The sequence below is a fragment of the Urocitellus parryii genome, chromosome 12 (assembly GCF_045843805.1).
Source record: "Urocitellus parryii isolate mUroPar1 chromosome 12, mUroPar1.hap1, whole genome shotgun sequence".
Lineage (NCBI taxonomy): Eukaryota > Metazoa > Chordata > Mammalia > Rodentia > Sciuridae > Urocitellus > Urocitellus parryii.
In genome coordinates, this window is record NC_135542.1 from 76,000,529 (window position 1) to 76,242,436 (window position 241,908).

Consider the following 241,908-nt stretch of genomic DNA (forward strand, 5'->3'; position numbering starts at 1 on the left):
CAAAAGAAAAAAATACTTCAAGTAGTACATGTTGGTGTCATATTTTACCCATCCAGCTCAATTCAGGGAGGATTGGTTTGTTGGTGCCACTCTTAACTATTACATTCAGTGGTAATGCTACCAACTCCCTTTTTTTGCATGTTACATTCCCACTTGAGAATTTCTCATTGGAGATATCCTTGAATGGTTTATTATTTCTGTTCCAATCTGATGTGCTCTAATACACATGGTGTAGAATAACAAGTACTTTTTGACTATTTAATGGTAAAGCTTTAACTTCTGTAAAACAAAACCAGTTGATGTAAAATAAAGCAAAGGCATTTCATCATTGACATTTTTAATATAGTTTTAAAATCCTGGGTCCCAAGAACTCTTTGCTGAAACTTCCTTTTCTTCGTAACAAACAATTTCATCTCCCACTTGGAATTCCACTTTTTCTTCATCTAAACTGAGACCACAATCCATTCCAGTTTTGATGACTGAGATGTCATCTTTATGGTGTTTCAATGAGGTCAATGAGCCTTAAAAAGGAAATTTAAGGTGAGTATATTTAACAAAGTACTAAGGCAGGCATGAGGTGCACACCCATAATCCCAGCAGTTTGTAAGGCCAAGGAGAATGATTTTAATTTTGAGACAAGCCTCAAGTGCTAAATGCTGTGTAGTTTGGTGTTAAATACAGTCCTGTCATTAAATGGGATTTTATGCCAGGAAAGCCCAGAAATCTCCCACTTAAAGACCGCAAAGGATGGGATTATACTCAGGACTGATAAACACTGTAGACAGTAGGTCAAGTTCGGAAAGATGGGAATAGAGGAGTGGAATGTGTAAGTGTAGGATAAAAGTGAAGCCAGTTTTTAAAAGCTTGGGAAATTGCTGCATGCAAAACTATATGCCTATAATCCCAGCTACTTGGGTGGCTGAGGTGACAGTTTCTCAAGTTCAAGGCCAGCCTGAAAAATAGGCTCAGACTCAAGTCTCCAAAAACAAAAGTAGTTAAAATCAAGTCTGAGGAACTAACAATCTAGAGGAATTGTAAAAATTAATAGGAAGGGAACTCATTGCTATGGAGAAGTTAAGAATGCATTATGGTGGGAAAAGATCAATGGATTTTAGATGGTTATGCAATCAGTAGGTTTGGGGGGGGGCCTGGATAAACCGTAGAAAACATTTTGATGTTGCTTACCTTTCCAAATAACCTGTCCCTTGCGGATTAATTTAAATTTTTTTTGTTTTTCTAACTGTCCTTTTTGAACTCTGCAGCCAGCCACAGGAATTTTCTTCTTTCCTTCTGTTACAGAGAAGGTAGCTAGTATAGAAGCCTCACCTTTAGGAAGAAAATGATGTTAATGATCTGAAAAATAATACCTCCTATTCTACAGTATTAAAAAAAGATTGTGTTCTATATGTGTAATAAGAATTGTAATGTATTCCATGATAATATAAATTTTTAAAAATTAAAGAATTCTCAAATTTTAACTATATTACCATGAGTCAGATTTACTAAAATGCAGAATCTTATTCATTAGTTCTGGGATGGAACTGGGTTTTCTGAATATGTAGCAAGCTCTCTAGTAATTCCAATATCAGTGGTGTAAGAGAAAGTTTTGAAATGCAACAAGGTAGACCACCAAAAGGAAATATTTACTAGTGAATTTTAATGTATGTTATTAAAAAAGGAAATAGCAACAACAACCACCAAAAAAAAAGGGACCTAGGGATAAAACCACAGACCCTGTGTTTAACAGAAGGAAAAGTAGGCCCTAATCATGTGGGATTAGGCCCCAATTTCCTGAATAAGACTCCTTTGGTGCAAGAATTAAAATCAAGAATCAATAAATGGGATGTACTCAAAGTTTCTTAGCAAAAGAAACAATCTGTGAGGTGAAGAAAGAGCCTACATCTTGGGAGCAAATCTTTACCCCTCACACATCAGGTAGAGCACTAAACTCTCAAAAAGTTAAGCACAAACAAAAAAAGCAAATAACCCAATCAATAAATGGGCCAAGGACCTGAACAGACACTTCTTAGAAGATGATGTATAATCAATCAACAGATACATGAAAAAATGTCCATCATCATTACCAATTGGAGAAATGTGAATCAAAACTACTTTAAGATTTCATTCACTTCACTCCACTCCACTCAGAATGGCAGCTATTATGCATACAAACAACAATAACTGTTGGTGAGGATGTGGGGGAAAAGGTACACTCATACATTGCTGGTGGGGAGAGAGACTCTGCAAATTGGTGCAGCCAATATGGAAAGCACCATGGAGATTTCTTGGAAAATTGGGAATGGAAGCACCATTTGACCAAACTATCCCTCTCCTTGGTCTATATGCAAAGGATTTAACAGCACACTACAGGGACACAGCCACATCAATGTTTATAGCAGCACAATTCACAATAGATAAACTGTGGAACCAACCTAGATGCCCTTCAATAGATGAATGGATTAAAAATGTGGCATATATACACAATGGAATATTACTCAGCAATAAAAGAAAATAAAATAATGGCATTTGCAGGTAAATGGATGGAGTTAGAGAAGATAATGCAAAGTGAAGTTAGCCAATCCCAAAAAAACAAATGCCAAATGTTTTCTCTGATATAAGGAGGCTGATTCATAGTGGGGTAGGGAGGGGGAGCGTGGGAGGAATAGACAAACTCTAGATAGGGCGGGGTGGGAGGGGAAAGGAGGGGGCATGGGGTTAGAAATGATGGTGGAATGTGATGGACATTATTATCCAAAGTACATGTATAGAGACATGAATTGGTGTGAATATACTTTATATACAACCAGAGATATGAAAAACTGCTCTATATGTGTAATAAGAATGGTAATGCATTCCATTGTCATGTATAAATAAAAAATTAATTTAAAAAATGAACTTGTGCATAGAAAGAAATCCTGGTTTATTTCCACCAACTTTACTTCCCTGTCCAATAATTAGAAATAACAGATGAACTTGGGGCACTGAGGTAGGAGGTAGGGTATCCAAGTTCAAGACTAGACTGGGCAATTTAGTGAAACTCATCTCAAAGAGGGCTAGTATCCAAAGTACATGTATGAAGACATGATTTGGTGTGAATATACTATGTATAAAACCAGAGATATGAAAAATTATGCTCTATATATGTAATAAGAACTATAAAGCATTCTGTTGTCATATATAAATTTTAAAAAATTACATTTAAAAAAAAAGGGCTGGGGATGTAGCTTGGTGGAAAGCACTGGCCTAGCATGAGAGACTCTGTACTGCAAAAAACAAACATGAAAATCCTTGAGTATTGCCACTACTCTATGAAAACCTATTTTCTAGAGTAGATCACCTATCATTACCTGATCTATTTTTAAGTCACTTCAATGTTTTCAGATCCACTTATAAATACTAATTCTGTAAATATTTCTCCTCTCAATGAAAATTAAGTTCCAATAATAAAATAACTTACTATAATTACCAGTTTTTTAGGGTGTTACTTGACTAGTGGGATTTGACTAGTAAAAACCCTCATAATATGACTATTTTTCCAAATTGCTACTAGTACAAGAACATACAAATATCTGCATGATCATATTTAGCAGGTCAGAAAGGCATAAACTAACTTTGTATGAACCAAAATGTAAAATCCAATCTCATCACGAGGAATCATTAGACATTAAAAATTAAGGTATGTTCTACAGTTGCTTACATACACTTTAAAAAGGTCAAGGTCAAGAAAGATTGTAGAATTATTTCAGATTAAATGAGCCTAAAAAGAAATAGGGAGGGGCTGGGGTTGTGGCTCAGTAGTAGAGCGCACACCTTGCACGTATGAGGCACTGGGTTCCATCCTCAGCATCACATAAAAATAAAATAAAGGTATTGTGTCCATCTACAACTTAAAAATATTAAGAAAAAAAGAAAGAAGAGAAATAGGACAATGAAAATAACAACCCAAGATCCTGGACTAGAGGGAAAGCACATGCATTACAAAGTACACTGAGAGGGGCCTGGGGATATAGACCAGTTGGTAGAGTGCTTGCCTTGCGTGCACAAGGCCCTGGGTTCAATCCCCAACACCAAAAAAAAAAAAAAAAAGTACACTGTGAGGACAATAGACAAAATTTGAATTTGGGCTGAATTAGAGAATATTGTTTGATCATTGTTAGTTTTATAAGAATATCCTTGTACTTATTTAGCAAATGTACATATTTAGAGGCAAGTGGGAACAATACAAATTCAGCCTTTAAATCTGGCTAAAGGATATGCTAGACAATACTTAACAATATTTAACATTTAAATATAAAGTAAGTTTTCTTATGGTATAATTTCTTTGCGAGTCCCAGTGGCACCTTCCAAAACATTGTTAATTTTATATATGTGTGTGTATGTGAGTATGTGTGTGTGTGTATGTGTGTATGTATATATGTGTGTGTATGTATATATGGTACCATATGTATATATGTATGTATATATGTATATATGTATATATGTATGTATGTGTGTGTATATATATGTATATATTTATGTGTGTGTGTGTGTGTGTGTATAAAACCAGGGATTGAATCCAGGAGTGTTTAACCACTGAGCTACATTCCCAGACTTTTTAAAAATTTTGAGACAGTCTTGCTAAATTGCTGAGGCTAGTCTTGAACTTGTGATCCTCTTGACTCAGCCCCCAAACCCATGGGGTGACAGGCATGTGCCACTGTACCCAGTGACAGTGTTAATATTTATGTTGCTGATCCTAGTCAAATTTGTACTATCATTAATTGTTCATGTCTACATTTGAGGGCAAGTTCTTAATGCCTTATTTGCCTTTGTATTTTCGGGGCTTAAATGAAGCACAATGTGTCTTACAGGACACATAATGCATATGAGGTTACCAGGAATTTTCATCTTATGGTCATCAGTTTTTCTAAAACAATAGATATTTATTGGAAAAGTGAATATATTTCTCTTCAATTTTGCTTTCAGGGGCTGTTTACAACACCTAAGATATGAATGCTTAAAAATAACATTCAGGGGGCTGGCATTGTGGCTCAGTGGTAGAGCGCTTGCTTAGCATGTGTAAAGCACTGGGTTCAATTCCTAGCACCACGTATAAACAAATAAAATAAAGATCCACTGACAACTAAAAAATAAAAAAATAGCATTCAGGCCAGGCATGGTGGCGTATACCTGTACTCCCAGTGACCAGGGAAGCTGAGTCAGGAGGCTCACTAGTTCAAGGCTAGCCTTAATAATTTAGAGAAGCCCTAAGCAACTTAGGAGACACCGTCTCAAAATAAAAAATAAAAAGGGCCAGGGATATAACTCAGTGGCAAAGTGCCTCTGGATTCAAACCCCAGTTCCACAATAAAATAAAAGAAACATTCAGTGAACAGTCACCTATTAGGTGTTCCTCTATAGTAAAGGGCATTCTGCTGCTCAGTTCCTCCTGCAAATCTTCAATAAGACGGTAAATGATTTTGTGAAGTTTAATTTTTACTCCCTTTTTTGCAGCTGACTGCTGGATAACATTGCTTACATTCACATTAAAACCAAATATAACACCTGGAAAAGAGAAATAATAAAGTAACACAAGTATTATCATTTGTCTTTCAAGCAGAACTCAAATTTTATTTATTTAAAATATAGCAATTGGGGAAATGAAAAATTGTGGGGTTTTTATCCCACAAAAACTAGTAAATTTTCAAATCACTGAATTTTATAAATTGTTTAGTCAGGAAAATTTCTTCATGATATTAAATTATTAATTTAAGAAATATATTTTCTTAAGTGTCTATAATGTGCAAGGCAGTATGCTAAACAAAGCTTTGGTTTTATACCAGAGAAATAAAACAAAAAATGATCAAGGCTAAATTATTGTTTTATTTTAACGATAATTCCACTATTAAATTGTAATGCTGGGTTGGGGTTGTAGCTCAGTGGTGGAGCACTTGCCTTACATGTATAGGCAGTGGGTTCAATTCTCAGTACCACATAAAAATAAATAAATAAAATAAAGGTGTCCATACAATTGTAATACTATTGTCTAAAAGTTTTGTGGTTTATAATTAGGTATCCATTTGGCCAAAAGTTGTTCAAAAATAGTTACTTAATTGGAAAAATTCAAGAATTGACCATTTTACCAAAGAATAATAATATTTAACTGCAAATACTTTGGAAGAAAAAGAAACAAAGGTGGCACACACCTATAATCCAAGCAACTCAGGAGGGTATGGCAGGGGGACTGCAACTTTGAGGCCAGCCTCAGCAACTTAGCAAAACCCTAAGCAACTTAGCAAGATCCGACCCTGCCTCAAAAAATAAAAAAGAGCCAGGGATGTGGCTCAGTGGTTTGGCACGCCTAGTTTAATCCCTGATACGAAAAGAAAAGAAGCAAGGAAAAACACCTTGAATAGGATGAATGAGAAAAAAAAAAAAGCTTAAAAGAAAAAACCCAATCACCCTGAAAGTTTTAACATTAAGAAATCTGTGGGCTGGGATTGTAGCTCAGTGGTAAAGTGCATGCCTGGCATGTGTGAGGCACTGGGTTCAATCCTCAGCACCACATAAAAATAAATAAAGGCTAAAAAAAAAAATTCTTGGGCTGGGGATGTGGCTCAAGAGGTAGCGCACTCGCCTGGCATGCAGGCGGCCCGGGTTCGATCCTCAGCACCACATACAAACAAATGTCGTGTCCGCCGAAAACTAAAAAAAAAAACTAAATAAATATTAAAATTCTCTCTCTCTCTCTCTCTCTCTCTCTCTTTAAAAAAAAAAGAATTAAAAAAAAATTCTTACACTGTATACCTTACACAGAAAAAATAGTGCTCAGCTAGTCAGTGCCTAACAAATACTTTGGTTAGCATAACTGAAAAAGACCTTTTCATTAATAGAAGTGATATCTGATCCTATAGTGGAAAGGGTGATGATAATGAGAATATTAGGTATGTCAAGCCAAACAAGACAGAATTAAATAATCACAATGTGATTGAGGGAACACAGACAAATAGAAAGTAGAAACCTTACCATCAAATGTTTCAGCCAAGTTAACATCATTTTCACTAATATCACCTACTCCATAATGTACTAAATCTAGTTGACATTCATGTGAAGCATCATAGGTATCCATAATGTTTAAAATGGCCTCAACAGAACCATCAACATCACCTAAATACAGCAAAAGTTTAAAATTGTTAATGTCACGAATTAGGCATTAACAAAAAGAAAATTTAAAAACGGAAAAAAATTTTAAAGAATTTATATAAAGTATAATGAGCCAAATGTTCACTTACAACTAAATTAGCAAAAAACATGTTGACTTAGAAAAATGTCTCTCAAAATACTGCATTAATTTTCACTCAAATTTTTGAGTCCAAACTCCTTTATGAGTTTAGGAGTTTGGACTACTAAATTTGAGAAGAACAAAGAATAAAAATATACATGTATTCAAAAGGTGAGTTGTAAAGTAAAATCTTCAAAAAGATACCTTTAATAATTAGAGGTAGTATGTTTGAATCTCTTTCTATTTTCTCTTTTGGCTTTAAGGGTCTTTGTTCTTTTCTTTCTAGGTACTTCATAAATGATCTCTTCTTCCAGTGCAAAGTGCCATACTTCTCACGGGTTTTCCGATGTTCTTCTTGGTGTTCCTTTCGTTTTTCTTCCAGTATTTTCAGATCGTCTTTATTTTTCTCCTGTTCTTGTTCAAACTTCCTCCAGTTAATAACTTCACGTGCCCTTGCCTTTATAGGAGAAATACTGGCATTATTTAATAAAATAGACACTGATATATACTAGGTGAAAGGCTTTTATTTTCCCCCACTATGCAATTAATTAGTCTGAAACCACTTTTATAAGGGGAGCTTCTTATATAATTAAAAATTTTAAATTATAAAATTATAATTTAATTAAATTACAATTTAATTTTAAAATTTTATCTCAAAATTTAAAAATAATGCTAAAGGGGTTGTGGCTCAGTGACAGAGCGCTTGCCTAGAGCATGTGAGGCCCTGGGTTCAATCCTTAGCACCACATAAACATAAATAAATAAAACAATGTATTAAAAAAATAATAATTTCCATTTAAAAAAAATACTAAAGTCAAATTCTAAAAATGACACAACTAACTCCCTCAAGGCCATGTACAAACGAGAATTATTTGTTAACATCAATCACTTGATATAACAGTACAAACTTGATATTTAAAATAATTAATATCACTTATGTGTACTTATGAATACGTAACAAGTCCCACTGTTATGTATAATTATAATGTACCAATAAAAAGGAAAATTTTTTAAAAATAAAATCATTCTATCATTTCTAATATGTAGGAATTAAACTTGAAATACCTCAGATTCTACTTCAAGAATTTCATCTCCTGCAGAAGGAAGGTCCTTCCAGCCTATAATTCCCACTGGCATGCTGGGATAGGCTTCATTGATTATTTTTCCATTTTCATCAAACATTAAGCGTACTTTTGCCCAACTCTTTCCAGCAACCAGAATTGAGCCTTTTCTCAAAGTTCCTCTTTGAATGATAGCTGTAGTAACAGGACTAAAATGAATATATATACACATATTTATTTAATGCCATAATAAAGATACAATTATACTTTCTTAACTATAGCAAAAATGTCTATATGCAGTTTAAATATATATAAACCTATGCATTAATTCTCTTCTCAACTACCGATTTTTGATACTATAAGTACATTTTTTTGAAGCTGAGCATGATGGTTTATACCTGTAATCCCAGCTACTTGGGAGTCTGAAGCAGGGAGATAACAAGTTTGAGCCCAGCCTGGGAAATTTGGAGAGACCCTATCTCAAAACAAAAAGGGCTAAGGATATAGCCTAGTGGTAGAGCATATGCCTAGCATGCACAGGGACCTGGGTTCAATCCCCAATATCTCTCTCTCTCTCTATCTATCTATATATATATATTCCCAATAGCCAGAAAGTGAAAGCAACCCAAACATCCATCAACAGAAGAATGGATAAGCTGTCCAATGTGGTACATACACACAAAAGAATATCATGCATCCTTTTCAACATGGATGGACCTAAGGGACATTATGCTAAATAAAATAAAAGTAAGTGGGAGCTGAGGATACAGCTCAGTGGTAGAGCACATGTCTAGTATGCATGAGCCCCTGAGTTCAATCTCTATAACAGGGAAAAATAAAATCACAAATATGTGGATGTTAATTCACAATAAGGCAGGGGGCACTAGAGAGGAATAGCGTTACCTTAGATTAGGTAGAGGGAAGTGATCGGATGGGGAAGGAAGGGGATGTAGGGATAGGAAAGATAGTAGAATGAAACAAACATTACTACTGTATGTATATATGTGACTGCATGACCAATATAATTCTGCAACATGTACACTCAGAAAAATGAGAAATTATATTCCATCTACGTATGATATCAAAGTGCATAAATATATTCTACTGTCATATATAACTAATTAAAACAAATAATTTGGGCTGGGGATGTGGCTCAAGTGGTAGCGTGCTGGCCTGGCATGCGTGGGGCACTGGGTTCAATCCTCAGCATGACATAGAAATAAATAAAGATATTGTGTCCACCTGGGACAGAAAAATAAATATTAAATAATAGTAATAATAATATTTTTTAAAATCCTGTATGATTTCACTTATAAAATATATAAATTATAAAAATAGAATAGAGACATGGTTGCCAAGGACTGGAGAAAGGAGGGAAGAGAAATTAGTGTTTAGTGGGTATACAGTCTTAGTTTTGCAAGATGAGGAAGTTCTAGAAATCTACTACACAACAATGAAATATATTTAATACTATTGAAAGCTGGGAATGTAGCTCAACAATAAAGTACTCCTGGGTTCAAACTCTGCTACAAAAAAAAAAAAAGGATAATATGCTATAATGTTTTTTCCTTTTGGCAGGACAGTGGATTGCACCCCGCAGTGCTTTACTACTTAGCTACATTCCTAGTCCTTTTTGTACCAGGAATTGAAACGAGGGGTGCTCAGCTTGTGAGCCACAACCTCAGCCCTTTTTATATTTTATTTTGAGACAGGGTCTCACTATGTTGCTTAGGGCCTCGCTAACTTGCTAAGGCTGGTTTTGAATTCACAATCCTCCTGCCTCAGCCTCCTGAGCCACTAGGATTACAGGCATGCTCCATCATACCCAGTTTAATGCAGTAAATTTAATAATATATTTCTTACTAAAATGAATTTTTTTCCTTATAAAGTTATGGTAAGGGAGGAAGCAGAAAGCAGAGTGTTTTGACACCATCCTAATATACTTTTTATGCCACTGTCCATGTCAGCTAAGAGATTGCTCACAGTTGGTACAGCATACAAAACAATGAAAAAATCTTTCTTGCTAATAGGGAAATTCAAGAAGAGAACACCATTTTAAACACCTTTCTATATATTATTTTTTATTTTTTAACATTTATTTTTTAGGTGTAGATGGGCACAACACAATGCCTTTATTTTTATGTGGTGCTGAGGATTGAACCCGGGTCCCGCCGGTACTAGGCAAGCGCTCTACCACTAAGCCACAATCCCAGCCCTCTATATATTATATTAATGGGTAATGTCATCAAGAATTTAGAATTGCTATTTTATTTTAATTTAGGTCAAGCCTAGTCAGGAGAAAAAAAATTGAATTACTTAAGTCATCAAAATATGACTAGGTGTATACAGATAGTTGCTATGGTCTATTGACAATAACTGCATTTTTGTGTTCTGTGTGCTAGTACAATAAATACTTTTCAAAACAAATGCTTTGAAAATATTGTTCATGAACTAAAAATAATATGCAATAAAAATATGTAGTCATATAATCAAATCACAAAATCATGAAACAAAATTATCAAAGGAAAGCATCATAGCATAGTCCTACCCTCTTCCTTTGTCTGTGAAAGACTCAATTACTGTTCCTTCCACTGGACCAGTGGGATCTGCTTTCAATTCTAACATTTCTGCAAGAGCAGTTGTTGCTTCTGCCAAAGCCATCAGATTATCGCCCTTTAACAACAACAACAAAGGTTAATATACATTAAGAAATACTATCTGTAAATATAAATACTAGGGTCAGAAAACCAAATTATCCTTGATCTTTTTCTTTAAGTATTTAAAGTAAGAATTACCTATTTTTTAGAAGAAAGAAAGGAAGAATTAGAAAGAAATCCTGACCCAGGGACAGATCTTGCAAGGAACAATTGACTTTCTTGTTTAATAGGTTGGTCACTGGTGGTGCTTGCTAATAATCTTTCATAAATGCATGCTTATTCATTCTTTCTCCTCCATCTGCCTCTACAATTGCTTTCTTCCTCTCACTAACTTCTAATGATGCTACTTTACATTTCAAGTTTTATCTAATTGAATAAGCCTGAATGTATATTGTTTCATCTGATCCACTCAAGAATCCTGTAAAGTAAGTGAATCAAACATTACTCAGCATTATTAAATAAATGAAAAGAAAAAGCACTGAATACTCTTAGGCTTTAAGCCATACTCTGCAACCATCCAGCTATGCACTCTCATCCACACACATCTGTCTCTGAGGTACCCATATTTACCGTGAGCGCAGAGACATGCACTGCTTGAACATCGCCTCCATAATCTTCACACACCACATCATAAGCCAGCAACTCTTTTTTCACTTTTTCAGGATCAGCCTCAGCTTTGTCACATTTGTTTATTGCAAGGACAATAGGAACTAAAGGAGATTAAGAAGAATGCAAATGAGAGTATCTTTAATTCTGTATTCACAGTGAGACACCAACCTGTTCTGGCTTTTTTTTTACTCAGTGGATGTACTTATTTATTGAAAGGCTTAAAAGATCCACTTTAGACACACCACCACTCTGTACTCTCTACACATAAAGAATGAATCCAGGGCTGGGGATGTGACTCAAGCAGTAGCACGCTCGCCTGGCATGCGTGCGGCCCGGGTTCGATCCTCAGCACCACATACAAAGATGTTGGGTCCGCCGAAAACTAAAAAATAAATATTAAAGAAAAATTCTCTCTCTCTCTCTTAAAAAATAAAAGAATGAATCCAGATGTGAGATATTAAAACTGTAATTATAAGTAAATTCTGAATTAAGAGCAGACACCTGACATGAGAAAAAATTTTAAAAACAATATTTAGGAAGTGGAGACCTATCGTTAAATCTGAAAGTGAGATCAGTTAACTACACAGATGATAATTTTTAGGGGAAAAAAAATCACAAGTCTAGTTTAATACCATCAGATCACTTGCCTCTTCTTCTTCTTTTTAGTACCAGGGATTAAACTCAGGGGCACTCAACCACTTAGCCACATCCACAGTCCTATTTTGTATTTTATTTAGAGACAGGGTCTCACTGTGTTGCTTAGCACTTCATTTTTGCTGGCTTTGAACTTATGATCCTGCCTCAGCCTCTGGAGCCACTGGGATTAGAGGCAAGTGCCACCACACTCGGCTTATAATCTCAGCCACTTGGGAAGATGAGGCAGGAGGACTGCAAATTCAAAGCCAGCCTGGGCAACTCAGTAGTGACACCCTGGCTCAAAATAAAAGATACAAAGGGGTGGGGATGTAGCTCAGTGATGGAGACCCTGGGCTCAACCCCCAGTTCTACCAAGAAAAAAAAAAATTCTCTTGCAGTGCTAGTAATGTAACCCAGGGCCTCATCGTGCATGCCAGACAAGCATCACTGAGATACGATTCCAGTCCACGCTTTACTACTATTTCTTTTCAAGAGATATTTTTCTCCAGTTTTCCTGTAGGAGACAATGATTAAGTGCTGCACTTTGATTCTCTGCATCAAACTGCTTCAGCCTGTTGGTTCTCCAGCTGCTTCCAATCATTCATCTGCTGGGTGCAGTTCCCTGTTGAAAGCCTTTATTCATTGTTAAAACCTAATATCCCACCTTCAGCTGAATCTAAGTATCATTATTGCAAATTTTCTTTTAGGATTTAGAACAACTCTTTATTTATATACATACTCTAGTGACCAACACATAGTGGACTCTCAATTCAATAAGCATACATTTAAAGAATCTTATAATTTGTTCATCATTACTAAACATATCCTTTTATTAGAGATATCACACAAAAATCTAGGAGATAATTCTAGTCGAGTTTTACTATCTCCACCATTTTCTCAGGGTCAAAGGAACAGAAACAAAAAAAAAAAAACACAAAAAGTTTCTCAATCTATAACCTACTATTGTAAAAAAGTGCATATTCTATATAGGCGAACTTGAACTTAAGAAGGATCAAAAGAATAAATGCAAAAAGCATAACAAGATGAATTGATTCTATCTCAACCAACTGCTTTATTATGGGATCCCTGGCAAATTTATACCCCTTTTCTTTTTGCCATGTATTGCCTAGAATTGTTAAGATCAGCATACAAAGACAGTTATTATGGGCTGGGGTTATAGATCAGTGGTAGAGCGCTTGCCAAGCATGTGTGAGGCACTGGGTTCGATTCTCAGCACCACATATAAATAAATAAAAAATAAAGGTCCATTGACAACTAAAAAAATATGTAAAGACAGTTTTGAGGAATTTAAAAGAAAAGAGGGCCTGTAATCCCAGCTATTTGAGTGACTGAGATAGGAGGATTGTCAGTTCAAGGACAGCCTTAGAAACTTAGCAAGACACTGTTTCAAAATAAAAAATAAGTATCTGGAATAAAATAAAATAAATAAAAAGGACTAGAAACGTAGCTCAGTGGGAGAGCACTCCTGGGTTCACTCCTCAGTACTATAAAAAGAGAAGGAAAGAGAATAATACTGGAAGCTAGAAGAGTCAGATCCCAAATTCAAACAAGTTGCACATTAGCTACGTAATTGTATATAATTGGGAAGAGTTCTGGCTCCTTCCTGTCTGGGTTTCAGTTTTCGCATTATAAGATGAAAGACTCAACCTAGATCAGTAATTCTCAACCTTTTTTATTTCTTGCCAACAAACCTGGGGGGATACAACACTTCATGTTTTCTCATTGGGGGTAGGTACAATAAGAATGAATGCAGGGCTGGGGTTGTGGATCAGAGATAGAGTGCTTGCCTATCATGCGTGAGGCACTGTGTTCGATCCTCAGCACCACATAAAAAAATAAAGGTATTGTGTGAACCTATACCTAAAAAATAAATATTTTTTTTAAAAAAAAAAAGAAGAAGAAACCTATAGAGCTGGAATTGTGGCTCAGTGGTAGAGTTCTTGCCTAGCATATGTGAAGCATTGTGTTCAATTCCTGACACCTCGGCACCACATAAAAATAAATAAAATAAAGGAATTGCATCCATCTACAACTAAAAATATTTTTTTAAAATTTAAAAGGAATGGGGCTGGGGATGTGGCTCAAGCGGTAGCGCGCTCGCCTAGCATGCGTGTGGCCCGGGTTCGATCCTCAGCACCACATACAAAATTTAAAAGGAATGAATGTATAGAATACATGTGTGTGCATATGTGCAGTATTTATTATTATAATTTTTCCCCAATATTGGAGACAGAACCTAGGGACACTTTACCCCTCAGCTACATTTCCACCTCTTTTTATTTTGGGACAGGGTCTTGCTATGCTGCTGAGGCTGGCCTTAAATTTGCAATCCTTCTGCCTCAGCCTTCTGAGTCATTGGGATTACAGGCATGCTCCATTTATTATAATTTTTAAATGAGGAGGCTGGGGTTGTGGTTCAGCAGTAGAGCCTAGCACATGCAAGGTCCTGGGTTCGATCTTCAGCACCACATAAAAATAAATAAATAAAATAAAGACACTGTGGGCTGGGGTTGTGGCTCAGCGGTAGAACACTCGCCTAGCATGTTCAAGGCCCTGGGTTCAATCCTCAGCACCACATAAAAATAAATAAATAAAGATATTGTGTCCAGGGGCTGGGGATGTGGCTCAAGTGGTAGCATGCTCGCCTAGCATGCGTGAGGCACTGGGTTCGATTCTCAGCACCACATAAAAATAAAATAAAGATATTAAAAAAAAAGGATTGGCAATAAAACAAAACAAACCGGGAATACCGGTTTGTTAAAAAAAAAAAAAAAAAAAAAGATATTGTGTCCAGCTACAACTAAAAATAAATAAATAAATATTAAAAAAAGAAGAAAGAAGGGAGAAGATGCTGGGTGTGGTAGCAAATGCCTCTATTCCCAGTTAACTTGGGAGGCTGAGGCAGGAGGATCACAAGTTCAAGGCCAGCCTCAGCAACTCATCCAGGCTCTAAGCAACTTAGGGAGATCCTGACTCAAACTAAAAAATAAAAAGAGAGAAATAAGGGAGAAAATGACCAGATGATTTTTCCAAAGCCTACAATTTTATTCCTTTGATTAAATAAGAACTAATTATTAAAGCAGATGAAGATCCATGTATGTCTAATATGTCAAAATATACTCTACTGTCATGAACATCTAAAAAGAACAAATTAAAAAAAAATAAAGGAAATGAAGAGAAAGTTTCTCTTAAGAATTCTAGGTAAATGAACAAGGAATAATGAAATATCACCTCTTGGCAACTCCTAATAAATCTGAATAAAAGGTTAATAGGATTCATTATCCTATTCTTAATGTTGCATCTATATAAATTCTCTATAATAAAAAGGTTTTTTTATTTTTTTTTTAAGTGGAAGTAAGATTATCTTGTGATCACAAGTCCCAAGTCAACTCCTGCTGATACCTTTCCTTTTAGTTATATATCAGTGGGAAAATAATTTAACTATCTTTGAAGCTTATCTGTAAAACAAGTATATCAATCCTGGGGCTGCAGTGATGATTAAAGCTACATGTAAATGGCTCCAGAACTGCAACTTTATGGAGGAGATCATTTTTTAAAATAAATAAATAATAAGCAACTTCCTTCCTGATACATATAAGTCAGACACACAATACCTTGAGCATCTTTAGCATGCTGAATAGATTCTATAGTCTGTTTCATCACCCCATCATCTGCAGCTACGACCAACACAACAATATCAGTGACCTGAGCACCTCTGGCTCTCATTGCTGAGAAGGCAGCATGTCCAGGAGTATCAAGAAAGGTTATTTTTTCCCCAGAGGGCAGAGAGACTGTGGAAACAGAAATCCAAGAAAACCAAAGATTCAAATATGTACTTCCTTAACATACATACGGAATGTACATATGACATTATTGAATACAATCAACAGTTCTTTAAAATAATTGCATTCCTTCCACTAATCTTAATCAGAACAACACAGATTAAAATTTCACAATGAAAATATACAAAATACTAGTGAGACCTTTAGGGTTTTCTTTTCATATAACAATTTCAAATTCATATTTCTAAAATATAGTAACTTTCATAAATGTACCAACTGACATCCATTCTGAAGTTAGAACAGACCAATAGTTGTAACAAGTCAGTCATCCCCTACATTAGCAAACCACATCTGAACAATGGCCTTGAGCCAGAGAAAGGCACAGTTAGTAGCTCAGGATCCTTGAATTTAAATCTCATCTTTGCTGCTTACTAACTATGTACTTTGGGAAAGTTACTTAACCTGAAGATTATCAACCTCCTCAGCTATAAGTAGGAATATTAATACCTACCTAATGATGTTGTTGTGAAGATAAAAGAGATGAAGCATATAAAATGCACAGAGCTGGGCACATGTTAAGTGCTCACTAAGCAGTAGTTATTAATTATCCTGAGCAACATTATCACAACCTAGCATAGGAGATTATATAAGCATAATTGATTAATTGAGTAAAAATTTTAGGCTCATTAAGCCAAACTAAGAATGACCAAGAAAAAACAGTAACATAAATTTCTTATAGAAAATACAAAATAACTTTTAACCACTTGCTGTACATTTCATTAATCCAATGGCTTCCTTTTTATAATAACAATTTTTTTGATCATAACATTTGATTAAAAAAATAGTAAGTGGGGTTCCCAAGCACATTGTAAGGTAATCTGTGTTCATACCCAGAAAGGCACCAATGTGCTGAGTGATGCCTCCAGCTTCCATTGCTGCCACTTGAGTTTTTCGAAGTTTGTCAAGTAACGTTGTTTTCCCATGATCGACATGACCCATTATAGTAACAACAGGGGACCTTGGGGTTAATAAAGCTGGATCTGCTTGGGGCCTACAATTAACAGCAAAGGAGTTTCATTGCTTAAATATCTGAAACATTTTGTAACCTGTGAATTGGTTTGCTGTTATCTCTGCAAGCTATCATTAACTATAAAACCCAAGTTTAATTAGACACAACTCTTCTCTACATATAACTACTATAACAGAATATTTAATGACTTTCTGACTATACTTAGCATCTTCATAACAATGGGCAGATATGAATCAAAGTTTAAAATCCTGGTTAATATATATATTCAACATTCTATAAAAAATAACCTTTAGAGTTTTATAATAACCTGAATATACTTTCTGATGCTTTAATCACTTTGAAAAAAAGTTGACCCTGCACTCACATATCATTTTAATTACAAAAGAAGTTTTAAGGCAAATCTTCCCACTAAATGGTCTCCCTCCCCCAACATATAGGTAATATTTACCTTCTTACAGCATCTTTATTTTCTCTGACTTTGTCCTGTTTTAATTTGCTCCATTTCAACTTCATCCCTGCCTTCTTTATTACTTCTTTGATCCAGATTTCATCTAACTGTGAGTGTACTTCTAGTGAATCTATGTCAATTGCAGTATTCAATAAAGCTTCATATACATAATCTGGTCAGAATAAGACAAAACCTTTTAGGATCATGCATTAAATGCTTAAGAAAGTGACCTCTATTACTAAAGTCTACATAAACAGTACATCAATGGGGTGTAAAAATGGGATATACAAGTATATAAACTTTCTCTAATGTTAAAAAATCACAAAGTTGAAAAAAAATTAATTCCTTAAAATGATACACTCATATTAACTGACAATTCTATATATTCATAAATATTGTGTACCTTCTAAACCATCTGAAACATCAGTAAAATGTTAAGTTGTATGTTGTATATATTTAGCATTGTGTGGTTGATCAGCCTATTTCTTTGAAAACTTGTATGCTCATATGTCATGCATATGTGTATATACAGAGTCATTTCTTGTTATTTACAATAGTTATACTCTACAGAGCTTCCATGAATACTGAATTAACAAATATTGAACCACCCTGCTCTTAGAGGAAATGCAGGGTTAGGCTCCTTCAAGCCTCCAGTTGCAACATTTCATCAACAGATTAATACATAATCTTGTTTTATGTGTTTCTATCTAAAGATACTTTAAAAATACATATTGTCAATTAACATTGAACTCACAGCTAATAACATTATACCTGACACCTAAACAAGCTTGTGTTAGACATATATTTCCTACATAATACATATGACAATTTTCTTGTTTTAGGAACACTGGATAGCACCTCATCACAATAGTAAGGGGCCATTTTAAAGAGCAATATCATCCACAAAAAGCACAATAATTCAGAAACATGATATTAAATGGGCCAGTTTTTTAAAGTTTACAGTATGACAGGTGAAACAAGAAGGCAGAGAATCGCCTTGTTCAATCTCAACTGGGAACATATGCATGGAGCAACCCAAATTTTTCACAGCACTGAGCACGTCCAGGATAACTGCAAAACTATAAATAAATATTAGCAAGTAGGCAAATCTGTAAATACAGAATCTATGAAAAATGAGCATTGCCTGTATGTACATACAGATATACAGACACACACTCATCTCTGAACATATGTACCCATGATTTATTTACTTGTTTATGTATCTATTTAGGGTTTCCCAAAAGTCATGAAATAGTCGGACATGGTGGCACATGGCTATAATCTCAGTGACTTGGGAGGCTGAAACAGGAAAATTACAAGTTTGAAGCCACCCTCAGCAACTCAGCGAGACCCTTAGCAACTTAGTGAGACTCTATCTGAATAAATAAATAAATAAATAAATAAATAAATAAATAAATAAATAGACTAGGAATGTAGCTCAGAGGTAAAGTGCCCCTCAGTTTAATCTCCAATACAAAAAGTCTTGAAATAGAGGAAAAATATTTACTTATTCTCTTACTCATTTTATTTAATGTGCTTTGTTTTAAACTCAATCATATTTCCCTGTGGATAATAAGTCATGTATTTGTGATGATGATGAAAAAAATATTTTTATCTTTAAAGACTTTCAGTCACCCATTAACATGCTTAGGAGATACGATAGAAAAACATCTTCAAGTAAGAGCAGTACACTAAAAAACATCCAATTTCATGGTGTGCTAATAAATGTTTAATAATGAAGCTCTCAAAAATAAAAATCCCAGGCTGGGGATATAGCTGAGTTCATAGAATCCTTGCCTTGTATGCACAAGGCCCTGGGTTCAATCCCCAGAACCACAAAATAAAATAAAAATCCCTGTTTTGTAATATTTCCCAATTTCTGTAATGGAAATACTCCAGTCAAGTTTGATTTCAAGCTACCAACATGAAGTCAATGAATTCAGAGATAAGAACAAAACAGCACACTGTTATATAGTATTTCTATTATACAGATAAGAATAAAAAACCTCAAAGCAATTAAAATGGTAATAAAAAGCATTTAAGTAGTTAAGAAGTAAAGAGTTTTGTTGAATTTTGTTTTGTTTTGTTTGCAGTACTGGGGATTGAACTCAGGAATTCTTTGACACTAGCTACATACCCAGGCCCTTTTATTTTATTTTGAAACAGGGTCTTGCTAAATTGCTCCAGCTAGCCTTGAATTTATGATACTTCTGCCTCAGCCTCCTGAGTCACTAGGATTACAGGTATGCACCACTGTGCTTGGCTTTGATGAGCTTTTAATATTTTCTTTTTATGATTTTATTTTTAAAAATTATTATGTGTAAGAACTAGCTCAATAATTCTTTTTAATTTAGCTAGTCCCAATTTGGGCTCAAAAACTAGTTTTTGCAATACTAGGAGTTGAACTGAAAAGATGCTCTAGCCCTGAGCCACATCCCCAACCCTTTTTAGTTTTTATTTTGAGACAGAGCCTTGCTAAGTTTCTGAGGCTGGCTTTGAAATTGTGATCCTCCTACCACAGCCTCCTGGGACCTCCTACCCAGCCCTGCTGGGATTACAGGTATGTAGCACCACACCCAGCTTATTTCTTATTTTGAGACAGGATCTCACCATCCTGCCTTGGATTCCAGAGTTGCTGGGATTACAGGCATGAATGGGGGCAATACTATTTTTAATAATGCTAAAAATACCTAATAATCCAATTACTACAGTTTTCCAATAAGTTATCCTGCACTTTTGGAAGGTACCTGGTATTAAGCAATAATCCTTTCTCTCCTATATTAAATGATTATCAACATACTATTTTATCTTTATTCTAGCATGTTCAAGGCCTTGGGTTCAATTCCCAGCACAGCAGAACAAAAGTTGTAGTGATTACTATAAATACTTTTCTCTGGGCTTACAGATATTGTTAATATCTGAATGAAAAAAGGAAATCTGAAAATTATAGAAGGGACTGGGCACAAGGCCTTGGGTTTGATCCCCAATACAACACAACAACAACAATAACAAAAAAAAAAAAAAGAAAGAAAGAAAAAAAGAAAATTATTGTAACAAAGGGGAAAAATAAAAGTGTAAGTATAACCCTTAGTGCAAAAGCATTCTTTGGACTTATTCTAACAACCCACAAAGTTGCTAAAAAGGAAAAAATAATACAGATAAGAAAATATATCCCACTTTTATTAAAAGCAAAAGCATAGGGCTTTTGTAGCTCAGTGGTAGAACACTTGACTAGCACATATGAGTGAGCCACTGGGTTTGATTCTCAGCACCACATATAAAAATAAATAAAGGTATTGGGTCCATATACAACGAAAAACACTAAAACAACAACAAAAAAAAATGCATAGAGAACTACATTTAACAAAGAGTGAAAATACTACTAAAATTTGTAACCTAAAATGAAAAATATTGGAACGACTCATCTTCTTCAGTCTAGTTTTTATCCCTGACTGCCTTAATCTCATTTGTAAAATTCCACATTTTCCACATCCCCATATTTTTCCTTGTAAACTTATCTGCTCACCTATGTCTTTTTCCAGTGCTCTGGCTAGTTCCTCAACAGTCATTCCAATCCATACTTCTACCTCCTTTTTAGTTTTTGTTGAAGACAATTGAGATTTCCTTGGTCTCTTTTCCTATTTTTTTAAAAAATAGACAAATAAGAAGAAAAAAATTTAAGTGACAATTCAGATTTATTCTGGAATACCTACCATGATCACGACTACTATTTTTACCAATAAACACTTCCATAAGTAGTTAAACCTTAAGCTAAAATTTAAAAATCCTGCATCCTTTATTCATTGTTTTATAATGATCTCTAGGTCATCAAATTCACCAGCATTACCAAACAACAAACCAGAACTTCCCTTCCTCACCAAGATCTCTAGCCTAGAGTACAGCATTAAGTAACAAAGATTCTACAAATGACAAAATACTAAAAATGAATTTCTACTCCTCTTTGGAAGCATTTTAATATCAGGCTAAATAATATTATAAGAGATAAAAATCTGTAACTACCTCCTTTGTTACTAGAAGCCTGTATTTCGATAAAGCAGCCCCAATGAGCACATCTGTTTGCCATGGCCAGGCGCACATCTGAGCTGTCCACACTGGGTAAGCAGATGAAAATCCATGCCTCCACTGTACTAATGTTCTTCTTTGACCCAGGCTGTGCAGCTGCCTACAAATGGTGTGAGATTTATAGGTCTGAAGAAAATGTAGCAAGTTCTCCAACTTTAGTAGCTTCTGATTCATGTTTTTCCTAAAAAGAAAGACTTAAAAATAATGTTTGGATTAACATTTATATCAAGATAGCAAATATATTAATTGAAGATCTATAACATGTCAAGCACTGTACAAGGGTATTAGAGTACAACAGTGAGTAAAACTGGGTTCCTGCCCTGAAGGAGCTCAGTCAAGTCAAGAGAAGGGATTTTTCTAAACTGTATATCTGAAGTCAATTACTTCTGCTAAACACCCTCTGATGACTCCCCATTAGCTAGTACAATGTGCTAACATCCTATATAAGCTCTCACTTCATTGCTTACACTCAGAAAATCTCCCCACTCCTATCTACCAAGCTTTTATATTCTCATCCACCTATAATCTCTAATTGTGTCCATCTACAACTAAAAAGTAAAATAATAATAATAATAATAATAATGTGTATCTTTTCAGACCTTTTCTTTATGCTTATATCTACTTTACTTAGAAAAAAATGAAGTCATACTATGTGTATAATTTTTCCCTAAAGAATATATTGTAAATAGTGTTTTATATCATTAAACATTATTCTTCAACATCACAAAAAGAAAAAGAAAAAAAAAAAAAGGAAAAGAAAACCCAGGCGGAGTGGAACATGCTTGTAATACCAGCTTCTCAGGAGGCTGAGGCAAGAGGATTGCAAGTTTGAGGCCAACAAGTTCTGGCCAACTTAGGGAGATCCAGTCTCAAAATAAAATCTTAAAAAAGGGCCAGAGAGGGGCTGGGGCTGTTGTGGCTCAGCAGTAGCGCATGTGCCTGGCATGTGTGAGGCACTGAATTCAATTCTCAGCATGGCATACAAATAAATAAAAATAAAAGTCTATCAACAACTAAAAAAATTTTTTTAAAAAAGGGGCCAAGGATATGGCTCAGTGATAAGGTGCTTGCCTAGAAAGGCCCTGGGTTCAATTCCCAGTACTTAAAAAAAAAAAAAAAAAAAGGAACAATTCAATGTGTTTACCGTAACTATAAAATTTATAAAGCTATCTTGAACAAAATTCTCAACTTTTACATTGCCTTAAAATACTCTTAGCTAGGCGTAGTGCCACAGGCCTATAACACCAGCTACTCTGCAGGTGAGGCAAAAAGATCACAAGTTTGAGGCCAACCTCAGCAACATAGTGAAACCCTATCTCAAAAATCAAAAAATTATAAAAAATTTTAAACTGTTTCTCATACAACATGGTATTTCTACAATATGCTTATAGATTAATTACAGAATTACAATAAAATATAATTACAAAACATTTTCATAGAAATTAAATTCTTTTTTTTTTTTTTAAAGATAGAGGAGAGAGAGAGAGAGAGAGAAAGAGAGAGAATTTTTAATATTTATTTTTTAGTTCTCGGCGGACACAACATCTTTGTTGGTATGTGGTGCTGAGGATCGAACCCGGGCCGCACGCATGCCAGGCGAGCACGCTACCGCTTGAGCCACATCCCCAGGCCCGAAATTAAATTCTTTTAAAAAATATTTTTAGTTGTAGACACAATACCTTCATTTTATTTATTTATTTATTTATTTTTATGTGTTGCTGAGGATCAAACCCAGTGCCTCACACATGCTAGGCAAGCACTCTATTGCCAAGCCACAACCCCAGCCCCATTTATTCTTTACATATATTTTCTACTATATACTCTTTAAAATTCTTCAGAAATGATTAATAGTTACAAGATATGATCAAAGAAACTGGGGCCTGAGCAAGTGAGTTTTGTTACATAACTGGACAGTAAATTAAAAATTAAATGTTACAAATGTTACATTTTAACCAATCTTCCCCATATGTATTTTATGTTCCTGAAACAACAAATAGAGTTTTTGTTTGTTTGTTTTGTTTTGGTACTGAGAATTGAACCCAGGGGTACTTATCTACTGAGCCATATCCCACTCTATTTTTCATTTTGAGAGATGGTCTCACTAAGTTGTTTAGGGCCTTGCTAAAGCCAACCTTGAACTTGAAATCCTCTTGCCTCAGCTTCCTAAGCCACCAGGATTACAGGTGTGCCCTACAGTCCCAACCCTGAATATTTGTTTTCAAACGAAAGAAATGAAAAAGGTGCAGTATAGTGAACAAAGTACCTGACTAGACAACAAAAGAATCTTGGGTGGATACCTGCTCTGACATTTAGCAGACAGCGTTGTTATCTTGATTGAGTAAATCACTTCTTTCCTATGAGCCTCATTTTTTTCTAATCTCTGTAAAAAAAAAAAAAGAAAAAATTGTTTTAATGTCTGTCCTTCCTTCCACAAGGTTATAAAGAAAAAAAATGAGGTGATGTATATACTTTGTCACCAGCTACTTTAAACTACATTATATCATGGGTTTCTTTAGTGATAGTTTATATGCTTTAAGGATTAATTACTTCTAAGTTAAAAATATTCACAAGTCATTATCTTGTTTATATACAGATGATTCTGAGGTGTGTGTGTGTGTGTGTGTGTGCACGCATAGTTAGCAAGTTACCTTAAAAAATTCATTCAAGTAAAGATCAAATGAAATGCTGACTTAATTTCAAAGAAATAAACACATTAAGATTTAGAAATTCATTCATACATTAAACACTTCAAGAACTGCACGTTTAAAATCTTTTTTTAGGTATGTACCCCTAATCTAAGAAGTAAAAAGTGCGCAGGGAGCACAGGCTTCCTTGGGAAATTATTTTTAAGTTAATCTGAAAACAGATTTTACAAGGGCATTGATTCAAGGAGTAAGAATAAAGACCCTACAAGATATTAACCTAAGTCCAGGTATGTAATTGAGGCAGGAATTAGAAAGACACATTGGAGGCAATAAACCAAACGTCAAAACTGGAAGGAACCTTGGTTGTTATATACTACAAGACCCTCGTTTTACAGCAAAGGAAACAGGAATGCATGCAGAGGGGTCAAAAATACTTCTACAATGTCATACCGCTAGTTAGTGGCAGTCGGGACTAGAACCCAGGTTTTCTAACTCCCAGTTCGGTGCTATTTTGCCGCAAGGGTACTGGTGTGGGGAATAAAAAAATAAATAAATAAATAAAGGACGGTGGGCCTACGTAACTGCATTAGTGGGAACGTCTACTTAAGAGCTGGAAATTTAGGAGCTTAACTGAAAAGAAAAGGAAGTCGGTGTAGAAAAATTACGAATGTGGGGTGGTTTCGCCTCAAACTCGAATCCAGAAAGGCTTTTGCAAACAAGAAGAGTAAAGACCGGCACCTCCGAGAGGAAGCAAGCCGCTGGCGGTTTCTCCAAGAACGATGAAAAGGATTTGGTGAATGTCTAAGTGGAGGTCACGCAGGGACGAAATGCATCTTGGAAAGGCTTCCGAATGAGCAACGTTCATGAATTCGCATGATTTATGCCATTGACATTTTAGACCAAATAATAAACGCCACCCGGAAGACCCTGGCTAAGGAACCCCACTCACTCCACTCCTACAAGAGGCTCTGGGCACCACGATTCTGATTCCAGGCAGAGATCACCATCCGGACCCAGAAGAACTGTCCATTTGAAGGTCCTTACCATAAACGGTCCCCGTCGGGCTTCCGGTCGTGCCGGAAGTGGTTTTCCCCCGAATTCTAAATAGTCGCTGTCGCCCCGAACTCGGGCTGTCGGACGTGTTGTGATGGTGCAGTCAGCGGTCTCCTTCCAGGGTCCACCGCGTGTCGTTTGTCGCGTCTGCTGCACGTTTCCCTTTTTTAACAAATTACTGCTTCTCCGGGACTGTTTGTGGCTGCAGTGTCTACACCGGAGGGAAAACTAAACGGGGAAATGTGAGGAAATGCTGTCCTTCAAAGACACATGTAACTAACAAAAAGGAAGAAGTTCAAGGAAAGGTGGCGATGGTGGTACTGTACGAGGAGTTCTTTCGGAAGTATTTCGGACAGAATTTATAGAGGAGCCAGGGAGCTTGGGTTCTTAACCCGATAATAAATAATCCCATATGTACGGAAGTGTTTTGTCAACTTTCTTTGCCTCACTTTCCTCCTCTGTAATATGGTAACGACAGAAGCTATTTCACAGGATCATAGTAAGGTTTAGTGATTTGATAAAGTGTTGATAATAGCGCATAGTTCATGTAAGTGTTTTACTCTTGTGATTTTTAAGCCACCTCCCACCTATATGCCTCACTTTGAGGAGAGTGTCTTTGGGCCCGTTCCCTTGACCACAGCCATCACCGTCTCTTGACTGTTAAGTGTTTTGACATCTAACACTGCCATAGTTAATGGCTTCAATAAGTTAACTCTTATATAGAAGATTTTGCTTACTCAAAAGCCTGCTTTCCTTTATTTCTCCCATAATGTAACCTCCTAATTCGTGCCTCTACCCACCCATCTTTTTTCTTTTTCTTTTTTTTTTTCTTTTTTTTTTTTTTTTTTTTTTTGGCCTTCGGGTGCCTACCACAAAGGTTTGTAATAAGCCTTACTGGTTGGGGGTAGGGGTGTGGCTCGGGAGTGGAGCACACACATGCAGGAGGCCCTGGGATCAATCCCCAGCCCTGCCAAACAAACAAAAGGCAAAAAAAGTGTTGCTCAGTGATTGAATGTAAACCTTTACCCCCTAGCCTTCCCACCACCCCGCTCCTGGGGATCTTTTAATTTAAACCTAACACCCACATACTTGAAAACTGTTGAAATTCATTCCAGTTACTATCGTTGGACCTACCATTTACAAATATCTACTGAAGTTTACTTTCTCCAAGAAGTAGTTCTTCGTTCTCTGGCCTTGCAAAGTAGTTGAGAAGCAGAGAATAGGTTGGTAAAACACCAAAGTAGTATTTATATTTTCCTCTCCCCCAATATTAAAAGGAAAATAATCTAATTTTATGCTATAAAAATTCAAGCTATACAACAAAATATAGGGGAAAATGACAATTTTTAAAAAATGAGGACAGTAGAGGAACAGAAAGCCAACTTGGAAGAGTTCTGAATAGCTTTCATAGTGCTGAGGATTGAACCTAGGGCTTTGTGCATGCTAGGTGAGCACTCTATCACTAAGCTAGAAACAGTTGAGCAGCAAAATAACAGTATTGGATTTCAACCCACAATGTTGAAAACACACACACACACATACACATACATGCTAATATAAATTCTCAAAAAAATAAAAAATGGACAAATCTTTCTTACAGCATTTCAAACAATATATGTACATAAGCCCCATTAGGAGGTGAAGTTTAATTCTCCTGTTTCTGTGTGTGTTTCATGAATTAGATTTAGTGCCTTCCTTCCAAAGGACAGAATATGGAAGTCAGAAAATAATAATTTAACTGGGGAGAAATACCACCTTAACCAAACTTCTGAATAGGCTCATAAGAGATTCCTCCCCTTTTTTAAAAATATATTTTTTAGTTGCCAGTGGACCTTTATGTATTTATATATGGTTCTGAGAATTGAACCCAGTCCTCACACATGCTAGGCAAGAGATTCCCTCTTCAGAGAGAATATTTACAGAAATAGAATCATGGTAACATAATCTGTTTTGTTGTTGTTCTGTTTTGGAGCAAATTTTGCTCAAAATATTGGTGAGTGATGACACCAGCAGAAGTTCTTAATTCCCATGTTAAGCTATCAGGAAATAGTTCCTTTTAAAAATTTTAATTGGGCTGGGGATGTGGCTCAAGCGGTAGCGTGCTCGCCTGGCATGCATGCAGCCCAGGTTCAATCCTCAGCACCACATACAAACAAAAGATGTTGTGTCCGATGATAACTAAATAAATATTGGGCTGGGGATGTGGCTCAAGCGGTAGTGCGCTCGCCTGGCATGCCTGCGGCCCGGATTCGATCCTCAGCACCACATACAAACAAAGATGTTGTGTCTGCCTAAAAATAAATAAATAAATAAAAATTCTCTCTCTCTCTCTTAAAAAAAAATATTTAAAAAAAATTTAAAAAAAAAATTTTAATTGATGAACCAGCTGTGAAACAGGAAATCAGTCATTTTATTAGGATTTCTTTCCAGGAGATATTTTAAATTATGGCACATGAAACAGTTCTGTTCAGATCAAACTTCCTTTATTAAAAGGCTACGTGAGCCCCCAAATCTAACTGCTTCTTAGAGTTTGACTTCTTTTTTGTGAACTTTTATTCAGGTAAATGTTAATAAAAATGGTGTTTTTTCTTCTGATAATGTCTTTTGTTAGTTTAACTCAAACATCTCTGTGAATAAACCTAAGAGGGTAAGGAAAAGGTTTTCATCCCCAAAGCCTTTCTCTCCTGGAAAGTAATATAATTCTGAGGGGTACCTACTAGATAGGCTCCTGTCCTCAAGAACATTATAGTTCTTATGGTAGGATTAAATGTTTAAATGTTAAAGATGAGAAGATAATGTTAATTATGCGATTCATTGACTTGAGTAGGAAAGACCATTCTAATCATAATTTTAAAACTAGAAGCTACTGGGGAAAAAAATACTATTGGATAAGACTAGTGGTCTCTAAACTTAAGTATGAGAGTCACCCAACAGGTTTGTTCTCTTGCCATAGAACTTGCCCCCATACACAGCACAACTGCAAGTACATATCATTATAGGGGATGCTTCATTTGCTATGATCATCAACAGTGTGTAGTTCAGCTCACTGACTACTTTGTCCTGCATTATTATCAAATTAGACAGTGTCTGTTTCTGGCTCTGCAGCCACTGACATCCACACATGCAGCTGTCCACAGCTGGAACCATCATTGTAACAAGCACTGGATGGTATAAGTGCTTTACCTCTTGTTTCTGGTACACCTTCACAGGTAACAGGCTCTAGCACCTCCTAAGGTCTCTCGTCCCTTCTAGCTACTGGCATATCTGGGCTCTTTTGGTCCCTGTTAGCTCCTAGCACACTGGGTTCTCTCTTGGCCCCTGCTGGTTTCTAGCAATCTAAGTCACAAGGTTGTGCAGTATCAATAACATGTAGCATATGGATTGTCTTGCCCCTGTTGACTCCCAGCACCCCTAAATCTCACAGGCATGACCACAAAGCAGCCAGAGACTCTCCCAATCTCTGTCTAAATTGTTTTCCAAAGTCTACCATCCACTTGTTGTTCACAAGAGCCCTTGGCTGCTGCTGCTTGGTTTTCTGCATTACCACTGTTTGCCACTGGCCAGGCTTGCAGGTATTAATCTTCCTCCTCTTTGAACTCCATCAACAATATGGGGGAAACCAAGAGGTATTTTCAAGGTTCATAAATCCTCCTCTAACTGTACTTTGGCTTCAGAGGCCTCTTTCTTATCTTGCAACTTCCTCATCTTGGCAGTCTGCATCAGTTTTTTCTCTCAAAAAAAGTTATTTCTTCATCCCACATCCCCACTGGCCATGTATGTGGCTCCTCAGGTTTCTTTTTTGGTTAAGCTGACTAGCTATAAATTAGGTGTGGGCACATTGTGTAGATCTTCGAACTTTGTGACATGTAAATTATTATGTTTTTGTTCTAGTTGATCTGGTACAAGCATACACTGAAGAATTGTTCATCTAACCAGACAAGCATGTCTGGTTATGCTCATATATCTGGGCCTCCATCTAGTAAGGATCTCTTTTTCTTTCTCTCCAAGAGCCCACCTATCTTTTTTAAATGCTTGCTGCAATCCATGTCTGTTATGGTTTAGATATGATGTCCCCCAAAAGCTCATGTGTGAGACAATGAAAGAAGATTCAGAGGAGAAATGATTGTGTTCTAAGAGTCTTAACCCAATCAGTGAGTTAATTCAGTTCACTGTAGATAATTTTTAATGTAACCTATTTCCTATTATTGCTGTTTCCAATGTATTTGCTCTGAAGACAAAGGACTATACTTAGGATAGCATTTAATGTAGTGATCACATATATGGTTAACAAATAAATATTAGATTAAACCTGAGTTATGATAGTAGTTTTTTGTTTGTTGATCAGTGACATAGTTCTTTCACCATAGATTATTTACCTCTGTTTTTTAACAAAAGTCTTGGGTTGTAAAATCTTGGTTGTAGTATACTTGGTTGTTCAATCACAGGTACTTAAAATTAAAGAAGCCATTAAAGCTGAGGCATGGTGGTGCACACCTATAATCCTAGCAATTAAGGAAGTTTTGGCAGAAGGAGCACAAGTTTGAGGCCAGTCTGGACAATTTACCAAAACCCTGTCTCAAAATAAAAAATAATAAATGGGCTGGGAAGTAGCTTGGTGGTAAAGCACCCCTTGGTTTAATCCTCAGTACCTAAAACAAAACAAAAACAAATCATTAGTGTACACCAGGGTGTGTGTGTGTTAGTTACCAGGGATTGAACCCAGGGAGAGTTTACTACTGAGTCACATTCCCAGTCTCTTTTTAAACTTTTGAGAGAGGGCTGGCCCCAAACTTGAAATTCTCTGGTATCAGTCTCCCATGCAGCTAGGATTACAGGCATGCAGTGATCACACATATGTTTAATAAATAAAATGGCTGTCTGCCATTTCTTGGAATGGGTGATCTTTACTATTCAAATTTCATTTTTAGCAAAACCTACTGAAAAAGTGAGCACATCACACCTAATATGCTAAAGCAAATCTTAAATACAGTTTAATGAATTAAATATTCTTTTATATACATATGTGTGTATATATATATATATATATGTCAGCTAAATATATATATATTTAGTTGTAGATAGACACAACACCTTTATTTTATTTTTTATGTGGTGCTGAGGATCAAACCCAGTGCCTTGCACATGCTAGGCAAACGCTTTACCACTGAGCCCCAGCCCCAGCCCCATAATTAAATATTCTTTTTTTAAAAAAACTTTTTTAGATGTAAATGGACACTGTATCTTTATTTTTATGTGGTACTGAGGATTGAACCCAGTGCCTCATACGTGCAAGGCAGGCACTCTACCACTGAGCTATAGCCCCAGCCCCCTATAATTAAATATTCTTAAGAAAACAAAACAGAAAATAGTCTGAATATTCTATTGCTGGAGTTTAAACTCCTAAGTTTAGAAACTTAGGTCAAAAAAAGCTTAAAAAGAGTGACATTTGGTTACTTCTGTAGATGGAAACTGGAATAAAAGAAACACGATTTGGAGGATATATGACAAATGAAAGACAGATAACTTAATTATTTATCAGTATCAAACCCATTAATATTCATTCAGTGGATAAATGAGCCAAGATAGGAACAAAGCTAGTTCACAAATGGGAAAATAAAATAATAAACATGGAAACAGATGTGATCAGGTGCATTCAGGCTGTGTAGGACCACAGACTAAACATGGAAACATATCCAGGTCCTGGGTAATCAGAAAAAAAATGCTTATTTAAAAAAAGAAAAAGAAAATTAAATTACAGCCAGGCTTGGTGCACAGCCTGTAATCCCAGCAATTCATGAGGTAAGGCAGGAGGATTACAAATTCAAGGCCAGCCTCATCAATTTAGTGACATCTTGTCTCAAATCAAAGTAAAAATAGTGGGGAATGTAGTTCAGTGGTGGAACACCTTGGTCTCAATCCCAAGTACTGTTATAAATAAATAAATAAATAAATAAATAAGCAAGTAAATAAAATTAAATTAAATTTTAATTTGGAAATTATATATACATATATGTAATAATCAGAAAAATGCATATTAAAAAATAAATGGTCCCTTTTGTCTGTCAAATTTTAAAATTATATATCTGTCAAAATGTAGAAAAATGGGTTAATTCATACATTGTTAATATATTATAAATAAGAATAATTATTTTGGAAAGCGATTTAGAATATTAGAATTCGTTAACACAGGATGTCCACCAATGCAGAAATGATAAAGAAAATTATTATCCTGGTTTGGGGATGTAGCTTACGGGAAAAGGACTGGTGTAGCATTGATGATGCCTAGAGCTCCACCCCAGCACCTCAAAAATAACAAAAACCAATAAAAACTCTTAACAAAACTATGATTTAACTACATATCTATAAAAAAAGGAAAACAGTGTAGAAACAGGAAAATGCTTGTAACTGATAAAAGCAGGATACAAAACTGTGTATATGAAGGTTTCAATTATCTGAAAAACTTTCGTTTATACAAAACAACAAGAATAAAAGAAACAAGCACAAGACTGGAAAGACAGACCTAAGTAGCAATAGCATTATAGGAACACTGGAGTTTGAGTGATCTTTTCTCTTGTTTTCCAAATGCCCTGTAACGGTGTAATGCGGTAAATTGATTTTGTTGTTGATCTGAATTTACTGAGGCCATGGGAAATGACCTGCTGTTTCTATAATCAGAAACAACTGCGTGGGGGTGGGGGATGTAGCTCAGTGGTAGGCACAGCACACGAGGTCCTCCAAGGTTTAACCCCCAGCGCCTAGAAGGGGAAGGGGTAAGCAAATAAGCAAACATGGACCTTAAAAAAACAAACAAAAAAAACACAACTTAAAAGTCTAGGAGGCAGATAAAGCTGAGAAAATTGTGTTACCTAAAGTCAGTTCTGGGTGAAATTGTCAATTCAACCCTGATTTCTTTTTCTTTTGCAACTTCTTCCAAGGATCCTGGTAAAGTCTCATTTTGCAAGTGATAAGTTACCCGAACTCATCCACACAAACATTGAACGTTCCAGGTTCCGTATGAGATTTGAGCCTTAATCTAAATCTCTAAGTGAAACTCTAAAGTGGAATTTCATGCCTCACTCAAGTGGTGAATGCGTATTTGCCAGTATAGCTGAAAACATTGCACCAAGATGTGATCAAACAACCAAGCAAAAGGTGAGTCCCGGTTAGCGCTGCAATGGAAACCGATTCTATTTAAACGAAAAACGTGCGGACCCAGGAAACTTGCGGCCGGGTCACGCAGTCTGACTAGGCCCCCGCAGGCATTAGCGCGTGGAGACGCAGGCCCGCGTAGAGTGGCAAGGCGGCGCGGCTCCGCCTCCGGAAGGTGCGCACACTGGGCTTCCGGCTCCGCTGTCAACCCTCCGGCACTTCCGCCTCCGGCTGTCGGCGTGGCGGTGGAATGGCTGGCTCTGAGTTGCGTGCAGCGCTGGAGCAGCGACTCGATGCCCTTGCCATCCGCACGGAGGTTGTGGAACACCCCGAGGTGAGGCTTCCGCGTTAGGCGTGACTGCAGGGACAGCCCTGGCCAGAGGAGGTGCTCACTCACTGCAGGTCCATCCGCCAAGGCCGTGGAGATAGGTTTTCCAGGGATGATGTACAGCAGAGTGCTTTCGATTAGTGACTGTGAGGTTGTCCTGAAACTTGTTTTCTTCCTGGAGTGACTTGATCACATACTATGTTGAGAACTAGTTCAAAATATGGAAAACTTGTGCATCTAACCGGTCTGGTTGTGGTCAGTTTGTCCACTTTGTGTATATAAAGTGATACAAAGCACCAGACCGCCTATTTAGTGGCCCCTACATACAGCCGGAGGAGAGGGGTTGATATTTTGCTGTCATGGATCAGTTTATCACAAAGGTTACTCTTTACACTTTACCAGCATGGCAAAAATCACCATTCCCTCCAAAAAAAAAAAATGGTTGCGAATATGCACATTTTAACATTTTTAGGACATATTTTTAGATGTTGATGAACCTTTTACTCATTTATATGTGGTGCTGAGAATCGAACCCAGTGCCTCCCAGGTGGAAGACAAGAACTATACCACTGAACCACAACCCCCACCCCTTAACATGGTTTAATGTACTAATGTGAATATTTGTACGTTTCCTGAAACTAGTGTAACTTGAGTGGTGCGGGGCATAAAGCTTACCCAAAAGTGACAATCGATGATGGCTAAAATGGCGATCTCCAAAGACCAGAATACAAAATTAGTATTCCTTACCTTTACAAATCCAACATCAAGACTCTTTTTCTGACCTTCCTCTCTTCCATATGGTCTCTGACATCGCCGCCCCCGACCTTTTGGTACTGAGGGGTGCTTAACCACGGAGCCACATTCCAACCCCCACCCCCGCTTTTTGAGATAGGGCCTTGCTAAGTTGCTGAGGCTGGGTTTGAACTTGCAAACCTCCTGCCTCAGCCTTCTGAGCCACTGGGATTACAGGTGTCGCTAGGATTACCGGTTGTGCCACTGTGCTGGGCTTTACCTGTGCATATTGCCAGATTTTCTTGATGCTTTTTTAAAAAGTCTTATGCAGCTGTCTACTTTTAATACCTGAAGTTTAAAGTTTTTTTTTTTTTTTTGAATGTGAGAGCATGCTTGGCTGCACCTTGGAATGGAACACTGGTCTAAAGAGAAACTGCCTGAGATCCTAAGATGAGGAATTGAGAAAAGGGATTGTAAATATTTCATAATGTGTAAGTATGTATATATGCATATTAATTCCTAAACTTCTCATATATGTGATTATTTTGTAGGTGTTTACAGTTGAAGAAATGATGCGTCATATCCAGCATCTGAAAGGAGCACATAGTAAGAACCTATTTCTTAAAGACAAAAAGAAAAAAAACTATTGGTTGGTGACAGTTCTTCATGATAGACAAATTAATTTAAATGATCTTGCCAAACAGTTAGGTGTTGGGAGCGGAGGTCTGCGATTTGCTGATGAAACAGTCATGCTAGAAAAGCTGAAAGTTGGTCAAGGCTGTGCCACACCTCTGGCCCTCTTCTGTGATGATGGAGATGTAAAATTTGTTCTGGATTCTGCTTTTCTGGAAGGTGGACACGAAAAGGTATACTTTCATCCAATGACCAATGCTGCAACCATGGGATTGAGCCCTGAAGACTTTCTTACATTTGTGAAGATGACAGGACATGAACCCATAATACTAAATTTTGATAAAAATTAATGCTCCGGATAACTGTATTTCTGAAAAGTCTTGTAATTTTATTTTTTTTAAAATGAATTATATATAAGATTTATTGAATCTTAAGAATTCAGGCCTAGAAGAAAATAGGCCTTGGGGTGAAGTAAGGACATGGAGTTTTTATTTTATTTCTGGTACCCTATTTTATCCCCCACCCCCCACTTTTTTTTCCTGGTAATGAAAGTAGTACCAGGAGGCAGGAACAGGGGAGAGAAAGGGGAGGTATTGGAGGGAAAAAAAAATGACCATATTATATAGTTATATTGCGTGCCTGTACAAATATATAACAATTCACTATTTTAAATTATATGAAATAAAAATCAAAAAATTGAAAGTGATAAAATAGTATCTTTGGTTTTGGGATTGTGGCTCAGTGGTAGAGTACTCGCCTACCATGCATTGAGGCACTGGGTTCCATCCTCAGCACCACATAAATGTAAAATAAAGATATTGTGTCCACCTAAAACTAAAAAGTAAATATTAAAAAGAAATAAATAAAAAAGATGGAGTTGGGCGAGGTGGCACATAACTGTAATCCCAGTGACTCAGGAGGCTTAGGCAGGGGGATCACAAGTTTGAAACCAGCCTCAACAACTTAGTGAGACCCTGTGTCAAAATAAAAAAATGAAAAGGTATGGGATTATAACTTAGTGGTGAAATGCTCCTAGATTAAATCCCCAGTACTGAAAAATTAAAAATAAAAGACATACTGAGGTAGTTTTAGTCAACTCAGATCCTGTTTTCCATCTCCTATAACAGTAAGTTATTACAGGAATGCCTTAAACAATTAGGAACACTTAGCTTTAGCTAGCTTACGTCTTTAGAATGCTTATTGTACTTGAAAAAGCAAGCTGAAAAACAATATGTGTGAAATTTACACATGGTAATGTACATAATACAATAAAAATATATTAAATTATTATTTTGGGAAACGGGGATTAAGGAATAAGGATTCTCCAACAAGATAATTAAAACAAACATGGGAGAGAAGGATAAAAACTCCGTTGTTTGGTGTTCCATTGATTTTTATGCCATTAAAAATGATTATCTGGTTCAGAGGTTATAAATCTGAACATACTTCCACAAGTTTCTTCTGTCCTTTAGGGTATTTTACTACACTATTTCTAGGATTTTACTAATTTTCTTTCAGTTAGGACATCTGAAATAGTGTATAAAAATGTAGTCAGTTGTCATATAGAAACTAGTTAAAAAAAGCAGAAAATTTGACTTTTTTTCACTTCACTTAGAATCAAACAAAAGCCTTCATTAACTGAGGATCTGACATGGTTTAGATTACAAGAAATCCTGTTGTGGGTCATTAAAATTCACATACTTTCTTTAGTACATAATCAAATGGGATGTTACTGAAAGGTAAAATAAAGGTAATGATTACTTGACTGTAAAGTTCCATGTTAGTTTTTAACTAGTCTGTACTGTATTTCTAAGACAATAGTAATTTTAGGTTGCTTTGCACATAAAATGAAGGAATAAAATCTTAATTTGAGGACCTTGAGAAGCTTGTCTGATGGTGAAAACAGGTCTAGGAGGTCTGATTTGCCCAAGGATACAAGGCAAATTGCCCCCCAAAGTCTGTAAGTGGAAATTTTGTACAGTCTAGTACACTGGTCCCCACTTCTCTGCAGTTTTGCTTTCTGAGGTTTTAGTTACTCATGGTCAACCACAATCCAAAAATAAGTGAAAATTCCTGAAATAATTCACAAGTTTTAAACTGGGTGTTGTTCTGAGTAGCATGATGAATTCTTACATCTCATCCAGCTTGGGGTGTTTATCATTTCTTTGTCCAGTGTATCTATGCTGTACCAGCCCTTTAGTCACTTAGTAGCCCTCTTGGTTACCAGACTTACAGTGGATCAACCATGTTAGGATCAACTGTAGTGGTATCAACTGTGTTAGGATAACTGTAGTATTGCTGTTCAAGTAATTTTTATGTAGTAGTAGTCTAATGCTTTATTACAATTCCTACATCATTGACCTCACCCCCCCCTTACTTCATCACATTATTTTTATCATTTGACATCTCATGAGTGAATACAATAAGATATCGAAAGAGATTACACTCATGTAACTTTTATTATATGTTATAATTATTCTATTATTGGTTACTAGCATTAATGTCTTACTGTGTCTATAAACTTTTATCATAGTTATATATGTTATAGGAAAAAACAGTACATATAGAATTTGGTATTACTTAATACTTTTATCAGGGATCCACTGGGTTTTGGCCTATATGGGGGGCCCAATATATGTAAACTGTATTTATACCCATTTTGGGATTGAGAGAACTGACAGAGACTCTTCACTTTCTCCCCAAACCTCTAATATTCATCCCAGTATGATAAGAGCAAAGTAATCTGAAGTGAGGAATTACATCTGAAAGTAGTTCTCCAGGGTACAGAATGACACTTGGTTAAAATTATGACTTAAGAATGATTACTACTTCTTGTAAAAAATCACCTTTTATTTTTTATATATCAGTCTGAAAAGTGAATGTTAATCCAACTTTTTAAAGGAGAAACAAAGTTAAAAGCTAGGTTGAAAATGAATGTTTTTAAAAGACAAATCAAACAATGGTGCCTCTTTTCACGAGTTGGATTTCTATGGCTGATATTAAGTATTGCCAAGTAATAAACATTTTGCCATTCAACTCCAAATTCTCATCAGCATTAGTTTTAAAGGAAATGTTACAGTTATATATTGATTTGGTATTTAATAACAGTTGTAAGTACAATGGCAAACACTGGAGAAAGAACCCTCAGAAAAGAAAAAGGCCATTTAAAATCAGGTTTTGTTAATGGGGGTTGTAAGTGCAACATTATCCGTTAAGCATTCCTTTTAAGGCATTTCATTATCCAAATAACATGTACATCAAGTTTGTAAGTTATAAAATGGGCTCCTTTTGTATTACTCATTCAAGGCTTTAAGAAAAAAAAAAAACACATTTTGGGATTAGGTAGTTGAAAAGAAAACCACGAAATTCACTTTTCTTTTAAAAAGTAACTTAAAATACAAAAGTAATTTAGAATACATTATTATTCCCATTATAATTTCAGATTTGGTACAGTATCATTTTCATTTCCTGACATAATCTGTTAAGACAGTACAGGTTGTAGAACTTGATCTGTGAGGTGGCTGCAATTCTATTACACACACGGTGGTTTTTTAAAATAGGCCCTTACCATGCCTGGCATGAAAGGTGCTACATACGAACCTGTCTTATAAACTCTTTGGTAACCACCAATTCAAAAACTTGGACCAAAACATTTCCACATGGCTAGATTTGAAGCACATGATTACAGCTCTAGGCCAAAGTTATTACCCTGTATATTGAATTTTTCAGTTTCCTTAGGGGTTTTAGGTATTGATTCAGAGTAGAACCAGAAAATTAAAAGTATGTCTGGCTCATCAGGAATAGGCCCTGGTGAGTTTCCAGTTGGCTTTACTATTTTGTTTGACAGAAGTTTATGTAAGGTAAAAGAGTGGCTTCCTACATGTTTGCTTCTGGTGGTAGCTTTTGGAGAAAGTAAAATATTCATGTGGTTATTATCTAGTCCTTTCTTGAAATGGTATGAAAAAGGTGATGAATATAATTGAGAGTATTTGTATTTTTACAGTCTCGCTATGTCCCCTTCTTTGAGTCTTTTCAATTGTCCTTTTAGATCAGCCTTTTTAAATTTAGTATTTCAAAGGCTGTCATTCAGCATTTTCTGTAGAAACAGTAATGTGCTGGTTAATTCAGCAGATTCTCTATTTTAGAATATTAGTATCCTGGAGAGGTGAAAGTGTGATATTCATCTTCATTGGGCCACCTCACTCACACTCATTAAATTTCAACTTTTCAGTAACAGTTCTGGGATGTGTCCTAGCTGTGCAAATTAGATGCTAGTTAATATAAATCTAAGTTACCCACTTACTGTATTTAGCTAAAACATAATGTCTACATTTACTTTCAACTTACCCAACCAAAAATAAATTTACATTTTTTACATGCAAAGTGTCTCTAGACTGTCATGATACCCATTTACCAATTTGATACTTGAATCAAGGGAGTCGTGATAGAGAGATCTCAAAGTCTAGAGAATAGATTTTGAATATTTCTGTTGTGCAATATTTGTATTTCAGTAAGAATCTTTTGTATTTACATTTATATAGCACCTTTCATCCAAGAGTTTCAAAGAGATTTAACTTTATTTGGTGGCAAAACCTACGTTAATGATGACACTGAGTTAATAAATCCAAGTTCTCTAATTTTCATTTCTATTTCTGGTCAGCTAAACATGCTGTCTCTCTTTCTTTTTTATTGATGGTCTTTCCAAAGAGAACTATAAACACGACACTGCTAACCAAAAAGAGAGACAGATGGATGGAAGGGGAGAGAGGCTATTCTCATGGCTACTGGGTTAGTAATGATACACACACAGTTCATAGATCACATATTAAGGAATAAGGAATCATTTCTAAAAAGTCCTTTAGAGCTGGTAATGAGAGCCTAAGAAGTGTGCTATTAAAATAAAAATAGTCAATATCTTATTTCAGAAGACTATTTGATATTTATTGTTAAGTAATGAATTTGTATTAATGAGTATCAATGCAGTTTTTTGGACTTCATAAGAAAATAAAACTGTGATATAAAAATTGGAACTACTAAAAAATGATGTTTCTCTGGGTTAACTAAATCTACTTTTTTGTGCTTCTTCCAAATGTTTAAGGTAACAAATGCATACAAATATTTCAAAAGTACCTGTTAATCAGTTTTCAACTTTAATGTAATATTATAAAGAACAAAAACAGAAAAGTTCTTATTAATAAATGATAACCTTAATAATAAATGAGTTCCTGGCAAAATGCAGATCGTAATAAATTATTTACATTATTTTTGCCATAAGAAAACTTCTTAAGCAACAGTCAGCTCTCAAGTTAAAAAAAAAAAAAAAAAAAGAAAAGAAACATACGTAGCCCAACAGTAAAGAAGTGAAACAGTGAAACAGCTTTACCTTGGGAATGCTATTTAATGGAAAACCATCTTATTAAAAAAAGTTTCAGAAAAACACTTTTATCTTGGATCCATGTATGAATGCTTAGTGTAGCTTAGTTAGGAATAAGGAAGATTAATATTTTTATAATTCCTATCTCTTGTTATGAATTTTCAGATTTATCTTATAAACTGAATTTTTTGCAGTGCATCAAAGATAACTGACTTTAAAAAGAAAAAAAGTACCAACACATGCAGTCTAACGAAAAAATGGCTCTGACATGCCAAAACAATTTTCTCTGTATCTTCATATACAGTACATTCCACAAAATACTACAGCATTTAATTTAGATTTACACAACTAAATATAAATGGCTAGATTTGGACTAATACTTAGCAGAAGCATTAAGCAAACATAGATAAATTCATAAACAAATGATGAGAGAAGTAGATTGTTCCTGGAGTACTTCTTTTAACACTTGACCTTAAAACACTTGGTCCTTAGTGAGAGAACGTCCTTTATTCAGTAGAGCTTAACAATACAACGTATAGTTAAGTCCTAAAACCTTCTAAAACTTTTGGCAGTTGAATCCAGTAGTGCTCCTTGATTCAAGGAAGGAATGAAGGTTTGTATTTCTTGCCTGCTCTATTCACGAAGGATTGTTTAAAAGTCTCCTTAAAGATTTTTAAAAAATGGTTCCTATAGTTGCTAGGTGTCTTGTTACTTCAGAAATAAAGGCTTCATACTGAGAACCTGAAGGACACTTTTCTCTCTGTATTTAGTTGAAAGGCAGAAAGAAGAAAGAAAATATAAGAAAAGCTTGAAGATAAGAGGGATACTAACTACAGAACAGCCACTATGAACAGCATGCACCAGATACTTCAATGGGAATGAGAGAGTGACAGAAAATGAGACAATTTTTCTTTATAGAATAGGCATCTAGTTTATTCTCATTAGTTATCAACAAAATAGTGGGGGAAGCTCTATTTTTACCACAAAAAGATTATCATTACTCACCAGGAAAATTAAATTTAAAGTGAAGGGAAAAAAAGAATTTGTAAAGATTTGTTCCCTGCCCTGACAGGCAAAAACCTAGGGCAACCAACTAATCTTGTTTTACTAGTAAACAAGACAGAAAGTCAACCAATTAAGCAAGCAATATTTACATCTGTTAATGCAATATGCACTTGTTCTCAACTTAATTTGGTTAGTTTATATAAATGAGACTAATCTCATTTACATTATAAGCAGTAAACTCACCACTTGGCCCACATGTCATGTAGTGGGCAATAGAATTAGGAGCTTTGTTGCTCCCTAGACCTGCTTTTTGAATGTCTGCTTTCTTGTACTTTGTCCACATCTGCAGGAGAAAAGCAGTTCATGTTATTTATTCAAAGTTAAACAAAACAATTCATGAAGATTAGACACTAAAGAGTTCTCATTGAGTAGGATAAGGAGAAGGAAACTGTAACTGGGAAATTTATTAACCTGATAGACATCTCATTATTTAAAGATGATTTTCACACTTAGTTAATTTGTTTTTCAGTATCGGGGACTGAACTCAGGGACACATGACAAATGAATTACATCCCGAGCTCTTTTTATTGTTTGAGACAGGGTCTCACTAAGTTACTTAGGCCCTTGCTTAAGCTGCTGAGTTGGCCTCGAATTTACAATCTTCCTGTCTAAGCCTCCCATGTTGCTGGGATTACAGGCATGTGCCACTGCACCTGGCTTAATTTTTACAATTTATTTATATAATTATGAATTTATGTATTTATTTATTTAGTTCAGGGCTGAGGACTGAACCCAGGGCCTCACAAATGCCAGGCAAAGTGCTCTTGTACCGAGTCACATCTCTAGCCCTTGATTTTTAAATTTTAAAGCTACAAACATTATAAAAGTTATCACTATTTCTTAAAAACCTGTAACAATGACATTTTTCTGTGTGTCAGGGTCACATGATTTATTTAGTAAATATTTGTTTATTTACCAAATGGTTACATAACATACAGTTTTTTTTAAACTTTATTTTATTTATTTAGTATTTTATGTGGTGTTGAGGGTGCTGAGAACCAAACCCAGTGCCACACATATGTTTGGCAACTGCTCTACCACTGAGCCCCAACCTCAGACCTACATACAGTTTTTATTTATTTATTTATTTATTTATTTATTTATTTATTTATTTATTTATTTATTTATAAAAGAGAGTGAGAGAGGAGAGAGAGAGAGAATTTTTTAAAAATATTTATTTATTTTTTTTTAGTTCTCGGCAGACACAACATCTTTGTTGGTATGTGGTGCTGAGGATCGAACCCGGGCCGCACGCATGCCAGGCGAGCGCGCTACCGCTTGAGCCACATCCCCAGCCCCTACATACAGTTTTTAAAGTAAACTATAATTTTGCATATAACAGAAGCATCCAGAATGAAATATTTGTATTATTTACTAAGAAAACCGGGGTTGAGTTATATTTTTTAAATAATATGCCACTCATATTGATTACAGCTAAAATTGTTTTGCTCAAAGTGGATCTATAGCATGACATTATGTGTATAATATTGCACAAATCATATGGGTATAACTTCTAGAAACCTAACTCAGGAATATAAAAGCTATTTAATTTCATTGTTTATAAAATTGAATAATTTTGAATCTTCAAATGGTTTTCAAATAAACCTTTGTGAAGATGTAGATATTCAGGGAGGTGTCTTGGAGAAAATAAGCGCAGCTGCTTAATTGAGTCTTAATTGATTTATCTTAAATTTTCTTTTGCCATCTATGTAAATTTTCATTTACAGAAAGTATTATGCTAATTTAAACAAAATTTTTGGAGGCAATGGTTCTGTACAATTTATAAGTCTTTTTCCCCCACCACAAAAATTTTACTTCAATTGTTCTGAAGTAACGGAGGTAAGATACTAGTTTTGTTTTGGGGAAATTTCATAATTCCATAGCAGTTGATGGTTTCTGGAGGAAGTCTAATCTGCATTCAAAGACAATCTTCAGGACTCATGGAAATGTTATGTATTTGTTCTACATGCACAGTGTATATATTCATTTTGAAAATATGCTATATATCTATACACATACAATTAATTGGGAGGAAATACTTCTTTCCTATAAGTTTAATTTTGTAAAATAACCACATTAATATAACAGTACATGAGTTTTAAATGTATTTTGAATGAATAAAGTTAATATTGTATTTGTATCATATATGGCTCCCATCTAATCTCAGCTATATTTACCAGTAAACTGATACTAGGTTATAAAAAAAGACTATAATCCCAGTGATTTGGGAAGCTGAGAGAGGAGGATGGCAAGTTTGAGATCAGCCTTGGCCACTCAGTGAGACCCTATGGGTTGGAGGGGAGTAAAAGGGAATGGGAATGCAATTCAGTGGTACAGCATCCCTAGGTTCAATACCCAGTGAGAGAGAGAGAGAGAGAGAGAGAGAGAGAGAGAGAGAGAGAGAGAAGAAGAAGGAGGAGGAAGAGGAGGAGGAGGGGGAGGGGGAGGAGGAGGGGGAGGGGGAGGGGGAGGGAAGGGGACAGAGAGAAAACAGGGGAAAAAATATTAGTACCCAAAATTTTGGAATGTTAGGACTAACTGAGCAAAAACTGATAGTAAAATAGAATGAAGTATTCATGCAGAAAGTGTAGTTGGTGGTACTAAAAAAGGTGAAAATTTCTGATTTTGTACATCTGATTACCTGTACTAGACCAAATGGAAGGAACCTAATCTGTGAAATGATCTTATGTTAAGTATGAGACTTAATTTACCAAGGATACACATTTCATTAAGCAAAGATTCTCTGTGATTTTTCCTCTAGTCTAATAATAACAGCTTAATAATAATGAATATAAAATAATAATTAATTCATTCTTACTTAAAGTCACATTTCAAGGCATTCCTTCCAGATTCCAGGCTGAGTTATTTTCAGTAATAGTTAGGCTCAACCAAAATGGCAAAAATATTCCAAAGACAGATCTAAGATATATTCCTCCAGATGTAAGTGAATCAGGATTACAGTTTTTTTCCCTTAATATTCTGGGAATTAGAAATTCAAGTTTATCTGATTTGCTTTAAAAGTTATATTAACATAGGAAGATAATTTAGAAGTTTATGACAGGGCTGAGGTGTACCTCAGTGGTAGAGCACTTGCCTAGCATGTGCGAGGCACTGGGTTCAATTCTCAGCATCATATAAAAATAAATAAATAAATAAAATAAAGGTATTGTGTCCATCTACAACTTAAAAAAAAGTTTACGACAACGGAGTTAAGAGTTTGCAAATATTATATTTATCTTATATATCGTGTTTTTTGCTACAGCGTTTATATTTGTTCTTGTTCTATAATTTGTCTTATAAAAACACAGTTGTTTGTTTAAATGGTTAGAAGTCCTAATTGTACATTTTAGCAAAATGTATTAATTTTAAAAAATTGCTTTAAGGAAATACATACATATTTTAATCATTAATTACAGAAGTGATGATTTTCACTTTGTAAACTTGCTACCCTTTTGAAATAAAAGTAAAAGTACAAAAATTTCGAACATATTGAGTATGATTGTTTATTTCTCTTTGAGTCTATAAAAAAAGAACTAGAAAAACTACTGTGTTAACTGGTTCCAAGTAAATAAATCATCTTGAAGGAAAGATAGTACTTAAACTGTTGTATTTATCAGGAAAATGCAAAGAAGAGAATTAGTACAACTGCTTCTAGTCACTGTGTAAATGACATTTAAATTTGAAGGGGTTTTCAATGGGTAACACTAAATTTATGAATATTTACAATGTCTTAAATCTGAACAATATTTTATAAAAATGGGCATCATTAAAATTTGCTACACAAAATGTTAAATTGCATTATTAACTATTTCTTTGTATGCACAACAAACAGCATAGTTAAACTATATAAGAAAATGATTTTTTTACATATTTTTCTTACTAACACTGTACATGTGCAATATAAAGTGCACATTCTGGGGTAAAAAGGAGAGAGAGAAAAGTAGGAGCAGAAGATGAAGAAGGAGAGAGAGTGGACATTCGCTTTTTGGAAGCAACAAAGCAAATATGACTTTGAAATGTATTATTGGTAACAGAACATGCAACTATTTTAACATGCATAAGATATCAATGTAATAACCTCTTTATCAAGTGACAAAAAATGTGAAAGAGGAGCACATATAGTTGAGGTTTTTAAAGTCATGCATAAAATGTACAATGTAATTAATATTTCATGCAGGCTTTGGTGTGGTTACACATTTATGTATATATACATGCCATCACATACAGCTGAAGACAATGCCACAATTTTCAAATAAAAAAAAAAAAAACTAGCCAAATGATACTTTTCAATAGCAGCTCTTCAAATCAGATTAGAGAAGCACAGTGCATATTAAAGAACATCAAAGTATTGTGCAAATTTGATCATACACAACCATATTCATACCAAACAGTTTGATTATCCTCAGAAACCAACAATGCAGCTTCTGTGTCATCAGGATAGAGGCATGCAGGAATGATAAGGTTATTGCTATCTATAGAGGACTGTGAGTTACTGTTACTAGGGTTCTGACTATCAGAACACTGCTCATTATCTTTCTTTGCAGCTTTATCCGAAGGGGCAAAAACCTGGTCAGTATCTCTGGTGACTGATCTGAGAGGTAACCCACTTATGTTACTAACTAATTCTGTATTCAGGGATAAGAATGGCTGAGATGAATGAACCATAGTAAGTGATCCTATGTTATCTTTAGTTGCTATTCCAAATGTCTCATTAGATATATTAAAAGTAGCAAAAGTTTGGTTTGGAAAATGTGACTTTTCTGTTCTTGAGCTTCTAGTCAGGGCAGATAGAGACTCAAGCATATCTGTAGCTAAATCATTTTGGGCATGAGAATCTACAGCACGTGCTGAACTGTGAAATGCATGAGAGGACCACTGGTGTAAATGGTACTCACTAGATGCTGCAGTGATGTTGCTATCAGCAGCAGGTGGTGGTGAATCAACTGATACAGGTACTCTACTGTCCTTGGTCAAAAAATCATGGATGCTTGTCCTTCGTGTAGTTCCTTCGGCAGTAGAGATCACACTACTTGCACGAGGTAAAGTGGCATAAGGATTGCTATCTTTTGATTGTCGTGACAGAGAGGTTTCTTTTACTAATTTTATCTTTCCTTGAGTGCCTGGTGTAGTTTTTCCTGAAGAACTAATGAAGTATGCATCTTCAGTCTTTCGAGGACCAGATCTCACAAATTCAGGCTTAGTTGTCCGTCTCTCATAGAAGTCCCCTGGGGCTTTTCCACTTACTGACCTGGCAAGACCAGAGCTAACTGGTTTGTCTTTTCCCAAAAAGTCAGAAGAGACAGACAAACTTTTCATTACTTCATCTAAGAGATTCTCTTGGCTTGAGGACTTTAACTGTTTAAAAAAAAAATTAAAACAGATCAGTAAATACAGCCATGTTTTGATTTTCCTGATATACTGAGCTATATGATATACAGATGCTGGTAATTCTTAACACTCCAGAATTTTTTTAAAAAAGCTCTAAAGTTCAAACAGATATTTAACTTGTGATTTAACTTGTGGTATTCTTCTTCTTCTTCTTCTTCTTTTTTTTTTTTTTTTTGGCACCATGGATTTGAACCCAGAGGCACTAAACCACTGAACCACATCCCCAGCCCTTTTTTATTTTGAGACAGGATCTCAGTATGTTTCGTAGGGCCTCCCTAAATTGCTGAGGCTAGCTTTGAACTTGCAATCCTTCAGCCTCAGCCTCCTGAACCCTGGGATTACAACCTCTGCACCAGGTGATATTCATGTTAATTAAGGTCATCATACATAAAACTAACCTGTATTGAGGTAAGCTTGTTGCTTTCTTCCAAAAACTGTTGTAGAGTAACAATTTCACTTCCAGGGGAACCAGTTTTGATTTTGTGATGTGCTCGACTTTCTAGTGTTTCAGGCATTTTGTGCTGGAGCACTGGACTTGATCTGGTCTGTCTTTTCAAGTACTGGATTGGACTGCTACCACTGCTGGACCAAGTCTCATGATCATGAAGCAGGCTAAATTCTCCACTGCTGTGGCTTTGTGGCCTGCTTTGGTTATTAACTGCACCTGCTTTTGGAGTAAATAGTATGTTGAGACTTCAGTAATAGAGATGAGATTAATACTATGTAAGCAGTAATATTTGTTGATGGGACTCTTAATGTATGAATAGTCAATCTTAATTTCAGGTTTTATTTAGAATTGCTTAGTAAACCACATTAATCTTTCATCAGTTTAACAACTATCTGTCACAGCTTGCTTCCTTATTTTGTCAAATTGACAGATATTTTAAGTTCCACGAGGACAAAAATTTGCTTTTACCATAATTCTCAGAGCCTAAAGAGAACCACTTACAAAGAAAGCATTCAACATACTGATAACTAAATATATGAATAAACAGATGAGTGAATAATACATTTTTAAAAATTCAGGCTCAATTGTAAAATTTACTCAAGAACATGATTACATGAATTTTAAATTATTTCAAGATGTTAAAATCCAAAACTGTTCTGAATGCAAAAAAAAAAGAGGTAAAACAAGAAGAGATTTCTAGTTCTTTGTTTCTCTGTGAAGTTCCCTTAACTTATTTGAAGGTTCTGTTCATCCTAATTGAATACTTAAATTAAAATTTAAATAACAGACATTAAGTCAGTCAAATGGAGGCATGATACAGTTAGTTAGAAAACTCCAGTAAAATATGAAATCAAATATTTACTGTTTTATTCTTTTCTTAATGAATTATCTTATTGTTCCTACTGTCCACTGTTGGTATGTTGCCTACATAGTCTTATAAAACTCAGTTGAAGGTCAATTATATAGAATGGAAATTAGTTAGTTCTGGAATAAAGCTCCCTAAAATTGATACTATTCCTAAAGAGTACTGATTTATTTTGATCAATAAAAATCTGTATAATACATCAAAACAGAAAATGAAACTTTCCATGGTTTCCTAATTACAGAGAGTAAAGTGGGAGATGAAAGAATTTATCCCAACTTATGTAAAGTTTCACAGCAATAGCATTTTCTTAAATTTTCAAATAAAAAGAAATTCTTCACAGTTTATACTATGTTTTCCTACTGGACATAATATGCTTGTAAAATTTTTTTTTAAATCCCTCAAAATCAGATATTTTACATCATTGCAGTATGTCATAGCATTCATGATGAAATTACAACTGAGACGAAATAATTTTATAATCCTCAAAGCACCAGAATATATTCATTATATAATTTGATAATTCTGGACTATACAAGATAACTATAATAGATTGGTTAAATAATTCCAGCATCTTAAAAGGCAGTATATCTTAAAAGAAAAAGATTTTAATCAAAGTTTCCATACATTTAACATAAAAGCCTCACCTCTGAATGCACATTTAAGAAGTGACGAAGAAGTCTTGAAATAATTCTTTCTATGAGCAATATGCATCCATATAGTTCTTGTGCAACACACACACACACACACACACACACAACTGCTTTTCAAATTAAGAATAACAAAGCTTCATTTTATTTTGTGGATAAATTAAGCTAAAAGTATTTCTAAAATATGATTAATGTAAGTTTAAAGTACATGAATCATAAGAAAATTAAGGACAATCACTTAGATGTCCAACAAAATGTAAGTAAAATAAGGACCTATGAACAATTTTTATGTACAACACGAATATTTTATCTGTGAAGATGAAAAACTGAAACCAAAATAACTGCTCCTGTTTTTACATTAGTATTCATTGAAATACATATGTATTACAATGAAAAAAACACAGATGTTCAAAAGACTATGTTCCAAACACAGATTTGTATTTCACACTTTATCCTGGAAATGTCATCTCATCTCCAACTTTGTTCCCCACTGGTGCTGAGGACTGAAAACAGGGTCTTGTGCATGCTAAGCATGTGTTCTACCAATGAGCTACAGGCTCAGCCCCACCCAAACTTTTAATTAGTACTGGAAATGGATGGATTACATTAATAAATTTACCTACAGCATACCTTTGACTTCATGGAGTGAAGCATTATTATTGCTATTGCTAGTGGATGTTCTGCCACTATCAAGGCTGGCTGGTCTTGAAGCTAAATGAAAAAATCAGGAGACAGTGTGATAAAATTTCTAAGCTGATAACACTGAATTGTACATTCTGATCACAGAATGCTTTGAGAAAGCAATCATGCATACTTTCACAGACTAAGCATGCCCACAGACAGGTGAATCTTGTAGTTTAGAAAGCAAAGACATTTTCAGATTGTAGTCCTATCTACAATAGATAGAAACAACCGTACAGTTCACACTGCCCTATGCTACTACTTCTTAAAACCCTGCTTAAAATTCCATGAAATTCCTCTATTATGTTATCCATTTTTTATTATTAATAATGGTTTAGTTTTTTAACAAATGATTTCAGGTGGAAATTAAACAATCTGAAATATTCAATTGTAGAAACTTTGCTAAAGTTCATCCTTTGCCAAAATGAGTATTTACAAACCAATGGTAAAATTAAACTCTTATAACTAAGCTTATGTAAAAATAGAAATAAAATTATCTTTGGAGATTGTGCAGGCATATTTTATAAATGACCTTGATTAAAAGAAAAAGAATGTAAATCAAAGGCTGAATGTTCTCTCTGATAAGTGGATGATGATTCATAATGGGGGAGGATGGGAAAAATGGAGGAACTTTGATTGGGTAAAGAGGAGGAAGGAAAAATGGTGGAATGAGATGAACATCATTATCCTAGGTCCATGTATGATTGCACATATGGTGCAACACTACATTGTATACAACCAGAAAAATGAAAAGTTGTGCTGCAATTGTGTAATGAATCAAAATGCATTCTGATGTCATATATACCTAATTTAAATAAATTTAAAAAAACAGAAAACACAGAGAAACAATAATATTAATAAGGACAAAAGGGAGGATTAGGTTTGAAGAAATGGCAGAAGTAACTGTGAGATTCAGGACAGACAGAACATGCTTGCTGGCAATGCCACATTCACCTATTCAATGCAAGAGTGTCAGCATTCCCATTTAGTATTTAATGTGTACTCCCTAAATAAAGGACCATATCTTACCATGAACTCTTGATCCCGTACTAGAATCATCACTAATACCATGTGGACTTATGTCTTCAAAGGATGTAGCATCTACATAAAATAGCAAAATGGATATAAACATATTTTTGTAACAAAACAATACCACTACAAAATATTATTTACACAGAATATAGAAGTTCTTTTTCAATCACATATATCTTGACTTAACATATTTCATAGATTCAGCCAGAATCTGGAAATAGAAGTAAAAAATCAAGTAGTTCTGATGAGAGTTGACTTGCTTAGGGAAAATGTCAGAAGCAATGAAACAATCACTCCTGTGGCCCTGGAAAGTAAAACAAGAACCTAGATTGTTCTATGTAGTACTTTTACATTTTGTTTTGTTTTTTAAACTTAGATTTCTTTCTCCTTTTTTCACTCTTTATCTGGTATACTTCTCCTTTTCAATTGTTAGTTTATCAGCTGTTTATTATAAAAGTAGGCCTAGAGTAGATTTTAACTATTTGTGTAATGTTTTAAATTTTTGAAATGCTTTGGAAATTCCTCCAAATTAAATCCAGATTATGTTTTGATAATTATTTAAGGTTGTTTGAAAAAAAGAACACAGGGGAAAGTCAAATTAAAATTCCTGTTGTCAACAGTTACACCACAGTGCAAATAGCAGACGGCCTATACCTTTATTATTAACCAAATGCTTGGATCTGATGCCTGCAGAAGAGTTGACAGTTGAAAAGTTGATGGCTGTAGTAGAGAAGGCCATAGCTCCCAATTCTTTTCTCCTTTTACCCGTTGAAATATCATCAGGAGCCTCCAAATTCTCAGTACTACCTGTCCACTGTCCTCCTGCTAGGACCATGGACTGCACCAGGTCATTCATGGCTGGGATGCAAATGAAAGCAAATGAATCAGCATGGTTAATGTATTGCTCTTATTTTTATTTTGTATTAAAAATGATCTGATTTTTGTCTATGAACTAATGAAAATGGACATTAAAAAAAACTATAACCACAAGGTCATTTGAATTATGACATGCATTCAGTTGAATGAAATGAGGAGGCCAAAGGCTGATAAGTTTCAGTAAATATTTTTATCCCACCTCCACCCGTTTTAAAAGACAAAGAAAGGAATTTTACTAGGTACAATTGCCATGCTTTTGCGCAATGATGTGCAATATAATTAGAAGCCTTCATAATGTGGTTTTGTGGTGACAAAATGGAATGAATTAAGATGGAGAGCAATTCTTATATAGCATCACTATTGAAAATGAAGGAGTCCTTGGTCAGAGCAGGTTATTGAAGAAATTATTCATTTTATAAATAAGTACACCACTGAATAAAAACCTGAAAGAGATGATCTCCAAAGTGATAGAGACATTTAACGTGATTATGTAGTTACCCATTCCACTTAGAAAAAAAGAAACCCAGAATATTATTATATAAAGAATGACAAACATTTTCAAGGATTATAGGCCATTTTATTTATTTATTTAACCAGGTTTATTAAGTAAACAAATACCTAATGCTAAAGATTTTGTTATTTTTTCCTTAAGTAAATTTCTTGAGGGAAAAAAATCTCCATGGCATATAAAATGTTCTTTTTTTCTGCCAACTTTCAGAAAGCACTGGAAATTTTAAAGTATATTACATGTATTATTAAACATATGCATGTATATGTATCAGTAGACATACATATAATGCAAACTCAGTGCAAACTTTGAAAAAAAGATTCTTCCAGCTCCTTGTAGTAAAGGAAGACTGCACTTTGCAAAATAATAAGCTGGCACAGTCCAGAGAAAGGTTAGTGAAAAATTAGTAATGGAATCTAGTGTAGTCATTTGAAAGAAGCTGAACTGTCATAAAGTCTTACACATGGAACGACGGTAGCAGGCCTTCATTTTGTCTTTATCCTTCGGTCTGTTCCTCAAAAAGGGCAGTCTTTTCAGTGCAACCACTTTAATGTCAGAGCATGAGGGAAAAACAGAAACAGGGAAATGAAAGAAAAAAGGGAGAAGAACAGATGGGAGTTAAATGTTGAAATTAAGGACAGAAATGAATGTTTTGAGTTTCAGCTATGTATGCTATATTAAAGCTTATTCTCATGCTGCTGAATGATAATGAAATATGAAATATGTACTTTGATATTTTAAAATACTTGGAAAAGCACTGAAGACAATGATGAGGAACATACTTGGAAAGCTTAAATTGGCTAAAGTACTATAAAAACAGGAATTGGTTAGAATTACTTAGGAAAGGACCAATTTTTCTAGTTAAATCATAAAGGCAAACTTTAAAAATTAGGCTATTGGTGTTCCATAAAGTACATGATGAAACTGTACAAGGCTTTTTAAGCCCTTATTTTCTTTTACTTTTGAAGTTAAAAGCTTTATTTTAGAAAAAATAATTTAGGAAACTGTACATTCTATTGTAACACACCAACAAAAAATTAGGGGTCCCTAAAGATGTTCTGAATAATCTAAAGAAACTTTTGAAGTTACCTTTCATTTTCCCCCTAAACTTTAATGAAGAAAATATTGATCTAAACTGTCTTCTAGTGCATCATTTATCAGTACTACAGAAATACATATGGTTTCAACCAAAGTCTAAAGATGAAACAAGCAATTATGTGGAGTTCATTTTACAAAAAGTTGGCTGGGGAAAAGGAAAAAAAGAATATATTGACAGCAGTAATAAGTGAAAGCACTAAGCTCTGGTAAAGTGAAAAAGATAAAGACACCCCAAAGTAAGCAAAATGAGATAAAAATGCATATAATATTTTAAAACATTTCAAAGGGTGCTTTGGATGAGTTTATTTAAAAAGACATTGCGTAAAAAAATTTTATCAGTGAAGGGATTACCACTCAAGCATAGGAGTCATTAGAATAAAAATTAAAATGTTCACTTGAGTCACTTAATAATTCATAAGCTACATTTTAGTTAAGATTTATCTTAAGTATACGAAAAATTATGACCCCAGAAATGTAATATAGGAGTTGGGAAAACAACTTTTATAAGACTTAAAAACACATTACATACCCTTCTCAGGGTGTGCTATCATTTTGTAAATCTTTGAACCTCTTTTAATAAGTTGAAAAGCATCATTCATTAAAGAGAATGCAATGGACATACAGTTTTTTAACTTGTTTGACTGCTAAGGTCTTTAATCTGACCTATTTCTCTTCAAACTTGGTAGACACAGCTGTTTTCAATGATTAAAAAGAATGGACTGAAAGCAATGTAAAAATGGACACTTAGCTAAAACAAAGCTGGGTGGTTGCAGCATGCATGCACACACATGTTTTGTTTAGACACTTTTTTCTTTTTCTGTTTTCAACTGTTTTCCAAAGACTGCTCTGCTGACAGACAGACACTCTTCCAAAATGGATAAGATAAAAAATTTTAAATTTGCCAGGGATGAAATGTGATTCTTCTTATGGCAGTTAGTTTGGAAATATACAATATTCTTTTTCCAAAGCACACTTAAAATTAAAGGAATATTAGTACTGTTGGGTTTTGTGTCTGCTTTAAAAATTCTAAAAATGAACAACTGTAGGAAAGCGGAAGCAAGAATCCTTCTGCTTCTTCTGAATGTTCTGGCAGACAGCATGAAAGAAATACAGATTTATACTTCTAACAGATAGGATGATCTCAAAAGAGATTGCTGTGCCTTTTTTGTGTATGCTCTCATACCTGAATCAAAACATCTTTAACTAAAAAAAACAATTAAGTAGATGTGTTACCATTTTTTACTTAGTGTGAGGTATTTTATATCTAAAGGAGACAGTTAAAACATCTTTTAAAGGAAAACTTAAGGATTTCTCTAAAACAATAACTACAACTTTGTGGACAAGAGTAGATCTCAAAAGATCTAGGATGACAATAATTTTATTTGGAGAGATAGAATCAAAACTGCTTTCTAGAGATTAGTGTTTACATGTAAGAATGCATGTTTACTTTCTATTATTGTTGCTTGCCTATGGATTCTAGTTTTCAGGCTATTATATTTGTATTTTGAAATACATGTTATAAAATGTTTAATATCCTCACTCCAAAATAACTGTTCCCTTTCAAAGATAATTCACCTGAAGCTGAAACACTGTGCAGTTTTCTGAATACTCTGAGAATCACTCAGGTATAGATCCTATCTCTGGGGGAAGCAGCTGCTTTTGCTTATTATTTATTTCAAAAGAATGGGGGTGTATCTATGTGTGTGCTCATTTAAAATTTAAAATTTTAGTCATTTATATTGGTGATAATGTGAGAGGATTCAAAGTGCCTGGTTTACATATTTTTAGAACTCTAATAGTTAACTTATTGGAATTTTTTTTCTCTTGAAATATGATTTGTTAGGCTTTTATTTTGCTCTTGCTGTGTAAGCAAACTAGTGGCCAAATAAAAAGTTTACAAATTGTATAGAGCATGTTATGATGTGATACTTCTAAAATTTGTAATAAAAAGTTAGATCACAAGTTTAGTATGCCAATTCACATCTTTATTTCATTTTAATCAAAACTTTTCCCAAGCATCCCTCTCTAATTTGATAACCATCAAATTGCTCAAAGTATATGAGCAAACCCCAATTATAAATGCCTTATTTTGATTATTATAAATATTTATGAAAATGAAATCTTATACATATTTCTTACTTGTTTCTCATAACCACCCTATAAAGTATAAAGCAAAGTTAAAAACTGCTCATGTTTAAACAATCTGCAACCTGCAAGTGGCAGACCTATTCTGGCTCTTATGTTCTTTCTACAGTATTTTACCTCTCAGGCCAAATGATGATGCATAGTATATTTTAGAAAATTATGTGACTGGGTATTACTGCAGTATGTGATTAATTTGATATTGGATTAAAAAGAAATACCATACATCAGATTGTTTTCCCAAAAGATTGCTTAAGTGTTTTTTGTTTTGTTTTTTAAATCTTTAGAAAGGACTCCTAAATCAACACTAGGTTTGAAAGTTTGAGCACTCACTGCTGCTTTTCTTGGTCCCCAGGGTTTGGCCATCTTCTAAAGAGTTTGATCCTACTGAAGAACTATCTTGACTATCTTGATGGGGCAGCTGAAGAAATCCTTCACTGGAGTCTGAACGGGTAGGTGTTAACGTTAGAGATTTCTGACGTTCTCGATTAATATCTTTCTTGGATTTTATCAATTTTCTCATTTTTAGAGTAATCCAGTTGCCTCTCCTAATAGAATAATTTAAAAAATTCTTAGTCTAAAATTCAACACATAAATTCCTCATGAATTAGAAGTCTTCAAAACTAGAACAATTTATTTTCCAAAATAAAAATTCATAAAATTTGGTTAAAAGTACCTTCTAGGAGGAGATGGGTCATAAAATTTGTATTGGTCCATAATTTTTTCTTCTAATTTCTCCTTTTGCCGTCTTAATTCATTTAACTTATCACTATAAAAATAAAAATGTTTTAGGACATGCAGTCATGTTTTGTACAGCTATGAATGATATTAAATTATTCTGGGACTATGATATAACTTCTTCCCCAAATGTAAACAAATGGTCACTATGATTGACAACTCTTAAGTTTGTTTATTAGGAAGAACAATGGGTTTTTTCCATATTTCTCCTTTTCTTCAAATTTCCAATTTAACTGGGCATAATGGTGCATGCATGTAATCCGACCAGCTTGGGAGGCTGAGGCAGGGGGATCACAAGTTCAAAGACAGCTTCAGCAATTTAGTAAAATCTTAAGCAACTTAGTGAGACTCTGTCTCGAAATTTAAAAATAAATAAATAAATAAAAAAGGGCTAGGGATTTGGCTCAGTGGTAAAGTGCTCCTGGTATCAAAAAAGAAAGAAAGATCATTAGAAACTTCTCAATACTACCTGTGTTCACTGTCACTCCTGCCAGAATCATGTGATAGAGGCATTTGGCTAGAAATGTCCAACATAAAATAAGGATATTTTTAACTTATATTCAGTGAGTCAGAAATGGATAATAATATTTGGAAATCAACCATACAAAAACATCACTTAAACCCTGGAAATAAATTAGTCACCATGGGTCAGAATATTAAGACAAAACTTTGGATAATACCTCTGCTTAAGGAACAGGAAACTCAAATGCCAAGAACTTTATATATATATACTCAGTGCTTTTTAACTTACAATATGGCAGAGACTAAAGGAACATATATTCCTAAAAAGGCTGTAGTCCAAAGTGGCCAGCAACAAATGTGAAATTTCTTTAAGGTTTTGCATTTATCTTAAAAGTTCATGCTAACTCTGAGATGGGTATGATGGCAGATACCTGTAATCCCAGTTATTTGGGAGGTTGAGGCAGGAGGACCACAAATTCAAGGCCAGCTTAAGGCAGCACTATCTCAAAATAAAATTTAAAAACTGCTAGGCATGTAGCTCAGTGATGGAGTGCTTACCTAGCATGCACCCTTGAATTCAACTGCCAGTACCCCCTCAAAAAAAATTAAAAATAACAATTTAAAAAATTCATGCAAACTCTGCCTGTGTTCCATGTGCATTACTATAAAAAATGCTCCCTACCCTAAATTCTATAATAAAATAGATATTTGAAAAATATATATATTTTGGTTTCAGATGTGCCTTGGCTTACCATCATGAACAAGTCGAAAAAGCATTATTTCATTTACACTTTAGAATAGTCATGGAAGTAGCTGTTATCTTTATTTTAGAGAGGCAGCAGCTAATGATCAAAGAAATGAAGTGACTTGTTTGTAGTCTTCAGATAAAACTGAAAAATTAGGACATAAATTAGGAGCTGTTTGATTTCAACAGCTGGCAGTTTCTATGACACTATGGTGTTTCTTATTTTAGTGGGGAAAGGGAAAAGAAGAATTTAATACAGGCAAATCATGGTATAATACACTGACCTGCCCAGGTCCAAATCTCTGAGTCTTATCAAATTCCCCCATTCTTAATGTACTTAACTTCTGAATAATTTAGCTGGCTAATTCTGTCTCTCATATAATTTGATTTTTTAATTTTTTAATTTTTTGCTATGCTGGGGATTGAACCTAGGGCTCTGCACATCCTAAATAAGTGCTTTACCACTGAACTACCTCCCCAGGCCCATGTAATTTGATCTTAACTCCAATGTATGGTATAAAGAAACTTTTGTGAACTGGCTCCTAAGGTTTAGCCACTTCTCTAGTGTTCCTCCTCCTTCAGTTTGGCTATAGAAATAACAATTAATTTTTAGTTCTTACAACACACTCATCATACCTCCATGTTTTTGCATTGTTATCTATTTTGGTCTAGTATGTACCTTAAGCAAATTTTTTCTTGTAACTTCAAGTCTCAGCTCAAGTCTCATCTTTGGAAACTAGGGGCCCCTATACATACCTCCATTGTGTGTGTATGTGTGTTTGTATTATATTGACAGTATTCGAAACTGAATCAAGGGATTCACACATGCTAGGCAAGTACTCTGCCACTAAACCACATCTCCAGCCCTTTTTGTTTTGAGACAATTTCTTGCTAAATTGCCCAGAATGACTTCAAACTTGCAATCTTCCTGCCTCAGTCTCCCAAGTACCTGGGATTCTAGGAAAGCACCACCAAACCTAGCTTTAAAAATATTTACCTGTCTTTACTGCTTTATATTACTAATTCTTTCAGAGCAGGAACCATGTGTTTTCATGTTAGTGTTACTGGAATATAAGCACTCAAAACACATATTCAAATAATGTTGATAATCAAGAAAAATGAGTATGAAATTTTCTCTGTCACCAGGTATGGCAATGTTAATATCATGACTACTATTTCAGAGTGTGAAATTATTTGATACCTACATGTACTGTCTTTGTTCAACATGAAAAAGATCCTTGCTTTCCATATTCTGCTCCAAAAGTGTTCTGTTCTGTAGCATGAGAGTTTGAATTTGATCTAGTAAGTGTCGATTTTCTTCTTCCAAATTTCCTTTAAGTTGGCTAAGCAACTGTTTAAACACACACACACACAAAAAATTTTTTTTAAACATTTACATTTTACATAAATCACCTGATCTAAAACATTTAAAATATATTAAGTACTACACAAAGACTTAAGTCTTCCGCTGTTTTAACAATTAGATGGCTTCACTTTGGTCAGAGCATGAATGATTATTTTAGTGATAATGACAGGTACAGCACTGGATTACATGCTATACAAATGTATTTTCTTATTCCCTCAAACACTGGGTTTAATATATCATAAATGATCTATTCCAAAATACTTTTTTTTTTTTTTTTTTTGGTGTGGTGCTGGGGATTGAACCCAGGGCCTTGTGCATGCAAGGCAAGCACTCTACCTACCAACTCAGCTATATCCCCAGCCCCAAAATACTGCTTTTTACCTTAAAAATTGTTTTACTTATAGTTTAAAAGCTAGATCAAATCTCTGGTCTTTTGTTTAAGTGGCTACGAAAGTTTGGACAAGTTAGTTAATTCTCAAATCTATAAAATGAGAATAGCTCTTACCATGCTACAACTGTTGAAAATAAAGTATACCTATGTCACATAGTAGATAGTTAATGAAAAATTCTCAAAAGGTAAAGAAAATCAGGAAGAATGATACTTACTATGAATAACCATACAAAATCATCTTGATCCAAGAAATATCAATATTGTAGCATGACTGGTTTATTCATATATTGTTATATTGAAATATAATGTGGTAGATTCATTGAAAAAGTTATTTTCTTTCCTATCCACACCTTCTTACATTATGACTTGTCACTCTTCCCATCAAGCAGTGGAATCTATTTCCCCTCTTCTTGAATATGGAATGCCTTTGCCCAAGAATAAATGGGAGTGATGTGTGAAAGTTCAAACCTGGGCCTCAAGAGGCCTTGTATACTTCACCTCAGTCTATTGAAACCCTTCTAGAAGATAAGAAGCCACATAAAACAGTAAAGAGGTATCTCAGGCAGCTGCCCAGCGTATCTACCAGGTAACTATAAATGCAGAAGCAAATCACTGGTCTATACATTAGTGGGTGGATTGGTACATCTGCTTGGCTAATGCACAAACTCTTGAGCACAAAGAAATGTTTACTGTCCATCACCATTGAGGATTTATGGTTGATATTATGTTAAAAGACAATGGATGAGACATATATTGAACCCTGGGCACTTAACCACTGAGCCACATCCCCAGCCCTTTTTATTTATTTTGAGATAGGCTCGCAAAGTTGCTGAGAGGCTGGTTTCAAATTTGTGATCCTCCTGCTTTAGCTTCCCACATTGCTAGGATTATAGACATGTACCACCACATCCAGCGAGACATATATACAGAAAAGAGAACAAATTTTAAGTGTGTATATACAGTTCAATGAATTATCACAAAGTTAACGTGTTAAGACAACACCCAAATCAAGAAACAGAACATTAATTGTATTCCAGTAACACTGCTATGCTACTTTGCAGTCACCTTTCCTTCCCACCAAGGTTAATTACCATCCCCAACCTCTTTCTTACACTTTAGACTTCTATATTTTCCAAATCATTTTATTACATGACTTCACCCCTAGCCAAAGATTAACATTTGTCCCAACTTGTGACAGCCAGGCAGAAGCAGATAGCTAGGGCCTTCTCTGATCTCTCCTGACCAGCATACCAGATACCAGACCACTTGGTGAGACCTACCAAAACTCACTGTGGTAGTCTTATTTCTTGGATGTCTTAGTTAAATTTCTGACTAATTTGCTAGTCAATTATTTGCCTCAATGTACTTTAATCTCAGGCTATCTGGGTAAGGAGCTTTTCCCTGCTCTGCTCAAAATCAAGCCAGTCTTCTCTAAGAGCAGTGCTGCTGGTTTTTACAGCTTACTTTGTGCTGTTAGAACTTCAGAGGAAAGAGATACCACAAGATAAAAATGCCTCAGAAAACCAACCACAGTTATTCTCTAAGGTTGAGCAATTTTTCTCTAATAAGTGCCTCTCACTTTTCTGTATGCCATTACTTGAGTTCTGGAGTTCTAAAATATTTTTTGACAGTTCTATTCAATTTTATTATTTCTTGAGGAGTTGATTTACCAAGTACACCTACCTAACTATATGTTATTTAGATTTCTATAAATCATAGGTAGAATGAATGCTCTGCACCTTTTAACTTTGTTGGGTAATTAAATGTATGTGCTTTCAAACTAATTTTCCTTTCTACTGGTTTATGGTATCACACTAGGTGTACCATAAACATTTTTTCACTAAGGAAACACATACTTTACAATTCAAAGTATCTGGACATAAAAGTTTAAATGAATAATAAAAATGAATGAAATTAAAGATACAGGTTTTTCTAAATCACTTGTGATTTTCAATTATTTGTGATCAATTCTTTTGAAAACATACCACTAATTATATGCTGCTGATGTTGTTACAATATGATTATTTATTTTTTAGGCATGTTTTGATATCCAAAGGAAGTAAATAGTGATTCAATTTGTTAAAGCTCACCTCACACTGATTATTCAGTTTGGTGGACGTGATATCTAGCTGTTGGTACTGCTCCTTCAGTTTTGAAAATTCAGCTTCTAACCTTGTTTGTTCCAGTTTAGAAGTATTTAGAAGACTTTTCAAATTTTTATGGTCAGTTTGTAAAACTTCAGTCTCTTTTAAAAGCTGATTATATGTATGATTCAACCTAAAATTAGAAATCACAACAGAAATAGCATTAGATTCTCTTAATAGCTTTCATGTAATTTACATATTGTAAAAATACTGTATAAATAAAAGATATATTTAAAGAATATACAAGATACTTTGCCAGTTACTAAACTGATCAAGAATCAGTCTCTTTTGGGCTGGGGATGTGGCTCAAGTGGTAGCGTGCTCGCCTGGCATGCATGCGGCCTGGGTTCGATTCTCAGCACCACATACCAACAAAGATGTTGTGTCCGCCAATAACTAAAAAATAAATATTAAAATTCTCTCTCTCTCTTTCTCTCTTTAAAAAAAAAAAAAAAGAATCAGTCTCTTTTCTGGGAAAACTAGATTAACAAATTTCTGAGTACATTTCTGTAGAAAAGAATCTTTAGCCTTTAAATAGGTTAAATAAAGATGCAGGCTGGGGTTATGGCCCAGCAGTAGAGCGCTTGCCTCGCATGTGCAAGGCCCTGGGTTCAATCCTCAGCACCACATATAAATTAATAAATGAAAGTATTGTGTACAACTACAAAAAAAAAATTAAAAAAAGAAAGAAAGATGCTCACAATTTTGTCACAAAAAGTATTAATAAAAATATTTAGAATAAAAGATAAAAGAAGTGACCAATTCAGTTTTGATTTTTGAGAATTCAGATTTTAAAATTCAACATGAAACAAAGCTTTCTCTTTTTTTCCCCCGTTATTTATATTCAGAACAAGGTTCACTGATCTCTAAGGAAAGAAGTTATAGACACACTTTCTGTAAAGAACCAGAGAGTAAATACTTAAGTTGTGGGCCACATGCAGTGTCTGTAGCATGCCCCTTTCCTCCCATCCCACCAACCCTTTAAAATATAAAAATTTTTCTTAGTTTTGGGGCTGTACCAAAACAGAGAGCAGTCTGAATTTGGCATGTACTTTGGCATGCTAAGCTAGCAGTACTTTGCAAACCTCTATCTTATAACATTAAGAGTAGAAACCCAAGAAAAAGGGAGGCAGCCAAATGAAACAAACTTGCTCAGTGTGGTCCCTATTCAGAACATCTAATAGTTTACACTCAACTCATTCCTCAGAGAATTTAAACCAAATTACAAAAATCATAAATAAAAATAATATACTTATAAAATTAAGACTTGGTAAAAAGAGATCAAAATGGCAAAATCAGAAACATACAGCAAATGGGTTGAATCAATTAACAAATGCACACCATGAGTAAAATAGCTGGTCAAACTTGAGACAGCTATGTAGTACATCGACAACTATGACAATCAAAAAATTTCCTGGGCTAGGGTTGTGGCTCAGTGGTACAGTGCTCACCTAGTACATGTGAGGCACTGGAATTGACCCTTAGCACCATATGAAAGTAAATAAATAAAACAATGATATTGTGTCCATCTACAATTGAAAAAAAAATTCCTGCTCATGCTTCAATTGAGGGGGGTGGTACGGGTTATATAAAGAGATAATGTACAAGGTCCTAGTATCTCTATGGAAATGTTAAAATGAGCTGAATGTTTATTTTTATTTTTTTTTGTAGTTGTGGATGAATAGCAAGCCTTTATTTTATTTGCTTATTTTTTTTTATGTGGTGCTAAGTATTGAACCCAGTGCCTCACACATGCTAGGCAAGTGCTCTGCCACTGAGTAACAGCCCCAGCCCGAGCTCTTTGAATTTTTATATACTGCCCTTTAAAACATTAATAACAAAATGCAATTGAGTGAATATAATTCTAAAGAGGCCAAGACAACCTAGTCTAAGAGGGAAACTTTCTTGGTCGGGCATTACCTTAGATTAAACAGACTAAGGAATAGATGAATTATTATCCTTCAGATATCTTCATAAATATACTTATTAAAGAAAACATTTCTTTCATGTTTTACTTAAAGCCTTTTCTTTCCTTAAAACACAGACATGAATCCATAAAAGCTGGGCAAAGGCAAATCCAAGAAAGAGAAAATACTCAGAATCACTCTTTCCCTCTAACCTTAGAGAATTTTTGAGGTCAAGCTCCTTATACTCAATTTCTTCATTTTGGTTAAGTTCTTTCTCAGGAGGCCCCTATGTAATGTACACAATTAGATTACTGTAAGGCCCACCTAGGTCCACGAACTGTCCCAGTTATGTTAAAATCCCAGCAATGGAAAAAGATTAGCTAAAAGATGGGACTTTCAAAGTAAATATTCCCCAATATGGCATGTAATAAAAATGATGCTATCCTTACATTACACAATTTGTCACAGTCTTTTACTACATAAACTATACATATATATTCTCTTTACAAACTACAGTCTTTTTAAAAAAAACTAAATGTTTTAAAATTAGTTATGCATGACAGCAGAATGCACGTTGATACATCATATATAATGGAGTGTAATTTCTCATTCTTCTTGTTATATATGATGTATACAGTCTTTTATTTTGGCTTGATATTGAGCTTATTGAAGGTCAAATTTGCAGTAGAGAATTTCTAGTTTTAACCATAGAAAACTAAATTCAAAACTATTGACGTGTGGGCTGGGATTATGGCTCAGTGGTACTGCACTTGCTTAGCATATGTGAGGCACTGGGTTTGATTGTCAGCACCACATAAAAATAAATAAATAAAATAAAGGTATTTTAAAAAAGAAACTGGGCTAGGGCTATAGCTCAGTTAGTAGAGTGCTTTCCGCACGTGCACAAGGCCCTGGGTTCAATTCCCAGCACCACAAAACAAACAAACAAACAGAAAAACTGTTATTGATGTGTAAGCCTTGAGTTTAATCCGCAATACTACAAAACAAACAAAAATCCCTGTTGATTATGAAAATAAAGATGGCTCTACAAAATTAGGGATTTTTTAAAAAAGGAAAACAAATATCCAGAGTATACAAAGAACTCAAAAAATTAAACAATAAGAAAACAAATAACCCAATCAACAAATGGGCCAAGGACCTGAACAGACGCTTCTCAGAGGAGGACATACAATCAATCAACAAGTACATGAAAAAATGCTCACCATCTCTAGCAGTCAGAGAAATGCAAATCAAAATCACCCTAAGATACCATCTCACTCCAGTAAGATTGGCAGCCATTATGAAGTCAAACAACAACAAGTGCTGGCGAGGATATGGGGAAAAGGGTACACTTGTACATTGCTGGTGGGACTGCAAATTGGTGCGGCCAATTTGGAAAGCAGTATGGAGATTTCTTGGAAAGCTGGGAATGGAACCACCATTTGACCCAGCTATTCCCCTTCTCGGTCTATTCCCTAAAGACCTAAAAAGGGCATGCTACAGGGACACTGCTACATCGATGTTCATAGCAGCACAATTTACAATAGCAAAACTGTGGAACCAACCTAGATGCCCTTCAATAGATGAATGGATAAAAAAAAATGTGGCATTTATACACAATGGAGTATTACTCTGCATTAAAAAATGACAAAATCATAGAATTTGCAGGGAAATGGATGGCATTAGGGCAGATTATGCTAAGTGAAGCTAGCCAATCCCTAAAAAACAAATGCCAAATGTCTTCTTTGATATAAGGAGAGTAACTAAGAACAGAGTAGGGAGGAAGAGCATGAGAAGAAGATTAACATTAAAGAGGGACGAGAGGTGGGAGGGAAAGGGAGAGAGAAGGGAAATTGCATGGAAATGGAAGGAAACCCTCATGGTTATACAAAATTACATACAAGAGGAAGTGAGGGGAAAGGGAAAAAAAAACCAAGGGGGAGAAATGAATTACAGTAGATGGGGTAGAGAGAGAAGATGGGAGGGGAGGGGAGGAGAGGGGGGATAGTAGAGGATAGGAAAGGCAGCAGAATACAACAGACACTAGTATGGCAATATGTAAACCAGTGGATGTGTAACCGATGTGATTCTGCAATCTGTATATGGGGTAAAAATGGGAGTTCATAACCCACTTGAATCAAAGGGTGAAATATGATATGTCAAGAACTATGTAATGTTTTGAACAACCAACAATAAAAATTAAAACTGAAAAAAAAAAAAAAAAAGGAAAACAAAGTTTAGTTTTACAAAAGGATTGTATTAGGGGCTGGGGACGTAGCTCAGTTGGTAGAGTGCTTGCTTGAGTGCACAAGGCCCTAGGTTCAATCCCCAGCAGCACATGAAAAAAAAAAAAAAAAAGGAAAAAAAAAAAAAGAAATGGCTCTTTCAAACGTATTAAATTCATAACTGAACAATCCCTATTTGAATTTTGTATGCTATCTTTCAGTCCCTCAGCTATGGCAGTGTAATTGTAGTATAAATGTCACAGCTGTTCAAGCTTTTTAAGAAAAACCTTCACATAGCCAAGGAAATAGAGGTTGCTCATTTGTAGTAATTTCAATTTGTGTGTGTGTGTGTGTGTGTGTGTGTGTGTGTGAGAGAGAGAGAGAGAGAGAGAGAGAGAGAGAGAGAGAGAGACTGGGGATTAAACTGAAGAGGGAGGGCATAAACCACTGAGCTATATGCACAGTCCTTTTCATTTTTCAATTTTAAGACAGGGTCTTGCTAAATTTCTGAGGCTGGCCTTAAATTTATCATGCTCCTTCTTCAGCCTCCACTAGGCCCATCTTTATAGCAATTTCAAAAGACAAGAATCGGGATACCAGAATAGTGAAAAAAAGACATAAATGATCAGTTTTATACTGTAGCAAAAAAAAAAAATGTAGAAATTTTGTTAAATAATGTAACTTAAAAACTTATTAGTTGAATAAAACAAGAGAGACCAATACATGAAAATAAGAAAATTAGGTTTTTGAGTGATTCCATAGCTGCATGATTTTGCTATGGGGTTTTTAAGAAGAATTCCTTCCTTCCTACCCTCCCTCCTTCTTAACCTGTAAAAAGAATTGTACCAAAGAGTCTGTTTTTTAAAATTCTAAATCCTCATTATGGTTGGTATCACAGAGTGGTAATATAAATTTCAGATAAGAGGAAAACAAAATTAAAATATTTGTTAAACAAATATAAATTAAAATAAATATAAATTAAAAATTTGTTAAGTAAATATAAATATTTTTTACCTATCATTTTCACCACAAAGTTTCTTGTATTCTGCAGCTACTGTCTCATGGTTTTTGTTTTCAAGCAGTATCTTTTCCTGTTCTACTTTGAGCATTTTTTCCAAATCTTCCAGTTGTCCTTTCTGTTTTAGTAACTGATTGTAACTGGAAAAAAATTAGGTATTTGGTTTATAATATTTCCAAGAAAGAAAATATTTTAGAAATAAAAGTGAATATGTTAATAAGTATCAATAAAACACACGTAAATTTAAATATATTTCCTTCATAAATTACCTCTTAGATGTGTTTAATGCATAAGTTTATTATACTACTCAAAGATAATTTGATTTAAATTAACAACACAATGAAATATAATTAATTACCGGTCTTCAAGGTCTTTATGTTCCACCTCAAGATTTTTGTGGGCAGACTTAAGAGTTCCATGTTTAGAGATGAGAGATTCATACTCTGAAGCCTGCCGTTCATGAAGAAGTTCCAGCTTCTCATGATCTTTGACCAAAGAATCATAGAGAGATTTCAAGTCTTCTCGATCTTTGATTAAGGATTCATTTTCATTTTCTAAGGAAGACTGCTGGATTAGGAGTTGTGCATTCTGGTTCATAAGTGAGGTACTTTGGGAATTAAGGGTGGAATTTTCAACCTGTAAGAATGTGTATTATTAACAGACATAAGAAAACTAGTTAATGTTTTCTTTTTTTAAATAATTTTAATATTTATTTTTTTAGTTTTCAGCAGACACAACATCTTTGTTTGTATGTGGTGCTGAGGATCGAACCCAGGCTGCACGCATGCAAGGCGAGCGTGCTACCGCTTGAGCCACATCCCCAGCCCCTTAATGTTTTCTTTTTTAGAAACAAAAAATTACAATGCTAACTTAGGGAAGCTCTATATCATAGCAGATATATTCATTTTATACTAGAAAACTTTGGATTTAGCGTCCCAAAGAAAAAGGCTACCATTTAATTTTTATTTTGGAGTCATCATGATACATGTATGTACACACACACAATATACATATGTATAAATTAACATGTGTGTATCATGTATATTTTGAGTTGAATTTGAATTTTAATGCATAAATTTATTATATTTCTCAAAGATAATTTGATTTAAATTAACAACACAATGAAATATAATTAATTGTCCCATTATATTTTTTTGCAGTGCTGGGGTTCTGAAGTTGTTTTAAATGAAGGTGATTACCAGCTATTTGTATTGAACTTATGAAAAAGTAAATAGTTATCCTCAGGCCTTTTTATTTTAACACAGGTAAGTTGAATTTGTGATCCTCCTGCCTCAGCCTCCCAAGTTGCTGGGATTACAGGCGTGCACCACTAGGCCTAGTTTGCTCTTTAAGAAGTTTTGATAATAACTGCACTTTTCCCCAATGGATCGTTTTAATAGAAAAGACAGTGAGTGACAGGCTGGGGCTGTAGCTCAGGGGTAGAGCACTTGCCTAGCCGTGTGTGAGGTACTGGGTTCCATACTTAGTACCACCTAAAAATAAAGGCATTCTGTCCATCTACAACTACTACTACTACTACTACTACTACTACTACTACTAATAATAATAATAATAAATAAATAAAGACAGTGATAGCTGGATGCCTGTAATTTCAGCAACTGAGTATGAGACAGGAGGACAGCAATTTTGATGCCAAAAACAGACAGATAGATAGGAAGGACAGGGGATGCAGCTCAGTGGTAGACCAGCTGGGGGTTCCATCTCCAGTACTGCCCCCTACCCCAGCCAAAAAAACTGGCAATGTTAAGTAAAAGATGGATCCTTTCAACTAAAGACAAGTCTGATGACAAAATTCCAATGTTGTGTGCTTTCAACTAACTAAACTACTGATAAGAAAGTTGTAAAAATGAAATATGGAATGGGCTGGGGTTGTGGCTCAATGGCTGAACATTTGCTTCACATGTGTGAAGCACTGGATTCAATTGTCAGCACGGTACATAAATAAATGAACAAAATAAAGGTCCATCAACAACTAAAAAAATTTTAAATAAAAATGAAATATGGATACTCTAAAGCAAAGATTTTTACCTGATTAATTAGAATCAATTTATTTAAATGATGGAAAGGTAATAAAATTAATAAAAGAAAAATTACCTTTACTTATTTAATTTTTGGTGAGTTGGGGATGTGGCTCATTGATACAATGCTTGCCTGACATAACCAAAGCCCAGGGTACAATCCCCAGCAACGTAAGAAAAACAAACAACAACCAACCAACAAACAAACAAACAACAACAAAAAAAAAAAAACAAAGGAGAGCCACTTATATAATTTTTGGAATGAATTAATAAATACATAGAGGCTCTCCCATTTTAAAAAATGCTTCCCAAAAGTTTGGCATGGAACTAAATAAATATATTTTATCTTCAATTATTAAATGCACTCACTAAGAAACAATGTCTAGTTTCCCTTATTTTAACTATATAACTCAAGAGTTTGGTTGCATATTTCAAAGATATTACATCACAACCTGAAGCTTGGCATTCTGTGTTTGAAGAGTGGTATTCTGTTCCTGTAATGACACCGTCTGCCGCTGAAGAGCAAGAATCTGAGCCTGCAAATTATTGTTCTGTGTTTCAAGTTGCTTCAGTTGAGTTTTCAAAGCTTGCTTCTCTGCTTGCAGTGTAGCATTCTTAACAAAAAACAAAAAACAAAAAGAAAGAAAGAAAGAAAGAGCCATCACATATATTAAAAATAAAATCAACATCAAATGTATTTCTTTAATGGACCCTGGAATTTTATGCAATGAACATTCATTTAAGAAAAAAGGCAATAATAGTAAAAACTTAATATACTATTTTGCCTATGTCCTATTTGCTTTATAATGTCCTAAAAATAAAATATTCCATTCTTAATGTATTTAACCCAAGAAACTAGAATTAGATTTTCTGTTTAATGGGGTTTAGTTGTAGATGAACATACTACCTTTATTTTATTTATTTATATGTGGTACTGATCATTGAACCCAGGGCTTCACACATGCTAGGCAAGTGCTGTACTGCTGAGCCACAACCCCAGTCCAGTTTAATGGTTTTAATACTGCTCAAAAGTACTAAGGCTGTATCCAGCTAAGAGAGTGTGTCTTTTCTAATTTACTCAAAGCAAATATATACATAGGTGAGTGGTGGTCCTGGGGATAGCAGCAAAACTAAGTATTTTTTAAGTACAAATATATGGAAGAAAGCAGGTTTACCGAAACAATGTTATTCATCTATTTAAAAAATTTAGTCCATAACAGACTCAACAGATATTACATCTTTTCTTTATTTTTTTCACAGTATAAAACACTTAGTAAAACTCTTTTGCAATATAGAATTATGGAACATATTCATTTCAAATGGCCACATTTTAATTTTATAATAGGTTAATTATTACACAAATCACAGATCATTTTATTTAATGTGACAAACATTAAAATGCTTGTTATGGATAGTACATGTTCAAGATTATTTACAAATTTCATAAAAAATAAATTGCCATCAGAAAGTATTAACAGCCAGGTATGGTAGTACATTCCTATAATCCCAGTGGCTTGGGAGGCTGAGGTAGAAGGACTGCAAGGTCAAAGCTAGCCTCAGCAACATAGTAGGACCTTGTCTCAAAATAAAATATGAAAAAGGGCTAGGGATGTGGCTCAGTGGTGAAGTACCCCTGGGTTCAATCCCTGGTACCAAAACAATTAAAAAACCATAAATGAAGAATCCATCAGATATTAGAAATAAAACTTTAACATACAAAAAGGCCATAATTGCTCTGTTGTTACTACAATATGCATATAAAGTTGCAACCAAATCACAACATATCACTCTTACATATATTAGGAAACAAAGATAATATTTACTTTCATCTCATATATACTTCATGTCAGTGTATAAAAGGCAGATCATATATGGGTGCAGTGGTACACACCGGTAATCACAGCAGCTCAGGAGGCTGAGGCATGAGGATTGAGAGTTCAAAGCCAGCCTTAGCAACTTAGCCAGGCACTAAGCAACTCAGTGAGACCCTGTTTTTAATAAAATTTTAAAAAGGGCTGGGGATGTTGCTCAGTGGGTAAGTGCCCCTGGGTTCAATATCTGGTCTCTCTCTCTCTCTCTCTCTCTCTCTCTCTCTCTCTCTCTCTCTCTCTCTCTCTCACACACACACACACACACACACACACACACACAAAAGGCAGATCATTATTTGATTCACATATTATATCATAAAATCAAAGCTGAGGAAGAAAAATATTTCAAGATGCTTTTTGATATTGTATTCTTCTTTTGTTCATTTGTTCAAATAAAGGATGATATGAATTTACATTGGAAAAATATGAAATACTGATGTATTTACATACTATATTGGCACAAAAAGGTGAACAAAAAGACTTTAGAAACTAAATTGTATAAGCTCTAATGATTTATCTGAGTATCTCTAGAAATAAGAAAAATCCCTCTAGACTATAATGAAAAGAAGAGATAGCTGAGAGTAGAAAGGATATATCAGAAAATGAAAAAAATTTAGAATAAAAAAGTACAAAGTTAGCCAATGTAATACTGACAAATGCAGAAAAATTACCAGTTTATAACAGGGCTAACCATTTTTATAACCTTTTCAATAACTGTCAAATGGTAAAAACGAGACAACCAAGTAATTTTTTTCTAATGAAAACTTATTAAGTCAATAGAAAAAAATGTATCACCTTATAGAACTTTACATGTGAGCCAAATTTTCTGAAATCTAGTTATGAATCCAAGTGACAGAAGTATATGTGTATACATGTGTATATGTATATCCCTGAATAATTACATGTTTATAAATGGCTAATAAATACATGAAAAGATGCATACTTCATTCATAATTTAAAACATGTAAATTAAAATATTTCCTCTTATCACTTTAATACAACCTAAAATGCTGGTAATACCCAAAGTTCTTTAAAGATAGGTACTCTATCAGTGGGAATGAAAATTGGCATGATTTTTAAAGACTAATACAAAAAACATCAATTAAAACACACACACAGGGCTGGGGTTGTGGCTCAGTGGCAGAGCGCTCACCCAGAATGTGCAAGGCACTGGGCTCGATAAAGATAAAGATATTGTGTCCATCTACAACTAAAAAAAAATTAGAAAACACACATACACACACACACACACACACGTATTACCACTGGTTTAATAATTATACTGTAATTCAGCATCCCATATTTATACATGGATATTCCCTGCAGCAAAACCTAAAAATAACCTTTATGTCCATAAATGTAAAATTTATTTAAATAAACTATGGTAATATCCACACTAGGGGATAATGTATATAGTCATTAAACAAAATGAGATAAAATTATATTTGCTAAAATTGGGAAATCTCCAAGATAACGTATTTGAAAAATGCAAATAAGAATTTTATATAGTATGACCTTAGAGGCATAAATTTATAAAAGAAATAAACTTCCACACACAGATAAGTCACAAACAGTTTGGAAGATAACACCATTTACAGTGATTACTTTTGGATGACAAAGGAGGAATCAATGGTGTTAGGACTAATTTTTTATTTTAAAGCTATAAAATAAAAATGAGTGTTTTTTTTTTTTTTGCTTGTTCTGTTTTGGTGGGATTTTTGGTTACTGGGGATTGAACTCAGGGACACTTGACCACTGAGCCCCATATCCCCAGCCCTGTTTTGTATTTTATTTAGAGACAGGGTCTCACTGAGTAGCTTAGCATCTCAATTTTGCTGAGGCTGGCTTTGAACTCGTGATCCTCCTGCTTCAGCCTCTGGAGCTGCTGGGACTACAGGCATGCGCCACCGTGCCTGGCTTAACTTTAAGTTTTTAATTAAGTACATTACTTTATGTTAAATTAAAAGAATAATAATTTAAAAATTAAATTAAAAAATAATAATTATTTTACTTGCTAGCAGGTTAAGTTTCTTAAGCTCAGTCATTTTTGAAGGTAAAATATTTATTGATGAAACAGACAATTATCTGCTATGGTGCAGTTTTTTTCAATAAACAAACTGCAAATTAATAAATAAAAAATGTAACTTCACTAGTGAGGAATACTATGAAGAAACAAAGAAGTATGATAGTAAATTGTTTAGGTTGCAGATAGCTACTTCATTAGGAGAAGGGTCAGAGAAGACCTCTTGCAGAATATGTGATATAACATCTGAATGCTAAGGGAAGCCAGCCATGTGTTTGGGAAGGGTAAACAAAGAGAAAGGTCTGGAGGTAGACACAAATACAAAAGATCAATATAATTAGAATTAATATACTTATTATGTGCCAGGCATTGTTTAATACTATTATTCTCAGATTTTAAAGAGGGAGCTGGGTGCAGTGGTGCACCCCTTAATCCCAGTGACTCAGGCAGGAGGATCATAAGCTCAAGGTAAACCTCAGAAATTTAATGAGACACTCAGTTTAGTGAGACCTGTCTAAAAATAAAAATAAAAATATGGAACTCAGTGGTAAAGCGGTATTGAAGCTCTGATTCAATCCAAGTACAAGAGGGTGGAAGAGGTAGAATAGTAGTGTAGTATAGGCAGGGCAAGACACAGTAAAGAATATTAATTTGATTCTAATTGAAACTGGAAGCCATAAAGGTTTTTAAATAGTGAAGTGACATGGTTTGGATTATATTAAAAAAGATCACTCTGGAATATTACTCAGCAATAAAAGAGAATAAAATGATGGCATTTGCAAGTAAATGGATGGAGTTAGAAAAGATATTAAGTGAAGTTAGCCAATCCCCCAAAAAACAAATGCCAAATGTTTTCTCTGATGTAAGGAGGATGATTCATGGTGGGATAGAGAGCGGGAACATGGGCGGAATAGACGAACTCTAGATAGGGCAGAGAGGTTGGAGGGGAAGGGAGGGGGCATGGGGTTATTAATGATGGTGGAATGTGAAGATCAATATTTTCAAAGTACAGCTATGAAGACACAAATTGGTGTGAATATACTGGGTATACAACTAGAGATATGAAAAACTGTGCTCTATATGTGTAATAAAAATTGTAATGCATTCCGCTATCATATATAATAAAAAAGAAAGAAAATAAGTCATCTTAAAAAAAAAAAAGATCTCTTTGGCTACTGCACTGAGAATGAGTTTGAATTCGGTATGAGTGGGGAAAAAAAAGGAAGTGGAGATTGAAAAAAAAAGGAGAGATATTCTAATAGTTAAAACAATGAGATGATTATTATTAAATTATTAGATCTTCAGTCTTTTGCCTATTAGACAATAAATCAGTGAAAAAAAGTACAACATGACAAAAGTACAAAATGACAAAACTAAAACCCCAGTTTCTAAATTTCTAATTTATCTAAGATAAATATAGCCAATTATGCTTCCTCTCTTTCTTTTGGTACTGGGGATTAAACCCAGGGGCATTCTACCACTGAGCTACATCCCCAGCCCTTTTTATAGTGAATTTAAAGTTGCTGAGGGCCTTGCTAATTTCCAGAGGCTGGCTTTAAATCCTCCTTCTTCATCCTCCTGTTTAGTTTCCTGAGTTGCTGGGATTATAGGTTTATGCCAACGTACCCAGTTACTTTTGAGGTGGCTTTCTTAAAGTAGGTTGCAAAAACACTAGAAAATCCTGAATAAGATATATTCTTTGTTGCTAATTAAAATATTAACAATGTGTTCATCTTATATAGACAAAATTATCGGATTTAATATACCTCTCTATATTACTATAACACTTATCCTGATTCACTAATTTATCTTTGATGTTTTTACACTTTATTTCTAAAACACTTCATTCATATTTTAAAAATTTTAAATTACTTACATTTCTTTCTACTTCAATTAATCTGTCTTTAACTTTTAGAAGCTCTCTGGTTGTTTCTTGACTTTCTCGCTCCCATTTGTTATCTTCACCAGTTGTTGGAGGAGAGCTCTGAACCATCCTTTCCTCATCTTGTCTCTGTTTGAGAGCTTCATAATTTTTTTTTACCTAGAATTTTATTTTTATGGGTAGAAAAATCAAAGTTATAATTCTCATTATTAGCATAATCACAACTTGTGCTTTAAAAAATGCAAATCATTCCTCCTTGAAATATTAGAAATTTGCTTCTATACCATGCTGCTAAAATGTATTTTATAATTTCAAGGATTATAGTGTGTGATGAAAATGTCCCTTAAGAATAGATTAACTGGACACAGATATGCAGCTAAATACTAAGAACTCTTTGTAGAGATATTTATTATAACCAATTTAGAAATTTAACAGAGATTCCTATGTAAAGAAAAAAAATGAAACTTTGACACATTAATAATTAGTCTTAAAAAGATTTCTAATAAGATTAGGAAGTATCTATTAAATGTCTGTTTTTTAATAAAAAGATATATTACTAGAATGGATATAGATATTAGATATTTTTACACTTATCCTGATTCATTAATTTATCTTAAATGTTTATCATAAACTTTAAAATTAGTCCTAAAGTTTGTGCTAAGACAAGGATATAGTTAAAATAGCTCAATATTTATTGCAGAACTAAGAAACCTGTAACTCAACAAATTAATATTTCTATCAGTGAGTTAAAAAATAATAACAGATGAATAAGTGGTGGAATGAGATGGACATCATTACCCTACATACATATATGATTGCATGAATGGTGTGACCCTACTTTGGGTACAACCAGAGAAGTCAAAAATTGTGCTCCATTTGTGTACAATGCATCAAAGAGCATTCTGCTGTCATGTATAACTTATTAGAACAAATAAATAAATTAAAAATAATAATGACAGATGAAAGAAAAAAGATGACGAGAGAATGTAAAGATTGCAAATGATCTAACAATTGTTCTGGTATCCTGATTTTCTAAGTATTTTTCTTTTCACACCTTTTTAACAAAAGATGAGTAGAACATTTTCATTATCCTATTATACATTAATTTCCTACAGGGACTCTTCTAGGTTTAGAAAGGTTATAGATATACACCATTATTAAGGAGAGCTGATAATAAAATTCAAGGTTTTTCATTTTTAGTCCATGGTTAAAATAAAAATGTCTCCTTTAACTGGACATGGTGACATATGCTGTATCCTAATCATTGGGAGGCTGAGGCAGGAGGATCACAAATTTGAAGCCAGTCTCAGCAACTAAGTAAGGTCTAAGCAACTCAGCAAGACCCTGTCTCAACATAAAAAATTTAAAAGGTCTAGGAATGTGGCTCAATGGTTACGTGCACCTGGATTCAATCTTTAGTACAAAAAAAATAAAAGTTTTCTTTAGGCCAATCACAGTGGCACACACCTGTAATTACAGTGACACTAGGGAGACTGAGGCAGGAGGATCCCAAGGTCAAGGCCAGCCTTGCAATTTAGTAAGACCCTTAGTAACTTGGTGAGATGCTGTCTCAAAAAAAAAAAAAAAAAAAAAAAAAAGATTGAGAATGTAGCTCAGTGGTTAAGTGTTCCTGTGTTTAAAAATCTGTAGTACAAAAATAAAGGGCTAGGTTTGTGGCTCAGTTGTAAAGCATTTGTCTAGCATGTATGAGGCACTGGGTCTGATCCTTAGCACTACATAAAAATAAATAATACTGGCACGGTGGCGCAAGCCTGTAATCCCAGTGGCTTGGGAGGCTGAGACAGGAGGATCACAGTTCAAAACCACCCTCAGCAATGGCAATGCGCTAAGCAACTTGGTGAGACCCTGTCTCTAAACAAAATACAAAGAAGGGCTGGGTATGTGGCTCAGTGGCTGAGTGCCCCTGAGTTCAATTCCCGGAACCACAATAATATAAAGTAAATAAATAAATAAAATAAAGGTATTTTGTCCATCTACAACTAAAAAATATTTAAAAAAATAAAATAAAAATGTTTTCTTTACCTTACATACAATTAAACCAAAATGTTTAATTTATGTTCAAATAAGAAATTAATAAACTGAATCAAGATAAACTTTGTAACAAAAAATGGTTAATTTAAATCAAATTAATTTTTATTAAATTCATCTATCAAAGTTTAATTAAAATACAGTGTTGCAAATTAGGTTATCATGAATTCAAGTTTAATGGTTCTCAAAGATAATGTAATCTTTAAGAAAAAAGTATGATTTATATATATAGTTACTAATACACAGATTTTTAAGTGAAATTTGGTGATTTTTGAGAACAGCACATACCCATGACAGAACATTTCCATCACTCTAGAAAGATCACTGCTAACTAAGCAACCACTGTTTTGATTTCTTTCACTAAAATTTAGTATTGCCTATTCTAAAAAGCCATATAAATGAAATCACACACTATGTAATCTTTTGTGTTTTCCCCAGCTATTTCTAAGCTTTATCCATGTGTTGAATGCATAAGTAGTTTCTTTTCTACTGCTGTGTTGTCTTCCATTATATGAATATATCAAAATTGCTTATTCAATTACCAATTAATGGTCATTGAGTTATTTCCAGTTTTTAAAATAAAATGACAAATCAAGCTATTATAAAAATTCAGTTGTTTTTATTCTCTTTGAATAAACAGAAGTAGAACTGCCATTTCAAAGGTTAAGTATATGTCTGACTTTATGAGAAAGTGCTATAAAACTTCTAAATTAGTTATACCATCTTAAATTCCCAACAGTATATGTGATAGTTCCAGCTGCTTAAAAAACATGTGGTCAATACTTCGAGATAAATTTTGGAATCAAGATTATTTTTTAAAATATTTTTTAGTTGTAGATGGACACAATACCTTTTTATAAATTTTATTTATATTAATTTTTATGTGGCGCCTTACACATGCTAGGCAAGTGCTCTACCACTAAGCCATAACCCCAACCCTTGATTCTTAATCTATATATTAATCTTATTTGGATTTTCACTGGGATTATGCTGAATCAAGAGATTCATTTGGGGAGATCTGCCATTTTAACAATACTGAGTATTCCAATTCATGAATATGGTACTCTTTTCCATTTACTAAGATATTCTTTAGAATGCTTCTATTAAATTTCTTTTAACATTATCTAAAATTTAAATTTATAGTATGGACTTCTTACACATTAATTTTTTATAGTCTTCTCTAAGAAGCTGGGTTGCTTTATGGTGTTATTAATGGTGTTTTAAAAAATTTTTATTTTCTAACTTTTCATTGCTAATATATAGAAATACAATAGACTATTACATATTAACTTTTATTTGGTAACATTGAGAAGTTCACTTTAGCTACAGAGATTTTTCTGTAAATTTCTCAGGATTTCTGTGAATAGAATCACCACATCAGAGGCGAGTAAAAACTTTTTTTTTTCAAAATATTTATTCTTAAGTTTTAGGTGGACACAATATCTTTATGTTTACATTGATGTGGTACTGAGGATCAAACCCAGCGCCTTGTGCATGCTAGGCAAGTACTCTACCACTGAGCCACAACCCCAGCCCCCTGCCAGTAAAAACTTCTAAAAAATATTTTAGTTGTTGATGAACCTTTTTTTAAAAAAATATATTTATTTTTTAGTTGTAGGTGGACACAATACCTCCACTTCATTCATCTTTACGTGGTGGTGCAGAGGATCGAACCCAAGGCCTTGCACATGCTAGGCAAGCGCTCTACTGCTGAGCCCCCACTCCAGCCCGCCAATGGACCTTATGCTGAGAATCAAACCCAGTGCCTCACACATGCTAGGCCAAGCACTCTACCACTGAGCTACAATCCCATTCCCAAATAAACGTTTTTATTTCTTCCTTTCAAATTTGTTTATTTTGCCTTATCTTATACACTGATTAGGATAAACAGTACATTTAATAGAAACAGTGAGAGCGATTATTTTTGCTTTGTTTCTGATTGAAGGGGAAGAGTAATTAGTCCCTCACCATTAAGGATGATGTTTGCTGTAAGTTATTCATAAAAGCCTTTTATCTGATCGATGAAGTCATTTTTACTTGTTGAGATTGGTATTAGGTCCTCTAATGACAATTGTGGATTTGTCTTTCTCTATGTAGTTTTATCAGTACTTGTCTCGTGTATTTTAAAGTTTTTATTAGGTATGAAAACATGTATCTTATTATATCTTTGAGCAAAATTTCCCCTTTATTATTGGAAAATGAATCTCTTCGGCCCAGTTACTATTCACTGCCCTAAAATCAACTTAGTCTAATATTAATATAACCATAATAACATTCTTTCATTAGTATTAGAATGCTATATCATTTTTCCCCAAAGTTTCTTCAGGTGGCAAATAATTGAGTCTTGTTTTTTTTGTCTAACTTAATAATCACTGTTTTTAAACTGGGGTGCATTATTAATATAGCTGGTTTAAAACTATCCTTTTATTGTTTTTATGTTTGTTTTATACTTTGTCCTGTTTCTTTTTATTTATTTTTGACTTCCAGTTTATCTTTTGGGGGTCATATTAGCTATACATCTTTGGCAAATTACTTCAGTGGTTATTTTAGACCTTATGCTTTCACAATCTGCTTTCAAGTGATATGCGTTTTCATGCATAGCATTAGAATTAGTATTAGAAGCTTAGAACAATAGACTTTCAGTTCAACTGATGTGTGTGACAGGAAGCTAATCCATAGCAGTTATGTCAAAATGGCTGAAAAGTGGAAGACAATGAAAGACTAAGTTCTATCTTCTAGAATTGAAACACACATACACCAACCCATAGCCAAAGCCACTTATTTTCAGGCTGAGTAGCTTCATGAAAGTAAATTTTATTCGTAACGAACTGATACTATTTAATAGGATAAAAAAACTTAGGATGTGAATTAGATTTAAAAAATCTGGCACCAAATTTCACTTTATATTTTGGATAATCATTCACATTAACTAAGCAAAGTTGCTAAACTTCTGCCAACAATTCATGTTCCATGGCAAAATCTGTGACAAATATCATGATGGTGTAGCAAATGGTGAACAAAAACCATTTCCTTTTCTGGAAGAAATTTAAATTTGGTTAACTTTTTTTCTAGAAACCTGCTAAAATTGTATTATTTTACTTGGTAAAGTTAGCATGAAAGAACAACAGACTAAATATTAATAAAATGACATCTGCATTTTTATTTTATACTTTTCCATCCAAATGTTTATAAGATAAATGATAATTAAAATTCCTTCCAAGAAAATCACTTACTGTTTTAAGTTCTTGGCGCAATTGCTGATTATAATTTGTGGATTCTTCTAATCGAGCTTCTAAAGCAGCAATCTTTTCTTCTTTTATTTCAAGTGACTTCTTAAGAGTAGATTCTAATTTTGATTCCAAAAGTTTGTACCTACTATTCAAGTAAAAAAGTAACAAGGTCCATCATTGGAGAAAATTATTTTTAAAGATAACTTATGACCATAAATATTGCTGCCATAAATGAGTCTTATCAAATTCTTCCAGTGTTAAGAGGCAAATTCAATTATCTTCCTGTCCCACTCCCTCTTTAAAACTTTCCCTGGTCATAAATCAACAAATATCAGTGAGTGAACATTGTCCCAGATTACAACTTGGTTTGTCAGAAGCAATAATTCATGTTGAAAAAAGGAATCTGGAAAACTTAGTTCCCAAAATATTTCTTTTGCTTTTATAAGACTAAAATTGATAGAGAAAGGAAGTAAATAGATTCATTGTATCATTAAACATTTGCCTATGATATTAATATGTAAAATAGTCATACAAGGACTCATGAAAAATTAAGACAAAAATTGAAAAATATAATGATATACTTGTGATACAAGATGCCAAGAGGCAGATATAAGTGACTGTCAAATATTCTATTTGCCTTTCTGAATGATGTATCAATAATTAAATTATTATTAAATAATTTTTTTTGGTATTGAGGATTGAACTCAGGGGCAGTCAACCACTAAGCCCCACATCCCCAGCCCTATTTTGTATTTTATTTAGAGACAGGGTCTCACTGAGTTGCTTTAGCACCTCGCTTTTGCTGAGGCTGGCTTTGAACTTGTGATCCTCCTGTCTCAGCCTCCCGAGCCACTGGGATTATAGGCATGTGCCACCACGCCTGGCTAAATAAATTTTTTAACAAAAAGGATGGTACACGAACACAATTTGAGAATGTATCATAAGCCAAGGATTATGATTAATGTATTTCTTTTATTTAAGAATGCTGAAGTCAAAGATAAAACCAAATAAAAAGCTGAATATATATGAAATTTTATCACATTCTTTTACTATAATTAGTAGTTTGTATGTGTGTGTGTGTGTGTGTGTGTGTGTGTATATATATAGTTTCTGTTCAGATCTAAAGTTCATTTAATATACAGAATTAATATCACTCATTTTGGCATTGGCTTGAGTCAACAAAAATTCTTTTTTTTTTAAAGCAGATTTTTTTAATATTTGTTTTTCAGCGGACACAACATCTTTGTATGTGGTGCTGAGAATCAAATCCGGGCCGCACGCATGCCAGGCAAGCGCGCTACCGCTTGAGCCACATCCCCAGCCCCGACAAAAATTCTTAATGAAATTTACTGAGTCTGATTTTGGATATGCTGAATTTGTAATATTTGAGTTGCTTCTGGGTGATCTTGATAATGATGTACAGAAAGTAGAGAAAAAGATCTCAAGTGAGATGATGGATTGGAATATAAGTACACACAATGAATGGTAAGAGGCCTGAAAACATAACTCTAAGAAACAACTATATTGAAAGAGAAGAGCAGTTGAAAGAGAAAGTCAAGAATAATCACATCTGTTTACAACTCTAACTTTGCCACATTTCATCTATTTATACATTCAATTCACAACTAGTCTATATATTCCTTGATAGGACAAATAAGTGTCTTTAATAATACCTGTATCTTCAAAGAAGGTCAGAAGAAAAAAACATTAATTAGAGAGATCATCTGAGACTGATACATATAAATTCCAAGTTGGAGGAGATGAAAGGTTAAAGAAATTTATGTCTATAAGCTTTTCTTTTATTTGTGAAATAAAAGCTTACTTACTGAGAAAGAAAACTTAGGGACTTAAGACACTTCTTTCCCCGGTTTACTTAACCTAATCATAGCTATCAATTGCTTTCAATCTCATTTCTTGAAAGGTTTAGTTCAACATATACTCTTATCCATCTAAATTTACATGACTTTCTGATCAAATAAAAAAAAACATTTCCTCATAAAATACCTGTAATATTTATTCAACATGATAAATTTCTGTAGTATTGCCATATGGTAATACAATATGGTTGTCTGACTTAAACTGACAGAATAGATATCTGAAACAATTTCTCTTTTTTATTATAGAGCTAACCTTTTTTAAAAAAATATATTTTTAGTTGATGGACTTTTATTTTATTCTAATTTATTTATATGCAGTGCTGAGAATCAAACCCAGTGCTTCACATGTATGAGGCAAGTGCTCTACCACTGAGCCACAACCCCAGCCCCTAGAGCTAACCTTTTTAAGTGTCTATTTTCTTTTAAATATTCTCAAAATTACATTAGTAAATACTATATAATAAGCATAACTTTTTCATAATTGTATTTATGTTAATACAGAATATTAATACTTGAACAGAAATAACAGGTAGATCAAAAAATATAAATTACATTATTATAAAAGTTCCAATAAATTAAAATATAATCTATATAAAACAATATTCTTGGGGTTGTGGGTGTAGCTCAGTGTTAAATAGCTTGCCAAGCCTTTGAGGCCCTGAGTTGTATCCCCAGCATTTTAATAAAGGAAAAAAAAAAAAAGGGAAATAGTATTTTTAACAATATAAACTTCTGTCCTACCTGGAATCACACAGCCCAGGATGCTGGATATTAGATTACTTGAAAATGAAATTAACACTAGTTGATAGACTGTAATTACCAGGGAAAAACAGAAATTTTCTTTAAATATATATTGATTATTTTTTTAAGTTAAAGGGATATGAAGTAATTTCCTATCTTGTTTGTAAAACTTTCATTTTTTCATATCATTTTATATTTTAATCACTTCTCAGTATATTTTCCTTTGTTTCATACTTTTCCTGCATTTCCTTTTTTTTTTTTTTTGTGGTGCTAGGGATTGAACCCAGAGCCTTGTGCATGCAAGGCAAGCACTCTACCAACTGAGCTATCTATCTCCCCAGCCCTCCATTTCCTTTTTAGTCCACATTTTGGCAAACAAAATAAATGAAAGAACTCAAGCAGGGAAGATGGGGTTAAAAAACAAAACAAAACCGAGGTACTTAAGCACAAGATTCAGATGAAAAATAACTTGCTTATCTGTCTATCTGTTGTTTTTTTGTGCTTCACAGGTGATTACAGCCTCTGATCATCTTCTACCTGGGTGGCCTCCTGTTTTTTCTATTTTTTCATTGCATTTACATAATAACATTGTAACTTTTATTCTTATATTGATATTAGGTGTCTTTGATTGTTTTTTTCTTACAGAACTTTTTGTAAGGGAACAAAGGGCTCAGAAATGGTGAAATACATAAATATTTTCTGTATCTAATACAGGAAGGAATTCATGTTGGGCCAAAATAATAACAATAATTCCAACTTTTTGCAAAACAGACTTTGTACTCACTCACTCACCTGTCATCAGTACTTTGTTCATCATGCAACAGTCTCTCTTTATTTAACCCTATCTTCTCAAGTTCATGAGTTAATTTTTCAAGATCATTATTCATTTGTTGAGTCTTCAATTTTTCACTCACCAAATCCTTATTTCAAAAGGAATGCACAACTCACTTAAGTGTCAAGAACATTAATATCTAGAAAGTCAGCCAAGATTCTAATTACTATCATCCAGAAATACACATAATTTGACCAGGAAAGACAGAAATATTGTCATTAAATCTTTTATCATTAAACAAGTCAAATGGCAAAATTATAACTCAGTTGAAACTATTTTTCCTTCTTTTCTTGTGCTAATGCTTCTTAAACCCTAATGTTAAAACTAAAAAGGAGCAACTCTTTTTTGTGAATATACACCTCAGTCTGAAAATTATGAGGGAAAATAAATCACACATCCCATTTAGTCTTTAATGACAAAACTTTAGTGCCTACTTCTTCCTATGAATATATATTGGGTATGACATTCCTCCTCCACCACAAAACCTCTTCTCCTTGTAGAAGAGGCCTAGGATATAGACCTGAAGAACTAGGTAATGAAGTTCAGGCACAAGAAACCTGCTGTTCATGTCTGTAAGACTACAGAACAACAGGGAGGAAAAAATTGTAAAGGTCCTTCTCAAAGTCTCTTTAGGGAAACAGAGAGAGCACAATGTTACTTTTTGCCAGAATGCTAAGACATTTTAACTGCATTAAAAGGGTTATAACACACCATATTGCACAGGGATGGGAAAAAAGAGCCAAACATGTTATCCCCTGATTTGCACCAACCATGTTTCACAGGAAACATTACCACATACTTATGAATTTTAGAATTCTTAATACACAGATCCAGGAAACAACCAGTTATTTAGTGATGACCTTTAACTTGAATCTGACTTGTAATCTCTTGCTCTTCAAAATTCATGTGGCTCACGGGGCTTTGGAGCCTGAAAGATCTGGGTTTGAATCCAGAAATTCAACTCTGCCATTTATTAGCTGTGTGATCTTGAGTAAGTTACCGAATGGTTTTTAACTTGTTTTTTAATATGGAAAGTGTAGATAATACCTACAAGGTTTGGTTATAAAAGCTATATAAACACATGTTAAGTACAACTTAAATTCAAGTCATTAGGCCAGTCAGTACTTGGCACAAGGTACTCAATAAACAGAAGCTAGTATGCTTCTATTACACTTAGCATTTAGTGAGAGTCCTGATCAAATATTTTAATATTAGTTTAAAAAAAGTTATAATATATAATATAATGAATCAGATACCCCAAAGAAAATTTATTACTGCAAATCATTTTTTCCCTACCCATTTGATAAAGTTTTATTAGAAACTATAAATCTCAAGACTTAAAATATTAAGCAGCATAGAGATTTGGTTAGGAATTACTACAAATCTTTAAAAATACAATTAATATGTACTTTTTAATAAAAGTAGGAAACCTGGAAGCTGTTTCCAGTTCTAATTCCAAAATTCTACTAAACCATAAAAAAGATGATACAAATTACTGATGGTATCCAATAAAATTTAAATCTTGAGTTAAAAATATAAAAAATATAAGCTTTAAATTTAGGTAAGTGTATATTTACCTCACGTAATGTAACCAAAGTTTTTATATCAATAGTTGCTCTTTTCACAAGTTCTTTGTTTTCTTTCTCTAATTCTTTTAGACGAACACAAGATTCTTTATATACACCAATTTCTTTAAATAAAGTTTTATTTTCTTTTTCCAAATTTCCAATCTTCACATTGTTTTCTTCTAAAGTGGTATCTTTTATTTCTGCTTGTTGTCGGAGTCTCTTATTTTCCTTTTCCAATTGTTTTTTATCTTTTTCCAGTTGAGATGTCTCTTGCTCTAATGATTTATTTTCTTTTTCCAGTTGTTCTAGTCTTTTGCTAGATATTTTCAATTCCTCTAGGTTTTTTTGCAATGTTTGATTTTCCATCTCTAAGTCTTGTAGTTCACTTTCTAATTGTTGAATTTTTTTATTGCTATTTTCTAGAGCTTTCTGTAGCCGCTGATTTTCTGTATCTAATCCCTGGTAACTAACTTCCAAACGTTCTGTTTTCTTGAAAGATGCTTTCATAAGCTCCAAACTCTTCTGAAGTTGTTCTTTTTCACTTTCCAGTTCTTTGTTTTCTAATTGTAGCTGAGCCATTTTCATGCTGGCACACTTCAAAGATTCTACATTCCTTCGCAGTTCTAAGTTTTCCTCATCAAGTTGGGAATTCTCTTTTTCTAGGGATTCTAACTGAAAAGTAAGATTTTTAAAGCTATCCAATGTTTTTTTTAATTTTCTATTTTCTCTTTCTAGTTCTGAATTTTCATGTTCTAAGGCCTCAATTTTTTCACAAGTAATTTTTAAATTAGTTATCTTTTTCTGTAACAATTCATTTTCTTTTTCAAGATGATGCAACTCATTTTCAAGTTCTTCAGCTCGTTCTCCCTTTTCTTTATAATGTTCCAATTCTTTTCTAATTTGCCTTTTTTCAAATTCAATCTTGCTTAGCTTGCTACTTGTTTCTTTGATAGATTCATGGAGAATCTTATTTTCTTTTTCTATGTCTTTCACCCTTGCTTCAGCACTTATCTGAGAGCGCTGCCTTAAGGAAGACACTGTTTGATTCAGATGTTCGTTTTCCTGTTCCAATATTTTAACCTAATTTTTAAAAATACAAAAAGAAAAATTTAAACTATAGTGAGCAAAACTCAAATATTCTGAATTACATAATTTTTACCTTCTAAAAATGAACAGGGAAAAGACAAAGGAGTATAGAATGTATGTATGTCTTATTTTAAATTCTGACAAATATTTATTAAAGACTGTTGTATATATATACTGTCAGGTTTATTAAAGTTCATGTCTTTAGAGACAATATGAGACAATCGAAATGAGATTATTTATGCTTCAAATTCAGATATAAATGTAGGTGAAATAATGTGCGCATGCCTCCTTAAAGACAGGAAGTTTTATTTTCAGGTAATCATTTTTGCAATGCCTATGCATACTGGGTCCTCAGTAAATATGTACACATTATATTTGTTTATATATATGGGTACATGTATGTGTAGGTTCATTCCTAAAATAATAAAAAATTCTAGTTAGGAAACACCTAATAACAAAATTACCTAGTACATTTGATAACCAATTAATCCAATTTGTAGTATAGCCCAATACAATTGGTCTCAAAACTTCGTGTTAAATAATCCTTCGAAGTTTGTAAAAGTACTTGCAGGAATTTCTGTGCCCTAAAGAAATGTGAATTTTTACTGGTGGTCTTAGGACTACTGCCTGTATGATATAAAAGAAGCAAGTAAAAAATAAACAGACATTTCAAAAGCCAAGACAATCTATTCACTTTTCTCAGATATAAAATAAGAATGACCAGCAAATTTGAGAGTAGTTAAGATGTTTGCTGCCACCATCCTTCTTCCTCTTTAAATAGGGTCGCAATACACATGCATTTCTCTAATTCCACTCAGATTTCAAAATCTGCAGTTCTACTCCACAGACATTTGAAGGAATAGGTGCTGCAAAATTTTATGCTAGATTATTACTAAGCACACAGGCAATTAAAAAAATTTTAGGTTTTCTTTTCACCTTTCCTGAAACACAAGGGATAGAAAATGATGCAGAATTACACAGTAGTCCTTCCTTATCCATGGGGAATACATTATAAGACTCCCAATACCCACAGTACTGAACCCTATGTGTACTCATCTTCCCTATATCCACACACCTATGATAAAGTTTCATTTAAAAACTAGGCATAGTAAGAAATTAACAATAACTTCCTGTAGATCTTACCAATCTTGGTGTATTTTTTTTCTTTCCTTATTAATTCAAAAACTTTCACCTTTACATTTAAAGGAAGCATTTAACAACCTCTTTGACATATCTGAATTTGTAGCATCACTACTCTTGCTGAAAAGAAAGTGACCACAACACTCGGAGCGACCAAGAGATCTTTTTGCAGCAGTGTAACAGAGGAGAAGAGAGAGAGAGAGAGAGAGAGAGAGAGAGAGAGAGAGAAAAGAGCATGCGCGCAAGGGAGACAGAGAGATCAAGAGAGAGAGACAGAGCAAGAGAACAAGAGAGCAAGAGAGACAGGGGCCCAGCAGGAGGGAGTTTTTATAGCCCAAATCTAACAGGGCCTCTGGGTCTGTAAGCTGCCTTGTTGGCACAAAGGGGGGTTGAGTGTTCAGCTTTGACACAAACAGGTGATAAAGGACCAGACAGAAGGAGGTTTGAGTGCTTTGACACAAACAGGTGATAAAGGACCAGACAGAAGGAGGTTTGAGTACATGAGCCATCCTGCAGCTAACATTTGTTCAGCCTGCCCTGCAGATAACATAGTTCAGCCTGTTCTGCAACTAACACTTGCAATCTGGAATCACTATTAAGTAAAATAAGGATTACCTGAATTTATTAACCACTAAGATACTACAGCTAGAAAGTTGATCTGATAATGGAGGTGACTACTAAATAACTAACAGACAAGAGGTAGTACACAGGGTGAATATGATGGACAAAGGGAATGGCATAAGGTTTTATCTTGCTACTTGGGATGGCATGCAATTTAAAATTTATGGATGGTTGCAGATTATGGGTAACTAAAACTGCTGAAATAAAACTGTGGATAAGGGGATAATACTACAGTTAATTTGAAAATCTAAAAAAATTCTAAAATATTTCTCTTTAACATATAAACATTCTGTTTGCATATACTTTAAAGCCACTTGTTAATAAATTTAAAAATACATTGTTTGCTTAAGTAAGAAATTTATGAACCTGTCTCTCTGAATTTTCTCTAAGTGTTTCAATCGTTTTTTCAAGCTGAGCTTTCTCCTTCATTAGATCCTTGCTTAAATTCTGACAATTCTGAAGACTTTGCTTTTCTTGAATAATCTCATTTTCAAGAATTTCAACCTAGAGAAAATTAAATCACAAAACAACATTAACTATTTTCCAAAAGAGGAAACATGTCAAAACAAAATATAATGATTGATTTAAGCATAAAGTTTTAATACCTAAAGGGCGAAATTTAAGAATTTAGAATAGAAAGTAAACTGATTTTAATAGATGTATAAAATATGCAGACATGATTATCTTCCTATCCTCTGCATGTTTTAGGGCATATTTCTATTTCTAAACACAAAGACAAATCCAAATGAATAAATGATAATGACATACTACATAAGGATTATACAAATCTTACTGAAAGATTCTCTTAGTTTAAATTGATTAGTAATATAAAATTTTAATTATAGTCATGGAATTTCAGTGAGCAAGGAGGAAGAGAGGGCTGGGGATATGGCTCTGTTGGTAGAGTGCTTACCTTGCATGCACAAGACCCTGGGTACAATACTCAGCACCAAAAAAAAAAAAAAAGAAAAAAAGGAGGAGGAGAAGAATATAAAAAAGCATAAAGGAGCTGGGTGCAGTGGCACACGCCTGTAATCCCAGCAGCTCTGGAGGCTAAGACAGGAGGATTGGGCAAGGCATTCCCCCAGTACTCCCCAACCGCCCCCAAAAAAAAGGCTGAAGCAGACAGACTGCAAGTTTGAGACTAGCCTCAGAAGTTGAACAAGACCCTTTCTCAAAATAAAAACTAAAAAGGGTTGGGGGAATCTAGCTGAGTGGTAAAGTGCCCCAGCTTCAACCTCCAGAACTGAGAAAATAAAATAAATTAAAAAAAATAAAAAGTATGAAGGAAGAGATAAAAATGGTATAATTTTAATAAAGCAAGAAGGAACTGCTTTAAAATAAAAAAAGAGAAAAAAGAGAAATAGAGTCGAACAAAACTATAGCAAAGACTTTTATTTTAGGTTTAAATTTATTTACTTTTGGTACTGGGATTGAACCCAGGGCCATTCTACCCCTGAATACATCCCCAGCCTTTTTTATATTTTTATTTTGAGACAAAGTCTCACTAAGTTTTGAGGCTGGCTTTGAATTTCTTCTGCCTCAGCCTCCTGAATGGCTGGGATTACAGGTGTGCCACCATGCCCAGCTGACATAAATTTATTCCGACTGATACATTTTAAAGATAAAATAATATTGGTTAATAAGTATAGGATAGCAATCTCAAGCTAAAATATTCCAAACTATTGATAATCTTATTATTTATATAACATATTCAAACCAGGCATTTTTTTTAAATGAAAATGCACAGCAGTCTATATCTACACAGTTCTCCAAAGTCTCATGTGTTAACAGCCTGGCTGACAGCCGGTAGAGCAACTAGAAGGTGGTGGAACCTTTAGGAGGTAGGCCTATTAGAAAGAAGTTGGGTCATTTCAGATGTACCCTTGAAAGGGTAATTGGCACCTGAGTCCCTTCTTATTGTTTTGCTTCCTAGTTGCTACAAGGTGAGCAGCTTTGCTCCACAATGTGGTCCCCACCATGATGTTCTGTCTTGTCACAGACCTAAAAGCAATAGAGGCAGCCTGCCAGGAAGTGAAACCTCCAAAACCATGAACCCAAATAAACTTTTCTTCCTTATAAATTGTTTACCTCAGGCATTTTGTCACAGCAACAGAAAGCTTACTGACATAGAAGATTTTATGAAATATTCCACTTCAGGTTTAAATGTTAAATTCTTATTTCAATAATGAACTCTAGGGGCTGGGGTGTGGCTCAGTGGTAGAGCTCTTGCCTAGCACACATGAAGAACCAGGTTTGACCCTCAGCACCACATAAAATAAATAAATAAATAAAGGTATTGTGCCCATCTACAACTAAAAAAAATTAGGGATAGGGTTGTGGCTCAGCGGTAGAGCACTCGCCTAACATGTATGAGGCACTGGGTTCGATCCTCAGCACCACATAAAAATAAAATAAAGATATTGTGTCTATCTACAACTAAAATATAAATAGTTTAAAAAAATTTTTAAAAAAATTTTTTAGAACTCTAGAACAAGTTTAATGTTTCTGTTTTAACAATAGTGGTATACAACTACACACAGAATACAATTTTCAATTAGTATCTCAAAAGCCATCAAATCACATTTTTTTTTTTTTTTACTTAAACCCAGACCCTTGCACATTCTAGGCAAGTACTCTACCAGCAAGCTACATTTCCATTCCTTTTTAATTTTGAGAAAGGTCTTGCTATGTTGCCCAAGCTGGCCTCAATGTACAATCCTCTAGTCTCAACCTTCACAGTGGCTGGGATTACAGGCATGTGCCACTACATCTAGCTTCAAGTTACATATTTTATTGTGTAATTCAATTAAACATTAATTTGCATGTTCAGGAAGTATAATTATTACTAATTAATTAATCTGGTTCTCCCAATATAGATGGAAATTCATGAATAATAGTTTACTAAACTCACCTACTGGTTTACACAAATGGGATTCATAAAATATTAAATTTACAAAAAAATTCTTTCATATAATGAACTGACCAAAACTTGCTAGAATCACTAAGAATTTACTAGCTATCAAAACTAAGTTCAAAATGAAACTATACTTTACAGGTTTAATTACAATGATAACCAACATACAAATGTTCCAATTTTTAAATGACCTTTCTACTTTAATATTCTATCAATTGCCAGATACTCATCAAGATTACTTGGTTAACAGACTGGTAACAATCAATGCAAAAATATTTTAAAGCAGTAAAAATTTTGCAAGAAAATCATGGAATATATTTGCATAATCTAAGGCAGTGGTTTTCAAAACATGGTTTTAGGACATTATGATGAATATCACATAGGACCTTTTTAGGAAATGATTTTATTCATGCAAAATTATGTGAGGGGGCACAAAAATATATGCAAAAATTAATTACTTGGTTTAAATGTTACAAAATTAAATATTTCTGTTCAGCTAAAGCCTAATTAAAATTCAGGTTTCTTTTTTTTTTTTTTTTTATTGGTCGTTCATATAAAATTCAGGTTTCAAGATGATAAATTGTGAGCTCTAAATAACATTTCCCATTTAAAAAAAAAAGATTTAGAGAAGTAGGTATTTCCATGTCTGGGACAAAAATGTTAACAATGAACTTAGGCTTTCTCACGGAAGAAAGCAAGGAACACTTTTTTAGGAGTGCTAAGTTGTGTCAAAGATATATATATATATATATATATATATCTAATATCTATAGTAACATAATAAACTTATTTACCTTTTTACTTAACCTTTGATTTTCTTTTTCCATTTTCAGAATTTTGGAAGTGTTGCCTTCTACAGAATCCATAGTACTCCGGAGCTCTTCCACAGTTTTTGTCAAACTCTGGTTTTCCATTTCTAACTTTAATAACTTACTTGATGTTAGCTCATTCACCTCATGGCCCAAGGATTTCTGTGGTGCTATAATATTGAAAAAATATGCCATTAGTAAAACTATGTTTACATAAAAAATGTTGAATGTTAATGCATTAGGACACTTGGTTTTTAATGTTTTAAAATCAATAAAAGTTAATAGTTATATAAGCATGAAAAATTTAATGTACAAAGTTTAGCCTTAAGAGAGTAGAAAGAGCTGGGCATGGAGGCTCACACCTAAAACCCCAGTGGCTTGGAAGGCTGAGACAGGGGAATCATGAGTTCAAAGCCAGCCTCAGCAACTTAGGCCTAAGCAACTCAGGGAGACCCTGAGTTAAAATATATATATATATATATATATATATATATATATATATATAGAGAGAGAGAGAGAGAGAGAGAGAGAGAGAGAGAGAGAGAGATAGAAAGATAGATAAATATAGATACAAGCTGGCAAATGAGACTTGGTGGTTGAACACCCCTGGGTTCAATTCCTGGTACCAAAAAAGAGACCACCAGTTCTAGTTCCATGAGAAATGAACTACTTGACAATGGCCAATCCACTTTACTCTTAATGATTTTTAGATTTCTTTTGTAAATATAGGTACTGCTCTGTGATCTTAGTGGTCATTGTGTAACCCAAATAAGAAATATAAAGCATATTGATGCAATACCTTCAAAAATTAAAAGATGACAGAGATTGAAGAAGAATCTTATGATATGGACAAAGTTAAGACAGTATACATGGGTCATTTTCTTCTAAATTAAGAATTCATGACTATGTGTAGTAGCACATACCTGTAATCCCAGTGGCTCAGGAGGCTGAGGCAGGGTGATCACAGGTTCAAGACCAGCCTCAGCAATTTAGCAAGGCCCTAAGTACTTAGCAAGACTCTGTCTCCAAATAAAACATAAAAAATAAAAAAGGGGCTGAAGATGTAGCTCAGTGATAGAATGCTTGCTTAGCATATGTGAAGTACAGGGTTCAATTCTCAGCACTGCATATAAATAAAATAAAGGTCTGTCAACAACTAAAAAAACATTTAAAAAAATAAAAAAGGGCTGGGGGGATATAGCTCAGTGGTTAAGTACTCCTTTCAGTCCCCAGTGCCAAAAAAAAAGAGAATTTTTACCAGCATAGAGCAAATCTATTCTCTTTTGCCAAGAGAAAGCATCTTTAGCTTTACATATTTTAAAATAAGAAAACTTGGTGTCTACTTCTGAAAATACTCTTCAGTAAGCTAAAAATAATTATTTTAAAAATAACCCTACAGTAGTCTGGGCGTGGTGGCACACACCTATAATCAGAGCAACTCTGGAGGTGAGACAAGAGGATTGCAAGTTCAAGGCCAGCCTGGGCAATTTAGAGAAACTAAATCTCAAAATAAATAATAGAAAGAGCTGGGATATAGTTCAATGGTAGAGCATCCCTGGGTTCAATCCCCAGTACTGGGGGTGAGAGGAGGCTCTATAATACCATAACTTGCTAGTGCAAAAATATTAGGCTAGGCTGAGAATCACTTGAGCCCAATCTGTAGAACATAGTAAGACCCCATCTCAAAAAAAAAATAAAATAAAAATAAAATAAAAGGAATTACAAGTGAAATACCATACCTAGGATTTAAAAAAATCCCTCAAGAATTGAAATGGATAAGGTATTAGAGGGCATTTCTATTTTGTGTTTTAAAACTTTCTTGATAAAAAGCAAAGAAACACATAGCATTTACCCCTGCTTGCATACATTCTCTTAAATATTAGGTACAGTAAATAACTCCCTAGTTCAAAAAATGCAAACCTCAATTTTTATGTCTGGCTTTTGTTGTAGTCATCATGTTGTTAATCTTTTATTAAAATTTTGTTGGATAATTTTATAATTCCATTAGTTCCCCAAATCTCTTTTGTTTTGTTTTCATCTATAATCTATTTATTCCATCAAAGAACAGCAGAGACAGCAGAGTAAAGGAAGAGGAATAGGGGGAAGAAGGAGAAAAAGGAAAGAGAAAATACTGGGAAATGAGTTGGAACAAAACCTGTTAGCTTAGGTTAATTCCTGGTTTCTAGTCCCCTGGCTTCTCCTGTCAGCCAGGTCTATCCCTGTGTGACCTCATAAACTTATTCCTGTCTAACTGAAAATGCTGCATCTCTTACCCAACATCTCCCTTATCTTCCCATTCCGTAGCTTCTGGAAACCACTAGACTTTTTAAGATTCCATGTATAAGTTAGATATTGCAGTATTTGTCTTTCTGTGCCTGAATTATTTAACTCAACATACTGTCCTCTAGGTTTTTCCATATTGTCAAAAATGACATTTTCCTTCTTTTTTTTTTTTTTTTTTTTTTTTTTGTGGTGCTGGGGATTGAACCCAGGGCCTTGTGCATGCGAGGCAGGCACTCTACCAACTGAGCTACACCCCCAACCCACTTTCCTTGTGTTTTTTTTTTTAAGGCTGAATAATATTCCAGTCACATTTTCTTTATCCACTCACCCACTGATGGATACTTAGGTTGATTCCATGTCTTATCTATTGTGAATAATGCTGCAATTATTATGGGAGTGTAGAATCTTTAACAAGCTGATTTCAGATTTTTTGAGAATATACCCAGAATTAGGACTGCTAGATCCACCTGGTATATCTATTCTAATTTTTAGAGAAACCTCCATACTGTTTTCCAAAATGGTTGTACCAATTTACATTCCTACCAACAGAATACAGATGTTCCTTGTCATCCATATCCTTACCAACATCTGAATCCTTTGAAACAGCCATCCTAAGAGGTTTCAGGTGATATTTCATTGTGGTTTTAATTCCCATTTCCCTGATAGTGACACTGAGAGTTTTTTAATATACCTATTAGCCACTTGTATATTTTCTTTGGAGAAATGTCTATTCAGATCCTTTGCCCATTTTTAAGTCAAGCTGTTTTCTTAATATTGAGTAGAGTTCATTATCTTTTGAATATTGACCCTTTATTAGATGCCATATTTTACAAATATATTCTCTCCACTCTGTAAGCTGTTTTTTCACTCTACTGATTGCTTCCTTTGCTGTGCAGAAGCTTTTCAAGTTTGATGTAATCTTGTAAGTGTATTTTTGCTTTTGTTGCTCTGTTTTGGGGATCTTGTCCGAAAATCATTGCCCAGACCAATGTCATGGATCTTTTGCCTTATATTTATTTTCTTCAGTAGTTTTATACTTTCAGGTCTTATATCTAATTCTTTAATCCATTTAGACTTGTTCTTTAGAGTATGAAATAATTATTTTGCATGTGTCTGTTTAGTATTTCCAGCACCATTTATTGAAGAGATTGTCCTCTACCTATCATTTGTTCCTGGCATGTTTGTCAAAAATCAATTGACCACAAATGCGTAGGTTTACTATTGGGTGCTCCATTCTGTTCAATTCATTTATGTGCATGTTTTTATGACCATTTTATTTATTTGTTTGTTTATTTAGAGACAAGGTCTTGCTAAGTTGCTGAGGTTGGCATTGGAACTTGAAATCCTCCTGCCTCAGCCTCCTGAGTATCTAGGATTACAGGTATATGTCATCATGCCTGGCTAGTTTTGTGTTATTTTCTGAAATCGAGTAGTGTGACGCCTTTGGTTTTATTCTTTCTATCCAAGGTTTTGCATGGTTTCAATGAAGTTTAGGATTGTTCGTTTTTTTCTATTTCCGTGAAAAATATTGTTGAAATTGTAATAGGGATTGCACTAAATCTCTAGATCACTTTGGGTAGTATGAGCATTTTATTTCCCCATTAGCAGAGACTGAATCCAAGAATGCTTGAACACTTCCCAGGCCATTTATTTTTTATTTTGAGACAGCTAAATTTCTTAGTGTTGCTAAGTTGATGAGGTTGGCCTTGAGCTTGAATATTCTTCTGCCTCAGCCTCCTGGTCCTTAGGATTAAAGGCATGCCACTATACCTGGCTTAGTATGGGCATTTTGACATTCTTCTAATCCATGAACATGGGATATCTTTGTTAAATGTCTTTTTCGATTTCTTTCATCAGTTTCTTTTTTTTTAAATAATTTTCAGTGTAGCAATCTTTTACTTCCTGGGTTAAATTTATTCTTAAGAAATTCATTTGATTTTTTTGTAGTTATTCTAAATGGTATTGTTTTCTTGATTTCTTTTATGGGTAGTTTGTTTTTAGTGTACGGAAATGCTACTAGCATAACATGTTGATTTTGCATTCTACAATTTACTACATTCATTTCTTAAATCAAATAGTTTTATGGTAGAATCTTCAGCACTTTCTATATTAAAAAATTATATCATCTGCAAACACAAATTTAACTCCTTCCTTTCTGATATGGATTCCTTTTATTTCTTTCTCTTGTCTAACTGCTCTGGTTAGAACTTCTAGTACAATGTTGAATAGAAGTAGTAAGAATGGCCATCCTTCTCTTATTCCTGACCTTAGAATATCAGGATGCTAGCTAGCTAGTTATGGATAATAATGTTGGCTATGATGATGGCTTGTCACTTATGACCTTTACTATGTTGAGGTACATTCTTTCTATCTCTATCCTAGAGTTTTTATCAAAAAGAGGTTTAGCCAGGTATTGTGGTGCACACCTGAAATCCCAGTGACTCAGGAGGCTGAGGCAGGAGGATCAGAAGCTCAAATCCAGCCTTAGCAACTTAGTAAGGCCCTAAGCAACTCAGCAATACCCTGTTGTCTCTAAATACAAAAAGAGGGGTGGTGATGTGGCTCAGGAATTAAGTGCCCCTGGGTTCAATTCTCAGTACAAATAAAAAAAAGAGGTTTAATTCTTTTGTCAAATGCTTTTTCTATCCATTGAGATGATCATATTGTTTTTAGTTCTTTATTCTGTTAACGTAGTGTATCACATTTATTGATTTGTATATGTTGAACCATCCTTGCTTTCCAAAATTAAATCCCACTTGATCATGATGAATGATGCTACTGGATATGGTGAGAATTTTTCCATTTATGTTCACTGAGAATACTGAACTGCAATTTTCTTTTCTTATAGAGCCCTTGTCTGATTTTCAAGTAGTAGGGTAATGCTGGCCTTGCAAAATGAATTTGTAAGCTTTTTCTCTTCTTCAACTCTTTTGGAAGAGTTTGAGAAAGATGGTATTAGTTCATCTAAATGGTTCATTCAGCGGTGATGGAAGACTTTATTAATGATTCCATCTCCTTACTCATTATTGATCTGTTCAGATTATATTATTTCTTTATGCTTTAGTCAGACCAATTCTCAGTCACAATTTGTAGTCATGTGTTTCAATAAACAATATCATGCTATAACATGGTATATATTAATACTTCCAATGCTATGACTGTGCTACACTGAAGCTTCATGTCAGATCATGATGTATTAAAAATGAGGCTTACAATACATTTTTAGTAATATGGAAGAGTGTCTATGTAGTAATGTTAAGTAAAAAAAGGAATTTGAATTTTATACACATGGTGACCTTGTAATGTTTAATTACATATGTACTGAAATGTTCTGAAGCAAGTTTTCTGAAATGTGAAAGTAATATAAGCAACTATTATTGATCTTAATTTCCTCCTTTTCACTTTTGCACATACAATTAATTTTATAGAAAGAAAAGCCCTTGTATAATTTGAAGAGACAACTACTACACCACATTAAAACAAATATTCTGGTCTACAATTACAGTTAAAATCAGTTATAAAACAACTGTGTGACATAATGATTACAATGATAGTTACTATCTAAGGATTTTGAAGTATCAACAAAGTTAATCCTCACAATCCTCCCAACTACCTCATAAGGTAGTTAATATTTGCTCCCGTTAGATGAAGAAACTCTTAACTGTAAATTTTAACTACTTTAATAGAAAGCATTTAGTTTGAATCACTTTCTTTGCAACTCAATTCCCAAGGAGTAGGAAAAAAAAAAGTTAAATATTTTAAGTAACCCATCTCTGTAAGTTCATTGACTGAATGTCATCATTTATGTGGTCAGTACATAGGGGACCAGAATTTTGAATTAGGTTCTCAAATGTAAAATTAGGAAAAACCTTAAAGATAATATACAGGATAAGTCGTGTGTACAAGTAATTATTCTATAAGTATCTGATTATAAAATCTCTTAGAGATTATATTTCCTCAACACTATATCCTCAGTGCCAGGTATAGTGTTTTACATTTGGCAGATACTTAATAAATATTTGATGAAGGAATGCAAAAAATAATCCAATACGGGATAACAGAAATTATAAAAGTAGTCTCATTTGAATAAATATGACCTGGCTGTAATTTCAATAAAGTATGTCATCATTAGTACATCTAAATTCATAACCCAAGCAACTGTATTTTAATTAGGCCCAACTTTAAGAAAGACAAGTCAATGGGAAGCCTACAAAAAGAGAACAAATTATAAAAAATTTGTCTGATAGTCGTTTATTATCTCCAGGAATAGACTGGTTAGCAAGAGTAATCCTGTAACCATCAGTGGTTGGGCTGGACAGAATCCTATAATGGCAATCACACATATTATGAAAGTAGCCATGAAAATCTTTAACTTACCTTACCCTGACCACATATTAACCTACGAATCTGCCCATTATATTTTGACTTCCTATTTTGGTCTGTCTATAGTCAAAGAACATGCTGACTAGCTAATACAACTTTTCTGTTTTCTTTACTTACTACTTATTATTTACTAATAAATTATATATTCAATATATAAATATTAAATATTATTAAATGTTACTACATTTACTATTATGTTTCTTGAAAGAAATCAATAAATTGTTATTCCAGCAGCCTCTTATGACATTAACATGAAATAGTGCCTAAATCACCAATTAAATCTGCTATTGCAATCGTACATAAAATTGAATTCTAGACATGGAAAGCTAATAATCAGACCTAAACAGTGTAATCAACATATTATTATGCTAGACAATGGTTTGTTGGCCTTCTGAGGTATTTCCAGTTAGGAAAAATGAAGAACTGTAATAAAATATCCAAAAATATAAACAAATACAACTTTCATTTATCTTTGTAGGTAAAACAATATTGGGAATACCTTCAGAAAGTTCACTAGTTCTGGATATCTGTTCCAGCTCCCAGCCAAGATGTAATGATTCATCCATGCTTTGCTTCTGTGCCATTTCCAAAGTCATGTTTTCTTCCATTAATTCTTCAATCTTTTTTCTATCCATATCTCGTTCCTTTTTTATTGGCAAGAAGTAGAGAAAGAAAAGAAAACTAAGAAACAGTACTATTTTAAGCCACTGTTTTATTATTTATAACTTCTATTAGAAACAGAATAATATGAGGATAAGTTTTCATTTCCTTAAAATTTTTAGTTTGAAGGCAATAATCAGTTATAATTGTTACTGGTCATTATACTGACCAGGTATCTGACATTCTTTTAAAGTGATCTTTGGGAACAATGAAAATGCTTCTTCTCTATAAGTATAGCTTCAGTGACACCACAAAAGTATTCTGACCCAATGCTAAATTTTAGCCAACAGCTTTATTTTTGTGTTTTTAAAGACATATTTATACAATAGCTAATTTATTGTGGTTTTGAAAGGTAGATGACAAACTTAATAATACACATCTGTAACAAAAGCAGAAATTTCTACTACTCATGTGTTTATGCAAAGTTGGAAGCATCTAAATTATTTAGCTATCTCTTTTCTGCTAATGACTTAAGGATTCTAGTCATTCTTAGCATTAGAGAGAAATGAGTCATATTCTAGAACTTTTCCTTAGAGGCTATTAATTGATATACCTATAAAACTTACCATTTCCATATCATGCAGTTTAGCCTTTAATTGTAAATTCTCTTTTTCTAATTCATGTAATTTATCAGAACGAGCTCGAGTTCCTTCTAGTTGGTCTTCCAACATGGTTTTTGTTTCTAATAAAACTTGATTGTCTTCTTTTAATTCCTATAAACATTTCAAAGTCTTATTTATCACCAAAGTGCTAGTGTCTGTTAGTTTTTGAAAGTTAACAACATAAAAATTATATATTGTAAACTAAAACATAAAAGCCATCCCTATTGAAAGTTCTATGCAAGAGTAAAACTAATGAGTAACAAATATATCAATGTGTTTTGGCTTCATTCCCTTTCCTCTCCACAAATTTAAGCTATAATGCAATCAAAATGCTTAGTCCTTATATTAGAATGAGTAATACTACTATAATTTCACATAAAACTGTAGGGAGTATATTTAAATTTCTTAATCACAAGGTTAAAGAACAAAGTAGTCTTTCAGATATTTAAGAAACTAAGTTCCATAGAATCAGGGCTTATTCTATTAACTGAAATAAGACTCACATTTCTCTCTAGATATAACTTGAGAGTGAAGGTTTTTGTAATAAAATACTAAGACTCACATAAATGATAAACCAAATGCCTATCAATAAATGTTTTATAAAAAAATCCTTAAAAATCCCTATATATGATTTGAAGATTCTATCTAAGTTCTATGCCTGTGGTTTATACTTCCTAAAGAAAATATATAAAAACAGTGGCATCCATGAAATACCTTAATAGTGCCTTGCATATGTACATCTAAAAACTGGCAAAGAACTAATATGAATTTTGTCTTGAAGTCCTGTTGGGGCTATTTAGTGATAATTTTCAGGATAAAGTGTTCTATTTTCTCTTATGTTTTCATTTCTTCATTTTGCATACTCCTTTCTTCTGTATGAGGATACATACTGAAATTGACTAAAATCTCCTCAGATTTAGCTGACAGAAAATAAGAAAACTACTGAAAAAGGAAAAAATAATGCAAGGACTGTCAAATTCTTGCTGTTAGTCTCAAATTTCTACAACACTGAACTAACAAGGAGGAAAAGTTGCTTTTTAAAAATTTACTTATGTATACATAGCCTTCACTGATTCACATTTACCAACTCAGTTAAGCAGCAATCAGGAACATGTTATGCTTTCACTTATGGGGATAAGTTTAATTAGTAGAGAAATGCTTTTGATTATGAGGAAAGGACTTGAAAAAGTCTGCTTTACCTATGATGTTAAGTAAAGGAATGAAAGAAGAGACACAAAGAGTTGAAAATGTCTGAAAATCTCTTTTTAAAAGTCTAAGAAATAATGCTGATCTATCATAACGTGAACTAAAGATATTTACTGTTTAACATTTGTAAAGGTCCTTGGTTATCAAGCGCATTTTCCATGCATTTTGAAAATCATATCACTTTTAAAGAAAAAAACATTGTAAATGGTTAATATTATGTAACATACCTCAACTCTTGCTTTATAAAATTCAATATCATGTAGCCTCTCTTTATATCTGCTGACTTCACTTTCAAGCTTATCAACTCTAATTGCCTTCTCTCGAAGTGCATCTAATTCATCTCGGTACATTCGAGCAGAACGAGCATCCGAAAGTAAATTCATGTTCTAGATAAAAATAACGAGTAATACTTCTAAATATTACTTTCTATTTTAAACATTTTATGCCTCAAAATATTTACTAAAAAAAATCACTGAGTTACATATTTTAAAAAGGGGAATTTTATATAAATTGTATCTTAATTAGAAAGTTTTTTTAAAAATGGAAAAAAATGAAGCATTTTTTCTTAAATCAAGAAAAAGAAAAGGATTTTAAACATCATATACAAAATCTTATATAATACTCATGAATGTAAAAAATATGAAGATATTTTAAAATAAGTTAATCGCAACAAAATCATTTGCAAGTAATTTAAGATGAAAAAGTTAACTTTAAAACACAAGACAATAAAAATACAGAAGATGCCTGGTGTGGTTGTACACACCTGTAATGCCAGTGACTTGGGAAACTGAGGCAGTAGGATTGCAAAGTTCAAGGCCAGTCTGGGCTATTTAGCGAGACCATCTTTCAAAAAAAAAAAAAAAAAATTAAAAGGAGGGGCGTGGCTGGGATGTTCTGAAATCAACCTCTAGTACTTAAAAAAAAAAAATACAGAAGAGACAGACTGTACTGTATTACTTAAGCATATTAGTAGTTATTTTAGAGAAATGTTTCTATTATATTAAGTGTTTCAAATATATTGTGATATACCATTTGAGTCAAATTTTAAAAACCTTTTAAACTCCCATTTTAATCTTTTAGAACAGTAGTTCTCAAAGCATGGTCCAGGGGCTTCTTTGAAAAGATTTCAGGGAATTCATAATAAAGATTAAGGTATTTTATCTTTTTCACTCTCATTCTCTCATGACTGTGCTGTAGATTTTTCCGGAGGCTACATGACATGTGACATCTTAATAAACCGAATGCAGGAAGAGAAGAGAATCCAGCAGTCTTCTACTGTATCAGGCATTAAAGAGACTTTCAAAAATATAAAATAGTAGTACTTTTTCCCTTTAATTTTCTTTTTCAGTTAATGATGTTTTGGAGAATCACACTTTTTGGCAGGGTATACTGGGGATTGAACACAGGGACACTTAACCACTGAGCCACATTCCCAGTCCTTTTTTGGATTTTATTTAGATACAGGGTCTCACTGAATTCCTCAGGGCCTCACTAAGTTGCTGAGGCTGGCTTTGAACCTTCGATCCTCCTGCCTCAGCCTCCACAGCCACTGGGATTACAGGTGTGCACCACCACACCCAGCTTAAGAACCACACTTTTAGAGGGCACACAAACATATAAAAAACAAACTGAAAACAAAAATCCCTCTACCATAAAGAAGTAGAATAGTAGCCACAGTTTATCTAGAAATAGGACTTTCAGTCTCATTCATCTAGGAAGTCCCAGTTCATGACCCTACAAATGAAGTGTTCTCTACATTTAAGATGGTAGATTACGGGAAATTAGGGACCTTAGCCCAATCCTTATCATTTGTGAATTAAGAGCCTATACACTACCCTGAAATGAAAAAAAAAATTAGAGTGATTAAAAGACGTGAATTCTTACAAGATAAAAAAAATAACAAAACCCTCAAAACATAAGGCTTTAAAATAAAAATATAATTTAAAAAATAAAAAGTAACCTTATTTAATAGGAAAATAGTAAAAGCAAATGGAGAGGAATGAGGGTAGGGCAAGGGAAAGTCAAAATATGTTATGAACATATCTGAATGTGCCACAGTGAAACCTGCCATACTGTACAATTAGGTACCAATAAGAGGAAAAAACACAACTATGCAGAAGCAGGGGAAGAAGTTTCCCAGTTTTAAATTTCACTTAGTTTTTTATTTTTTAAATTTATTCTTATATCCTTAAGTTCATTTCCTCCTCCTCTTCTTTTTTTTAATCTTTATTTTATTTATTTTATGTGGTGCTAAGGATTGAACCCAGTGCCTCACTCACGCTAGGCGAACACTCTACCATTGAGCCACAACCCCAGCCCCAGTTTCACTTAGTTTTAAGTGATAGTGAAAGGAACACACCATCAGGGAACAAAGACCCAGGGAGATACACATAAATAGCATAATTCATAGCATCTAGAGGTACTCCATCTTCCAAGACCACAAAAGCTAAACATAAAAAAGAGATGGAACTGTCCTAGTCCCAATAGGCTCTTTTTTGGGCTCTGTTATTTTTGAAGACAGAGAATTTTAAAAAATCATCAAGTTCTTTAAGGCTTGGTTACTTTACTTAATAATTTAAAGAACTAAAGGCAAAGTTATAAATTACAAGAAGAAAAATCAATTTCTAATACTTGGTGGTCTTATGTAACAACAGTTCCAGGTACAAACCTCTTGTTGCAGCCTTTTAAGTTCTATTTCCATTTGTTCAAGCTCCTGCTTACAATCCAACAACTGTTCAGTCTTTTCTTCCCTTATAAACACAAAAAAATATATTTATTAAAGAATAAACAATACTTTTAAAAACTGTGATCATCATTTGCATTAATACAAATGAATTATTTCTAAATGACCAGTGGCAGGTAGTATTAGCCATAATCCCAACCCAGTGGGGAAAAAAAGCAAAGAAAAAGATATTAGGAATGCATATAACTAGATGTCACCAAAATCCCACCTCAATGTTCTTCAAAGGCTAATTTCAATGACTAATGTTCTCACAGTTTATAATGTAGTCTCTCTTTCGATCTTTCCTTCCCCTTTTGTTCCCAACTCTACTTTCTTTTTCTCCCTTGCTCCCACCTTGCATGGTCAATGGCAATGAAGCTGGAAGGTTTTTTATTGATGCAATACTATCTGAGGTAGACTCTCAAGGGTTCCCAAAATGGTCTAAAGGAAATTATACACTTACTACTTGCTATACAGATTTCTAAACTTCTCTAATTGTTTTCTACAATGTTATCTTAAAATGTCTTCAATTTCTTCTATTATTTTTTGAACTGTATTTCTATGTCCCTTCAGAGCAAATCTGCTCAGAGTAAGCCTCCACTCACTATCTCTACTTTCCTATATTTTCTTTTTTAATAATAATAAAAGGTCACTGTATATACAACCTGTTATTCACATCTCCTCATATAAAAACAGGAAGCATATCAAAACCAGAATTTTAAAAGGTGAAGAAATATTCTTTGTTAGAGCAACCATAATTTGTTAAGAAGGTTATATTTCTAGTTGTAATGAATGTTTAGGTATAAAACTCATTAAACTTGAAATCCTGTATATTTCAGGACAGATGTCTGAAAGTGTAGGTTTAAAGGTGTTTAACATATACTGTCAAACTGCTCTACAGAAAGGATAATACCAAATAGCAGAGGACAAAAGTAAAAACTGTTGTATTATTATTCTAATTTGTATTCCTTGGAATACTAGGAAAGACTAAATTTGTTTCCCCACATTTGTGATATTAAAATTTCTATTTTTGGTCTGGGATTGTGGCTCAGTGGTAGAGCGCTTGCCTAGCATGGGTGGGATCTGGGTTTGATCCTCAGCACCACATAAAAATAAAGGCATTATGTTGTGCCCATCTATACCTAAAAAATAAATATAAAAAAGTTTCTATTTTGTGAATTATTAGATCATGTCTTATTCTAACTTTCTACTGGATGGTCTGTCTTTTCCTTAACTAAATAGTTATTTCCAACAAGGCATAGTGGTACATGTCTATAATCCTATCAGCTTGGGAGGCTGAGGCAGGAGGATTGTGAGTTTAAAGCCAGCCTCAGTAACTTAATGAGGCCCGAAGCAACTTGGCCGAGACCTTGTCTCTAAGTAAAATACAACAAGGGCTGGGGATGTTGCTCAGTGGTTAAGGTCCCTGGGTTCAAGCCCTGGTACCAAAAAAGAAAGCTATTACCTTTCATGTTGTTAATAATATTTTTTGCAAAGTTTTGTTGTTGTTGAGTGCTTTTTTAAACTTATTTTCTTCATTGTGGTAACATATATAACATAAAATTTGACAATCTAATTTGTTGTTGTTTTACTGGAGATTGAACCCAGGGCCTTGTACATGCTAGGCAAGTGCTCTACCACAAGGCTATATCCCTAACCCTTGTAATTTTATTTTGAGATAGGGTTTTGCTAAATTGCCCAGGCTAGCCTTTAATTTGTAATTCTCCTGCCCCAGCTTCCTCAGTAGCTGGGATTAAAGGAATGCACCACTGCTCCCAGCTGCTCTAATCATTTTAAAGTGCAGCATTATTTATAATAGTCAAAAAGTGGAAAACAACTCAAACTCCAATCATCTAATGAATGAAAAATCAAAATGTGAGATAATAATCCAATGGAATACTATTCAACCATAAAAAACTGAAGTACTTGCTATAACAGGGATGGAACTGGAAAACATTATGCTAAGTAAAAGAAGCAAATCACAGAAAGCCATATATTATATGATCCTATTTATATGAAATATCCAGAATAGGCAAATCCATGGGGAAAAAAAATAGAGTACTGGCTGCCAGAAGCTGAGGGAAAAGAGGGATAGGTATAAAATATGTTTTTAAAAAACATCAAAAAATATCATAAAAATAAAAATTTCTTGGAGCTGGGGTTGTGGCTCAGTGGTAGAGCACTTGCCTAGCGCATGAGAGGCCCTGGGTTTGATCCTCAGTACCACATAAAAATAAATAAATAAAACACAGGTATTGTACTACAACTAAAAATAAATATATTTTTTTAAAGTCTTGCAATTATTGTGTGGTCACTGAGCATTTCTACTTTGTAAATTAAAAGCACTTAACTATACACTTTAAAAGGATGAATTTTCAGATACTGAATTATATCTCAATAGACTATTTTATTTTCTGGTACTGGGGATTGAACTCACGGGCATGTGACCACTAAGCCACATCCCCAGCTCTATTTTGTATTTTTTTTTTAGAGACAGGGTCTCACTGAGTTGTTTAGTGCCTCACCGTTGCTGAGGCTGGTTTTAGACTCAAGATCCTCCTGCTTTAGCCTCCGGAGCCACTGGGATTACAGGCATGTGGCACCACACCCAGTGTTCAATAATCTATATTTTAAAAGAATTATTTATATTACAGAAACTTTCAAAACATGAAATCAATGAAGCATTAAGAATTACTTAAGGGCTGAATGTGGTGGTGCACCCTTGTAATCCCAGCACTAGGGAGGCTAAGGCCAGAGGACGTAAGTTAAAAGTCAGCCTCAGCAACTAAGAAACCTAGCGAGACTCTGTCTCAAAATAAAAAATAAAAAGGGCTAGGGATTGTGGCTCGGTGGTTGAGAGCCCTGGGTTCAATCTCTAGTACAAAAACAAAGCAAAACAAAACAAAAACATATATATGATATATTATACACACACACACACACACACACACATATACATATATTACTAAAGGCAGTCTTTGAAAGTGTAACAAATATATTAAAGTGAAATTTATAAGGAATTTTTTTCTACTATCCAAATGATAAATCATACTTTTACTCTGAATGTTTACAAATCAAAGGCAATATTATGATGTATCACCCATAAATGATACCACTTAATTGCACATTCTAATTACCATTACTTATTGTATGAGTTTTGTTAGGTATAAAACTACCTAGACTATTTTTGTGCATAATGAATTCTGAAGATGGCTGCTTCACTTTAGTAAAAATCTGTTGCAATAAAAAGACTTTAAACAAATGTTAATATAAGAAATTCATGAAAAGACACATTTTCAAAGGATAACAAAGATATTAAATGGTAATGATGAAGTGCTAGTTACTGGAAATACTTGCTTATATATCTGGCATATTTATTTATCCATTAAAATGCTCATTTACATTTTTAGTAAGTATATATGAAACCAAATTTTGTCAATCCCTGTTTAATAGACTACAAGGCCAAGTGATTTTTATTTAAAAATTAAATTTTAGTATAGTGCAAAATGTTAAGCGAATTCAAGGCCATCATTGCCGTTCTAATTGCATGCTTTATCTAAAGACTGGCAAAGATTGTGCTAAATTATATGGAAAGAACTAGTGTTCACTGTTTAGGCTATCCATTAACTGCCAGTCAAACTAATAACAGCAATCTTTTCCCTAATTTTCCTGGTGCAGCTGTTTATAGAATATCCTGGGCGTGTTCACTTCAATAGACACATAGTAATGCAGACATCCACAAATGAAAGCTGTTATTTTTTTGTTGTTTTCAAGTTTTCCTATAGACTAATATTTTTCTACCTTGCATATTCAAATCATTTTCTTTAGCTGCTTTAAATAACCACTAAATAAATTTAATTGCTATATTGTGCTTTTAAATTTACTATCTACACTCTGAAGCTCAAATTTCAGGAACATACCAAAAAGAGGAAAAAGGCCCTAAAATAAAAATCCTTTGTTCTTTTTAAAGTACCAAATAAAAAATCAACAGCAGAGATTTGACTTGTGTTTTACTAAGAAATGTATATGTGGCATTTATATCAATTTTCCTGTAATATCTTAAAAAGCTGAAAAAATATAATGTTATCAACTCTAACCAAATCAGAATATTTGATTTACTAAACAGATGACTTAAGCATCTCAATTATGTAATGCAGATGATACACACAAAAATTGTGTTTATACTATTATATGCTAATAATTTAAAACATTAATTTTAAAATAACTGAACTTATTAATCTATATCAGTGATTCCCAGAATTCTAGATTTTAAGGAATAAAAAAATTTTAAAAATTAAGGCATCCCCCAATTTTCCAAAGAAGGACACTATTTTATAAAATAAATGATATTTTAACACTAGAAAGACAGAAAGAAAAAAAATCCAGAATAAAGGCAACCTTTAAATTGGTAAGAACCAATACTGGGAAAACCTTATGCCAGTCTCTATTTTTCTCATTTTGATAAATACTAGTGAAAAATTTGACAAATACTAGCAATGGTGAGACATTGATCTGTATTCCGTAAGCCTAAAAATATTGTTTAGGTCACCGTATAAATTCAATGAACTTTGAAAACCAGCAACTTACAGTTCCTGCCTAAGCCTTCTTATTTTGGCCTTAGCATCTGCCAGTTCCACTGACAGATGCTGTCGACTTTCTGTTCGCTTCATGCCTGGAGAACCACAGGGTGATTGTGCAGATGAAGAGGCATGGGGTAGAAAATGAAGACCATCTCTCTCTTCAGAGAGCTCTATGATAGTCTAAGAATTAGAGAAATAAACACAGAATCACTTTTATTATTCTACATATCAGCAAACTAAACATATTTACACTATTTAATGAGTCTAAGATTTATAATATAATATTTTTAAAAATTCGTTGGTCAAAAGACTATTATATTTAGCTGCATTTTTAAAGGTTTAATTCCATAAAATGTACAACCACAAGAATAGGGAGTTATTCTCCATGTATGTATGATATGTCAAAATACATTCTACTGTCATGTATAACTGAAAAGAACAAATAAAAAAGAAAAAGAAAAGGTTAAATTCAACAAACAGTTTATGTATGAGCTATTTAGTAGGTAACACTTGAAGATTTAGTACATTCTTGCTTCCCTAGTTTTAAAAAAAAAATAAATTACAATAATTCAGACAGCAAATGTTGGAAAGGCCTGAAAAAACTTGTTGACACAGGAAAGAAATTTACCTTAGAATAATTTGTCTAGAACTGTTCTGTCTAATATACTAGCCAGTAGCATAGTGGCTGTTTAATTAAATATTTAAAAAGTTAAAAATTTAGCTGTTTAATTACACTAGCCACATTCCAAGTACACAACAGCCACAGGTGGCTAGTGATTACTGTACTGGAAATACAATACAGCCATAATGACAGAATTGGACAATACTGCTCTAGAATTTTATTCTGGAGGGAATAAAAGACCTCACAGGTTTAATCTCTTTTTTCTGTAGTAAAAATAACCAAAGCATAAAGACTAATTTGGATATGGTTACACAACTAGGTAACATCTAGTCTCTTGACTCCATATCATATGCTCTCTCTCCTATAATACTATACTAATTCTAATCTGTCTCCCATCAATGCTTTCTTTACTCCTTTCTCCAGAGACCCTCCACAAGGCACAAACCAATTTTTCCTTTTCTAAACTTCAAGGGCTGTTTAACCTTTATATACTTCATGCAACCAATTACAGTTCTTCCATTCTCCTAATTTTCCTCTTCTTTATTGGTAACTTCTCTTATTCTAAACGAATTTCTTAGTTTTTGTTTGAAATTTCTCAGGCAAACAAATTATCTTCTACACAAATTCAAATGTGCTACTATTGTAGAGAAAGTGGGTGGAGTTACTGCATGAGACAATGAAACCACCATCCTTATTTTTCATCACCAGCTCTTATCCACCCCACTGAATCATTTTTTTTTTTGTTTTAACCAGAAGTCATTTATCACAGGGATACATTTCAGCACCTGATCAAGATCTGTCTTAACTTTCTGTCTGCAATTACTGCTTTCACAAATTCTACTATACATGACAAACCTCAGAAAGTAACTTACCAGTTCCTTTTCTCTCCACAACTCCACATCCACTCCATATTCAATACATGCAGGTTTCTCCAGTAAAGGCACCAATCATTCTTTTGTGGCATGCCTCCTTTACTCACTGTTCCTAAGTCACCATACCTGTTTGAACCTCTGATTACTAAACTCCTTCCCTCTTTTTTTTTGTGGGGGAGGGGTACTGGGGATTGAACTGAGGAACACTCAACCCCTTAACCACATCCCCAGCCCTGGTTTATATTTTATTTAGAGACAGGGTCTCATTGAATTGCTTAGGCCCTCACCTTTTCAGAGGCTGGCTTTGAACTCATGATCCTCCTGTCTCAGCCTCCCGAGCTGCTGGGATTACAGGCATTCGACAAGGAGCCCAGCTAATCTCCTCCCCTCTTGTCCAACAGATTATTCCTAGCTACTCTAGAGTTCCTATTCAATTTGGAACTACAATTAGGCACTTAAATTATCACTCTCAGTTTTCATTTTAGTACAACCATACCACTGTCTATCGATGGACCATTCCTTCATGTTTATAGAATTCCTAGCTAGGGCATTCTTGAACAAGATCTCATGCAATATTATAATCTGCAATAGAGGTATTGTCTATTTTAGACACAAGACTCCTATAAATCAAATAACTCAACCAAAGTCATACAACCAATGATACATATAGGAGAAATTAAAATTCAAGTTTGAATCTAACACAATTTTCTTTATCTACCATCAGTTTTCTAAGGTATAGAACTCTAAGAGAAAAAGAAAAAATTATACAACCCTACTATAAGTTTTGCCACCCACTTCCAATGAAACTCTTTCCATTATTCATCAATTCCTTCATTGAAATCTTGATATCCTGGTAAATTTCCCCCAAAAGACTATTATAAATATATTTCCTTTGTCTCTACTTAAGTCTCCAACTGTAAAATATTATCATCTACAACAAATAACCTCTTTTCCAATTTATCCATGAAACAAAACCACCTGGGATTAACACCTCCCTTTCTAAGTATTTTTTGCTCCCAATAATATATCCTTTACTTAAACATTTTCAATTTCTTTTTCACTTGTTTTTTTTTTTCTCCTTGTTCTTCAAAGATATACATACAGGTTTTTAATATTTTTTTTTAAAAAAAATTCTTTATTGCTGCTTTTTGAAAGGTAGTTTACATGTTCACTGACACTACTCTAACCCTGTCCGCCTACCCAGTATGCCCACCTCAACTTTCCCGTCTCTGTGGATAGTGTCATTAATCTCCATAGTGGCCCAGACTTGGAGTCAACTTTCAGTTCTATATTTTCTTACTAACCCAATCATCTTTGATCTTGCTAATATTTCCTAACTTGTAACAACAGTACCTGGCAGATAGTATTTAATAAGTATTTGATTCATACACAAATAAACTGGTACCTAATTATACACTAGATTCACACTTTTCATGTACAAACTTCATCTTTTCTAGAATAGTACTAAGCACAAAAAGAGATGAACAAGAATATTCAACTAAGTTATTCACAAAATATAAAACTCAAGGAAAGTAAAAAAGACAAATATATCATTTATAGGTGGTGAAATGGAGATATCAAGAGTTTTCAGATTATCAATGAACAGAACAGAAGAATCATGTGCTACAAGATATATTTTAAAAGAAAATAAAGAGAGAAAGAAACTTGGTGCTAAGAGTTTATTTCCATTAAAGATTATTTAGAGATTTTGACTTTTCTTTATTGGTGGTAGCTTTATAAGTTCAAGGCCTCTCATACATTTTCAAAACAATCTGATGGGAAATATCATTAAAGTATAACTCTTAATTTTTCATAAGTTTTGCCTGATCCTTCCAACTAGCAGCTGCAAATAAATATTCCTTCTTTAAATTCCTATAGTATTTAGATCTATATCACTTTTGCTACTTATCACTTCTAAATTTTTATTACCATTAATTATTTTATTAAAAGTCTTCTGTATTAGATTTAAGAACCTTTGATCCTTTTTCAAACAGCATAACACTCTGTTGTTCCCAATCTCAATGATTTGACTTGGGAGTCTGAATCAGAGGGATCACAAATTCAGGGACAATTGTATAATGTAGCAAGACCCTAAGCAATCTAATGAAATTCTGTGTCAAATTAAAATATGAAAAAGATGAGGATGAAGTTTTGCAGGAAAGTGCCACTTGGTTCAATCTTCAAGACTTTTGGAAAAAAAGTGTTTATTAATATATAAAAGAATGACCATAAAAAATACATCAATGCTGCTGCGGCTGTGGCTCACTGGTAGCGCTTGCCTGGCATGTGTGAGGCCCTGGGTTCAATCCTCAGCACCGCAAATAAATAAAATAGAGGTCTACTGACAACTAGAGGAAAATATTTTTAAAAAATACACCAATGCTAAGAAAAAAAATTTTAAGTAACCCAATATTTTTACTTACAGAACTCATCATTAAGAGAAAGAATTAGAGATATTCTTAGCACAATTGTGGATTTAAACAAAGGTATTCTAATGGTTAGGAAAACAAGCATTTAAGTTAGACAGACCTGGGAAGTTACTTAACTTCTCAGAGGATGAGTATCTTCATCTTTATAAAACATGGTTATTATGCAGATTTAATAAGACAGTATGTATTAAGACTTGCAGTACAAAGTCTGGCATAAAAGAAACAAAGACAGTAAAGAGATACTAAATTAATTCAAGTCTCCTACTGGGTACACAGTAGAAGAACTGTTCCTTAGCATTAAGAATAAAAAAGTAGGGGCTGAGGCTGTAGGTCAGTGACAGAGTGCTTGCCTAGCACCTGTGAGGCACTGGGTTTGATTTTTAGCACCACATAAAAATGAAAGAAATAAAATACCATCTACAACTACAAAAAAAAATTTTTTTTTAATTTCAAGAATAAAAAAGTTGGGCTGGGGATATAGCTCAGTTGGTAGAGTGCTTGTCTTGCATGCATAAGAACCTGGGTTCAATCCCCAGCACCATAAAACAAAAAACAAACAAGAATAAAAAAGTAAAATTTAAAATTTTAAGTATTACAAAGTAAAAAGCAAATTTAAAATAGGGTGATCAAATATACTTTTTAGACAATTATGACAAAAATGAATCAAAACATTAAACTTTAAGAGTAAAACATAGATAAGAACTTGTTTTGGGGATGGGCACAATGATGCATGCCTATAATCCCAGTTACTTAGGAAGATGAGGCAGGAGCATCACAAGTTTAGGGCCAGCCTGGGCAATTTATCAAGAATAACTCTCTCAAAAAAATAAGGATATAGTTTATTTATATTTAGATACAGAATTATTATATTTATATACTACCATATATTTTACATTTGTCTAATATTTTTCACAATTATTTTCAATGGCCTTTTCTAATTTGTCTATTGGTGGCTCCAAATGGGGGGGGGGGGAAATCTCCATAGAAATGTATTTAAACCAGCTAGCAACTGGTTCCCCAGTAGTACAGCTGCTTTTTTTTTTTTTTTTTTTAAAGAGAGAGTGGGAGAGAGAGAGAGAGAGAGAGAGAGTGAGTGTTTTTTTAATATTTATTTTTTAGTTCTCGGCGGACACAACATCTTTGTATGTAGTGCTGAGGATCGAACCCGGGCCGCACGCATGCCAGGCGAGCGCGCTACAGCTTGAGCCACATCCCCAGCCACAGTACAGCTGCTTTTTATTTTCCTTGTTAGAAAAAGTAATTCAACAAAAATGCTTAATCGGGCAGGATGGTATATTCTAAAAGGTTTTCCACACAATCACTTCATGTAGTGTTTCATCTTCCTTTTAGATTTGCCACAGAGTCACATAATAACAAGTACTTTTGTTCAACCTATATTAATCACTTAAGGTAAACGAGATAAAGCAATTTATACATGTCCATATCATATGAAACCACAGTATGAATTTTTAAAAGTTATTTAGGAGCACCATATTGAAACACCTTTAAAAACTTGAAATACAAATGGAGGAATGTTTTAGATAATGGATAAAGCAGTAAAAAGACATTAAAACCGAAAGAAGATAAAGCCTATGGTTAAAAAATCAGATAAAAAATGAAAGATCTAAGTATCTTAGGATAAACTTGACACTACGGAGGTTTTGTACTCTTTTAATGTTTAAAAAATTGAAAATTCTCATCAGAAATGAAAATACTTTTATAGGGGCATGAAAATTTTGTTTAGAAAAAAATTACTTAGGAATTTCCTCTATGTAGTCTTTCATTAGTCCCAAGAGTAATCACATAAATTCTCTATAAATAAGCTCAAAACTGTCTGTCACATGTATATGGAACAACTAAACACAGCTATACATTCTCCTGAATGGAAAAGTATTTTTGTCTGCTATAAGAAAATATTATTCACCACTGCATATGCACTAAAGTTTAGAGGGCTCCAAAATTTCAACTTGCTTTCAGAGAGTGCAGACAAAAAGTTCAGTGTAATATTACTCTTTTTAAAAAGCAAAGTTCTGCTTTAAAGGAGCTTACAATAATTATTTTTTTAAAAAATCATACTTCATAATATTGACTATAAAAATTTGAAATCTTTGTGGGACATTTTTATTCAGAACACCTGTTTTTCTCCTTTTATTAATACTTATTCTTCCAACTTCAAAATGTGGCAATAAAACTAAGAAATTAACCTTAAGCAAATTCTTATGCTTCAAGGCAATGATTTTTCCACTTACATCAACTATATTTTCAGTTTCACACTTCTGTACTGTTGCCAGAGCTGTGAGGATGATTTGAAAAACACACAGGAAAAAAATCAGAATAATACTAATTTAAAAGGAAAGGAGAAAAGAAAACTTAACTGCAATTCATTAACTAACAATTTGAGGTTCTTACATTTCCTTTCTGGTTTCTGTATTTCACATACACATACACACACTTGCGGTCTCTCTCACACACATTCTCTCTCTCTCTCTCTCTCTCTCACACACACACACACACACACACACACTACAGTTGGCCCATCATGTGGGTTCCACATCTGCAGATTCAACAAAATGTGGATGGAAAATATTCAGGAAAGAAAAATGTTTGTACTGAGTATGTGCAGACTCTTTCTTGTTATTATTCCCTAAACATCACAGTATAACAACTATTTACACTGTATTAATTACAAGTAATATAGAGATGATTTAAAGTATACAAGAGGATGTGTTGGGTTATGTGTAGGTTATATGCAAACATTGAATTATTTTATATAAGAGACTTGAACATTCACAGAACTTGAAATGCTCTGTGGTCCTGGAAACAATCCCAGCGGATGCCAATGGATGACCATATTTTATTACCCTCTCTTAAGAAATAAATTATCAATTCTAGAAAACTTCTGAAGATACTAGTTTCTGTTCTTAGAAAGAAAACTCTAATAATACATTGAAATTTACAAACCTCTGAATGTTCATCTCTTTCATCTATAAGTCTTTTTAGATGCAATGCCATATTTTTCAAGAGTGGTTCTATATCTTCCTGAGACATATCTGTTGCTTCCATCCATTGCAGATCAAACACATTTTCCTGATTATGTGTTACCTTTAGAAGGACAAGCAAAATAAATAACCAAAAACAAGCTTACATTTAAATATTTATTATATTTTGTACTAGCACAATATTAGCTCAAATATTATGCCATAAAATAAAAAGCCAATATGATGACTCTAAAGGTACACTTGAAAATGAATGAAAACACAACTGAAATTATTTTATACTAAATGTAGTCTTCAAATGAATTAATATTCATTTTCTAATCAATGAAAAAAATAAAATTTAATTCACAGCATTCCTATGGGAAGCTAAAATTGACACACTGGACACTGCTATAACAAAATCTATTGTACTTTTCTTCAGATAAGACATTAAATTTGGGGCTGGGGTTGTGGCTCAGAGGTAAAGCACTTGCCTAGCATGCGTGAGACACTGGGTTCAATCCTAAGCACCACATAAAAATAAAATAAAAAGATATTGTGTACACCTATAACTAAAAAGTAAAAATAAAAAAAGACTTTAAATTTATTACACTTGAATTCAAAAGCAATTTTTTTTTAAATTTATAGGGTATGTTACTGCATTCTTATACTTGAAAAGTCTTTGTAGATTCTCAAGATGGCATGGTCACAGAATCATAGAGAAAAGACTCTCAATATAAAGATATTTAAGGGCTGAGGTTGTGGCTCAGTGGTAGAGCGCTTGCCTAGCATGTGCGAGGCACTGGGTTCAATTCTCAGCACTGCATATAAATAAATAAAGTAAAGGTCCATTGGCAATTAAAAAATTATTTTCAAAAAAAAAAGATATTTAAAAGATGAAAAATAAAGGGCTGGGGCTCACGCGGTAGTGTGCTCGCTTGGCATGCATGTGGCCGGGGTTCAATCCTCAGCACCACATACAAACAAAGATGTTATGTCCGCCGAAAACTAAAAAATAAATATTAAAATTCTCTCTCTCTCTCTCTCTCTCTCAAAAAAAAAAAAAGAAAATATTTATTTTTTTGCTTTCCATTTCTTACCATGAATCTGGTATTTTGCTTTAACTTCCACAACAAATAGAAAAATAACACTTTCAAGGATGGTTGCAAATTCAGTAACTTTTAATACTTAACATTTATGTGAAATGAAAAAAAACCCACAAAGGTAGCACAACATATATATAAAGGGGAACTACAAATAACACTTCATTTTTTCAAGTACTAATAAACTTACTACTGAACATAATGTTACTGTAAAGAAATCTGGGCTCTATGGATGTTAACTAAGATAAAAGATTACATATGAAACAAAAAGTCATCGAAATAGAGAATATTTCAAACACTACCAATTCTCAGTCTTCAAAATTCTCTCCTTCCCCTTTTCCAATTAACATGCAAAATTAATATATTCTGATTTTAAAAGTTTTTGTAATATTAAAAGCCCATGAGTAGATAAGAGTCAGAAAAAGCATTTTTAAAATAATATTTATTAACAAACAATCATATTAACTTTATTTATTTGACACTGCACTTTATACTCTAGATTTAAATTTTTATATCAATGTTACAAAATATCATTGTATTAATATTTTGAATTACAATCAGGGTTCTACTTTTTGCTGCTTTCCTTTACTACTATACAATTCATTCTGTGCTAACAAAGTCATACACCTCATTCCTCAAATAACAGTTTATCCCTAAGTCCTCACAGACAAAGGCAACAATACATTTGTAGTTAGCACCATGCCATGTTATATAATGATGTCCTTGAGGACTATCTCTTCAAAAAAGAAATTATCTGTATAAAAGTAGAATTCATTTATATTTTATCTCAATCTTGTTCACCACCCTATAACTAAGTATTTCAGGAGATATATAAATAAACATATCAAAAGCTTCATAAAAAGTACATACAAATTTATATATAGGTCATTACCTCTTGAATATGTGCGGCAACTGCTGCTTTTGTATCAAAATCTAAACCTTGAATTCTTTCAATAAATTCTTCTTTTTTCTGACACTAAAATAAAGGAATAAAATAATCATTTATACAATGCAGGGTATCATCCTTAAAATGTTTTATATATCTGAAACCTCATCAGGCTTAGCTATGTTTTGAATAGTACAGTGGGGATTTATTTTACACTTAAAGTGTCTAATACACTTACCTAATACAGAGATAACAATTTGGAAATATTTATTTAAAAAAGCAATGCACTGAAAATTCATACTATGCTGGCAAGTTCTAAAGTGGGAAACCATTACACAACCTATTTGAGGTCAGCACAATATTATTATGCTAACTTTACAAACAGAGAAGTAAAGAATCAAGAACTTGTTTCAGGGAGGATAAGTTACTTGCCAAAAAACACAGTGAGTCAGTGGCAGAATTCGGAATACCGCCAAAATGCTCAGTCAGTCCCTGGCTATCACCAAACAACACAGTCTTTCTTCTTGGGGAAAAAAAATTTTAAGCAATTTTTACTTCAGGCTTACAATTCATTCTCACATCTTCATGCTATCAATCTTAATAAAAAGAAAATCACTTTTTGTGGCCCAATTCAACATTTAGAAGGTAATATAATAAATATTTGGTGTGTCTAACATAATATAGAGTTACCAAGGGCAAAATTTAACTATGTATATATAAATGCACATGTAATCAAATGGAATAAAGGCGACAATTCTTTATTGTGTAACTTTTTTTAAAGCTTTATAAAAAATAAAATATTAAAATACAAACTTAATTTTTCCTTCCAGTAATAGTTAAATAATATTTAACGTGCATCTTAATCTCTGCCTCTGTCTACATCTCTTATATTGTAATCCAAAACTGCTAGTATAATTGTATTCTTGCAGCTACCAAATGAGAAGTGCATACAAAATAGACAGTATTGCCTTGCCTAGCTTAGATGAATCTCCAGGGCCAATTACTGAACTACCAGTAAAGACAATACATTCACAAAAGGAGAAACTGGCTCTTTGATCATTAAGAAACTTACAAAGCCCAAATTTATACTCTATATGTCAATTTTTTTTCAAATTGTAATATTCAATTTCTGTTGTTTTACAATTCGAACATACTGCCATCCAGTGTACAAAGTTCAACATTTTATGAAAACAAAATTATAAGGATGACATAATATTTAAAACAATTACCAGAAATGTAAAACTACTAGATATGAATAGGATGTCAGAGTCTTGGAGAGAAAGAGAAGATAATTTGGAGTTTAAAAATACTAATTTTTTTGGTCTAGTAAACAACTAGCTTACTAGGCAGAGTAATCACAAATTTTTAATTTAATGCCTCTATCTATGCATAATTTCTGAACTAATCAGAAAATAAAACGGCAGTGTTATTATAAAAAGTTATGACTCAAGGCTGGGGTTATAGCTCACTGGTAGAGTACTTGCCTCCCACGCATGAGGCCCTGGGTTCGATCCTTAGCACCACATAAAAATAAATAAATAAAAATAAAGATATTGTGTCCATATACAACTAAAAATATTTTTAAAAAGTTATGACTTCTAATTTACCATAAAGTCCCCAATTCAACTGTCTTGTATTTTTCCACCTTTAAACAAAACAGATACACTTCCCTTTTCTAAGCCCCAGAGCCACTGTTTCTTCACTCATATTACTTTAAGAAACTCACCCTTTAGCACATTTTTAATATACACGATAAAAATTCTCTTTATCCTTAAAATACACGAAGTTCTACTAAATCTCAACATAATTTAAACATTAACAATTTTAAGAATTCTGAATGTTTCATAAATAGGCTAGGCTTTCTTTGTGAATTTCACAGGTCCTTAAAGGATAGAAAAGAATAAGAATGTCAAGATGGAAACGAGAATAAGATTTAAAATTTAAAGTTGGATAACTTCAAATCAAACATTCTGTATCAGCACTGTTGAACATGGTAGTCACTACCTACATGTTGCTAGTGAGTACTTGAAATGTAGCTAGTGCAATTGAAAATTTAGTGGCTACTATAGCTCCAGAGCATAAAAAAGTTTGGCATTAAAAAAGATACATAAATAATTTTTATTGCATAGTCTAAAAAGACTATGAAGACTAAACAATAATCAACATATCTTTTTTTTTCATTTAAAAATAAGTTCTCTTATCTTTACATATAGTTCTCAATCTGTCATGGGCATAAAATTACTTTTAATTGTGTTATAGTAACTAGATTTCTAAGCTAGCAGATTACCATAATATTCTTAGGATATGGAAACTGGGATATTGAGGGAAAGGAGAAAAAGTTATTTGCATGAGAAGGAAAACTGCATCGACCTTAAAGTTGTACATCTGCCACCAGAGGGCTTAAGTTCTTAATATGTTATTCCTTACATTCCTCATGGTTTTCACTTGGTACTTGGTGATTTCTCATCTTAAAAAGAGACAGGCTTATATGGAAAAATTAAAATAGAGGAAAAGGGCACACCCAACAAGTTACTGAACAAGAAAACAATAAAACAAAGAATAAAAAAATCTTATAAGAACACTAATAAAACCATAGTTCTAAACAAGTTAAAGTCCTGTCAAAGACCAAAATAAGCCACACATAATAAAAATAGAAAAATTAAAATTCCCTCCTTAAAGGATAATCATTATCAAATAAAAACAACAAATGCTGATGCTAATGTGAGAAAATTAGATTCCTGAGTACTGCTGGTGGGAATGTAAAATACCAACCACTATGGAAAACAGTATGACAATTCCTACAAAAAAACAGAATTATCATATGATCCAGCAATTCCAATTTTGGATAGATACACTAAAGAACAAAAGCAGGGACTCAAACAGATATTTATATACACATGTTCACGGCTATTATTTCCAACAGCCAAAAACTAAAAGCAATCCAAGTGTCCACTGACACAGAAGGGGGTATACACATATAGTGGCATACTATTCAGCCTTAAAAAGAAAGAAAATGAAAAACGCTATAACATGGATAAAAGGATAAAACTTGATAAAAGTTTTATCCATGGCTAAGGAAGAAAGCCAAACACAAAAGAACAAATACTATATGATTCCATTAAGTGAGGTATCCAGAGTAACCAAGTTAATACAAAATGAAACGGTGACTGACAAGGGGTGGGGGCAAATGAGTGTTAAGTTATTGTTTAACAGGGAGGTGCTCTTTCAGAAAATGAGAAATGGATGATAGTGATGACTATAAAACAATATGAAAGCCTAACAATTTAGATACTGGTAAAGTATATACTCAAAAGGAGTTACAATGGTAAATTTCATTTATATTCTATTATATGTATATTATATGTATATTCTGTCACAATTTAAAATTAACAAAAACTAAAATAAAAAAATCAGAGAAAATTGTTTTTATATTTGCTATTTTATACATTCTTAGAAAAAGAAATGCCTAGGACAGAAGTTATATGACCCCTAAAATAATATGATGATAAAGGTTCCAGGGGCTGGGGTTGGGTTGTGGCTCAGTGGTAGAGTGCTTGCTTGGCATGTGTGAGGCAATGGTTTCAATTTTCAACACCACATATAAATAAATAAACAAAATAAAAGTCCATCAACTATATATATATATATATTTTTAAAGTTCTAAAAGGCGAATTTTAAAAATATTTTAATTATAAATAATATTGGGATTCATTTTGACATAATCACACATGAGTGAACTATAATTTGCTCCATTTCAACCCCCAGTACTTCCTCTTTCCCTCCCACTATTCCCTTCTTCAACTCTACTGCAAGAGTGAGTAGGAATTATATTAAAAAGGAGGATGAAAGACTCGGAATTCCCAAAACAGTGTGTACCAGGGAGGAGCAAAAGTGCCCTATTCATTTTTTTTTTCAAATGGTGCTTTACAAATATAAAGGTAAAATTCACCGTGGTATAGTCATAAATGCACATAGCATAATTTGGTCAATTTCATTCCACAGTTCCTCTCTTTTCCTGTCCCTCTCCTCTCTTCCCCTCTATATTCCCTTCCTTATTCCCCTGAACTCCCTTCTATAAAACGTTAACTTTTAAGATGCTTTACAAATAACTAATGGGTGAATGGCAGATTGTAGCTCTCAAATTGAGCAAATTCAGGGCTAGGGATGAGGCTCAAGTGGTAATGCGCTTGTCTGGCATGTGGGGGGTGCTGGGTTTGATCCTTAGCACCACATAAAAATAAAATAAAGATGTTGTGTCCACTGAAAAACTGAAAAATAAATATTTAAAAAAATTCTCTCTCTTTCTTTAAAAAAATTGAGCAAGTTCAGAATCAAATACGAATGTATTTGCTTCTGAGAGTAATATATAAAGGTCAAAATTTTATTCCAACCACACTTTACAGTTACTTTCAGCACTACCTGGCCAAACACCAAAATAAGTAATATTTCTGGAAACTAAACAGCCAGCAATAATATAATATCTAAGTTCTGCTGAAAAAGGGTGAATTTTACATGGTCTTAAAGGTCTTAAAGAAATTTCCAAACAACAAACACTGCAAAATTTTGTCCTGCTGTATAAAATGATTTTGCCTAGGAATCTCCCAACTGTATCAGGGCTATGGTGAAGAACCATAAATCTGTAAAAATTCTACGTGATGTTCAGAAAAGGTTCAGGAGACGTGTGTTATCCACTGAAAAAAAAAAAAGTCTAGAGGAACTTGACTGGTCTAAAGCCATCCAATAGTGAAAAATTCCAAGGCTTACCCTTAGTATTATTCTTCACATTCAAAGTTATTCCTGGGGCTTTTATTTAGGTATAATCAATGATAAAAAATCTTATTTACAAATTTATTTATGAAGTAAGATCATTGAATAATGCTAACTTAATTTCTTAAAAACATAGTTTTAATTGTAGATGGACACAATACCTTTATTTTGTTTATTTAATTTTTTTTTAATGTGGTGCTAGGGATCAAACCGTGCCTCACACGTGCTAGACAAGTGCTCTACCACTGAGCCACAACCCCAACTCGTAACTTAACTTTTGAACGTTGCTTCCTCTCTTAAGAATTTCATAATTCTTTTCTTCAAAAGAAGCAAATTTTTCCCAAAGTTTGCTTTTGTTTTCTTTGTTATGAATATAACATCTTTTGAAATCTGCAGCTCACTGAATTCAGTGATTTATCTAGCTACTTCTACCTACGCATCACATGTATAACATAAAATTGATCTGGATGAGGAAAACACTTTTGCCACTTACTACTATACTATATATCATATTATAAACATTAGGATTTTAAACTGTTTGAATACTAAATGAATGAACACATTTTTCCTGTAATAGTACATACTAAAAAGTATTCCAACAATACTTTTTTGGCAGACTGTTTTCCTCAACAGTTTCTTATACTGAAGTACATTTTGCCTCTTCAATATCAACAAAGAATTCTTACTATTCATATAGTCATAGTTGAAGGAAAACAGGAGATTTTGATTATTATTACACTTTTGATGTTATTAGCCCTAGTGGCTCCAAAATGCCTATAGGATGAAATCTAAACTCAATGTGGCAAATCCAGTCCTTCATGACCAAATTCTTGTCAATTTTCCAGTCTAATCACTTGGCTTGCTTCTCTTTTGCTACATTCAAACCATACTTTATGTTCTCTGAACAAGCTATAGGCTCAACATCTTTTCCCTTATTTCAGATATTACCTCATCAAAGGCCTTCCCTGACACTACAAACAGACTTAAGAAAATACTTCCTCTATGCAACAATATATATTTTGCATTATGGTAATTATCACCTCTTACTGTTATTGTTTGGTCTGTCTGCCTCTAAAATTTAAACTCTACGAACTTTCTATGTTTTCTACAAGAGCTATGCCTTTCTTTTACTACAGCACCTGTTACATAGTTAGCATTAAAAATAAATAAATAAATCAGGTCACTGGCATTGCTAAAATACAGAATAAACCATTATTTTTCAAAATTGGATCTTTCTCCTTTCTTGGTAGATTTGCAATTCTAGCACTGCAATAGATGTAAGTCTCATGGGCTTTCAAAAAAAAATCTTTTTCTGTGACTACAAAGACAAAGTATATACTAAGAATGTTTTCCAAGTTTCTTGGTAAGGTCATATCACATCAAAGACCAATGTCTGACAACCTTCCCATCTCCTTATTTACATAAAAACCTTAAATGTTGACACAATTCAGAACAATGGTCTCCCTGAGTCTAAACTCTCTTTTTGTTTTGTCTGGTAAAATTATACAAGCAATGAATATATCTCATTCTAATTAGGACCTTATTCTTGTGGGTGGGCAGGATAGTGGGAATTAACCTGAGTATTTTCATATTTGTACACGAGAAAATTATGTTAGATTTATTCTATCATTTCTATAGTTGACAAAACTTATCATCTCTTGATGTAAAAAAATAAACTGGCCTACATTTATTCTTTCTTTATTCTGAAATAAATTTACTACTTTGGGTCCTGGACATCTTCCATATAGCACTATTGACTGCTATCCACTAACTCTAATCACACACTTCCCCTACAGTTGCCCTCTAACATTTTGTCTACCAGCTTTTCAAACTATTCTCAAGTTAAAATAAAGTTGATAAATTCCTCCCTTCAATCTTAAAACTTAGCCCTACAGTGCCCTATTCTTTCAAAACATCTCAACATCACTTTTTTATTTTCCTGCTTATTATATACCCACACATATTTGTATAACTATTCTTTTACATAATTTCCAATTCTGTTTTTTATCTAAATCCAGCCAAAGATTCTTCCTCTCTTTTCCACTGACCTTGAAATAACACCCACCTTTTATCTCCACATTATATGAATCTGGATCATATGAATCTATAAGCAGATAAATATAGCAGCTCATATATTTACAGAAAAATTAAGAGAATACTTAAGATCACTAGAATACCCTCTTATTTTAATTACATGACAACATTAAGCTATTTCAGAAGATAGGACAAGTCTATTTAAATATTATTTTGTGGAGCTGGGGATGTGGCTCAAGTGGTAGCGCACTCGCCTGGCATGCGTGCGGCCTGGGTTCGATCCTCAGCACCACATACAAACAAGATGCAGTATCTGCCGAAAACTAAAAAATAAATATTTTTTAAAAATTCTCTCTGTTTAAAAAAATATTTTAAAAAAATAAATAAATACTATTTTGCTTTATGTCTTATTTAGTTCTGTGCATCATTAAGAGGGAATATCTAGTACTGAGATAGTTGATTTGGGAGCAATGATTCATCAAGAAGTTATAAGAAGGGGCTGGGGTTGTGGCTCAGTGGTAGAATACTTGCCTAGCATGTTTGAAGCACTGTGTTCAATCCTCCACACCACATAAAAATAAATAAATAAAATAAAAGTATTCTACCCATCTACAACTAAATATACATATACATATGTGTGTGTATGTATATATATATATATATACACACACACACACACACACATATATGTACATATATAAAAGAAGTAGGAAAAACACATCTATTGCACAACTCTGCTATGTCATAAATATCAACAATCATTCAACTATAAAAATTCTTGAAATTTTTCTTCAGGAAATACCCAGTGGCAGAAATAGAAGAGCCTGACTTGGCTAATGTATAGGAGTAACTTCTAATGTTCCAGAACACAGCAGGATAACAACAGTAGACAACAATTAATTTGAGCTTTTCAAACGACTAGGAAAAAGGATTTTGAACGTCCCCCAACACACACACAAAAACATAAATGTTTGAGATGACAATATGTCAATTACCCTAATCTGAACATTACATTTATATATATACACATATATATATATGTCATATTGTACCACATAAATAAGTATGATCACTATATATCAAATTAAAAGAATACAGCTGCTAGGCAATCAGCTTCTAAAAGTCAGCTTTCTGGGGATGTATAATTTTAGCTATTCATTTGTTTACAAATAACCTGATTTCACAAAGAATCAAGATAGTTTAAAGTAACACTGTAATCATTCATGTAAGAAAAAAAGCTGATTAAATTAATTCACTGCAATATAATGGTTCAGAAATCAAACCAGAATTTCAGTTCTTTGGTCTGCTAGCAATATGACCTAAATCTAAAATAATTATCTCAGTTTACCTTAGACACATGCAGTTCCACCATAATTATTTTTTTAACTTTTTTTAGTTGAAGATGGACACAATATCTTTTGATTGATTGATTTATGTGGTGCTGAGGATTGAACCCAGTGCCTCACACATGAGAAGCAAGTGCTCAACCACTGAGCTACAACCCCAGTCCCTCCACTGTAATTATTAACAACTCCTTCCTTGACTTTGAGAATTGACCTAATTTTGATAACTTCTAACTGAAATATCATGCTACCTAATCTTTTTATTTAAGAAAAGACATGAGAAAACCTATGTAAAGTATAACATAAAGTAGGAATTCAATGAATCATAGCTATTACTATTAGAATAATCTCTACCCCTTTGTATTGTCTAAGAGTTGCCCTGTGACATAGTATATGGTCTATTTTTGAGAAGGTTCCATGTGCTGCTGAGAAAAAAGTGTAGCTACTTGATGTTGGGTGGTATAGTCTATATATGTCAATTAAGTCTAGGTTGTTAATTGTGTTATTGAGTTCTATAGTTTCCTTATTTAACTTTTGTTTGGAAGATCTGTCCAGTGGTGAGAGAGGTGTGTTGAAGTCTCCCATGATTATTGTATGTTGGTCTATTAGACTCTTGAACTTGAGAAGAGTTTGCTTGATGAATACAGCTGCACCATTATTTGGGGCATATATATTTATGATTGTTATGTCTTGTTGGTGTATGGTTCCCTTGAGCAGTATGAAGTGTCCTTCTATATCCCTTTTGATTAGCTTTGGCTTGAAATCTATTTTATTAGATATGAGTATGGACACTCCTGCTTGTTTCCGCGGTCCATATGAGTGATATGATTTTTCCCAACCTTTCACCTTCAGTCTATGTATATCTTTTCCTATCAAATGCGTCTCCTGTAGACAGCATAGAATAATCACTGATCAAAGGGCAATATAATAATAACCCAGACTCCTAAAATGTTTTTCATAAATTCTGCCTCCTTTTTATTATTATTATTTTTGGGGAGGGGAGTTCTAGGGATTGAACTCAGGGGCACTTGACCATTGAGCCACATCCCCAGCGCTATTTTGTATTTTATTTAGACAAAGGGTCTCATTGAGTTGCTTTAGCACCTTGCTTTTGCTGAGGCTGGCTTTGAACTCGTGATCCTCCTGCCTCAGCCTCCCAAGTCATCCTTTTTATTATTTTTTTAAATGAATCTCATGTTAATCGTAGACCGAGACAATATCTACTTTATTATTTATTTATTTGTTTTTTAAAGTGGTGATGAGGATCAAACCCAGTGCTGCACACATGTTAGAAAGCACTTTACTGCTGAGCCACAATTCCATCCCCCTCCTTTTTATTATTACTCCTCCTTCCCTTTTCCTAAAACACACACAAATGCAAACATAAATCATAAAAATTTGGGGAATAAGTTTTTAAAGATATCTTTCTGGAAAAAATCTTTAGAAGAAGACCACTAAAAGCCTCAGAATGAGCATAATAATAACTGAAGGTTTTTAATAATACAGCTATAATAATATATAACTACATTTTAAAATAATGTATTTTTCTTTAACATAATCTCCTTATACAGATATTTAAAATTTTCTAACACACACTTTGAAAACCAAAGGTCCATCCTTAAATCTTTGAGAAAGCGGAGCCTGAAAAAACATAAAGAGGTTTTAAAATGAATATAAGAAATATTTAAACGTACCTGAACTGCACACCCCAGTAAGAGTAAAAGCAGCTTTTTAACTTCTTCTGTGCCTTGCTCTGAAATAAAAACAATAACTAAGTACAACATTCAGCTCTATTCCTACTCTCTTTCTTATAATGGGAGAATCACTTCTATAATAAATTGACCAAAAGACTTATTCTATAAATATAGCAAACAATTCAAAAAAAGCAACTCTATGTGCAGTGTAGTACTAGAAGAAGAAATGGGCAAGGATCTCTATAGTGGAGGATTATTAATACAGATAAGTATGCTTCAAAGCTTTGTACAGTAAATATACTATAAAATACTACTTTTCCATAATTAATTATATCAGTCTACCAAATGAAGAACCTACCAAATTATGTAGATATAGGGACATGCCACAAAGTCAGCCAATATGGCTCCTCTTAGTGTTCTTATAAAAAAAATACATTATGACTTATCTACCTATAACATTTACATGGATTTCCACTATGTAGGCTCATAAGGGTCAGAACCTTAAATATCTTTTATAGTTCTCTATTACAGTGAGGGTAAAATAAATAAGACAAGCAAGATAAGAGTTAATGGTCTGTAATAGAACTGGCAAGAATACCCCTATTCAGTGAAGATTTTGTTAAAATATATCTATATCTCTGGGCTAAATTTTCACTATTAGGTTAAACTGTCTGTGATAATAGCCTTCATTTCAGACATTTTCTCCTATTTTCTATGAAACAACGTAATTTCTAGCCACACTGAACCATGTTAATCACTGTTTCTCTCAAACATACATGCATACCCACTCTTTTGTCTTAACTTTGGCTAATTCTTCTGCCTTTTTTCCTTTACTTCCTCATCCCTGTGTGAACAACTAATTATCTTCCTAGGGAAAGCTCCAATACATTTCTGTGTAGTCTTTCCTGATCCAATCATGAATGACCCCCAACTTTCATTAATTAAGAATGATTAATGGATCTAATATTTATATGCCTTTTTTCTATTTCATACTAATTATTATACAATTTCTCAGTAAGCTCTCTCTCACTGAACCACAAGATCCTCCAGAACATGGATCATTTCTTTATATTCCTTGTCCCTAAAACTTGGTAGGGACTGGCTAAATAAATATGGAATGAAAATAATATCATTCTTGCCATGTATGACTAATAAAAATAAATTGTATGGTTAAAAAAAGGAAAATAATACCATTCTACATGTAAAATTTTTCCCTTTTTAAAATGTGTATAATTAAATATCCTGGAGTATCTCTAAAGACTATCCATACTCCTAATCCACCTAATTTAAGTACTAATTAAATTTACTCCTAATCCATTAATTGATTGCTTTCTCTATAACAACAGTTACTTGATTTTGTTTTTATTTTGGTTTATTTTGATGACCGTGGGGATGGGATTGAAAAAAATATACTCATTTGGATACCACAGAGCCTGCAAGAATCAAACTTTTTGTGGAAACAAGTAGATACTGATTTCCCCAAATATTAAAAAACTAATCCTGAGGGTTAAGGGTATAACTCTGTGATACAGTGTGTGCTTAATAAATGTGAGGCTCCAATTTCAATCCCCAGCACCAAGAAAAAAACAAAACCAAAAATTCTCAACATGTAACATTTAAAATCTGGCAAAGGGTAAAGAATTTCAAAGAAGAAATTTAAATAACCTAAGAAACTACTTCTCAACTTTCAATTCAGAAGTAGTTTTATGTACATTAAAACATATCATCAGTAAAACCTTAGCTTCAAACTATTTGGCCAGGATAGACAATAGATAAATAAATGGAAACTGGAAATTATTTCAAAGTAAGGTTATATACCTTTAAGCTTATAACTAGATCATCCTCTATATTTGTTTACAATGACACACTAAAAGCCATAATCATCATCAAAAAGCATCAGTTTGGTATATTCGAAAAAAAATGGGAGTTAGTGTTAAATGTGTGTCTGGTCTCACCTGCGACTTACAAATATTCTAAGCTTTCTTTCTTTTTTTTTCTTTTGGTACCAGGGATTGAACCCAGAGGCACTTAACCACTGAGCCACATCCCCACCCTTTTTATATTTTATCTAGAGACAGGGTCTAGCTAAGTTGGTTCAGGCTGGCTTTGAACTTTTCGATTCTCTTGCCCCAGCCTCCCAAGCTGCTAGGATTACAGGTGTGTGCTACCAGGCCTAGCCCTACGCTTGCTTTCTGTCTACAAACCAGAAATTCTACAGGGTTGTAAAAAAACCTAGGGAGTCAATGTAAATAATCAAATACCTGGTAAGCATTATAGAATTACACAAAATAAGACATTATCATCACATTATATTAATTTCAATACCTACCAGAAAAGGGATTTTTACCAATGATTAAGACATTTGGCAATGACATCACAATCAATTGCTGCAAAGTCTCCTGTAAAATAATACCCAACAGTTATTGTATGGCTAATGCTGATGAGATAATAATTATTAATCAAGTTATAATTATGTGTACACTTTTCTGTTCGTGTGCTATACAAACGTGAGAAAAGATATGCAAGGTTTTAAAACTTTTGCAACTTTAAATTAATGGATTAAACAGCCAAAATTATAATACCAGATAGACTTAATGCTCATAAAAGAAAATTATCTAAGTTGAACTGTTCTAATATTTATTATTTTAAAATCTGAAGGTTGAGGTGCTAGAAAATTAAATAGCATTCCTCAATAAAAGATCAAGAATGTGTACTTTTTGTCCTTTTGTTATTTCTCTCTGGGGGAACTAAAAATGCCAACTGACTTGAAAATTAAGAAAGCTAATTATCTTACTAAAAATACTGTCTTATGATCATTTCACACAAGCAATCTTCTCCTTAGTGAATCATTATTTCTCTGACTACTATCAAACTTTTATTACCAAGAATATATGCACATCCTGAAGGCACAGAATGATTCAAAAAGAAGTGACTGTTTTAAAATTACTTATCTTAGATACACATCTAGTATGTACCTTCTGTTTATACCATCTTTTCCTTGAGAGGAAATGAAGAACACTGCCATTACAACCACTGACACTGATGATATGCTACAAATGGTCTGGGATGAATGTACCAGACTACAGGATGGATGGGTACCAGATGAAATCACTGAATCTTTGCAGAGTGTAGAAATAATCACGATAGTTTCTTCACAAATTGGCTTTGACTACATTACTACTAATACATTTTAGATAAGTAGTTACTGAGAAATGTATTTTTGAAAGCATTCAACTTTTAAAATCATCCTTTTAAAAATAACAATGTGAGAAAGCAAATAACCATGAAAAATAACTATGAAAAGTTAACTTGTATTGCTTTTTAAAGATATTCAATTCTAGATCCTTTAAAGTATTTTTCATGGTTGATGGGTGCCATCACAATAGATGTTAATTAGAATTAATCTTTTATCTATAATTCTTCATATATATGAAAGTTTCAAAAATTTTTCTTCAGCATATTTACTAGCTATTTTAAAAGCCTACTACTAAGAATATGTATTCACTTAAAGAAAAGTAAATATTCAATGTGTATCATGTTAGAAAAATACAATTAAGAATATTAAGAATGAAACCCAACTACTATGGATAAGCATAAAACTGTTATAAAAAATATTAAGAATGTGTCAAAAATTGCTAAAATCACTTATGCCAAGGAATGATACTGATTTGGGTATTTAATAAATAATTTTTCCAGTTAAAAGCAAGTTATATCAAGAAAGACAATGTTATAACTATGCATGTAACAGCTCAAAGAAATTAAAATACATTTCTGATTTTAGTTTCTTGTCTTGAAGCAAAACTTTAAAGGTTATCATCATAGATATTTAAAAGAAATTATGAATAAGAGATGTTATTTGCATAAAACAACAATAATGTTTTGTCTATATCCTAACTTTGTGAAGATTACCTATGTCAGAATAAAGAACCTTTAAATACATCCTCACAAAGAAGAATTTTAAATTGTATTAGGGGGCTGGGGATGTGGCTCAAGCGGTAGCGCGCTTGCCTGGCATGCGTGCGGCCCGGGTTCGATCCTCAGCACCACATACCAACAAAGATGTTGTGTCCGCCGAGAACGAGAAAATAAATAAATAAATATTAAAAATTCTCTCTCTCTCTCCCCTCTCTCACTCTCTCTTTAAAATATATATATATATATATATATATATATATATATATATATATAAATTGTATTAGATTCTGAATTTTTTTAAAAAAAGCTTTATCTCAATTTAAGGACATCACTGATAAAACTCATTTACATTTACTTTTGAGTAACATGAGTCAAAATTAATGAATCTACATATTTCCAAGGCAATTAATTCTACTGATTTACCATGTAACACTCCATATCAGTAAACTCTCATAAGCAGAACTGTCCAAGTAGATGGTAATCTTTAATCTACTACTTTCCTGCTTCTTTTTCCTTAGTAGTTTGCCACTTCTTGTCTATTTTCCCATGCTCCCATGTTAGGCTAGTCTTTCTATAGTGATGAAAGCAATCTCATACACTCTTACACCACATGATATCATCAAAGACCTCATGTTAACAAAATCTGAAGTCTGATCAAACTGCTAAATTCAAACTTACCAACATGTTATCAAAAAATGTATTCTAGTATAGAATGCAAATGCCTAGTATAATATACTTTGGAAGAATGGAGCCAGAATGTCCTGGCTTAAAATTTAGCTTTGTGATTTACTATATACGTATTTTTGTGGTTGTGGTTGTTGTTAGGGTAAAGAGTGAAATGAAAGCAGAAAATTTTAAATTATTAAAGGTTATTAAACATTATAACAGTTAATGAGAAGGGCTGGGGTTGTGGCTCACCTAGCACGTGTGAGGCACTGGGTTTAATCCTCAGCACCACATAAATAAAAATAAATATAATAAAGATATTGTGTCCATCTACAACTAAAAAAATTAAAAATTAAAAAAAGAGTTAATGAGAAAAAACTTGCCTTTTACTTTATTTTCAAGCATTAATTTTACATTATATCTAAACTACTAATATTGGGCAATCAGGCAGTTAAAATTACACAAATTTTTAAAAAGCAAATTACTTTAAAATCATTACTTGGCTGCCCTATGTGTTCTTCAGAAGATTCTGGCTGTTTTTGTAAAAATTGCATTTTATTTCCTTACTCCAATATTACAAGCAATATTGAAAAATGTACTAAACATAAAAGAAAGCAGAAGATAAAAAACTGACTTCTCTTGTTAAAGCTTTATTATGTAATCTCAAAACTTCCAGACATCACTTAGCCCTAAAGATATTAATCATAAGGTATTAAAGAAGTGGCAAAAGGATATATAAATGAGTCCAAGATACATATGACTTTACTTAAAGAGGAATAAATTAATTGACAGGTCAAGGGAAAAAAATATATATATAAATAAACTACTGAAGATAAATCTGTTGCTCAAATTTTATAGAAGCCTATAAAAATGGAATAAGAGGGGAGAAATTTTTTAGGAAATCATGGAAGTTATTCATTCAACAAATATTTGAATATCTGTTATCTGCCATGTATTAATCTAGACACTGCAAAAATAGCAGTGAACAAAAATCCTTGCTCTCAAAGAATTTTCATGATGGACCCAACATGGCGGCTGGCAGGGAGGCAGCACTTTCAGTACCTCTGCATTAACGGGATCAGAGAGACGCATTAATACGCCCAGATTCTTCCTGCTGAGAAACTTCTAGCAAAATTCCGCTGAAAGGAGACCTGCCGGGAATTAGTAAGTGTATGGGAGGTGAAAGTTTGCCCCAGACGAGTGAATCTCGGCCACGTGGCGCAGAGGTCCAGTCCTGCCGGCCGCTGCCGAACGGCCCCCACCGGCCTGGCGCAGCAAACGGCCCCCGCCCTCCCGGCTCATTGAACGGCCGCCGCCCGCCCTGCTCAGCAGGCAACGTGAAGGGACTCAAACCAAGCCTTTATGAAATAGCGAACCGGGAACTAAAACCAGAGATTGAGTCAGACCAGAGACAAGCCAGTCCCACCCTTCCCTTCAGACACTCCGGCAAGGAGCCTGGGGCCCGCCATAGCAGAGAGGTGACATCACCAGAGTTCGGCCAATGAGATTCCTTCCCAGCGGAATCCACTTTAGCAGGTGTGTGACTCCCACGCCCACCAGATACAAACAACGGGGAAACTTCAAAAATCTCTCCATGGGCGTGACAGTAAGGGCCAAAGGACCCCCGACCCCCAACTCCCCCTACCGCCAGTGGCGTGGGCGTGACTGTAGGGGCGGAGGGAAGCAGAGAAGACTCCCCACCCCCAACCGCCAATGGAGAGGGAGTGACTGTAGGGGCTGAGGGAAACGGAGGGCACTCCTGACCCCCAACTCCTCCTACCGGCAGCGGAGTGGTCGTGATTGTAGGGGCTGAGGGAAGTAGAGGGGATTCTCGATCCCCAATTCCCCTTACCACCAGTGGCGACACCCAAGGTCTTAGCCACCAGTTTCCGAGGGCGTGCCCACCAAAGGGGTCCGGAAAAATTAAACTATTGGCTCTCAGATCACAGCTCCATAGCACTGGAGCTTAGATAAATGACAGAGAGAGTGCTCAGTCGTTCGGGAAATAGGGCACACAGTGGGGTTGAAAGTGTAACCAGATCCTTGGGGAACCACCTCCAGTGAGCAAGACCTGGCTGGCTGGCAGGAGGAAGGGGAGGAGGGGCCGCAGAAGTGAAACGGCTCTGGACTAACAGGATTGAGAGACTCCCAGGAGCCGCCTTATAGGGATTGCTGTCAACACATAGAGGGCAGAAGCTCAGCTCGGAGGGCACAGCTCCGCCTACTGGAAGAGAAGAAAATGGATCTCTAAGACCTAATTTTATTTCTTATTTTATTTTTTCTCTCCCCTTTTCCTTCTTTCTTTCCCTTTTCAAGTTTTATTGTTCATTCCATTCTCCTCTATTCTATCTATCTCCCTTTCCTTCTTTCTTTTCATGAGCACCTTCCTTCCCCTACCCCCCAACTTTCATCCCAAGCATTACATCCTCCATTACGTGTAAATGTCTAAATGCAAATAGGTGAATGTTTCCAGGCTGTCTATAGGGCTCCTAAATACCTAGCTACTACCAACACCCTGATCCAATCGACTGTTAGTATCCCCCTTCAGTAGAGCAATCTTCTAAAGTAGTCAAGACATACTAACCCTTATACCTTCATAGCACCTAACCTAAACATAAAGTCCTAAGAACAAACAACAAATCACTATATGCATACAAAATCCGGAAGCCTTCTACAAATTGAATGAATCAGCTTTAAAGCAAAATAAAGCCCAACATCTCTAGGCATAGTCTCCCACCACAAAGGAGAGACAACAGAGATATACAAAGCCAAAACAAATTTATAGGACAAAGCAAAAACACAGCAGTCAGACAGAGCTGGAAAGTAACGTGAACAACATGAAAAAACAAGGGAAAAAAGGATTACAAACAATGCTGGACAACTTAAATCTACAGGAGGACCTAGAGGCATCAGAAAAATGGACACAGAAAGAACTCAAGGCATACCTAACTCAGATGGAACGGAATATTAGAGAAGACATGAGACAGCAAGTCCAAGAATTGAAAGTATATTTTGAAAACGAAATAAATACACAAATCCAAATGGCAAAGAACGAGCTCTACCAGAAGATAGAGATTTTTTTAAAAAAATCAAACAGTAATCCTAGAAATGCAGGAAACCATAAACCAAATTAAAAACTCAAACGAGAATATCACAAATAGACTAGATCAAGTAGAAGTCAGAACATCAGATAATGAAGACAAAGTTTATCAACTTGAAAAGAATATACTCAACACAGAAAGGATGCTTAAAACTCACGAGCAATCTATTCAAGAGATATGGGATGTCATAAAAAAAACAAACTTGAGAGTCACTGGGATACAAGGAGGTATAGAGGTCCAAACCAAAAAATAGACAACCTATTAAATGAAATAATCCTAGAAAACTTCCCAGAGATGAAAGATGAAATGGATTGCCAAATCCTGGAAGCTTATAGGACGCCAAACATCCAAAACCGTAATAGACCAACTCCAAGACACATAATTATGAAGATATCCAACATACAGAACAAGGAGAGAATATTAAAGGAGGCAGATTACATTCGGGGTAAACCAATTAGGTTAACGCCTGATTTTTCATCACAGACTTTGAAAGCGAGAAGATCCTGGAACAACGTATTTCAAACGCTGAAAAATAATAGATTCCAACCAAGAATACTGTATCCAGCAAAATTAAGCTTCAGATTTGACAATGAAATTAAAATCTTTCATGATAAACAAAAGCTAAAAGAATTCACAACCAGAAAACCAGCACTACAAAGCATTTTGAGCAAAATACTACAAGAAGAGGAATTGAAATTAGCACCCAAAACTAACAGTGGGAGGTATCTCAGTAAAGGGGGAGAAAAATAACCAAAGAGGAAAAACTAGCCAAACTAAAATAAATAAATAAATAAACATGACTGGAAGTACAAATCATATTTCAATTGTAACCTTAAATGTTAATGGCTTAAATTCACCAATCAAGAGACATAGGCTAGTAACCTGGATTAAAAAAACAAATCCAACAATATGCTGCCTTCAGGAGACTCATATGATAGGAAAAGACATACACAGACTGAAGGTGAAAGGTTGGGAAAAATCATACCGCTCACATGGCCCTCGGAAGCAAGCAGGAGTGGCCGTACTCATATCGAATAAAATCAACTTCAAACCTAAGTTAATCAAAAGGGATAAAGAAGGACACTATATACTGTTAAAAGGAACCATCCACCAACAAGACTTAACAATTATCAATTTGTATGCACCAAACAATGGTGCGGCAACGTTCATAAAACAAATTCTCCTCAAGTTCAAGAGTCAAATAGACCACAACACAATAATTATGGGTGACTTCAATATACCGCTCTCGCCATTAGACAGATCCTCCAGACAAAAGCTGAATAAAGAAACTATAGAACTCAATAACCTAGACTTAACGGACATATATAGAATATATCAACCATCATCAAATGGATACACGTTCTTCTCATCAGCACATGGATCTTACTCAAAGATAGATCATAAGTTATGCCATAGGGCAACTCTTAGTAAATACAAAGGTGTGGAGATAATACCATGCACCATATCTGATCATAATGGAATGAAACTGGAAATCAATAATAAAAGAAGGAAGGAAAAATCCTGCATCATCTGGAAAATAAACAATATGTTACTGAATGATCAATGGGTTACAAAAGACATAAAGGAGGAAATCAAAAAATTCTTAGAGATAAACGACAATTCAGACACAACATACCGGAATCTATGGGACACAATGAAAGCAGTTTTAAGAGGGAAATTCATTTCCTGGAGTTCATTCCTCAAAAAAAGAAAAAACCAACAAATAAATGAACTCACACTACATCTCAAAAGCCTAGAAAAGGAAGAGCAAAACAACAGCAAATGTAGCAGAAGACAAGAAATAATTAAAATGAGAGCGGAAATCAACGAAATTGAAACAAAAAAAAACATTGAAAAAATTGATAAAACTAAAAGTTGGGTCTTTGAAAAAATAAATAAGATCGACAGACCCTTAGCCATGCTAACGAATAGAAGAAGAGAGAAAACTCAAATTACTAACATACAGGATGAAGAAGGCAATATCACAACAGACACTACAGAAATACAGAAGATAATTAGAAAGTATTTTGAAACCCTATATTCTAATAAAATAGAAAATAATGAAGATATCGATAAATTTCTTAAGTCATATGAATCTGCCCAGATTGAGTCAGGAAGACACACACAATTTAAACAGACCAATAACAAAGGAAGAAATAGAAGAAGCCATCAAAAGACTACCAACCAAGAAAACCCCTGGACCGGATGGGTATACAGCGGAGTTTTACAAAACCTTCAAAGAAGAATTAATACCAATACTTTTCAAGCTATTTCAAGAAACAGAAAAAGAAGGAGCTCTTCCAAATTCATTCTATGAGGCCAACATCACCCTGATACCGAAACCAGACAAAGACACTTCAAAGAAAGAAACTACAGACCAATATCTCTAATGAACTTACATGAAAAAATTCTCAATAAAATCCTGGCGAATCAAATACAAAAGCATATCAAAAAAATTGTGCACCATGATCAAGTAGGATTCATCCCTGGGATGCAAGGCTGGTTCAATATATGGAAATCAATAAATGTTATTCACCACATCAATAGACTTAAAGATAAGAACCATATGATCATCTCGATAGATGCAGAAAAAGCATTCGACAAAGTACAGCATCCCTTTAGGTTTAAAACACTAGAAAAACTAGGGATAACAGGAACTTACCTCAACATTGTAAAAGCTATATATGCTAAGCCTCAGGCTAGCATCATTCTAAATGGAGAAAAACTGAAGGCATTCCCTCTAAAATCTGGAACAAGAGAGGGATGCCCTCTCTCACCACTTCTATTCAATTTAGTTCTTGAAATACTAGCCAGGGCAATTAGACAGACAAAAGAAATTAAAGGAATAAAAATAGGAAAAGAAGAACTTAAAATATCACTATTTGCAGAAGACATGATTCTATACCTAGAAGATCCAAAAGGGTCTACAAAGAAACTACTAGAACTAATAAATGAATTCAGCAAAGTGGCAGGATATAAAATCAACACACATAAATCAAAGGCATTCCTGTATATCAGCAACAAAACTTCTGAAATGGAAATGAGGAAAACCACCCCATTCACAATATCCTCAAAAAAAATAAAATACTTGGGAATCAACCTAACAAAAGAGGTGAAAGATTTATACAATGAAAACTACAGAACACTAAAGAGAGAGATAGAAGAATATCTTAGAAGATGGAAAAATGTACCCTGTTCATGGATAGGCAGAACCAACATCATGGCGATATTACCCAAAGTTCTCTACAGGTTCAATGCAATGCCAATCAAAATCCCAGTGGCATTTCTTGTAGAAATAGATAAAGCAATCATGAAATTCATATGGAAAAACAAAAGACCCAGAATAGCAAAAGCATTTCTAAGCAGGAACTGTGAATCTGGAGGTATAGCGATACCAGATTTCAAACTGTACTACAGAGCAATAGTAACCAAAACAGCATGGTACTGATACCAAAACAGGCAGGTGGACCATTGGTACAGAATAGAGGACACAGAGACCAATCCATAAGATTACAACTTTCTTATATTTGATAAAGGGGCTAAAAGCATGCAATGGAGGAAGGATAGCATCTTTAACAAATGGGGCTGAGAAAACTGGAAATCCATATGCAACAAAATGAAGCTGAACCCCTTTCTCTCGCCATGCACAAAAGTTAACTCAAAATGGATCAAAGAGCTTGATATCAAATCAGAGACTCTGCGCCTGATAGAAGAAAAAGTTGCCTCCGAATTACATATTGTGGGGTCGGGCTCCAAATTCCTTAATAGGAAACCCATAGCCCAAGAGTTAATAACAAGAATAAACAAATGGGACTTACTTAAACTAAAAAGTTTTTTCTCAGCAAGAGAAACAATAAGAGAGGTAAATAGCGAACCTACATCCTGGGAACAAATTTTTACTCCTCACACTTCAGATAGAGCCCTAATATCCAGAATATACAAAGAACTCAAAAAATTAAACAATAAGATAACAAATAACCCAATCAACAAATGGGCCAAGGACCTGAACAGACACTTCTCAGAGGAGGACATACAATCAATCAACAAGTCCATGAAAAAATGCTCACCATCTCTAGCAGTCAGAGAAATGCAAATCAAAACCACCCTAAGATACCATCTCACTCCAGTAAGACTGGCAGCCATTATGAAGTCAAACAACAATAAGTGCTGGCGAGGATGTGGGGAAAAGGGTACACTTGTACATTGCTGGTGGGACTGCAAATTGGTGCGGCCAATATGGAAAGCAGTATGGAGATTCCTGGGAAAGCTGGGAATGGAACCACCATTTGACCCAGCTATCGCCCTCCTCAGAATATTCCCTGAGGACCTTAAAAGAGCATACTATAGGGATACTGCCACATCAATGATCATAGCAGCACAATTCACAATAGCTAGACTGTGGAATCAACCTAGATGCCCTTCAATAGATGAATGGATAAAAAAAATGTGGCATTTATACACAATGGAGCATTATGCAGCACTAAAAAACGACAAAATCATGGAATTTGCAGGGAAATGGATGGCATTAGAGCAGATTATGCTAAGTGAAGCTAGCCAATCCTTAAAAAACAAATGCCAAATGTCTTCTTTGATATAAGGAGAGCAACTAAGAACAGAGCAGGGAGGAAGAGCATGAGGAAAAGACTAACATTAAACAGAGACGAGTGGTGGGAGGGAAAGGGAGAGAGAAGGGAAATTGCATGGAAATGGAAGGAGACCCTCATTGTTACACAAAATTACATATAAGAGTTTGTGAGGGGAAAGGGGGAAAAAAACAAACAAGGGAGAGAATTGAATAACAGCAGATGGGGTAGAGAGGGAAGATGGGAGGGGAGAGGCGGGGGGATAGTAGGGGATAGGAACAGTAGCAGAATACAACAGTCACTAATAGGGCATTATGTAAAAATGTGGATGTGTAACCAATGTGATTCTGCAACTTGTATTTGGGGTAAAAATGGGAGTTCATAACCCACTTGAATCAAATGTATGAAAGATGATATGTCATGAGCTTTGTAATGTTTTGAACAACCAATAAAAAAAAATTAAAAAAAGAATTTTTATTTTTGGTAATATTAGAGAGAGAAAAATTGTTTTGATGATGAAGTGCTAAAGATAAAACAGGGAATACAAGTATGGAGTAAAGGTGTAGATAAGAAGGGTGAAATCTTTTAAAGATATGCAAGTATTCAAATATAGAAAACTAAAGCATTTCCAGGGCCATTAAAGCAAAATTTCACTGACTAGATAGAAATTCTATTCTGGCATGAAGACAGCCCAGAAAGATTTGGAGAAATACATTCATTAGTAAAAGATAGGGAAAAGGATGAACTGGAAGATATTATGTTAAAAGTAATAGCAGTATTAACTAATTTCATTCCAATTTCTGTTAGTTGGTTTTGTATAACTTTGCTATAAAATGAAATATTAACCATATTTTAGTTGACCATCTAAAAACATTTTGTTGAATATGTATGAAGTTCATGTTCCTAATAGAGTATAAAAAAGACTATTTCAAATAAATACCAGATATAAACATTATTATTATTCAAAGATAATTAAACTAGGCTTGCCTTCTTCCTAAAAATTATCCATAATAACTTTCTTCATGATAAGAAATTAAACAACACTTCTGGTAAAGGTCAGGCCTCATTTCCCTTAATTTATTTTTTCCCCATTTCCCTTTATTGAATCACACATGGAACAAAATGCTGTTACTAAAATACCCTGTAAAGACAGTTAATAGTCTATTGTAAAAAGTCAGCATATAATTACATTTATCATACTTATGTTTATCATACTATATATATTTGTCTTTCTGTTACTAGTGAAAAGAATTAATAAGACTACACATTTTAGTAGGTTATAGAAAAGATTTAAATGAATGGCATTTGAAAGGAATATTTTATTAATACTCCAAATGTTGCTTATTACCACAGATGTTTAAAAAAAACTAAACAGTATTTGCTTTCTGTAGCAATTAGATTATTAGTACTACACCTGTGTTTTCTGTTTTCACTATTATTGACATTGACACCATGCAAAAATTTCCTAATAAATTTAAGTTCCTAACTATAATTATACCAAAACTCTCTCTACAACAGTTCTGAAAATGGACTAAGATTTGTTTTATTTGTACATAGTGTCTCTGATCATATTCAATATTCCTCCCTCACAATAATGAAAAAAAAAACTTTTAAAGAGAGCCTATGCAATTTTATATAACCACTATAATTTATTTATTTTCTGACTTCAAAAACTTTTGAATATTTACAAAAGAAAGAGACATCTGCTATGGATTAAATGAATATTTTAAAAGGTCTGAATTGAGGCTGGGTATCAGTGGTAGTGCACTTGCTTAGTATGTGTGAGGCACTGGGTTCGATTCTCAGCACCACATATAAATAAGTAAAATAAAGGTCCATTGACAACTAAAAATATATACATACATATACACACACACATATGTACACATATTAAAATAAACAAACAAATAAAAAGGTCTGAATTGCCACTTAATCACAATGAAGTATACATTCAATAAAATTTCTGATAATCTAATGTTAAGTAGTTACCTCTATTATAACACCTCACTTCCCTTTGTTAGGGATTAAAAATTGTTTCCCCAAGGATTTGCAGTAATGTGGTCCCAATTTTTAAAAAATATTAAACACATACAAATATAATATATAAATACACAAGTATGGAGAAAAAAGATCTAAAAAGCATATATTATTCAGGTCATAAAAGTGGTAATATCCTAGTACTCGAACCATGTTTGTATTTACTCTTTTTTTTTTTTTCTAATTTTCTATGGTGTACCTAATTGTTTCTAAAAAATACAAAATTGCTTAGAATGAGTTAAATGAAAAATGGTTCAGGGCTGGTTGCAAGAAAGGAAAAAACAAATCTCTTGAAGGCATGTATCCTTCCAAACACCAAAGAATTACTACAGATAATGTTCTCCCTGGAGATGAGCTTCCAATTAAAACACACAGACACATCACTACCACCACAAGACATAGTAAGCAGAAAACAAAAAAGGAAAGATCCAGATCTCCACATATTTCAGATTTTATAATTATCAGAGGCAAAATCTAAAATAGAAAAATTTTAAATATCTAAATAAAGAACCAAAAAATTAAAGAACAAAATGAAAAAACATACATAAAGAAGTAAAGAGACCTTCTAAAAATGAAAGATGTAATCAATACATTAAACAGAAGGTCTGACACAGATGAGAAGCAAATTAGCAAACTAGAATTCTGAATAAATTAGAATACAAACCAAGATAACATAAAATAGAGTTTAATAAACAAGGAGGATAGAATAGGTAAGTTTACTATTAAACACATACAAATAAAATATATGAATACACAAGTATGGAGAAAAAAGATCTAAAATATATGAATGTTAATTTTATTTTTTATTTAATTTTATTTGTGGTGCTGGGGACTGAACTGAGGACTTCATGTATGCTAAAAAAGCACTTCTACCACTTGAGTCACATTCCCAACCTTCTTATAATATTAGATTAATAACAGAATATGAAGAGACAGGGCTGGCTGGGGATGTGGCTCAAGCGGTAGCGCACTCGCCTTGCATGTGTGCGGCCCGGGTTCAATCCTCAGCACCACATACAAACAAAGATGTTGTGTCCACCGAAAACTAAAAAATAAATATTAAAAAATTCTCTCTCTCTCTTTTTTTTTTAAAAAGAGACAATATTAGAAGAAACAGTATTAAAATGAAGAACATGAACAGTATTTTAGCCAGGAGAGAAAACAGCTTAAACCAAGAACAAAAATTAGTCTAATAATTAACCCCAACAGAGGAAAAACCTTGCAGAGATACAAGAATAAAATCTGCAAAGCCCTGAGAAAAAATAATTGTCAACCTAGAAGTTCATACCCAAAACTACGCAGAGCAAGTTCTTCATATGTGAGATCCTCAATTCAATCCCCAGCACAAAATAAAAAACAAAAACATAAATAGTTGAGATGAAGACAATTTCAGAAAATAAACATTGGGAAGCCTTATTATCAGCACTCTAAACAAATAAAAGATGTCTCCATCAAAATACCAACGATATCTTCCAGAACCAGAAAAAAATAGTCCTAAAATTCATATGGCAGAATAAAAGACCCAGAATGACCAAAGCAACCCTGAGCAATAAGAACTAAACTGAAGGTTTCAAAATACCTGACCTCAAATTATACTACAGAGGCATAGTAACAGAGGTAAGACACTGGTATCAAAATAAGACATGAAGACCAAGGAATAAAACTGAAGACACAGATACAAACACAAATAGATAGTCATGTGATGCCCAAAAAAGGAGCCAAAAACATACATTGGAGAAAAGATAGTGCCGCAGTCCAGCAAAATAACGGGGTGGGGGTATGACAAGCAACTTGTGTACATTGATATAGCAGGAGTGGGAGCTGTTTATTGTAGGACAGGAGGGGTATATATACATTACACACAGCTTATCTTAATTAACATAAAGTAGATACAGCAGTCAACCAATAAGGAATCTCCACACTTAATGGCTCGCTGGTGTTACTTCACAAACCACTCCCTCTGGCAAATTGCCAGGCGCCATCTTGACTTGTTTACAGACCCTAACAAGATAGCTTTTTAAACAAATGATGCTGGAAAAACTGGATATCCATATGTAAAAGTATGAATCTAGATCCCTAGCTCTCACCCTGCACAAAAATCAACTCAAAGGGTATCAAAGACCAAGGAATTAGATCAGAAACACTGTGAATGCTAGAAGAAAACACAAGATCAACACTCCAACATAATGGTACAGGCAATGCCTTCCTTAATAAGACTCCTAAAGCTCAAGAAATACAACCAAGCTGGTCACAGTGGTGCACACCTGTAATCCTAGCATCTCAAGAGGAGGAGGCAGGAGGATCACAAATTCAAAGCCAGCCTCAGCAAAAGCCAGGCGCTAAGCAACTCAGTGAGACCCTGTCTCTAAATAAAATACAAACTAGGGCTGGGGATGTGGCTTGGTGGTCGAGTGCCCCTGAGTTCAATTCCTAGTACTCCTTCCCCCAGAATAAAGAATTAATAAGTGGAATTCCATCAAATTAAAAAGCTTCTGCACAGCAAAGGAAACACGAGTATGAGGAGACAGGCTACATAATGGGAGAAAACCTTTGCCAGCTACTCTTCCATCAGGGGATTGAGATCCATTTACAAAGAACTCAAAAAAAAGAACAAACAAATAACCCAACCAAAAATGGGAAAATGATCTATACACACATTTCTCTAAGAGTAAATAGAATTGGTCTTAATAAAAATACAAGAAAATTAGGGCTGGGGATGTGGCTCAAGCGGTAGCTCGCTTGCCTGGCATGCGTGCGGCCCAAGTTCGATCCTCAGTACCACATATAAACAAAGATGTTGTGTCTGCTGAAAACTAAAAAAATAAATAAATATTAAAATTCTCTCTCTCTCTCTTTTGAAAAAAAATACGAGAAAATGTTCAACATTCTTAGCAATCAGGGAAATACAAATCAAAACTACACTGAGATTTCATCTCATTCCAATTAGAATGACAATCATCAAGATTACAAATAACAATTGCTAGTAAGGTTGTGGAATATAATGCTGGTGAGACTGAAAACTAGTATAACCATGTGAACTAAAGTCAGTACTACATTGATACAAGCATACAAGTGTTTCTAGCAGCACAATTCATACTAGACAAGTTATGGAACCAGCTTAGGTGCCCATCAACAGACAAATGGATAAATAAAAATGTGGTATATAAATGTAGTTTTGCTTAATCATAAAGAATGAAATTATGGCATTTGCTGATAAATGGATGAAATCGAAGAACATCATGCTAAATGAAATTAACCCGACACAGAAAGTCAAAGGTTGAATGGCTTCTCTCCCATGTGGAAGTGGAGGGTGGAGAGTATACAAAGGGTGGTGAGACCTCTTGAAAACAGAAGAAAGACAGATAATGAAAGAGGACTAAGGGAGAGGAAAGAGGGAGGGAAAAGTACTGGGGAATGAAACCTACCACATATGCTATGTCCACGTATGATTATGCACTAACCACAATAATAACAGTAGGGTGATAAATAAGAACTGAGCAAACAGACCAGGGAAGGAGAAGAGGGAAAGGGTAGGTACTAGGGAATGTAAATGATCAAATGATGTTTCATGTGTATACAAATAAGGCATAATAAATCCACTATTATATATAATAAAATTGCAACACTACAAAGTAAAATTTAAAAAACAAAGATGTACTTCAGTAAGAAAATGATAGCAAAAGAAAGTCTTGGATACAAGAGAAAACCATGAGGGAGGGGGAAAGGGAAATATGTAGCTTGACATAAAGAAACACTGGTTTAACTGATTTAAAAATACTTTCAGTATCTAATCTATAGGGTGAAAAAAAAAAGAACAAAAATAAATAAGAGCTTAGGGCTCAGAGTACAGCTCAGCAGCATAGTGTATGACTAGCATGTATGAAGCCCTGGGTTTGCTTCCTGACACCACATCAAACAAACACAAAAATAAAATAAAAGCTTTAAAGTTATGAGAGAGAATAAATAGAGTTAAAGCTTGTAAGGTCATAGTACTATTCCACAAAGGTATAATGATGTTGACTAACTTTGGCCTTTGCTATTTTAAGTATGAAAATATGAAAGGTATAATTTTGAGTCATCTCTGTAAAAAAACAAAAAGTAAAAAAATTTTAATAATAAGAAAAAAATTTAGAATTACTGGTAAATGATCCCATTCTTGAGAAAGATTTAATAATTTTAAAGTTAATCTGCACCTACTAATATTGTTTCGAAGCATGTACCAGAAAGCTTGACAAATCCACCATCACAAAAGGGCATTTTAACTCTTTTTTTTCAAGAGACAAAAATTAATAAGGCCAAGCCAAGTAATTAACAACAAACATCAAAGAATCAGAAACATAAGAAACCATATTTTTGACCAAAAATCAAAATAAAAACATTTAAAAACTGAAAAAAAAAAGTTTGGAAATGTAAAAGTATACTTCTCTACAGACTTGTAACTGAAATAAAGCATAGTAGAAATTAGAAAAATGCGTAAACATTTTAAGATATACCAAACTAAAATCTGCATAATGCAGTCAAAACAATTTTTAGAGGGATAATGATAAACTTAAGAATACTCTAATTTAAAATCTGAAATATACACCCAATTCAAGTTTTCTGAAAGACAATTAAAAACATACTCTTCAAAAGCATAATTCATGTAGACTAAGAAAGTATTACATTATGCAAATTCTCATAAAACTGAGAACTGGTCTTAAAACTACATAAAATGCAGTAATTTTTAATTTTAAACGATTAAGAAGTGTTGTCTTATATTTTAAATATTTTAAGAATGTCCAGTAAATAATCCAGGACCTGGCATATAATAAGGACTTAAGCATTTAAGATTTATTCAATTAGTGTTACTAAATAGCACAGCAATATAAACATGTAAGTTGTTATTAAAATCACAGATTTAAATAAAGGAACACTTACCTGGTAATAAAATTTTATCTGTCTCACCAAAATGGATAGATTATGAATTCTAAGTGAAGCATCATTGTTGACTTTTTTATTTACTCTCTGACTCTCCGATTTTGGATTACTGAAAGAAATTTGAAAAATGCTTTACAATTACATTGAATGTAAATCAAAACTACATTGAGATTTCATCTTACTCCAGTTAGAATGGCAATCATCAAGAATACAAATAACAATAATAAATTCTAACAAGAACCTGGGAGAAAAGTCCATTCATACATTGTTGGTGGGATTGCAAGTTAATACAATTGCTTTGGTAGGCAGTATGGAGATTCCTCAAAAAACTAGGTATGGAACCACTCTTAATATTTATCCAAAAGAACTAAAAATAGCATACTATAGTGATATAGGCACATCAATATTTCTAGCAGTTCAATAGCCAAGTTATGGACCAGCCCAGATGTCCATCAACAGATGAATGGATAAAGAAATGTGGTGCATGTGTATATATATGAGACACACACACACACACACACACAATGAAGTTTTACTCAGCCAAAAAGAAAAATGAAATTATAGCATTTCCTGGCAAATTGATGGAAATGAAGAATATCATGGTAAAATGATATATGCCAGATAGAAAGTCAAGGGTCAAACATCTTCTCTCATATTTGGATGCTACAGGAAAATAAGGGGGAAAAAGCTAGAACTCCATGAAAGAAAGGGAGATCAGTGGAGTGGAAAAGCAGGTCTGAAGGGGATGGGGGAAGAACAGGTAAGGGAGAAAATGCAGAATGAAGTTGACCAACCTATGCTGTGTGTATATGTGAATGTACCATGATAAATTCCACTTTCACGTATACTTACAAAGTAGAATTTATAAAAACCATTAATAGATGGAAGGAAGGCCAGTGGAATAGAGGAAGGGGAATGAGGTGGTATGTGATGGGGAGAAGGGTTGGGGAGGAAGAGGTACTGAAGAATAAAATGTATAGTAAATTATAGTCCATACATGTATGATTATGTCAAAATGAACCTCACTATCATGTATAGGTATAATGTACTAATAATTAAATGTACTAATAATACATTGAAACGTGATTAATCCTGTATTTTGTTTATAAAATTGTGTAAACATTTTCATTATTGGATACAAAAAGACAGATGTTTTGTCATGTATTTTGTGCTTCTAACTAACACAAATACATCTGATATTCCAAAATCAGTGGTAAAATAAATTTGAAACCTGGGTCAGACATTGTCCTTTATTCTCATGTTTTCTCTCCCCATTCCTGAGATGAATAACATCTTAGTCCTAACCCAAACCCTCACTTTTAAAAACTGGTACTGGGGATTGAACCCAGGTGTGCTCTACCACTGAGCTACATCTCCAGACTTTTTAAATTTTCATTTTGAGATGGGTTCTTTTTAATTTGCCCTGGGTGCCCTCAAACTTGCCATCCTCCTGCCTCAGTGGGATTGTAATTGCTGGGATTACAGATGTGTGTGACTGAGCCTGGCTTATTCCTTTTGAATATATATTTTACTCAACCAAAACGAATCCACTTAAATCAAGAATTTAAACTACTGGCTAATAACCCAATAAATGTTACTTATTCTCCCTAGGTAATGGAGATTATATTTGAGCAAATGTTCTAAAGAAATAAAGAATGAAGTGGATAATGCAAGTTAACACTTTCATATTGATAAACTTTGTAGATTCAATTAAAGCAAGGGGCTGAATGATTATGAGGACACACTGAAGCAGAAAGAGTAAGGCCATAATTAAGAATGGGAAATAAAATTAAAATGATGGCATCAGAATAGATGGTTAAGTTGAGGCCAGAAGACAAGCATGTACAAGCTAAGTTCTCATTAAGAGAAACAAGCCAAGCTATAGAAAGATGATGCCAGCTTAAATGACAGATAATAAATCAAGACACCCTGTTCAAAGGCTGAGTTCAGAATATCAGAAGCAACCTAAGCAGTCACTCAGTATTTTCCCATGATTACAGAATTTAATCCTCCACTTAAGGATGCAGAGAAGTCAAGAAATTGACACCTACCCAATATGGAATGCAAGCTGAATAGAAAACTCTCATTCCTTAAACCACCTCCTTTTCTCACAGCCCATTGCACTACTGCCTTCAGGTCCTTCCCTAGGTGAATTAGAATGAATGGTGCTTTATTTCAGCAATGTTCCTTGAGTCTCCTTTACAATCTTAGCTGATGACCTCAAACAACTTTTGTTTTGGTGTGCTATAGTTATCACTATTTACTGTATAAGAAAGTAAAACTGCTCTTTTTCTTCATCGAGGCCCCCAATGGCAGACACAGAGATGCACTTTGTTTTTTTTTTTTCTTTTTTTTTTCAGAGATGCACTTTGTGAGGACCCTGATGGGCAAGATCATCATCCTCAAGGTTGACCCTTGTGACACATCTGAGAATGCCAAAGCCAAAATTGAAGATAAGGGGGCATCCCACCTGATCAGTGGTGTCTGCTATTTGTGGGCAAACATCTGGAGGACAGAATGGCTATTCTCTCTGATTACAACATCCAGTAAGAGTCCACCCTGCTGCACTTAGTGCTTCACCTGCAAGACGGCATCACTGAGCCTTCCCTGTACGAGCTTGCCTAGAAGTATAACCGTGACATGATTATCTGTTAGAAGTGTTATGCCCACCTTCACCCTGTGTTGTCAAATGCCACAACAACATGTGTGGTCACATCAACAACTTCCACCCCAAGAAGGTCAAATAAAGCCCTTTATATGGCTCCTTTCCCCAAAGGGGTCCCTTCCTGCTCAAGCAAGACCCAATTCCTTACTCTCAATTCATATCAAGTGTGCTACTTGTTTTCTATTCACTTATTCATTGATAAATCATTCCAAAATTTCACTATTATACATAATGCAGCAATAGGCGGTGTTTTCTCATACATACATCACATGTTCAAGGTTTTTTCTGAAGGAAAGAGAAGAACTATTGGGGCATAAGGTATATGCATTTTCATTTCTAATAAACGCTGCCAAAAAGATCTTCACAATGGCTGTCAGAATTTATACTCCCACTCTTAATTCCTTTTCTCATATACCTTTAACATTTTACATTTTACAGGTATCAAGCAATTGTGCTTTTATGTTGTAACTGGTAACTCCATGATTACAATATTAACCATAAGAATCTTTCATGTGTATTGACCATTTTAATCTCTTCTACTATAAACTGTAAAATATTCATTTGCCTTAAATTTCATTTACTTTTCTAATGAAAATAAATTATCAGGATTTTACACAATGTTTTTTAAATTCTTTATCTCTAATGAGTTATGAGATGACATTCTTTCAAGATCACTCAATTGACAGCCTGGAATAGATGCTCCCCACTAAAGTTTCTGTTTCAAAGATCACCTGGATAACAGAGTACTTATCTGCAGAACAAGGGAGAATACTAGTAAGGCAGGCTGAATATGAGTTGTGACTGATTAATGCTTACTGTAGGGGAAACAATGAGTAAAACCAGACCAGCCCAAGGCAAATGAGAATTTAAATGGAAAACTGGGTCTCTGAAGTCAAAGCACCAACCAGAACTAGTTAGTCTTATAAAAACAAGGAGACTATAGCATAGCAGTCAAGTCATGCGTCATGGCAAACAAAGCCAAATAGCAGCATGGTCAGGAAGTCATGGTTAAGAACTCAGACAACCAAAGGGAAAAATCTTGGCTTATATAATCAACTCCAGTACATTTTTAGTCAGTGAGCTACACAAGTACTCACTGAATACCTACTATACCAATTATATTACTTAATATGTATAAAAACTTCAGTAGTCAAGCTTTCATTGTGGAGAAAAGTTCATCTGTAACTGGGAAAACCAAGTAGAAACAACCCCAGTGTTAAGTTCACCTATAGTTATATAAATTTAAGTTGCAACCATAACCATTCAATAAATACCATCTTCCATCTTTTTATTTCTATTTTATTATATATTTGGAACCCCTTATATACCTCTCACCCATGACTGTTCCTATTCACACACTGATAACATTTAGAGTAAGAAAATACTTGACAGAAACCTAGTTTCACTATAAATCAGAAAGTTGAAGTCCAAACCTGTAATTTTCTTCCCTAGTGCTTTTTCCCTTTATTCTTTTTAAGACTTTTTTCTTAAAGGATCTTTTAGGAAAACAAAGAAAAAAATGACAGAAAGGTTCAAGCAATATTACCTGTAAACTTTGAGCATATTCCTAATTCTGTTTTCACAGAAAGTAACTAAAGATGATTTGTTCTTTTCCCACCAGTTCATTACAGTGACATAAACAAAAATACTATACCTATTTATAGTTTAGCTCATTAGTTCATGACAACATAATTTGGACCAGTCAATGAAATTAACAGTATCCTAATATATTTGTGGTTTCATTTTTTTGGGGAGGGGGAGGGTACCAGGGAATGAACACAGGGGCACTCGACCACTGAGCTACATCCTCAGCCCTGTTTTTTGTATTTAATTTAGAGACAAGGTCTCATTGAGTTGCTTAGCTCCTCACTTTTGCTGAGATTGGCTTAGAACTCACAATCCTCCTGCCTCAAGCTCCCAAGCCAGTAGGATTCCAGGCCATCCTCACTATGCCTGGCTTGTGACTTCACTTTCACTTTAACAAATTTTATGATGCAAATATTATCTTTGTGACACAACACAATGTTATCAAGTTTCTCTGTTTTCTTTAAACTGATTTATTTTTTCAAATAAATATTTTGCTTATTTTGTAGTGCTGGGGATCGAACCCAGGGCCTTGTGCATGCTAGGCAAACATTTTATCTCTGAGCTACATTCCCAGACCTCAAATAAGTTTTAAAATTTTTCTTTTAAATTTTATGTTTAACACTTTTCAAGTGGTATCTCAAAATTTATTCAGTTTTTAGGAAGTCTGAAAGTCTCCTTTGCATAAAGCTCTTCTAAGAATTACCAAGGTTTCAGAATTTAAAATTTTGGTTTAATCAAATCTTTTTTGTAAAAACAACTAAGTTCACGTTAAGTTCTTCTAGCTTTTGAGAAAACCTGCTTTTAACAATTAATTCTGAGTATACATAAAAAAGAGTTTAATTTTGATATATTAATGGTATCAGATGAAATTATTTTAGAAATTGAAGGGAAAATGAAAAATACAACTTGAGCTAGAGAAAACATTTAAAAAACTTGAGGAGAAAAATACTTTCAAACCTAAAAACAGCCTTACACTGAACAGAAATCATAAAGAGATTGAAATAAAAGTTTTCTACATCCTTTATAAAACGGTGCTGCTTTGTATCTCCAAATCTTTGAAATGAATACATGAGATCTGAAAGGACTTCTATGATCTGGTAGACCCATTAAGAAACTCAGGAGAATAATGAAGTTCTTTGGTTGACTAGGCTAACATCCAGGCACTTGAAATCCCCAGTTTCAGTTTCTAATCTACCTTGCACTTGGTTGAAGGTTATTTTAGTATGAAACAGAACTGCAAAGTTTCTACTTCATAGTCTATTACCATAAACTTTCTGCACTTTGAGGCCAGGATAACCACTAAACATTCTAGGCATGAATCTAGAAAGTAATAAACTTTCAGTTACAAGGCTCAGGTTTCCCATTTGATGCATGTCTAATATGAGAAAGGGTCACTCTGACATATGTTAGGATCATAGAAAACATGTCCTTTTGCCCGAAAGATATGATCTTTACATGTGAGAAAAACTGTCCTCAGGTTAAACTGCTAAAAAGTAAGTTCCACTTCTATGAAAAATAGTTGAATATTTAAGGATGAATTTACAGAAAATTATGCAAATCAACACACTTAGTAACTTCAGGAAAAATAATACCTAATTTGGCAGCAAACATTTTAAAGTTACAATAATGTAGGTACTGATTACTAACAAGTAAACTTGTAATTACAGTTTTATCAGGACAGGGTAAGGAGAAATACAGATAAGAGACATAAAAAAAGATAAAATCTTATCTGCCATTATCAGGATATCTACAGATAACATCTAAAAGCAATAAACCAATAAATACCAAAGTAGGCATTTTATATAACTATAAATAATACATATAAAAAATAGGAAATTTTTTGTGCAAAAATTATAAGTTTTTACTCTGGGGAATGGAACTAAGGGGAGAGAAAGAACAGTGAATTGCTGGATTTTGTTATAAACCCTTTGGTATTAACTAACCCTTTTAATTATGCAAAACATGTTTTTAAGGAGATTTGAAAAGCATCTCCAAAAAATTTTTTGCTTCATGAAGCCTGTCCATTTTATTTACTTCTTTTTTTTTTTGCATGTGGGATGATTATTTTCTTTTTATTTATTTATTTATTTTTATTTCTTAATACATGACAAGAGTGGAATGCATTACAATCATAATTATAATTAAAAATAAAAATATTTATAATTAAATATTTATAATTATAAGTAAAAATATTTATAATTGCTTATTATTTAGCAGAAGCATATTTAATAAAACTGTATTATATGTTGAATTCAATGCTAAGGATTCAGAGTCATAAGAAATCCATGAGACTATGCATAAACCAAACAATATAATTCTTCTGTAACATCCCCATTCTTTTATTTCAAGGTATTTTATGTCTTGTATTTTAAGGGTACATCTAATTTAAAAACCTTAGTGTAGTAATTTAAACAAACTGAATATACTATGATTCCAAAGTTCTCTAAAAAAAAAAAAAAGAAACTATTAAAGAGCTATTAAATGGCACCTATGTACCATGTGCAGTATGAACATACACAGCTATTTCCAAGGTAACACAATCGCAGATCAACCAACCTTTTTTATAAGATGGAAATGAAATATGTTTTAGTGACAAACAGTCTAGCAACATAGCTCAAATCTTCCAGTCAGAAGTTAAATGCAATATGGCAGTAAAAGAGAGCCTCAAGCAATTTTGCATTTATAAATGACCTATTTATGACAAGTTGCATTAATTTCAATTAAATAATAAACAGGTAATAGTATTATTTCCTACTGTATACATCTATTTTTAAATTAGGAGAAAAGATGAAGGGAAAGTTAGCAATTTTGCAACATTAATACACTGAGATTTAGTCCTTGCACAACTGAGGATTATGTCTTATTCATTGATTAATATATATGAGAAACAGAAATCTGATAGTTTTAATGGCTTTATGCTCTTCTATCCAGACTGCAAAGCTGTTGTGTGTCCTCTTGGACCATCTGTTCTGTGTTGATGCTTAACTGATGGTGGTAAAGCACCATCAGTGCTTTTGCTACATGTGTTCATGCTTTTGATCATGTCCCTATAATTTAAAACTAGTTGTATAGAATTTTGGGGTTTTTTTTGAAATTTTTTGTTATATAAATACATAACTATGGAACTTTTGAAATAACTGAGTTTCACATCTAACTTAAAATACACATAAATCAGAATGTTTTATGAATATAGTTAACCTGGTAAATATTATCACTATCGAGGTCTACTGAAATATTAAGTATTAATTCTTAGTATTAATCAGTGAAATAAATGGCTTTTTTTAAAAAAAAGGTATCCTTTTTTTTAAAGGTAGCCCATAAACTTAATTAATTCACATTAATTCATCTAAAAATATTGTATTCTCACTATCACACTGTTTCACAAATTTAATCACTATGCATGGAAGCTAACAATACAACTTAGTACTAATATAATCTTCTACAAATCTGCAGAATATTTTCACATGTATTCATTATTTTGATCTTTTTTTAAAAAAATATTTTTTAGGCATTGATGAAACTTTATGTTATTCATTTATTTATATGTGGTTCTGAGGATTGAAACCAGTGCCTCACACATATGTAATATGGCAGTAAAAGAGAGCCTCAAGCAATTTTGCATATAGCTAGGCAAGTGCTCTACCACTGAGTCACAACCCCAGCCCCTATTTTGGTCTTCACAATAATAAACATGTTTGGAACAGTATGTATTGTAACTACCACCTACAGATTTATTCTCATAATTTTAAACACCTTTAAAGATTAAAGAAAAATCTGGCATCTTCTAATAAGTCCAAAACTGAGCTAATAGCCTACCAAGTATTCACTAATTTAATAAAAGAAGTAAAGCTTTATTTAAAAATTGCAAATGCACAGAAAACTTATTAAAATCCAATACTACATACATGTAACTTTGGTTTTATCTAAACTGGAGAAGATGGCTGAAGGCCTACCCTTTATTTCCTACAGAATGGGTAAACATGAACCCTTCAAATATTAATCTATTCATATTCTAACTTTTCGGTTTCAAAATCCTTTCCCACTGTTTAAAATTATTAAAGACCCCCAAATCTACAGAAATTTGCTTATTATATTTACTGTATTAAAAAATTTAACTTTATTAATTCATCTAAAAATATTGTACTTACTATCACAAAGAGTATATTTATGAAATATATCTTTTCCAAAACAGAAAAAATATCAGTGGAAGTAACTTTTTTTTATCTTCCTAAATCTCTTTAATAGTTTAGCCAGGTGTGATGGTGCATGCTTGTAATCCCAGGGACTCAGAAGGCTGAGGCAGGAGGATCAAAAGTTCAAGGAGAGCCTCAGTAACTCAGTAAGGCCCTAAGCAATGTTAGTGAAACCCTGTTTTAAAATCAAAAATAAAAAAGGGGCTGGGCTTGTGGCTCAGTGGAAAAGCATTTGTCTGACACTTGTGAGGCACTGGATTTGATCCTTAGAACCACATAAAAATAAATAAATAAAGATATTGTGTCCACCTACAACTAAAAAAAATACTTAACAAATAAATAAGTAAATAGAATGTAAAAGGGCTAGGGTTGTGGGTCAGTATTCTTCTCTGACACTACAAAAATTCAGTGAGAAGTACCTGGTTTCGAGGTAAACTGTGAAACCATATTGTTCAACTTTCCTTACTCTGACATTAAAAACCGATGGTCTACCTGGCATGTTGAACGGATTAATGTGAATTTCTTAACATCTTACACTAGTCATTTTGAAAATATTGGTTCTCTGAGTTTATAATAAAGATCTTCCAAATGTTAACATATTTTATTCAGAATTTTAAAAAATCACTATCACCTCTGACCTCATCAGAAAAGTCTTTAAATACTTAGAAACTGACAGGCTTATGTTTCCATAATTCAGATTTTATTATTGAGAATATAATCAGTTGTTTACAGGCTCACTTTAATTTTTTTGATAAAACATCTGCTCTATACTCATGTCTGAATTTTGTCAGTGTTCTTTCAAATAAAAATAGTTCTTCACAAAACAAAGATTTGTTCACCTTGCAACTCAAAACTCACACATATTTCCTTGAGCTAATCATACTTCATTATACAATGGAAGTGTTTTATGTACTCTTCCCATTTTGTTCCACAGAATGTTAAAAAAATGTGTAGTCAAGGATCAAAACAATAAAGCAATCTTTACTATTTCATCAAAGACATTTTTAAATCAACTGGATTTTTAAATTTTTACTTTTTTAAACTATAAATGCACAGTATGCAGAATATAATAACTACCAATACCAATCTGGTGCAACTCCTTGATCATGCCAAGGAGCCAGCAGTTTTACCCACCTTTACTTTTGTACCATCAGTGCTTTTTCAACACAGGCAAAAAAGGAAAATAACATTAATATTTTTATGAAAAGTATTCTGACCTGATAGACAACCTTCAAAGTGTCTCTGGGGTTGCAGAAGTCTATGGATCTCACTTTGAGAACCACTGAATTAGGCAAATCAATTCCTGACCCTGGTAATGGAGACCTAAGGACTTAGTATTAGGTTAACTGGTGTCTTCATAAAGTGATGTGGTTAACCACATGACTAGTGACTAAAATGAAAAAAGACTGTTTATGGGACAAGTGAGTAGCACTGATCTGTGACAGAATTTTTTTTATTTGTTCTTTTTAGTTATACATGACAGTAGAATATATTTTTGACATATCAAACATACATGGAGTATAACTTCCCATTCTTGTGTTATACATGATATGGAGTTAACACTGGTCATATATTAATCTAGGAACATAAGAAAGTTATGTTCAATTCATTCTACTGTCTTTCCCATTCCCATCCCCCTTCCCTATCTCTGTTCTCCCCATCCAATCCAATGAGCCTCCACTCTCCTACCCAACCCCACCTAGTGTGAGTCAGCATCTGCATATCAGAGAGAACATCTGGCCTTTGGTTTTTTGGGATTGGCTTATTTCACTTACCATGACAGCCTCCAGTGCCATCCATTTACCATCAAATGCCATAATTTCATTTTTCTTTATGGCTGAGTAATATTCCATTGTGCATATGTACCACATTTTCTTTATCCATTCACCTATTAAAGGGCACCTAGGTTGGTTCCATAGCTTAGCTATTGTGAACTGAGCTGCTATGAATTTTGATGTAGCTGTGCTGTGACAGAGTCTTTACCTGTTATCCTTATTAAACCTTAAGATAGGGTTACAGAGTTTGTTTTTTTTTTCCTCCCCCTTTTTTTAAAAAAAAAAAAATCAGTATTCTAGGGCAGTATCTGTCCCAATATAGTCAGTCCTAGAGACTCAAGAAATGCTGAAGTAGGCTGATGCAAAGTTAGGCATTTCCTCTATCAGTAACACACTTCTTAATTACTATTGCTTTCACTTCTACACTACTAACTCAATAGGATACAAATACTTAACCTAAACTCCCTCTCTTGGTAATTTCAACAGTTCACCTCTAAAATGAAGAAAATCTTTAAAAACTTTTTCCAAAGTATAATCTCTTCTAATCAACAAACTAAAATATATATAAAGACATAGAAACTGTCAACCAGTTTTTAAATTAGGTAAGAAATTGTTTTTCATCATCAATTTCCCTAATATTGAAAAAGTTCCCAGGCTGGGGCTGTAGCTCAGTGGCAGAGCGCTTGCCTAGTTTGAGGCACTGGGTTCAATCCTCAGCATCACATAAAAATAAAACAAATAAAATAAAGACATTCTGTCCATCTACAATTTTTTTTAAAGTTCCCACAAAGGACAACTCTAAGAAAATGGATTCCCATTAAGAGTATAACATGATTACAACAATATTGGTTTGTATTTTTCAGTGTACCAGAAAGTGCTCCAAAAGCATCATTGCTAACCACATTATAAAACCATGAATTAAAGGCAAGTTAACAGGTATCTATTATAAAAGTACTGCTAAAGATAATAAAAAATAAAATAATATAATAAAAAGTAAACTAGAAGAGAAAAAGAGAGCCATATCTAACAAGTGTAACACTGAAAACAAATGTGATCTACAAAAAATCAGTAGCAGTGTGCTTGGCTAACATGCACAAGCCCTGGGTTCTATACCCAGCACTACAAAAAAAAAAAAAAAATCATCAAGTTAATCAAGTTAGAGAAAAAGTACACATATAAAAAGGTATGGAATTATTAATAGAAAACTTAAAGAAATTTGCAACATGATCTACAATGGCCCAAGAAAAAAGTAAGCTGTTTGGGGATTTAAGTGTACGTGTGTGTATTTATCTGTCTGCCTGTCTATCTCTCTCTGTCCATCCATTCATCCATCTATGTATCTGTTGGTACTGGGGATAGATCCCAGAGTGTTCTACCACTAAGATACATCTTCAGCCCTTGTTTTTTTTTTTTTTTTTTTAAAGAGAGAGTGAGAGAGGAGAGAGAGAGAGAGAGAGAGAGAGAGAGAGAGAGAGAGAGAGAGAGAGAGAGAATGAGAATTTTTAATATTTATTTTTTAGTTCTCGGCAGACACAACATCTTTGTTGGTATGTGGTGCTGAGGATCGAACCCGGGCCGCACGCATGCCAGGCGAGCGTGCTACCGCTTGAGCCACATCCCCAGCCCTCAGCCCTTGTTTTTTGAGACAGGGTCTCACTAAATTGCCCAACCTGGCCTTGAACTACAGGTATGTGCCACCACATCCACCTCAGGGACTTCCAATTTATTAAATGGGTCACTAATTTTTAAAAGATGAAACAATAAATGACCTAAGATTTAAGAATATTTTGAAAATAGCCATGAAGAGCAAAACTGAGGATAATGGAATATTCAAAAGAAAAATGTAAACAATAAATACTGGACATTAAAAAAAAGTTTTTGGATCAAAGGTCCAAAGCCAGCCTTAGCAATGAATGGCAAGGCACTAAGCAACTTGGTGAGACTCTGTCTCTAAATAAAATACAAAATAGGGCTGGAGATGTGGTTCAGTGGTTGAGTGCCCCTGAGTTCAATCCTCAGTACCAAAAAAAAAAAAAAAAGTTTTTTTTAACATTAACTACTTGAAATAAATTTCTACATTGCACAATTAAGAAAAAAAAAAACCACTCTGTAAAATCATGCAAATAAGAAAGGAATTTCTTCCAGAATACAATTCAATACAAGTAATGTTTATAGAATAACATGGAAAGGAATAATTATATGAATACTCTCAAATAACAAAAGTTTCTTAAAGACACAATGAATAACAAAAGTTTATTGAAGACAGCATTAGCTCAGATGAAACTCCCTAAACTACTACTAAATGTGAAAATGAAATATGCACTTTCTAAAACAAAATTTAAACAAGAGCACAAATATAATGCTATTGAAATGTTCTCACACAAAATTAGATGTCACTGTCAAAACATATTGCTGTTTCATACATTTAAATGGTTTTAGTTGTAAATAAAGAAAAATATATATTATATATATATATTTTATGTAAAATTAAGTATCCAAATCTCATTTTTCCTATAAATACATATTTTAAAATATAATCTGTCTGCTCAGTTTCTTTTTTGGCGGGGGGGGGGGGTACCAAGGATTGAACTCAGGGGCATCCGACCACTAAGCCACATCCCTAGCTCTATTTTGTATTTTATTTACAGACAGGGTCTCACTGAGTTGCTTAGTGCCTCACCTTTGCTGAGGCTGGCTTTGAACTCATGATCCTCCTGCCTCAGCCTCCCAAGCCGCTGGGATTACAGGCGTGTACCAGAGTGCACTGGCTCAGTTTTAACCTTAGCATCATGTTTCATTCTTCCCTGTCTTTCATACAGGGCATCTAAAATACTATCAATTCTTTTGAAACAGTTCTTGAGTTTGCTCCTTCTCCAATAACCGCTCAACCTGATCTAGGACCTGACCACCATAAACTCAGATGTTATCTATCATTGCCCACTCATCCCTTTTACTTGCTCCTTTCTATTCCCCCCCTATGATGATTAATCTGCATTGTCTACTTGACAGGACTGAGATGTCAAGGAAATGTCTAGGATTAGGAGACTTATGGGGATATATATGACGATGTTTTCAGAGATAATCAACATGTGCAACAGCAAAGTGAGGGGAGACACCTGCTCCAAATGTGGGCAGTACTGTCCGAAAGGCTAGGATCTGGGATGGAACAAAAAGCAGAAAAAAGGAAGAAACTGCAGAGGATACACACTCAACTCTTCTTTAGAGAGTATGTCTATTGCTGATGGCATCATCCAAAGACATCAGACTCCAGCTTCTATATTCCTCCAATGTGGACTCCTAACACTAATTTTCCACAGAGTTTCCAGGCCTTCAATTTCAGACTAGGGATACATCATTGGTCCTTCCTGTTTTTAGGCTTCCAGCTTCTTGAACTGAGCAGCTACTAGTTCCTCTAGGTCTCCAGCTAGCAGATGGCCTTTTGGGACTACCCATTTTCAGACGATGTAAAAGAATCTAATAAATCTTCTTTTATAATTATGTGTGTATATGTGTGTGTGTTTTCTTCTGTTGGTTCTTTTCCTTCAGGGAACCCTAATACACTCCCCCTTGCTTCAAACACCCCGACATTCAAGTTGCACTGATTCACTGATGTACTCTCAGTCTCACAATAGTGTACATAGTACAGGCTCAATAAAAATTAGATGAGCAAATGAATTCCATATCAATCTAATGTTTTAATCACGTAATAAGGAATTTTAAGTGGTTCTCCATTGCCTGCTATATACTTTCTAAATTATACCAGTTAATCTCCAAATTTCTCATAATCTGGTGTACTTTGCCTATGTGAATTTATACTCTGCTATTCCCCAACTTGAATCCTCTAATAAGCTAATCTCCTCACCATCTCTAAAATCATACATACACTATGTTTTTTCCTATAGCTGCTTCCCTAGCCTAAAATATCTTCCTCTCCTTATCTTCATGTACCAAGGTACAATCATTCTTCAAGATTTAAATTAAATCTAAATTCCTCCATATACAGGTTTCCATGACTATCCATGGTTTCCAAAGGTCAAAATAACTTTTTTTTTAAAAGAGAGAGAGAGAGAGAGGAGAGAGAGAGAGAGAGAGAGAATTTTTAATATTTATTTAGTTAGTTAGTTAGTTATCGGCAGACAACATCTTTGTTTGTATGTGGTGCTGAGGATCAAACCTAGGCCGCACGCATGCCAGGCGAGCGCGCTACCGCTTGAGCCACATCCCTAGCCCTCAAAATAACTTCTGTAAACCTCACAGTTCCCTATTCTACTCCCATTAACTAATTAACACTCCCTCCCACCCCAGCCCTCTCTCAAAAAGAAACCTTTAAATCTATACAAACTAAAGAAAAAGAGGAGGGGAAATCCCAAACTAAGAGATTTGTCTTCAAATTCACACTTTGGATTCATTCATCTTTGGATTTATTTGTCTTAGGATATATATTCAATATTTAACACTAACATAAGTTTAAAAAAATAAAAGGAGATACAAGATTTTGAATTATTACATGTATATTCTATTTACAACAGCATAAATATAATCTAATTCATTTGTAAAGATTTTAAACAAAGAGCTGGAAAAATTAAGTTAACTCTCAATATGGGAAAACCCAACACCCCATTTTCCCTGAACATTTTCAGTTAACTGGAATTTTACTATAGTTCACCCTTTTTAAGCAGTGTTGGTAAAGATGTATTAGGGTATTGTCTCCATTAGGTTTTCTCTATAACTTCTTATCCTTCACTAGTTTATAATTACCAAGGTTTTAATCAAGGACTAACAGTACTTAAAACTAAACCATCTTTCTTGCTCCTTCACCACCCAGGGAAAGAAAATAGTTAGGCAGTCAATGATAATGTGAAGTTCAATTTCTTGTCCTAGTCTTCACTAGAAACTAGGTCACATTAAGAATATGTTATTTAGGGCTGGGGATATAGCTCAGTTGGTAGAGTGCTTGCTTTACATGCACAAGGCCCTAGTAGGGTTCAATCCCCAGCACCAAAAAAAAAAAAAGAATATATCATTTAATTTTTTTTTCATTTTAATACAAAGATTATATTTATATAAAGTTATAAACAGAGGGGCATGGTGGCACAAACCTGTAATCCCAGAGGTTCAAAAGACTGAGGCAGGAGGACTGCAAGTTCAAAGCCAACCTCAACAACTTACTGAGGCCCTAAACAACTAAGTGAAACTCTGTCTCAAAATAAAATATAAAAAAGGGCTGGGGAGGGGCTGGAGTTGTGGCTCAGTGGTGGAGTGCTTGCCTAGCATGTGTGAGGCACTGGGTTCAATTATCAGCATCACATAAAAATAAATAAAATAAAGATATTATGATCATCTACAACTAAAAAAATATGTTTAAAGGAAGGGAGGCTGAGGATGTGGCTCAGTGATTAAGCACCCCTAAGTTCAATCCCTGGTACCAAAATAATAATAATTAAATAATAATAAATAAAGTTATAAACAGTTATCAGTTTTTTTCCTTCCCACTATTATTCTTTAGTTAAAACATTGTTAAAATTAACTATTTACTGCCTTGTCTTCTATTTTAATTTCTGAATTAACCCTCATTTCTACTACTAGCAGCAATTAAAAAATCAAAGCTTCAAGAATAAGGAAAGAAGTTCCTTCTCAACTTTAATTATTTTCCTCTAAGTTCATTTTATCCACCTTTACACATTGGTCATCTTGGCTCTAATCACTATTCAGAATTGCAAAATCCAAAATCTCAAATTCTATTAAGTACCCTCTGAATTCATCTTCCTATTCTTTCCACCCTCTCTCACTTCTTTTCTTAAAACATACTCTTCCTGCACAATTCTTGCAACCTCTGGTCTATCATCCTCTTCCTGAAGACATCTGCTTTTTCCCCTCACTTTAATGTTTATATGCTAGTCACCTGAGACCTCAATTATTCACTTAAGAATCTCTACTATGTTTTTTTCTCTCATCCCATACTTACTTATCAATCTCCCAATCTGAATAAATTCTACAGACTTTTCTTTTTTGTCAGTTTCTGAATAGCTAAGCATTACTGGTTTACCCAACCATGATGACTGGCTCCTCTACAAATGTGTGGTTTCCAAATTTCAAATAAGCCATCAACCCTGCATGACTATACTTGTATTCATCTTTAACTAACTCCCTTTGTGATTCCCTCCTATAATAGTCTTGCAAAATTTTTCCACTTTCCTCAAAACTTCCTGATCCACCATTTTATTCATATCTTTATGCCCCTTTCTTGCTACCGTCTTTGCCTAAAATGTCTTTCCTTCCACTCCCCCCAGTATTTAGAACTCCTGCTCAGCCCAATTACTCTTAGTTAACTTTTATATCCAGTTCAAATGCTACTTTCTCCAAGAAGTAGCATTTTCCTCTTTGTATCAGCACTGTATTAATCACAATTTCATTATGTAGCATACTCTAATGCTTACATGCTCATCCCCCTTACTAGTGGACAAAGCATATTCTAGCACCTAGCAGACAGTTTTTTATATAGTAAGCGCTCAGAAACTATCCAATGAATGAAATGATCTTTGATGACTCACTCCTTCATCCCTGAGTATTGTATTCATATCCTATAAAAAAGATCTCTGCTGAGTCCTACTGTGGCCCTCCCGCGCCACACACTTCCACTAGGAAAGGGGTCCACGTAAACAGAAGGATGTACCTATACGTCATCAACTCTTCTTTTCAAATAACATTCCAGGTACCTAGAACTCTGGAATATCTTGCCCGATTACCTCTAACCCAATTTTTAATAGATGTGTTTTGAGGATGAACTGCACTGCAGATGTGTACACCCTTGGGCCAAGGGGAAGCTGTCTGGAACAAGGAGTGTAAAGCTTGGATTCTAGACATGCATGCAGAGTGTTGACATACCTATGCATGAGACATCTTTATGGTGACAGAAAGAGCCAAGGGTGATGGGAGGAGAGTAGCTCCAACACATTCTGCTGTGAGTTTATAAATTCTAAATTTTAAATTTGAATGCTTCCTTTTAAGCTATTATTAAGATACATTTATTAAGATAAAAGACCATAACATGCCTAAGAACTTATTAGTTTGGTTGATAATCTTTAAATATTTAGGCCTATTGTAACAAACATTTTCCCTGGGTTCAACAAATATTAGAAGCAGGCCTTCTTTCACTCAAAGTTGATGAGTTTCATCAACCTAGTTTTTTGGGGTTTTGTTCTTGTTTCTTTTAGTGGGTTGGAGACCAGACCCAAGGCTTCATACAGAGTAGGCCAGTGGTCTACCTCTGACCTAAGTCCCCCATCATCACCTTTTTTGAGACATGTCTTGCTAAGTTGCCCAGGCTATGCTCAAACTTACAAACTCACGATTCACCTATCTCAGCCTCCTGAGTTGCTGGGACTACAGGTGTGTGCCCCAATGCCTGGCTCATCAATCTAGTTCTGTTATTTATTGACCTAGCAAAATAGTACTAGGAAAGCATAGGAATAAAATCAGGAATAAAGAGAATATTTCAGGTTAAATCTCAATTTCAATAATGGGTTAAATACTACATTACATGACTGATCCAGGGCTTAAACTCTCAAGTCCATATTTTTTATTTTTATACCACACTGTCTCTAAAAACAGCAAGTTCACTAATGATCAAATTGAGGTACAAATATCTCAATATCAAGTAAAATCTCAAATATTATATCCAAATATCAAAACTTTATGCCTAGACTGATATCAAACTCTTTCATGGATCCTGGGGTCCTTTTAAAACAATATAATTATAAAATTAGTCTTACTTTCTATCTATACTGTGAGAACTAGTTTCTCATAATTAATACATGTTATAAAGGGAACTTCCAGTTAAAAAATTTGTACATTTCCATATGTAGCATCAAACTCATTTGTTCTTCTCCAGGTTCTCATAATTTCTATAGTTTAACTAGATATGAGTTATAATGAGAATTAGGCAATCACTATGGATAGATCTTCAGTACAAAATAAAGCAATGTACAAAAATCTCAATATTCGGGACATTTCAACATCAGAAAAATTACTGGAAACTAAAATAAAAATGATTATATATTTTAATACCATACAAAACCATAGACCATGACCTGTCATTCTCACCTCCCATTAATGGAGACATAACAGGAGGAAAAATGTCCAATAAAGGTAATTGAAACAAATAAGAATACAGGGAAAGAACAAAAGAAAAGGGGAAAATGGAAGACAAACTAAAAAGTAAAACTAAATTCTAGAATACTAAACAAGAGCATATTTCCAAAATTTTGAAAATTTATAAAATTATAATGTCTTTATTTATTCCTCAACATTTACTGAAAACTTACAGCATGCTAGATCCTATGTTAAGTACTGATAGTATATACAACAAGTTACAAATCATTACACAAAAATGCTAACAAAAATCTAGAGCGGCAGCTACTCTCTACAGAATCATAGCAAAGAAAGCAATTAGCTTTACCAAGAAACTTTACAGAATGTTAAAGGATAAGTAGAAATATGCTTAGCAAAGAAAGAAGGGAGGGCATCTAAGAGGAAAACATTATATAAATAATAATAAAAACAAAACAGGGCTGGTGTTGTAGCTCAGTGGTTGGGCACTTGTTTCACATGCGTGAGATATGGGGTTTGATTCTCAGCACCTCATAAAAAAATAAATAAATAAAACAAAGATGTTGTGTTCATCTACAAGGCACTGGGTTCGATGCTCAGCACCACACAAAAAAATAAAATAAAGATATTGTGTTCACTTATAACTTAAAAATTTTAAAGAAGATATCAAGAGTTAACATTTATTAAACACTTACCATATGCTAAACACTGTGCACAAATTATTTTATTTGATTCTCACAATAATCCTGTGATTCATTTTACCCCCCGTTTATAAATGAAGAAATTGAGAAGTTACATAGCTTGCTAAAGAGGTGACACCAAGTCAGATCATACAAAACTAAACTGTGAAACAAGTAAATATGTAGGTATGATGTAGCAAAGGAGAATTAATGACAGTAACCAGCACCGGAGATACAGTGGTCAACAAGTGAGAAAACAGATACTATCCTAGCCTTAAGATTATGTCCAATCCTTCCTGCTTCTGAAGGAAACATTATCTCCCATTATAATGCAGGAAGTGAACTTTGGAGATATTAAAGCAAATTACTTAAGTTCACACACTAATAAGCAGCACAGCTAGAACTGAACCAGAGTCTGTCCAAATTCATTTCATGCACTGTGCTAGGAACACAGATGAAAGATCAATCCCTAACTTTAAAAAACTCACATGCTAAGTCAGTGGAGTGAAGCAAACCAAGAACTGTAATACAGTGACATAAATGCTATAATCGAAGCATATGCAACATCCTATAGAGGCACAAGGAATACATAGGCTAGCAGGAGCCAGGGAATGGCAAAGGAGGAGTGAAGGTAAGTAGAAGTCAGTTAAAGAAAGCAACAGTGAGGAGATATAAGTGTTCTAAGGGAGGAAAGAGTGTATAGAATGGCACAGAAACATAGGAGAATACAGTGTCTTTGGGATTACAAATTTGCTGGATATTAGACCATTCAATGAAGAGTGGTACTAAATTAAAGAAGCTGGCATCCAGATCACAAAGAATTCTAGATGCTTAAATAATGTGTTTATTCTGAAGACAATGAAAGATACAGATCATTTTAAAGAGAAGAGCGACATGGTAAAAATGTGTGTTTTAGAAAACTTCTTGTGATTATGGATCAAGACAACAAGTTTTTAAACAAGTGAAACAAAACTGAATGTAAACTATGAGTCCCATTGAGAAAAACTGAGAACAGTACCGAAATTCAAAGTCAATGTCATACCTGGTAAAACAGCCTACATATTTTATGGCATTTGATGGTTATTAGATTCATAACATTAGCCCAATCTACTTTTTTTAAGGCATTTTTAAATTTTTATATTTGTAGTTGTTGATGGATCTTTATTTTTTATTTATTTATATGCAATGCTGAGAATCAAACCCCGTGCCTCACATGCTAGGCAAGCACTCTGCCACTGAGCCACAACCTCAGCCTCCCTTAATCTATTTTTGAAATCTCAAGATTTGATAGGAAAAAAGAACATTTCTCAGCCAACTGCCTGTATTAAGTGTTTCTTTAGATATACTTTATGAAGTTGATTCTCAGGAAATACCTAAACAGAAGTTGCATGATCAATTGTCAGGGCTTTAATTAAAAAGGGATTTTTAAGACGGGAATGTAGCTCAGTGCTGGTGCACTTATCTAACCCATGTAAGGCTCTTGGTTTGATCCCCAGCACTACAAGCATCAATCAATAAATAAAATTTTTAATAAAAAGGAATTTTCACAACAGATGATAAAGTTCCTTCAAATTCAAGATTCTAAAAGAGAAAAAAAAGTCATAACAAGTATATCACAAGCAGCTGTTCCAAATAAGATCTCTACAGCTACCTAATGAGGTTAAATCACAGAAAGCAATCCTAAATATTGTTCTGACACTACTAATAATTTTCTTAGTATAAAACTCTAACATTTAAAACTAACATATCCACATTTTCAACAGCTTAGATAACATAAGTAGCACAGGTTTAAATTTTAGGATTATGAAATTAAATATGTCATAAATTCCTTAAAAACTTATAGTAAAAAATATTCAACATTGGTTCAAAACTGTATGACTTCTCAAACAGAAAAAATATATATATATATTTATTTATTTCTGCTTGACTGTCACCAAGTCTGATGTCTGGTAACAAATGCCAAGAAAAAAAATATTTCATTTGGTTAAAGTAGGAAAATGCCCTGAAGCATACAGAAGAGCTGGCTTATCATTCCTCATCTCTAAATAGCTTCTCCTTTCCCATTAGTTAAAGATGACTGCTGCCATGTCACAAGCTCCTAGAGATTCTTTGACTCCAGGAGTTACTCAATGAAATCCAAGATTCACCTTTAAACACAGTGAATCCCAAGTCAGGGAACAGTTTCCAAAATTGTAAGACAAGATCAGAAAATAATGTCGTTAAGAAGTCAATTCCTCATTTTCAGAGTCTGGGTCCAAAAACAGCAACACCAGACTCACTAAATTAATCAATATACCTGTACTTAATAAACACTTTGAATGGAAAAATTCTATAGTAAGGCTCCTATAATGAAAGTCTATGTCACATCTGAAAGCAGTAATATAAGACCAGCAGAGCAAAAGTGTAATTAAAAGTATATAAACAGATTTCCACTTCTGGCTAAGATGGAATAACAGGGACCAAATTTACTCAGTTGCCTGAAACAACTAGAAAAAGTAAGCCAAAATATACAAAACATTTTTTAAGACATTAAACATCAGACAACAAAGGACAGTGATCTCTGTTAGATGAGAAACAGCCTGGGTCCAACAACTGCTCGAGCTTATCGTCTTGAAAAAGTATCCAGGCCAAGGAATAGGCAAGAGGAAACCTAGGCAGTTGCAAAGTGGTCTCCCTGAATTGAGAAGATACAATTAAATCTGGAGACAAGGCAACTGGAATACACAGGGTAGAGTACCTAAGAGCTGTATAGGAACACAGTATCTCTCAAGTTTTCAGAGGAGTACTTACCACTGAGCCACAACCCTAGCCCCCCTCGACAATCTACTTTTGAAATCTCAAGATTCGATAGGAAAAAAAGAACATTTCTCAGCCAACTGCCTGTATTAAGTGTTTCTTTAGATATACTTTGTGAAGTATATATAAAGAACCTATCCAAGGATAATGAAAGAATCACCAATTCTATCATTAGAGGGAACAACACTAAACAATTCCTGCTCCCACTAGTCAAAGTACTTAGAAGGGTTTTGCCTTAATAATAAATACAACAAGTGGACTTATAAGCAAGTCTCAAAAAGATCAAAATTGTTTGCAAGTAACTGCATCCCAAAACAAAGTTCAAGATTTTTTAATTTAATGGAATAAAAAAATATTCAATACCAGCCAGGCAGGTGACACAGGCCTGTAACCCAAGTGGCTCAGGAAACTAAAACAGGAAGATCTGAGTTCAAAGCCAGCCCCAGCAAAAGCGAGGCGCTAAGCAACTCTGTGAGACCCTGTCTCTAAATAAAATACAAAATGGGGCTGGGGATGTGGCTCATTGGTCAGGTGCCCTTAAGTTCAATCCCTAGTATGCCACCCCACCCCCCACCCTGAAAATATCCAATACCAACAAGGTAGAATTTCAAATATCTGGCATCAAATAAAAAAATAACAAGGCATATAAAAACAAGAAAATACAATCCATAATGAGAAGAAATATCAATCAAAACCAACTCAAGGGACTGGGTTGTGGCTCAGTGATAGAGCACTTGCCAAACATGTGTGAGGCAGTGGGTTTGATTCTCAGCACCACATACAAATGAGTAAAATAAAGGTCCATCAACAACTAACGACATATTAAAAAAAAAAAACTCAAGAAAATGACATATATATAATTAGTAGACATGGACATGACCAGGTAGAGCTCCCGTATGTCCAAAAAGCTAAAGAAAACATGGAAGATATAAATGATTAAATTTCTAAAGATGAAACAATAATGTCCAAAATGAAAATTAAGATGATGGGATTAAGAACAGATTAAAGGGCTGGGGGTGTAGTTTAGTGGTAGAGCACTTGCCTAGCACTGGGTTTGATCCTTAGCACTGCATTAAAATAAAGAAAGAAAATAAAGGTATTGTGTTCATCCACAACTAAAAAAAATTTTTAAAAAGAGCAGATTAAACATTATAGAAGAAAAGATTAATGTACTTGAAGACATCACAATAGACTATACAAAGTGAAACGAAGAAAAAGACAAAAGAAAAATTGAACATCAGTAATCTTTAAGACAATGTCAAGCAACCTAACACCCATGTATTCAGACTTCCAAAAGGCGGAAGGAGGTACAAATGTATATAATAAATATACATATTTGAAGAAATAATGGCTGAAAAGTTTCCAAATTTGATAAAAACTACAAACCCACAGATCCAAGAAGCTCAACAAACTTCAAGCACAGGGTACTGAAGATAAATATATAAATAGTTTTACAAATGGTTCTTGCTCACAAATTCTATAACCAAATGTAATCTAGAAATTATTTAGACTAACGATAACCTTTAGGTTAATTTACTGGGTTCGAGAGTTTCAACTGACACTTTCTTAATACGGTAAATTAAATCACATGCCCATCAAAAATCCTAATTTTAAAAAAATCCTAAGATTTCAAAATGTAATAACATAGCTTTTAAAATAATATATTGTTTATTTGCCCTATCACTGAAATAAAAGGTCATTAAAAATTTTGTACTTATCTGATTTTAGCAAATTAATTTTTAGAAAAGCAAAAACATACTTCTCTTTTATAAATTTTCTTTTCCTTTAATTTATATAGGTCATTCAGAATAGAATTAGGACACCAAAAAAACTTTTAAGGAACCTGAGAGATGGAACCGAAAACAAAGCAGCAGATTTGAGGTTTAGAAAGCAACCAGTCCTCTCCAAAAAAACCTGGCAACCACTATTTGGAACACCATTATTTTTCATTAACAAATGAAACACACACACACACACACACACACACACACACACACACACACACGGATGTCATATATATACATACGTATGGATATATATAAACATATTTACTTAAATATAAAAGTGTACTCTAAGTGGAAATGAGCTAATTACTAGGACTCAAAACAATCTAAACATTCTTTAGGGAAAAAAATCAGCAAAAAAAAAATTACAGTGGAAAATTAATATATTTTCCTATTTTTTGTGAGCATACATTTTTTAGCACACAAATTAAAATTTTCTGCCTACAAATAATCAAGTAAAGACACAGAGGGGGAGAGTTTTAAGTATCTATCATAATGGCTACCCTTCCTGTCCTGTGTTCCCTAAAATAGTCAGTTTGATCATTCTACCATTTTGTTCAGGAAATAGTATAATATTTCAAAGAAAAAGTTATTCCATGGGGTAGCTGCTAAAAATAAAATACTAAGCTGGAAATAATTTATGTCTACTCTTTTTTCCTTTCTAAAGAAAAAAATATTTACACACATTTAGATTATGTATGTATTTCTTAGGAGGCCTATACAAAAAAAGAACACATAATACTTCCCTGTATGATTAACATATACATGAAAAACAACACACAAATCTCTGAACACTAGAGAAGCTAACACTGGAGCAATCATTTATGGATTTGACTTCTAACCTCCTTTAAAGACAAAAATCTAAACAGAAAAAATAATTTTCAATAAAATACAGAGTTGTTATTTTAGATGTAAAGTTATCACAGAATAATAGATTTATTCTCTAGTAACAAGTATTTATTTAAAATGTAATAATTTTACACAATACAAGACAAGAATTCAAATCAAAAGTTGCAAACTACTTTTAGAGTCTATTCATGAGAAATAAGGCTAACTACACATAATTCTAGACGCAAAACTGTAATATTCAATTTGATAACCTATGTGGAAGTTTTTAGTATGTTTGTACGCTATAATACCTACAATGATAAAAATGGAGGTTTTATTTCACTGATCAGCTACTGATAGGCTTTCAATATCCAATTCCCATCTCAAAAACACACTGCTGCTTAATATTAATTCAATATTATAAACATAAAAAGATTTGACTACTCAATCATCTAGTTGTCAAGACTTCAATTACTTGCATTTCAAACCTTAAAAATACCTTTAAATGATTCACCATATATTAAGCAATCTCAAAATTCACACAATAAAAGTCATCTAATCAGACTTAGTTACTATAGGCATTTAAATTGCTTGCTACAGCAATAGTCCTCCTCACCAATCAGAACTGATGTTTAAAATTCTATCTTCTGAAATCTGTTATTACTTCATGTTTTGAAATTTGAGCCATTTATTCTTGAACACAAAGGTTAATCAGACACCATTTCTGCACCAAATGCACATAACTTCATAGTAAAGTCTTTCTTTTCTCTTGGAGAACCAGAGTCATATGTGTCTGTGTCTGTCTCTCTGATGCTCTCTTGTTTTACCAATTATCAAAGATGACACAATGTGGTTTGGATTTCAGTACTGAAGACAAATCAACGACAATAAAGGCAGAAAGAAAAATAAAAGTTTCACAATTTTAACAGGTAAAATTACTGGGCTGTGATAAATGGGCTGGACACATATGATTATCACTTCTTTCAAGATCCAATTCTTAAACCACCTGAATTTTCTGCCAAAGAACCAAATTAAGGGCTTAAAACACAGTCTCCAAGTTCACAGTAGGTAATTTTTCAAGGAAAACAAGTTACCTAAAAAAAGAAAACACTTACATTTGGAGCATGACCTGGTTCAAGAATACCCCATCCACCAAAGCCACATATTCATCCAGGTTGGTCCCATTTCCTGCAGCCAGGGATCCAAACGTTTTAACCTAGAACAGAAGGATCATTAGGACGTAAACGCCCACCTCCATCTCTGCAGCCACAAATAACACAGCAATAAAGGACATCCTACTTACCCAAGTGACCAAGGGGCTGGTCATGAACTGCTCCAGAAGGGGAGTAAAAATTTCGTTCTCCATTTTACAGATTATGTATTCGAAAAGGGAAAAAAAAAAAGGAACTACCACAAAAATACGCCTAGGGAATTGGCCACTAAACGTTAAATAAGTAAGAAGAAATCAATGAAAGTCCATTTCGACAAGCGAGGAAAATCCCATCGAGGAGGGGGGGGGAACTCTCCCTCCTCAAAAACCCCCGAGGGAAACGAGCCGAAATCCCGTGAAGCGCCTTCAAGAACCCCCACGAGCGGTAGCCTGCGCTGGAAATGTCTGTGCCGGGCGAGGAGGGGCAGAGAAAAGGCATCTGGAGGAGGAGGAAGGGAAAGGGGGCTGGAGCAAGACAAAAAGCCCGTCAAGGTTGCCCAGCTCCTGGAGGAAGCGGGCCGGCGAAACTGCCCCCGATGAATTAATCCCAACGTGGGCTAAATGAAATTCCGCGTCAGGGGTCCGAGAGGCCGCCAGGCTCGACCGCCGCGTTCCGCGCTACACGTTCCACCCACCAGTGGGCATGGAGCCGCTTCGACCCGCAGAGCCTCCCCTGACCGCAGCCCCTCACCACCGACAGGCAGGGTTCGCCCCTTCCCCCCGAGCAGACACCATCCCTCCAAAGCTCTCACGCCTCGCCTCCAGCCCCCTTCCCCTGCCGGGGGCTGGGGGCTTGAATGTGTGTCCCTAAGCCCCCGGCTGCCCGAGCTCCGCCAGCCTTTTCAGTGCGCCTCGGGGAAGCCCGGGCACAAAATCACCGCCGCACTCCTGCCTCCTCCTCCGCCCTCTCTGGAGGAGCCGGAGTAACGGCCTCAGAACCGCAGTGCCGCATCACACCCACTCCTCGCCGCCCGACCAGCGCTTACGAGCCCGCCGTCAAAGGGAACGCGCTGCTCCCTCCGCGTCGATATCCTTCCGCGGACTCCCCGCCCCTCCTGCACCGCTGCCTCTGGATTGTGGGAGAAGAAAACCGCTGCATGAGCGCGTCCCCGAGCGCGCGCCCCCGGGCCGGCCCCGCCGCCGCCCAGATTCTGGCAACGGGCGGGAGCGCGGGCGCGCAGTCTCTGCAGCTGCTGCGGTGGCCGGCCCCTCGCTCCCGCGCAGGACGGCTGCTAGGGCGGCGGAGGGGGGGACCGGGGAGGAGGGGATGGGTAAGGCAGAGGAAGGGGGTCTGTCTGCTCGCTCGCTCATGCCTAATTATGGTTTATTTCCTCCTCGAGTGCCTCCTTTGATGTGTGAAGGAAAGAGAACGCAGTCCTTCTTTTTTAAACATGAGGGATGCAGACTGCCTTTTTCGGACAGTTTGATCTGTTAAGCATGCTTTCTCCCCAGCGAGATGGATTAGAAAAACAGGCAAAGACATTTGAGCCACAACTTGGTTCTTGTTTCTTTTCTTTTTTCTTCTTCTCCTTTTCTTTCTTAAGAAAAAAAAAAAATCTAGTCGGAGAAAGCGTGAAGGTTCTTCAAAGTTGCCAGTGAAATATGATAGGATTTTAAATAACCAAAGCTGTATTCCCTGACTGGAGCAAACGTGATTCAGACATTGTATGTGTGTGTGTGAGAGAGAGAGAGAGTGACTATTTGGCCATTGAAAAATATCCGAAAAAAATCAAGAGCTACAAAGAGGAAACATTTGGAAGTCATCCAAGTTAGGTGACAAATAAACAGATTACATATTTGTCATAAATCTCTATTCTATGCATGACTGAAACCATCAAAATAATTTTTGCAGTCCACTAGCAAAATCAAATGTTTCTCCTAATTTTTCCTGAGATAAAATGGGCATGTGAAACACATTTTTTAAGAAAATAAATATACTGTTATAGTTTTACAATGTGTGCCGTGTTCACATTTACATATATGCTATTTTAAATAACAGTAAAAACGTTTTTGTCATAACACTGAATTAAGAAACAGCACAATTTCTTAAATTTAATTAAATATTTGAGAGCCTGATTCTGGAGTTTGCCTGATTATAACACTTACCAGCTTTGTAAGCCTAGGCAAATTACTGAACCTCTCTGTCTTCACTTTCTTCATATGAAAGGAAGATAAGGGGCTGGGGTTGTAGCTCAGTGGTAAAGCTCTAACCTGGCAGGTGTGAGGCCCTGGGCTGAATCCTCAGTACCACATTAATAAATAAGAATAAAGATATTGTGCCCATCTACAACTAACTAACTAAATAAATAAAAGCATATGAAACCAGTAAGCTTTTATAAAGCAACTATTCTGTTATTGTTGGTGATGTTTTCATCACTATCCCCCCATGAGCAATCTTTAGAGAAAACTTAACCTGTAACCTCCCCTACTTCAATTCAGTTGTAACAGAAAAGATCTTGTCTTGAAAATAGAGAAATGAGTGCCCTTCTAAAAGTTATTAGGATGCATTTATGTGGCACTGGTGGTGTAGAGCACAGCTTTGCATTGCCCTGGCCAGTACACAAGACTTGAGTCATCCTGGTAGCTAGCAATCTTTTTCCTCTACTCTTGATGACTCTTTCTTAATCACATTCATATTTGGTAAAGGAAATGCAGACAGAGGGAGAAGAGGCTCCAAGAAGGAAGCATTACTTTCAAGAGCAGCCCAGAGCTTGACATGTCTATTTTCCTTTATAATCTCTTAGAAACTTGACAACATGAAAGTACTTACGTTTATTCTGGAGTTTACCCTAGGACAGACCAACTTACTTCAATCACAGATGGAAACCCCAGGAAGTATTAACAACAAGTACAGCAGGTTAAGGATGTTTCAGATAATGGCGGCTGAAGGGTTAGCCCAGGAGTAGTACATTAATGTAGTATGGTTTATCCATTTTAGATTTAGTACCCATCCCATCCTTCACAGAAATCTGGATTCCCCTCTAGAACCAGATGGCCCCAGATGCTTCCTGGTCTATCTTTAGGTTTTACACATACACAACACACACACATACACACACACATACTCAACAAAGAAACATGAGGAGTTAATTGTAAAAACAGGAAATTTTAGGCCAGACTGAAGTCTGCAGGAACTTATTTGAAAATCTACCAATTCACAATTCTCTAGTTTAACAGCAGCCTTAGAAATGTTTTATAATATCTCAAGAGTACAATCAGGAAACTTCTCTGTCTGGCAAAAGAGGGACTGTACATTATATATAATTTAATGGTCCTTGAATTGCAATGTCCTGTAAGATTAAATTCAAAAGCCTCCTATCCTTTCACATAGGAAAATATTTCTCAAGATTTATTCAAAGTGCTTTTGTTTTGTACTTTGTAGTGATTTTCCATCCATCCTTTCTCAGAATGTTAAATGCAACAGGAAAGGACTTTGGAAAAACCATATCCATCTGATTAGTTTCCAAATTATCTACTCAGCTTTATTCTGAAGCAAAACTAAATGGTTGGGATAGACTGTGGTTCCAATTAGAAATTACTAGACAAAGATTCTCTCAGTATATAACACTACCTATATACCAAGAGCACCTATCTCTACTTCTACCTGTGTTTATCTTGATCAGTACCATAAGAAGTGATAGTTTCACACTGAACAAGGCTCCTTGAGGAAAATATTTTAAAATACAGAGATTTGCAGGACTAATCATATTCATAAGCTAGTATAATATAACAGTAGAATGTCACCATTTTTTATAATAGCCCCAAGTCAAAACACCTGAAATGTCCATTGACTGATAAATGACTGCATAAAATGTAGTATATTCATATGATGGAATGTTATTTGTCAATGGTAAGGAATAAAGGGCAAGAGATGCTACAACAGGAGCTGGGGGTGTGGCTCAGTGGTAGAGCACTTGCCTAGCATGTGTGAGGTATCAGGTTTGATCCTCAGTACCACTTAAATAAATAAATGTATTGTGTTCATCTACAACTAAAAAATACTTAAGAGAGAGAGATGCTAAAACATAGACAAATCCTAAAAGCATTATACTAAGTGAAAGACACAAAGGAAAACATTTTGTATGATTCTACTTTGCAAAATGTGATCAAGAAATTCACTCTGTCACAGACTTTTCAGAAGAGCCCTCTTGATGCAATGAGTAATATTTTAGATTCACCCGACAACATAGAAGGTTTTAATTATCCAATATATCCAATATAGTTTTAAGAGAAATATAATGTGGGTGGGGTGATCCAAATTATGCAAGGTTGTTTAACTTCTCTGAGCATCAGTTTCCTCAACTGTAAAATGGGCATAGTGGTTTTACTTCCTACTGGACACCTGCTTAGACCAGTGGACTTATTGTTTTGTCCTGCATTTCAACTGGACAGAAAAAAGAAAACTCAGAAAGAGAAAGTTCTCTTTTCAGTCCAGTATAAATTGCTATTCTCAAATACTCTAATTCTGTATTCCAAACAGAGTGAACCATTACAAATTCACCATAAAATTCCATGCTCAAATTCACCATAATACACATGCTACCATCCTTGTCCAGAATGCCCTATGCTCTTTCTTGCTTGCTAGTCAGACCAACTCCTACTCATCCTTCAGGATGTTACCTCTCTGTAAAGCATTCTCTGCCTGCACAGTACCTAATCTCCATCTTCCTTTAGTAACTTGCTGTGAATCGGCATGTATTTGCCCACATGCTTTTCTCCTTAACAATTTTGTTTTATTCAATTTTGTATCCTTGGGTCTAGGATTGTGCTTTGCAATAGTGGACACCATTATGGACACATCTATCTAGTTAATAGAGCAATGTCTTCCTTCAACCATGAAGACCAGTTTAAATTCCTAACAATAGACAAGAGCTCATAGCAGAGCAACTCTGAGAACTATTCTAATTAACTAATGCCCTTGAGAAGACATTAGCTAGAGATTGTTGAAGGACTAAAGAATTTGCCCTGGGACATTGAGGTCAGAAAATAAATAGCCTTCAAGACAGCTTTTTCTCAAGGCTACATATTTTTTTTTCCAGAGAAAAGCTTAGAGGAATACATAAACATTATATAATCTTTTATTTCTTAGGCAACATACAATGATATTCTTCTCAGAACACCCAAACTCTTTTTTTTATTTTAAATTGTTATTTATTTATTATTTAGGATTTATTTTTATTTATTTACTTATTTATTTTTGAGACATGGAGATCTCTCTGTGCTTTTTAGACTGACCTCTAATTACTGGCTCAAGAGATCATCCTGGCCTCAACCTTTCCAGAACCTGAGACCTCAGATCCTCACTACCTGAGACTACAGATACTCTTTTTCCTTTTTGGGGATCCTTTTGATGGAAATCTTCTGAAAATGTGTTATAATTGACTAAGCTTTGTTGAACAGCATGTTCTGATTATAAATTGACATTTTTGAGAAATTACATCATAACAACTATCTAAATAATCCTGTTGTGCTTTTATATAGTGATATACTCAGAGGCTCTTAGGAAGTGCTAGGGTAGCTTGGCACAATGGTGCCCTCTTTTAATCCTAGCTATTGGGGAGGTTGAGGCAGGAAGATCACAAGTTCAAGGCCAGCCTCAGGAACTTAGTGAGACAAATGGCTCAAAATTAAAAAAATAAAATAAGAAAAGGCTGGGGATGAAGCTCAGTGGTAAAGCACTCCTGATTTCAGTCACCAGTACCAATTAAAAAGAAGAAAGGAAAAAAGTTCCAAAAAAACTAAGTTTTGAATTTTATTTTACTTGGAATAGTTTTTCTATCTTCTTTTGTAACTGACTATATATCTACCTATGGCCCCATTTAAATTCAGTGTTTCTAATTTTCTGTATGCTAGGAATGCACGTTAAAATAGTCTAAAGAATTAATAATCTAAAGTCTAAATCTAATAGTCTAAAGAATAATAGTCTATCATTAAAATTGTCTAAAGAATTAATAATAAGATGAGTAAGATGAGTAAATCCTATAGATTTGTAACAGGTCTAAAAGTATAATGTTTTTGCTTACTTTCAGTTTCCTCATCTTTGTTTAGGGAAGTGTGATTCTACTCTGTCTCTTTAACTATTCAGCCACAGTATGATGCAAAATAGTCTTATAAATTAATGGTCAATTCCAGGTATAGTATTTTCAGGGTTGGCTGTTCAATCATGTAATCAGTCTCTGTGTTTGCATTGTTTCTTCTTCAGTTCTTCAAAACTATGCAATAGGCAGTGACTCATTCCTACATGTGATGCTGTTGATGAAAAAATATTAAGCAAGTGGAAACCTCATAAATAAAGGAAAAAATAAAGACATTTGCAGAAAATGACAAAATTGTAAAATAGACATTTAGAAAGTAAGAAAATAGGAAGTTTCTTATTCTAATCGTAAGCCTATTCCTAACCTCTACTATTCACCCATTTATATCCTAGAGACAGACATAGCAATGACTAGTTGATATAGAACCTAGCCTATGTCTGCATAGATGATGGATTATTAATAAAATAGATAAATATGCCCTGTGGGGGGCATTAGTCCCATTGTAAAGATCACTGACAAGTTATATAGCCTGAAAAAAATTAAGACTCTAATAAAAGAAACAAATAGATATTCTTGGGTATAACAATACCATCTTTAGAGCATGCCTTGAACTTGTAACTTAGCATTCTCTTTAAGATAAATCTGTAAGAATATTTCCATATAGGCAATAATTGATACCTTTCTGCTACTCAGTATGAGTTGAAACAAGTAAATACTTTAAATCACAGAAAAATGTAGATGTGCTCCCATATTTTAAAAAATATAAATTACGAATGAGAACATACAAGTCAGGATATCTGAAGACATTTTATTTCTTTCTGTTGAATAGCAGTAAGAAAGCATATAAAAATGTATATACTGCAGGACGAGGTGGCAGACACCTATAATCCCAACAGCTCTGGAGGCTGAGGCAGGAGGATCACAAGTTCAAAGCCATCCTCAGCAAAAACAAGGCACTAAGCAACTCAGTAAGACCCTGTCTCTAAATAAAATACAAAATAGGGCTGGGAATGTGGCTCAGGGGTCAAATGCCCCTGAGTTCAATCCTCAGTACCTCCCTCCAAAATATATATATATTGTATAAGTAGCCATATATTGGTGATGAAAAATTAAAATTCATATGAAATTTTGAAAATGTTCCAAATTAAATGTTCTTATTCTCTATTTCAATTAATATGTGCCAATTACTTAAAAATTAAAATACTAGCTTGAGAAGAGTTTTCAGACTCAATTTCACTCTATTTCTCTTGTAAACTAAAGTGTGTCTTTGGTTTCTAAAACTAAAATAATGATATAAAATTTTCAGTTACATTGAGCTAATTATGTTTTGTATTTTAAAAATTGTTTTTGTTATACAAGTAATGTTTCAATTTCATCACTGGAAAAAAATCAATAAAATTTAAAGGAAAAAACCAATAGAAAGAGCAATGTATAATTCTACTCAGAGGTTAATATGTTGCTGTAATTTTTCATAGTATTTTAATGAATTAAACTTTCTCATAAGATCATTAAAAATACAGCAATGATCAAAGTTTGAATATATGCTTTTTAATTTGAATTCATCAATAAATATAATCCAAATGCATTTTTACAAATGATTATCATATTATTATGGTGTAGAACTACCAGGTGAACAAAATTTAAAACATCAGAACTCAATTCCCATAATCATAAATGAAATTTGACTAATATGTCTTATAAAGAATAAAATATATTCTCCAAGTTTGGAGAAAAACTGAGATTATGAGTTCTATGTTTGTCAGTACATTCTCACTTTCTTCATTGATCAGTATTTCCTGAACTACAATATTTAAGCATGTTAAGCATTCAAGATACACAGAAGATTGCTTCTAAATGAGGACAAAGAAAAGTGACAAATGTATCATTCAACCAACTAGTTCAAAAGTTGGCAAACTTATTCTATAAAGGCCAAATTGGATCTATGGTCCATAATGTCTCTGTTGCAACTACTCAATTTTGCCACTGTAATATAATGAAGTAGGTAAACTATGTTGTAGTTAAAGTCTATTTACAATCAAAGATAGTGGATCAGGTTTGGTTCCCAGACCATGGTTTGTCAATCTCCAAACTAGTTGAATATATTGGCTGCAAATCAAACAGAAAACAGGATTGACTTTTTTCCAATGATTTTTTTAACTTTACAAATATTAAATTATATATATATATGTGTGTGTGTGTGTGTGTGTGTGTGTGTATAGTTATTTTCCATCAATATATTGTATAGTTATTTTCTAGAATTGCAGAAATGGCCCACAAGTTGCTTAGAAGCTGGATTCCATTATTCAAGTGTATCAGGTATAATTTAAATTGTTTCAGTTACCATTGAAAACTTTTCTTCTGGATAGAAGACTATTTTTTGGAAATCTTCTTGAGTTCTGGTAGGAAGCAGGGGGCACAGTTAAAGTGTTTGAATGAGGAGAATTTGATAAAAGAATGCTTTAGAGCTGTGTGGAGAGTTAAATGAGCCAATAGAAGGTGGTGAAACACCTGGCATGAACAATTAACAGGTAGAATTCTCTACTGAAGGCCTGAAGGGGTAAAAGGTAGAGAGTGTATTTTGGGGAACCCTAAAAGAGCTGATATCATGGAAAAAAAAAGCCACTGGACAAGAGCTGTGTTTATAGAGCATGGAGCCACTGCCATAATCATAACACAGAAGAAATTCCTCACTTTTATTTCTGGCCAGCGCCTGGTTGAACCTAAGGGGAAGCAGAGAACAAGAAACCACAGACAATGTAATCTCTAGAGGTCAACCTCTGAGGCACAAAGAACAGAGTGGAGGTGGGACAAGAAGATACAACAGGACAATGCAGCATAGAGCTGTGTCTAACACCTGGAATCATTTCTATAGATCTACTGATAGCCATGCATGATGGCAATTCTTTTCAAATTAACAGAGGCTTAAAATTTTGATAGATTGTCATTAAGAAACACAGCTGATAAGTATGTTAACAAGTTGCCATAAAATTTGTGGCATATAGTTAGTTATCTATGATCTCCTAATGCATGGTAGTAACTAACTTTTTAACTAACAAATATATAGTATTAATACCCTCTGAAGTCTTATATATTTTATATGCTGTGTATAGGTTGAATGAAGAATTTATTGGAATAATTAATTTTTCATAGTTTTCATAGTTTACATCTAGAATTTTTTCTTTAAATAGAAAAAAGAATATTTAAGTAACACAAAATGTTATTTATTAAAAGACATTATTTTAAAAGAAAAAATCAAAATAAAGTGACCATGGAGCACAAATTACTTGTGATTCTCTTATGTGTATCCCCATTTGGAGCAAAATCTGGAAGTAGTATTTACAAACCAACTTTCACTAAAACCCATTCATTAAATATTTATTAAGAATACATACCCATTTCAAATCATTTACAAATTAGATTTCATGTTAAAATCCCATCAGCCTCTTACAAAATTATGAAAGCAACATAGTATACAGCTATGGTACTGGTTGGGATAGTATTAATAGATGATACCTTCTGACAAATTTGTTTAATCTTTTTCTATCCACCAGCTAGACTTCCTATATTTCACAATACTAATCTTGTGAAGATGTTGTCTCTAAATTAGAAAACACGTAACGGTGTGCAATTTTTGCCTTTCACAAACTCACACACCTTTTACTGAAATTTACTAGTAGACAGGATTCCAAATTCTGGATTGGGCCTATTTTGATTTCAGATGGGAGCCTACTCTCAGTGTTAGGTTTCAATATCCTCTGTTTTAATTTCAGAGATGGCCATAGTACATCAATTATATCATGGTAGCCACAAAAAAGGTTTTTAGTTTGGTAACTCTGAATTAGTTAAGTAACTGTCTCCATTTCCTTGTTTACTATGGCCCTATCTAATTTAGGCTTGAATACATACATGTGTTTTTTTTTAACAAGGTTCGTAAAGACAATATACATATTTTTCCTGGAGTACAATGTGAAAGAATTTTTTTCTCTTACTCAATTTGCAAGACACATATCAAATTACACAGAATTGGCAAAAATCAACATGATTTTGAGAAGAACAAATCCTGCCAAAATAATTTTTCTTTTTTTTAACCAACTGCAAAACCTGGCAGATGGTATAACAATGATCAACTCTACAAAATATCATCTGTGTCTACTTACTGTTATATAGATCATGTGTTTTTGAACATTCTGTGGTACTCATGCCTGAGGTCAAATCATGAAAGGAATGTCTCCTCTCCCTTTATTGCACTCTTGAATGCTAACCTCAGCAGATGGGCAAAATGAGACTGGGATCGGTTATGAGTATATTGAGTACACACAGATTGTAGATCATCCCTTGTCTCCAGAGAAGCAGAGAAGTGGAATTCCACCTGTCTTGAAAATCATGTGACCTAGTGTTACCAGGATTTCTTTAAACTGTAACATAATTTTCTGTGCTTCTGCCTCTACCTTGGACTAACATTACAAAAGTCCTGATAACTAAGAAGTGGTAATGAAATTAAAATTTACCAAAAATGTCCACTTATTTAAAAAAAAAAAAACTTTCAGTAGTATTTGATACTTCCAAATCTTGAGAGAAGTACCATCCACGTGCCTTAGCTACAATGCCAGTCTAAAATATAAGCTAAGATGTTTTTCCCTATATAAGAACTTCCTACTCAGTTCCTTTCCTTTGTTCATTCAGTGAACACATACTTAGAATATTTACTTTGTATCAGGCATTGAGGATATGAAAATGAATAGATGTTTCCTTTTTGACAAATGAGTCCTCTCAAACTCTGTAGACTGCTAATGAATACAAACTGACTATTTGAAGCAGTGGAACCCATATTATGTGCTATTTGAGAGAGAAACAAGGTCATTTTTAATGATAAATTAAGAAAGTCTTTACAGAAAGGTGACTTTTAAGCCAAGTCTTGCATGAAAATTAGGCATTCAATGGGGAGGGGAAATACAGGGAACTTCTGGTGGGTAGAAGAACAACAGAAGAAAAGCACTGAATCATAAAAATGTATAGTGTATTTGGGGAGCCACAAATAGCTTTAAGAAGTCAGTTGACAAAGGTGGAAAATGGTGAGAAATGAAAGTTAAAGTTATATTAAGAAGAAATCCAAATGTCATACTAAAGAACTTGGCCTTGGGCTGGGGATGTGGCTCAAGCGGTAGCGCGCTGGCCTGGCATGCGTGTGGCCCAGGTTCGATCCTCTTTCTTAAAAAAAAAAAAAGAAAAGAAAAGAAAGAAAGAAAGAACTTGGCCTTGTGGTGCACACCCAAGAGTTTAAGAGACCTAGACAGGAAGATCTCGAGTTCAAAGCCAGTCTCAGCAAAGGCGAGGCACTAAGCAACTCAGTGAGACTCTGTCTCTAAATTTAATACAAAACAGAGCTGGGGTTGTGGCTCAGTGGTCAAATGCCCCTGAGTTCAATCCCCTGTACCAATAAAAAGAAAGAAAGAAAAAAAAAGAACATGGCCTTTTTCCTATAGAGAATAGGGGACAATTCTACCAACACTGTAGTGCGGAGATTGAAAGAGAAACCAGACAAGAATTCCTTCTTAAGAGTTTTGTATCTTCAATTTGTGCTGCCTTTATTTTTTGCAAATTTAATATTAACTTTTAAAATTTTGTTGAAACAGAAGGCTGGGAACACTACAATCAATCCAGCAACTTGTTCATGTTGCCCTCTATTGGCAAAAAGGAAAAGAAATTACTGTCAAGGGCATTATTTCTTATTTTATTTGCTGACGGTATTTCAATTCCCCTAAAATAAATGTTTGTTGTTTGATACCATAAAAATACATGCCAGAATTATGTCACAATTCTACATGCATGCTACCACTGAGATTTTTAATTATTCTTTTTAAATTTATTTTTTATTTATATATGACAATAGAATGCATTATAATTCATATTACACATATAGAGCACTTTTTTTATATCTCTGGTTGTATACAAAGTATATTTATACCAATTCGTGTCTTCATACATATCCTTTGGATAATAATGTCCATCACATTCCACCATCATTTCTAACCCCATGCTCCCTCCATTTCCCTCCCACCTCTTTGCCCTATCTAAAGTTTGTCTATTCTTCCCATGCTCTCTTTCCCTACCCCACTATGAATCAGCCTCCTTATATCAGAGAAAACATTCAGCATTTGTTTTGGGGGGATTGGCTAACTTCACTTAACATTATCTTTTCTAACTCAACTATTTAGCTGCAAGTGCCATGCTTTTATTCTCTTTTATTGCAGAGTAATATTCCATTGTGTATATATGCCACATTTTTTTAACCATTCATTTACTGAAGGGCATCTAGGTTGGTTCCACAGTTTAGCTATTGTGAATTGTGCTGCTATAAACATTGACGTGGCTGTGTCCCTGTCATATGCTGTTTTTAAGTCCTTTGAGTATAGACTGAGGAGAGGGATAGCTGGGTCAAAAGGTGGTTCCATTGCCAATTTTCCTAGGAATCTCCATACTGCTTTACAGATTGGCTGCACCAATTTGAAGCCCCACCAGCATTTTCAATAGCCTCAAAATAAACAAACAAATAAATAAATAAAATACTTGGGAAAGTTTTTTTTAATGAAAGAGGTGAAAGATCTATATAATGAAAACTATAGAACCCTAAACAAAGAAATCAAAGAATACGTTAGAAGATGGAAAGATCTACCTCGTTCTTGAATAGACATAATTCATATTATCAAAATGACCATACTACCGAAAGTACTATACAGATTTAATGCAATTCCAATAAAAATCCCAGTGACATTCCTCATAGAAATGCAAATCAACACTATTCTTAAGATTTCATCTCACTCCAGTCAGAATGGCAGCTATTATGAATACAAACAACAATAAGTGTTGGCAAGGATGGGGGGGGGGGGGAAGGTACACTCATACACTGCTGGTGGGACTGCAAATTTAATTATTATTTCCATGTTTTTACACACACAACAATGTACACAGTTTGATCCTTCCTTTAAATTCAATTCACCCATAAATTCCATTGTAATTGTGTGCCTGTAACTGCTAAAAAATAGAGGACACAAAAAAGAATATTATGAAGTACATAAGAGGGCTGGGGTTGTGACTCAGTGGTAGAGCATTTGCCTATCATGCCTGAGGCACTGAATTCAATCCTCAGCACCACATACAAAAACAAATAAAATAAAATTATATATAAAAAAGGGCGGGCTGGGGCTAGGGCTCAGCAATAATGCACTTGCCTGGCATGTGTGAGGCACTGGGTTTGATTCTCAGCACTGCATATAAATAAATAAAATAATGGTCTATCAACAACCAAAAAAATTAAAAAGAACAATTACAAAATCAAAATATCATTAGCATGGTAGTCACAAAACATAAATAAAATTAACATGTTTTATACAAAATACTCTTAAGTACCACTAATTCACATCTGTCCTTGAATTCTTGTTATAAATCTTAATACATTCAATATAAATAACATTAATAAAATCTAAGTTTATATAAGTTTTATATTTATATAAGTTGCCTTGTTAAAATATATCTTTGCTTCAGGAAAATCAGATACTACAAATAAATATAAAAGAAAAAAAATTGAGAAAAGACTATACCCACATCCCATTTACTTAAATCCTTCCAAATTCCCTCTCTCTCTTTCTCTCTCTCTCTTTCTCTCTCTCTCTCTCTCTCTCTCTCTCTCTCACACACACACACACACACACACACACACACACATACACACACACACACAATCGTATCATAGATAATGTATATTATGTATTACTCTTTTCTTCCCACTTAACAATATAACAAGGTCATATACCTATGTGAGTAATTAAACTTTTAGAATATAACTTGAATTGTATGGGAACCAATTTTTAAGTAAAATCCTATTCTATTAGCCATAGTTGTTTACTAAATTTTTTTCCATTATAAACAGTGATACAATAAATATATTTGTAGCTCAAAACTCTCAATACTGCTTAGTTCCATAGGAATGGATTTTCTGAGTTAAATGTTACAGATGTTTTAAAAATAAAATTTCATGTTTTTTTGCAAATATGTAAATTTGGGTACACTAAATTATATAGTTCACCAAACTTCAATGGCTTAGTATAGCATAAATTTATTTCTAGTTAATAAAACTGACTGAGACTGGTATTCAGGTGTGTGACACCTCTATTTTAAATGAAAATTCAGAGACCTCAGCTCTTTTTTTTTTTTTTTTTTTTTGGTAATCCTTCTTCCCTTTGGACCTTTCTCTTTGCATTCGGGGTAAAGAGTGAAGGCACACATACTTCTATTTAAACCACACAAGAGAGAATTTAGTCACATATCATAAAACTATTTTTCTTGCCATGTCCTCAGCTATCATAAGAGATAAATGGATTTTGGTTAGTACCCTCTCTATCATGATGAGTAATACAACTTTTCTATACTTTAAAAAATCAGAATAAGAAAGATTGCATAGGGGAAAACATTTTCAAAAATTAATGTCTCAACAAAGTTTGTAGATGTGAAATCTGTGTTTATAAGGATATTTATAGTTTTAAATGCATACATTAGAAAAGAAAAAAAATTAAAAAACAATGATTTAAGTTTTTATTTCAAGAATCTAAAAATAAAACCCCAGACACAATCCGAGGAATGTAGAAGAAAATGAATAATAAAGAATAGAAATCAGTGAGATATAAACAAAACTTAAATCTATGAAACTTGAAAGAAACATTACAACAGACCCTACAGTCACTGGGAGTGGGTGAGGGGTGGAGTAAAAATCTGTTATGAACAACTCCCAGAATCTTATGAATGATCCAACTTTCGCTTTGAATGAAATGGTCAAATTCCAATGTAACTTACCAAAACTAATAGAAGAAGTAGAGAATCTGAACAGTCCATGATATATCTAAGACGTTTAATTCATTCTTATAAAGCTTCCTACAAAGAAAATCTCAGTCCTAGATTGCTTCACTGATAAGTTCTTTCAAACTTTTGAGGTAGAAATAACACAATACTTATACATATATTGTATTGAGAATGATTATCTCCTCAAAATGTACACCTCCCAGTTCTTGGAACTGGTGAATATGTTACCTTTCGAACTAAAAGTTACTTTGCAGATGTGATTACATTAAGGATTTGAGATGAAAAGATTATCCTAGATTTTCCAGGCAGTCCTAACAAAATCAAAAGTGTCCTAAAAAAGGAGAGACAGGTGTATTAGTCCAAAAATGAGAGAAACACAACTGGCTTTGAATATGGGGGAAGAACCAAGAGCATTGGACATGTGGACAGCTTTTAGGAGCTGGAAAAGACAAGGAAGCAGATTCTCCCCTAGAGTCTCTAGAGGAAATGCAGCCTACTAACTCAATTTTTACGTCCATATGCTTATGTTATTTAGAGCCATTGAGTTTGCAGTAATTTGTAGAAGCAATAGGAAACTAATGCAACATAGTTTTTCAAATAGAAAAAGAAGAAACATTGTTTCTTTATAGGAAGCAAACATAACCTTCATTTACAAAAGCTGAAAAGGAATATTCCAGACCAATCACTCTCATGAATATATATGCAAAAATTCAAAGCATATCCAATCCAGCAACATATTAAAAACAAGAAATATTAACAATGTTAATCTGACAATATATAATGTGGATTATATATCATAAGAAGAGGTTTTTGGTCATTATACAAGGATGATTTAATAATTTAAGAAATCAATCACTTTAAATTACCACATTTACAGAAAAAAAAGAGAAAAATCATATTATAATATTGATGGATGCAGTAATTATTTCAAATAATTGAATGCTCATTCAAATAAAAAAGAAACAAATCTTACTAAAAGAGCTCAACCAGGTCTTAAGATTTTTTTATTAGGGTACATAACTGGGCAGAATATGTATGATCTAAAGGGGGCTGGGCTTCTCTTGTGACTGAAAAATATTGAGCAACAAGATCATGCTTCCCCCTTAGAGGGTCTGATCTGGCTCATGGTTTTCAGCTTACATCCATGACTTTGAAGTTCGGGTGGTTAATCAGGTAGTTATCAGGTGATCAGGCCAGAGGGTCATGGCTCAATCAAATGTTAGCCTCTATCCTCATGAGGTTAATGGTCTCCTTCTATTGAGGTCTTGTTCCTCTTTCACTACATTCCAGAAAACTTATAGGGAACTGGAAAACTGCAAAGAAATTTATGATCACTTTAACACAGACTTACATTCTGACCATTTTTTGGCCTTTAGATTCCTTCTTCTGGCTCACAAGTTTTTGGGTCTATATATATATATTTTTTAAAGAGAGAGTGAGAGAGGAGAGAGAGAGAGAGAGAGAGAATTTTTTAATATTTATTTTTTAGTTCTCGGCGGACACAACATCTTTGTTGGTATGTGGTGCTGAGGATCGAACCCGGGTCCCACGCATGCCAGGCAAGCGCGCCACCGCTTGAGCCACATCCCCAGCCCCTTGGGTCTATATTTTGACAGAGATATTTCTCCTTCAGAAGTCCAGTATTCTCTCTGTATCCCTAAATTTCTATCCCAGTTAGTTGCTGGGGGCAGAAGAACAGGAAGGCAACTTAAGGATGAATGCTTTGGGAATGCTTTTAACGTTCTAATTTTTGACCAAGGTTCTGGTTCATTTGTGTATTGTATTCATTTTTATGAACATTTATTGAGCTGTAAATTTTGATGTGTGCATAAATATGTTATATGCATAATTCTATAGTTTTTTTTGAAAAAACAGTATATAATTTAAAAATACTCCTGCTAGAATAATTTTTAAAATATTGTATAGCAACAGAAAGGCAGATAGTGCAGCTGTAAAGGAGAATGAGTACGAGCTCTATGATTCCATATGGACTGATTTCCATGATATAGACACCTGTGAAAACAAAGTACAAGAACATTTATAGAATGTCATCCTTCATGTCAGAATAAAGAGAAGATAAGAAAATATATCCGTATCTCTTTATTTGTGAAGAGTGAGAAGGAGGAAGAGGAGAAGAAAGAAAAAATAATAAATCAGGAACTGATGATATTGATTACTTTTATTAGTTTGGGCTGCTCTAACAAATTATTATAGGCTGGATGGTTTATAAACAACCAAAATTTATTTCTCAGTTTTGGTTGCTGGAATTGTCAGGGTGCCAGTAAACTCAGGTTCTAGGGAAGGCTTCTGGGTGAGACTGGAACTTCTCAATGTTTTCTCATATGGTAGAGAGCAGAAGGAAGCAAGATCTTGGGCTCAGGGTATAGCTCAGTGGTAGAGCACTTGCCTAGCATGCATAAGACCGTGGATCCTATCCCCAGCATACCAAATAAATAAATAGGCAAGCTGTATTGGCATAATCCCATTAAGGAGAGTTATGATCTCATCTCATCCTAATAACTTCCCCAAAGCCTCACCTCTTAATATCATAACTTTGAGTTTTAACACAGAACTTTTGGGAGAACAGAAACATTTAGTCCACTAATTACTTATAAGGAATAGATGGGGGCAAGATGAAAAGAATGGAGGAATGGGAACAGGATAGAAGCGTAAAGGGGGTACTGACACGTTTGTAAGTAAACTATTTTATACAGTTATGCTTTTAAGACTGTTAATATTGCACTTACTAAGAAAAAAAACAGATAATTTAAATCAACCAGAATGTGAGAGACATACATAATTGAGTACAAATAATAACAAGTGAAATTCATTATATGACAAAAATAACACAACCACACTGAAGCAGTTAGGAAAGATAAAAACTGACTCAAGTAACTTTGGACCACAGCATTTTCTAGTATATATCCTAAGGCATGGGTTGATGAATTAAGGCCTCTCAGCTAAATTTGACTCACCAACTATTTTTTAAAATAAAATTCTTTTAGACACAGCCATGCTCATTCATTTATGTATTGTCTAAGGTTGCTTTTGCACTCCTATGGCAGAGTTAAGTAGTTGAAATATAGACCATCTGTCTAGAACACAAAGGTGAAAATATTTGTTATCTGAACCTTCGTAGAAAAAGGTTTATAAACTCCTGTTGTAAGGCTAATGAGAAAATGAACTGTGCATAAGTATTCCACTCTAGTTAATAAATTTGTTTTTCTGAATGTATTTTATATGTATTATGGGATTAAGCAAATAAGTAAATGTATTTTGAGTACCAAGAGCCAGATTTTATATAGTAGTGATGTCAAGTGATTTTAATTTAATCTGTCATTACAATGAAATGTTTAATAACTTCTACTTTTAGTATGGAAATTTTCAAATATACATAAAAATGGAGATAATAGTATAATAAATCCAGAACTAGTTTTAATAATTGTTACTACTTTGCTGATCTTTTAAAACCTTTTTATACTCCCTCCCTAAATTTTTGTGTGTTTGGCATATTTTAAAGCAAATCTTAAATGCAAAAAGACATGTCTTTTTCTCCCATAAATACTTCCAGTGTGCATCTTCAATTTATAAGGACTTTTTGCATAGAAATTTTTTGAATATTCAAAAGTGATATTTAAATGTGTCAATAAATTTTTAAAGAACAGTAAAAGAAGAGGGAACTTGATCCTCCAGGTAATAAAAACATATTTTAAAGCTACAATAATTAAGATTATATATTTAGTCAGGAATGGAATAGTATCGGGAAGGAGAAGAAATATTTTCAAAGGCTATTAATAGGTGTAAATTGGCACACATTTTTCTGGAGTATTTTGGCAGTATTATTAAAAGTTTTAAAAATGTATATCTTTTATGGCCTATGACTTACTCTTACATGGTTTAAAGAGTGAGAAAGAGGAGGGGAGAAAGAGAGAGAGAGACAGCAAATGTAAAAAAAAAAAAAGAGATTTAGTGAATCTTTGCTACAATTCATGTGCTTTTTCTACAGATTTGGAAATTTCCAACACCCAAAGTTTTGGTTTTTAATGTGCATCTTTCTAATCTGGATGCTCTAGAAATTTATTCAGAAAAAAAGATATGCACAGATATATGTACAGTAAAATATGTAGGAGGAATTTCCTAACAATACTATTTTGTACCTAATAATGAAGAACTAAAAACCATCCTAAATATTTAAAGCAGAGCCCTATGAATTATAGTACATGCATACCTTTGATTATTACACAACCATTTAAAATCATCTTGAGGTTGCATATATTGTCATGTAAAATATTATTTTGTTAGTTAGAACTCTTGTTTGCAAGTAACAGAAAACAGCCTGAGCTGGTGTAAGTTATTATGTTATCATCCCTTTGCTTCAAATCTACCCTTCCATAGTCACTGCTGGGGCAGGGACCCTTCAGGCACTTCTTTTTGCCTCCTCTCCCAAGCTTTTAAGATGTACTGGTTCCAACCTTTTCCTTTGTTCCTTCCAGCCCCATGAATCTTTTTCCTGCATTTGCTTCTTCTGTGTTCTCTAAGTGTTTTTGCCTTTTCAGTTCATCAGTACCTAGTTGGCAATTCTTTATATCAAATTATATTTGTAAAAATAACTGATTTGGTTTCACCTCTTGAGAGCTTATTTACACCTTAAAGGGGAATGATTTATAAGGATTCAAACAGGTCTTACATGGGCTGGTGGTGTAACTCAGTGGGAGAGTACTTACCTAGCATGCACAAAGTCCTAGGTTTGATCCTCAGTACTATAAAAGAAAAAGGAGGGTGAAAAAAAAAGTGTCTTGTGGCATCTGAGGGCAAAAGTACATCAAGAAGAGCCTAGGGTAAGAAAATGGTTAGCAGCAAAGAACCCAGGAAGTGGCCCCTCTGTTCAATTCTCACTTCTCTGCCTAGGAACTATTTCACAATTCCATTCATATATCAGATAACTGCTATACCCCATCTTTGAAAGTTTTATCTTTCGTTCACTCAGGAGAGTAGCTCAGTCAGTCTGAATAAATATATTATGGCCCCAATTTCAAATTCCTGTTAGAAAGAATCTGATCAACCAGTTTGTGTCAGATGTTCACATGTGATTTGACTTTTTCTGATCAGGGAATGAAGTGGTTCAGCAGAGACATGGCTGTCTGAGGTCCAGCTTTAAGGAGGAGGAAACGAGTTAGGTCATTGTGAGATGAACCAATACTCAAAATGAATCCACTATAGTTGTTGAGTGGAAACAAAAAGGACCATGTATGATACAATCCCATTTCTGTAAGAAAAGCAAAAATGCAGATATATTTACATAAAAATATGTCTATTGGTAATAAATATGATCAGAAATATTTTCTTAAAATTTTTTTTGGTTGTAAGTGAACATCATACCAATATATATACAATCCAGCCCATGATTAGAAGTCTTAAGGAGTTTTCATGAAAAAAAATATATGCATATTCACTTTTCATTATGAAATAATTTCAGACTTGCAAAAGAATTGCAAAAATAGTACAAGGAATTCCCTAAACTCTTCACCCAACTTCTCCAAATGTTAAATCTTACATAATCACAGAAAAAAAAACAAAAACCAAGAAAATAACACCAGGAAATACCACTAATATACAGACTAACCAAAATTTGTCAACTGTCTCACTATGTCATCTTTTTCCCAGACCAGAATGCTATCCAGAATCACACAGTACATTTATTTATCGCCTTAATCTATTTAATCGGGGACAGTTTCTTAATCTTTGTCTTTCATGTACTTAATATTTTGGAAGAATGAAGGTCAGTAATTTTGTAGCATGTCCCTTATTTTGGGTTTGTCTGATGTTTCTTCGTGGTTAAAATCAGGTTATATGTTTTGGCAGTGATACCACAGTAGTGCTGCAGCACGTCAGGAGATACTTGATACTGACATGCCTTGTGATATTAACTAGAATCACTGAGGTAGGGTGGACTGAAACATTATTATTTTTCTCTTTGCCACTAATAACTATGTTCTGGGAAGGCACCTTTACACTACATAAAAATACCATTTCTCCACACTACAGCCCTTCATTTTAAAATCTCTTAATGATTCTTTTCTGAACCTAGTTTTCACTGTGGTGTCTAGAAAATGGTGATTTTTTTTTTTTTTTTTTGTGTGTGTGTGTGTGTATGTGTGTGTGTGTGGTGCTAGGGATTGAACCCAGGGCCTTGTGCATGTGAGGAAAGCACTCTACCAACTGAGCTATATCCCCATTTTTTTTTAAATCTCCACCACTTCTTCCACATTTATTTCTTGGAATTCTTTTTTTTTTTTAATTTAAAAAAATCTTTATTTATTTATTTTTATGTGGTGCTGAGGCTCAAACCCAGTGCCTCACATGTGCAAGGTAAGCGCTCTACCACTGAGCTACAGCCCAAGCCCCTATTACTTGGAATTCTATCACAAGGAAGAACTTCCCCAACTCTCCCAATTATTTATTTATTTTATTGAATTTATCATTGTGGATTTATGGATACTTGTTTCATTCCCTGGTTTATTATCTAGTATTATCATTACTTATTTTGTTGCTTAAATTTTACTAGATATTCAACTGGGGCCTCACATAGGCTATTCATATTCTGTAATACAGAGGTACATCCCTAGCCTTTCTTAGTTTAATTATATATATATATATATATATATATACATATATTTGAATTTTGAGACAGGATCTTGCTAAGTTACGCAGGCTGATCTCAAAGTTGCCTTGGCCTCCCAAGTAACTGGGATTGTAGGCATTCACCACCACACCAGACCCCATTATATTTTGAGTGTTTATTTTGGCATTACAGATGTTCCAGGCTTATCTTGTTCTTTTCCTATTTTATCCCTGGAATCAGTTATTTCTTTAAGGACTCATAGCTTCTCATATTTTGGAAAACTATATTTAGAAAACAAGATCTGAGGGCTAGGGTTATAGCTCAGTGGCAGAGCACCTGCCTCACACACGTGAGGCCCTGGGTTAAATCCTCAGTACCACATAAAAATAAACAAATAAAAATAAAGATATTGTGTTCATCTACAACTAAAAATATATTTTTAAAAAATTAACTTAAAAAAAGAAAACACGATCTGATATTTTGTGTATGTACAGATATGTAACAACAAATCCCACCATGATGTATGACCATAATGCACCAATTTTTAAAATGTGGAGAAAAAAGAAAACAAGATCTGGATATCAGGAATGTATGGAGAGGCTGCAAGAGCCTCACCAGGGGGTCCTTCCTGCCCAGGAGGGTAAAGCCACCAGAGAAAATAAGTCAGAAATAATTAGTGAAGAACAAAAGACAGAGAATCAGTGTTTTAGTTTTAAAATAGAGCACCTGATAGATCCAGTCCACACAGGAGCTAGAGCTACACAATTAAAAATGGCTCCTGTGGTTTATTTAAGGGGGTACATCAAAGGCAGGAATAGGGTTTCAGGGATGGAGTCTTCCTTGTGATGTCTTATAGTCAACAGGTTGATTGACATCTTGGCAGGTTACACCCATCTCTGAGAGGCTCTGTGGCTACAGCAGGTCACACCATCTCCGGTGCTGTGTGGGACCTGGGGCAGAGCTTGAATAGGGCTCACAATGTGTCTGGGAGGTCTTGGACAGAAGAAGTTTCCAGACACCAGATTCTCCTATTCACTAGCTGCGATACCAGTGTAAGTCCACACATAGCCCATGTTCATTGCTACTGATATTCCAGTAGCTGGAAGTAGGTAATATTTTTATCTACATAGATAAATAAATTAAGTAATGTGGCTAATTATTTATTAGTTGCTAGAGCCAAAGTTTGGACCCAAGCAATCTGACTCCAGAATTCATGTTCTTGACCACTATATAAATCCTATTAATAAACCCTGAGGAAGCTAGCACAATGTAACCAATCTCATGCATATATATTTACTTTTCTAATAAATGTATAGACACACACACATATACATAAACTTTTGTAACAGGAGGGATTAAATAAATGTGAATTTTCAAGGAAGAAAATATAGGTGAATATTCACCCTCAGGATAATAGAGAACTATTGGGTTAACAAATATCTGTTCCCCAGCTGCCTCACTCACTTCAGGACACATCCCCTAGTTCAATGGTGGCAGGAACCAATTAAAAAAGGAAATTGCTGCTGTATGCCTTTTTTTTTTTCCTCAGGATCATTCCTGGCTTGTCTGCCTTGCTCCCTGTTGAACTCTCTCTGTATTACCTTCTGTGTTGAATCCATCAGCTTTGAATTAAAGCTTCCTCTTCTCATTGTCTTATCTGAATTTGGCATCCTGACCTCAGACTATTGGTCTTGGCACTACTGACCCAGAAACTCCATAGGAAATTGACCTGGCAATTATTCTCTTGGCGCCATTCACTGCAGCCTCATGCCCACTTCCAACCCAGAGACTCAGGGCCCCCATCTGTCCAGGGCAGGAGTCTGTAGACAAAATATATTGGAAATACACATGCAAACAAACACAAGAAAAAAAATGGACAGATATGACTAAACAATAAAGTATAAAACTTTTGTTCTGCAAGGCAACATAAGATTATATGATTCTATACACACAAATATATGCATACATGTAAGTGACTTTAATTGCCAACATTTCTTGAGTACTATTTACCAAAGACCTTTCATTCTTCTATAAATTAATATTTGGAAAGTTTCAAACTTACAGGAAGCTTATAAAGCATAACATAATGTTACCCACACACCCCTTTACCTACACTGAGCAATCAAAATTTTACTTTTCCTGGGGCTAGGGCTATAGCTCAGTGGTAAAGCGCTAGCCTAGCATGTGTGAGGCATCAGATTTAGTCCTTAGCACCACATAAAAATAAACAAATAAAATAAAGGTATTCTGTCCATCTACAACTTCAAAAAACTTTTTAAAAAATTACTTTTCCCACCAGATTTAAATATTTATTGGTTCTATGCCAAAAATTCATATATACTTGTCAGATACTCATGGCTAAGATTTATCATGACAAAAGATAGAGACCAAAAAAGCAACAAGAAAAAGATAAGCACTGAAAGGAATCCAAGGAGATCAGCTACAGTCTTTTAAGTCCTGATCATCCAGAGTCATAGAAGACATGCTTTCTCTTAAGCAGAAGACATGTGCAAAATGTCTCTACCAGTTCAAGTCTCAGGATCAATGCTTTGAAAGATGCCTCATCACATACACATAACTGTTCAAGGCAAAAGAAACTCAAAATCCTAACAATGGACCAGATATACATCATCAGTTTTGATGTTTGTGCAAAGCAGATCCAACAAACTAGTAAGACACGGTCCATTGCTCCAGGTGTATAAAACCATATCATCGGGCTGGGATTGTGGCTCAGTGGTAGAGCTCTTGCCTCGCATGTGTGAGGCACTGGGTTCAATTCTCAGCACCACATATAAATAAATAAATAAATAAAGGTCCATCAACAACTAAAAAACAAACAAACACCAAATCATCAACATTAACAAAAAGAACCTGCCAGCCAGGAGTGGTGGTGCACGCCTACAATCTCAATGACAGGCTGAGGCAGGAAGATCACAAATTTGAGAACAGCCTCAGCAACTTAGGCCTTCAGCAATTTGGTGAGATCTTGTCTCAAAATAACAAATAAATAAATAAAAAGGGATGGGGATATAGTTCAGTGGGAAAACTCCCCTGGGTTAAATCCCCAGTACTACAAAAACAAAACAAAGCAAACTTTCCAAGGGCCACATACCAGTGGCCAATGTTTGGTCAATGGCCAATTATGAGTTCAACTTTCCTTGGAGGTATGCAAGGAGAGAGCAACCAGCCCTGCTGTGTAAACTTTTCACAGGGAACCTTGGTGGGTTCGGATCCTGGCATTTGAAATGCCTTTGTCAGAAGCCTAGCTCAAGTTCTACCTTCCCTCTAGCACCTGCACAGTCCCTTCCTTGAGCAGGTACTTCCTAATCAGGTTCAATGCAGTGAAGCGTTCCCATAAGTAACGTCTCCCTTTTTGCTGAACTTTCCACTTATTTTATGATTAATCATATAATGCCTTGTGATATTATAAGAACTAGGTTATTATCTGATATTATCATTTAATTTTTCAAGTTTCTATTTTCTCCTTAACCAAGTGTTAAATGATGATCATCTCTTAAGTCACTTTATGTATGTATATTCTGCTGCTCCTAAATCAGAGTATTGATTATAATATACACACAATAGATATTTATCGATGCCAACTGATCACTGGCTCAAAAACTACTTTCCTACAACTTAATTTTTAATTATATGTGAATAATAAAGATTGAATTATGCAGCTCTGGCTACCATGCATGTTGAAAGGAGTTTGCCTGATTACCAAGTGACATTAGTAAACTCAACCTTCCAGTTTTGTGGAAAAAAGTGAAAAAAAAATTTAAAAAGATTAAAGAATATGATATTGAACGGAAACACCTTAATTCAGCATTGTGTGTACTATATGGCATGATGTAAATATGAGTATAGAATTATAGAAGTAAAAGTGACCTAAGAGGTTCCTGTTGATGACTTGAAAAATTGATGAGGAAAACAAGACTGTTCAGACCAGCTAACATGTAGATTTAACATCACTAGAAGTCTATAAAACGGTAGAAGTCTACTAAGTTGGTTTATTGCCACAAAAGAATCTTATGTATCACATAATTTATGTCTTCCATTCCTATTGCTTGGATAGTTTTATAAGGCATTAGGACATTGCTCATAACTAATTAGAATGAAGTTTCTCAAACTTCAGTATGTAATGGAAGTATTTGAAGGACTTGTAAACACAGATTTCTGGCCCAACTCCCAGAATTTCTGATTCAGCAGGTCTGGGGTGGGGCCAAACAATTTGCATTTTTAACAAGCTCCCAGGTGATGCTGATGCTGCAAGTCCACATATCATATTTTGAGTAGCAAGGCATTGACTCATTCATGCACACCCAACAGTATATCTTTCTAGTGTCTTAAGTACAATTCTCAGTATAACCAACTAGGCTATTAGTAGAACTTTGGCTTTATCATCCACTGTTCTGCCTTTATTTTGGTCTTATACACCTATGTGTTGCCATTATCTTTTTTATAAGAAAAGTAACATTTCTGTTCCTCTTCAGAATATAATCAATAATAGAATTTCATGCCAGAAAATTGCCAATAATTGCATTGAAGCATATTTATTATAAACACTTAAAAATTATAACTGATAGAGCTGGGGTTGTGGCTCAGTGGTAGTGCACTTGCCTAGCATATAGGAGGCACTGGGTTTGATCCTCAGTGCCACATAAAAATAAATAAAATAAAGGCATTGTGTCTATCTACAATTAAAAAAATTTTAAAATTATAGCTGATACCCTTTGTCTATTTTTAAATCAATACCATCATAAATTAGACACCATAATATTATTGTCAGATACCATACTACAATTTATTGTTATTTGATAGTGTTTTTGCAATTTAACTCTTTGAATCTTCTTATTAACTGGGAGAAGTGGAAAAATAACAGTATCTACATTGCAGGTGGTCAATACTTGACCTGGCACTTTATGTCTGACAGACACTATGTGGAGTGAGCTATTACCAACAATCTGTTCATGCTACTCTTCAGTAGGCACAGCAAACAGGATGTGTTCCAACTAAGCCGTAGGTCTCCTTGAGAGCTAAATACTACATATGGCGTTTGTTGAATCATCTTATTGTCCACAAGAGACAGAGATATATTTATTGGGAGCATCATTCACCTGGAAAATCTCTGAGCTTCTTACCTGTAGATGATGATTAAATATTGAACTGTTTTCCCTAATGCCAAATTCAACTAATTGCACTAATTGACGAAATTTATTTTGGTTGTGATATTCACTGTTATGATATATTAACATGCTTTTTTTCCAGGTCAGTGTTAGCTCAAATCTATTTATAAAAACATTCAGATTTGTGTTTTAGAGGTAGTACTTGAGGGAAAAATTCAGGAAGTTCTACTGACAGTTATTCTACATGAGTCTATCTACTGCAAAGTAGGAAGAAGAATGAAGTTTATAAACTATAAAATCTTAAGACATAGAACACTTTTAATATTTCTTGCTCATCCAATTTAACACATATAAGCCAGAGATCCCAAATATAGAAAAGCAAAGAAAGGGGAACTGGATGGGCTGAGGAGGCTATGGCAAGTACACTTGTATGGAGTTTGGTACCCATCCCTTTTCCTTCTATTTTTTTTTCAATTTTATTGTGGTATAATGGAAAAATAAAAATTGTATTTGTTTAAGGTGTACAATTTGATGTTTTGATATACATATGCATTGTGAAATAATCAAGCTAATTAACATGTCCATAATCTCACATAGTTATGAGTGTGTGTATGTGTGTGTGTGTGTTGCTGGGGATTGAAACTAGGGCCTCACATATGCTAGGCAAATTCTCTAAAACTGAGCAACATTCCTGACCCCGTTTATTTTATTTTGAGATAGGATCTTGCTAAATTGCTCAGTCTGGCCCTGAACTTGTGAACCTTCTGTCCCACTTCCTGGGTAGCTGGGATTAGAGGTGTGAGCCACTCCTCTCCACATACTTTTTTTTTTTTTAATGGCAAAACACTTAAGCTAAAAAGTCTGAAATGCTTTATAAATTTATTTGCCATCTATGCACAGGGAACACACTAATCTCTGTATTGTTCCAATTTTAGTGTGCATGCTGCTGAAAGGGGTGTTCCCTTCTACTGATAATAGTCCTCCCTCATAAACACAACACAAGGCAAGTGACCCAGAATTAGAATACACCAGCCTTCTGGAGAGAAGTGTTGCCCTTGGAGTTATTATTAGAGCAGGTGACACAAATTGACATAATCCAATTCCGTCTCTAGCAGTTTCTTAAGGCACTCCTAGGTTCCAGGGTCATGGAGCTAAAAGGAGGGGAAGCAAGAGGGACTTGCAGGCCTCAAGAAAAGGTCTATCAGAGACAGAGAGAATTAGGTCAAAACAGAGAGAGGAACAGACCTGTGAGGAAGATAGACACACAAAGAGGGGATGAGATTTTAGTGTTCTTTGAGTCAGTCCAGAGTGCACATGGCCAAGTCCTCCCCAGACCATGAACCAATATATTCTGCTCTTGCTTAAATCACTTTGAGTAGGACTTCTGCCCCTTGACTAAGAGCAAGGTATATGACATTTTATCCATTTTTGAGTAATGACAACTATTTTTAAATTAATTTCACTCCTAAGCCTAGGAGGAAAAAACAAATTCCATGGGAAATAAAACTATGTTTAAATATTATGAGATAAAGGTGTCTGATATTTTGTCTGGAATTTACTTAAAAATATCCTAATTTGATGTGTATGTGTGTAAATTTCTTACCCCACAGACAATTATTTAAGATTTTTAATGCCTTTATCAGGAGTCCCCACCCAAGGTAGGGGTGAAGAGCTAGAAGATGAAAAACAACAGGCCACCCTCCAAAGAAGGCTGGTGTAGAGCATTAGCTATCACCATCTGAGCATGCACCATTTTCATAGTGAAATAGTGGTATTGAAAATATACTGTACAGGTACTTGCACTGTACATAAATGGAGCCTGTGAATCTGGCAGTCCAGCTGCCTAACAGCCTTTAAAGTAACACCCGAGGTTTAGAAATTGCTTTTTTCCATGTCACCTTTCTTAACATAAAATTGTTTTACATAACCTGATTAGAAGGTCAGCTGATCCTCTGTCAAAATATGGTTGAATCAGCCTCCAAGTGAATCTTCTTTGCAAGGGGCTTGTTAGAGTGCCAGCTGTAAGCAGGGAGTATTTTACTTTTTAGTTGTAGTTGGACACAACACCTTTATTTCACTTGTTTATTTTTGTATGTGGTGCTGAGGATCGAACCCAGGGTCTTGCATGTGCGAGTCGAATGCTCTACCACTGAGCCAGAACCCCAGCCCTTTTTGACACTTCTATTGTAATAAATCATATTAATAATTTTGTAATCTTTATTTTAGTTTTTAATTGACACATAATTTTATGTACTGATGAGGTATGATGTGGTATTTCAATATGTCTATGATGTATAATGATAAAAGAAATGCAATTAACATATCCATCACCTCAAATATTTATCATTTGTGTTGGGAACGTTCAAAATATTTTCTTCTAGGGGCTGAGGTTGTGGCTCAGCAGTAGAGTGATGGCCTTGCACCTGCAAGGCCCTGGGTTCGATTCTCAGCACCACATAGAAATAAATGAAATAAAGTTATTAAAAAAAAAAAAAAATATTTTCTTCTAGCTATTTTGAAATACACAATAAATTGCTGTGCACCATATAATTTCTTAAGCTTTAGCCATAAGTATGTGCTCTTAAAGTAGAGGCCCTATTCTTTGGGGACAGGCTAGTTTGTTAATATAGATATAAATTTATTTTTTATATTTATCAAAACAGAGTATCTGTCTAATTCTCTTTTTTTAACATTTATTTTTTAGTTTTCGGCGGACACAACATCTTTATTTTATTTTTATGTGGTGCTGAGGATCGAACCCAGCACCCCGTGCATGCCAGGCAAGTGCATTACCGCTTGAGCCACATCGCCAGCCCGTATCTGTCTAATTCTTGGCCACTTGCTTTAGGAGACTGAAAAGAATGTGGAAAAGTATTCCCACTTCCATTAGAAAAATGACTTTGGGGCTTTTCTCATTACCAGAATATTTTTAACTTCTTTGTATTAGCCTATAGAAAATACACAAAGACCTAATAGAGAACTAAACTGAGCTGACCTCAAGAAAGGTAGGGGGGTGGAGGGGGCTTGATTTTAGCCAAGACCTGTGTCCCACTTACACAGAGTATGTGGATAATGAAATACCTGCATGGGGTCTTAGGACAGGTGGAAACTAGGTGCTTGGATTGGAAGCCTTGAGAAAGTTGCCCAAACCCAATCATGGCATAGACAGAGTAGAGCACCTGCTTTCAAAGGAGTGGTTATGAAGCATCTGAATTCCATACCAACAATGGCTTGAAGACCCAGGTTCTTCCTGAAATGTTGTGGATTATATAGGTCTCCCCACCACATATATATCATTTCCAGTATTACCATAAGATTGTGATGATATTTATTGCATATCTGTATTATGGAGTAAATTCACACCTACCAGAAGTAAATACACTATTTAAAAAAAATACATTAAGCCACCTCTTTTTTAAGCTAATAATAATTTCTTGAGGATGTTTTCTTTAAATATTATATGTTAGAAAAGGCTACATCTGCATGAAGTAGAAGAGTATTTTGTCTGCATCAGAGTGTTCTAAACAACATAATTTATTTCTAACTGAGAAACTCACTGACTTGGAATGGCTGGTTACCCTGATTGGTTGTCTTCAGCTGTAAGCAGTCTCTTCCTTTTGTCTCAGTGAGCTGTACAAATACTGTATTATTATTGTATGTGTGCCATTTGTGTTAGAAGCACTGGTTCACATGATCTATGGTAGTTTAGTGCGGGGTGGTGGGGATTAATCTTTAGCTGCATCTCTTCAACTGACAAATTAATTTTAAATAGTAGTTACCTGCATTCAAAAAAATATTTTATCAGATGTTAGGGCAATGCCAGAGTTAACAACAACAAAAAGATTCAACCCAGGACATGACTAAGTTTCTGTACTATCAGATTCTTTGTAAGGTTTCTGGATAGTTCTTCTATTCAGAATTAAAGGTATCAGATAGTGTTTCTGGAAAGAGTTTTCTTCCAATTCTATAAGGATAGAGAAATAGAGACAAATTGCTGAACAGAAGTAAAATTTGGAAACCAAGCACAAGTGAAATTTAGGAATTGAGTCTACCCCCTACTTTCCCCACAATGTATCATACACAGAGTTTGACTCCATGGACTCTAACCAGGACTCTATCTGAAATTCATTTATTCATTCATCTGAAGTGTCATGATTGAAAAGGATAAGGCTTTCTGTACTTTGTTTCCCTTCAATTAGAGAGTAAGCAGTGCTAGAGCAGTGTTTTGTTTTTGTTTTTGTTTTTGTTTTGTTTTGTTTTCCGTGCACTGAAATTACCTGGAGCATTTTTTTTTTTTCAACAGTCTCAGGCCTGGGTCTTACCCTAAACGGTCTTACCCTAAACCAGTAATTCTCAAATGTGGTCTCTGGACCAGCAGCATCAGCACTATCTGAAAAGTTGCTAAAATGCAAATTATTGGGCCCCACCTTAGATCTACTGAATCATAAATTCTGAGGATGGCACCCAGCAAATTTGTTTTAACAAGCCCTCCAAGTGATTTTGATGCATGCTAAAATTTAAGAATGTTTGACTTAGACAAATTAAATCAGAATATATGAGGTGAAGCTTGAACAAATGTATCACTTCAGGCAATTCTAATGTACAACCAACATTGAGATTGTTGCCTTGGATAAAAGGAACTCAGTACCAACTCTTCATTTCACATACCTGACTATGCTCCCTTCTTTCTGATTCCCAGGTAAAATTATCAGTAACTCAACAGATTTTTGAGTTTACTCCTGAATTTAATTCTGGCCTTGGCTAGACTTCGTGTTTATCTAAATCCTTGTTTGAACTTATTACTTGTTTGTTCACTATGAAAGTGAACAGCCAAGTTTCACAGCATTTGTTTTTTTTGAGCATCTTGTACAAAACACTCAGAGATGCCTTAAAATAGAAAGTAGAAAGAATTAGGGCTTTTACATTGTAGAGTAGAACTTCTCAATCTTGGCTGTATATTTAAAATCAGCTTTTAAAGACTCCTGTGTCCCAGACCATATCCCAGACCAATGAAATAAAACCTCCTGGGGTAGGACCCAGACAGACATCAATATATTTTTTAAAGCTCCCAGATGACTCCAGTTGGCTTAGAATCACTCTAGCAGGAGAAACTTGACTGGGAACTCAATCTGTGAATGAGGCAAGGGAACTTCTAGGATAAAGAGGAGCCTCTCAGTGCCAATAAGCAATTAATATTCACATGCACATATTTGTCCTGCAAACTTTTAAAAAAATACCTTCTCCTCTCTCCCTAATACAGCATTGTATTGGCCCTTTTCACATTTAGGTGGCATGAGAGAGAGACGGAAAGGTAAGAAAGATAGGAAGCAAATGTGACAAGCCCTTGCTAATTGTTCATCTTGATGGATAAGTATATGGAAGTTTATTATATTATTTACCTATTTACATTTTTTGTATATTTGAAAATTTCCATAGTAAAAAAGAGAGTGATCCTGGCTCCACACATGGGGGAGGAGAGTGACTGCGCTGCAGCCTACATCTACCAATGCAGCTCTCTTGGCCCACTTCCATGTAGAGACAACAGTCAGGACCTGGAAGACCATCACCAAGGTCCCTGCAGGCCTAGTCACACCAGAGGTATCCATGCTAGCCCACTTCTCTTGATTCTTCTTTCACTCCTTCTATAATCTAATACCTCTATATTCACACCTCCTACCTCATAAACCCCACACCCTACCCCCACCCGCTCTTTGTCTACCATTAGATACTGTAGACCCATATGCAAACCTACTATTTATATTGTAGATACTAGTCAAACACATAATTTCTGTTTATTGCAACAAAATGGTAATTGTCTAAATAGAAGCTATTTGGTCTAAGGCTGCATATTATTTGCATTGGGTGCTGTGAATATTGCTCTCATCTTTAAAGGTAAGGTATCGGTAACCTGCAAGGACACTACAAGATTATAGGGTAGAAATTGTAATGCCTCAGAAATGCACTGCTAGAGAGGAAGACACATGAACAACATGAGAAAACAAGGGAAGAAGGTGCCTCAAACAAACCAAGATGCTATAATAATAGAATCCATTGATGGCACAGTAGCTAAAATGTCAGAGTACATTTTAGTACATAACTAAAATGGCCTGAAAAGCACAGAATGATATGATAGAGCAAACACAGGCAACAATTGATCACTCCAACAAAGAGATAATAGAGCAAATACAGGTAGAAAAAGATTACTTCAAGAAAGAGATAGTGATTCTGGAGCATTTTTCTTTTCAACAGTTTCAAGCTTGAAGGAAAAAAATATACCAAATAAAAAATTCAATAGAAAGCATCACCAACAGACTAGATCACATGGAAGATAGAACCTCAGACAATAAAGACAAAACATACAATCTTGAAAATAAAGTTGACCACACAATGAAGATAGTAAAAATCCATGAAAAGAACCTCCAAGAATTATGAGATAACATGAAAAGACCAAACTTAAGTATTATCAAGATAGAGGAAGGCACCTAGATACATACTAAAGGAATGAACAATCTCTTCAATGAAATAATATCAGAAAGTTTCCCAAACAAGAAGAATGAATTGGAAAATCAAATAAAAGAGGCTTACAGGACACCCAATGAATGTACAAAATTACAACAGCTCCACACAACAGCACATTATAATGAAAATGCCTACCATACAGAATAAGGATAGAATTTTAAAAGCTGCAAGAGAAAAGTTTCAGGGGTAAACCAATTCAAATCTTAGCAGATTTCTCAACCCAGAACCTCAAAGCTAGGAGATCCTGGAACAATATATACCAAGCTCTGAAAGAAAATGGATGCCAACCAAGAATCTTAAATCCAGCAAAATTAAGCTTCAGATTTGATGATAAAATAAAACCCTTCCACAATAAAAAAAAAAGTTAAAAGAATTTACAACAAGAAAGCCTGCACTACAGAACATTCTCAGCAAAATATTCCATGAGGAGGAAATGAAACACAACAATGAAAATCAGCAAAGGGAGGAACTACACTAAAAGAAAAGCAATCAAAGGAGAAGCCAAGTCAAAAATATAAACCAAAAATAAACCAAAATGATTGGAAATACAAACCACATTTCAATAATAACCCTGAATATTAATGGCCTAAACTCATCAATTAAAAGACATAGACTGGGGGCTCGGTTGTGGCCAGTGGTAGAACGCTTGTCTAGCATGTGTAAGGCACTGAATTCAATTATCAGCACCACATAAAAAAAAAAATAAAGATTTAAAAAAAAATAAAAGACATAGATTGGCAGATTGGACCCCCCCCAAACAAAACCCCAACAATATGTTGCCTTCAAGAGACTCATCTCATAGAAAAAGGCATCTATGGACTGAAGGTAAAAGAATGGTAAAAAATATATCATTCACATGGATCATACAAACAAACAGGGGTTTTCATTCTCATATGAGATAAAGTGAACTTCAAACCAAAGTTAGTCAGAAGGGATAAAGAAGATCATTCATACTGCTTAAGGAAATCGTACATCAACAAGACAAAACAATTATAAATATCTGTGCCCCCAAACAATGGAGCATCCATGTATCAAACAAACCCTTCTCAATTTCAAGAATCAAATAAACCACAACACAATAATACTGTGTGACTTTAACACACCTCTCTCATCACTGAACAGATCTTCCAAACAAAAACTAAACAAGGAGATTATAGAACTCAATAATATAATCAATAATTTTAGACTTAACAGAAATATATAAAATATGTCATCTATCAATAAGTGAATACACTTTTTTTTCTCAGCAGCACATGTATCCTTCTCTAAAATAGACCATATATTATGGCACAAAGCAAGTCTTAGCAAATACAAAAAAGTATAGATACTACCCTGCATTCTATCAGACCATAATAGAATAAAATTAGAAATCAATGATGAAATAAAAAAATAAAAGCAACTCCAACACCTGGAGACTAAACACTACTCAGTTGAATGATGTATGGATAACAGAAGACATCAGGGAGGAGATACAAAATTCTGAGAGGTAAATGAGAACTCTGATACAACATACCAAAATCTCTGGGACACTATGAAGGTTGTGCTAAGGGTAAAATTTGTTGCATTGGGCTCATTCATTAAAAGAATAAAAATTCACTGTTGCTCTGTAGCATAGTTTAAGATCTGGTATAGTGATTCCGCCTGCTTCACGCTTCTTGCTAAGAATTGCTTTGGCTATTCTGGGTCTCTTATTTTTCCAGATGAATTTCATGACTACTTCTTCTATTTCCACGAGGAATGTCATTGGGATTTTGATTGCAATTGCCTTAAATCTGTATAGTGCTTTTGGTAGTGTAGTGATTTTGACAATATTAATTCTGCCTATCCAAGAACAAGGGAGATCTTTTCACCTTTTAAGATCTTCTTTAATTTTTTTCTTTAATGTTCTGTAGTTTTCATTGTAGAAGTCTTTCACCTCTTTCACTGAGTTGATTCCCAAGTATTTTTTTTGAGGTTATCATAAATAAGGTAGTTTTCCTAGTTTCTCTTTCAGAGGATTTGACACTGATGTACAGAAATGCCTTTGATATAGGGGGGTTGATTTTATATCCTGCTACTTTGCTAAATTAATTTATTACTACAGAGCAGGAGTAACAAAAATGACATGGTATTGGAACCAAAATAGACTTGTAGACCAATGATACAGAATAGAGGACACAGAGACAAACCCACATAATTACAGTTATCACATATTAGACAAAAGTGCCAAAAACATATATTGGAGAAAAGTTAGCCTCTTCAACAAATGGGGCTGGGAAAACTGGAAATCCATATGCAGCAAAATAAAATTAAGCCCCATCTCTCACCATACACAAAACTCAAAATGGATCAAGGTCATAAGAATTAGACCAGATACCCTGTGCCTAATAGAAGAAAAAGTTGGCCCAAATCTCCATCATGTTGAGTTAGGCCCCAACTTGCCTTAACAAGACTCCTATAGCACAAGAAATAAAATCAAGATTCAATAAATGGGATGGATTCAAACTAAAAAGCTTCTTCTCAGCAAAAGAAACAAATAGTGAGGTGAAGAGAGAGCCTACAGAATGGAAGCAAATATTTACCACATACACATCAGATAGAGCATTAATCTCTGGGATATATAAAGAACTAAAAAAAAACCCACTAATCTTTGAAAAAATAAATAAAATTGATAAACCCCTAGCCATGCTAATGAAGAGAAGGAGAGAGAAAACTCAAATTACTAACATCCATGATGAAAAGGAAAAATCAAAATGGACACTACAGACATATAGAAGATAATTAGAAATTATTTTGAAAATGTGTACTCCAATAAAATAGAAAATATCAAAGTCATCAATAAATTTCTAGAGGCATATGATATGCCTAAATTGTGTGATATGCATAATTTAAACAGATCAATTTCAAGCAAGGAAATAGAGGACACTGTCAGAAGTCTACCAACCAAGAAAAGCCCAGGACTGCACAGATCACAGCTGAGTTCTGCAAGACCCTTAAAGAAGAACTAACACCAATACTGCTCAAACTATATCATGAAATAGAAAAAGAGGGAACACTTCCAAATACATTCTATGAGGCCAATATCACCCTGATTCCAAAACCAAAGAAACATCAAAGAAAGAAAATTTCAGACGAATATTTCTAATGAATATAGATGCAAAAATTCTCAATAAAATCCTGGCAAATTGAATACAAAAACATAACAAAAGGATAGGGCATCATGATCAAGTAGGATTCATCCCAGAAATGCAAGTTTGGTTCAACATATGGAAGTCAATAAATGTAATTCACATAAAGACACTCAAAGATAAAAATCATATGATCATCTCCATAGATACTGAGAAAGCATTTGATAAAATACAGCATCCCCTTATGTTCAAAACACTTGAAAAACTAGGAATAATAGGAACATACCTCAACCTTGTAAAGGCTATCTATGCTAAGCCCCAGGCCAACATCATTCTAAATGGATAAAATTTGAAAGCATTCCCTCTAAAAACTGGAACAAGACAGGAATGCCCTCTTTCACCACTTCTATTTAACATAGTTCTTGAAACTCTAGCCAGAGCAATCAGACAGATGAAAGAAATTAAAGGGATACACATAGAAAAAGAATAACTCAAATTGGAACTATTTGCTGATGATATGATTCTATACCTAGAAGATCCAAAACATTCCACCAGAAATCTTCTAGAACTAATAAATGAACTCAGCAAAGTAGCTGGATTTAAAAAAAAACCTATAAATCAAAGGCATTTCCATACATCAGTGACAAATCTTCTGAAAGAAAAACCAGGAAGACCACTATTTACAATAGCCTCCAAAAAATAAAATACTTGGGAATAAATTTAACAAAAGAGGAGAAAGAACTCTACAATGAAAACTACAACATTCTAAAGAAAGAAATTAAAGAAGACCTTAGAAGAAAGAAAGATCTACCTTGTTCTTAGATAGGCAGAATTAATATTGTCAAAATGACCTTACTACCAAAAGCATTAAACAGATTCAATGCAATCCCAATCAAAATCCCAATGGCATTCCTCATAGAAATAGAGAAAGCAAACGTGAAATTCATCTGGAAAATAAGAGACCCAGAATAGCCAAAGCAATCCTTAGCAAGAAGAATGAAGCTGGTGGCAATACTATACCAGATCTTAAATTATACTACAAAGCAATAGTAACTAAAACAGTATAGTATCGGGGCCAAAATACACCCTGTAGACCAATGGTACAGAATAGAGGACACAGAGTCTAACCCACATCACTTCAGTTATCTTACATTAGACAAAGGCTCCAAAAATGTGCAATGAAGAAAAGATAGCCTCTTCAACAAATGGTGCTGGGAAAACTGGAAATCCACATGTTACAAAATGAAATTAAACCTCTATCTCTCACCATGCACAAAACTCAGCTTAAAGTGAATCAAGGATCTAGGAATTAAACCAGAGACCCTGCATCTAACAGAATAAAAAGTAGGCCCTAATCTCTATCATGTTGGTTTAGGTCCCAACTTTCTTAATAAAACTCCTGTAGTGCAAAAATTAAAACCAATAATTGATAAATGGGATAGATTCAAACTAAAAAGCTTCTCAGAAAAAGAAACCATCAGTGAGGTGAATAGAGAGCCTACATCTTGGGAACAAATTTTTACCCCTCACATCAGATACAGCACTAATCTCTTGAATATATAAAGAACTCAAAAACCTTAACATCAAAAAAACAAATAACGCAATCAATAAATGGGCCAAGGAACTGAACAGACACTTCTCAGAAGAGGATATACAACAATCAACAAACATGAAAAAATGTTCAACATCTCTAGCAATTAGAGAAATGAAAATCAAAACTACTCTAAGAGTTCATCTCACTCCAGTCAAAATGCAGCTATTAAGAATACAAACATTGTGAGGGGAATGGGAAAATAAACAAGGAGAGAAATGAATTACAGTAGAGGGGGTAGAGAGAGAAGATGGGAGGGGAGGGGAGGGGGGATAGTAGGGGATAGGAAAGGTAGCAGAATACAACAATTACTAATTGGGCATTATGTAAGATTGTGGTTGTGTAACCGACGTGATTCTGTAATCTGCATTTGGGGTAAAATTGGGAGTTCATAACCCACTTCAATCTAATGTATGAAATATGATATGTCAAGAGCTTTGTAATGTTGTGAACAACCAATAAAAAAAAGGGAAAAAAAGAATACAAACAACAGTAAATGTTGGCCAGGATGTGGGGAAAAAGACACACTCATAAATTGCTGGTGGGACTGCAAATTGGTGCAGCCAATCTGGAAAGCAGTATGAACACTCCTTGAAAAACTGGGACTAGAACCACCATTTGATCCAGCTATCCCACTCCTCCATCTATACCCAAAGGACTTAAAAACAGCATACTACAGAGACACAGCCACATCAATGTTTATAGCAGCACAATTCACAATAGCTAAACTGTGGAACCAACCTAGATGCCCTTCAGTAGATGAATGGATAGGGAAACTTTGGTATATATACACAATGGAACATTACTCAGCATTAAAAGAGAATAAAATCATGGCATTTGAAGGTAAATTGATGAATTTGGAGAATATAATGCTAATTGAAGCAAGCATTATATCTCCCAAAACCATAAGCCAAATGTTTTATTTGATATGAGGATGCAGACTTATAACGGCAAATGTTGGAGGAGCATGGGAGGAATGGAGGGACTTTACATAGGGCAAAGGGGAGGGAGGGGAGATGAGGGGGCAAGGCGGTAGAAATGATGGTGGAATGAGTTAGACATCATTACCTTAAGTACATGTATAAGACATGAATGGTGTGAAAATATTCTTTGTACAATCAGTGTCTTGAAAAATTGTGCTCTATATGTATGATATGAAATGAATTGCATTCTGCCATCATGTATAACAAATCAGAATAAATAAAAAAATATATACATATGGGTGGAGCCTGGAGTGTAGTGGACATAAGGTGCCAACTTCCACATTGTCTTTTTAATGAAGCTTCATGGGCTATCCTGTACACAGACCCCACATTGATCCTCTCATTTATCAACAAATTATGCCTGGATAAATTTGAATTGTCAACAGCTACTAAGATCTTTGCTTTGATATTCCAGATACAGACAGGTAGGATTTACACAGATATATGAGAAAGAGAAAAACAATTGACCTCATCCTTACCTCACAACTATTCCCAGGGGTTCAAGTCAGAAACCTGGGAATCATGTAGAATCAGTCCCCACATCCAGTTTGTCAGTAAATTTTTTATTTCTTTCTCTTAATCAGTTTTAAGTTCATACCGTCCTTTCCATTTCCAGTTGTTACTTTAGACCAGGCCAACATCATGACTGTTTTATAAACATAACATCTGTAGTCTGCTAGGGCTGCTATAACAAAATGCCAGAGACTAGGTAACTTAAATAACAAAAATTTATTTTCTCATAGTTTTGATAGTTAGAAGCTCCAGATCAAGGTGCTGGCAGACTTGGCTCTAGTGAAGACTCTCTTCCTTTCTCTTTTTGCTGAATTCCTCACATGGACTCTTCTATGTGGCTACATGGAGGATGAGAGAAAGAGATCTCTTGGGTCTTTTTCTCTTCTTCTAAGGCCACTAGCCTTATTGAATTAGGACCCCATCCTTATGGCTTCATTTAACTTTAATTACCTCTCTAAAGGTCCTATCTCTAAATACAATCACATTGGGGTTAGGGCTTCAACATATGAATGGCAGGGTAGGCACCAAAATTCAATTCATATCAGCCTCCACACTACAGTCTTCTAAGTTCTCGCTTATGTGCTTCATAGTTGTGTGTCTCTCAGGGTTCTTTGGGTGGAGAAATTGACTCTGCTCATCTTAAGTGAGTTTAGGGAGCCTTTAGAATTGAAGATAAGGCGGGAGGGCCAAGCTTGTAATGAGGAAGTTCCTGGAGGTTTCAGTAGCAGGGATCCCTGGACTATCATGGTTGGACACTTACACTACAATGGGTGGACTCTTTCTGCTTCTATTCTTCTTATGTTACATTGTTAAAGATATGAAATTTATAGTATACAACATTATGAATATACTTAAGTCCACTGATTGTAAACTTAAGATCACTTAAATGGCAAATTCTACATTATAAAGTATTTTAATACCATAAAAATTTTTAAAAATTTTTTTAGTTGTAGATGGATACAATATCTTTATTTTTATTTATTTATTTTTATGTGGCATGAGGATTGAACCCAGGGCTTTGCACATGCTCTACCACTGAACTACAACCCCAGCCCAACCATAAAAATTTAATAAGGATCTTGATATAGCCAAATACTTAACATATTCTGGAAAACAATGAAATATACGGTTTTAAATCTCTTTTTTTTTAGGGGGGGTGGTACTGGGGATTGAACTCAGGGGCATTCAACCACCGAGCCACATCCTCAACCCCATTTTGTATTTTATTTAGAGACAGGGTCTCACTGAGTTGCTTAGTGCCTCACTTTTGCTGAGACTGGATTTGAACTCATGATCCTCCTGCCTCAGCCTCCTGAGCCACTGGGATTACAGGCATGCGCCACCACACCCGGCATAAATCTCTTTAGAGATTAGATGACTCAGCAATATGTGAGGTTTAATAAATACAAGCAAGTTAAATAAAATTGATACCCTTATATTTGACTTTGGAGATCAAAGAACAAAACAAAGAGGCAGAGAAAGAAGATGAGCAAACCTGACATTTCTCCCTTCATCCACTGAACACCTGTTTTTGTAGGCTTTGTCACTTAGCACTAAACACTGCAAGGACTTTTGGAATTCATTATTTTTAGCACAAAGCACTTTCATTAAACTAACTTAAATTGTTCAAATGGTTTATAGTAATAATTCTTGGAAAATATTCCCTGATATTATAACCAACATTTATTTCTGAAATATCTGAGGACAAGGGGAAATGGAGAAATGAACGGATAAAACAGACTAGCCATGAACTGATCATTGTTGAGAATGAGTTTTGGTTCATGGAGATGCATTACACTATCTGTTTTATTTTTGTGTATATTTGAATTCACCACAATAAAAAACCTTAAATTCTAAAAAAAAAGAAAAAGAAAACAGAACTAGCTTAAACTGAGAAAAGAGAAAAAGCCCAGAGACAGTATGCCCCTGATTGCCCCTGACTATATCAGGGGGGTGAGAGGAAAGTCTGAGGAAAGAAGCCTATAGGGACTTTGGTTTCAGTACCAGGAGCACATTTGAATTTATCCTGTCAGTGAGACACAAGCGTGGTGAGATAATTCCCCCAATACTAGGGTGCAGTAAGTTACAAAGAGGGATGTGCATTTGTTTGCATGACTCATGAGGCATATTATCCATTTTCTTCCCTCATCTCCTGTCACCCTGTTCCACCTTGCACTCCAACCAGGCCAATCAACTTGTGCTCTCTTGATTCTGTGCCTTTCCACCTGCTGTGTCCACTTAATAGGTCTCTCTTCTGATTGTTCCCTAGTGAAGGCCACACCTTCTTCAGACTCAAATCAGACATAATCTTATATTAAAGCCAGATATTATTTTCTACCTCTTAAGTAAGCAAAACATTGAAATAATTTAATAGATTGGAGAGGATGGCCTGAAATGCATACTCATTTATTGTGCTTGGCCTTATACATTGATATGCTTTGGCCATCTACATCAAGATCCAGAAAATGCTTGATTTTGCAATCTCAATTCTATTAACTTTAATTCAGTAATCTCAATTCTGGGAATCAATCCAAAGTAAATAATCCATAACATATTAAAATGTATTAATGAATATACATTACAGTAATTACAGTAGTAAAATGCTTGAAATAGTATTTAATAAGGTAAATATGTGCACTTGATGGAATACTATAATAAATTGAAATGTCTGGCTATTTATTAATTTATATAAAAACTAAAAAATTTGCTACGATGCCTTCAAAGGATTATATTGATCTGCACCCTTCCCAGCACTGTCCTTGTTTTCAATGACAATGGACATGGTCATTGTAAAAATTAGCTGTTGATGGTATCTTATATCGTTTTATATATTACTTCATAGTGGAGAAATACTAAAATTATATTTTTAAAAAATTATATCATTTAGGGAGAAATGTGTATCAGATAACATGGTTAAATGTCAGTGTTTTAATTTCTTTTGTTTTCTGTCATTTAATACAGCTTAAATTTTGAATTGAGTTAATGCAGGGTAGTTTTTGCTCCTAAAAAGAACTATCTATTCATTGAAGGTCTGATGGTGTCTTATTTGGTTTTTCTCTAACTTAGCCATATTTATTTGATTAATTTAGTCCTAATTGTCTATGAAGGACAAATTTCTCATGTGTATATTTGTATTCAACCAAATAAGGAATCAATAAAACATATCAGAATCCTTTAAAATGTTCTACTATTTAGGCTTAGTAATTATATTTCTAAAAATAAATATTAGGTTTAAAATCCAAATGGTTTTAATATTTTAAAATTATCGAAATAGCACAGGAAAGCTAAGAAAAGCCTTATACTCTAAAATGGTCTTAGAACTTTAAAATTATCTAAATAGTAGGGGAAATTTAAGCAAATTATGTTTATAGGTGGTTTAAAAACATGGGAAAATGGTATAATGTTAAATAGAAAAACCACTATTCAAGATTGAATATTTATTATAATCAAAACCATGTGAAGCAAATTTATTATGATAAAAGCTATGTAAAATAATCTATTGTGATAATAACTATGAGAAATAGTATTTAAAGTACTACAAAAACTCTGAAATACTCATCTGGCTCTACTGAAAGCGTGGGAGAATAGATTATTTTCTTTCTTTCTTTCTTTCTTTTTTTTTTTTAGAATAGAAGATTTTCTTTTTTATTTATGCCTATCTATATTTTTCAAATTTCTTCTACATTTACCACGTATTACCTTTATATTTAGAAAAACAAAAATATTTAAAGACTATTTCAGTTGAAATAGACAGAAATACAACTCTATGCAAAAAAAGAGAGAGGAATTGAGAGGAGTAAGAAGATTGGGGGGTGGGGTGGGGAGAGTGAGAGTGTTCCTGGATGGATTTGGCTTCAGGCCCAGATGGAAATTATATCATCAGGTCTCTTTCTTTCCCCCTCCCCCAAATCTCGGCTCAGACTCCTCTGTGTAGTGACCTCATTTTTTCCATCTTTCAGGCTGCCAGAGAAGTAGGTTGCCCACTGCTCTAGGCTTACATCATCTGCTTTAGGAATCCCAGAGGAAAGAGACCTTTCTCTCCCAATATCTCAATATCAATTCCAGAAGACTCTTATAGCCCTGTTTGGGCCACAAGCCCACCCCAAGAGTAATCACATGCCTGGGGAATGGAGTATTACAATTAGGTGGGCTTGTGACATATGCCCACATCTGTCCCAGAGGAGAGGCTCTGGTACTGGAAGAGAGAAACAGTGCCATGCCAGCCAAATTAAGTCAGACTTTGGGCAGCACAGAATGCTACTATGGTTCACTGTCTTCATCCACACTCTTGCCTTTCCAGATGTGCAATTCTAAAAATGTTCTTTACTGAATTTAATGCAATGTCTCCCTGTACAGTTCCTCTCCCAATGAAACAATCCAGTCTCATCCAGTGACCATATTATGTTGAAGTCTAGGAATTCTGGGTGATATGCTTTCTTTTCTCTTAGTCACGTGGAGATGGGGTTTCTCTGGTCTCGTAATACAAATATCATCTAAATTTGCTTCTCGGGCAATGAAAAATTCTCTTTAGTGAGTCAATCTTGCTGCATGGATCTACAGGTGTGAGGAGCGAATCTTTCCCTGCCCCTCACATTCTAGACTGCACTACTTCAGCCACCGACTTCTTATTGTTCTGATTATGGAGACTGGATATTGGCTTAGGCTTTGAACAAAGACACGATTATTTCCAAGGTGGGTTTTCTGGCAATACAACTCCCTTCAGACCTGATGGATTTTTGCCAATTGGATATCTGGGTATTTCACAGACTAGGCACCAGCAGTCAGAGATCTTACCTTGCACTTGAAGTTTCTGTTTCTTAGCATAGTATCCCAGCTATACCCATCATATAGGCTCTTAAAATGGCTAACCTGCCCCTAACTGTGTGACCGTGGTAATGTTTTGCTACAGGTATTGACTTCAATTATGTTTATCATAGAATAACAGACTTGAAAGGGGCAAGGGAAACAGGCTTCTCGAATTTGTAGGTCCTTACCAAGTCCCCAGTGTATTTCCTGCTTCTCTCCTTTGTATTAACTTCAATTTAGAGTATAAAATTCAGGTTTTTTTTTTTTTTTTACCAGAGTTCAGCAAGTAGAAATATTATTTGACACTCCATGGTCCAGGCTGCTTGCTAGAGGCAGAATGGGTCTCCCTGTGTACTATTGCTTTTCTGCTTTCAAACAAATGAGTTTAGATTCAAACTTGTCCATTTGCCTAGCTCAGCAGGGCTTCCTCCTAGCATCTCTATATTTGCATCATCCCACCTCACAGTAATGTTCAGAGAAAGTGGTATTGTGTTTGATTGGACCTAGATCATGTGTTCACTTCTAAGGGGGCATAATTTACTGAAGAAAGAGAACATCTAGGAAACCATGATGAAGCAGACTACAAGGTCCAATGTAAACTTTACTTTAAATTTTTTTTTAGTACTTCATATAAAAATCTTCAAAGCTATAATTGTAAATATAAGTAGAAAAGATTTTTAAGATCACACCCTATTTTCTTTTTCATTTATGGTATTAGGGATTGAACCCAGGGCCTTGGACATGCTATCAAATAAATGACTTACAACTGAGCCACATTTCCTAAACCTTGTTTTTATATTGTATTTTGAGACAGGGTCTTGCTAAATTGCCCAGGCTGGCTTCAAACTTGTGATCCTCCTGCCTTAGCCTCCTGAGTCACAGGGATTACAGGTGAGTGTCACTGTGCCCTGCTGCCTATTCAGCAACTTTCTTAGCTTTTCCTCTACAGGCAGTTTCCAAATATTTAACATACAGTCTAAATTTCAAAAGTATTTTTATTTTTTTAGAAAGTGCCTTCTTTAGTGTTATATCCATCATTTTTGTTTACATAATATTTTGCTTTTATTGCAATACCTTCTTTTAAAACTTCCATTTATATGCTTCTAATATCAGTGAATACCTATATTTTAAACCTAAAGGAATTTCCCCTCTAGTCAAGAGCTTTTAGCTAACTCTGAACCTCCTCACACAGCAAAAGCACTCTTGGTTCCCAGTCTTTTTGGTTTGCATCTTCTATCTTATTTTCTACCCTAACCCAAATCCAATCACCAGATCACTGCAATAGTGAGCCTGGCACACTTATTCATGGATGTAGACTGGAAAATATAATTTTAACATACTGCTAAATTCTTTTTGAAAAATAAACTTTTAATTTCAGAATAATTTTAGACTGATGGAAAGTTACAAAGATAGTACTGAGAGTCCTTCCATGTCCTTTATCCAGTGTCTCCTCATGGAAACATCTATAGCCAGGATATCTCTGTCAAAACTAGGAAATTAGCATTTGTATATTATTAACTAAATGCCAAACTAAATGGATTTTATGTTTTTCTACTAATTTTTTTCTATTCCAGGATCCAATCCAAGGTTGCATATTACATTTAGCCTGCTAAATTGTAAAACATTTTCAAGTCATTTCCAGTTAAGCTATGACAATAGGAAGAGTATGGCATTTTAATATTTAAGATAAAATGATTCATTAACTAAAATAACATAAGTCATTAAGATACCACTTGTACTGTGATTATGAGCTCCTCCAGGAAAAGTCTCTGTCTTTTGTTTGGCATATTTTAGCTACATATAGTTTCATAATTCTCTACAGGATGTAGTTTTCACAGCAGTAAGTATTGAAAGAAGTACAAGAAATTCAAAGCATTCTTACTTCTGGTGGAAAATAATCTCATTCTTCCTAATGTAATTAGAAGAGTTGGGATTTTATTCCCATGTCATGCCATAAGTGTAGTGTGAATATAATTTATTAATATGTTACAAATCTGATCCAGTCATCACAGTCTGAGCCACAGAAACCACAAAGACCTCACAATCAGATTCTTGTCTAACCAACTTCTCTAGGGGGAAGGATGCTTGCCAACAAAACCCTAGTACTCTCTCTAGGAGTAATACATTGAGTAATTTGGGGGAAAGTAAAAGTTACTCTGCAGTTTTGTTTTGTTTTGTTTTGGTACTGGGGATTGAACTCAAGGGCACTCGACCCCTGAGCCACATCCCCAGTCTTATTTTGTATTTTATTTAGAGACAGGGTCTCATTGAGTTGCTTAGTGCCTCGATTTTGCTGAGGCTGGATTTGAACTCATGATCCTCCTGCCTCAACCTCCTGAGCCCCTGGGATTACAGGCATGCACCACTGCCCCTGGTGATTGTAGTTTTAAATAAAGGGATTTCAGACTTATAGAGGTCATCTTATATTTAAGACCTTTTTTTAAAAAATCACGTATGGGGCTGAGGTTGTGGCTCAGTGGTAGAGTGCCTACCTCACACATGTAAGGCACTGGGTTTGATCCTCAGCACCACATAAAAAATAAACAAATAAAATAAAGGCATTGTGTCTATCTACAACTAAAAAAATATGTATTATCATGGAAGAAACTTATATTGTGTTAAGATATTCAGTTTTTAATTATAATAAAAAGTTACAGTTATCTTTTCTTTTGAGACCAATATTTTAGGTATTAAAATAAAGAGCTATAAAGAATTCTGCTTCAAGTCAATTCAATACTTATTCAACCCAGGAGAATTATAGAACTTTACTAAGTATATATTCTATCTAGTTCCTACTACAAGTAATAGTTATTTTCAGATACAATCATCAATCACGGGATGACATGTAAGATTTTTATGGAAGCGCTCTCTCTCTCTCTCTCTCTCTCTCTCTCCCCATTTCAGAAAAATAAATCTAAAACTTATCTAAGTTATTTCATAAAACCCAAAGAAATCAAAGACAGAAGGAATGCAACAAGGAGTAAGAAAATATTTTGCTAAGCATTAGAGTATAAAGAAGGCAAATGAAGGTATTATGTACCTAGGTTTTTATTTAGCAATTTGTTTTCTGAAGGAATAAAGAATATAGTAATTTTACTTATTAATAAAAAGGAAATGAAATATTTACATAGTACCTTATTGTTTTTTACTTGCTCATCATGTATGACATCTTAATAATTAACTAGTGGGCTGGGGATGTGGCTCAAGCGGTAGCGCACTCGCCTGGCATGCGTGCGGCCCGGGTTCGATCCTCAGCACCACATACCAACAAAGATGTTGTGTCCGCCGAAAACTAAACAATAAATATGAAAAAAAAATGGACTCTTGTTAAAAAAAAAAATTAAGGTCTTAAGCTTTTTTAAAAAAAAATAATAATAATTAACTAGTGATTTTGTATTTTAGGCACATCTACAACGGGTTTTGTCACCAAGCAAATAATGTCTGATTATCCTTTTGAACCTATTTCACTTTTTTTTCTTTTTAAATCTTGTAGTGCTTGGGATTGAATTCAGGGCCTCACACATGCTAAGTAACTCTCTACCATTGAGTCATATCCCTAGCCATAAATCTATTTCAAATGTAACCCGCTTTTTGAAACTGATTGCCTTCCCCACTCTAGCTCCTGCACAAGGCACAATCTGTACTCTCTCTTCTGTGCTCCCAAGATACTTGACCACTAATTTTACCTATTTCTATGATAACACGTATCACATTGCCACTTCTTTTAGGGACACTATCTTATTGAACATTTTATCCTTATAAAAAGTGATGGTGTTATGGGCCAAATCCCTGTCCCCCGCCCCCCATCCATTTTTTGAAGTCCTACCTACAGTACCTCAAATATGTTTTTATTTGGAGTTAAGAGCTTTGAAAGTGGTAATTCAGTTAAGCTGAGGCTCTTAGGCTAGGTCCTAATCCAATATGATTGGTATCTTTAGAAGATAATATTTGGACACACAGTCACAGGGATGTGTTCAGAAGAAACTAAACCTAGAGGCTTCTAGCCTCCAGAACTGCAAGACAATAAATTTCCTTTACTTAAGCCACCAAGCATGATATTTTGTTATGACAGCCCTAGCAAGTCTATATAGACACTCATAGGCAAATGACACTTGGAAAGTGCATAAAAAGTGGTAGTTTTTCTGCATAATTGGCAGTTATTATGTATATACATTTTGTATTAGATTATTTATTACTTATTTAGCTTTTAAAAATTTATAGGTCTCTGCATTCATGTCTTCTTTGTGGTTTCTTTTAAGTTTTATGGGTGCCTATTCCTTTGTGTGTTAAAGGCAGTTGAATGAATTATTGTTTTTTTTTTTAAGCTTTGCATCCAAAATAATTGGAAGAATTCTTATCCATTAGAAAGGCTTCTTCCATGAATAACATTTATTCCCTTAGGTAAATAATTGTGTCCTATAATTTTCATTTGTAGGAATTGGTGTAGAAAAGGGCATTCACATAGGAAAGAGCATAGAAAATTTTCAGGATTCAAATTAATTCAGAAGGGAAATAGCTCTGGATTTAAATTTTCAATTGTTTTTCTTTTTTTGCAAATTTTTATTATTTTTCCACAATTCATTTAATTTTTTCAAAAGATTAATTCAGAGCCAGGAAATCAAGTAAGAGTTGATAATCCTTTATTTAAGCATGAGGGGAAAATTCCACATTAAAAAAAATTGGGTCATAAAATCAAGTCCTACCTATATGATTTGTGGAATCATAATGAAAAATATCAATAGGATCTGGTCATTCTCTGTTCTCAGCATTGCAAAGGATTCCACTCAGATTTACCTCATCTTGAGGACCGTGAATGATATGACTTCAACTCCCTGCTCTGACTCCATTTTCTACTCTTCTCTTTTCTCTCTGTGTTTTGCCACAGAAGCTTCCTTGAGGACCCTGAACATGCTAAACTAATTCTGTCTACCTCGAGAACTGATTTTCCTGAGAGGCACATGACTCATCCTTTTCCTTCATTCCAATCTCTCTTTCACTGTCACCTGATCTGGCTTTCTAAATCATCCAGATAAGGAGCATCTCCTGTTATTCTCTTTCTCCTGTTATTTTTTTCAGGACATCTATTTATAACTGGCCATTATATACTTACCTGTTTATAATCTTTCTCATTGCTACTAGATTTTCAGTTTCATAAGGATGGGGGTTTTGTTAATAAATGTTGGTTAGATGGGAATATTTGTAGTATCAAATGTTAAAGTCTGAGATAACAGCTTTTAACACTACTTAATGGTATAATGAGTATTGCAATGAAATAGCCAAATAATGTGAAAGAGATGTATTCCACTAAAAATTGGGCACATTATGTTTTCCCAGAAACCACTCTATTTGTTATTTTATACCGGGTAGTTGATCCTTTTGAGGGTGTCCAATCTATTCAGAACTTTCATTCAGTCTTTTAGAATTGTGCTTAATCTTCAGAAGCAAATCCTCAGTAGTTATAAAAGCAACACTATCCAAGAGAAATATAATATGTGCTATATGTAAAACTTAAAATTTTCTAGTAATAGCAACATTTCTTGTAATAGCAGCTATATTTTAAAGTAAAAATAATACTTTTGAATATTTTATTTAACTCAATATGTCCAAAATTTTATCATTTCTACATGTAATCATTAAAAACTTGAATATTGATAAGACATCTTACCTTCTCTTTTTTCCATACTATCTTCAAAATCTGGTATATTATACAGTGGCAACACATCTCAATTTAAATGATAAATTTTAATAGTTAAAGTAAAATGTGTTCAGTTTACACCAAAATAAGAAAGTTGTGTGCAACAGAAAAATATTTCACTGTGCTTTAATCTTTAAGTTAGTTAATAAAATTAGATAAAAAATTCAGTTTGTCAATTGTGGTAGTCACATTTCAAGTGCTCCATGGCTACATGTAGCTGATGGCTTCTGTATTGGGCACTGAAGGATATAGAGCATGGGAACCAATCAGATTGTGCCCCCTCCAGAAGATTTTGAATTTAAATTGTGATACACAGAGAACGGAGAGTTTGGACTGGTCATGTTAATGGCATAATAAAGGAAAGGAAAGTTTCCTAAGCAGTTGTTGCCAGGGTCTCCAGAGCTTCCTTGGCTTCTGCCCTTCATGGTTGGTTGGTCAATTCTTTGGATTCTATGTGATAGACTCATATGTTTCCAATAAGATTTTCCCCCTTGAGCCAGCTCATCCTGGTTTCTGTTGCTTGTAATTACATTAAATAACTAAATGAAGGGGAAAAAATCTTAACAAATTTCCTTAAAAGGAGACACACAAAAGAACATAATTATGCATATCTCTATATATTTATGCAAAACTGCTTTGAAAAATCATAATTGTCTAAGGTGTTATCAACTCTTAACAGAATGGGGCATAGTATAGATAATTCAAAAACAGTGAATTGATACAAAAGAAAGAATATTTATTTGATTTTTGGAATAAATTTGTGTGAACTGGGGGGTGGAGATGAGGACAGAGCAAAAACAAGATACAGCTTCCTAATTGTTTTACAGGGAATTTAATCAGCATGAATTCTCCAAGAATGACGCTGATCACGCAGCAGGTGCCAGATAAAAGCATGATGATTAACCAGCTGTCGTTGAAAGAATGTGATCCACAATCAAACCGTTTGACAGAAGAAAGCCAGGATGGCTTTTAAAATTAATAACGACAGGGAATTCTACATGCAAATAATCTAGAGATGGTGTTGCTGTCTTTGGTTTCCTTACTGGGTAAGAAAAAGATAATCATACTCTGGGAGGAAGGTATTTAGTGTTTACGACTAAATATAGGTTTTGTTTTTTTTTTAAAAAAGACTAAACACAGGTAAACACATTTTCCAGTCATTTGTTCCCAGTCCTGAGTGTGTAATTGGAAGGGCTTTCGGTTGCAGATACCAAGTCTATGTGATGAAGGGGGATGAGGGAGGTAGGAAAGGGGTGCATATAATCATGAGTAATCTCCTCTGATCCTGGGGAGCTTTGGATTTTCCTCCTCTTAGCATCAGAAGCCAACATTTAAATTTCACAAGGTTGAAAATGGGTGGGGGGTGAATGTAATTAAGCCTCTATACTACCAGTTTACAGAAGGATCAGATAAGGAATGCACACAGGGATACAACCAGACAAATACAGCATATGGAAAACTCTACAGAACAAATGTCCTGGCTTTTCCAATAAATAATAAATTCTAGATTATTTTGAAAATGGCACAATTACGTTGGGGGACAGCGCCTCCTCGGGTAGAACACTGTTTAAGCTGGGTTCCCTAGATGCAAATTCTGAGGTGGAGAGTTGCCTGCAGAAGTTTACTGGAGAAATGCCTCTGGGGAAGTGAGGAAGGTGGAATGGTATGCATGAAGTGGAATAGATCTCAGTCAGGTTTCATTCCAAACCTCAGTTGTCCTATAGGGAGTTCTGGAGTAGGGATGTCCTTAAAAGGAGACACATAAAAGAACATAATTATGCATATCTATATACATTTATGCAAAACTGCTTTGACTACAGCATATGGAAAACGCTACAGAACAAATGTCCTGGCTTTTCAAATATATGTATAGATAAATGTATATAAATTTATATATAAATGTATAGTTGTATAGCTGTCCCAAACTGAGAGAAGGGGCCAGGTTATGTATTGTTACTCTCAGCCAGTCATTTGGTTTGGACTTCCTACTGGTAGAGTGTGTACCTTTAGGAGAGGCAGTTTCTTATAGTCCAAGGGTATTCTTAATGAGGGATACATCTGTAAGACAGCAGCTGACATTCCAAGCAGCTAGGAGATGAGAGTATTGGCCATGAAGAAGAAAGAACTCTGAAAAACACACACACACACACACACACACAAAAAAAAAAAAAAAAAAAAACATTATTGATTTTTTTCTTCTTTCTTTCTTTTTCTTTTTCTTTCTTTCTTTCTTTCTTTCTTTCTTTTTTTTTTTTTTTTTTGGTACTGGGATGGAATCTAGGGGTGCCTAACCACTGAGCAACATCCCCAGCCCTTTTTTTTATATTTTATTTAGAGTTAGGGTCTCACTGAGTTGTTCTCATCAAGAACACCTTGGGAGGCAGGGAGATTTCAGGTTGGAGGACAGCCTCAGAAATTAGCAAGACCCTAAGCAATTTAGCAAGACCCTGTCTCAAAATAAAAATAAAAAGGGCTGGGGATGTAGATCAGTGGTAAGGCACTCCTGGGTTAAATTCCCAGTACGAAACAAATAAAAAAGTGTCCACTACAATAATTCAAACCAGAATTTAATTCTGAAATTATTAGTAATACTTAGCAATTATTCAAACCACAATTTGCATAAAAATATTTTATTTAAAAAATCTAAAATATTATCACAAAAGTTTTGACATTTTATATCTTAAATTATTATACATTCTGATGTAGAGAAATAAATTACTATGCTCTATTCATTCACTAAATATTTTAATTATATAACCATTTTTGAAACTCTTGGTGAGGGGGCCCTTCCTCACTTGGCTCTCAGATTGCCATATTTATTCCCCCACCTCAGTGACCACTCCCTCCTCATCTTTCCTGATGACTTTCCCCCAATTCTGGCCTCTAGATTTTGGAGTGCTATAATAGGCTTAGTCCTTAGACGACTTCTTGCTTTTTTTTTTTTTTAGTTAACTTTAATTTTCTAAATGTTCTTATAACTTTAAATATCATGTTGTCTTGACTCACAGATGTTTATCTCTTCCCTGCACTCTAGACTTTTGTATCCAAATGCTTACTCAATGTCTCTACTTGGGTATCTATATACATCTCAAACTTACCACGTGCAAACCAAACCCATTATTTTCTCCTACTCATTTCCTACAAAACTGCCTCTTCCTATAGTCTTCAAAAATCTGTGAAAATAACAGCTCCACTATCCCAACTGCTCATGCCCAAAATTTTGGACTTATTCTTGAGTAAAGAAAATTTCAAATAGTATTCAATTCACTAGTAGATACTTCATTCTGCATCTCTAACTTACAGGACTTTTAAATTTTTTTCACATGAACACCACGCCTAACAAAAATTAATGTAATTCTTTAATATCATTTAATACCTAGCCTATATTCAAATATCCTTTATCATTTCAAAGATGCCATTTGTTGGTTTATACAAACTAAGATTGAAATAAGGGAGGAACTCAGTAAACAAGCATAAAATTGATCAGGTGAAATCTATACTACAGAGTAGGCCAGGGGGTGGACAGTAGAAAGGATCAATTGGTTGACTATTTAACCCAGAATGCTCAGGAAAGTCCTTTCTAACAAGATGAAATCTGAGCAGAAATAGCAAGAAATTTCGGGGAGAATAAGACTAACTGTCCAATGCTGCAAATAGGTTACATGTAAAATAAGGACTGAGAATTGATCTTTGGACATGGCAACATGGAAGTAATTATTGGGTACCTTGATTAAAATTGTTTTTGTGAATGGTGGAGATAAATGTCTGATTGGAATGAGTTTCAGGAGAGAATTGGAAAAGATGAGGTGGAAACATAAAAGAGTTGTCTGTACAACTCTAAAGAGAAGTATATATGGGAAAGCCGACAAGTGGGGTACTGGTGAGAAGAGATGTGGAGCCAATAGATGAGTTTTTTCCCCAATGGGGAAATACTACAACATGTATGGTAACAATGGGAATGATTCAATAGAAAGAAACAATGATTGTTTTACTCTGTTTTGTGCTTTTATAATAAAATATCTGAGACTGGATACTTTATAAAAGGAAAGAAGTTTGGGTAGCTGAAAGTCCAAGATCAGGCAGCTTCATCAGATCAACTCCTGGTGAGGGCCTTCTGGCTACATCACACCATGATGGATAGCAAGAACACATATGGAAGAGCACACGAGTGAGAGAGTAAGCAAAAGGGTAAGGTGAGAAAGTTATATTCACTGTATAATAATTTGCTCTCAAGGTAATCAATTTAATCCAAAAAGATCTAACCCATTCCTGCAAGACAGGTGTTAATCCCTTCAGAGGGTGGTGGCCCCAATGACCTAATCATATTCCACTAGGCCTACTTCTTAAGGTTCTACCACTTCTCAGTACTGTTACACTGGGGACCAAGATTCCTGCATCTTTGGGGGACAATGTATATCTAAATCATAGCAATGATGCAGAAGAGAGAAAGAACAATTTATGGAGACAGGGCCTTGAGTAAGTGAGAAGGGATTCAATCCAATGTATGGATTGACTTTACACAAGCAGATAGACAGTGTATCCATCATAACAGGAAAGAAGGCAGAAAATGTGGGCAATGACACTGGCAGACCAGTAAATGTGATGGTGGATGTGGAAGTTCTCAGCAGGGTACAAAGTTATAGAGGGTTCAGAAGGTGTTAAAGAGTTGGAGAAAGGAATAGGAATAAAATAGCACATTTGTGACTCTCTCTTTAGGAGAGGAAGAGAGTTAATGGGCTAAGGGATACACTGGGACTCTATTAAAGGCCTACCTGAGTGGGGTTATGAATTTTCAGTATCGTCTGCATACTTGTTCGTTTTTTTCCAATCACATTGAACTTCTGGGTGTGACACAGGGAGAGAGCTGGGCTTATTGGGCCTGGAGTTTGGCTGTCAGTTACAAGAAAGGGAAAGAGAAGTAACAGATTTGAGAGTATTCGAGAATAATTATAATGTAAGATCATAAAATGGAAGCAGAAGAAGCAAACAGAAGATGAGTGAGAACCAGTGAAAAGGTAATAATGGCCCATAGGTCAGAGGGAGTGGAAGAGTTGTGGGAGTCAAGGAGTAACCTGGAAAAATAGATAGTGGTGATAGACAAAGTAAAAATATACAGTCTAAGAATAAAGGAATTGGGAAGATATGCAGTCTGATAGTGGGAATGTCAATTGGTATCGCCTCTTTCTTTGGGTTGGGGGGCAACATGGAAATATATATCAAAATAATCTACCTATTCAAATTGGATATGCAGGTCAAAAGGATCTATCTATCTATTAAATGCCTTTAAACTAGCAATTTGTCTTCCTGGAATTCAGCTAACAGTTATAGATGCACATTTGCATAAAAGATAGCAGGGTGTTTTTGCAGCATTGTTTGTAACAGCAAAAGACAGTAAACAATCTAAATATCTATCAGTAGGTGATTTCATAAGTAAATTTTGATACACCTCTACACTAGTACAGTATGAAGTCATCATAAAAAAATAACTTAGAAAATCATTATTTAAAAACCCCAATAATACCTAAACCAGACAAGGACACACCAAGGAAAGAAAACTATAGACCAATATCCTTGATGAACACAGACATAAAAAAACCTTAATAAAATGCTAGCAAATAATATTGAACAACACAGTAAGAAGACTGGACATCATGAAGTTGGTTTCATTCCACAAATGCAATAATAGTTCAAAAATTAATAAATGTAATTTACCATATAAATAAGGACAAAAATCACATAACATTCTCAATAGATGGAGAAAAAAACAAAATTCAGTGCTCATTTATGATAAAATCACTGAAGAAACTAGGGATAGAAGGAACATCATAAAGACTATATATAACAAATCCAAAGTCAACATCATAGCGAATGGGGGGAAAACGAAAAGCATTCCCTCTAAAATCAGGAATAAGACACAGATTACACTCTTACCATTTTTTTCAATACAGTAGTTGAAATTTTGGCCAGAGTTATTATGCAAGAGAAGGAAATAAAAGGCAGACAAATAGGAAAGGAAGAAGTAAAATAGTCACTATTTGCAGATAATATGATCCTATACTAAGATGATCTGTAAAAGCTTCACCATAAGCTCTTTATTTCTAGAGCTAATACATTCAGCAAGGTGACAGGATACAAAATCAAAATGCAAAAATCAATAGCTTTTCTATACACCAAAAATGAATCTTATGAGAAAGATATCTGGAAAACAATTCCATTTACAGTAGCCATCACCAAAAAATTAAGTACCTAGGAATAAATTTAACCAAGGATGGATTAGACCTCTACAATGAAAAATATAGAACACTGAAGAAAGAAATTGAAGAAGATGGAAAGAGCTTCCATGTTTATGGATAGGCAGAATTAATATTGCTAAAATGGCCATATTGCCAAAAGCAATCTACAGATGGATTCAATGCAATCCTCATCAAAATTCGAATTACAGTCTTCACAGAACTAGGAAAAAAAACAGTCCTAAGATTTGTAGAGAAAAATAAAATACCCAGAATAACCAAAGCAATTCTAAGTAAAAAGAGCAATCCTGGAGGCATTACAATACTGTAGTTTAAATTATATCACAGACATATAGTAACAAAAACACTGTGGTACTGGCATAAAAACAGACACATAAAAAAATCCATATAGATACAGTCATCCTATTCTTGACAAAGGTTCTGAAAACAAACATTGGAGAATAATAGCCTTTTAAACAAATGATGCTAGGAAAAGTGGATGTCCATATATAGGAGCATGAAACTAGATCCCTATCTCTCACCCGTCACAAAAGTAAATTTAAAGTGGATCAAAGACCTAATAGTAATTAGATCAGAAACTTTGCAACTACTAGAAGAAAATATAGGTCCAACACTCCAACATACTGGTGCAGGCATTGACTTTTAACGAGACTCCTAAAGCACAAGAATTAATAAGTAGGGCTGAGGTTATAGTTAAGTGGTAGAGTACTTGCCTATCATGTGTGAGGCACTGGGTTCAATCCTCAGCACCACATTCAAATAAATAAATAAAGGTATCATGTCCATATACAAATAAAAAATATTTTAGAAAGAATCAATAAGTGGGATTGCATCAAATTATAAAGCTTCTACACGGCAAAGGAAACAAGAGCATGAAGAGAGAGCCTAAAGAGTGGAAGATATTTGCCACCTGCTCCTCTAATAGCAGATTAATATCCAGAATATATAAGAACTCAAAAAACTTAACACACACAAAAATTAATAAATGGACAAAATAACTAAACAGGCAGTTCTCAAAAAGAAGAAATACAAATGGCCAACAAATATATGAAAAATGTTAAACACTCCTAGGAATCTGGGAAATGCAAATCAAAACTACCCTGAGATTTCATTTTACTTGTGTTAGAATGGGAATCATCAAGAATACAAATAATAATAAATGCTGGCGAGGATGTGCAGGAAAAATGTACACTTATACATTGTTGGTGGAGCAGCAAATTAGTAGGGCCACTCTGAAAAGCAGTATGGAGATGCCTCAAAAAAATTAGGAATGGAATCACTATATGATCCAGCTATCCTACTCCTTGGTACTTATCCAAAAGAACTAAAATCAGCATGCTATAGTGATATAGCCACATCAGTGTTTATATGCAATTCACAATAACCATGTTATGGAACTAGCACATGTGCTCATCAGCAGATGAATGGATAAAGAAAATGTGGTGTACATACATATTGGAGTTTTATTCTGCCACAAAGAAGAATTAAATTATGAGATTTGCTGGTAAATGGATGGAACTGAAGAACATCATTCTAAGTGAAATAAACCAGACTCAGAAAGTCAAAAGCCAAATATTTTCTCTTGTATGTTGGAGCTAGACCAAAATAAAGAATAAAAAAGTGGGAGTAGGGGAGAATCCCCATGAAAATAGAAGGGAGATCAGTAGAGTGCAGGTAAGAGGCTTGAGGGGGTGGGAGGAGGAACTAGAAAAGAAACAGTGGAAAGAAATTGGCCAAAAGTTCATTGTTTAGAATTAAACAAAGTGACCATGAAGAGCCTTGAAAGAGAAAGTTTAAAAGTGCTTCCTGGGGACTTGGATTGTGGCTCAGTGGTAGAGTGCGTGTCTTGCACGTGTGAGACTCTGGGTTTGATCCTCAGCACCACATAAAAACAAATAAACAAAATAAAGAAATTGTGCCCATGTATAATTAACTTTTTTTTAAAAAAGTGCTTCCTTCTGGGAAGTCCAATTAGGCATGGAAAAGGGTGGGAACGTACACCATGCTTTTTCATTCATATATTAGTAAGACTTGCTAATATATCGTGCTTTTCTATGTATGTCATTATTGTGATAAGATGTTTTAGAATAAGGAAATTTTAATAAATATAAGAGGGAATAACTTATGATTCATAGTGGGCTACACAAGCACAATAACAACTTGGTGTTTAACTTACATGAGTTTTCACAGAGGTTCCAGGGTGGCTTGGTTATTGGAGGATATATCACGGAATAAACAGGAGAGGAGCCTGATGTAGAGGAAGGAGGAGAGATAGAGAGAATTACAAAGTAATTAAAACACAAGGTTTGGCTATCAGAGGTAATTTTTAGTATGGTACATTACATTAATTATTTTATTCTGTATCTCATCATGTCCCAGCAACTGGGAACTTGGGCCAAAGCTAGGGAGAGATGGTTATAATTTAGAGAAGAGTGTGTAAAACCCCTGAGTCTCTAAAGTTGTGGATGCACAAAGCAACACTGCTCTGTCTGGAAGTGACAGGGAACATTGCTATCCTCTCGCAAGACAGGGACCCAGACAGATACTCGGGCCCAAGAAGAATCCTGCTGGCCACCAAGGCCTTTTTTACATAAGCACATGTAGCCCTCAATGAATTCTGGGGGAGATAAGACTGTGCATTGCTGTGGGTACAGGGTAAACTAGAAAAAAGAAAAAAGTGTGTGTGTGTGTGTGTGTGTGTGTGTGTGTGTGTGTGTATTGCTGGGGAATCAACCCAGGGCTTCATGCATGTTTTACCACTGAGCTATATGCCCCCAGCCCTATTTTCTTGATGTTGTTATAATCCACAATAGCTATAGCCTCACGTGGCCTATAAAAACATGATAAGCACAGCTGTTTTTATAGCAAAGGGCATTAACAGAATTATACTATGATTAAAGATAGATTTTTAAAATGAAAACAAAATGCTATAATAGTAAGTCTTAAATATAATGCAACACTAAAATAGAGTTTTGAATTGACAGAGATGCAAGGATAAATCTTTTGGGTTGAAGCATTATGGGGGATAAAATGGGATAGATTATATTATTGTTTCCTATTATTTGCTGCCCTCCTTATGAAAGCATTATGTTCTCCAATTAAATTTAATCATTTGACTTGCTTTGGCCTGTAAAATGTATTCAGAAGTGATGTGTGCCCCATATCTGAACAGAAGTAAGAGATAACCTGTGCCAAAGATTTAACTATAATCATTGCAAAACAACAACAAAAATGAATTCAAGAAAAAGGGGAAAAAGCAAAAACAAAGTAAAAAACAAAAAAAAAAGGAACCTTCTATGATTCAGACATGAGGCAGTCATGTCCTATATGTATTAGGCTGCTCCTTTAGTCTACATCCTGGAATGAAGATCTGGAAAAGAACTATAACCAACATGTACAGTGAATGACTAGTAAACCTTTGCTGTTGTCAAGCCACTGTGTTTTGGGAGAAGTTTGTTTTGCAACATAATGTACTATTATATATCATAACTTTAAAAACCATTTGCTACCAACACCTTGAAAAACTAGTTAAATTTATAACAGACATAATTTTAAGTGCATAAACTCCTGAGAGAATAAGGAAAATCTCCAGGATCTCTAAATGAAAGGCATACTGAAGCAAAATAGGTTTTCCTAAAATGGCACTGCATCTATGAATAGTAATAAGAAAAAAAAAGTACAATAAATTAACCAACCTTAAAACTGTAGACAAGAAAATGCATAATTCCTTAGAGAAAAGGGGAAATACTAAAAGTTAAAGCAGAAACGAACAAATTGAGTAATAGAAAAGCAGAACACAAATTCACATACCCTAAAACTCGGCTTGTATAAAAATTGTTTTCTAGAGTATTATCTCACTGGTGTGTTCCTTTTTTTTTTCTTACCCTTTGGCTCAATTTCCAAAATGTCATGTTTAATGTTCACTTTGAAAAAATGAAAACATTTCAGCACATTAACAAATAATATTTAACAACAATGAAGTTACATATAGTCATTTAATTATAAGCAGATGTTTTTGCTTCCATAAAAAAATAAAACATGGGGCTGGGGGTGTGGCTCAAGAGGTAGTGTGCTCGCCTGGCATGTGTGCGGCCCGGGTTCGATCCTCAGCACCACATACAAAGAAAGATGTTGTGTCCTCCGAAAAAACTAAAAAATAGATATTAAAAAAATTTTTTAAAAATAAATAAATAAAATAAAACAGAAAATGTTCTCTGTTGGAAACTCTACATCTTCATCAAATAGTTGTCATGGTTTAGATCAGTGTTTTTCAGTTGAGGGTTGCATCCCACTAGTAAAACATGAAAACAGTTTAGTGGTGACAACATATTAAAAATAGAAACAAATAAAATTAAAAATATCATAGTGCAATGCATACAGTAAAAATAAGTACTGCTTCATGAAACATTAGTTTAATTCTACAATAATATATGTACACTGAGATTAAAATGTGTATCTTATAGTAAGTGGGTTGAAATAAAAAGAAAGTTTGAAAATCACTGATTTATGCCCTTGTAATCAAAAGTGATGTAATATTTCACAACTTGTAAAGCTTGGTCATGGCCCAGTCAGAACTAAAGCTAGCTGCAGAGCTGGAAAACTGGTCTGCAGGGTTATATTTTTGTGGTGGACCGCAAGGAAAGGCCAAAATGACCAAGGCAGCAAAGGGCTTAGGGCAGTGTCTCTCTGGGTATATTGGTGGTTTAGTCAGCTTTTTCATAGCTGTGACCAAAACACCTGACAAGAACAATTAAAGGAGGAAGGATTTTGGCTCCTTGGTTTCAGAGGTCTCAGTCCACAGACAACTGACTCCAGAGCTCTGGGCCTGAAGTGAGGTGGTACATCATGGTGGAAGAGTATGGTGGAAGGAAAGCAGCTTAGGACATGGCAGCAAAGGAGCAAGAGAGAGAGAGAGAGAGAGAGAGAGAGAGAGAGAGAGAGAGAGAGCTAGCTTCTCTCACCAGGGACAAAATATAAACCCCAAAAGCATGCCTCCAATGAACTACCTCCTCTAGCCACTCTCCACCTGCCAACAGCTACTGTCCAGTAAATACAAAGCAGCAAATTAATATAGAGATTAGGTTAAAGCTCTCATACTTATTCATTTCACCTCTAAACTTTCTTATATTGTCTTACCCGTGAGCTTTTGGGGGACACCTCCCATCTAAATCATAACAATTTGTTTTCATTGCTGTAGTACATAGAAAATACCACCTCCAAGAGGAGGAAGGGGAAAATTTAAGCTACACCAACTAATATAACTCAATTCATTGCTTTCACCTCTTCTATGTTTTTTCCAGAAGCTTAACCTTGAAATACCCAGACTCAGGAGAACTGAGAGAGAATCACACATAAATTTAAGAAAAGTATATGATAGAAATAATCTTCCTTTTAACAAGTGAAAATTTTAAATACATACATATGAACTCATTGTCTTCAAGAATGTTGATTTTCATTGGTTATAAGATATGCATTTTATGATTTCAGCAAGTGGCAGTTTTTAAAAAGTGAAGTTCCAAGAAGCCATGCCAACTTTTATAATTCTAAACCATTTCACATTCTTGAAAAAAAGTCTCCAGAACAGCATTTCAGAGTGATGCCCAACAAATAAAGTCTGAAATTTAAAATGTTTATACAAACATACATACCCGGTCAAGGCGCAAAGTTTACTCGAGAAACTCATGCCTTAGAATTATAAGATCTTTTAAAATCAAATATTCTTTACTTTACAGTGAATTTTCAAAACAATCTTTGAAATCATCTATGCATGTTTACCATTAGGACAGTCATCCTGTTCAGCATTTGTCTTGAATGTTTTATATGCCCATGAACAAAACAGGAATTAACTCATTTTTGAGTCATATAATTCCAGCCACAAAACCCCAGTGAATTTGAACAAAGCACTGTATGAATCAGTGTAAGAGTAGAGGAAAAAGGATGTTAAAAAAGATTCCATATCAGGTATCAAATGGCAGTAACATGAGTCTTTTTTAAATGCTTGCAGCTATGCCTAGGAGGAATCTAAAAGGAGGTTAATGTTGGGACATAAATCTACTATGCTGTCACTGAGTTGTGTAAAGATATTGAAGGACATTAATATATGTAGCTTTTGCATTTTTGGTGATTCATTTTTCTTCCATTATAAAGGAGACTTTAAATATAATTAGTAAGCTAGATTTCCCCCCTATAAATCTCATTGGCTCTTGCTACTTGTGACAAATAGAAACATTTTGATTGTGGTGTTCCTCCTCCACTGTCAATTTGGAAGATAAGATGTTTTCTAATTGGAAAGGTAAATTATTTTTCAAATCCATACTGGCCCTTCATCAAGTTAATTTCTGTATGTCTGCTCCTGGACCTGTCCTGTACTGGCCATGCTTCTCTTTCTCAACCATCCTTGACTCCTTGTCTTGGTTTCATGCTACTGCCATCTTTTTTCGCCCCCTTGAATTGTAGGTAGACATGTCTATGTTTATTTTTATGTGGTGCTAAGGATTGAACCCAGTGCCTCACACATGCTAGGCAAGTGCTCTACCACTGAGCTACAGCCCTAGCCCCTATGCCATCTTAATAAGTCTCAACAGAAAGATTTCCCAAGAAATGATTATAAAGAGATTGATTAGTGTTATGTACTCATCTAGCCCATTCAGAAGTGATTTTCTATCAAATGTAATTGATATCAAATTATTGAACATCTATTTAATTAACTGATAATATTATTGTGCCAGTTATTTTTTTTATTGGCTCATTTTCCCTTCGGTACTACTCTGTTTTCATAACTGGAAGGGCTGGAAGCTTCTATACTTCTTTTTTCTAGAATCCTTTACCAACTGGCTTCTGTTCAGGTTTGGCCACTGGGAGTTACTGGTGGGAGATAAGAAATTACTCTGGTCTGGCACCAGCAGTGGAGATGTCTCAATGGCAGATCTGGCACTGGCTAGATGGTCTCTTTTCTGTGTGAAGCTTCAGCACCAGCCATGCAGTTACCTCTAATAGCAAATGCAGCTTTCTTATCTCTAGGCAGAATCCCTTCCTTTCACTCTATCTCCTCTAGCTAGTCCAATACCTGTATCACTGTTTTCCAGAATTAAAATCCTTCTCTAAGAGAGGCACAGTGGTGTATGCCTATAATCCCAGCTACTTGGTACACTGAGACAGGGGGAACATGGGTTGGAGATCAGCCTAGGCAACCCAGAATACCCTGTGAGAAAAACAAACAAATAAACAAAATATTCTGTTTGAGCTATGTACAGAGGTTTCTGTTTTCCTGACTGGGCCAATTGGACTGATTATAGATCATACTATTCCCAAAGCTCCAGAGCTTTGGGAAATCAAGGTTTTTTTTTTTTTTTTGTTTGTTTGTTTGTTTGTTTGTTTGTTTTTGTGTGTGTGTGTGAGAGAGAGAGAGAAAGAGAGAAAAAGAGAGAGAGAGAAAGAGAGAGAGAGAGAGAGAGAGAGAGAGAGAGAGAGAGAGAGAGAGAGAGAGAGAGAGAGAGAATAGTGGAATGCTACTCTGGAAACCACTTCTCCCCCTAAACTCTTATCAGGCAAGATTTATGCAGTTCTTAGTGCTAAGCACATGACACTCCATCCAAAGGCAATGAATCTCGTGGTTTGGCTCATTTCAGTGGTACACGTGGGATACCCAGTGTGTGGTTTGGGTACTCTGGAATGTAGCTTTGGGCAGTAGTGAATGTTCTTGGCCCCTGGGCAATACAAATAGGTTTTTTTTTTTTTTTTTTTTTTTCCTGTTCAGGGGTGTGTGAAACTGAAGTCTTGGGCTCTGGTAGTTATTTGAAAACTCCTTAAGAATATTTAGTAATTCATAAGAGAGGAAGGAAGATGGTCAGGCAATGGAGGATATAGGCATCTAACTGAAGGCAGACTGTTTGACAAATAGCAATATTTCTGGGTTTTATTTCATTGACTAGGCACTTAAGTGGGAAACCCCCAAAAGAATGTGTTAATGAGGGTTGGGGTTGTAACTCAGGGGCAGAGCACTTGCCTCACATTTATGAGACACTGGGTTTGATCCTTAGCACCACATAAAAATAAACAAATAAAAGCATTCTGTCCGTGTACAACTACAAAAAAAAATGTGTTAAGGAGAATTAGATTTCCTTGGATGGTTTAGGCCACATTGGAAAGGTTGCTTGTGGCTTTCACAATTTCTGGGCTCTTCAAATTCTCTATTCCAAAAACCAGGTAATGCATTTATTTGGGGCCATCTGTACTTAACGTCTCTCTCCCTCTTTTTTTAAAAAAATTTTTAATTTGTTCTAATTATCTGTCTCCCTCTTGAGGTCTATTTTGTTCATCATTGTACCCTCAAAGCAAATTGCTACATATATGTATTTATTTTGTCCTTTATTCATTCAACTAATATTAATTGCCCATTTTATTTCAAAATCAACAACATAGCAATAATCTCTTCCAAAGTTTCAGAAGTTAATATGGCAACAACTTGAACATTCTTCTTCTATTTTTAACCATTTATTTATTTATTTATGGTGCTGATGATTGAACCTAGCCTCACATGTGCTAGGCAAACGCTCTACCACTGAGCTACAACCCCAGTCCAACAAATGAACATTCTTAAGGTGACTTTTCTTCTAACAAAATATTTTCTGGGCATTTCTGAGTTTCTAAGTAGAAACTACTCTTTCCAAATGATCTCTAGTTATTTTGAAGAGTAATTTGCAAATATTCTTCTAACTCTGGTGGGAAGAGCCCTGTATCTATATGTGATAGCCAGTGCTCACAACCTCAATGAATCTCAGCATTTAGTGAGCATAACATATGTGTAATGAATAGATATTACTTTTGATTAAGAAAATAGACATCAAATGAAATTACTATTTGAGTAAAATGCTTGAAAAGATGGTAAAAAATAAATAAAATACATGCATATAAAATATCAATAAATTATATATAATGAAATAACATTTGTAGGTATCAACAATATTTAGTTAGACTTATATAATTGAAAAGGAATCCTAATTTACAATAGCACAGACATGAACACATTAATGACCATTAATGGAAAATTTATCACCAGGGCTGGGTTTGTAGCTCAGTGGTAGAGGCTTGCTGAGTATGTGCTAGGCCCTGGGTTCATTCCCTAGCTCTGCTAAGAAAAAAAGAAAGGAAATATATGTGTATATATATCCACCAATATGAAGGGAACTGGAAGATTTTTTTGATAGATATTAAGAAAAATATTACCATGTTTTTAGAAGACTAAAAATTTTAATAATATAATTTTCCTATCAATTAATTAATATACTTAGAAGAATTAGGCAAAATTCTAATAAAAATAATTTGGGAGACCTCAATAAAATAATTTTGAGGTTTATGTGAAAAAGTAAACAGGAAAGAATAGCTAACATCTTTAGCCATCATAAAAAAGAATCTAATATGACATGAATTTAAAAAATGAAATCAACATACAGAAATAAAGAGGACTGTCTCATGTTTATATTATTTTCATGTTTGCATTATTGTTAGCAAAATGTTTTCTTAAGGAAAAATTCAAACAAAGTTTATAAGTTATAAATTTGTGAGGACCAAGATCCTATTAGATTATATCTTGTTAAGATATAAGCCAAGGGCTACGGTTGTAGCTCAGTGGTAGAGCACTTGAGGTAGCATGGGTGAGGCAAAGATTTGATCCCCAGCACCACATAAAAACAATTAAATAAAATAAAGGTTAAATTTTTTAATTTTTATTTTTTATTTGTTCTTTCTAGATATACATGAGAGTTGAGTGTATTTTGATATATTAAAAATACATAGAGTAAGTATAATTTGTTCCAATTAGGTTCCCATTATTGTGGTTGTACATGATGTGGAGTTATACTGGTAGTATATTCATATATAAGGATAGGAAAGTTAGGTCTGATTCATTCTATTGTCTTTCCTATCCCCCCACTCCCCCTTTACGTTCCCTTAGTTCTCATTTGTCTAATCCAATGAACTTCTATTCTTCCTCTCCCTTGTGGGTTAGCATCCATTTTTAAGAGAGAACATTCTGCCTTTGGTGTTTTGGGACTGGCTTACTTCACTTAGCATGGTAGTCTCCATTTCCATCCATTTAACAGCAAATGACATTAAAAAAAAAAAATGTTAGCTCACCTTCTCAGGTACTGATTTGAGTAAGTTAGTATCTTTTGTCTTCTTCTTCCCCAAGAGTTCAAGAGAATTCATGGGTTACTTCTCTCACGCCACTAAGGACTGGCCTCCACTACCAGATTGCATGGGCTATTTTTTTTCATGATAGATATATTTCAAAACTTGAGTTTAATTTGTTAAGTATTGTTAAGTATTAACTGTTAAATCCTGTATTTCAATGTTTTCAGTATCTGGATTCCAGTCACAATTTCATTTAAATTAATTTTCTTTTTTTTTTTATAATTAGGTAGCTACCATTATTCCTAACTACTAACAATTATGATTTAAAAGATGAATTTTAAATGATGAAGCTTTAGCTTCAAATGAATGGTTGTTCTAACCTCTCTAAAGTAGTACTTGAAATGTGTTAATCAAAATATAATTTACTGAAGTAATTCCTTGATCTTACTAGGTCATTTGAAAACATAATGCTTTAAAAATATACATTGACACTGCTTCTACAGAAATAAAAAAACAACATGTGCAAGACTTACCACCAAACCTTAATAATGGAGCTGGATGTGGAGACTACATGTAAAACTGGTGTATACTGAAATACTTATTTTTAGCAAGTATAAAGGGTAATTATAGTAATGGGTGCAGTGAAATGAATTCATCTTTTAAAATCAGGTCAATGACATAACTACAATTTCTATATTAAAGTGCCAATTCTATTCTTGGAGTTCTCATTAAATTTTTTGCAAGTTCTTAACAATTTCTTAACCAGTGACCATTTTATTGATATAATTATTCACATAGCAAAATGTTCAAGTCCAATATTGAAATCAAATCACCTTTTTTTTAAATAAACTAGCAAAAATTCAGTAGGGTTGCATGCAAATTTATAAAGATATAACTGAGGGCTGGGGTTGTGGCTCAGTGGCAGAGTGCTCGCCTAGCATGCAAGAGACACTGTGTTCTATCCTCAGCACCACATAAATATAAAATAAAGATATTGTGTCCACCTAAAACTAAAAAATAAATATTAAAAAGATATAACTGAAAACATGTAAACAAAGGGGAACAGCAGCACAAGATATTAATATTAGAAAAAACACATTTCTCAGAATGTCAAAAGAAGGTTGCTCAACATAAATAATTTTGGTAAGCGGAGACTGATATTAAGTTGTTAAAATACTGGCAAGTAAAATTAATTTTTTCATAATAAGGAAATATTTAGTGTGAAACATCCATAATTTTTTCCAGTACTGGGAATTGAACCTAGAACCTCACAGATACTAGCCAAGCACTATGCTATACCTTCAGTCAACCCTTTTTATATTATATTGAGACAGGGTTTTGCTAAGTTGCCCAGGCTGGCCTTGAACTTGAGATCTTCCCTCAGCCTCCTGGGTAGCTGGGATTACAAGTAGTTCCACAATGTACAACCACATTTATCAATTTTAATGCACCCAAACTGATGAAATTTTATACTTTGAAAATCTGTGCTATCTAATAACGTAGCTACTTAAATTTAAATTAATTAAAATTAAATAAAAATAAAATTCATTTTCTCAGTTGCATCAGCCACTTTTCAAATCCCTGGGAATCACAGTGAATGTGGAGACGTTGGGCACACAAAATAGAACATTTTTATCTTGGCCGAAAGTGCTGTCAGACAAAACTTCTTGGAGTATGACCATTTGTACATGGAAGAATCATAATTAAGTTTACAAAAACTATGTTTTAATTATCCAAGCCATAAGTTTCAGAAGCAAGATATGCAACCAGAGAAAACAAAGGTCAAATTCCTCGATTACTTTTTTTTCTCAGAGAAAGACTTCTTTGAAATAGTAATACTTTCTAGTTAGTAAGAATCACAATGGCTTATTGTAAGTATTATATACTATATACTAATGCCTAATAAAACATAATATTGTAAAGAATAAATATGCAGCAACTTTTGACTTAGCATAACATTTCAGGTGCTGATTATTGGGCATCATTTTTTCTTTCTTTGAGCAGAGCAACTATTTAAAAAAAAGCATTTTGTCTGTTTTGTGCAATAGTTTTACCAATAGCACACCCAGATACAGTTAATCTTTTATGATGGTTTTAGCAGGTATTTCTATAATGCTTTGGGGTGGAAAAATAACCTTTACTGATGATTCTTTAAGGTTTTGAATGGTTACCTCCCTTGAGGGACCTTGTCCCTAGTTTGAAAATGGAAGAGGATTTCTCTTTGAGAGTCTTGAGCTCAATGCCTTGGATTCTAAGAATGAATCTTGAAATTCTTTCTACTGTTTACTTCCGAATCCCCTAAAAGGGAGATCATCTAAAAGCTACATCTGTAGCTTCCTCACTATTCTAGAAGGATAAAGCACAAACCAGTAGCCTCTAATAGTGAATATCAAATGATTCATTAGCATTCAGAGAGAAAGTATTAGAATTTCAACTTATATATTTTATCTCACCCTTTTAATTAATTTCATCTCACCTAATTTTAATTGTTGAATTTTGTTTTTAAATTATATATTACATAATTATTTATATTCATATGTATGTACATAGCTCATAAGTAAATATATATCATATAATAAGGGGAGTGGTCAAACTTTTTTTTTTAACTGATGGATTAAAAAATTTAGGAGCCATAAGTCTAGGCTACAGCAGCTGTCTTCAAGTGAACTAAAATCAGAGCTAAGTAGTACATATAAGCATGTTCTATAAATTAGTTGTCCTCCTCAAAGTCACTAAAAGAAAAAGAAAAAAAATCAGGAAAATAGGTAAGAAAACACAAAGGAAGATATATGGAATAGTCAACTCAGTCATAAAAGGTAGAAGGGAAGAGAAGAAAGCAAAACAGAGAGGGAAATTTATACACAACAAATAAAACAATCAAATAATGAAAAAACTAATAAATAAAGAAGTGAGAAAAAAGAAAAGGAACAATAGACAAAAAGACCTTGAACATTTAGAGATAAATGAATCATATTATGTTCTGAAAATAACTGTCAAACACTTGGAATTTAGAATGCACTGTGTCTTGAGCTCTGTATTCAGGGTCTGGCATAGTGCTCTGCAGAGTATGCACTCAATGAGTAAAGAAAGGATCTTAGCTTATAGCATTTTATAGCAAATGAATATCCTTAGTTAGGATATGAAAAGTCAATGCATTTTTGTTACTTTTTAGCTATTTTAAACTGAGCTGCTAAATATTTTTATAGATTTTGAGAAATGAATATAAAACAACTTGAAAAGAGAATGGACATTCTGTGATGCTACATTCGCAAATACAATAAAATTATCTAAGGATTTGCGCTCTCTCCCTCTCTCTCTTTTGCTCTTGTTCTCTCTCTCCTTCCTGCCTGTTATGTCCTGAGTTGCTTTCTTCCACCAGGTCCTTTCACCATGATGTTTGGACTCATCTTAGGCCTAGAGGTATGGAGTTAGTTGACCATGGACCAATGAAACCATGAAATCAAAATAAACTTTTTATCTTTAGAACAGAAAAAAAAAATCTAAGGAAGGATTCATTGAGAGAATCTGAAGATATGGCAGGTATTCATTTGTAATTCCATAGAAACATCCTCTAGTCCTTTTGCAGTATGTAAGCCAAATATCAAGTAAGAATATTTGCAAAGGACCTATAATTTAGAACTTCTAAAAATTCTTTATGTAGCCAGAATAAAAGCAATTTACACCATTAAAGTAGTGACCTTTCCCTTTCTCTTTACTTGAAAGCTGAATCCATACTATTTAGAGTAGCAATTAGGTGGTTCATTACTGAAGTTCTATATGCTCTACAAATTATATTTGAAAATGACACTTCTGCATTGGTATTTTTGGTCTATTGCTAATGATAACCTTAAGCCATCTATCTGATCGAGAATGCAAGCATGTTTTGTTAGAGTTAAAAATCAAGAGGGGTGTGGTGGCACATCCCTGTAATCCCAGCAATTCAGGAGGCTGAGGCAAAAGTATTGCACGTTCAAGGCCAGCCTCAGCAGTTTAGCAAGGCCCAAAACAACTTAACGGGAGCCTCTCTCAATAAAAAGGGCTGGGGATGTAGCTCAGTGGTAAAATATCCCTGGGTTCAATTCCCCGTACCACCCCCCCCCCAAAAAAAAAAAAACAAAGTTCACACAATGGAAAATAGGTAATATTAATACAGAAAAATTTTCATGACAGATTATAAAGTTAAAATTGGATGTTACCTTGTTGCTTCTGTGTCAAGAATGGAAAAATGCAAGCCCTGACTTTGCAATGACCCTGGTCAAGAGACTTGACTTTTTAGTCCCAGTTCTCCCATCTGTTATGGGAGGAATTGTGCCCCCTCCCCAAATTCATATGTTGAAGTTCTACCCTCTAGTACCTCAGGATGCATTTGTATTTAGAATATAGAGTCTTTGAAGAGGTAGTTAAAATAAAATGAGATATGAGGGTTCCTAATCAAATATAATTGATGTCCTTATAAGAATAGGGGATTAGGACATTAAACAATATAGATGGAAGTTCCGGGGAGAAAAATGACCATTTGTAAGCCAAGGGAGAGGTCTCAGGAGAAACAAACCTTATTTTCACTTCAATCTCAAATTTCTAGACCCCAGGTACGGCAGAGCATGCCTGTAATTCCAATGGCTCCAGAGGCTCAGGCAGGAGGATTGCAAAAAAAAAAAAAAGGTGGGGATGTACCATAGCACTAAATCTCCCCTGGGTTCAATCCCTAGAACCCACCCCCACCCCTGCCAAATAAAAAAAGAAATTTCTGTTGTTTAAGTCACTCAGTCGCAACAGTTCTAGGAAACTAATGCACTAAATTTTAATACCATCTTTATTTGGGGAAATCTTAATACCATATTTATTTAGCTTCTAAGATTGCTTCCACATCAAATAGATGTAATACTTTTGTAAAATATAAAGCACTATATAAATATATCTGTTATTAAACACAATCCCTAAGAAACTGAGAAGAGTGCAGTTGTTCTGTTTACATCACAGAGGCTTAATGCCAGAAAGAGAGATGCAGAGAAGCAGATTTGAATAATACTGCAGTAAAGTATACAACGAGGACAGTAAAAGGAGAAACAAAATAAGATAATTGTTCTTTACTGCCCCACTGCAAATTGTTTAAAAACCACCACATATAACAGTTAATATGTACTAAGTATATCAACCCTATGGCAGAAGTGCTGTGTGTGTGTGTGTGTGTGTGTGTGTGTGTGTGTATGTATTACAGTCTCTTCTTTAACATGTTTCTTTAAAATGACAATTTATTCACATGTAGTAGATAAAAAAAATAATAAAATTGACAAAATGAGACTTTGTGATTCTCCTCCTCCTCTGCACTGGGAATTAAACCTAGGAATACTGCCATTGAGCTATATCCTTAGGCCTTTTTATTTTTTATTGAAATAAGGTCTTACTATAAATTGCCTAGGCTGGTCTGGAACCTCAGTTGAGATTTTCCTGCTTCAGCCTCCTGAGTAGCTGGGATTACCCAATCGAGAAGTGATTTATCTAGAGATGACTATGCTTTGCATTACTATGAAACATGGAAATTACTACTGATTGAATATTTGACCATGCCATCTACTTATTCTTACCCCACTGCATCTGCAAGCATTGAACTAAGAATGTGTACACTGTTCTAGTTTGTGTTTATTTTGTGATTGAGCACATGTCCTATGTGTAAGTATCCTGGTTATAAGAATCTCAAGTAGTGAATAAAAAAAAAAAGCCTTCCATTTTTAGGTG

General features: G+C 34.3%; 3 protein-coding genes and 1 non-coding gene across 10 annotated transcripts; 1 reads left to right on the plus strand and 3 right to left on the minus strand.

The window, feature by feature from the left end:
* Positions 1-329: 329 nt before the first annotated feature.
* Mtif2 (mitochondrial translational initiation factor 2) lies at positions 330-25,266 on the minus strand. 6 transcript variants are annotated; one of them, XM_026399895.2, is made up of 15 exons: positions 25,183-25,266; positions 23,886-23,968; positions 21,526-21,782; positions 21,032-21,143; positions 17,506-17,677; positions 16,918-17,078; positions 15,860-16,036; positions 11,550-11,689; positions 10,871-10,995; positions 8,327-8,531; positions 7,466-7,718; positions 7,006-7,146; positions 5,380-5,544; positions 1,186-1,326; positions 330-521 (listed from the first exon to the last, which is right to left on the minus strand). In XM_026399895.2, exons 3-15 carry the CDS (start codon positions 21,760-21,762, stop codon positions 349-351), a joined length of 2,202 nt encoding a protein of 733 aa, XP_026255680.2. In that variant the 5' UTR covers positions 21,763-21,782; positions 23,886-23,968; positions 25,183-25,266; the 3' UTR covers positions 330-348. The 6 variants fall into 6 exon arrangements, with proteins under 6 accessions (XP_026255680.2, XP_026255683.2, XP_026255679.2 ...); XM_026399898.2 differs by having other exon boundaries at positions 23,852-23,968; XM_026399894.2 differs by having other exon boundaries at positions 21,526-21,688; positions 24,970-25,264.
* Positions 25,267-32,356: 7,090 nt separating this feature from the next.
* LOC113190553 (prolyl-tRNA synthetase associated domain-containing protein 1) lies at positions 32,357-35,463 on the plus strand. Its single transcript, XM_026399911.2, has 2 exons — positions 32,357-32,769; positions 34,047-35,463. The coding sequence occupies exons 1-2, from the start codon at positions 32,686-32,688 to the stop codon at positions 34,476-34,478; spliced, it is 516 nt and encodes a 171-aa protein (XP_026255696.1). The 5' UTR covers positions 32,357-32,685; the 3' UTR covers positions 34,479-35,463.
* Positions 35,464-36,628: 1,165 nt separating this feature from the next.
* On the minus strand, positions 36,629-170,500 carry Ccdc88a (coiled-coil and HOOK domain protein 88A). 2 transcript variants are annotated; one of them, XM_026399893.2, is made up of 33 exons: positions 170,034-170,500; positions 169,846-169,946; positions 144,314-144,422; positions 127,424-127,493; positions 125,095-125,153; positions 115,263-115,346; positions 113,254-113,394; positions 106,377-106,549; positions 101,736-101,817; positions 99,295-99,453; positions 97,826-97,972; positions 97,099-97,243; positions 89,919-90,103; positions 86,574-86,711; positions 83,370-84,440; positions 81,753-81,880; positions 78,346-78,487; positions 73,058-73,222; positions 67,740-67,901; positions 65,607-65,884; positions 65,245-65,388; positions 60,045-60,231; positions 57,403-57,548; positions 54,929-55,021; positions 54,586-54,800; positions 51,474-51,557; positions 50,283-50,486; positions 49,626-49,697; positions 48,546-48,626; positions 46,354-46,622; positions 45,463-45,922; positions 40,751-40,850; positions 36,629-40,262 (listed from the first exon to the last, which is right to left on the minus strand). In XM_026399893.2, exons 1-32 carry the CDS (start codon positions 170,094-170,096, stop codon positions 40,786-40,788), a joined length of 5,622 nt encoding a protein of 1,873 aa, XP_026255678.1. In that variant the 5' UTR covers positions 170,097-170,500; the 3' UTR covers positions 36,629-40,262; positions 40,751-40,785. The 2 variants fall into 2 exon arrangements, with proteins under 2 accessions (XP_026255678.1, XP_026255677.1); XM_026399892.2 differs by lacking the exons at positions 36,629-40,262; positions 40,751-40,850 and having other exon boundaries at positions 44,930-45,922.
* Trnaa-cgc (transfer RNA alanine (anticodon CGC)) lies at positions 92,401-92,474 on the minus strand. Its single transcript has one exon. It is a non-coding gene; the product is annotated as a tRNA-Ala (tRNA).
* Positions 170,501-241,908: the final 71,408 nt, after the last annotated feature.

What these genes read in the sequence shown, in the direction of transcription:
- Mtif2 (XM_077791839.1), bottom strand. Translation starts at nt 25,098, where the DNA reads ATGAACGTTGCTCATTCGGAAGCCTTTCCAAGATGCATTTCGTCCCTG. An exon ending in GCACATTGGTGCCTTTCTGG is followed by an intron (nt 16,037 to 16,917) that starts GTATGAACACAG and finishes CTGTTTCCACAG; the next exon opens with TCTCTCTGCCCTCTGGGGAA. An exon ending in TGCATGTCTCTGCGCTCACG is followed by an intron (nt 10,996 to 11,549) that starts GTAAATATGGGT and finishes TTGTTGTTAAAG; the next exon opens with GGCGATAATCTGATGGCTTT.
- LOC113190553 (XM_026399911.2), top strand. Translation starts at nt 32,686, where the DNA reads ATGGCTGGCTCTGAGTTGCGTGCAGCGCTGGAGCAGCGACTCGATGCC. An exon ending in AGGTTGTGGAACACCCCGAG is followed by an intron (nt 32,770 to 34,046) that starts GTGAGGCTTCCG and finishes ATTATTTTGTAG; the next exon opens with GTGTTTACAGTTGAAGAAAT.
- Ccdc88a (XM_026399892.2), bottom strand. Translation starts at nt 170,096, where the DNA reads ATGGAGAACGAAATTTTTACTCCCCTTCTGGAGCAGTTCATGACCAGC. An exon ending in AGAAGGCTTAGGCAGGAACT is followed by an intron (nt 101,818 to 106,376) that starts GTAAGTTGCTGG and finishes TGTGTTTATAAG; the next exon opens with GGAAGAAAAGACTGAACAGT. An exon ending in GCATTTGGTTAATAATAAAG is followed by an intron (nt 49,698 to 50,282) that starts GTATAGGCCGTC and finishes TATTTTATGTAG; the next exon opens with ATGCTACATCCTTTGAAGAC.